This window comes from Cryptomeria japonica, chromosome 8 (assembly GCF_030272615.1).
Source record: "Cryptomeria japonica chromosome 8, Sugi_1.0, whole genome shotgun sequence".
Classification (NCBI taxonomy): Eukaryota; Viridiplantae; Streptophyta; class Pinopsida; order Cupressales; family Cupressaceae; genus Cryptomeria; species Cryptomeria japonica.
The window spans coordinates 442,622,502-442,910,859 of NC_081412.1; the positions used below are offsets into that span (position 1 = coordinate 442,622,502).

Sequence of the window (288,358 nt, forward strand, 5' to 3'; positions counted from 1 at the left end):
ATAGGACAAAAAGAGAAGAGAGGAGTCGAATCGACTTAGAGGTATGGGCAGCGGCTCCTCAGGGTCATCTATGAACCATTCAAGAAATATATGATGCATATAATCCAATCACAAAGGCCTCACACTGAAGCAACACATGGCAGTAATTTTCTCTCCCTGAGAATATTGGAACACCAACTAGAATATTTATCAACATAAAATAGATCACTTGCATGTAGATGCACCTCCAGCGATCGAAAATGGCTCTGATACCACCAATCTGAATTATTTTGTCAATTTAGAGGACAATACCCAAAGTAGAATTTGTGATATTGTAAACACATAATAAATCATATAAAATTTCATTTCATTGAAAATATGTAAGAACCATACAATTTTTGGAAAACTCTGTGAAAGAGAGTTGTGTGCCTTTGAATCTATCCAATTTGGGCAAACTCTGTAAAAGAGAGTTGTATCCCTGGAATCTATCCAATTTGGGAAAACTCTGTAAAAGAGAGTTGTATGCCCGAGCCTGTACAATTTAGGCAATCTTGTGAAGGAGTGTATACCTGTGGACTTCATGAGAGCTTATAAAAATTGGCTAACTCAGCAGACGAGATGCTTGTCATAGCTTTGCAAATTCATCCTAAGAGTTGTATGCCTATAACTCTATAACTCTATAACTCTCCAACTCCTTGCAATTGGATTCGAATTGAGCTTATTTATAAGCTTTCAAACAAGCTGAACAACCACTACATTTATGTCCTTGTCGGAAGTCGAAAAGACAATCCAGTATTGAAAGGTTATTACATTTATATAAAGACAAAAATTGATTAAATATTAAACATTTCATTTTATTGAATACTCTGACTTATTTCTGATCATTGTTGTTTTAGATGAAGCCATTTGATCTGTGAAGGTGCTTCAACAAAAATTAGAAAGTATGGAGGCAAATCGACAGGTTGTCAATATATGTGTAATTTATATAGAGTTGGCCAAGTCATATAAGAGATAAAATTTTTCTACAATCATTACTTTAGGTTTGGGTTGCTAATTAGTATTCCTAAGAGGGGGTGATAAAAAGTGACAGAGGCTTAACTTAATAGATTGACATAGTAGTGATTTATTTTAATTGAAAAGTTTGTATAATTAAATAAAATTCAAAAATTAAGGGTTGTGACATGAAATGAAATAAGATAAAAGACATACTTAAAATATGGGTTCAAATAATAAAGTGTTGATGTATTAAAGTTAAATAGGACATAATATTTAATTAACATTAACTTAATACAATAAAGGTCATGTAATGCATAGAGTAATAAGAAATACTAAAATGAGTGCTAGGAGGTTGTAAATTTGAAAACTCTAATTAAAGGTGTACAATTTACAATGCTACATTTATCCCCCACTTTAGTGGAGTGTGATCTTACAGTCATACTCATGGTAAAGTAGAAATGCAGTGATAGAGAATCTGAGAGAAAGACAATCTAGGGATAGGATAACATTGAGAGATGATCAATCCCCCAAGCATAGGATCATATCAATCCATGCACGTAACCTTCAAACATATACAAAGAAAATGACATTAGTACTAAAACAAAAGGTTCCAAGTCAAGTAGTTGAAGAGACCTTGATAATCAAAATATCTCAACCGCTAATATCATTCTTGGCATGTTATTACAAGAGCACAAGTGATATTACATAAAGAACAAGGACATACACCAATTGAGAGGAGAAAAAGAAACCATGATCCAACACTAGCAAAGTGTATTATGCTATGGGTTCATGGGGAGGAGAGAAATAAATGAACATGGATTCCACTGACTAGCAAGCTATGTTATGCTATATGATCTATGGAAGAGCACAAATTCTATGAAACAACAAGTTATGTTATGTTGTGTCATCCATGTGACAAGGCCCAAGGAGAATCAAAAGTTCTAGAATGTTGTGTTATGCTATTCAATTCATTTTGAAAAGGGGTTGCCAAGAAAAAATTTCTTATTCAAAGGAAATTGATCGATGCAAATTGAATAAGGATAGACAAACAAATAATTGAATGTAAGGAAATCCACAAAAAATTAAAGGTGTTACTAGGACTGCAACAAGGGTAACCAAACAAATCATTATCTACAAGGAAATCCTACAATATTGAACAATAAGGAGGCTATATTTACGCGCCCCTTAAGATGTCAACATATCCCTTTGATGAAATTTTAAGGTTGAAAGAACAAGAAATAAGGATCCAGACCTTTATCACCAAGGAGATATTCTTTAGGCAACAATGTAAATCAGTCCAACCTAAAGAGGATAATTGTTTTAAGCAAGGAATATATAGTTGTAAAAGGGATATCTTGAAACAATTTTAAAGGGACCCTTTTGAGGGATGCATGATTAAAGGAGGTATATATATTTTCTAAATATTTATACCTCTGAAAAGAGAGGAGATCTTTAAAAAAGATGACGTCTTTGAAAGGAGAAGGAGAGTATGAATACACACCTTCCCTATTGCTAGGAAAAAAGTGGATTCTTATTGAAAGATTGTACATACACTATCACTAAGGAGAGATCATTTATAAAATATGTATACCATTTCAAATAAGGAATAGGTCATAGCCAAGGAACACACATGTACTTGCATGAAAGATATTTCTAAGCAAGTAAGGATATCATGTCATTGAAGATGCAACTCAATAAAGAAAAAGTGAATACTTAGAAAGAAGCGATGATTGAAAAACTATTCTTTCACCCCCAAGTGTAGATACAAGAATAAATAGGCTATTATGCTACTCACTGAGTATGATTGCGCCTGAAATTATACCACCCCGAATGAAAATGAGCCCCCAAAAAGATAAGCTACCAACATCACATAGTGAGGATCAACTTAATATGAACTTAGATGTTATTTAGAATCATCATGAAAAAGATGCCACTCATTGTCACATGTTACTTGAAAGATACCATAATCAATGAGTTGTTGAATTTGAAAATTCAAAGCTTAATATTCATTAGTGGGGTGGCCATGGAGTTGTTGATACACACAAAAAAAATATTTCTCAAGATGTTGTCTACATTTTATCCTTTGTTTGGGCCAAAGAAGGATAATAAAATTGGTTTGAAGGTCAAACAAAATACTATCTTGTCATAATTAAAAATTGGAAGAAGAAGAAGAAGAAATGGATGCACTAGATAATAGGTGAGGGGATGTTGACAAAGGATGAGGTTGAAAACATAAACCTTATTCATAAAAGTGTTCAATGTAGATATCTCATGAGCCTCACAACTTTATTGCACACATCCTAAACAATGTCCATTGTATCCATGTTTAGAACCAAATAGAGGAGTTGAAATGTCTAAATGAGATGGTTAATTTTTAGTTTGAATTGGATTGAAGTATAAACAACCCCAATCAACATCAAAACATGTTCTAGAAGAAGAAGTGGGAATTTCTTTAGAAGAAGCTTACATAAATGACACACAAGACTCCTTTGAGGCTTTGTACTTAAATATTGAGGGACCTTATGTCTATTAAAGGAAGCTTGTAAAGTCTAACATACCCCAATTCTTTTCTAAAGTATCATTGATAGGAGATTGTGTTGTTTAAGAAATCATAGTGTGAAAAGGATATGTGCATCCTACTTCATCTCGAACAAAATCACAAGGATTAGGATTGGCCTTGATTATGTGGAATTCATTGTTATGTATGAGTTTAATTATGTGATAAAGAGTAGAAGGAACTTCTTTCATAACATGAATCCATAGTTTACCTAGAAGAATATTATAATTAAGATCATTGGGCATAGCATGGATAGGAGTGGTTAAATTCATGAGTCCTACTTTGATAGGTAATTTAACTATACCAATTGACTAGCAAAATTATCAAAGCCATGAACACAGAGAGAATTAGATTGAATGGAAGAATAATCCCAATTTATCTTATCTAATAAGTCAACATGACAAATGTTAAGGGATGACCCATTTTCAATTAAGGTGCCTCTTATTTTATATTCATGAATGCAAGGTGTGATCACAAGGGTATCATTTCTATTTTTAACCTCTTAAGAAGGCAATTCATCTTGTGAGAATGCTTTCTTATTTGATCTAGCACAAGGAGGGGAAAATACCTTTTGTAAGGCTTCTTGGAACAACCCATGGTATGAAGGTGAAGTTTGAATCAAATCCCAAAGGGATATCTTTTCTAAGGTGGTATGAAGTTGTTTAAAAAGATAATGTTCCGGGTAAGGCAGGAGCTGAAGAGTTGGATATGGGCATGGGACTTCCTTTGATCACTCAAAGTAAGAGCATAGTGGGTAGGGTGGGGGAGGAAGGAAAGTGAGAATAACATTGGAATATTCCTTGTTGATTCTAGTGTTGTATGTGCAATATCCTCAACAAACACCTTTATAGTATACTCTTTCTTTACAAACAACCTCTCCATGCTTGGATGTTTCATGATTTCTATCACCCTCATGTCCTCCAATGGACATCTCACAACTTTTTCTACATATTCACCTACTGCAACACCACCTACAATTATAACCTCTTTCTTTTCTTTCTCTTTTGTTGTCAATATTTTCAATTCTTCACAAAGACTTTCATCTACTGCAATCTATTTCCCCTTCTCCATGCCTTTCAAGAAACATGTCTATGTACCATCTCCTTTTCAACTAATCAAGGCAATCCACTATGTCTCTACTATTGCAATCCAAGGTAGTAAATTATATTATTTACTTGCACCCATAACTTTGTTACAAATACATCTTTTTTAGAAAAATAACGGGACTCCTCCATACCCATAATTTCCTCTTCACTTCTCTTTTTCATCCTCAAGGCCTTGTAAATCCCCAACACAAATCTTAAAAACCCTTAGGTTATGCACATTTAAACTACCTCACTCACAATCTATTTACAAATCATTAATGCTCTCGAGTTCTATTGGAAACTACCTCACACTCGATAATTTATTCACAAACTTAGGACCCTCTTCTCAACATAATCTCTAAGTAGCTCCTCTTGCAACTTGCACATACATTTGCAAGAAAAATCCACACACACCACCCTCGGGTCTTGTTGTAAATCACCTCCATCAACTCTTCTACCTACACACTCAATAACTCCTTCTTTGATACCACTTATGTAGGGTGCTCCCCTAACACTCAACTACATACAAAAGTAACTTAGAAATGCAAATAAGATACTACAAAATTAGAAAGACATGACACTTGTTTTATATTCAAATACCCCTAAAATTGTATAAATACATAGAAAATATTAAGTTATAATGTATTACAACCTTATAGGCATGAAATTAAATATGAAATATGATATAAGTCAATTACATAAGCAAGAGAAACTACAAGGGAAAATTTTCCCCAACTCTATGTCCTACTTTTCAACTAGCTCTTCATTCCTCCAATGTGCAAAAGACTCCCACTACCAATTCAAGGCCTCCATTTTAAGAGAAAAAAATAGGGAAAAAAAATTTGGGTTTCTAAAACCAAGGGTAGAATCCCACTCCCAAAAGAGAAGTTGCATTTTTAACTTAGAAAAATTACAAATAATACTAATTTTGATTGCACATAGATGCTCACCATCCACGCCAAGATTGGAAAATGTCCAAAAGATAAGGAAATGACATTTAATTCTTCATAAATAAATTTCCTTCCCACCTCCATGAAAATTCTAAATCAATAGTTAGTTATGACACTCCATAACTCCACCTAGGACCCAAAAATAAAAAACTGCCAAGCCACTAACTCTTGGACACCCATTTTGAATGTCAAGCATTAAGGCAATATTCTATGAGTTATGATAAGTTGTAACTCTCAAATTCCATGACATGAAAGGCATATTTGAATATTTTCCCCTTAAAATTTCCTCCAAAATTAATTCAAATTTCAATAAGGTTGCAACCAAAGAATGTGACCAATATATATATAAAATATTTGGTCTTTTACATAAATTCATTCTCCCGCAACATTTATTCCTATATAATTGCATAAATAAATATTTTTGCCGATGTAGAATTTTCATTGCACCATGAATGCTCTTGCATCAGAAACCTGAAATAAGAATTTTTTTGTGAATATGGATTCACAAAATGGAGTTGAGTATTAAAGCCATGCTTTTAGATTGCAAGCAATCTTTAGCACACTCTATCATTAAAATTGGTACCTCTAATTGGTTCTTTCTCCTCTTATAGAAGCTTGTTGAAAAAAGAAATCTCCTCCTTTTACAACTCTTCTCTTTACTCCTCTTCCTTGATGTGTAATCAACTCTACCATAACTCAACTTCCTCCTCCAAAACGTTGCTCCACTCAACGTTCCTCCTCATATCACCACTTAGCATTCCACTTCTCTTTTTTGGGGGGTCTTAACCCATTGAATTCTGACAACTTTCACCAAATGCATTCCATAATCTCCACACAAACACCTCTCTATCATCCTCTTTCTTTACAACTAACCTCTCCATGCTCGATTGCTGCACACTCTCTATCATCCTTGTTCCCTCCAATGGAAATCTCACAAAATTTTCTACATATTCACCTACGAAAAACTACCTAAAATTGTAACCTCTTTCTTTGTTTTTTTTTTGTTAATATTTTCAATCCTTCACAAATACTTTCCTCTAGTACAGTTTGTTTCTCCTTCACCATGCCTTTCAATATATATGTATCCTTATTATATGTTTTTTATGCAATCAAGGTGTTCCACTATGCCTCTACTATTGTAATCCACAATAGTAAATCATATTATTCACCTACACACACAACTTCACTTACAAATACATCTTTATTAGATAAATAATGGGAATCCTCTATAACCATAATTTTTTATTCTCTTCTCTTTTCCATCCTCGAGGCCTCATAAAGCCTCGACACAAATCTTCAAAACCCTTAGGTTCTACACATTTAAATTTTCTCACTCGGAGATCTATTTATAAATCCTCAACACTCTCAAGTTTTATTGCATATTGTCTCATACTTGGTAATCTATTCACAAACTAGAATCTCTTCTCAACAAATTCCCTAAGTAGCTCCTTTTAGAATTTGCACATACATTTGCAAGAAAAATTGACACACACCATCCTTGGGTCTTGGTGCAAATTTCTCCATCGATGTTTATGCTTTCACACTCAGGAACTTGTACTCTAATACCACTAATGTAGGGTGCTCCCCTAACTCTCAACAACATACAAAACTAACTCAAAATGCAAAAGGAATACCACAAAATTAATAAGACATGACTTTTTTTATATTCAAATACCCTTGAAATTGTGCCAATACATAGAAATATGAAATTACAATGTATTATAGTCGTATAGGCATGAAAAAAATTTAAAATCTGATATAAATCGGTTACATAAGCAAGAGAAACTACAAGGGAAAACTGTCTCGAACTCTATCTTCTACTCTTCAACTAGCTCTTCATTTCTCCAACTTCCAAAATAATTCCACTACCAATTTAATATCTACATTTGAAGAGAAAACTGAGAGGGAAAACAAATTTGGGTTTCCAAAACCAAGGGTCGAATACCACCCAAAAATCCCACTCCCAACTAAAAATTTATAGTTTTAACTTAGAAAAATTATAGATAATGCTAATTTTGATTGGACATGGACTCCCAACACCCATGCCAACATTTGGAAAATGCTAAAAAATAAGGACATGAAACTTAATTCTCCATAAAGAACTTTACTTCCCACCTCCACCAACATTCTAAATCAATAGTCAGTTATGACACTCCATAACTCCACCTCAAACCCAAAAATAAAAATTGCCAAGCCACTAACTCCTAGTCATCCATTTTGAATGTCAAACATTGAGGCAAGATTCTAGAAGTTATGAAAAGTTGTAACTCCCAATTCCACACCATGAAATATATATTTGAAGATTTTTACCTTAAAATTGCCTCAAAAGTAATTCAAATTTCAATAAGGTTGCAACCAAAGAATGTGACAAAAATATTAATAAAATATTTGGCCTTTATTACATAAAATATTCTCCTACAATATTTATTTTGATATATTTTCATTAAAATTAAATTAATTATTTTTTCTAATGCACGATTGCCCCTATACCATGGATGTTCCTAAATTAAACACTCGAGGTAAGATTTTTTTGTAAAAGTGGATTCATAAAATGTAGTTGAGTGGAAAATCCACCCTTTTAGATTGCAAGCAATATTCAACAAACTCCATTACTGAAATTGGTACCTCTAATTAGATCTTTTTCCGCCTCTTCTAGCACCTGGTTGAAGCAAGCATCCTCCTCCTCTAACAACTCTTCTCTTTACTCCTCTTCCTCGATGTGGAATCATCTCCACTGCAACTTGACCTCTTCCTCCAAATATTTCTCCACTCAATATTCCTTTGCATATCAACACTCAGCATTCCATTTCTCTTCTTTGTGGATTTTAACCCATCCAAGTCCAACCACCTCCACCAAATGCATTCAGTAATCTCCTTAACCAAAATATTTATGGTATACTCTTGCTTTAAAACCAACCTCTCCATGCTTGGTTGTATCACACTTTCTATCATCATCATGCCCTTTAATGGATATCTCACAAATTTTTCTACATATTCACCTTTTTCAACACCACCTACAACTATAACCTCTTTCTTTTTTTATCTTTTGTTGTCAATGTTTCCAAGCCTTCACAAAGACTTTCCTCTACAACAATCTCTTCCCCTTCTCCATTCCTTTCAATAGGAATGTCTCTATACCATCTCTTTTTTCCTACAATCAAGAAAATCCACTTTGCCTCTACTAATACAATCCACAATAGAAAATCATCTTCTTCACCTACACACACAACTTTTCTTACAAATACATCTTTGTTAGAAAAATAATGGGACTCCTCCATACCCATAATTTCCCCTTGTCTTCTCTTTCCATCCTCAAGGCCTCATAAAGCCTCAACACATATCTTCAAAATCCTTAGGTTCTACACTTATAAACTACATCACTTGTGATCTATTTACTAGTTATCAGTACTATTAGGTTCTTCTACAAACTACCTAATGTTTGGTGATTTGCTTACAAACTCAAGAACTGCTTCTCAACGAACTCCCTAAGTATCTCCTTTTGCAACTTGCACATTCATCTGCAATATAAATCTACACACACCACTCTCATGTCCTGGTGTAAACTACCTCCTTCAACGCTTTTGTCTCCATCATGTTCCATGACTTTAGTATTAAGTTAATTGTGATTTGAAGTATTTTAAGGTCTAGACTAATTCACTCCCCCCCTTCTCAGTCTTGTGGTGTGTTCAACAATTGGTATCAGAGCTTTTTTCTTCTTATAGAAGCTTAATCGCTTGAGGAAGATCTAGAATGGTGCAAGAAGCTAATTACAAAGCACCAAAGTTTGATGGCACAAATTACACCTATTGAAAGGAAAGAATGGAATATCATTTGGAATCTCTGCTGACTAGAATATGAGAAATTATCCAGACTAGGTATTCTACTCCAACAAATGGTCCTCAAACTCCAAATGAGGTAAGGCATATGAGAACAATGCAAAATATATTGTTGCAATTATTAGTTGCTTAAGTGATTCTGTATTTGCTAGGATTATGGAATTAAAGTTCGTTAAACAAATCTGGGAGAAGTTGAGTAGTGTATATGAAGGTGATGTGAAGACAAAGAAATCCAAGTTGACAAATCTAATACACCATTTTGAGAAATTGAGGATGGCTAATGATGAGAACATTGAAAGCTATCTACACCAAGTAAATGAGGTTGTGAGTGCAATTAGGGGTATTGGTGGAACATTATTAGAAAGTGAAGTTGTGAGAAAAGTAATGGTAGCATTGCCTAAATGCTACAAAGATAATAAGTATGTTGTTCAAGAAAGTCATGATGTAGACAAATACACCTTGGTTTAGTTGTATGTCTTGCTCTTTGCCTTTGAGATTGTTGAGCTAGATTATTTGTGAAGGAGAATAAAGAAGCAACATTCAAGGCTACCAAGAAGATTGAAGATGAACCTGAAGCAAGCTATGACATGAATGAGATAGAAGTAAACTTTGTGAGAAGACTAAAGAAAAGATCCAAAAAATACTAGGGTAAGTTACTCTTCAAATGTTTCAATTGTGGAAGATTTGGACATTATGCTTATAGATGTACTTATAAGGAAGATTATGGTAGAATATTTGATGATGATAGTAAGGGAAAGGAAAATTACATTTGGAATAATAGAAATAAGAGAATAGATGATAGAGATAGGCCAAATGAAGAATCATTGTTTTTATCCATATAGGAGAAGAACAACGGAAGGTTTGGTAATTCAAAAGGAGTGGAGAACAGTGAAAAAACAGTGAGTATGAAGACTACATTGCATGCAAAAGTAGAGCCTAATGTGGATAATTGATTTCATATTTTCAAATCATATGATAGGTGATAAAGGAAAGTTAATTGACATTGAAAAGTATGATGGTGGTTTTGTAAAATTTGCAGGTGAGGAAGTTGCACCTATTTGTGGTAAAGGTACTATTTCCATTTATGGTAAGTATAAGACTAATGATGTTTGTTATGTTAGGGGTCAAAGACATAATCTTTTGAGTGTAAGTCAAATGTGTAGTAAGTGATGCAAACTCATATTTCATGGATCTAGGTATGAAATAAAAAGGAAACTATGGAAGATTAGTTGCAAAATGTATAATAAGTAATGGAAATGTCTACTATGTGAAGGATAACAGAGAGAGAAATTGTATGTTGACGTGGAATAGTGAATGTTGGTTGTGGTACAAAAGGATAGGAGATATAAATTTTGAGAATATGGTGAATATAATTTCTACTCATGTTGTGAGAGATTTTCCAGAGATTATCAAACCCGTGGATACTATGTGCAAGAAATTTTAGTTGCGAAAACAAGCAATATTCACCTCCAAAACCTTTGGAGTTGATTCATATATATCTATGTGGACCTACAAGGACAAGATTATTGAATGGTGAAAGGTATTTTATGTTTCTTATTGATGACTATTCTAGAATGACATGGGTTACTTTCTTGAGAGAAAAATATGAAGCATTAGAAAAGTTTAAAGTATTCAGGTCTATGGTTGATAATGAAATTGATACTAGGATCAAATTTTTAAGATATGATATAGGAGGAGAGTTTTCATCAAAATAATTTGATAGATTATATGAAAAGCATGGTATTAGAAGACATTTTTCTGCTCCTAGGACCCTTCAATACAATGAAGTTGTTGAACAAAAGAATATGATTGTTGTTAATATGGCTAAACTATGATGAAGAATGCTAACCTACCTAATGTGTATTGGAAAGAAGTTTAGCAACTGCTATTTAAATTCTTAATAGGGTACCTTATGAACTCTAGAATGGAATAACTCCTATAGTCAAGTATTTTAGAATCTTTGGATGTAAGTGCTACATAAGGAGAGATGAGGAAGATCTAGGGAGGTTTGATGCAAGGTTATATGAAGGAATATTTTTGGGATACTCAACAAGGAGTAAGGCATACCAGTGTTATAACAAGAAATTGAACAAAATTGTGGAGAGTGCAAATGTTAGAATTAGTGGAGAATGGAAATCAGACTGAGAATTTACCTGAATCTAAGATAGAGATAGAAGTTATTCTGGTGGTTACAGAAGTGAAGGTTTCTCTGAAAGATTAAAAAAAGACAAGTGTAAAAGAAAAAGAACCTGAACAAAAACCTAAGACACTAGAAAAGTATGTGTGGAAGAATCATTTAGAGGAATAGATCATTGGAAACAAGAATAAAGGAGTTTAGATAAGAACAAGACTTGTAAAACCATCAAACAAGCAAATTATTGTTTCCTATCTCAAGTGGAGCCAAATACCTATGTGGATGCAAGAAAGAATGAAAGTTGGATAAAGGGAATGGAAGAGGAGCTGAACCAAATAGAGAAGAACTAGACATGGGAATTGGTACCTAGATCAATGGATACGAATGTGATAGGGAGTAAATGGGTGTTTTGAAACAAACTAAATGAAGATGGGAAAGTCACTAGGAACAAGGAAAGATTGGTGTGTAAGGTTATTCACAAGTAGAAGGCATAAATTTTGAGGAGACATTTTCTTTGGTGTCAAGTACGGAGGATATAAGGATGTTTATTACATTTTATTGAATATAAGAACTTTAAGGTATATCAGATGGATGTCAAGTCAACATTCTTGAATGGGGGACTTGAAGAAGTATACATTGAATAACCAGATGGGTTCAAGTTGTTAGAATATCTAAATATAGTTTGCAAACTCAAGAAGGCACTTTATGGAATCAAGCTACTAGAGCTTGGTATGCAAGGTTGGATAAGTATGTGTTGTAGCAAAATTTTAGAAAAGGTACTACAAATATCAATCTTTATTTGAAAGTTGAAGATGATAAATTATTATTGATTCTTGTTGTGTAGGTTGATGATATCATATTTGGAGGAGATGATGATGTATGTAAGAAGTTTATAGAAGATATGTAGCAGTAATTTGAGATGTCTATGATAGGTAAGTTGTAATTTTTCCTTGTTCTCCAAGTTACACAATAAAAAAAAAGAATTACCATTTATCAAACCAATTATATCAAGGAGATGTTGAAGAAATTTGCGATGGAGAATTCTAAACTAGTTGTAACCCCCATGGCTATTAGTTGTAAGTTAAGCAAGGATTATGGATCTCTTTTATTGGAAACAATATAGGTCTATGATTGGAGGATTATTATATTTGACTACTTGAAGATCAAATATTATGTAGGTTGTCTGTTTGGTTGCCATATATCAACATAATCATAAGCAATCACATGATCGAGCAATAAAAAAAATATTCAGCTATTTAAAAGGAACCCTAAATTATGGATTATGGTATAAGAAGGATGATGATTTAACTTTGAGAGCATATATAGATGCTAATTGGTTTGGATGTGTTGATGATAGGAGAAGTACAAGTGGTGGTGCATTTTTCGAAGGAGACAGATTGGTCTATCAGTTGAGTAAGAAATAGGATTTAGTGTCATTATCTATTGTGAGGCAGAATACATTGCAACAAAATCTTGTTGTACTCAATTCATTTGGATGAAACAAACTCTTAAGGATATCAAAGTAAAGTATGATGAGGCAATTCCTATTATGTGTGATAACACAAGTGCAATTAATATTTTAAAGAATCCCATGATACATTCAAGGACTAGACACATTTCAATCTAATATCAATTTTTAGGATAGAAGGTTGTAGAGAAGGAAGTTGAATTGAAATATGTACTTGCTGAGGAACAAATTTTAGATATCTTTACTAAGGCTTTGGAGAAGGAGACTTTTGAGCATCTCCAACAGAAGTTATGGATTACTTCCCCTCCTTCAAACTAGATGCATTCAAGTGGTGCATTTATCCAAGGGGAGATTTATAGTTCATTTTTTATCTCCTAGATTGATGCAATTGCCACTCGTAGGGGGATCAGTGTAGTGTGTATGGTTGTAGATGGAGTGTTGCAGTATTCAGAAAGGGGGAGCAAGTTTTGTAATGTAATTGTTATTTTTTGTTATCTTCCCTTTGTTCTTGATGTCAAAGGGGGAGAGAGATACAAAGAGATTGGGAGAGAGATAGAATGTTCTTGTTGTTAGTGGTACAAGTGTTACCATCAATGAAAAAGGAGGGCAATGTTGGAAACTTGAGTTGTTGCGTTGTGATGTCACTGATGTCAAACTGTTTAGTGTTGTCATTAATGTCACTATATGTTGTGGATGGTCTAGAAGTGAGTGTTCCGATGTTGTCATATGGTCTAATGGTGATGTTGAGTTGTTTCTAGAAGGTTGGCGTAGTGGAAGTTTCAATATGCAAGAAACAATATTTATGTGCAAGAAAGAGTATTTAATGTCCCAATGGAAGAATTCTTTACATTCTTATGGATTGTGAAGATTATGATTTGTGGTTATGAATATAATGTTTATGATCTATGTATGTTACACTATCAGGTTTACAGGTTCTTTGTTGCTTAGATGATAGAGTTGTTTGTTGTTGTTTCTAATAGTGAGATATTTGTCAAAACTAGTCCAAAGAATGCTTGGCGGTTCTCTAGTATGTGGATTCAAGTGTTGTGACTTGGAGGACATGAACTCATTTGGTTTGTATAGTTTTCTAGTTCAATTTTTTGGTGTTGTTTTGATCATCACGTAAAGTTATGTTGTTATGAGTTCAATTTTGTCAATTGCTTTTCTTTTTTACTAATTGAGGTGGTGTATCTTGTTTGGATCATGATCTTTTGGTCTAAATATTCTTTGGAAGTTGTTTTTGGATAATGATATGGCTGTCACCGTGCCATGTGTAGATCCACAATATGTATTTTGTGTTACAAAGTGTTTTTGGGCTGACTGGTTAATGCATTTCTTTGTTGTTTTACATGTTATGATTGATGTCAACTTTGGTGGATCTTCTAGCATGTTTGGTTTGTTGGAATCAACTTTGGAGGATGTGTTTGTTGAATATGTCAAATAACTGAGAGGGGGTGAATTAGTTGTACCAATTAAAATATTTCACTCATTCCACAAAAATAGATTTGGTAAGAAAATTTGTGATCACTTAACCATAAGTAGATATAAGCATGAAAGAGCACACACATGAAACACACATGAAAACCAAAATTTACATGGAAAACACAAGGGAATAAAAAATGGAGAATGCTAATTCTCAATTATGAAACACCTATTAGGGTGACATCGGTTAACGTGATTTTTATAAAGGGTGGCTCACTGTCAGAATGCTCACTGCAGGTGGCCTCACTACCCAGCTACAACCGCCAGAAAAACAAGGGCTCACTACCCGAACGAAGAAGAAAGAAAAAGAAAGAATCCATCACTAAAGCACAAATACCACAATGCTACAATGATAGAATAAATCTTTATCACACTGCCTCTAGTACCAAAGAACAACAATAGACAATCTCATTGCTCAACCACAACTTCACACAACCTCACCCACAATCCAAGAAAATAGATCTTCCTTTTCAATCCACTTGCTTATATATTTTTTCACATTACAATAATTATTATTTATATTGATCTTTTGAATTAGGAATCTATCCAATTCAAACAAAAAAAATTCACCAAAACATAATTTAAAATAGGTCTACACTAAACATTCCCGCAGTGGAGAGGAATGAGAAGCAAACCAAACCATAATGCACAACATTGATCAAAACAACACGTTATTCATACACCACAAATGATAGAGAAAAAATAGAATCATTCAAGGTCAACCAAACCTAGAATGAACATATTAGCAACCATGAATCTGGATCTCGTCAACATGTCCCAAACCAGAATATCAAAGAAAAAAATATGGAACACTGCAAATACTGTCGAATATCAACATCACTAAACATACTTCTAGAGAACCAAATCATAAGCATGACATCCCAAAGCAACTTCCAAAAACATACCAAAACCACACCAAAACCTCATGATAACAACTACAACATATCAGAAATGTGGAGCACAAACCAATCATTGAATCACAGAATCGGTACATTGACATCAATAATAACCATACTGATATACCATCAACTTCACATTTACAACAATATCCCCCTTTGTCATTTATGGAAACATTCATCAATGACAAACATAATCTCATCTTTCCAATCAAACTCTCCAATCTCTCCCCCTTAGAAAATGACTATATTTCTCCCCCTTTGAAATCAAAGACAAAGGTGAGAAACAATCCAACCATCTTCAAATTTCATATATATCTCCCTAAAAGGAAGCCCCAATAATTAGTCCAAACTAAAATATGCTTGAAGTTCCTTGGACAAATGCACTGCAAAATGCACTAGTTCAAACTAGGAAGGGTTGTTACTCCCAACTTCTGTTGGACATACTCAAAAGTATCTTTGCACAATGTCTTCCTAAAGATATTTGTAACTTGCTCTTTTCTAGGAACATACTTTAGTTTAACTTCATTTTCCAACACCTTCTCCCTTAAAAAATGATACTGAATAGAGATATGTTTGTTTTGGAATGCGGTATTGGATTCTTAGAAATATTTATCGCAATTGTATCATCACGCACGATTGAGATTGGTTCATCAAACATCACACCAATATCCTTCAATGCTTATTTTATCCAAAGTATCTAAGTGCAACATGAAGTGGCTACAATTCACTCAGCTTTCGCAGTTGATAAAGATACAAAATCCTATTTTTATTTAACCATGCAACTAACCGAGAGCCAAGGAAAAATGCTCCACCACTGGTACTCTTCTGTTATCAAAACTTCCTACCCAGACAACATTAGTATAATATTTTAGAGTAAAATATGATCCTTTGGGATACATGTGACTCTTTCAAATCCTGCTAAAATCTGGTTGCAAGGAAAATAGCATACATGATATCCGATCTAGTAGCAATCAAGTATAACAGTCCTCCAATCATTAATATGTACTTTCTTGCATCGATCTTAGGACATTTATCATCATTGGTCAACTTGCATCTAGTTGTCATAGGAGTACATACCAGTTTATAATTCTCTAATCCAAACTTTGATTGAGAAATAAAAATACCTTTACTGTTCTAGTTTACTTGCAATCCAAGAAATAAATTCGATATTTAAAATTCCTTTTGCATTTCACTAGAAAACTTCTTGCACATGCCATTATTTCCTCCAAATATTATGTCATCCACATATACAACAACAATTAGGATCTTTTATGATTCAACTTTGAAATAAAGATTGTTGTCAGCAAACCCATTTTGAAATCCTTAATTTAATAAGTACTTTCCTAACCTTCCATACCAAGCTCTAGGTGCTTGCTTCAACCCATACAACACCTTTTTCAATATGCAAACAATATCTAGATCATCTTACAAATTAAATCCTTTTGGTTGGTCAATGCAGACTTCTTCTTTTAGTTCACCATTCAAAAATGTTGACTTCACATCCATCTAATAAACTTTGAAATCTTTGCATTTTGCAAAATCCAAAAATATCGTAATAGCTTGCATTTGGGAAACAAGAGCATAAGTCTCTTCAAAATAAATACCGTCAACCTATATGTAATTTTTGCATACCAACCTTCCATGGTTTCTTACAACATATCCATCTTCATCTAGCTTATTACAAAACACCCACTTTGTTCCAATAGCATTCTTATCTATCGGTCTAGGGACTAATTCCCAAGTCTGATTCTTCTCAATCTGGTCCAGCTCTTCCTTCATAGCCTTCATCCAATTTTGATCATTACATGCTTCTTCAATTGACTTCGGTTTAGCTTTAGAAAGTAAACACAGTAGAACTTTTTCTTTAGAAACTTTACTTCTTGTAATAACACTTTTGTTCTTATCTCCTATAATTTGATTTTTCAGAGTGATTCTTCTAAACATACCTCAAGGTTTTAGATATAGTTGTCGGAGCAACTTGAATTTATTTCTACTTCTCTTCTTTTATCTTCTCTTCTTTGCCTACAGACTCATCAAATTCATATCATTCTTGTATACCTAATTCTTTAGAAATGTTTTCATCAAATTTCACATTTGCACTTTCAAAAAATTTATTCAGTCTCTTGTTGTAACATCGGTAAGCTTTTCTTTTTGTAGAATATCCTAGGAATATACCTTCATCTACTTTGTTGTCAAACTTTTCAAGATTTCCTTCATCTCTCCATATATAGAATTTACTTCCAAATAATTTAAATATCCTACTGATGGAATCCTTCCATGCCATAATTGATATGATGTCTTCCCATATTTCTTCCTGAAAAGAACTCTATTGAGAGTGTATACTATAGTATGTATTTCTTCTCTCCAATAAACTTTTGGTAGGTTTGCTTCTTTGATCATAGTTCTTGTTGCTTCTTGTATAGTCATGTTCATTCTTTCCACTACACCATTCTATTGAGGTGTCCTAGGGGGAGACAAATGTCTCCTAATCCCATATTTCTCACAAATGGTGTCAAATTCATCAGAAACAAACTCTCAACTTCATTTTCAACTCTAGCTTTGAATATCTTAAACTTTTCAAATGCCTCTGACTTTTCTCTTAAAAATGCAACCCAAGTCATTCTAGAATGATCATCAATTAAGAGCATGAAATACCTCTCACCTTGTAATATCACCATTCCAGTCGAATCGCATAAGTCTGTGTGTACCAAATCCAATAGTTCAGTACAAGATTGTTCCTTTCCTTTGAACATTCCCTTTGTTTGTTTTCCCACTTGACATTATTTGCAAACATTGATATCTAGTTTAGTCATTCTTAGTAAATCTCTCACAACTCTTGTCAAACTAATATTTGCCAAATTGTCAAAATTGATGTGACACATCCTCTAGTGCCATAGTAAACTTTCATTGATCTAAGATAACAAGAAATGTCATGTAGTAGCCTCCAATTGATACATGTTTCCATTTGTCCTTTTTCCAGCAGCAATGATAGTTCTAGATCTCTTCCAGATCTCACAACCACCATCCCAAAAAATAACATTGTAACCATTTTCACACATTTGTCCAACACTCAAGAGGTTATGATGTAGTCCTTTCACATAGTATACATTGTCAGTGTTATGCTTTACATAAAAAGTAGTAGAACCTAGTCAAATAATTTGAGCAGTCTTATCATCCCCAAATCTAACAGAACCACCATCATACTTTTCAAGTTTTACAAAATTAATTTTGTTACCAATCATATGATTTGAACATCCACTAACAATCTATTAGAGTTTAGGCAAATCCATAGCAAGTATGAATTAAAAATTATATGTAGATTTGAATACAAAAAAGATGAAGAATCATACACAACATAAATAACACAAAGATTTAATGTGGCTCACCCAAGATGGGCTACATCCATAGAACACAGTCGTCAAATCTTTTTCTTATTATCCAGTAAAACAATACAACACCATTGCAATGCCCTTTACATTCCAACCGCTTATAACATGCAATTTTAGGGTAACCTACAAAGTCATCTTTTTAGGGATTTTTTCAATGTTAGTTTTTTTATGATCAATTGCCACATACCAACAATCTCCCACTTGGAGATTGATCAGGCTCCACACCAAATAATCTCCCACTTAGAGAGTGATCATTGACGACACTATTGCACTCGGAGCTCCCATTGGATATAACACCTAGACTTAGTTGTTCCTTAATTCCATTGTTTATAGTCAAGAAGGCCAACACAAACTAGTGAGGAAATCATCTTCTCCCATGTGACTGTGTTTGTGAACATATCTGCAGGATTGTCACTTGTGTGAATATTTTCAAGCCATAACTAGCCATCCTCCAAAATAGACCGTATGAAGTGGTACTTGAGTTGAATGTGTTTAGTCCTCTAATGAAGAGCATAATTATTTACAAGATGAATTGCACTCTGGCTATTAGTGTACAATGAAATATCCTCATGTGTCTTGCTAGAAAACATTGTAACCAAATCATCTCCTTACTAGTTTCAGTAGCAGCCACATACTCAGCATCAGTGGTTGAAACTGTAACAACCTTTTGTACTCTATAAATCAAACTAACTGCAGTTCCCCCTACAGTAAAAACATACACTGACGTAGTACTCCTCTTTGTATCAAGATCACCTTCCAGATTAGAGTCAACATATCCTTGTAGAGAAGATCTTGGTCCTCTAAAGCATAATGCCTTGGTATTAGTACCTCTCAAATACTTGAGAATCCACTTGACAACATTCCAATGTTCCATTCCCGGATTTCTCATATACCTACTTACAATTCCCACTACATGTGTAATATTTGGTCATGTGCATACTATCACATACATCAAACTGCCAATAGTTGATGATTATATAATGTTAGACATTTTATTTACCTCTTCGGGTGTCTTTGGACACATCTCCTTACTCAAATTGAAATGACTATCCAAAGGTGTACCAACTACTTTTGCATTTTGCATGTTAAATCTTTTCGACACCTTTATATACTCACTTTGGGACAAAGTTAACGTTCTATTTTTCCTGTCCTAAGAAATCCTCATACCAAGAATTTTCTTAGCTACACCCAAATCCTTCATAGCAAATGAATTTGCTATTTTTTGTTTTTCATTTATATGCTACATGTTAGACCCAACAACAAGAATGTCATCAACATAAAGTAATAGGATAATATAACTGTCATTATCAAATCTCTTAAAATAAACACAATAATTAGAATGACATCAATGGTAACCTTGTTCAGCCATGAAACTATCAAATTTCAAATACCATTGTCGGGGTGCTTGATTTAGGCCATACAGACTCTTCTTCAACATGCACACTAACTCCTCCTTACCTTTGACCTCATATCCATGTGGTTGTTGCATGTAGATTTCCTCCTCCAAATCCCCATGGATAAATTTTTTTTAACATCTAACTATTCAAGATGCAAGTCTTTTGTAGCCACAAGACTTAGAAGGGTTCGAATTGAAGTCATTTTTACAACTAGAGAAAATATTTCATCAAAATATATACCCTTTTTCCTTTTCAAAACCTTTTACCATGAGTCTAACCTTATATTTTTTATTTCCTCCATCCTATAAACCCATTTATTTGGCAAGGTTATTTTTCCTACAGGTAATGGGACCAAGTCCCAAGTCTAATTCTACATCAAGGAATCCATTTCCTCTTTCTTGCCTAGATCCCATTGTTCTTTGGCATCCACCTGCATTGCTTCCATATCCTTCTGGTTCACTAGAATTAGTTATTAAATGATAATACAAAGAAGGATAAAATATTTTAGGAGGTCTACTTAACCTCATAGAACATTTAACACTTGCAGGAGTTTGTGGGATATTTTGTTGTTGCTAAGCATCAAGTACCAATGACATTTTATTTTCAGGAATCTCATCTAGCACAACATATTCCTTTTTGACCCGTTCATGCTTCATTTTTTTTATTTTCAAAGTTCCATAATCGATAACCAAAGTCATCTATTACATATCCAACAAAGGTACATTTGTGAGATTTAGCATCAAGCTTGGTTCTGTTTTCTTTATCAACATGGACAAAAGATTCACAACCAAAGGTTTTCAAAAAAGAATAATTTACCTTTTTACCAATCCATGCCTCCTCTAGAATGCCACCATCCAAAGGATTTGAAGGTCCTTTGTTATTATCAAATAAACAACAATATGTACAACATCTGCTCAAAGATGTAGGGGTAGTCCAACATGCTATCTCATGCTCCTTGCACGCACCATGATGGTCCTATTCATTCTCTTAGACACACCATTTTCTTGTGGGGTTCCTTGAACCATCTTTTGCCTTTAGATTCCATTGAAAGAACAATAATATTCAAATTATTTTCTGCAATACTCGCCTCCATTATCAGATCTAAGACACTTCAGCTTTTTTCTCATCTCATTCTCAACCAAAGCTTTTCGTTTCTTAAAAGTTTCAAAAACATCTAATTTCTGTTTTAAGAAATACACCAATATTTTCCTAGTTGAATCATCTATAAAAATAACATAATAACAAGAGCCATCAAGAGATGATATCTGAGTCAGTCCCCATACATCTGAATGCACAATCTCTAATTTCTCATTCTTCTTCTCTTTCCCAACCTTGAGAAATATAACTCTTTTTTGTTTACCATAAACATAAATTTTGCAAAACTCTAAATTAGTCTGCTTCAGTCTTGACAAAAAAAATTTTAAGTGAAGGATTTTCATCCCTTTCTCACTCATGTGCCCAAGTCTATGGTGCCACAATTTTGCAATATCTATTGTAGTTGTCTTTGCAACAACTTTTTATGTAGCAGCTAAGGTAGAATAAGTATTACCAGTACACAAATACAATGTGCCTACCTTTCCACCTTTAGCTACTACTAATGCATGTTTAGTGACCTTCCAAACATTGCCTGTAATGGTAACCATGTAGTCTTCACTGCCCAATTATCCTATAGAAATTAAATTTCTTCGTAGATTAGGGACATGTCTTACCTCTTGCATCATCTAGTCATTTCCATTCTGCAACTTGATTTTTATCTTTCCTTTTCCAACAATCTGACAGGGCTCACCATCACCCAAATATACCTATCCAAAATCACCTTGAACATAATCTAAAAAATATTTTTTATGGGGTGTGGCATGAAAATAATCCTTTGAATCTATTACCCAGGAATAATTAACATTATCTAAACATAGAATTAAGGCATCTTGTAAAGTATTACTTGCAACATTGGCTTCCTAACTGTCATCTTCATTTTCATCTCATTTTTTTTTGGAGACCAACAATCTTTCTTTAAATGTCCCAGATTTCCATAGTACCAACAATCCTTACATCCTTTGGATTGAGAGTGTCCTTTCTTTGACTTCCCTCATGACTTCTCATGATTTCCTAGGCTTTTTCCTCTTTCCTTTGGTCTTCCCTCACTCTCTACATTCAAAGCATTACTGAATGATTTTGATGTCTCAACTGTACTTTTCCATTGCATTTCCTTTCTTAGGATAGCACCAACAACATCATCAAATTTCAAAGTGTTTGTACTAGAGATAGAGTTACTTACAACCATAACCAAGCTATTCCAACTTTCTAGCAAAGAACGTCAAATTAAGAGATCTCTAACCTCTTCATCAAGTTAACTTTTGCAATTGTCAATTGGTCGGTAACTGTATTAAATTCATTTAAATGATCTGCTACAAATCCTCCTTCACTCATTTTCATATTAAACAAATTATTCATAAGAATTACCTTATTCGAAGCTAAGGGTTTCTCATACAATTTAGCCAATTTTGCCATCAAGGCTTCAATCGTTGTGTCTTTTGATAAATTGAATGCTACAGATGGTGAAAGGCACAACCAAATTGTCCCTAATGCCTTTATGTCCATAATCTCCCAATCTTCATCTAACATCATGCTAGGTATCTTTGTATTTCCTTCTATTGGCTGCCACAGATCCTTTTGGTGCAAGTTATCCTCAATCTGCATTTTCTATAGCTGATAATTCTAGTCGTTGAACTTCTCGACCCTGAATTTGGTTTCTTCCCTTTCTCCCACTCAAATCTAAAAGTCCCTTCTAATTTACAAAAATGCATGACTCTGATACCAATTGTTAAGGTTTAGGAAAATTTGGAGCAAATACGAATTAACAATTATATGTAGATTTGAATACATAAAAGATGAAGAATCATAAACAACACAAATAACACAAAGATTTAACGTGGTTCACCCAAGATGGGCTACATCCATAGAACACAGTCATCCAATTTTTTTTCTTATTATCCAGTAAAACAATACAACACCATTACAATGCCCTTTACATTACAACTGCTTATAACATGCAATTTTAGGGAAACCTACAAAGTCAATTTTTTAGGGATTTTTTCAATGTTGGTTTTTTTTTATGAGTGTACAGTACTTTCATGATCAATCGCCACATACCAACACAATCAACCATTCATTTCTATCTCTTCTAACATGAAATATTGATGCAATAGTTTCAACAACCTTACACATCTCCTTATTATTGGTAGGTTTAGATTCATCTTTTTCAACCAAAAACAAACAATCACCATCTTCATAATTTGACTCATCATCTGAAACATCTGAAATACCAACATCATCTTTAACATAATAGGATTTCTTATTGAACTTTCCTTTTTTTTCTTTAAACTTTTGTTTTGTTCCTCTCTCTGGACATATAGATGCATAGTGACCAATCTTTCCACACTTAAAACATTTAAGAAGTAACATACCTTTATACTTTTTGGTTCCTCTTTTCAGCTTTCTTACAAAGTTTGCTTCCATTTCATCTAGGATCTCGTCATCTAAATCTTCATCCAAAGCTTTTGTATCTTTAAATGTTGTCTCAATTCTTGATTTGTCTTTACCAAACTTCCTCATCTCAAATTTAGTCAAGGTGCCATATAACCGTTCTCTAGTAAATTTGGACGGATCATAAGTTTCTTCAATAGTTCAAATCTTATCACTTTAATATTTCGCTAAGGTCCTCATTATCTTCTCTATTACATCCTTATCATCCAAGGTACCACTAAGATCTTTGATCCTATTCACTGCACTATCAACCTTCCGAAGATAGCTTGTTATGTCTTCACCTTCTTCCATCATCAAGTTCTCATATTTGCCTTTAGCAATCTGCATCTTAGCTAGCTTAGCTTTGTCATTCCCTTCATAGATGTTTTTAAATATTTCCCAAACTTCATAAGAAATATCTAATGCAACAACCTTCACCAATTCAATTTTAGATAGGGAACTAATAATAACATACCTTGCTCGTTCATTCTCTTCATAGGCTTCAATCTCATACAGGGTAGAAGGACCATTTGTCAGCATTACATACTTCATTTCCCCAAGTCTTGTAACTCAAAGAAATCAAATATCCTCTCATCTTCACTGTCCATAAACTATAGATGGATCCTTCAAAGGTAGGAATAGTCAATTTATGTGCCATCGGATTTTCCTTGAGCAATTAGTCTCACTTTCTAGGAACCAAAGCTCTGATACCAATTATTGAATATCCTGGAAAACTAAGAGGGGGTTGAATCAATTACACAAATTAAAATATTTCACTCATTCCACAAAAATAGATCTGGTAAACAAACTATAATAGTGAAAAATTAAGGTTTCCACCATTAGATGTATGAAAATGACTAATTTACCATTACCTTCAAAAGAGGGATGAATCTAATAGATCCAATCCCAAATTAAGGATGATAGGGACTGAATACTGATTGGATTCAAGGGGGTGTTAATTGAATGTCCACCCTCTTTTGTGAGTTGAAATGCTGAATTAAGGTAAAATGTTGAAAAATGAAGGTAAAAATAAGAAAACAATAAGGTACAGATGTGGGATTTTCACATGCACCTGGATTTGAGTAGTATATGCAGATTCGGATTTGATCCCCAAAAAATCTCCAAAAATATTTGTTAGAATCAATGATAGTCCCAAAGACACTGAGAGGGGGGGTGAATCAATGTCTAACCAGTTAGCAAAATATTTATGCTTACAATATGCCATGTCGAATTTTACAAGAGATAATTACATTATAAAACAATAAACAAAATTTTATTCCATGTCAACTTGAGTGTCAGTATGCATTGTGCTGATGCTAGTGTATTTAGAAGTCTATTGCCAGTGCCAGTAACTTTTGGTGGGTTGCCAGATGATTTCTAGTTGGTTTCCAGTTGGTTTCCATCAATGACAACATCAACCATTCTCATAAGAGTGTAGAATGCCAACAATGTTGAGACTGTGGTGGTAGGCGCCCTATTCCTCCGCACTTTTTGCACACCAAAGGGGGTTGATTCATCTCTATAAATGATTCTTATTCTAAGAATCACAACTCCGTACCTATTTCCTGCACATAGCAAGAAGGGGAAATAGGTTGGGAATATGGGTTTGCCTATGTCAAACCCTAGTTTAGGAATTAACCCTTAATGACATATTGTAAATACTTGAAATAAATGATATAAGGATATACCTCAGATCTGGAATGACTGATAATGATGCTTTGCTTGTTGAATGTAATCACATATGTTGTATGAAATGGCATGAACATGACAAAACTCTAATCACACACACATGCTTTGTAATTTTCTCCACAATGGTTAAATGAAAATAGTTGATGTAGACTTGATGAATGCTTGATATGCTGATTGAAGACTCCACATAACTTGCATCTTTTACATCATAAGAGGCTCTTTCAATTGATAGAGTTGTTGGATCCCTCAAATGAGGAAAGGAAAGACTGTATGTATGAAACCCTATTTTTTTTAATCATAGGTCGACCTAGAAATGATATAATTTCTCACCATCAGATTTAATCATTATAATACCGCAAAAACATGATCCCAAAATTGGGGAGAAAAAGCTGAGACCATGGTGAATCACCATGGTTCAATCAACTTTTTTCAAAATTTTTATGGATGTGAGCTATCATGATTATAAAGTCAATCCTATCTCGGTGCAATAATTCAAGGTGTTTAGATATGCAAAATTGAGCCTTGAAGGTGAAAATAGGACATAATTAGGGTTTTTGATTAATTAATTAATTGAAAGAATAAAATAAAAAGGGGTACACTTAGGATTAAGGGCGCAATTTTATGATGTGTAGAGGGATGAAAAAGGACCTTATATTTATTTAAGTTAATTAATTAAATGCTTAAAGAGAAATTAAAATGTAAGATGCAACACACTAAGGCTAGTGCTAACCTAAGCGTGGAATTGTGCCACACAATTAAGGGTGTACAATTTACACTGTTATATTTAGCCCCCACTTTAGTAGAGTATAAGCTTACAGTCATACTCTTGGTAAAGTATAAAGATGAGAGAGAAGATCAAATAGGAGTGCAATCACAAATAGATAAGACTTCACTAATTTTGAGGAACCAAGCCCCCAATCTTAAGATCTTAACTCACACAATCATATGAAAAGACACATAACACAAGGGGTTAGTACTAAAAACAAGACCTCAAGTCAACTAGCCAAAGAGACCTCGATAATCAAAATGTCTCAACCACTAATATTATTCTTAAAAAATATCATCTCAAGAACACAAGAGATCACATAGAAGAGCAAAGCACACATCATCCATGAATTATCAATAGAAAAGCTATGAGTTCATGAGAGGAAGAAGAGAGAGCATGAATACACACTAGATGTGCTTTTCATGAGAATAATGATGAGAGAGGACATAAATTCCTCGCCCCTAGATGTTTGCATTTAGGTGATCCATGTTGGGGAGGAGAGTAGGAATAGTCTTAGCCCTATTTTGTTAGTTCCATTCATCCTCGTGCGTGTGTGCAAGTGATGTCTAGTTTCAAGTATGAAGCACCTCATTTTTAAATGTGCATCAACATGTTTAAGACATGTAATGTAAATGCAAATTCTAAGAGGTGAATGATAGATACATGTCTGGTTTCGAGGAAATCCCATCTAAGAGTTTTGTTTACTCTAGTTTTGGTAATGTGTAACCCCATTTAAGACATATATCAAATGCTACATCTATTTTTGGGTGTGAATAATCTCATGTAAGAGTTTGTTTCCTTTGGTTTTGAGAATGAACACCATGTTTAAGACATGCAAAAATATAGTACAATATGATACAAAGGGAGTGATATGGGTGCGCCTCCCCCTCCCCCCTTAAGATGTCAACATAGTTCTATGTTGATGTCTTAAGGAAGCTTATAAACAAGGATACCCAACCTTCAACAACAAGGAGATATCCTTTAGGAAAAAATGTCATAAATCCAAGATAAAGAGGGAATGCTCTTATAAGCAAGGATAAGATAATTAGAAAAGAGATATCTTGCAACAAGTGTAAAGGAGATCCTTGGAGGAGAAGATATCTTTTCTCAAAAGACATCTACCTCCAAGAGGATTTTCTTGAACAAACATAACATCTTCTACCAAGAGAAGGGAAGAAGAACAAGAATGCATACCTTCCCCTTTTGATAGGTGAAAGAGATTCTTAATGAAGGATTACACACTTTTGACCTAATGTGAGGAGTAAGTTTTATGATAGATATACATTGCCAAGTGTAAAAAAGGTTGTAGCCAAGGACATACACCTCTTACATAAGAGAGATAATCCTTGAACAAACAACAACTTCACACAAGGAATGATATCAAATCATAAGAAAACACCACTCAACAAAGGAAAAGTGGATCCTTAGAAAGGATAAGAGAGAGAGAGAGAGAATTTCCCCCAGAGCGTAGGGACAATGAGAAGAATTGCACAACCCCTAAGGAGAGATCAAACATAAGCAAATGAACAATATACTCACATGAATGAACATTCAATGAAATAAAATACATTAATAAATGTTAATTGTAACTCTAAAGAAGAGGTGATCATCAAAGAGAAAGAGAAAGAGAGAATTAGAAGAAGGATCACAAACTCCCTTAAGGAGAGATTAATCATAAGAGATATGGAATTCCATGCAAGAAAGGACATCAAAGTATGAAAAATATAACCCATAAAGGAAATAATGAAACCATGGAAGAGGATAGGACAATATTCTTTCCCCCCAAGCATAGAGACAAGAATGAATAAAACATTGCATTTCTCACTAAGTATGATTGCACCTAAAATTTGTACCACTGTGAATGACAATGAGCCCCCAATAAGAAAGCTAATAATGTCACATAGTGAGGAGCAACATAATAGTAACTTGAATTTTATTTGAAATGATCATGCAAAATATGTCATCCATCATCACCTGTTACTTTTATGTTATTCTTATGGTCTTTAGAGAAGAAAACTGGGGATCTAGATTATGAAACAATATTTTGGAAGGGAAATTGAAAAATTGGATCTGAACTGGGAGGACTAGAGTGGTGGGAACATTGGTTCTGAGGACTAGAGTGTTGGGCACCTTGGTCCTAAGGAGAAATAGGATGTTGGGCACCATGGTCCTGAGGACCAAAGCGTTGGGTGCCCTGGTCGTGGGATAGGGGTGCTAGGTACCCTGGTCCTAAGATAGGGGTTCCAGCACCCTAGTCCTGGGATAGGGATTCTAGGCACCTTTGTCCCTGGGTACCAAGCTTAAATTTACAACATAGAAGTGAAATGGAGTTATCATGCAAAGGATTGGATAAGGCATTGGCTTATTGGGATATCATATGGGAATGAGAAGATGTAAATCCACTAGACAATGGAGGAGGGGATGTTGACAAAGGAAGAGGTTGGAAACCTATCTTTTCATTAGAAAAGTTTGATTTCTCATAATGTTCAAGACTTTGTTGTACACATCCTAAACAATGTCCATTGTATCTGTGTGTAGATGTTGTAATATTTAGAGAAGAGGTTTTATTCTTAGTATCAAAATCTAAAGAGCCCCTATCATTATCAATACATGTGTTGGAAGGAGAAGTGATAATTAGTTTAGAAGAAGCTTGGATAAAAGACACAAAAGGCTCTGTCAAGGCTTCATTATTAGATTGAGTTACCTTATACCCATTGAGAGAGGGTGTAAAGTCTAGTGTACCCCAATTGCTTGCTAGAGAAGAATCATTGATAAGAGATGGTGTTGTTGAAGGAATCATAGTACTAAAGGGTGAAATATATCCCACTTCATCATGAGTGAAATTAAGAGGATTAGGATCAGCCTTTATTGTGTGAAGTTCATTGTTGTGTATGAATTTGATTGCGCGATGAAGGATAGAAGGGATTGCTTTCATAGCATGAATTCGTGACCTACCTAGAAGAAGGTTATAATTAAGGTGGTTGGACGTGACATGAATAGGAGTAGGCAAAGTCATGGGTCCTACATTAATAGGTAATATGACTATACCAAGTGACTCTCTAAAAACATTATCAAAGCCATGCACACAAAGAGGATCAGGTTGAATAGAAGAATAATCCCAATTTATCTTATCTAATAATTCAACACAATAAATGTCAAGAGTTGACCCATTATCAATTAAAGTACCTCTTATCTTTTGTTCATATATGCAAGAAATAATCATAAGGGGATTATCTCTATTTTTAACCTCTATAGAAGGTCTCTGTGGGAAAAGTGGTTAGCAGAAACACAAAATTTGGTTTCAAAAAGATCCACACACCAATGTGACTCTTGGTGCAAGTTATGGAGCTATATTGAATAGCTCAACTTCTCAAGGGGTGTTCCATTGTTCTCTATCTCACAGGATCCCTCAAGTCAGTGCCTTTGCTCTCAAATCACTGAGCAAAGTGACTTGGGAATGACAACTCCAAGAATGAGTGATATTTAATTAATTTAACATGAATGCATTCCTAGTTATGTATGATGATTTAAACTAGCATAAATATGATTTTATGATAAAGATTAGTAATCCTATCCTAACAATATATACTAGTCTAACATGGATATGCTATGATATTGAAAATTACTTCTAAAATGCCATTAAGATGATTTTTATCAAAGAGAAGCTAAATGCTTAGTAAAATGACTATAGATTAGATGAATGAAACTTTCATATATGAAAATGAGAGAATGAGAGCTCTATTTATAGGAAAAATAGGGCAATGGATGGTCAAGATTGGATATTCTTAACAAGGGCCAGGATTGAAAGTTATCAATCCATGTTCACAATTCTCACCAATGGAATGGTGACAATTGTCAACAAGAGGTTGCTTGAGAGGAGATGTATGAAACAATAAATGCTTGATAAGACATGATGGTTTCCCTAGGAGGTAAGGATTAAGGTTAGGTTAGGGTCATCCATTGGATAAAGCTTTTATCCAAGGGGTAAACTCTTGTGCAAGGGTTAATAGGATAACCAAGGTCAAAGCCATGAATGCTTGATTAGACCCTTGGGTTAGATGGGGGTTGAGTTAGAGAGAGTCTCTAATCATGCAAGAAGGTTGAGTTAACCATAAATGGTTAGGAAGACTTTGAGCGTTAACTTGTTGAGGACATAAAGCCTTTAATGGTTATTGAAGACTTTGAGGGTTTGAGAAGTGACTTCCCTTTGTTTAGGGATGTGACAATATTTAGGAGATGGATTAGGCTAAATTGGAAGTGATTAGAAGAATCTAGAAGGGTTTTAGGAGGCAAGTGGGTGGGGAAAAGAGAATTTTAATTAAAATAAATTACTTTATTTCAATTGTGGTTGCAACTTGCATTTGTAGGATTTTGCAAGTGGGGGGATTTAATTAAATGGGCTAGAAGGGGGATTTAATTAAATGGCTTAGATAGAAGAAGGGTATATTAATTAAATCTTAATTTAATTAATAGGCGATTAGAAGAATAGGGATATTAATTAATAGGAAGAATTAAAAATAGTTAAATGAATTAAATTCACTTAGTTCATTGTGCAACTTTTAGGTGTCTACATTTTGCCCCTTTTTGAGTTAACGTCTGACCACATGTTGATTCAAAGAAAATTTGTCGGATATGATATCCCAGATATGAAGAATTGATTTGATATGAAAAGTCGATATGAAATTGATATGAAATTGATGTCGAGATTCGATATGATGGCCCAGATGTAGATTTGATGAACGATATTGATGATGCCCCCTCAGGAGATAAATTGAGAAAATTATGATTTCCAAGGCAGTGTCATGATGTAGGACAATTTTTGAAAGTTAGATGATTTGAATTGTTCAATTTTTTGATATTTATCTACCGATAAAGAAATATTGAAGAAATGATGAAGACTAATGTGGGCATAGTGCGTACATTCCTGACACATCCATCGAGGATTGAAGAAATGAGGAAGACTAATGTGGGCATAGTGCATACATGTCCCACATGTCCACCAGATGTTGAAGAAATGAGGAAGACCAATGTGGGCATAGTGCGTACATACCCCACACATCCACCAAATGTTGAAGAAATGATGAAGACTAATGTGGGCATAGCACGTACATGCCCCACACGTCCATCGAATGTTGCATAAGTGAGGAAGACTAATGTGGGCATAGTGTGTACATGTCCCACATGTCCACCGGAGTTACGTTTGTATGAATCCTAATTGTCGATATGGTTCAAGTGTTGATATGGGTCTTGATTTGATATGGGTTGTGATTCGATATGGGTCCTGATTTGATATGTGTCGTGATTCGATATGGGTCTTAATTTGATATGGGTCCTGATTCGATATGGGTCCTAATTGATTTTCGATATGGATCTAGATTGATTGTTGATATGGATCTTTGATTCTTCTTGCAATATGGGTCTTGATTTGATGCTTGTGATATGGATCTAGATTGATTTTTGATATGATATCTAGGGACTTTGGACATTTATTTATTCTGACTGATGATTGGTTCTAACTTTGATTTTCCTTTGGATCAGCATGTGGTCACACATGTGCCTGATGATATGATATGGATGAAGTGATTTTGATTTTGTTGGACTATATGATATGCTATTAATCTATATGTCTTTTACAGATGATGATGCAGAGGATGGTTGGATTTGATGAATGCAGATGTTTCTAACATGTTGTCGATATGATATGCTCATGTAAGGAGATAATGATATGATTGATCAGATTGATTGGATTTATCAGAATTGATAAGATTGAGGTCAAGTTTGGTTTCAAGAATGACACCTCCTATATAAGACAAAGATGATCGAAACATCTAGTTTCAGGAACGATATATCATGTATAAGACCTGATCAAAATGTCTGGTTTCAGGAAAGATACATCTTGTATAAGACATGATAGAATTGATCAGATGAAGTGGATTGATAGAATTTATAAGATTGAGTTCAAGTTTGGTTTCAGGAATGACACTGCCTATATAAGGCAAAGATGATCAAAGCATTTGGTTTTAGGAACGATATATCCTGTATAAGACATGATCAAACATCTGGTTTCAGGGAAGGATACATCTTGTATAAGACATGATAGATAATATTTGGAAGAATGATGAATATATGAAAGTGAATAAATATTCCATGATGATACGATAGATATGCATGCAATGATGAAATGAGAATATGATGATGCATTGCTATTTTGATTTTTTTGATGTACAATATGATAATGATGTGAGATGTATGCAAGTTTGTTTAAAATGATATCCAACTAAGTGCAAGTTTAAAATGATATGTAACTAAATGCAAGATTAAAATGATATGCAACTAAATGAAAGATTAAAATGATATGTAACTAAATACAATATTAAAATGATATACAACTAAATGCTCACCTTCATTCTGTCATTGTCATTCCTATTTAGTCACTTGTTTTTGCTCTAATTTGGTTTGTCATCATTGAGCTTTTGATATGTTGGAAGTTTATACAAGCATAATGGTATAATTGAACCATAATGACCTAAGTAATACTTACATAGATTTTGATATGGCAAGATGGCACAAGCATCGAGGTATAATTGAACCAAGACAGCCTAAGTATTGCTTGCATAAAACAGACAAGAGTTAACCATTTCTATGCGCAAAGTGGACCAATGTCTTCAATGATATATTTTCAATCATGTCCCAAGACAAATGTGCACCATACAAGTGATCGCCTCATAGACAGAAAACCAAAAAAAAATATCAGACTCCCCTATTGCTTTCTCTAGCTCGATGCATCTTCGAGAAATTCAGTAGATCCAATGATTCAAAAATTTAAGATACAAAATAGTCAAAACTTCATGCTAGATGTAAACAAATTATAATTCATAAAATCATCCATCATGTGTATGTTAAAGCTGTATTTGGATAATGGTCTTGTTTTCTACCCTGATCAGCAGTTATTTGATAGGATTTCCTTATCATGTTGTGATCTTTGTTGTTCATTGTTAACTTGAGAGCAATGCTACCCCTAGCTATAGATATCTATCGATGTGGATATACACAGTGATCACCAAGCCATGATGGGATATGATGAACTGGTCTTTAGACAATCAAGGACGGTGACTATGCTAAGTATGTCCAGGATAATGTTGTGTGAATAGTGTTGGGCGATGGCCATTATCTTTGACTTTGGATGGATGTAAAAGATATGAGTAGTGATGGATAGAGGAGCTAGTCTCTCACAAATAGCACCTATTGCCAGGTTTTCACCACTTGTTTTTATTGCACTTTTTTTGTTTTGTTTTTTATTTTTTTGTATTTTTCGCTTTTTCCATGCATTAGACCACTCAAGTGTAGAATTTATTTAAATGGATTTTGTTGGTTGGTTCATCGAGCACATCTCCTTTTGAAGTTGTTAGTTGATAGGCACCTGATCCATAGGTTGATATGATGACATAGGGACCTAACCAATTAGGTTCAAACTTCCCCTTCTTTTCTCAATCCTATTGATTTCTAGGATTTTCTTTAAGTACAAGATCACCGACTTTAAAAAACCTAGGGATGACTCTGTGGTTGTAGCTTTTGCACATGCATTGTTGGTATGACTTGAGATGATCATAGGCATGTTGTTGTTTTTCATCCAGAAGCTCTAGTTCATGCAATTTGTTTACCCGATACTCTTCATCTGGTATGAGGCCTTTCAAAGATACTTTGAGTGAGGGAATTTCTTCCTCAAGAGGTAGAATTCATTCTGATCTATACATCAATGAATATGGTGTAGCCCCTATAGGTTTTTGAATGCTAGTCCTGTATGCCCAGAGTACCAGATTGAGTTGTATATGCCAATCCTTACCCGCATCGTTTACTATTTTCTTTAGGATTTTCAAGATTGTTTATTTGATGCCTCTACTTGACCATTCCCTTGTGTGTAGTAAGGTGTAGAGAAGCGATGTTGGATTTTGAATTGCTCACATAGCTCTCGCACATCCTGATTTTTGAAAAGACACTCGTTGTCTGTGATGATGGAACTTGGAATGCCATATCTACAAATGAGATAATTGAGAATAAATGAGGCAATCTATTTTCCAGTTACTATGGTCATTGGGACTACTTCAATCCATTTTGTGAAATACTATGTTGCAGTGATAATGAACTTGTGTGCATTTGAAGAGGAAGGATGGATTTTCCCTACTAAATAAAGTCCCCACTGACAGAAAGGCCAAGATGTTGTAAATGGCTGCAACTCCTATGCTGGTGCATGGATAAGATTGCCATGAATTTGGTACTTAGGACATTTCTTTGCAAATTGATAAGAGTCTTTCTCCATTGTCAGCCAATAATATCCCATTCTCAAAAGTTTTTTAGTGAGAGTAGGACCACTTGAATGTGTGCCATAGATACCCTCGTGAAGCTCGTGTAAAGCAGAGTCAAATTCATTATGATCAAGGCAATGAAGAAGAGTACCATCTAGACCTCGATGGTTAAGTGTGTTAGCAATTAAGGTATAATGGGTGGCTTGCCTGATAAAGCTGCATTTTTGGTTATGAGATAGGTCGAGTGATAGGGTATTGGTTTTAAGATATTCATAGATTGTCCTATATAGAGGAGAGTCTAAACCGGTTAAGGCATAGATGATGTGGGATGCAGAATTGTCATAGGCTAGGGAAAACAGTTTCTCTATCAGGAACTCATAACAACTTTGGTTCTCTAGAATTTATAGCAGTGAAGCAATAGTGGCCATTGCATGGGCTGCTTTGTTGTCCAACCTTGGTATTTGCTCGAAGGTGATGTGTACAAAGTACTATTTGAAGTCATCCACCATTCTCTTATAGGGCATTAGTTTATCATCCTTTGTCTGATATTCATTGTTGATCTAATTTATAACCAATTGGGAATCTCCATAGACTTGGAATTCTGTGATTCTCCATTCCACTACCATTTTGATTCTTGTTACCAGTGCTTCACATTCGGTGATGTTGTTGGTGCATGGAAACATGAGTCTATGATCTTGGAATAGTGTGTCCTTCAGGAGTGACGAACAAGATTCCAGCACCCGATCCATGTTGGGTATAGGAACCATCAAAGTACAAGATCCATTGCTTGAGTGTAACAGTAAGGACATCCATGTCTGGAAATTCCACCTGCATTGGTTGATTATCTCGTAGTGGTGCTTCAGCTAATTGATCTATATTTACCTATCCTTTGATAGCCCAATGCTCTGTGTATTGGATATCAAACTCACTAAGAATCATGACCCAATTAGCCAGTCGGCCTGTAAGAGCTGATTTCCTGTGTAAATACTTGAGAGGATCAATTTTTGCTACTAGCTTGATTGTGTGAGCTAGCATGTAGTGGTGGAACTTTTGAGAGGCGAATACCATAACTAGACAAGCCTTCTCAATGAATGTATAATTTAGCTCATATCCATTTAATGTTTTGTTGATGTAATATATAGCTCATTCTTTGCCTCCCTAATCTTCTTGTGCTAGCAGTACCCCCAATGATACTTCTATTGTTGATATGTAGAGAATGAGTGTCTTCCCTTCTATTGTTGGTACCAAAACTAGTGGATTCATTAGATATTGCTTGAGTTGATAGAATGATTCCTCACACTTGGCTTCTCATCGGAATGGTATGTTCTTATGTAGAAGATGATTGAATGGTAGAATTTTATCTGCTAGTTGGGCTATGAATTGCCTAATAGACTGTAGCCATCCTTATAGAGATCTGAGTTGACTAATGTTCCTGGGAGGTGACATCTCCATGATGGCCTGTACCTTCACTAGATCTACTTCAATGCCTTTTGCAAACTCAATGTAGCCTAATAATTTACCTGATGTAACCCCAAAGACACACTTCTTAGGGTTTAGCCTGACTTGGAATTGCTCCAATCTTTGAAAATTTTTATTAAATATACCCAGATGTTCTGCCCGCGTGAATGACTTAGCCAGCAAATCATCCACATAGTCCTCCATGAAGGTATGCATCATATCATTAAAGATTGTTGTCATTTCTCTTTGATAAGTTGCCCCAACATTCTTTAATCCAAAAGGCATGACATTCCAATAGTATGTTCCCCAAGGATAGGTGAACACATTTTTATCTTGATCCTCTGGGGCAATTTTGATTTGATTATAGATAGAGAAACCGTCCATTAATGATAGAATTGCATGGCCTATTTTAGGTCTACAATTATGTTGATGCTGGGCAAAGGAAAGTCATCCTTTGGATAGGCTTTGTTGACATCTCAAAAATCTGTGCATATTCTGATGCTTTTGTCCGGTTTTGAAACTGGTACAATGTTTGAAATCCATTCAACATAGTCTATAGGTCGAATGAATCCGACGTCAAATAAATTTTTTAGTTCAACTTTGACCATTAATGCCACATGCAGATTCATCTTTCTTAACTTCTACTTGACTGGCTTAGCTCTTGGAGAAATAGATAAATGATGCATGATCAGGTTTGGATATATTTTGGGCATATCAACATAGGACCAAGAAAAATTGATTTTCTTTTCTTTGAAGAATCTAATAAACTCTGGTTGCTCCTCTTCTATTAGTGATTCTACTAGGTGTATGTTTTTAGTTATTGCTTCTATACCGATGTTTATTGATTGAGTTGGCTCAATCAATATGGGTGACCGCTCTTGAGAGTGTTTAGGAAGAGTGTCAAGTCTCCCATCCGTAGGTGCCTTAAAAAGGTTTTCAACCTCAGATGCATCCTTTATTTTGACTTTTTTGTGATCTAGTGCTGCCATTGACTAGTTTTCAGCATTAGATCCTTTGTTTCTTTCATTTTTGTGACTGGGAGACTTGGCACTCCCCTTATTGCAGATATTGTTATTTTGTTTGTTGGTAGAGCATGTTTCTAGGTTGACTATACATAGATACTCGACAATGGATTCATCATTGGGGGAAATGGGTATATCATCGTATTTAGGTTCTTACCAGTCTATGAGATCAGGAAATACAAGTGGTAGAGAGTCATTTGGTGGGTCAAGATTGGCTGTAGTAATTGTCATGATAGAGGTATCATTAAAATTGTCTAGGATGTTGGTTATGTTAATGATATTGTCAAGGTCTTCGATGATATTATCTTTGATGTAGAATTGTTCATAGTGCTGCTACTCATTTTCCTTAGCCTCGTAGATCTGTTGTGGTTTGAATTCAAGTAATCGAGATTGTACGCCTTGTCCCTCCTAAGAAAAGGGTGTGGGTGAATGGATAATACTTGTCTCGATATCCTCAATAATATCTGAACAGCTACCCCATTCATATTCATTAAAATTTATTTCAGAAGTATTGCCCTAGAGTCTTTCAGTGTTTCTGATAGATACATTGTAGGGTGAGAAAATATCTCTGATAATTGATACTAGTCTTGTAGTTTTTTCTAATTCAGAATCAGACCCTGCTTGTACCCTTTGCATTTGTTCATACATTGTTTCTCCTTAGGGAGCAGTGATTTCTTCAGGTGGTGATTCTGCCTTGTTTTGAATAGGTTCTTGTACATGATGTACTTTCTCATGAGATGCTTCTTCCCTTTGAATGGCTAGTTCCTCTTGTCATTTCTCTTTTTCCTGGTGTTCTCGCTCTTTCCTTGTTGTTTCTATTGCTTGGTGTAGTGCCTCTTTCCATGAGTTCTCATTGTATTTCTTCTTTGTTTTCCACCGAGGTTTCTGATACTCATTTTGTTTGTCCTAGGGGGTATGTTGCATCCATATCCTAGTCTGGTTTCTTGACGCTTGGCTATAGGTCCTTTGTTGTTGTATCCCATCTGTTGCATGATCAAGAATCCTTTTCCATAATGTTGTGTTGGTATGGCCACCTCTAGAGTAGCAGCTTTGACCTCTTCCTCATCCTTGTATAGCCAACTAAGGATGTCTTTCTCTTCTGATTCATTTGCTAGTGTGCCCAATTGGATAAATTTTCCATCAAACTTGGTGATGGGATGTGTTTCTTGATGTGTCGATGTAGAAGGTTGTCCATGAGATTTTGGTGATGTTGGCAATTTTGATAGACACATGGGTTCAAAAGAGTATTCTCCCATACCTTGATCTTTGATTTTCATCTTTTGCTTGAAGTCCATGGATAAAGAATTGAGCTTTTCTTGATGATGATCTAATGTTGAGGAAGTCGTTGCTTCCCTGTTGTGTGGAACCAGGCTGTCTTGAGCTGCCCCCATAGTATTGTAATGTTGAAAAGGATTATTATCAGTAGATATGGAAATTTCCTATCCATTATATGGGAATTTGACACACTGATGGTATGTTGAAGGCACTACTTGTATTTGATGTATCCTAGGATGATCCAATAGAATATTGTATGTTAAGTCTATGTCTAAGACTTGGCATATAGTGTCCCTTTGTATCGGTCCTACCTGAATAGGTAGTATCACTAGGATGATCTTTCTTCATCATCATAGGCCTTGATGGTGATATTTTAGTTTGGATCAATAAACTACTCTGAGAATCATCATGCATGGATAAGCTTTAAAGTATAGACATTGAGACCAGCTCCTCCATCTATTGATACTCTTTTAACTCGATGTTTATAGACTAAGACTTTGATATGAAGGGTAGTGTTATGTGGATGACTTAAAGAGACATTATCATGCTCGGAAAAGGTGAGGTTATGAGGCACTATCATATGAGCCACCATGGATTGGAATTTATCAATGTCCAGATCTTGTTCTAAGATGTCCTTATGTTTTGGCGATAGTTTGAGTAACTCAAGTATGGATATTTGAGTGGGAGTTCTCCATAGTTGATTAACCAAATCATATTGAGTTTTGGGGATAGTGGTGGATGTTGACGTATGCCCTTTCAAGACGTATTTTTGAGCTCTAGTTGTCACATTGACTGATGCATGGTTTTATTTGTTCTTGATTTTTATGACATTTTTTTGGTTGTCATCTGTCAATATGTGATTGATGGTGTTATTGTATAGGTGATTTATATGAGCTCCCCCAATATCATTTGATCATGAAGCTCCTCCCTTGTTGTAATTTGGAAGAGGATTTTTAAAGGCGTCATGGTCACTGTTTGTTTTGAGAACATCAACCATTAAATCACCTCTATCAATCATATCCTGAACAATGTTCTTAAGCCTCATGTAATCATTTGTATGATGTCCTTTATTTCGATGAAAATTATAGAAATGCGATTCATTCCACCAAGGTGGTTTGACCTGGGGTTCAAAGTTGTTTATGGCCGACAATGTGATAATTTTGTTCTCCAGGAGTTCTTGAAATGTCGATTCTAAGGTTTGCCCTAATGGTGTGTAGATTCTTCTATTTGGGAAAGTGTTGGTGTTACCTCTCTGGTTTGTATTATTCCCTCGGTTAGCATTATTTCCTTGGTTATTGTTGTTTCCTTGGGTATTGTTATTGCCTTGGGTATTGTTATTGGTGGTTGAAATTGAAGGTCCTTGATTGGTATTTTGTGGATAAGTTTTAGTGCCTTGATTAACACCTTTTTTTATTGTTGTTAGATTGTGGATTACCTGATAAAGCTAATACTGGTTGTTTGGATTTAATATCATTAGCATCATCTCCTCCATCATTAATAATGTTTTTGTTTCTTTTCCAAAATCTAGATATGTCTAAAGTGTTGTTGTTGTTTTGATTGTTAAAGGAGTGAGTGCTGGATGAGTTAGTTCCTTCCTTAAAGAACTTCAATGTTCCTTTCTTGATGCAAGCTTCCTCTACTTGAATTTTGTTTTCTATCAACTTGGCAAAAGATGGTATGCATTGGAGCTTGAGTTGATAACTCATCTCACTATTTATATTGTCGATAAAGATCTCCATCTTTTCCGTTTTAGGCACATCTCGAGGATATCTTGAAACCATACATCTCCAACGCTAAACAAACACCATGAATGTTTCATTGTTTTTTGTTTGGTGTTGCATACATCCAACATGGTGATTGCATGTTGAATATTATAGGAGTATTGTGTGATGAATTTGTTTACCAACTCATCAAATGATCTGATGGGAGGTGTAAGTTTAGACAGCCACTCCATTGTTTGCCCACCCAAACTTCTTGGGAATAGCCTCATTAAGTAAGTGTCATCATGAGAAAACTCTAGGCTTATGATACAAAATTCTTGTACATGATTGCGGGGATTAATTTTACCATCGTATTTGTTGTACTTTGGTATATCTAAATTCGGGGGAAAAGGTATCTTTTTTAATCTCTTGTCAAAGGGATAAGGACAGATCTTGTCCAAGGAGTATCGCATCGTAGTCTCTTGTTGCATGTCCCACATTTTCGTTTGCAACATTTGAATTTTTTGTGTAAGAGCGACCATGGGTGTATTTGTATGTCGAGGAAGAGTTTCCTCCCTTTAATTAAGATTATCCTGAGTTCAGGCATGGTTGTGTTCGGGTGTATTATTTTGTTCATGTATGATTTCTAGGTCATGTGTTTCTTCTTCTCTTTGTTGGTCTTGATAGGTGTAATTTCTAGACCTTGTTCTAAAAATTCTTTTGTCGACATTCCTTAAGTTTTCAGTATCGAAATCTTCAGGAAATGTAACTCCTTTTCTAGTTAGCATGAGTATATATTTTTCCTTCTCTACTTCAATAAGTCTTTCCATGAGCCTTTAGAATGAGGGGTTTTCTTGACATTCTTGGAGAAGTTCCTTAGTGATATCTATATCTCCTAGATTAGTATACTCGAAAGGGTTCGATAATCTACAACCCATACTTGACTCTGATTGTGATTTACTTTGCTTGTTTCTTTCAGGGCGAGTGATAGCGGGCATTTATTTCTATCAGAGTTCCTAGTGGTGTTTGGTGGATAGAATATGTTCCTCAATAAAAACTTTCCATTACAAAGGGAGTTTCATCTTCTTCTTCTCTCTCAGGGGTTGGTGGTTTAGGTCGAGCTTCGTTATAAGTGATACAAAATTGTGGGAATAAAGTGGGGTTGATTCTTCGTCCATGATTTAAGCATTAGTTGAATGTCTCTTTCTAAATATAAGCTTTGCTTCTTAAAGGTTCTTTGTCAAACTCGTTTGATTTTCCTTCAATATACAATTGCATGTGACGCAAGAATGCACAATGTTATTTAAAAAGTTGGCGATTGATATAGAGAAACTTATTCCTTTTTGCAAGTGTCTTAGAACTAGGTTGTCTCTTCTTCAACTTATTTTTGTGATGAAGACTTGTTCTTCTCAAAATATGAGGAGTGGTCATACACGAATGATTAATGGTTTCCGTTGATGTTGGATTGTGATACTTTGTTTGAAAAACTCAAGCTTACTTCATCAAGTAGAGGTTTGGTTAGATTCACCCCCACGACAAAGTGTGTCAAATGATATGGATAAAGTCTCCCGATATGGAAACTTGATTTGACAACTTAAAGATTAAACTTGGTATGTTGTTTGTGACAAAATCCGTTAGATGGTGAAACTTTGATCAATGTGATGGTACTGTCTAATTTTGGTTGGATAAAGACTTATCTCGAGCTACTTTAAGATTCAAAAAAATTGTTCTAAGGATGCTTGTTTGATTTTGGAATTGTTTTCTCTGATAATCTGGTTTGGATTTTGACTACTGATTTTGACAGAGGACCAAAAAGGGTACTCACAACTGGTGATAAAATTTTCCCGAAATGCCTGTGTTGCTCTTTGTTTTTCTTGATTTTGAATATGCACTAAGACAGAGATGGGATGCGCTAACAAATGACCTAGATGCAGCATAGAAATTTCTCTATGTGCTAAGTTGTCTCTTCTACGTGCTGACTGAGATTGTTTGAAACTATTTTGACTGAAAATGTTACAGGTTAATATGTCCCTAAAAAACGCTAATGTTTGGGCTAAAATCACTAAGATATGCCTCTTATGCACTAAGATGATGCTAAAATGTGCTTAGATGGTATTGCAAAGCACCATTGTAAGTTTACTGAATATGAAACTAGTTATGCACTAAAGTGAAGGCAGAGAGCACTAAGTTTTGGTGCAAATGTGCTACAGAATGGTTGATGCGTGCTAGGAAGTTTCTCCTATGTGCTAAGATGCCCTAATTTCTTTGTTTTTTGCCATTTTGGGATTTTAACACTTGTGATTTTTGATGGATGATTTGTGGAAAAATAAATTGCAAACATGGCACACAAAACAGAACAAATTTTGCCTATGCTAGACAAATAGTGTATGTTCTGTGAGGATGTGTTCAAATCCCCAATGTTTTCATAGGTTTAGATAACAAGTAAGACAAATCAGATAGACTCTTTATTCAAGGGTCCTCAACAATATCATATCCCACTAGTCTCGATACTCTATCAGCTCAAACAACCTTGTCACCCCCTAGGGGCGCCCATTTTTTTGCCTTTTATCAGAAATTAACTCAAAGTGAATTGCTTCACAATTGAGTAGTTATCTTGGGATATATATGGTGAGTGATCTTGGGGGCAGATTCTTCCCCACCCTTGCACTATGATATTGAAGATGTTTGGATACTGACTCAACTCAAAGTTTCTAGTGCCAAGGTTCGTAATCAGACTTTCATTCAGTCTTCACTGATAAACTCCCTCGAGAAGCTTCCCAACCTTTAGAACAAAGGCTTTACATATCTTTGAGATACTTGGGGAAGGCTAATTGCTGAGCAAAATTGTTGAAGGGGACTTTCGTCAGCGTCCACTTTTGATTATAGTGGGTTGGAACACTTGGCGATAAAGTTGTTTCCCACTTAGGTTGTTCCCCTCTCATCGACCATTTAAATGACTCTCTAAGAGCAACTCGGGAGGGCAAGCCTACTAAAGGATTTAAATGCTTGAAATGAAGAAAGCATAAGAGTGGTTTGGATTTTTTATCACCCAATTAATGGGAGATCATATACCTTCCACTTTCGAGACAAAGCACACAAATTCTTTTTATCCTTCAAATGAGCAATTTTCTAACTTCAACTTGGAGATTTTGCTCCAAAAAGCATGGTGTTCTTTTTACCCCTTTATAGCAATGATTTTCTATCTAAGTAAAATAAATCTTGGTCAACAAAGGAAATTTTGATTTTGGTCAATAAAGTAAACGTGATAAATGAAAAATTTCCTTTTGCCTTGCACAAAATAAATGAGGTTCTTTTTATCCTTTGCAAAAATGAAAACGGATCCTTTTATGCACCAAAGGAAGGTGAAGTTCTATTTAGAGCCCAAATGAAGTGTTTTTCCTAACTTGCAGGAATGAAAGATTTTTCTTTGTTGTTCTTTTTAATCCTTTAATGGAGTTCTTTTTAAGCCCAAAGGAAAATGTAGTTGATTTTAGACCCAAAAAGACAAGTGATATTCTTTCCAAATTTATAGAAAAGTGAATTATTTTTACTTTAACTAGAAAGTCAAAAGAACTAAAATTTCTATCTTAACTTAATCTAGACTTCTAAGAAAATAGTTAGCTACCCGCAAGTAGAAAGTTAGTAAAACTAGAATCTGATGTGGGCTTACACAAGCCTAAAATTATTTTTCCTCAGTTACGGTGGGTGCCAGAAATGTGTGTGGGAAAAGTGGTTAGTAGAAACACAAAATTCGGTTTCAAAAAGATCCACACACCAATGTGACTCTTGGTGCAAGTTATGGAGCTATATTGAATAGCTCAACTTCCCAAGTGGTGTTCCATTGTTCTCTATCTCACAAGATCCCTCAAGTCAATGCCTTTTCTCTCAGATCACTAAGCAAAGTGACTTGGGAATGACAACTCCAAGAATGAGTGATATATGATTAATTTAACATGAATGCATTCCTAGATATGTATGATGATTTAAACTAGCATGAATATGATGTTATGATAAAGATTAGTAATCCTATCCTAACAATATATACTAGTCTAACATGGATATGCTATGATATTGAAAATTACTTCTAAAATGCTATTAAGATGATTTTTATCAAAGAGAGGCTAAATGCTTGGTAAAATGACTATAGATTAGATGCATGAAAAATGTATATATGAAAATGAGAGAATGAGAGCTCTATTTACAGGAAAAATAGGGCAATGGATGGTCAAGATTGGATAATCTTAACAAGGGCCAGGATTGAAAGTTATCAATCCATGTTCACAATTATCACCAATGAAATGGTGAAAATTATCAACAATTGGTTCCTTGAGAGGATATGTAAGAAGCATTAAATGCTTGAGAAGACATGATGGTTACCCTAGGAGGTAAGGGTTAAGGTTAGGTTAGGGTCATCCATTGGATAAAGCTTTTATCCAAGGGGTAAACTCTTGTGCAAGGGTTAATAGGATAACCAAGATCAAAACCATGAATGCTTGATGAGACCCTTGGGTTAGATGGGCGTTGAGTTAGAGAGAAAGTGTCTAATCATGCAAGAAGGTTGAGTTAACCATTAATGGTTAGGAAGACTTTGAGGGTTAACTTGTTGAGGACATAAATCCTTTAATGGTTATTGAAGACTTTGACGGTTTGAGAAGTGACTTCCCTTTGCTTAGGAATGTGACAATATTTAGGAGATGGATTAGGCTAAATTGGAAGTGATTAGAAGAATCTAGAAGAGCTTTAGGAGGAAAGTGGGAGATGTAGGATTTTGCAAGTGGGTGGGGAAAATAGAATTTTAATTAAAATAAATTACTTTATTTCAATTGTGGTTGCAACTTGCATTATTAGGATTTTGCTAGTGGGGGGATTTAATTAAATGTGGGCTAGAAGGGGGATTTAATTAAATGTGAATTTAATTAAATGGCATAGATAGAAGAAGGGTTTATTAATTAAATCTTAATTTAATTAATAGGTGATTAGAAGAATAGGGGTAATAAATTAATAGGAAGAATCAAGAATAATTAAATGAATAAAATTCATTTAATTCATTGTGCAACTTTTAGGTGTCTACAGAAGGCAATTCATCTTGTGAGAATATGATATCATTTGGTTTAGAAGAGGGATGAGGAACCACCCTTTTTAAGGATTTTCAAATCAACTTATGATATGAAGGTGAAGTTTCAATCAAGTCCCAAAGGGAAATCTTAGCTAACATATGGTGAAGATTCTCAACAAGATTAGGTTCCCTATCAACATGTTTCTTAGAATGAGGGGGGAGAGGAAGGGAGGTGAAAAGAACATTGGGATCTTTCTTTTTGGCACAATTATTAAATGAGTGATGTAGTTCAGAACCATATTTTTGTTCTAGTTACCTTTCCATATTACTTCTTTCACATATGTATTTTGCAGATGTAGGATATTAGGAGGTTTTTTAGGTCTAGTCTTCTCATAGGTAGAAACATGAATGGTATTGACTTGATTAGGTTCTTTTCTTTCTAAGGATACATCTTCAGAAGGGAGAGAATCAAGGAAATTGCTAATAATTTCATCTTCTTTCTCCAAGGTATCTTTATGGGTAAGACAAACTTTAGGAGAAGGACAAACATAACTCATTAATGCTTCATCTCTAGTGGTAAATTTATTGATTTGATAAGAGGGTATGCTATCGCTAGTAAAAGTAGGGACAATATCATCCACTTGCACCAAATGATCTTCATGGGGAAGATAAATTTTAGGAGGAAGATGAACATCATTCTTCAAAGATTCAAGCTTAGGAAGGAGATATTTGAAAGAAGTGTTCAAAAACCTCTTTTTGCACCATTGTGCCTTCATTATTAAGATAAAATTTAGGAGAGGATAAATCAATGTCCATCAACATATTTTATCTAGGAGAGGTACCATGTATGGAAGGTAAGATAACATTAAGGAAGGTGTTTATGATATCATCCTCTTCCCCTAAGATACTCTCATGGGAGAGGCACATTTTAGGAGTTCAGATATTATCATCATTATTCAAATCTTCATCCTTGGAAGGGAGAGTTTTGAAGGAAGTGTTAATGGTTCTTTCTTGCACTAAAATGTCCTTATGGATAGGAGGATCTTTGAGAGGGATAAAGTGAAACAAGGTTGGTTAACCCACTATCACATCTATGAAATAAATGCATCGTGACAACAATTTTCTTTTTTTCAAATGGTATCATATGCAAAATAGATAAAATTGTGGAATTTTATGATGTTTTCACCAATGCAAGTACTTAAATATATTATAACAATCAAATCTATAAATGAAAGTTACAAATTATGCAACCCACAAACCAAATTAACCAAAATAATTAGAGTTTTTGTGAATTAAACCTCTAAATTTATGTAATTTGATTAAAATAAGCTCTATGAGTGCAAGATTGAAATTTAGAATGTTCACGAATCATTTCTGAAATAATTAATCCAAATTAAACAACTCACAAGCTCAATTTTAGAATTAAAAATTAGGGTTTTTGTGAATATAACCTCTAAATTTTCTAAATTCAATTGAAAATTAAACTTGTAAATGTAAATTTGAATTTGAAATTGCATAAACACTCAAATCTGAGAACATAAATAAAAATATGGGTGTAACATGTTAGGTTCACTAAAATGTAATGGTGAAACATGAGGGTTTCCACCATTATATGTATGAAAATTTAGGGTTTTCACCATTTGATGTATGATAGGAGTAAATAATAATTTAATTCAAGGGAGTGTGAATTGAATTCACCCTCTTTTGTGAGTTGAAATGTTGAATTAAGGTAAAATAGTGAAAAATGAAGATAAAATTGAAAAAACAATGAGCTATAGATGCAAGATTTTCGCACACATCTGAATATGAGTAGTATATGTAGATTCGGGTTTGATCCCTGAAAAAGCACAAAAAATGTCAGGACTGAGGTGGTGGGTGCCCTGGTCCTTTGCAAATTTTGCACATCAAAGGGGGTTGTTTCGTCTTTGCAAATGATGCTTATTCTGAGAATCACATCTTCGTACATGTTTCATGCACATAGAAAGAAGGGGAAATGGGTTGGGAATAGGGGTTTTCCTAAGTTAAACCCCAGTTTAGGAATTAATCTTGAATGAAATATTCTAAATACTTGAAATAAATAATGTAAAGATATACCTTAGATCCGTAATGACTGATAATGATGCTTTGCTTTTAAAATGTAATCACATATCTTGTATGAAATGGAATGAACATGACAAAACCCTAATCACACACACATGCTTTGTAATTTGCTCCACAACAGTTGAATGGAAATATTTTATGTAGACTTGATGAATGCTTGATTTGTTGATTGAAGACTCCACATAACTTGCACCTTTTTACTTCATAAGAGGCTCGTTCAATTGTTAGAGTTGTTGGATCCCTCAAATGAGGAAAGGAAAGGCTATATGTATGAAACCCTAACTTTGTTTTTTATCATAGGCCAACCTAGAAATAATATAATTTTGCACCAAATCGGATTTAAACATTATATTACCATCAAAACATGATCCCAAAATTCGAGGAGAAAAAGTTGGGACCATGGTGAATCACCATGGTCCGATCAATTTTTTTCCAAATTTTTAGGGATGCGAGGTATCATGATTATAAAGTCAATCCTAGATTGGTGTGACAATTCAAGGTGTTTAGATATGCAAAATTGGGCCTTGAAGGTTGAAATAGGACATAATTAGGGATTTTGATGAATTAATTAATTGAAAGAATAAAATAAAAAGGGGCACACTTAGGATTAAGGGCAAAATTTTATGATACATGTAGAGGGATGAAAGAGGACCTTAGATTTAATTAAATCAATTAATTAAATGCTTAAAGGGAAATTAAAATTCAAGATGCAACACACTAAGGTGGGTGCTAACCTAAGCGTGGAATTGTGCCACTCAATTAAGGGTGTACAATTTACGATGCTACACAAAATTCTAATTAATTAACCATAAATAGATATAAGGATTAAATAGCACACACATGAACACACAAATTTACATGGAAAACCCAATAAGGGGAAAACCATGGTGAATGTTAATTCTCAATTATGAAACACTTGTTAGGGTGACACTAGTTAAGGCAATTTTTATAAAGAGTGGTTCACTACCAAAATTCTCACTACAGGTGGGCTCACCGTCGGGCTACAACTTCCAAAAAAAGAAGGGCTCACATTGTGAAAGAAGAAGAAAGAAAAAGAAAGAATCCACCATTGAAGCACAACTGCCACAATGCTACAATATAGGAAGATACCTTTGGCTCATTGCCTCCAATATGAAACAAAAACAACACAAAATCTCATTTCTCAACCACAACTTCACACAACCTTGCACAATCGTTGAAAATAGATATTTTTTCAATCCACTTGCTTCTATCTTTTTCCACATTACAATCATCCTTATTTATATTGGTCTTTTGAATTAGGAATCTCTCCAAGTTGGCCAAAAATAATTCACCAGAACACAATTTGAAATAGATCTACACTAAACATTCTCATGGTGGAGATGAATGAGAAGCAGACCATACCATAATGCACAACATCGATCAAAACAACATGTTATCGATATGCCACAAAAGCTAGAGCAAAAATAGAATAGTTCAAGGTCAATAGGACCTAGAATGAACATATAAGAAGCCACAACTTTAGAGCTCATCAACACGTCCCAAATCAAAATATAAAAAAAAAGACATTAATAGCATAAATCCAAAATCTCATCATAAAAAATAGAAATGCAAAGAAATGCAAAACACTACAAACATTGTCAAATATAATCATCACTAAACATACTTCCAAAGCACAACTTCTAGAGCACCAAATCATAAGCATGACATCCCAAAGAAACTTCCAACATCATACCAAAACCTCATGAATACAACTACAACATATTAGAAATGTTAAGCATAAACCAATCACTGAATCAATATGTTGACATCAATGACAACCATACTAATATGTACCATCAAATTCACATTTACAATAGTGTTGTGATGTGTTTGGGTCCCCTCTATCTCCTGGAGTGGACTGCAATGAATGTTATAGGTACGAGTGGATGAATTTATGTAGTATTGTATATTCTTCCTATGGCCAACCTAGTTGAGGGTTTTGATGAATTATTTTGTATATATATGTGTGTGGTTGTATGAGTTGATGCATGGAATGTGTGTGAATTGATGTGAAGTGGATGTGAATGATATGAAAGAAAATTTGGTGTGAAACTCATTTTGTGAAGAACTTTGATGATAATAATTTCAATGTCACAGTGTGTTGAGATAGTGGGTGATGTCAGATATGTTTGCTAGATATTGGTCGCTTGACACAATGGTTCAAGGAAAATATCATGATTAAGAGATCTTGTTAATTTCAATTCACCTATTCCATGTTCCTACTATAAGAAGGTGTGTTCCTTTTGGAATCTTGTATAGACCTTTGTATCTTTCCCTAAGGTCATGCACCTTAGTCGTACAAGTCTTACAAGAATAGTGAGCTCCTTGGCCTTGAGCCGAAAAACATTGTAATCAATTATTCATATTTTGAGTGTGATTCTCATCATGGTTTTTCCCTGTTTAGGGTTTTCCACATAAATTTGGTGTCCATGTGTTCATTATGGTTTGCACTTTCATGTTTTATAATTGCAGTAATAAGTTAATTGTGATTTGAAGTATTTTAAAGTCTGGATTGATTCACCCCCCCCCCCCCCCCCAATCTTGTGGTGTGTTCAACAAATTTGTGTTAGAAAAGACCCTTTAGCATTCGAATCAAAGCTACACAATTTGTGGGTGGGTTTTTCCCACAACAAGAACTTTCTTGATAACCCTTACAAGATTTTCCAAAAAGTGGAAGAAAACAATTTGAGAATTAACAATAAGGGTGGGGTCCTCAATTGCTACCTATGTGAGCAGTGGATGAAAATGGGTGGGGAAAGGAATATAGTTAAACAAGACAATTATAGTGGGATCCAAAATAATGCAAGGGATTTAAAAGATTCTTAGTGATGGTGGGATCACAAATTACCTAGAGAGATTAAAAAGGAGAAACCTTGAGGCTAATTTCTTATAGATCAATCTTGGAAGAAGCATTTTATTACTACTTTTGGGTGGAATTTGAAAACTAATGAGGATTTCATAGCGAAAGTCACTATATTGTTGCTTAAATGTCAAAATGTTTTCAAGGATTGAAAAGCAAGGGAGGAAGCCATGAAAATTTTCTTCAAAGGGGATGAAAGGAATAAGCCGGTTAAGATTCAAAATGGTTACTAGAGAACAACCCTGAAACCCATCTAGGTGAAGGTCACAGAGAATCTAATTAGGTACATGACCCGTAAGGCTCATTTTAAAAGTCTTTATGGTTACCATTTTAGTCTATTGAATCATTTTAGACACTATCTGTTGATCTCCCCATTGTTCTTTCTCCTTGTTTCCCTAGATAATTATGTCTATAACTATTGTAGGAACCCAAATATTGTTATCCTCCATGAGGGCCTCATTCTCCTCATTGTCGAGCACATGAAGTCCCTAACCCCCTCCAAACCCTCGCTTGGTTCTAGAAAAATCCTAAGAAGTTAAAAAACAAACAAACAAAAAAGCTATTGTTGAAGCTCTTTGGACTTCTAATCAGGGCCATTCTACCAAGGGAGATTTTAGGAGATTAGAGAACTTAGATATGTCTAAAGGTGAAGGGGTCTAGAAGAATGCTCAAATAAAGATAAAGAAAAGTTGTCTAAGGGACCTAGCTTTAACTCCTGAGTGGTTTCTAATGTGGTTGGTGTTATCCCCTCATGTGCCCCCCCCCTCGTCGCTCCATTTCCTCAACCCCTATTGACAAAGAGACTAAAATGGTTTTGAATTTGGCTAAGGAAGCTACTCTCTTTCAATAAAAAATTCTAAAGTAGTTGTTTCTAGAGGTTAATTGCATGAGTCAAAGATTGGATTTTATCTAAGATAAGTGGGGTGACCTTGTTCTTGATCCTAAGATGATGGAGGAAAAGGTTCTATAGATTTGGGAGGAGGTTGCTAAAGCAGAGGCCTTGGAAGGTAATGGGAAACAAGACACTTAGCTACTGGAAAGTTGGAAATCAAATATGAAAACGTTGGAGAAGAATGTACATGAGATTAAATACAACCTTCATCTTAAATCATCTTAGCTACAACTATTATTTTCTAGCTTAAGTTCACTTAGTGATGCTTTAGTTTAGTTTTAGTTGAGCTTTATTTAGCTCCTTCAAGATTTACTTTAGTTCTCCTAATTATAGATTAGAGAATCTCTCTATTTCTATAAAGTTAGACTTTATGCATTATATCTTTCATTTAGCATATCTTTCTTGCTACTCTCACTTGTGGAAGGTGCTCTTATTTGTTGTTTGATCTTGTAGGGTTATGTTCCAAAATTGAACATGGTATCAAAGCATGGATTTAGAAAAATTCTTTTTGAGCTTTGAGAGTTTCTTTTCTCAGAAGCATTGCAGAGTCACCAGGTTTTCCCTCCTCTGTGGATTTGGAAGTGGGCAATTTTTATCAGCTTTTGGAGCAAAATAGCCATCAAAAATTTTGAAAATTTTTTATTTTTGGAAATTATCCATTCCTAGAAAAACTTCAAGCCTTTCAAGCCCTAATTGACATGGAAATAATTTTTTGTCCATAACTTGGCTACACAAAGTCAAAAACACACAAACAAGATATCGTGGGAAAGTTGGTTTTGGCATTAATCCAGTGTTGCAATTATTTGTCAGATTTTTCTCCATTTTTTTGTGCTAGGTCTACAAAGTTAGAAGTTTAGTTTTACTCTTTTGGGGCCATATCTTTCACATCCGAACTCCATTTTTTGAAAATGAGTTATCGTTGGAAAGGTGGCTCAATGTTTTATCCAGATTTGTTGTTGTTTTTTCTAGGTTTTGCCCCATATATTTTTATTTAGACTTTTGTGTTTTCACTTTATGGCTAATTACTTGGTCATTCTGGGTCTTGGAAAAAAAAAATGCATTGGATAAATTCCCTCAAGCTATTTTACATGTATTTTCAACACTTTTCCCTATTTCAGAATTTTGAGCACTCTTTTCATGCAGTTCTTTGTTTGTATATGCAATGAGATAAAGTGTCACTCTTGTGAATGGTTTTTAGGGATTTTGCACATTTTGTTGTGCCTTATTTTGTGCATGAACTATATTATAAAGTGCCATGGGGATTTGTGTAGTGCCTTTTATTTTTCCATCATAGATTTGTCCAGTAAATGTACCTCCATGATGACTTTGAATCCTAGTGATTATTGTCTCGTGCATATGTGCATTAGTGGCATACCCTTTTCAGTTCAAGTACTTTCTTGTGCACATTCAAATTCTCCTTCAGGCACTACTTGGTGACATAAAATTTCAGTGGACTTGTCATCTCTCTCCATCATTAGCATTATGGAGGGGTTTCTACTATTCATGCTAATGCTTCCTTGGTTTTGCTTTGGAATGAGCTAGGTATTCAATATATGTTCCTATGTGCTATTTGGATGCAATGGTTGTACTTTAGTGAGATGGATCTTTTACCATATAGACACTCTTACATTCTATTTCTATGGACGTGACTTATCCTCAATTGATGAATTCTTCAAACTATATCATCTATATCTTTGATTTCCTAATGTTTTGATTTTGTTTTTCATTTGTTTCATCAAGTAGCGTCGTTGGGGGCACTCATGCACATTCTTGTCTTCTTGATCTTGATCATCATCTTGATTTTATAGGATTCTCTTTATTCAACACTATAGTTGTCATTCAACAATTCTCTATAGCTTCTTTGTTCTTTGAGGATGTTCTTTATGTTCCTCTTCTTTTTTGAGACATTTAAGGGAGGCTTCTTAGTCCTTCACTCTCTTTTTCTCTCTCTTGGAGAGGAGTATTCTCCCATTATCTTTTTCTCCTTTTCTCTAGTTGTGAGAGGCCTCTTTTTTGTACATGAGTACCTCATCAGGCCTTTTGTTGCCAAGACCCATTCTTACATTTTTTACAATTTAGGGGTATTTTACTACTCCCTAAGTTTCACTTAAGAGGGTTTTAGAGAATTTTAGCTAGAGTTATGTTTTTCTATCTAGAGTTATGATTTTCTATCTTATGTTCACTTAGTGAAACCATAGTTTAGTTTTATTTGAGCTCTATTGAGCTCCTTCATGCTTTGCTTTAGCTCTACTAATTATAGATTATGGTTTTTCTTGCTTTCTATAAAGCAAGCCTTTATGCATTGTATATTTCATTATGTAATCTTTTCTTTTGAGTAATATAGTATATCTTTCTCGCTACTCTCATTTGTGCAAGGTGTTCTTGTTTTTGTTTGATCTTATAGGCTCGTGTTCCAAAATTCAACACTTAGTAAGGTTGCAAATTATTTGTTGCTTTACCCATAATAACGTTGAGGGCAGTCATGTCCTTTCCAATGAATTGCAAGCCCTCTGTGAAGATAAGATTAAGGAAGGGGAAGGAATGAAGGATGCTACTACTAGTCCCAACACTCATGTAAGAGGAAGTTAAAAAAGATCTTTGAAGGAGAAAAATGCGAATTGATCAACTTTGCTAATCTTTAGGGTTAATTCTACTAGAGGGAATTGGAAGTTGTTGAAGCCTTAAAGGGCATTCAATGTTGTTCTTTTTCTCTTTGTCTTCTTGTTTAATTGTTGCCCCTCTGGGGGACTATTACATTTCTATTTTTGGTTCTGTGTAGATTGGTGATATGTTATTGTTTCTCTATCAAGCTTTTTGTAATAGGGTTGCAAGGCTCCTTCAAAACCTGCATACTTTTGTGTTTGATTTGTTTACTAGTTGGCTCCTTTTATTTATTTTGACCATGTTTTTATAAAGGGTTTCAAGGTCCCTTCAAAACCTATTTTTCTCCATAATATAAAAAGCACGTGTAATATGTATCAATAAAATGGAATGGTACCATGCAACTTCATTAAATTGACTATTAAGTTACTATTGCTACAAGTATAAAATGTTTCTTTCTTATATGCCCCATACTCCAATGTCCATTGTCATCATAAATTCTCTCACCTTAAATGTCTCTTCTACATTAAATATGGAGATTTGGTGTGACTTTATATTTTCCAACTGAAATTTCTATTAGGAAAAGGAATTTAAACCACATAATACCAATGGGAGATAGTAATTAAACTATAGGAGATGATAATTAAACCAAGCTATACCAATGGGACTTTAAATTATTTAAACTAAATTTTGAGTATTACAAATCATCTACTCGTTTATTTATATAAGATTACCTAAATGTCAAATAATAGCTAGGTCAACTGTAATTATCCACTCACTAAAATTTTCATTGATACTTGTCACTTAAGGAGCTATATTTTGGAAAATTTAATTTTATGTTTGAGTGTGCCAAAGTTTGGGCTCATAATAGACCTTAAGTCCGTAGCATCATAAATTGTCACTGGGCTAATTTACACCTCATGTTTGTGCATCTACTTTAGCACATCTCTCCCTTATCTCCTATCCAAGTCCGTTTAGTATCATGACTCTAGTTTTGATGCCATATACACCTACCAAATGACTCTCTAGAGGGGTATCTTCCTCTCTAGGGGTCCCTGATTGAGGAGGACTAGGGTGTCTCAATTGGGCCCATTTTTCAAGTGGAGGATGGGACCTATCTCTCCGATGGGAAATGAAATTGGTGGCTCTATATGACCATTGGAGGTTGGCTTGATTGGCAAATTGACCTAGGATCTCATATATGTTGAGAAGGGGTGTCTCAAACTTACTGGTTGAAATCTCGAACAGATGGTTTTTGGTTTTTGAATCACCAGTTTAGTGTTAATAACTTTCATGTTATTGATCAAAGGTGATAGAATAGCCTTCATGTTATTGACAAAGTAGTTTGACAACCTTCATGTTATACACCTCCTAGTAGAAGTGAAATGTGTAGAGCATAGCAAGATAGCGGGGAAAGGAAACAACCTTTCCCATTTTATCTCGTAGCTCGACAATGCCCATTTAATAAGGGTCACGGGATAAAAAGGGTAGGAGACTTAGTCTTTCCCCTGCTATCTCGTGTGACTCTAATGGTCAAGAAAGAGGGCTTGTGGGATAACAGATAGTGGACAACTTTAGTCTTTACCATTATCCTGCATGGTTTTAAGAGCCTGATAAGGAAGCATGCAAGGTAACTGAAGAGGGGTGGTGTGTGTCTTTCTCGCTACCCTACATGGGTTGTCTAATGAACAAAGGTGGAGTACGGGGTAGAGACAAGTGCATAGGGAAGGTTCTTCCTCTTATCTTGCAAGATGAACATCAGTCAAATAGTGTTGTTGTGGGATAAGAGAAAGCAAGGAAGTTGTCTTCCCTATTATCCTGCGTAACTCTAAGAGCTCATTAAGAGAGTGTGCAGGATAAGGACAAAAGGATGAAGATAAGATTATTCATGTTACTTTGCATGATGAACAATGGTTCTTGAGAGGTAGTGCGGGCTAACTAGTGCAGTGTCAAAGTGACTTTGCTAATAAACTGAGTCAAAAGTGATGGAGGTGGGGACCATGGTCGAATGTGAATAGCGGCTTGTTGAGATATTTGTGGATGATTTGTAGAATCTAAAATGACTCAAAGGAAGTTGAATTGATAGTGAATAACACGTCATGTTATTAACAATCTGAGGAAGTTTGACAGTTAGTAACTGAAATGAACTATTTTTGCACAGAGAGGTTTTAATGTCTAAAAGATGGTTGGAGATGTTGAAGTTGGGTTGCAGAAGGTTGCATACTTCTTTGATGAGAGACTTATTCTTGTCATTTTGAAAAGAAGTCAAGGAAATTAATTAGTGATTATATAACAAAGGAATCGTGAAACCGATTGTGAAGTTAATGTTGCCTACATTGAGACTGGATCAGAGCATGTATTTCTAACTTGTGTGTAAATTGTTTATTACTGTAGTACAAGAGATAGTTGCTTTGGTGTGTGGTTTTTTCACCCGTAAGAGTTTTCCCATGTGAAATGTAGTGTACATTTTTGTCATTGTGTTTTCCATGTTGCTCTATTTTATTTTGTGTTGAGTATCTTAATTGGTTTAATTTGAATTGAAACACATTACTGCTTCTCTCCTATAAAAATTAACATTTGGAAGGTATTTTCTGCACTCTGCTTTCCTAACAATATATAAAGACATTTGATCAACCTAAATTCATCTATCTGCTCAAGCATTCATCCAACAATCTTGCATCCATGAATTTTTCATCATCAAGCATTTCCAAAGATCTGCAAGGATACATTTCCTTCATTCAACCATTGTGGAGCAAATTACATCATTCATATGCAAGCATGTTTGTGTGATTAGGGTTTTTTCATGTTCATGCCATTTCATACGTCATATGTGATTATATTGAAGAAGCAAAGCCCCATTATTAGTCATTGCAGAACTGAGGTATATCTTTTCATTGTTTATTTTAGCATTTGCAATATTTCTTTCAAGGTTAATTCCTAAACCAAGGTTTGACTTTGACAAACCCCTATTCCCAACCTATTTACTTTATCTAATGTGTGCAAGAACAAGTACATAGTTGTGATCTTCAAAACTGGCTTTATTTACAATGACGAGCAAAACCCCCTTTGGAGTGCAAAAAGTGTGGAGGACTAGAATGACCACCATCTTGGTCTTGACAAATCAAGAGCTCCTTCTGGGAACAAGTTTGAATAATCTTATATTCCTCAAATCCAGGTTTGTGGCTCAATTCGACGACTATAGCTCATTGTTTGCACATAATTACTTCAATTCCAACCCATTTGCCCTAATTCTAGTATCTTCAACAATTCAATTCAACTCAAGGGAAAGAAGAGGTACACTTAGACCCCGCTTGGAATTAGATCAAAATCTAGATCTATTAGGTTTAGATCTATCTAATTCATATATTTCCCTAACGTAATGGTCCTTAAGCAAAATTAGTGGTTTTACTACTTTCAATGGTAGAAACCCTAATTTTCACCACTTTACATTTTGGTGAACCTAATTCCTTACAACTTTAATTTTGATTTATGTTCTCAAAACTGATTTTTTATGCAATTTAAAATTCAAATTTATATTTACAAGTTTAGTTTCCAATTTAATTTCAAAAATTAAGAGGTTAAATCAACAAAAGCCCTAATTTTTAAATTCTTAAATTGAGCTTGTGGGTTGTCTAATTTGGATTAATTGTTTCATATTTGATTTAGAAAAATTTTAAGTTTCAAATTTACATTCATAGATCTCACTTTAATCAAATTACATAAATTTAGAGGTTTAATTCATAAAAACCCTAATTTATTTTGGTTAATTGGATTTGTGGGTTACATAATTCATCATTTTAATTTTCAGATCTGATTTTAATCATTCATAATGTCACTTAATAGAACTGATTTATTTTCTATTACACATATTATTACATTTCTTTTTACTTACATTTATCATAGTCATGTGCTAGATAATGGTTTCTTTCACTTCACCTTGCTTTTTTTCGTTCATAGCACTTTGGCATATTATATTTTTAGAATTTCCAAATTACTTCCTTTCAATCAATTAGATCTCAAAGATTTCATTTATAATGTATGTTGTTTTATGATGACATTTTTAGGAAAATGCATTACATATATAGATCACATTAAGGTTTTTGTAGATCCTAATCCTAGAGATGTTAATGGAAAACCTAATACTTGTACCTCTCCTAGTGTATCTAATGTGAATGAAGAACAAGATAATACTCCTATCAATGATGTCTCTAATGGAGAGAAAGCATTGAAGAGAAAAATGACACCATCTTCTCATACACATACCCTAGTGCAAGGGGACCAAGATCAAAATATTGGTGTTTCAATCTCTCTAGATCCTCCTTATTCTCCTAGAGCCTATCTTAATCATCAAAAAAATTATAGAAAGGATGATGTTATGAATTTAATTCATGATCTATCTCCCAACATAACATTAAGGAGAGATGAGGCCTTAGATGATAATGATCTTCCTTCCCAATCTACCAAAGAGGACATGCATGATGATAAAAAGGAAAATCCTCCTCCACGAGATATTATTTATTCATCTACTTCTCTCTTTGTTCCTTCTAAACACACTTACACTAAAAATTTCAAGTAAATTCATTATAATATCCCTCCTCCTCAATTAATAAATTCTTATAGGAGTGGATTTAACATAATATCAAAATAAGGTTTTAGAGGACAAGGAATTGGAAAATTGGAACAAGGAATTAGAGTCCTTATTAACCCTCCTATGCAAGATAGCACAAAAGGCCTAGGACATTATCATGATTCTCCTATGGATGATATTATTAGGATTCAACAATTCAAAGATCATCTTTCAAGAAAAAAAACCTATCATTCATCTAAAAATGCTTCTTCTTCAAAAACTCCTTTATGCTCATATCACCAAACTAATGATCACACTACCAATGATTGTCCTGATTTTCAAAATGGAATGCAAGGAATCGTTGATAGAGGCATAGTTAGAATCATAGATGATAATCCTTCTTCTAACAATCCTTATCCTACATCACAAGAAAAAAGGCCTAATCCTTTCATAAAGTTTAGCAATAACTACAAAGAAGGTAGTGAACATTATTATTTTCATCATGGCAATTCTCACTCTCTTGGAATAAATCATTTAAGGAATTTGTTCAAGAACAATTTGATAGGGCTCGCATAGATCTTTCAACTGATCTTTCTCTCTTTATTAGTGATAAAATAGTGCCTTAGCACTCTACTCACCCTCCATGTTTCTCCTCACCCTATGACACTAGTAGTTAACTTAATTGGGAGCTCTTTGTTATAAGAGGTGATCTTTTTTCAATATCAAACATCTTGGGGCAGCAACATAGTTCATTATTGCCTCTATACTTGGGGGGTAAGAATCTTATCCTTTTCTTTCTCTTTATCTAAAACGTTACTATTCCCTTTAGGGGTTGGATTTTTCATGTTTTTGATGTCCTTTCTTGCATATAATAGTATGTCTTTTATGATTAATCTCTCACTTTAAGTGGAATATGTGATATTTCATCCTATTTCCCTCTCTTTCTTCCTTTGAAGATTACCTCTTCTTTAGAGTTGCATTTAACACATATAAGTGTATTTTCTTGCATTGGATATTTATTCATGTGAGTACATTGTGCATTTTCTTATTTTAATCTATCCTTAGAGGTTGTGTAATTCTTCTCATTGTCCCTATGCTTGGGGGACAATGATTTCTCTCTCTTATCCTTTCTAAGGATCCACTTTTCCTTTTATTGTATGGTGTTTACATTTATGATTTGATATGATTCCTTGTGTGAAGTTTTTTGTTTGCTCAAGGATTCTGTCTTACGAAAGAGGTGTATTTTACACTTGGAAATGTATATCTATTATAAACTTACCCCTCACATTGGGTCAAAAGTGTGTCATCCTTCATCAAGAATCTCTTTCACTTAGAAATAGGGGGAAGGTATGCATTCTTGTTCTTCTTCCTTTCTTTTTCTAGAAGATGTTATGTTTGTTCAAGAAACTTCTCTTGGAGGTAGATTTCTTTTGAACAAAGATCTCTTCTCCTCCAAGGATCCTCGTTACACTTGTTGCAAGATATCTCTTTTTCAACTATCTTATCCTTGCTTGTAAGAGTATTCCCTCTTTAGCTTGGATTTATGAGCATTGTTGCCTAAAGTATATCTCCTTGGTGTTGAAGGAAGGTATCATTGTCTCTAGCTTCCTTAAGACATCAACATAGGGCTATGTTGACATCTTAAAGGGGGGGCATACATATCGCCCTTTTTGTATTATATTGTACTATATTTTGTTGTGTGTCTTAATTGGGGTGTTCATTCTTAAAAAAAGAGAAAAAAAACTCTTACATGAGATGCTTCATGCCCGAAAACATACAAAGCATTTGATATATGTCTTAGACAGGGTTACACATTCTCGAAACTAGAGCAAAAAAACTCAAATATGAGATTTTCCTAAAACCAAACATTTGCCCCTTGCCATTTGCATTTTCATTATATGTCTTAAATAGGTTGAAGCACACTTGAAACTATAGGAAACAAACTCTTATACATGGTGCTATATACTTGAAACCAGACATCACTTGCACACACCCGAGGATGAGTGGAACTAGAAAAACACTTGACTAGACTATTCCTACTCTCCTCCCTAACATGGATCGCCTAGAAAAACACATCTAGAATGTGTATCCATGTCCTTTCTCATCATTCTTCTCATGGATCACCTAGAAAAACACACTAGTGTGTATCCATGTTCTCTTTCTTTTTCTTCTCATGAGCTCATAGCTTTGCTATCAGTAGTTCATGGATGATGCATGCTTTGTTTTTTTATGTGATCACTTGTGTTCTTGAGATGACATTTTTTGAGAATAATATTAGTGGTTGAGACATTTTGATATTGAGGTCTCTTCAACTAGTTGACTTGAGGTCTTGTTTTTGGTTTTCAGCTTTTGTGTTGTGTCTTTTTGCCTTTGTCTTTATTTGCCTTTTTACCTTTTTGTTTTTATCATGTTTTGTGTGCCCTTGCATGAATTTGAGTGAGTTAAGATCCTAAGATTGGGGGCTTAGTTCCTTGAAATTAGTGATGTCCCATACTACTTGTGATTTTGCTCCTCATTGCTCCTCTCTTTCATCTCTTTAGTCTACTTTACTGCAAGTATTTGTGTAGGCTCATACTCCCATTAAACTAGGGCCTAAATGTAGCATCATAAATTGTCACTGGGCCAAATTACACGTCATGTTTGTGCCCCTACTTTAGCACATCTCCCCCTTATCTCCTATTTGGGTATATTCAATGCCTTAACTCTAGTATTGATGCCATATACACCTACCAAATGACTCTCTAGAGGGGTGTCCTCCTCTCTGGGCCTAAACTTTGGTCCCTGATTGAGGAGGACCAGGGCGCTAGCACCCTAGTCCCCCTCAATGGGGCCCATTTTTCAAGTGGAGGATGGGACCTATCTCTTTGGTGAGAAATGAAATTGGTCTCTATATGACCATTGGAGGTTGGTATGATTGGTAAATTGACTTAGGATCTCATATATAAAAACATTTAATAAATCTAATTTCATCTATCCATTCAATCATTCATCCAACAATCTTGCATTTGTGAAGTGTTCATCATCAAGCATTTCGAGGTATCTTCAAGGTTACATATCCTTCATACACCATTGTGGAGAAAATTACATCATTCATATGCAAGCATGTGTTTGTGATTATGGTTTTGTCATGTTCATTCCATTTCATACAACATTTGTGATTACATTCAAGAATCAAAGCATCATTATCAGTCATTGTTGATCTAAGGTATATCTTTTCATTGTTTATTTTAGTATTTTCTTCATATTTCATTCAAGGTTAATTCTTAAACCAGGGTTTGACTTAGACAAATCCCTATTCTCAACCTATTTCCCTTCTCTAGTGTGCATAGGAATAGGTACGAAGCTATGATCTTCAAAATTGGCTTTATTTACAGTGACAAACAACCCCCCTTTGGAGTGCGAAAAGTGTCGAGGACCAAAGAAACCACCATCCTGATCCCGACAAATCAGGAGCTCCTTCTGGAAACAAGTCCAAATACTCTTATATTCCTCAAATCTAGGTTTGTGGCTCAATTTGATGACTGTAGCTCATTGTTTGCACATAGTTACTTCAATTCCAACCCATTTGCCCTAATTTCAGCATTTTCATCAATTCAATTCAACTCAAAGGAAAGAAGAGGTACACTTAAACCCCTCTTGGAATTAGATTACAATCTAGATCTATCTAATTCCTATCTTTCCGTAATGTAATGGTCCTTAAGAAAAATTAGTGGTTTTATTACATTCAGTAGTGGAAACCCTAATTTTCACCACATTACAAAGTGATTGATCTATGTTCATCAAACAATGTGAAGTTTTGTTAGCATTTTTTTAAAACCTGGGAAAAATCATTAGGAAAAAATAAGAATGTGAACAAATTTGAAAAAGTTTGTCATGGAAATTTTTTCTCCAAAATTGGCATATATTTACCACAAAAATTATTGTTTTGGCTAAGATTTACTAGGATTGTGTGTACATGTGTGTGTGTGTGTGTGTGTGTGTGTGTGTGTGTGTGTGTGTAATTTTCATAAATTGGTTTATTTCAAAACTTTCTTTTAACCTTACAAAAAAAGTCTCATAACATTTATCACCATATATATTAGGTGTTATTCTTAGTAGCATGAGGAGTTTTTTATATCACAACTCAAAAATCACAAAATTAATAAAAATACTACAATGAATAAATTCATTTGTCATAAGGGGTAGGTTGAGAAAATTTAGAATGGTCTCAGACATTCGGTTATAGCGATTGAGGAAAAAATAGCGAGCAAGGCACAAGAGGTAGGGTGCGAAGAGCATAGGACTTTACACAATGGGCGTTCGCTAAAAGGTGAAACCCAACAGAAGGTGCAGGAACACTTTCAATGTTATGGTGTTGGACTAGCCTGTGATCAAAGGAAGGAGCAACCATCAGAAAGGTTGGCAAAATGGCATATTCTGGATGTCAATTGGGATGATTGTGGTCCAATGCACAAGATCCAAAGCAATGTAAGAATTCCAATAGATGAGGTAGTAGGTCCACAATCAAAAACCACAGAAGAGAACAACATTTCGGGACCGGTATCCATTGATTCAATGGATGAAGTGGTGGATGAAAAATGTATTTGGGAAGATCTCGCTATTATTGCTAGAATTATTGGTTCGAAGAAACCTATATGATGCATCACTCCTCAGGTGGAGGAAAATTGGGGAAGTCATGTAGTGGTGAAATTCCTACCAAAGGGTTTCTTTGTTGCAATCTTCGCAGAAAAAGAAGCAAGGGATCATGCCTTAAATTTTAAAAATTGGTTCTTTGATAGTTTTCTGCTATATATTTAGCCCTAGACTCCTAATTTTGATTCGTTAAAACTGACGAGATATGATAGCCCCGTATGGATTAGATTGTTTAATCTTCCGATCGATTATTGGGGGAACCCGTGTCTAGAGAAAATTGGCCGAACTCTTGGAACCCTTTTGGAGATTGATGAGGATATTGTTGAAAATAACTCATATGTGTGCGCAAGGATCAAAATTATTGTAGTCCATCAAATCCCTTCTCATATAAATTTAATAACGACAAATGGGATTTGGAAGCAAAGCATTGAAATTGAGAAAGAAATCCATGTATGTCAAAAATGTGGAAGCAAAATCCATCAAACCAAAAATTGCAGAATCCTTGTGCGTAGGGCATATAATAATGTTTAGAGGAAAGAAAAAATGGTTTGGTTAAAGAAAATAAATGAGATGACTTGGTTTCCTCCAGTGACAAATGAAACATAGTCGGTTGTCAGGACACAACCTAAACCTAACTCCCAACCCCGTCAAATGGATCCAACAATGGAAAATCCAGATAGAGTGGCCATTCTGAATTTGATCTTATCATCCTCGGTGGGTTCACAAATATATAACGCTATTGGTGATTGTAGTTGAAACTGATACAAGCAATTCAGACCCGGAAGATGAGGAAGATGTTTTAAACAACCTAGATCCCAGATGCATTAGTCAATCTGCTAATACTCTTTTGGGTAGAGAAAAAGGGGTTAAAGGAAGAAAGAGTAACAAGAAGATCAAAGAAGAAAGAGAAATGGAAAAAGGTATTGTCAGTGTTCTAGACTACATAAAGAGTACCAAGGGAGGCAGTCCCTCCCTTGGGAAGAAATGAGAATCACATCGTGGAATGTTGGGGGCTTATCTACCCCTAACAAGAGATGCTTGGTCAAAAGATCTTTGAGAAAGCTTGGGTCTGATATGTTTTTACTTCAGGAAACAAAATTGAGTGGTGAGAAGGTGTCTGAATTCATTAAGTATTGTTACAATTGGGAGGGTCTATTTCAAGATGCCAGAGGTGCCTCTGGGGGTCTTGGGATTTTGTAGAATTTTGAGGTCTTTGAGGTTGTTCCAATTGCATCCAACGAGTTTTGGATGGCCTATAACATTATATGTAAATCCGAAGGTATTGGTTTTCCCCTGTTTAACATCTATGGGCTGATTAAAACTGATGAAAAACTAAGAGTGTGGTTGGAGATATATGATCAATTGCAATCCATGGAGATGCACAAAGTGATCTTGGCTAGGGATTTCAACGCAATTCTAGATATTGATGACAAAGGAGGCATCAGGAAGAGCACAAGAGTAATGGATGACTTTAGAGAATTTATATCAAACTATCTAGTGGTGGATGTCATAACCAAAAATGGTAAGTTCACTTGGACTAATAGAAGAATTAATTTCTCAAAAATTTCTAAAAGATTGGATCGTTTCTTTGTGGGGGAGTGGTGGATTAATGGCAGTTTATCCATTGACACTAACATTATTCCACAAGTTGGATCAGATCATTTACCTGTTACTTTGTCTATCAACCATGAGTCTCCCAAGAACAAAAATTATTTTAAATTTCAGAGCATGTGGTGGAGGGATCCTAAATTCATTGACCTTCTCAAGAATTGGTGACTAGAGAGCAACACATTTTCAAGTTACCCTAGCTTCTGATTTGTTAAGAGAATCCAATTTTTGAAAATATATCTTCACTAATATATATTCAAAAATATCTTCACTAAAAAACTCAAAATTGAAGCGGAATTGGAAGATATCAATAATAGAGTTATGTTAGTAGGGATGGTAAGGGAAGATTATCTAAAAGAAAAACTACTTAACGAATAATATGTTGAGCTACTAAACAGAGAAGAAGTCTATTGGTGTGAGAAGTCGAGAGCATTATGGATTGCAAAGGGAGACCAAAATACAAAATTCTTCCATGCTTCTTCAAAAGTCAGAAGAGCCAGAAATAAAATCACTTCAATTTTAGATAACAATGGGGCGTTGAGAATCACTGAGGCCGAGATTGAGCAAACTGCACTTGAACACTTTGAGAGAATTTTGGGGAACTATAATCAGACATGTGATGCAGCAGATGGTAGGCTATCCGAAATCTTGCACAAGATGGTCTCTGAGGATGAGGCGAAACTATTATGCGAGCCTTATACTTTGGAAGAGGTTAAGAGAGCTACATTCGAACTTCATCCACATAAGGCCCCGGGTCTGGATGGGATGACTGCTAAATTTTACCATAAATGTTGGGAATTTCTGGGTTATGACATTTGGTTGGTCATGGAAGAGTTCAGGAAAAAAGGAAAGTTCGTAAAAGAATTGAACAATACACTCATTGCCTTAATCCCTAAAAAATAGGAATGCACTTCAATGCATGATTCCAAGCCCATATCATTATGTAATACTATATACAAAATTATATTGAAGGCAATGACCATCCGACTGAAGAAGATTTTACCTCACCTCATCTCAGAGAACCAGAATGGTTTTACTCATGGAAGAGAATTAGTAGACAACATAATTCTCTATTCTGAAGTCATGCACTCCATACATAAAGAAAAAATCAAAGGTATGATTATAAAGCTAGATGTTGTAAAAGTGTATGATAAGGTGGTGTGGTAATTCTTGGTGAAGGTACTAAATTGCTACGGCTTCCCAAAAGACTGGATTGACTGTATTAGTTTTTGCATTTCCACTATTAATTTTTCGTTGCTTGTAAATGGTGCAGTTTGTGGTTTCTTCAAAGCTACCAATGGGTTGAGGCAAGGGGATCCCCTATCCCCTGCCCTCTTTGTTCTCATGGTAGAGGTACTTGGGAATTTAATTAAAACTAAGCAAATGTCTAGGCAATGGAATGGTGTTCGAGTCCACAACATGTTGGAGCCCACTACCCATTCACAATTCGTTGACGACACAATTTTGTTTGGTGGTGCTTTGTTGAGGGAAGCCAAAGGAATTATGAAAGTTTTAGATGAATATTCTCTATTGTCAGGTCAGGAAATGAATAAGGATAAGTTACATGTATTCTTTTTCAATACAGGCAAAATGACTCAGAATCGCATTGCTCATCTCCTTGGCTTCAATATTGCTAATCTTCCCCTTAAATACCTTGGGATCAGAATTAATATGGGCAGTAGACAATCCCAAATTTGGGAAGATGTTCTAAACTCATCAGAGGAATCAAAGAATAGATGGCTTACTTAGTATGGTCAACTATTAATGATAAAATATGTGTTATCGATAGTTCCAATCTATAGTATGCAATGCTTTCAAATGTCAAATTTGGTTGGTGCAAAATTAGACGGTCTTTTAAAGAAATTTATTTGGGATGGGGCTAAGGACCAAAGGAAGATACCACTGATAAACTAGAACACCATGTGCATGTTGAAAGAGGATGGGGGTGCAGGGCTGAGAAAAATGAATGCTCAAAACTCGGCCCTTGGCGCAAAACTATCTTGGAAAATGTATAGCAATCCCAATAAACTATGGTGCAGAATTTTTCAGAAAAAAGGATCTGGACTCTGATGAACGTGATCAAATTTTCACAATTGCATATTCAGATAAGGGTTCTCCCACCTAGAACTTCCTTTGGAATAGTAGGCATATCATCACGAACCATATCTCCTAGAAAATTGGTAATGGGTGCAGGGCAACATTCTAGCGGGACTCATGGGATGGGGAGCTACCTCTGTCAGAAATCTTTGAAGATCAAGATTGGATCAACACCATCGAATCTATTATAGGAGTACAGGTTGTTAATTAATTTTGAGTATGTTGAGCGACATGGCATGAGGACCTAGAAACAATTAACAATCAGCAACCTAGAGTTATGTAAAAGTCTTGAAGATATCCTGAGAAATAGAACGATTTTAGCCTCTGATGATGAAAATTGTATATTCTGGTGTGCATCTAAGTCAAGGGAGTATAGTTTTAAGTTGGGCTATGAAGTTCAAAGGCATAGAGTTATCAATCCGAATTGGCCTAGCAAGTTATGTTGGAATAGTAGGGTTATGCCTAAAGCAGGGGCTTTTTTATGGATAACTGTGAATGGGAGAATCCTCACTGGCGACAGGCTTCAATCCATACGTATTCATGGACCAAGTTGGTGTGTGTTATGCAATGTTGGGGAAGAATTGGTGGATCATCTACTCTTCAATTGTACTTTTTCTCGAAGGTGTTGAGATTGGTTCCTAAATATGGTTAATCTGTACACAGTTAGAAATGTGTCTCTAAAAGAATTCCTTGTCTCGTGGCCTATGTTTAGTCAGACAAAGTGCGGTGCTCTGTGGTTGGTTGGTCCTGCAATGATTATTTGGTTTATTTGGAAAGAAAGAAACAAATGAATATTCAAAGAAACATCTAGACCAATAGAATTAGTCATTGAAAACCTGAAGACGGCTATAGAAGAAGTTATTTGTGGCAAATCAAGGAATATTAAGAAATTCAGGTTCAATGATTGGGACTTGGAAATGGAAAATAATTGGTCCTTCAAAAATGCTATATTCCACTATCCCAAAAAGAAAATTAACATGAAAGATGTCAAGTGGGAAAAACCTCTTAGCAACTGGGTAAAACTAAACTTTGATGGGGTCTGCAGAGGCAATCCCGGGCAAGTTGGTTATCGTGCAGTCATTTGGGACGAGGATGGGAATATTTTGTTTGGTACCTATGGACATATTGGTTGCGCTACAAATAATGAAGCAGAATTAAGAGCCCTTGAGGCTGGTCTACTGCTTTGTAAACAGAAAGGTTTTCTAATGTGCAAATTGAGGGCGATTCTCAGATAATTATACATGGTGTGATTTACTCCAAATTTCTAAATTGGAAGCTAGCTAAATGGCTTCCATGCATACACACTCTACTCCAAGCAATTAGACCATATGAAATATCTCACATCCATCGTGAAGGAAGTCAATTGGCAGATCTCTTTGCTAATCTTGGTGTCAACTCAGAATTGGTAGAAGTGTCAGTGGATTCTAAATCAATAAGTATGGAGATTACAGATCTGAGCAGAAAAGGCTTATTAGAAAATAAATGTGATGGGGTTGGATGATGCTCCTTGCAACTAGGCCTGCAATTTTAGGATAGGTGGTAGAGGATTCACACAATTTTAGTAAGTTGGCTACTCATACTTGCAGTGATCACATTCATAGCAACATGTGATAGACAAGAGTGGTAGTAGGACAATTTTTGTAGTCTGTGTGATCTTGGTTGATTTGGCATTTGTTGATCCATATAGAATCTTCTAGATATCTAAGGGCCTATTAATTGGCTTTCTTCATGTCTCGGCCTCAATGTTTAGAAAGGTTGCTAGTTGGGTCACAAACTTCTGGTTGTGCTCGGGTTTGACTCTGGTCGCGCCTATGGCATACTTTAGCAACATTGGATGCATGAAATGTGAGGAGATGCTAGATGCTCAATTTTGCAGCATGTTTATCTCAGACGAGCATGCATATGACGCCATTAAGTGTCACGAATTGTTTTATTTAATATTGTGCAATTTAAAGATGTAATGTGATTTTGAAATTCAAAATAGATTAGATCATTCATAATCTAGTATGAGGAAATATAATATGCTTTTTACTCTTGTAAATGATATGAAATTCAATATTCTTTTGGGTTTGTCAATGCTGATAAAATTTTGAGTGCAAGTAATGCAGGATGAGGCGAAGGAGGTCGAAGGCGAGAACACGAATCAGGTAGAATTGCTTTTAACTAAATGACTTCAATAGAAAAGGGAATCTTTCACACACCACATTAGGATTTATATTTGCATCTTGAAAATATGGATGATTTAAATGACCTTATTTGAGTATTTGTTCAAATTGAAATGATGAATTTGGAATAAGAGGTAGATTGATTTAAATGTTTATATATGTGCATTAATTGCATGATATGAGTAGTGTTTGAAATAAATATAAGTTGTCTGAGTAATTGTGAAATATTATGTTTTATGGTTAAAAGAGATAAAATGTGTAGATGATTCAAAAACGAATATCGACCCTAGGTTTTTATGTCCTTCTTGTTCAAATATGTAAATGTATGAAAAGAGTACTTACGAGTTTAAATTTTGTAAATTGAATAATAGTCTAATATATATATATGAGAAATTTATTCAATCATATACATATATCAATAACCAATTATCGTGAAATTTGACTTCATCAAATTGTTTTGTCTATTCATACGAAATTTGTCTAATAATAATAATTTCATCTATTTGTAAATATTGAATATGTATTTATGAAATTTAAATTAGGAAATGAAAATCCGATATATATATTTATTTATCAAAAAAGGTTTATCAAAGAATTTATTAAAAACAAAAGTCTAATGTTCTATATTAAAGAAAAGTCATTTATAAATTATAAAACATACCATATTATAAATATAATATTAAACATAATAATATAGGGTGGCGGGTTGAAAAAGGTGGTCGACTGTTTGAAGCAAATGGAAGAGTCACCTTGGTTGGTGTAAACAGACTCCTCCACCCACGGTAGCCACTTTGGTCGATTTGCTAACAGTTTTCCTTCACCCATGATAGCTGCTATCAAAGCTTTAAACGCAGGTCAAATGGTGGGAGGCAAAGATGTTAAGGTAGGCGTAGCTTAAGGAGATATTACTGACTACCACTACTCCCATTTACTACATAAACAACATGTAAAACACTCCCATGACTTGGCATGCAACACCACTCTACCGTAGTCGACAGATTCCATGTAGCAATCAAGCTCCAACTGAAATGGTTGGAAGCTTTAAACAATAAGACTCGAACTTGCCACTTAACAAGGAAGGTATTTAATCCATAAGACTATGTGGAGATTATAGTTACAACCACATAACAATAGAAATAGTGGAACAGTAAATAAGACCCAGAGGATAGCAGCAAACATAGCCAAGATTCGAATAAATAGACGTATGCACACACTCATTCACTTCATTCTTTCTCACATGAGATTAGAAGAGTGATAATTTCTTGAAGGGAGAGTAAGAATAGTTCAATAGAGAGTTAGAATAGTTTGATAGAGAGTAAGAATAGATTGATAGAGATTTAGAATAGTTTGATAGAGAGGAAGAATAGTTTGAGATAGAGGAAGAATAGTTGGAGAGAAAGAGAGACTTGCGATCAAGGAGTGGAATCATTTGACGAAGAACGACAAGGTCAAAGGCTTACAATCCACTCTAAAGTTTCCAAGAGGTTAGAATCCTTTGTTTATGTTCTATTTTATTTGTTAAATTTGGTATAGAATGTGTAGAAATGAAAGTTTAGATAATAGATATGTACGTCCAAATGGGTATCAATTATTAATATCGTATTTGAAATGCTTTATAAACCATTGTGGAATAGAAGAAAAGAATTTAGAGAAAAGATGTTGTTAATATCGTATTTTGCAAAAAAATAATTAGTTTAAATTCTATTTTTAGAATGTGTTTGCATACTTTTGTTTACATATGAGATTAATTTCATACATGTTTAACACATTCTTTATATGTACTTTATTTTGGTCAAAAGATTGATTTTTAAGATTATTGCTTATAAAAGTTTATCGTTTTTATGACAAATTGTCTTCGAAAGATATATTAGACAAGTAATGATTAGTAAGAAACAAAAATGATATCTCTATTTTTGTTTTAAAAGAAAGATTGTATTCTCAAAAGAACTTGTGTTTGAGGGAATCAAGCTAGGGTTAAGCTTGAGTTGGAAAATTTACCTTTCGAGACGGGTGCCGAATGTGGATGCTTTACGGAGAATAGTTGTTTTTTCCAACTATTATTTTGCTGTACATGGCATATACTCGGCTGAGTTATTGTTTGAATTATCCGTAGAAAAAGATGGAAATTCCTTATTTATACTCTCTACCACATCCTAGTATGATAGCGAATGCTTATTTCTTAGAATGAACTAGGAAAAATGAAAATGCATATATTATCTAGGCATGCACCAGATTCCCTCTTTCTTTTGAATTCTTTGGTTAAACCAATTCATGCAGGGTTGGGTATTCTTGATTGACCAAGAATTCCGGGGAAGCGTAAGCTTCAAGGTTGGCCAGAAAAAGCACCTGATTCTTGTTCTCGTCTGCATTCGAAAGACAGAAGGAAGCGACTCAGACTAAAGATCGACGGATGCATCTTTTTGTCTATTCTTAAGGCAATTTGGAAGCCTAAGTAGAAAATAAGAACTTCTTTATATTGGATATTGTATTATTCATGTGCATTATTATGATATATTTGATGTTTGCTTATATCTTGTATAAAATATGCTTAGAGATTGAAATTTTAAGTTTATTTATGAATAAAGCGTAGTTTAGGGTTAGATCCTAGATTGATGTCTTTACATTAAGGGTCTTGTTGGGATCACACTCAATTTCGACCGCCAATGGTGTGATTCCACAGTTTATGAAGCTATTCTTATGCCTCTTGTGGACAACATTGAGTTGAGGGAAAGAGTCGTGGAGTTCCTGTGTGGGTTTGTTAAACCTGTCAATGGGAATAGCATCTCCAACTCCATTTTAAGCTTGCCAGAGAATGAATGGATTAGTATCCTTAAGACCTACTTCCAGCTGGATGTGTTTTTACCCTCTGATTCTAAGGACGAAGAGGATGAGTCTAAGAATGAAGGCAGTGATGATTCAGACAACAGTGAAAGAAGGGCTAAACATAGACGTTTAGAGAAGGAAGAGTTAAGGGAGATGATGAGAACATTCAGTGAGATTGCCTGGGAAGTTTTTAGGTGTGTTGTGTAGAATGGGAATATGGCTCCATTTCGCAGAATTAAAAACTCAGATGTTTGGTGGTTTTTTGGCTGGGGCTACTAAAATTCTGACTAATGTTGGAGAGTTTTTTGGGGTCATCATGCAGACCCTTAATGGTGGTGCATAATGTGTACTTGGTTTTGTTTGGTGTGTTGGTTTAGGCCTCCGATTTATGTATACAGGGTGGTGGTCGGGTAGTGGTGTTTGTTGTGGTCTTGCTATCAGGATTTAATGCCTTTTTGTAACCTTTCTTTTTATTAATACAAGGGTACTATCCCCATCAACAATAGCTCTTACCATTAAAGAAAAAAAAAAGCCATTTGTCATAACATTTCTATTTTATCTTTAATTCATTTATATATTTTTTCTCTTTGATGAATAGATCTTTTTCAATGATGCTCTTTTGATTTAATTTTAAATTCATATTTTATTTCAATAAAAATTATGATGAGAATTATATTTATTAATTTATATTTCTTATGAAATATATCATGCATTTAGAATAGAAGACCTAATGATATTCTATATGTTTAATCCCATATTTTTCAACTTCATCAAATTTCTCATTCATGTAACCCATTTTTTTAATGTTGATGTTTTAGTCATTCACGTGTAACTTCAACATATAATTTACAAGTACCTAGCAATATTAATGCAAATCAATTTCAAGCCATGATGGGTCATCTATCCTCTTCTTATAAACTTATGTTCGGTCTATTGGATATGCCCTTTATCAACCCATCACATGTCCAAGCACTCCACATAGAAACTATAGTTAATAAACACAAGGTCAAACAATCCTCATATATCATATATATGTTTAAACCTTAAAGTACATACAAAATTGTTAAGTAATTGAGATTTTTTCAAGATGGCATAGAACCTCATAAAAGGATCACTATCAAAGCATATGATGATGCAAAACTGTAAGGAAGTAAAGTAGTGGAAACAACTTCCTACACTAACCTTGAGAGGAGGGTAATGCAAAACTTTTTCAGATCGTTACAACAGTTACAGAAAATAGAAATAGATATAATAGCATTCATACCACAACACAGTGATTTACGTGGGGAAAACCCTTTCGGGAGAAAAACCCCACACTCCAAAAGCAGCTCAATATTTTATTCAGCAATCAAAAATAGATTACAACATACTTGCAGAGCAAGCTCTTCGCAGGAGTACCACTAATCAAAGATTCAGAGGCAACTCAATAGCCATAAGACTCTTACACACAACCTCTATCTCACACACCTCATAAATAGGAGATACAATACAAGAAACCGTCAAACGGTATTACAAAACCATGGGCTAAAACCACCCAATAAGGTGTAGCCGACCTTATCTCCCTTCTAGATGCCCTATGACATGTTAAAGCACACATCAACATGTGTCGCTCCCTTTTACAGCTCATTTATGTATCCGATACAAATTATTTTTCCTATTTCAGGAGTACAAACTTTCGGAGGCCATAACTCTAGAACCGGGTGTCCGACTGACGAACCGTTTGAAGCGTCGGAAAGCTCATGAAGTGCTCTATCACCTCGTAACCAGCTGCATCAGTTATGGCCACTTTTTAGGGCATTTTGGAGCCTCTAAAGCCCCCAAAATTAAGTTTAAACATTTTATCGCACCCCTCCAAGATGAAAACTTTAATATCTTCAAAACTAGCTGTGACCTTGCGATGCAACTTTACCGGAATGCTTATCTAGCCAACCAGAAGCTTCAGGGAGAGTTTCGCACTGTTTCATCCTCAAATGAAAACTTACTATAAATAGTAACCTCGCATAAATGCAAGGTTGAGACACCATTTTTCCCAACAAATTTCCCACTTGTCGAACACCTTGCAGGAGCAGAAGGGAATGTCAACACAATGAATCAATTGCTAGGGGCCATAAGGCCCATAGACTCTGAACACCATCTGAACTTCTCTGTGCTCACAGCCTTAGTTAAAGCATCTACAACATTCATCAAAGTTTCCACCTTAACCAGCTTCACCCTACCATCTTCGACCATATCTCTAACAAAATGATACTGAACATCAATATGTTTGGTCCAGGCATGAAATGTCGGGTTCTTAGCTAGGCTAATTGCACTCTGACTATCACAGTAAACTGTCACTGTACCTTGTTTTATTCCAATATCTGAACACAGTCTCTTAAACCAAATGGCTTCTTTACAAGCATGAGTAGCTGCCATATACTCTGCTTCAGTAGTGGATAAAGCAACCACAGCCTGTCACTTACTCATCCAACTAATTGCACCACCAAACAAAGTAAACACATAAGCACTAGTGGATCTTCTACTATCAATATCACCTGCCCAATCTGAATCCACATAACCATGGATATCAAGGGAAGTCATGTCTCCAACTAAATTACCATGATAACACAAAGAATACTCTGAAGTACCCTTCAAATATCTGAAGACTCTTTTGACTGCATCCCAATGAACTCTACCAGGATTAGACATATATCTAGAAAGTACTCCCACTGCTTGGGCAATGTCTGGTCTAGTACAGACCATAGCATACATCAAGCTTCCAACCGCACTCTGGTAAGGCACTTTGCTCATGTCTTCCATCTCCAATGGGGATGTAGGACAATCTGAAATAGATAGTTTCGTTCCAACTGTAAAAGGAACACTCAATGGTCTACAATTCTACATGTTGAACCTCTGTAACACTGAATTCACATACTTACTCTGGCCTAGCCATAGCTTTCTGTTCACCCTATCTCTTCTAATTTCCATCCCAAGAATGTGCTTTGCTGCACCAAGATCTTTCATTTCAAATTTAGCAGCAAGCTGAGACTTCAGTTCTGAAATCATACCTTTCCATTTACCAATGAATAACATATCATCAACATACAATGCAATGAATAAGAAATGATCACCATCAGATTTATAATAAACACAGTGATCTGATTTAGAATGTTCAAATCCCAAACTCAACACATATGTATCAAATTTCTGGTACCACATCCTAGGACTTTGTTTGAGGCCATACAAAGATTTCTTCAATTTACAGACCAAATTACTTTTGCCTTTCACCACATAGTGCTCCGGCTGTGTCATATAAATATCTTCCTCCAAATCACCATGAAGGAAAGCAGTTTTCACATCCATTTGCTCAACCTCTAAATCATAAGCAGTAGCAATAGAGAGCAAAAATCTAATGGACGTCATTTTTGCAACAGGAGAAAATATCTCACCGTAATCAACACCCTCAACCTGAGAGTAGCCTTTTGCAACCAACCTCGCTTTATACTTCTCAATGCTTCCATCTGAACCAATCTTTTTCTTGAACACCCATTTACAACCAACAGGTTTTCGTCCTTCAGGCAATGGTACAAGATCCCATGTATCATTCTTTTTCAAAGCTGCCATTTCTTCCTCCATAGCAATCTTCCAGGATTCTGCATCATCCATACCTAATGCCTCTTCTACAGATTTCGGTTCATCCACACTAGTATTCAGAGAAAAAATACATCTCCAATCATTAGGAGAATACCTTTCAGGTGGTTTTCTATGTCTTGTAGACCTTCGAACAAGCTGAGTTGGAGGTTCTTCCTCCTCTTCTGAAGATTCAGAGCTAGACGAGCTCTCCTCAACTTCTTGCCTATCTAGGGGTCTCGATTCAACTCTTTCAGGTGTAGAAGGAAGTTGAATCACATCTTCTTTTTTAGTCTGTTCTGGCTGTAATGTAACAGAAGGAGACTTAATTTCTCTAAAAATAACACTTCTACTATGAATTACCTTTTGTGCAACAGGGTCCCAAAGCTTGTATCCTTTCACACCATAACTATACCCGATGAAGATATATTTCACAGCCTTGTGCTCCAACTTTGTTCGCTTCTCCTTTGGCACATGTGCATATGCCTCGCAACCAAAAACTCTAAGATGTCTCAATGAAGGCTTGTGACCTGACCATGCTTCCATAGGCATTTTATCAACAAAAGCTGATGTAGGAGACCTATTAATCAGGTAGCAAGCAGTGGCAACAACTTCAGCCCAAAAATTTTGTTCGAGACCAGCACCACTCAACATACTCCTAGCCTTCTCCATCAGTGTCCTGTTCATTCTTTCTGCAACTCCATTCTGCTGTGGAGAATACGGAGTTGTCTTCTACCTGTTAATTCCATAGTCTTTACAGAATCTATCAAAATCATTAGAGCAAAACTCACCGCCATTATCAGTTCTCAAACATTTTATTTTCTTTCCAGTCTGCAACTCAACCATTGCTTTAAATTCTTTAAAATGACTAAAAACTTTAGATTTACTCTTTAGAAAATATACCCATGTCCTTCTACTAAAATCATCAATAAATGAAACATAATATGTGGATTTTCCAATCGAAGAGACATCTACTGGACCAAACACATCAGAATGGATAAGATCCAAAACACCACAAGTTTTATGAGAACTCAAGTAAAACTGAACGCGGTTTTGTTTTCCATAAATGCAATTCTCACAGAAATCAAAGTCAAGATTACAATCATTCAAACCTTCAACAAGGTTTTTATTTTTCAAGGTCCTTAGACCCTTTTCTCCAATGTGGCCAAGTCTCTGGTGCCATAACATAGTCTTCTCTGCAGGTAACTTTGCTTCAGATGAAAGAGCACCCTTAGGTACCCAAAAACCATTTCCATCTGCTGAAGGTGAAACCTTCAAATCTTCCAGTGAAGTATCCATAGATTTACTTTTTACATAAGTGCTATTACACTCAACAGTGTATGCTTCAAGCTTATACAAAGTGCCAAACCTGACACCTCTAGCAACTACCATAGCACCCTTAATCATCTTACATCCTGTTTCAGAAAAGACTACCTGCACACCCGCATCTATCAGTTTGCTCACAGATAACAGGTTTCGTTTTAATCTAGGGATATGCAGCACACCATTAATCCTTTTTATTCTACCATCAGAAAACCTGATTCTAACTTTACCTCGACCAACAATGTCTAGAGGTGAATCATCACCCAAGTACACCTTACCTCCATTAAATCCTTCATATTCAAAAAACCAATCTCTATTGGAAGTCATATGAAAAGATGCACCTAAGTCAATTAGCCAGGCATCATTACCTGCATGAGTCACCAAAGCCGCAACAAATGCATCGCCATCTTCCTTGTCGAACTCAGAATCAGAATCGAACTTTTTCTTTTTCTTCTTCTTCTTTTCTTCTTTGCAGTCCTTACAGATGTGACCTGGATTACCGCAGTTCCAGCAAATGACTTTGGACTTTCCAGGAGATTTCGATCTCCCTTTGGATTTGGACTTGTTGCGCTTCTCATTCTTCTTGCCTTTCTCCTTAGGTCTTCCACGAATGGTTAGGGCTTCCTTTGAACTAATGGATACCTTCCTTCACATCTCTTCACCGAGTAGGGCACCCACCATGTCTTCAGATTTCAAAACAACATAAGTACTACCGATAGCCATAACAAGAGAATCCCACGAATCAGGCAAAGAACAAAGCAAGATCTGACATTTCTCCTCCTCGTCCATCTTAACACAGATGGATACTAATTGAGCCACCAACATATTGAATGCTTCCAGGTGGTCTGCAATTCGTCCACCCTCTTCCATCTTCAAGGAATACAATTTCTTTCTTAAGAAAATTTGATTTAATAAAGATTTCACTTGATACATCTCACCAAGCTTAGTCCATAGCTTCTTTGCAGAGTTTTCTTCATAGACATTGATTAGAACAGAGTCTGCCAGGCACAATCTGATTAGACCCTTGGCTTTTCGGTCGATAACATCATACTAAGTTGTCATAGTAGGATCTGAGGGCCTTTGGACATTCGCATCAACAGCATCCCAAAGATCTCGATCTATTAGCAGATCTTCCATCTTCAGCTTCCACATCTCAAAATTACTTCCATTAAATTTCTCCACCTCTATTCTCCCTAACGAACTTGCCATCTGAATATTCCTGCAACAAGATCAAAAAGTGTCTTCTGCATAAGCTCCCACTCAAATCTAGATTAGTTCAAAAAACCCAACTGCCCACAATTGAAACCAAAGGTGATCAGGCTCTGATACCACTTGTAAGGAAGTAAAGTAGCGGAAACAACTTCCTACACTAACCTTGAGAGGAGGGTAATGCAAAACTTTTTCAGATCGTTACAACAGTTACAGAAAATAGAAATAGATATAATAGCATTCATACCACAACACAGTGATTTACGTGGGGAAAACCCTTTCGAGAGAAAAACCCCACACTCCAAAAGCAACTCAATATTTTATTCAACAATCAAAAATAGATTACAACATACTTGCAGAGCAAGCTCTTCACAGGAGTACCACTAATCAGAGATTCAGAGGCAACTCAATAGCCATAAGACTCTTACACACAACCTCTATCTCACACACCTCATAAATAGGAGATACAATAAAAGAAACCGTCAAACGGTATTACAAAACCATGGGCTAAAACCACCCAATAAGGTGTAGCCAACCTTATCTCCCTTCTAGATTCCCTATGACATGTTAAAGCACACATCAACACATGTCGCTCCCTTTTACAGCTCATTTATGTATCCGATACAAATTATTTTTCCTATTTCAGGAGTACAAACTTTTGGAGGCCATAACTTGAGAACCGGGTGTCCGATTGACGAACCGTTTGAAGCGCTGGAAAGCTCGCGAAGTGCTCTATCACCTCGTAACCAGCTACACCAGTTATGGCCAACTTTTAGGGCATTTTGGAGCCTCTAAAGCCCCCAAAATTAAGTTTAAACATTTTATCGCACCCCTCCAAGATGAAAACTTTAATATCTTCAAAACTAGCTGTGACCTTGCGACGCAACTTTACCGGAATGCTTATCTAGCCAACCAGAAGCTTAAGGGAGAGTTTCACACCATTTCGTTCTCAAATGAAAACTTACTATAAATAGTAACCTCGCATAAATGCAAGGTTGAGACACCATTTTTCCCAACAAAAACAAGAGTCTCAAGGAAGTATTTTGGTTCCCATTTACATGGATCCTACTTTACAGATTTATTTCACATTCTTGACCTTGAGCTCCCTTATAATATCCTCCTTGATCTCCCAAGGATTCATGCCATGCATGTCATTCCCTTCACATACCAAATGCCTTAAATTCCCATATGTTGGCATAAAAGACAATTATTATCGACCCTAACCTTTCCAATATTGCAAAAGATTAGAAATGTTAGCAGCAACAAAGAAGGAAAACTTAGAGGGGGGGGAATCAGTTTACACCGGATTAACCAAATTAAGCACAATCTTAGATCTAAATAACTACAACAAGAGTAATGATAAAGACAATAACAACAACACACATAACACCAACATTTTTGACGTGGAAAACTCAGTTAAGGGAAAGACCACAGTGGGAACCTACCCACAATAAGATGATACTCTACAGTAGTATGTGTAAATATTACAATGGAGAATGCACATGCATTCAAGCACACTGCCTAGAGCTCACTGCTCAAAATAAGATGACCCAAAAGGCTCCAACCCTTAGGGAAGGTTCACTACCTTACAATAATGATTGGACTACAATCTGGATAAATGAACTGCAAATATAGCATCTCCTTATGCCTAATGACAATTCCGGTTAAGCACATTTGTCTGCCCTGCAACAATATCTACTCAATACACCACACCGAAGGATAAATTTTCTTATGCACACATACACCACTCTCTGATAATGCAAACACAACATCGACTTTCAAATTACATGACTATACCACCTATTTATACAATTCATCAACCTTGACTACAAGGTCGGCCAAACCCTCAACCCTTAATTACAAAATTACATCACATGATACATAAATCAACCACCAGACCAACACAATGACATATATGATATAGCATGGAACTAAATCAAATCACCAAATGCTCATCATCACCAAAAATCACACTAAGATCAACCGCAACACACTACACCAAAAATACCGCATAACACAAAGAATATCACCAAATCAACCAAATCGCCAAGAATGTGCACAAGGATCAATGCGGACCACCAAAATAAATAAGACATGATCAGGAAACACCAATAAGCACATTAGAACCATCTGCAATAGTTGCACCAACACCACTTATTCAAATCTTCATCGATCAACATGCTAACTCTCAGGAACACTAAACAACAATGATTTGGACTAGAAAGATGACTTGCAGAGTACCAAATCACAAACCAACTAAAATGAAGATACACAAGAACATTCAAAACATTTTCCCAAATCCGCAACCAAAGATATGATCATATCGAAGCTCACCAAATCAAATACCAAACTCTACCAACCACTGAACAGAAATACTGAACTTCAAACCGAATCAAATAATATGATCAAGTAAACTTTTGGATCACTAAAATCAATGAGGAATGAAGTATTTAGGCATCCCAAATAGATAAACCAACCATATGAAATCAATGCAATCACCGAAACACCAAACAACTCTCAGCAACACCAAAACACAGGAATATGTTGACATCAATGACAACATATCCTAGTAGCAACAATATCCAACAATCTCCCCCTTTGGCATTAATGACAACATATGAATGTCAAAAACAATCAAGGAAAAGGAATGATTCAACACCAACAATCTACAACAAACTCCCCCTAAGATCACACACACAAAACTCCAAAGATAAAGCAGTTTTTCACATGCCTCTCTCCCCCTTTGACAAAAATGCCAAAGAAAAAATACAAAATTATGCTTCTCTCCCTCATATAGGATAATCTCTTCCAAAACACACAACTCAATCCACTAATCAACTAACTACTCTAGCTAAGTAGCAACACCAACTCATCAACTTGGAAAAAGAGATAAGGCTCTGAAATCCACCAGATTGATGCAACTCCATGCATCTAGTTCTCATCAGGAGGGGCAAAGACCCCTAACTTGTCTCTCAAATACACAAATGTATCTACAAGCAAAGGTTTAGTGAAAATATCTGCAATCTTATCTTTTGTAGATACATATCCCAATCTAACTTCTTCATCACTGACCTTGTCCCTCAAGAAATGATATTTTATGGACACATGCTTTGTTTTAGAATGAAGCACCGGATTCTTTGAAATATTGATAGCACTTGAATTGTCACATTAAATAACAGTAGGCTCATCATAATCACTCTGATATCCTTCAACATCTTCTTCATACAAACTTCTTTCCCAAAACGAGTGTTCCACCGGTAGTCCTTTTTCGGTCATCAACATCACCAACCCAATTAACATCAGTATAGGCACATAGCAAGAAATCACCATTCTTTGGATACCACAAACCATAGTCAATAGCCCCTTTCAAGTATTTGAAATCCTCTTCACAATAGTAACATGAATTTCTTTAGGATCTTATTGAAATATAACACAAAGACAAATAGCATGCATAATATCTGGTCTAGTCTGGGTTAAGTACAACAATCCACCAACCATAGATCTATGCAAAGACTGATTAACTTTTTGAGATTCATCATTCTTAGACAACTTGCATCCAGTCACCATAAGAGTTTCAACAGGTTTAGAATCAGCTAATCCCAACTTTTTCAACAATTCCTTCACATACTTAGATTGAGAAATAAAAAAACCTTTACCGGTTTGAGTAATCTGCAATCCTAAGAAGAATTTCATCTCAGCTATCATAGACATCTCAAATTCCTTTTGCATATCATCAGAAAACTTCATACTCAAATCATCATCACTGCCAAAAATGATATCATCCACAAAGACTTCAACAATTAAAACATTATCTTTCTCAACTTTGAAGTATAAATTAATATTAGCAGTACCTTTACAGAATCCCAACTTTAACAAATACTTATCCAATCTTGCATACCATATCTCCTTCATCTGATAAAGAAAATCCATCGGATTGCTCAATGTAGACTTCCTCTTCCAAATCACCATTCAAAAAGGTTGACTTGTCATCCATCTGATACACCTTAAAGTTCTTATAAATAGCATATGCAAGCAACAATCTAACAGCTTCAGTTCTAGCTACAAGGGAAAAAGTCTCCTCATAGTCAATACCTTCCATTTGAGAACAATCTTTACATACCAATCTTGCTTTGTATCTGACAACTTCATCGGTTTCATTCAGTTTATTCTAGAATGCCCATTTAGTTCCAATCATATTCTTGTCTTTAGGTCTCGGAACAAGCTCCCAAGTGTTATTCCTCTCAATTTGATTCAGCTCTTCTTCCATTGACTTTATCCAATTTTCATCCTTACATGCTTCTGCAACATCTTTAGGCTCGATCTTTGAAATCAAACATATCTCTTCAGCAGCAATCCTTCTAGTCATCACACCTTTATTCTTCTCACAAATAAATTTGATTTTCTAGATGATTCAGTCTTGCATACCTTTGAGTCTTTTGATTATTCTAATGTTCAAGCTCTTGCACTTCTTCATCGGTAGTAGCAATATCTGGATGAACTGTCTCCATCAAATCATTTTGCTTCAAGATCTCAGTCTGCACAGGCTTAGGAACATCTTCATCATTAAAATCATACCTACATGCTCTAATCTACTTTCCAAGACATTAATCTACCTTCACATTTGCACTCTCCACAATCTTCTTCAGTCTCTTATTATAGAACTGGTAGGCCTTGCTCTTAGTAGAATATCCCAAGAAGATTCCTTCATCACATCTTGCATCAAACTTTCCTATATCCTCATCTCTCTTGATATAACATTTAATTCCAAAGACTCTAAAATATCTAATTGTAGGAACATGACCAAACCATAGCTCATAAGGAGTCTTACCAAAATCACTTTTAATATGCACCTGATTGAATGTGTAAACAACAGTGCTAACAGCTTCTCTCCTAAAGGTTTGGGCAACATTTCCTTCAATCAGCATAGTCCTTGCAACATCCAAGATAGTTTTGTTCTTCCTTTCAACAACTCCATTTTGCTAAGGGGTTCTAGGAGAAGATAATTGACATCTAATTACATTCCTCTCACAAAATGTATCAAATTCACCAAATTTAAATTCTCCTCCTCTATCAAATCTCGGGCACTTCAGCTTCAATCTTATCTCAATCTCCACTCTAGCTTTGAATATCTTGAATTTCTCCAACACTTGTGATTTCTCCCTTTGAAAGACCTAACCCACATCATCCTAGAATAATCATCAATTAAAAACATGAAATATATGTCTCCTTGCATACTTCTTGCTCTAGTAGGTCCACATAAATCTATTTGAACAAGATCTAGCAATCCATTATATGAATACAATTTACTTTTAAATGAAGTTCTTGTTTGCTTTCCCATCTGACATTGCTTACATACCAGATTAGCAGGCTTCACAATCTAAGGCATATCTCTAATAGCTTGAGTAGAACTTATCCTTACCATGTAGTCAAAAATAACATGACACATTCTCCTATGCTACAACCAACTTTCATCAATCTACACAATGAAACAACTTTTCTCACCAACATTCAAGTGAAATATATTACATTTAGTCTTAGTCCCTGATGCAATTTCTATACCGGAGGCATTTAGGATCTTGCATTTACCATTCTTGAATTTCAAATCATATCCCTTGTCAAACATCTATTGAACACTCAAAAGATTGTGCTTCAAACCTTCAACATACAATACATCATCAGTATTATGCTTACCATTGAAAGAAATAGAACCTCTACCACAGATCACACAAGCTTTGTCATCTCTAAATCTCACTATACCACCATCATACCTTTCCATAGTCACAAATCTGCCTTTATCACCTATCATATGATGTGAACAACCACTGTCAATCACCCATTCATCTTTCTCTTCAATCTTAGCAGCTAAAGTTTTCCCCTCAACAATGCAGCTTGTAGAATTCACTAATACCAGATCATCTTCCTTGATATCAATAAATACAATTTCATCTTTTGAATTCTCATTCTCTGATTCCTCATTTGTTACACCTTCATCAGTAGCATAATAGCATCTCTTCTAATTTTTGTACTTCTAGTAGGGCTTATTGGGTTTATCATTCTTATCATCCTTCTCATATCTTTAATACTTATCAGATCTATCATGCCTTTCAAATTTATCATGCGTATCATATCTAGACATTCTCTCAGGGCACCTAGAAGCAAAATGTCCTATCTTACTATAAGAGAAACATTTAAAAGGTAATGCCCTATCATACTTGTCGGTACTTTTAGGCAATCTCCAAGCAATAAGGGCTTCAAGCTCATCCAGTTCTCTTTCTTGTTCTTCCATCTCTCTCTTTTCTCTTTTAAATCTGGATACCCAACATGAACTTTCTCCCAAATCATACCTCTACTTTCCAGATACAGAAGCTTTGAAAGCAATCTCATATTTTTCATGTGATTCTCCAAATTCACTCAACTCAAATGCAACAAGCTTTCCAACCAATATTTCTCTAGTCACTGTAGTCACACTCTGGATCTCATCAATATGTTGGCATTCTACACTCTTATGAGAATAATTGGTGTTGTCATTGATGGCAACCATCTGGAAAACTTCTGGCACTCATTTGGTAAAGCCACCAGCACTGGCATAGACATCTACATACACCGACCGACACTTCACCGACAGTGGCAACAATGCATACCGACACCCCAACCGACAAAGAATAAACTTTTGTTTATTGCATTTAAAATGTAATTATCTTTTGTAAAGCCGACATGGCATACTATAAAAGAATCATATATATGTATAAGATCTGATAGGTCATTTTGAGTATAAAGGTAGTATGCATGGAGAGAATATATGGATGATATTTTGTATAAGGAGATATAGTTGACAACGAAGGTTTTGGTTATAGAATGAGCTTAAACCGGTATTGAACCTAACATAGTTGATGCTGATTTGAAGCAGTACATTGTATTGGATTTCATAATCCACTTTTGTAGTCAGTGTGACTCTTATTGAGCAGTGAGCTCTAGGCAGCTGGCCTTCCTACATGTGTAGGCCCCTCATTGTAAGTAATATTTATTCATTGGCCAGTGAGTGAATATTGTGGGTCACAAATCCCACCGAGGTTTTTTCCACACCGGGTTTCTTCGTTAAACATCTTGTATTATGGTGTGTTTTCTATGTTGTCTTTATTGTTCCTATTTATTGCATTAATTCTAATTTACCGATACACTGTTTTGGGATGCTTAGTATTTAATAAGGTTAAACATTCTATCAACCGGTTAGATACTGATCCACCCCCCCCCCCCCCTCTTAGTATCTTTGGGACTATCATTAATCCTAACACAATAGCAGCTACCTTATGTTTGTAAGCAAGAGGCAATGATCTTAGCACCTTATCAACTACCTCATCTTTGTCAAGGGTTCCACCGACACATCTGATATTCATGAAAAGCTCATTCACCTTAGCCATAAAGGAGGTTATATTCACATCTTCTCCCATCTTCAATTCTTCATACTTTCCTTTCAAACTCTACAACTTTGCAACTTTAACTTGCACATCTCCTTCATGCAAGGTCTCTAGCTTCTTCCAGATCTCATGTGCAGTCTGCAAACCCATCACATTAGTCATCTCTGAGTCAGTCAAGGCACTCAGCAATACTTCTTTAGCTCCTGTGTTATGTTTAGCATCCTTGATCTCAGCAATAGTAATCGGTCCATTCTGAGGAACATTGTAGACATTCTTTCTAATATTCCAGTACTCATCTCCAAGACATTTCAAGTGAACTTCCATTCAGTCCTTCCAAATAGTATAGTTGTTTCCATCAAATCTAGGACTCTCCTTCTTGAACACATAAGTTGTCATCCCAGATCTCCTCAAGTGGTCAAGCTACTTCCGAAGGATCTAGCTCTGATGCCAATTGTTAGCAGCAACAAAGAAGGAAAACTGAAAGGGGGGGGAGGGGGGGTGAATCAGTTTAAGAGTAATGATAAATACAATAACAACAACACACATAACACCAAGATTTTTGACATGAAAAACCTAGTTAAGAGAAAAACCATGGTGGAAACCTACCCACAATAAGATGATACTCTACAGTAGTATGTGTAAATATTACAATGGGGAATGCACATGCATTCAGGCACACTGCCTAGAGCTCACTGCTCAAAATAAGATGAACCAGAAGGCTCCAATCCTCAAAGAAGGTTCATTGCCTTACAATAATGATCAAACTACAATCCGGATTACATGAACTGTAAATATAGCATCTCCTTATGCCTGATGATAGTTTCGGTTAAGCCCATTTGTCTGCCCTGCAACAATCTCTACTCAATACACCGTACCAAAGGATAAATTCGCTTATGCACACATATACCACTCTCTGATAATGTAGATAGATCGACTTTCAAATTACATGATTATACCACCTATTTATACAATTCATCGACCTTGACTACAAGGTCGGTCAAACCCTCAATTACAAAATTACATCATACGATACATAAATCAACCACTAGACCAATACAATAACATATATGACATAGCATGGACCTAAATCAAATCACCAAACATACATCACCACTGGAAATCACGCTAAGATCAATCGCAACACGCTACACCACCAGAAATACCGCATAACACAAAGAATATCACCAAATCAATAAAATCACCAAGACCATGCACAAGGATCAATGCGAACCACCAAAAAAATAGCACACAATCAAGGAACACCAACAAGCAAGTTAGAACCATCTGTAATAGCTGCACCAACATCACTTATTCAAATCTTCATCGATCAACACGCTAACTCTTAGAAACACTAAACAACAACAATTTGGACTAGAAAGATGACTTGCAAAGCACCAAATCATGAACCATCTGAAATGAAGATACACAAGAACATTCAAAACATTTTCCCAAATCTACAACCAAAGATATGATCATACCAGAGCTCACCAGATCAAATATCAAACTCTGCCAACCACTGAACATAAATACTAAACTACAAATCGGATCAAATAATATGATCAAGTAGACTTTTGGATTACTGAAATCAATAAGGAATGAAGTATTCCAGCACCCCAAATAGATAAACCAACCATATCAACTCAATGTAATCACCAGAACACCAAACAACTCTCAGCAATACCAAAACATAGGAATATGTTGACATCAATGACAACAACATATCCTAGCAGCAGTAATATCCAACAGGAAAGACCCTACAATAAATCTCATCATTGTCCTAGTGTGGATATCTCCTTTCCTACATCATTACCATCTTCATATTTTGTTGATCCTAGCACTTTGGTATCAACATCTTCCAATGATCCCACATTATCACTCAAGGTCAAGATCATAGAGAAAGGGTATGGGGAGTATGAGCTTCACAACACATTCTATGTAGGTCAACTCCCCCTTTCATGCTCTTATGGGAAACCATAACATCACATCAAGAAAGCTCCTAAAGTCATCCAATATGGTCTAACTAATTTCTTTTAGCATGGTTTTCTCAAAGATGAGATTGTTGACGATTGTTAGCATCATGTTGTATGTTGTCATTGATGTCAAATCATGTGGTCCGGTTAGGTCCAAATGTGGTATATTGAGCAATAGTGGAAGATAGGTATGTATGTGATGTTGATGGTTGTTTGGTAATTTTCCAGAAAATTTGGTTTCTCAGAAGATGTGTTGTTGTTGCTTCTTAGTGTTATCTTTGGGTTCAGCTTGATCTAGAATTTGAGGTGTTGTTCTGGAAGTCGAGGTGATGTAACAACATTTGTATAGTGTGTGCATATCATTTTGGGTCCGACATTAGTGATGTATGTAACGTGTTAATAGGATTAATGGAGAATGTTGTGATGTGGTCTACTTCTCATTCCTTCCCACCACCAAAATGTTTAGTGTTGACCTATTTTAGATCTTTGTCTTGGCCAACTTGGAAGATTATGTTTTTCTGGAGATAGTATATGTATGTGTATGATCTAGATGAGTTAGTGTGGTATTTTAGTGAATGGCTAATTGTGTAGAAGATGTGCAAGATTGAAAGAATCCAATTATTTTGTGAAGTGTGTTGCAGGTATTACTAGAAGCAATTCCATAGTGCTGACTATTTTTTAGTGGTGGATTTTCTTTTCTATCTTTCTTTCTTTGGCAGTGAGCCCTTCGATAGTGAACCTTTCTAGGTGGTGAGCTCTCCTGCAGTGAGCATCTTAGAAATGAGCCTTCCTTTGTAAAAATCACCTTAACCGACATTTTTATATTGATAATTAACATTCTCTGTGGTTATTCCCTTCTTGGGTTTTCCACATAAATTCTGGAGTTTATTGTGTCTAATTTATTATGTGCATATGCTTTCATGTTATATTTGTCTTGATTTAATCTTCTAATTATTCTTGATCTGTGAATTAATTTTAAATAAGATTTTAATTGTCAATTGATTCAACCCTCCTCTCAGTTGCCCGAATAATCAACAAATGATGACATGGGCTCCTAGTTATACAAATATGATGATTATGTGCCTTGCTTGATTAAGAAAACTTACCCAAAAGCACTTCAAACATGTAAGAACATGGGATAAAAAGTGAAAGGACTAGGATGCCTTGAGCAAGGAATTATCATCCTTTTATAATAAAGGTTAATTCCTACAAATTTTGCTTAGGATACAATTAATTGAGGAATCCTATGATACTAGCAAAACCAATGATATTGCAAGATCCTTTCATGTCATTAATTATATCAAAGGATAGGACTTTGAAGACTCCTTAGTTTATGTTGTTGCCATTTAATGACATGCCAATTCGCACTATCACTTCCATTATTGAGCCTCACACATACACTATTACCCTTATCAATCCATCATCTGTCAATCTTCCTCTTGTTCATCTAGAACTCATTTCTTGGCACAAACAATAATTTTTTTATCTATATGTGTTTGAAAATGAAGCTTTAATTAAATTCATGGGACTTTGTAATGCTATCTTAACAGGTGACCAAAAAACATTTCTTCCCAAAGAACTTGATGCAACCTATTTTGGGGAATAAGTTGAGTTCCTTAGTCCTAAAAATACAAAATAAATAAAAAGCGGCAAAAAAAAACTATAGTCCCCTAGTGAAAACCTCTCTAAGGCGCAATTGAATACCAACAAGAAAGAAATAACAAAGTATGTGTCTATTGATAAAAAAACTCTCAAATATCAATAGATGAGGAAGTCAATCTTCCCTTGGCATCTTCACAAGGGTCTTTAATTTCTCATCAATCTTGGTATCAAAATTAATCCAAAAATCATGTCTTGTAGCAAGTTTGTGAGAAGAAGAATGAAAAAACACAACTATCCTCAATAAATATGTAGATAATTTTTATTGGTCCTATGCAAACATGTGAAGCTCAAATCCTTCACTTGTAGTTTGCCATCTAGTCATGCATCTGAATTCCAAACTAATGAAACAAAAGCTTTGTAACATACACCCTTAAGTTGTGTTATTAGTCAAGGAAGAGGTCAAGAAAATATTGGAGGTTGGCTTTATCAAATCAATTGACTATCTAGAATGGATCTACAATATCATTTCTATTAAGAAAAATCTAGGAAGAATAAAAAATTGTACAAAATTTTGAGATCTCAACAAAGTGTGTCAAAAAAATGATTTTTTGTTGCCAAATATAAACATGATCATTGAGCTTACAACAAATCATAATATAAATTGACCCTTATGGATTGCTTTTAGGATATAATCAAATTCAACTTTCTCTAGAAGATCAACATAAAATAGCCTTTACCACCCTCGGGGCACCTTTCATTATCAAGTCATGTCATTTGGACTTTAAAATGTAGGGGTCACTCATCATAGAGTTGGGATAGTCATCTTTCATGATATGCTACATCACATCATGAAAGATTATTTAGATCTATTGGATAAATAAAAAACACAAGAAGATCATGCACATGTCTTTGAGTATATCTTTGAATGTCTAAAAGAATATACCTATGCTTTAATCCTAAAAAATGTGTCTTTGGTGTCACATGTGGTAAACTTCTAGGCTTCATTGTTTCTTGATGAGACATAGAAGTTAACCCCACCAAGTCTATTGCTATCTTAGAGGTGCCACCTCTACGAACTCTAAAACTATTGTGTTGTCTTAAATGAAAACTAGATGCTATCAGAAGGTTCATTGCACAACTTGCAAACAATTTTCAACCCATTATTTCATCTGCCAAAGAAAAAAATGTTCATCTTTCACTAGGATGAGTCTTACCAATAAGAATTTAACAAAATAAAAGAACATATTGCATCACCACCAATGCTTATGCCACCAATCCTAAGAAAACTGTTATTATCATACATCACTGCAACGTTAGTCGCCATGGGGGCAGTTTTAGCACAATATGATTTATAGGATTACAAAAAGGAGATCTACTAAATTAGCATGACATTAGTGGGCTATGAGATTACTTATACATCCACCGAACGTGCATGTTTAGTTGTCATTTTAGTTCTCAAAAATTACAACACTGCATGTTAAGTCATAAGATATAAATCATTTATTGCATTGAATCATTCAAGTGTCTTCTTTCAAAGATATCTCTCACAAGTTATATGGAAAAATGGGTTATGTTTCTTAATGAAATAGATACTTAATATGTTGATAGAAAATCAATTAATGGACATGTCATGGAAAATCAATTTGCAAAAGCACTTCTCACATATAACCATTATCACATTGTGGACTACTTTGATGAGTCTATTTTCACTCTAGGTAATGCAAACTCTTGGAAAATGTATTTTTTTGGCTCATACAACCACAAAGGATCAAGTGTAGTAATTATTTTCATCACTCCTTAAGGTGATTTCATTTCCAAAACTTTGTTACCATCTTTACCATACACAAACAACATCACAATATATGAGACCCGCATTAACATTCTCAAAAATAGCAATCTAGTGAAACATCAAACAACTCTTTGTTTATAAGGACTCATAGATAAGCATAAGTCATGCAAACAATGAATATCAAACAAAGAATGGGAAATTAATCCCTTACAAAAGAATGGTTTATAGTTTTATGGAATACTTCACCTTCATTCAATTTGAACAAGCATCTAGACTTAACAAAAAAACAGTAGATGTCATGTTGACCAACAAAACTCTATTGGATAATGTGAATGGATGCAAAATAAAATGAAAGTCCAAAAATGTTGAACATATGTAGATGTCCCTCCACAAAAAGGAATCACTAGCCTATTCCAAAATAGATTCCAAAAGGATGACCTTATCAAGCTATGGGGAGAAATCGCAAACATGATTATAAGCTACATAACCCTAGAGGGAAAATACAAAAGAACGCATTGTTATCATTTCCTTGTGCTCAACCATTTGCATCGCAAAAAGAAACTTAATTTCATTGTTTTTATTTCAATATCTGTATTTTTTTCTTGAAATTGTTATGTTGGCTAAAATGGACCTTCCTTACAATTAGGGTCTTATTTATGTATAGGCATTAACTTGCTAAAGCCCTTGCTAATAATAGCATCCTAAGGATCTATAACCCTCCTTAGATGCCCCCTAAACCTCAAAGGATCATTGATCCTTTAAAGGATGCTTCTCAAACTCCCTCTACATAAGCCTCTTCTTATAAGGAATCACCCTCTTCCTTTCAAAGAGACTCATCTCTCTCACCTAGGAATGTTGTTTCAAAGAAAGTTCAAAAGTGGTTAGGAAGTTTACCTCCTATGAAAGCATATACTTCTAAGGTCGCCTAAATAGTCATGTCCCCAATGACAACCTTGTTATTAGCCCTATCAAGGTAAACTCCCATTTGGCGAAAGGTAAAAAAGTTTTCGTAGAGGACCCTTTTCCTAGTTCCACTTCTAGACCCACTACCTATGTAGCGGATCATCCTGAATACCCTATTGAAGGTTTTCCCTCCTTTTGTCATGGTTGTGAGACCTTAATGACTAAATTGGGAAAACTAGTGGAAGAACTAAACCTACATAATTGTATCATGAAGAGGTTTTTATGGCAATTCCAAACTCTTAACAATAATAATTAGATCAAGGAAGTTCTTACCATGTTTGGGAAGGAAAATAATGTGAGGTTTAATAATTGTGTATGATGTCAACAAGATTTCAACTGTAATTAACATGATCCAAAGACTAGGTGCCCTAGAAAGGAAATAGGAAGAGATCACAAAAAGTTTGGCTTAAATCATTTCCTTCAACGAAATACTATAAAGAACCCAACTAGCAATCTTTCCTATAAAACAAGATTTAAAGAAAGGTAAAAGAGCACCACTTTGGAAGGGAATGGCATGAGACCTTGAGCCAAATCAATAGCCAACAATGTAGATGTCAGATATTGAAGAGAAAAAGGTGGAGGTTTCTTTTGAAGTGAATTCCCTAATTAAAGAGTGAAATATTGTCTTAGGCCTTTAAAATTTTGTTGGGCATTGCTAGCTACCTTTTATTGTGTTTTCCTATTTTGGTTGTTTGATTTGTGTCGTTGTTCTCTTTCCATGTTGTTGTTCTAGGTTTTACTATTTCTTTTTGTAGGTACCACACCTCATGGGACTAGTTCATCTTACCACTAAATTGCATCATTGTAAGAGTGTTGGGGACCTTTTCAAAAACTCTCTCTTTTTACATCAATTAAAAACAATCAAAGCCACAAAGGCCATCAATTAAGTAGGACACTCGAATGGGCATGCTAAAATCTATAACTATTTGAAAGGGTGAATACAAACTGTAGACACCTAAAATTGTCATGTCTAATTAAATAAATATCTTTATTTATTTAATTATTTTAGCCTAATTCTTCTATTAATTAAATAAATCTTTATTTATTTAATTCATTCATTTATCCTCTTCTATCCTTATTTCACATTTAAATAAATACTTTTATTTATTTAAATTATCCTTCCCCTAAATTAAATAAATATTTTATTTATTTAATTGATCCCACTTCTTCTATTAATTAAATAAATCTTTATTTATTTAATTAATTCATTAGCATTTTCTACCTATGACAAATGTCATTCATCTCTTATTATTTTCTTATTTCCACTACCTACCCTCTAATCATAGCCGACCATTTATCTTTTACACCTCTCAATCTTATCTCTCCATTTCTTTTAGTGTCTTCTATATAAGGAGATGCTTCCTTCATTATTCAACCCTAACTATCCTAATCAACTACACATTCTAATCATTCTAGTCAACTAATCAAGCCTTCTAGCATTCGAACTTTCATATGTGATCAAGTCTATTTGCAACCACATTTCCGTTTTTTGTTGAGCTCTTGTGCACACATAAAATCTGAGAGCAAATATGTCAAGCAACATCAATGGAGATAGGAAGAATGAAGATTCAAACTCTGTTGGACATGTGATGGTATAATCTTTGTGATTTTATTTGATTTGCATTGTCTTAGGTAATCTTCATATGTTATGGTGGATCTTTGTTGTTTTTAGGCTAGGGTTTTGTGGTTGAATTCATTAAGTCTTTCAATATTGTTTTTATCCATTTTCACCATAAACATTTTGGCACGCCTCGTGGCACAAGGATTTTTGTTAGATCTGTGGTTTGTTTGTTTTTTTGGCAGGTTTTTCTAACCCTATATTGTTGTTTTGTAAAACAATTTGTAGAATAACCTTGTGCAGCTAGGGTTTTGGACACAAGATCAAGATCTTGGAGAGATTTGATATGATCTCACAAACAGGTTGGAATTTTTGCATCAAATTTTGTTTGCTAGTTTGGGATAGTATCAAGAGCTTGCAATCCAAAATTCAGATTTTTTGGAGCATATTTGAATTTTCTATGAATTGTTTATGAATTTTCATAAAAAAATAATTTTGAGAGAAAATGAGCTAATTTTTTGGCTTTTCTTATATTTTTTGAAAGCTCTCTAATTTATACATAGGCTCTGTTCTTTGTGATTTTAATTTTGATGCAAAATATTTCCTCAAAAATTGGATCTTTAAAAATTAGGGTTTTTCATTATTTTGATTAGATCTCACAAACAGTTTAGCATTTTGGCGTCAAATTTTTTTTTAGGTCAAGAACATTATCAGAGGTGCTCAATACAAAACTCAGATTTTTTGGAGGATATTTGAAATTTCTATGAATTGTTTATGTATTTTCCAAAAAAAATAATTTTGAGAGCAAATTAACAAATTTTTTGGATTTTATTACATTTTTGGAAAGCTCTTAGAATTATACACAGGATATGTTCTTTCTGATTTTAAAATTGATGCAAAATTATTCCTAAAAAATCAGATCTTTAAAAATTAGGGTTTTGCATTATTTTGCTCATATCTCACAAACTGCTTAGATTTTTTGCAGAAAGTTTTTTATGCAGGTTTGGAAGACTATCAGGAGTGTCTAGTAAAACTTTTAGATTTTTTGGATCAATTGTGCATTTTATATGATTTTTTTATGATTTTTCATAAAAAATAATTTTTGGAACAAATTAGCAAATTTTTTGGATTTTCTTACATTTCTGGAAATTTATTGAAATTTTGCAGGTGTTCTTTTTTTATGATGAATCAGATCTTTGAATTGGTCAAAAAAAATGCATTGTTGAAGGCCCCTATTTCACAAAGTCTTTTGGATCTAAAATTTACCTAACTTGGGTGCTTGCAGGAGGGGTATTATTGCAAAAATACTAACAAATCTTTGTTGCAGAATTTTGGCAAGGGTTTTCGATCTTTATTGTGTGCCTTATTTTCATAGATTATCAAACACTTCAATTGGTGCACTAAAATTAAACTAGTGTCTTTTGTGTCTTGAGCAATAAGCTCTTTTTGTTTAATTTCTAGAGGGCCTATCTCCCCGTGTGGTCATTAGGACTACTAGTGAGGAGAGAACGACCCAAGTGGTAGCGAAGAAAAGCCATCCTCTTCCGAACCACTATAAATAATTGTATCCATGGTGAAAGCCATGGGTAATGTGTGTTGATTAGTTCATACCGACACTGTCTCCCCATAAACCCGTTTGATCAAATTTATTTGATCAGCTATAGGGCATAACCCCTACCGGTTAGGAGCCTTTTGTATTGACAGAGCTGGAAGTGTCGTATGTATGGCCACACGAGTGGATGCCCTTACTAGCACCTTTTTGTTGTAGAAAGCCAAAATCTTTCTAGTTGTTGGGTCAGGAGGTCGGACCTCTGGAGCGGCCCACACACATACGGTTCTTAGTAGAGATACAAAGTTCGCCATGGGGAGTTTTCATGGGGACTGATGCTTGGCTGCCCCGGAGAAGTGAGTACCGAGGGTGGAGCCAGTGGAGTCAAGCATCTAAGTATCTGCTCTGAAAAGTGTAGCCTTAAGGGAAACCCCATGTGGGATCAACAACTATTGTCCTGGCCAACCATAAGAATTGTGCTTGTCTTATTTTAAACATTCAAAATCAAACATCAAAACATTGTGTCTTCAAGTCTATGCAAAACAATTTTACATCAAACAACACACTTTTCTTTGAGTCATTTTTGAGTCTAAACACTTGCAAACATTGACTCTTCATCAACATTGTGTCCTCTTGTCACAGAAAAATAGTCAAAAATTCAGATTTGGTCACAACAAACAACTTCACAAATTAGAAAAAATTTATAGTCCAACAAACAAGAGCAGCCGGTTTCAGACTTATTGAGCTTCCTCGGTTATCTCTCTGGGTTTTCATCTAGAATTCAGACTATCTTTGGGTCTCACAAAGTCCATCATTTCTTTACGCCTTGCATTACATTCACATTTGTCTAAACTTGAGTCAAAAGGTCACTTGCTTGTCCTCATCATACTTTGTCAACACACTACATACAACATTTTGCTAAGTGGTCCCTCATCAAGGTCTATCACCTTTGGGTCTCATTTGGTCTTACTTAGAGTCAAGGTCAACTTACCTCATCAAGAGAAACTATCATCTCTTTGGAAGTCACACCTACTCTACTACATATATACTTGGTCTTACACTTTGGACATTGCAAGTAAACCTCAGATTCATTTACGTTCCATCCAACTCTTGGTCTTCGATACTCTTTCCATTTTCATCTAGTCTCCACATCTTGGTCAATACCTAGTTCATGGTTGAAACTCGTTCCCAAAAAATTAGGAGAGAAACTAAAGAGGCTCAAGAGTCCGCAAACATGAGTGCCTATGAGTATGATAATGATGTCTTTTTCAATTATGATCATACCACATTACCTGACATGGATGCCTATAGAAACATTCCAAATGTTCAAAACATGAATAACACAAACAACAATGATACACACAATGACAATATGGACAACTTTTCCATACATTCAGCAGAAGTGGAAGACTCCATTATGGATCCCCGTTTTAATCGATTGGTTGAGGAAATAATGAGGAGAGATACACAATACTTCTTACAAGTAATGACACAAAGTGGAGCCAAGATTCCTCATGATTTTGACATGTCTCAAATAATGGAAAATCGACCTTTGCAACAACCTCAACTCAACATGGATCAAAGGAGGCCTAATAGTGGAAGCAATAGAGGACCACATCTTGTGCCTGAATCACCATCATCTTTGTTTCAAAAACCTGAGGTCCCATACACACATGGTCAAGCAAATGATACTCACCTTCACAAACCATTATGGAAGTCTTATGCAGAAAAATATACTCAATCACATACCAATGCTAAGGACCAACTACCAAGGCAAACGGATTTCCAAAGGCATGTTCAAAATTAGGACACAAGGAAACCCCACATCAAATTTGGGGGCAACACATTAGAACAAACTCGTGACATGCTTGTAGAGTATGGTATACATGGACAAAACAGATATTCCATTCCTCATCATGACTCTATACCAAGTGGTCCATATACGCAGCATCATTATAGACCTCCTCCATATGAACATGTGTATGATCAATACCATCCATATATGCAACATGCTCCTCCTCCACCTGGTGCTTTAGGCTTGAGGTATGGTCCAAGAAGTCAGTCTCACCTAAGAACAATTTGGAACAGCAAATAAAGGACTTACAAAAGAAAATGGAGGATATAACTACACTGAAGCCAACTTACATAATGAGAGACATATGTCCCTATCCATTTGACAAAAGAATTCCAATGCCTCCATTTCCTACACAGTTTGTGACACCTAAGTTTGATAAGTACAGAGGAAAAGGAGATCATAAGGCACATATAAGACAGCTTTTCACAGCTTGCATTGAGGTAGTAGTAGAAGAAACATATTTGATGAGACTATTCCCACAAAGCTTAGGTGATCAAGCTATGGAATGGTTCCCTCAACTTCCACCTGGAATTAAGTCATGGGGTGACTTAGCAGAGGCATTTATCCAACATTTCCCATACAACATAGAGGCAGACATATCAGTCACCACTTTGTGCAACACCAAGCAAAAGGATGGAGAATCTTTTTCATCATTTTTACAAAGATGGAGAAATCTAGCCAGCAGATGCTCTTGTGAAATTCCACAAAAGCAAATGGTAGAGATATTCACCCAAAATGTCCACAGAGAAATTGGTTATGACCTGGGAAAAGCTTGTTTGTCCACCTTCAAGGATGTCATTGAAAAAGGCCTAGCAACAGAGAAAGTCCTAATTGAGCAAGGCATCATCAAAATATTCAAAGAAAACAAAGAGGACTTTAAAGGAAAAGACAAGCCAAGATTTTGGAATAAAAAAAAGAACATAGTCAATGATGGCGTTGTTGATGCCAATACAGTACGACCCAAAATCGTTTTTTTTCTGGATCAAGCTCTACAAACAATAAAGTGAATACTCAAACAACTTCAAAATCATGAAAGAAGTACAACCCATTGGGAGAACCACTACAGTCAGTTTTCAAGAAGCTAGTGGCAAACAAAATAATAATAATTTCAAATTTGCCTCCATATGAGCCAAAGGTTAAACCAAATTGGTGGAATGATGACGAATATTGTGAATTTCATAAAAGCAAGGGACATAAAATAGGAAACTATCATCGACTGAAGAACATTATACAAGATCTCATTGATAGAGGTGACATTGAGATTGAAGGACACTCATTCAATCAAGAACATGAAATGTTTAAAGAACCATTCCCAAAACATGACAAGGGAAAAGCTAAAGCCATAGATGAGTAGACCAACTATACAAGAGCATCCTATAACTATGATTCAACTGTCAATCACATTTCAATGGATAATTATGTCTCTACCATTATCATCAAGGACAAAACGCCTAAGAATTCTACCCAAAGACCTAAGATTGTCCTAAAAGGCATTGGATCTTCTTCTGAACCTACCTCTGAATGTAATGTCACAACTCGTCGAGGTAAATTCACCTTGCACTGTTTCCTCATCAACCAAACCTGAGTATGAACTTGTAGAACAGTTAGGGAAGACACCTGTGCTTATCTCCATCCTTGATCTCTTACGCATATCCCCTGCACATAAAGCCATTCTTGACAAAAATTTGAGAGACATTTATGTCCCTACTAATCTGAACGTGGACCAATTTCAAGCCATGGTGGGATACCTTTCCATTCCACACTCCCTTACATTCACAGAAGCTGACAACGCCTCTGTGAGTCAACTACATAATGCACCTTTACACATTGAAGCCTTCCTACACAAACATCGAATAAAACGAGTCCTGATAGATGGAGGATTTGGTCTCAATATATGTACTTTGCACACAATAATACAATTGGGATATTCAGACAAAGTTATGAATGCTACAAACAAAATTACCATCAAAGCATATGATGATGAAGAGCGTTCATCCAAAAGCACAATCACCTTGCCCCTCAGAGTTGGGCCAGTAACAAAGGATGTGGTTTGTCAAGTCCTAGACCTAGATCTCACATACAACATATTGCTAGGACGTCCATGGATTCATGGGATGAGCGCAGTACAATCTACATATCATCGATGTATCAAGTTTCCACACAATGGAGTTGAAGTGACTGTCAAACCTAACCCAAATCCGTTCATATATTGCAACAATCTACGACCTAGATCAGAAATAACAATCCCAGTCAATCGAGAAGTTGTTCCATCTTTAGCATATGTTGATCCAGAAACCTTGAAAGCTTCTACATCAAACCAAGCAGAGATCAAAAAAAAGTTCAAGATTAAAGACATGGGATGTGGTGAGTATATCTTTCATGTTGATCAACTGCCACTATCTCCTAAGACATTTAGTCAACAAGAACAATCTACAAACAATGTGTAATATCAAGGAATTGGGTCTGAACCACCTAGTGTTGTGGCTACTAAGTCTGAATGCAAATCTCCTCTAGTGGTGCAACCAACTCTTGATATCAATAGTCCTAAGAGTGGTTCCAACAAAGAATCTATTAAGCATATCGCCAACCCTCTTGAGAACTCACATAGCCTTACTATATCATCCACTCCTTCCATTTCCACTCCACTTCCAAACTTGGATCAACAAGAATTACAAAAGTCCTTACTCATTGGGGAAAAAATTTAAGCTTTGAAAAGAAAAATCTAAAAGTCAAAAATAAAGAGAAGTCCTTTAGTCCAAACCAAAGTCAAAAGCTATTGGACTCTACAAAAATAAAAGTCAAGGATAAAAATAATATGAAGAAAAAAGAACAAGAGTTGATCTCCCCTAATACCAAAATAACTGGGGGCAAAAGTTCTTCAATTTTAAGTCAAAAAGCATACTTGTTGATCTTAAGTTTCCATCATGTTATCCTACTTTCACTTCTTTTCACAATCATAAGCCTTCATAACTCATCCACTTGTTTCACACATCCTTTCCCTTTTGGAGATACATCATGGACCTTTAATGGAACTTCCTCAAAGGATTTTGTTGTTAGGGATGCCCAGACTTCTTTAGGTGACATGCACATGGGCCTACATAGTCCACACGCTAGTAATTCTATCTCAGTTCCTTCATCAATGAAGACAGTCACTCGAGCTATGCATCATTCAGTCAAGGAACAATGCAACTACAATCATAATGTAAAGCTTCACACATTCGAGGTGGGTGACTTAATTCTCAAAGAACATCCTAAAAATCAGCAAGACAAAGAGAAGAAGGGCAAGTTTGAACCGAATTGGCTTGGTCCTTACATCATTACAACAGCCTATGGATCTGGTGCATATCAGCTCTCAACCACAGAGGGAGAACCTTTGGAGGATCCTATCAATAGCATGCACCTTCATAGGTTTTACACATAGGTCTTCAAAATATCTTAATTCAAAAATAAATAAATCAAAAAAATCAAAAAAAAAATCATAAACATAAAAAATTGTTACTTGGTGAAAACCTGGCAAACAGGCACCTTGTGACACAAAAAAAAAAAAAAAAAGTAAAGAGAAATAAATTTGTCCAACAATGAAAACCACTTCGATGGCACCCTAGGCAAGTACCATGGTGAAAACCGAGTCATCGACGCCATGTGTAGAGACATTGCTCCTCTCTCCTTTAGGATTCCATTTCATCTTTCACTTTGCACACACTCATAACCTCTTCGTCCATAATAAACTTACCCATTCCCATCATGGCTTTGTTATTGATCTACCTAGGATTGGTTAGCCATTCATAATAATCACTCATTTTTCACCCCTTTCCATCCATAATAAATCACCTCCTATCCGTGGCTAAGGAAAATCCTATGTCTAATGATGGGTGTGGAACTAAGAGCATTACACGTTTCAAGGAGTATAGTTTCTTCCACTTTTTTTCAGTCTATCCGTGCATAATCCATAATAAAGCAACATTTGCATCGTCAATCTGCAATAAAGTATCAGTTGCATGGATTCAGTCAGTTTCAGATGAGACACATTAGCAACAATGGGCTTCAACAAATCAAATCTTTCAACAGACTCAGACAACATTATGGTTCAGTGCTATCTATCCTTTTGTGAAAGTAAACATTGTGACCACAATCAAATAGACTTATACAAGTGACAAGAGACACTAAACTTGAGGACTATAGTGGATATTGGTGTCGAGTCTTGATTTTCTTTTGATTTTTATCTTTTTGGTGACATGTCTTTTAGCTTTTCCGGGATGTCTCTGACTAGAGATTTTATCTCCAGGATGTCTTTGACTAGAAAGGCGAGGATGGGATATCATCACCTATTTTTCTTTCTTGTTTATGGATTGTCTCTTAGTAATGCTATGACTTGTCCAAGGATATGAGGACACTGTGGGTCTAGTGTGAACTGGGGTATTCCTTGTTTGCGATTGTCTTATCTCCATGCAAACAGATACAATGACTTTCTGGGTCAAACATATGCCTCGATTGTCATAACCTATTTTGCCATAATAAAAGCTCAATGATGATAATAGCACAAGAAGCTCATTCACTTCCATATCTTCTATCTTCCATCCCCCTTTCTTGATTGACCTCCATCGTCCTTCTTGAGTCCATGTAGCCTGCTATCACACAACTGAGTATAATGACACGCCAAAAATATTTGCATTTCATGTGGTTGCACCTGCATTACCACATATAAGTATTTCATACATACATATAGATATCACAATTGCATCACATCTTGCACACAACACATGTTAGCACATTTTACATTTTCATCATGTAAATAGTTATTTACGTTATCATATTCATCTCCATTTCATACATTCACATTGGCATAACATATTAAAAACATAAAAGAACAAAAATATTGCATTTTATCATGTACATATTTGCATCCATATCATAAGCATCATAAAACATATAGAAGCATCACATAGATACATAAGCATCACATAGGTACACATGCATATAGCTGCCACAAAGATGAATCATCTTATATATATATATATATATATATATATATCAAAAATCATAAGTGTCATGATACAATGATGTCAAAATACATATGGCTACAATCACCCGAAGGTGTCATCATACAAAATGGTACAAAACTGATACATAGGGAGCCGTCTAAGGCTATGATGAACTCCTTCCCTCGGAGCCAGCTGGCCTCGACGGAGTTTGAGCCCTGGAAGTCCCTGCCTCAGGATCATCTCTCATGCCCCCTCTATCTAGTGCTAGTGGAGGACCCATGACCCCACCGCTAGATGCCTATCTCCTATCTCTCCCTCTAGTGGTCGTCGTAGTCCGCGATTGTCTACAGAAGCTCCTAGCCCGCTGCTCTGGTGGCACTGCTCCATAGTATAGGTCTCTCCAGTAGCCTATCTCCTCCCCAACTCGCAGAACATAGGCATATCCTGCTCCTATGTCCTTTGTTTCCTATCTCCCTACCCTTGATGTTGTGTCAGCTCTGTATAACGCTATATAGCCTGATCCCTCTCCCGCTCAGTATCCCTCAGCTGTCTCCTAAGCCTATCCCTCTCCCGCTCGAGATCCTGGATCTTGTTGGTATTTTGGTATGGTTTTGTCATTGATGTCAACACCTACTAAAACTCTAGCACTTTGGAGATTCAACAACATTCACTGGAAAGCTAGTGAATTATGCACAGTCACTGGTATATGGTACACCGACAGGATATAATGACCACCAACACTTGGAATGGCATAGAAAACACTTGGTAATGTCAAAGACATTTTTTGGACATCTTGTCTTGGAGAATTGTTTATTGGTATATTCGTATTTGCATATTTGTTGTTACCAGCAAATAGGTCCGGGTTATGCACCGACAGGTTTATCTTTTCCAGATCAGCACGACATGCTATGGAAATGATTTATTATTGTTGTAAATGCATCAAGCCGACATGTTGAATCAGTTATTGCATCGGATATTGTTTTGTTTGTAAAATTATTTTATTGTAATATATCTTGTAGAGCCGACCTACTAAAATTGGTCCTAGGTTATGGTATAAATGTAAGATCTTATTTGTAAGATCTAATGTGGAATGCGAAAAAGAATTGTGTGAAGGTATATGCAAGAATAAGCAGAGCTATACATGCAGACATCATTCGAAGGTGAAGCTAGGTTTTTGTGAAAGCATATCAGAACTACACCAGTACTGAATCCAGCATATGAAAATGCTATTTTGAGCAGTACATTCTTATTGGATTTAACCATCCAATTGTAGTTAGTGTGACTCTCATTTTGTGTATGAGCAGTGAGCTCTAGGCGCTTGGCCTTTCTGCATGTGCAGACCCCATTTGTATACACTTACTATCTACAATAGTATCATCTGATTGTGGGTAAGGTTTCCCACTATGGTTTTTCCCCTTACAGGGTTTCCATGTACAAATATTGGTGTTATGTGTTGTGGATGACTTTGTCTTTTTGTTTCATGCATTAATCTTTATCGGTATTGCAATTATCTGATAAAACTGTCCACCGGTATAACAGACTGTTTCATCGATATTAAGCAGAAAGTTGATTAAGTTGTTTTTGGTTTAAATTCATTTAACAACTGATTCACCCCCCCCCCCTCTCAGTTGTCTCCGAGACCTAACAGATCTCATCTGCCTGTCCCTGGCATATCTCCCTCAAGGATAGTAGCTCATCCTCCTCCCCCATCTCACAACCAACCCACGTGTCACCCTGTCCGGACAGAGGAACCCACTGATCACTCCTGCCAACACTGCCAGTAAAGACAATCCTATCGCTATCATGGTATCCCAAGCTACATGTCTAGCCCTCATCTCCAATCCTGGATCCTGAAACACTCATCTCAGCGCATCCTTGTCTCCATCTCAATCATAAGGAACTAACTCCCCATCGATCGGTATCCTCAGTATCCTATACACATCCTCTAAGGTGACTGTCATCTCACCCATCGACAAATGAAATGTGCATGTCTTTGAGTGCCATCTCTTAGCTAATGCAGTCAGTAATCCCATCTTTGCCCGAAACTCAAGGACATGCAGAATATGTCACAGGCCCATAGCCTAAACTGCGGCTCTCTCCTCAATTGTCAGCTCTGCTCGCCAACTCTGAGTCAACGGGAATCTCTCTCGTGACTCCAGCATAGGTAGGTCCTCTTGCAATCAAGCGAATCAACTATGTCAGTTAAAGCGGCATTCTTTGGTCATCACAAAGTGTTGCTTCTTATCATAGGTGCTTATGGCACTCTATCCTAGTAACACTCCCTATTCATCACAAAGTGTTGTTTCCTATCCTAATGGTACTCCATGTTCATCACAAAGTGCTGCTCTTTTTAGTACTCCCTATTCATCACAAAGTACTATGTTTTTGCACTCCTTATTCATCACAAAGTGCTGCTCTTTTTAGTACTCCTTGTTCATCACAAAGTACTATGTTTTAGCATTCCATGTTCATCACAAAGTGCCTCGATCTATCCTATCCTAGGGCCTCTGCTTGAGTGTATCCTCTTGAGTAGTTTTCTGATTGGCAACGTATGTTTTATCACATAATTGTCAATCCTAGCCCTATCTGCTATCCTAGTCTTCCCTAGAGGACCTGTTTGAGTGTATTCTCTCAGCAGCTTATCCAATCGACAGTGTATGTTTATCACAGAACTGTCGATTCGACCTTGAAGACATAAACGCGCATTCATGACACAAACGCGCCTTAACGTTCCCCCCCCCCCGGCTTGACATACCTAATGCACATTTATTACACTACTTGACATGCATTTATGACAACAATTAATGCGACAAAGTACAAGGAGGTTTTGTGGTACTCACCGACTCTCTTGCATTTGTTGGCCTCTGATATCGGCAAATGCGATCGAATCTATGCACCAATGTCATCATTGTTGACTGTTGACTACTCTTTTCTCTCTCTACACTCTGGTCTCTCAGATGTGTGGATAACAATGCGGATGTTTTCCCTCGTAGTCTATCTTATAGACTACCCTAGCCCTCGTTTCCCGACTTATTCTTCTTTATCCCGTGACTCTGTCACTCTATCCTATCTTGTCACTCCATTCTAGTCTTTCTTTCTTATCGAGAGATTGTCTGCGATCTATTTAGACATATTCATCCAATCTCTCGAAAGGGCATATCATTCCCATCTTGGGGCAACTTTGTATTAGTTCATCTTATCTTTTTTGAAACAACGCAACAAGCTACATTGTCTCAAAGAGGGACAAAATGTAGACACCTAAAATTGTCATGTCTAATTAAATAAATATATTTATTTATTTAATTATTTTAGCCCAATTCTTCTATTAATTAAATAAATCTTTATTTATTTAATTAATTCATTTATCCTCTTCTATCCTTATTTCACATTTAAATAAATACTTTTATTTATTTAAATTATCCTTGTCCTAAAGTAAATAAATATTTTATTTATTTAATTGATCACACTTCTTCTATTAATTAAATAAATATTTATTTATTTAATTGATTCATTATCTTTTTCTACCTATGACACGTCATTTATCTCTTATTATTTTCTTATTTCCACTACCTACCCTCTAATCATAGCCAACCATTTATCTTTTACACATCTCAATCTTATCCCTCCATTTCTTATAGTGTCTTCTATATAAGGAGATGCTTCCTTCATTATTCAACCCTAACTATCCCAGTCAACTACACATTCTATTCAACTAATCAAGTCTTCTAGCATTCGAACTTTCATATGCGATCAAGTCTATTTGCAACCACATTTCCGTTTTTTGTTGAGCTCTTGTGCACACATAAAATTTGAGAGCAAATATGTCAAGTAAGATTAATGGAGATAAGAAGAATGAAGATTCAAACCCTATTGGACATGTGATGGTATAATCTTTGTGATTTTATTTGATTGCATTGCCTTAGGTAATTTTCATATGTTATGGTGGATCTTTGTTGTTGTTAGGCTAAGGTTTTGTGGTTGAATTGATCAATTATGGCATCTAGCATTCACTCGTGATGGCACTTTATGATGGACCAAGTTTTAAAGCAACAAGACTTGATGTCTATGATGATTATGACATGCCTAGTGTGCCTTAGGCAAAGGGATAAAATAACGCACATTAGAAGATTCACCCAACTTAGGAATTAAGACTAGAAGAAATGTATCCAACTTATACCTGTGTCTCAAGAAAGAGGCCATTTAGTAAGGGAACCAAGTTCGAGACAAGAACACAACCAAATATTTATAAGTTTTGTGGCGTTATTCAAGTAAAACTAAGGTCCTTCATATTTTTTATTGCATTTAATTAGATTATATTCTTGTATTGTTGCTGCTGATTCTCTAAATCATTGTAATTTATTTTCCTATATATATGATATGTTGTGATGGGTTCCAAAACAAAATAAATAGATTAGTTTCTTAATATTATTTCAAGTGAAGAGTGGTCTACGACTTATTTGATTGTAATGTATCTGGTATGGAACAAGAGTAATGGCTTTACGTTGACTGATAAGAAAAATAATCTCTTACATTTAACTCTATTCAGAAATGTATTCATCAACAATTCAGTTTCACTATTTTCCATAGTGGATGTCAATTTGTCATATGAGTATAATTCAGTTGTATGAGGGAAGTTAAAAATCTTCACCTGCATGTTGAAAAGTATTTGCTACTACTGAAAAATGTGATTTGCTTGTTCATTCTCTATGCCTATAAATAAAAACCATCAAGCACTTTGTTGTTTGTGGAAATTACTAAATAAGAGAATGAAACACTATCTCAATGAGAGATAGGAAGGAATTTAAAAGGGTCATCAATTTGATCCCCAATTTCAAATTTAGAAGGCAAAATTATGATGAGCCGCAAAACTATTCTATGTAGAAAAGTGACTGACATGAAGATTAAAAGATTGTCTGCATAAATATCAGTCACTTTTCTCACATTCAACCAATTGGTTGGGGCAAACCATTTGTTGGGTAATAAGTGGGACTACTAGTCTTTTAACATTTGCAGGATTGGTGACCAATATCCATCCCCTGTTCAAGAATATATTTGCATTTGGAATTGAACCCAAGTTCCCTAAAGCACCAATAACTAAAAATGAAAAACATGCATAGGTAAGATTTAACATTTTTTCTTTTAATTTAGCTTCATTTAATACATCATTAACATGGTTTGCCAGTAAGGTAAGCTGATCGAAGGTGCCATAGCTAAAATAATTTATTCAAGCTAATCCAAAACCTATGTTAAATATCTCAGGGATCATAACTATTTCAAGCTATCTAGCTCGAACATGTCCCTGAGATATGTCTTTTTTTTTTGAATAAGTCATAAAAAATTTATTACTTTTTAGATTATCTTGAATAGTTTATATTGTTTTTGGTAAGCAATTGAATGAGAAGAATGTTATGTCACATATTAGCAGGTTGAACCCCTTGCAGTTCAAAATTGCCTTTTAAATTGTGCCAATGATAAACAAAAAGCGTTACAAATACAGATCAGTGTGACTTGATCCTCTTATAGAATCTGGCAACCCAAGGAGCAAGTTCTATATTCCGTGGATCTCTTTTTTGAGTACGGTAGTAATCAGACCAGTAACTAGGTAACAATTCATTATACAAACCCCCATTCTCAGAGTCGTATATACAAAATGGTAACCAATCTTCACCTCCGTTCATTCTTCTCTTCCTTTCTCGAGGATATGCCAAAGGTGCTTGGATATATCTGCAAAAGGATGAAAAGGTAATTATTACAAAATTTGAAATTTCCGTTTGAGAACATACAATGCAACAAAACTTAAGATGTTACCTGATCCCGTCCAACACACAGTCCCAGCCGAAATGAGTGTGTCCAAAAACATGGCAAGCTGATTGGTTTCCATTAAGTCCATGTATCTTTCTCACCCAGACCTCTAGAAAATCTGAACCAATCACCTTTGGAAGATTTGGGTAGAACAACATTCTTTTCTCTGGGCAAAGTTCTTGCCTGTGTCCATCCCTTCGTTAAATTCTGTGAAATATGCTTCTATATAATAAATTTTTGTAACAGAAATTGTTTGAGAAACTTTAAAACAAATTACTTTTGAAAGGCTATCTATCCAAAGTTCACAATCAGATCAAAACTAATTTTAACTGCTGTGTTCCATGGAAGCATGTGCAGCTAGCTGCCTGATTATAAGAGCCAGAAATTTGCAAATTTAGATTCAGCAAGTGAAATGATATGTTCCACTCATTTTCCAACTAAGACTGGAAATTTCAATCTGTATTTTAAAGTAAATTTGTTGGGATATTCTAAGCAGATGCTTCAGATAAATAGACCATCAATATTGTCCGAGTTTTCACTAAATGGAAATTCTAGGCACAAAACATCTTGCTCAATCCTAAGCATACATCAAATACCCACCGAATGCTTGAAAGTTGTTTTTGCAGCCGCCAAGTAAATAACACATTAACTCACCCAGCCAAGTTTAGTCAAGTTTTTAGTGAGTTTTGTCTTGTTTTTGGCAAGTTTTGCTGAGTATAGCCAGGTATGGTATTGTTTTATTTGCCGAGTCACTGAGTCCAAGTAAAAATGGGTCTGCCAAGTTTAGCTAAGTCATGGGTTTTGAGCTATGATCATAAGAATATGCCCTTAAAGAAAATGTATAATTTCTACCTGCCAAAAAGCTATCAACCAAAAGAAAGCTATCTAAACACTATATTCTATTAAGGAATATATATCAAGGAAAAATACAAGTCACCATGGGAATTACTAGATTCAAGTTTTGGTGGTTTCTCTTTACGACACAACTTTTAGCATATCATAATTGTTGTGATAAGTGGCTACTAGCATTTATTGAACAAGAAATGGAATTAAGATTGCCAAATTAAAAGTGCAGAAGTTGCAGAATATGTTCTGAGTGCTAAGATAAAAAAAATACAAAAGGAAATATTCATCACCTCCCCCTCCCTCACCCCCATTTAAATATTCTAGCAAGGGCCTGTTGTGACGTTTCCACACATTGCCCCATTGCAAATGGGGACGCCCACTTTTTGTTTGGTGGCATAGTTGTTTTAGCTTAGTCATCTAGTTTGGCAATAATTTTCGTGTCTTTAACCTTTTGCTTGTGAGAAGATACAATGCCTTTGTCGTCAGGATGTGATCAAGACTAGCAGTTTAGTAGCAGTCAGGTCCCTCTCTAGACTAGTTTGGAGTCTTCTCAGCTCTAAGTGCTCAAGTGATAGATAGGACTCAAGATGATCACTGAATGACACTTCACAATATAGCTTCTAAGTCGAGTCGAGGTATGAGTCTTAGGTGTAATGAACAGTCAAGTGAGCAGGACATCCTTAGGTCAGGATGAAGAGACGAGAATCAATCAAGCTTGAGTGGATGAAGAAGGGGGAAGTGAAAAGAATACAAACTATTTTCCTTGGATTTCCAAAGGGAAATTCAAGGATGAAACCCTCATAGTGGCGAAATCAACCTCAAGAAGAGATCAAGTTCAAATGCAAGAAATGATTCCATGACCTCACAAAATCCACGACTGGAGAGAATCCACAACCATGGGGTGAAGTGGAGACCTTGAGGTGATGGTGAGCAAAGGTTGCACTTAATTGAATTTAGCCTTAGAATCCTCCAAGTTTGCAAGCAAAGGCATTGAAATGATCAACAACGATGAAGCAATCAACTTAGAGTGGAGATCAATGAAATTATCCTTGGGTCACAAAAATCCACGACTTAGTGGTCATGGAAAGCAATGACGAAGGTAAGTCGCAAGGTCCCAATGTCTTGATGGGTGATGATGAAGTGCCTTGAAGTGGGTTGGATGAAGAAACATTGATGATGAAGGTGAGTGATGAAGATCAATCCATGACTTGGGCACATCCATTACTTGCTAAAATCCATGCCTCAAGAATGGATGGCAAGGTTGATCCATGAAGTGAAGAAGAAACGAAGAACTGATTCAATCCTTGACTTGGAGAATGAAGATCAACAACGATGAAGGCAAATTAGTTGACTAAGTGTTGGACTTTGCAAGCTTGAATGATGATGACTATCCATGGACTCAAGAAATCCACGGCTCACCAAAATCCATGCCTGGCAAGAATCCATGCCCAAAGGAAATCCATGACTTTGGCAGATCAGACCTAAAACATGAAAATTCAGAAACTCAAATCGGATCAAACCTTAAACATGATAAATCAGACATGGAAATCAAAGATCAAGTCACCATTTTACCATCATTTAGGATGTATATTAGATTGGGGGTTGGATAAAGCTGTCTGTATCATATGTGTTTGATCCAAGAATCATTGCTAGTACAACAAGAGAGTAATCCAAGACGAAGGCTTCAAGTGAAGGGATCCAGGATCAAGGATAGGTGAAGGTGATCAAATTAAATAAGATGATGCAATTTGGGAATATCTCCCACCATCATCACCTTAGGCACTTGGAAATGTTGAGTATCAAGAGATATTGCCTGAATCACAAACACTTGTGAGGAGTTGCAAGGAGTAAGTTGAGGTGGCACATAGTCATCACCAACCCAATCGCATCATTCCAATTCAAGGCATCCAGATTCAATGCACTTGACTCATCTAACGAGAAGGATAACTACCACATGTGGAGGCACAAAGATTGATGTACCTAACCTCATCATTCATTGGTCAACATTCAATGTTGGACATGTGTCCTAAAATGTAATTTTATCATTGGTCAAGCATTAAATGTAATGCAAAGTTAGTTGTAACTAATCCTAATTAGTGTTTCTATCTTTCAATCTTGGCCATTTATTTGGATTTGATCCTAGCCATTCATTTGTATTGAGAGCACTATAAAAAGCTTGCACTCCCTTATTTGTAGGGGTTAATAGACAATAGTCAGTGGATAGATCATTAGCAGATAGCTAGAGTAGAGTAGGAGAAAAGAACATTGTTGCCAAGACTTTGTTGCAAGAAGCATATTATTTTCATTGAAGATATGGTGAATTTCATGTGTTGATTCAACAATTTGCATGGTCTCTACTTCTCATTTGTTTTAATGTTGATAAGATGGATGTAAGTTATTGTGGATGATTAAATGGTGAAATTCACATGTTTATACTACTTGTATTTTTCTGATTGCTAAATACTTTGCATGGTCAACTAAACTCTTTTATAAGCTCAACTTCGATTGCTACTCACCCATTTCTATGCATCACATTGATGGTGTCTATGTTGTTGGTGGTGATTTGAACATCACAAGATCACCTTAGAAGATCGCAATAGCTTTGTGGACTTGTTCTTTGCATGGGAAAAAAAAGTCTAGTAGAGTTTTGCTAATTCATTCATGGTCTCTTACATTCTAGGAATAGATTAGTCCCTCTAAAACCTTCCTCCTATTTATCTTTTTTTCATTTGAGTTCAAGTTAGGAGAAAAGAATCACAAGATTGCAATATCAAATGATCAAAGTTCCAGCAAAGTTCAAGCATAATGTAAGTCCCTTGGATTACTAGAAATCACATCAACCATTGAGCTTATCCACGCATCAAGTCCTGACATTTGGAACCTTGCAATCACTTCAAGTGATCACTTAGTTTAGCATTTGAGAGGATTTTGTTGAAGAGAGGATAAGATACCTTGGTATTTAATTTTATGTATGGAGTGCATAAAAACACATCAACAGTGCCCTAATGAATTATGGAAAATCAACATCAAGACATTCATCATGGACCATCTCCATCACAAATTGATTTTAAATTATATCCTTGAAAGTTGAGTACAAGATTAAATGATCAATTCTGGTAATTTCCATAAAAGATACTATTATGCCCTGCATAACACACCCCAACTTTTCGCTTCCCGAGTTGGGGGCCCCCTTCTGCTTCGCTTTGTCTTTGTCCTGTTTTCTTTTCCTTTGCACTTCGGAACCCAGGCTTCTCAGGATCCCGAAGTGCGTTTTGTTCCTTTTGTTTCTTTTGCTTTGTCTGACTTCAGAATTTCGGACTCTCGAAACTTTGAAGTCTTCGTTGTTTTCCGTTTTGACACTTCGGAACTCTGGAATCCCGGAATAATGAAGTATCGCTTCATTGCTTGATTTCGGAACTCCGGAACCCCGGAGTCTCGAAGTCCTGTGCTTGCTTCTTGGAGCCTCGAGATCTTGGAATTCCAGAATCTCGAGTTCTCTCTTTGTTTTGCTTGTTCCTTCTTCAGAGTTTTGGAACTCCGAAGTTCCGAGGTTGTCCTCCTTTTGACCTCTAGAACTTTGGGATCCCGGAACCCTGAAGCCGCTTTCGTGTCGTTGCGTGTTGTCGTTTGTGTGTCCTCTTGTTGATCTTTGTTTCATCTTCGTCATGCATTCATCTTCTTGTTCGTCATATCATTCGTTGCCAAGCCTTGAGAGCTACCTAACCTCAATTCTATCCAAAGAGACAAACATGACTTGATTACCTCTTGACAACCTGAGACACTGCACTTCCTACAAGCACAAGGTTAATAACTAAAAACTCTACTAGACAACTAAGCAAAGACAAATAACCTAGAAAGCATAAAAAAGTGGGGATCCCCATTTTCAATGGGGCGATGTGTGAAAACGTCACAACATCTATCAGGGCTATGGATGCCTAGCTGGCAATGGAGCAATATTCATGAGATTATAGTGATAACCTCGTCAGGGCTATAGAAGCTCGCTGGTAGTGAGGCTCTATCCAGGATGCTTTTGAAGTTTGGACAAACTATGTAGCTATTCACGACAAATCCTAGTAGACACAATGTTCTTGTGAGCCGAAATGAATACATTTGCACACACATGGGTAATCAAAGAGTAAGTGCCTTGATCCAATTCGGGATTCTTCTTCCACTTTGAGTATGTTTCCTAGTCTTTGTTGATGTGTTTTTTAGGCACAATCAAACACAGAATAAAATACCAAAAGTATCTTATCCTCTCTTGATCAAAATCTTCCCAAAAGCTAAACTATATGATCAATTGGAAGACTCCAAGGTTTCTAATGATGGGTCACAACTTGTGGATAAGCTCAATTGGTTGATGTGATTGTTGGTAATCCAACGGGACTTACGTTGAATATTTGAATGCTCGAATGTTTGGATGTTGTTGGAACTTAGACTCTAACTATTTGATTGGAAAATTAAAAAAGGCAAAAGACATAAGGTTTAGAGATTCTAATCTAAGAATTTGGGAACAATGAACAACCTTTTTGTGAAACTCGACTAAGCCTTGCTTTGACATGCAAAGCAACAACTCTGCAAAGCTTAATGCAATCTTCTAAGGAAAGCAGGTGATGTCAAATCACTATCAACAACAAGGATACCATCAAGGTGATCCATATCAAGATACAAATAGCAATTGAAGTTAAGCTCATTTAAGGATTCCAGTTGACCACACAAGGCAAACTTACAATCAGCAAATCGCTAGTGGTATGGATAAATGAATTTCACCATTAATCATTCACAATTCCTATCATTCATCTAATCAACATGAAAGCAAATGAGAAGTAGAAACCATGTAGCTTGTTGAAATAAACATTTCACCATATCTTCAATGAAAAGAGTATATCCATTTACAAGCCTTAGCAACAATGTCTTCTTCTCCTACTCTATTGTAGCTTCTAACTTCTAATCTATCTATTCTTCTACCTTTCTAACATTAACCTCCTATTCGCTATTAACTTCTAAAAAATGAGAGAGAGAAGCCTTTTATAGCGCTCCCTTTACAAACGAATGGCTTGAATTAAACCCACATCAATGGCCAAGATTACAAGATGAAACCCTAATTAGGGTTTCTTGGAACAAACTCTCCTTAGCCAATGAGATAATTACAATATTTGGACACATTTCCTCTCTTGAATCTTTGAGCAATAGATAGTGAGGGTAGTGTTGTGACCATTTCACACATCGCCCCATTGCAAATGGGGACCCTTGCTTTTTTGCTTTTTAGGGTTTGTTTTCTAGGTTTTTTTTAGGGTTTTGTTGGTTAGCCTTTGCATTTTGAGTGCTGTCGGGGAGATCAATAGGATAGCAAGTCCGGCTTAAGTGATGTCTTGATCCTGAAATTTGGCTAAGTCTGGAATGTCCTGAAATTTGGCTAAGTCTGAAGTCCTGATCCTGAAATTTGGCTAAGTCTAGAATGTCCTAATCCTGAAATTTGACTAAGTCTGGAAACTGAAAAACCTCAAAAAACTAGATTTTGCAATATAACTCCTGGAGGTCTGAAACCACTCTCAAACATCCTGAAAGTATATATGGAATATAACTTAAAGTATAAGTTCTTATACTTAAATGTTATATTCCATAAAAATCGTCTTGATAGAGAGTTCAAAAAGTCAAATTTCGCTCCTGTCCTTCACTGAGGATCCAGAGAGAAAGGCGCTCCTGTCCCTCTCCAAGGGTCCAAGCCGAATCGCTCTTGTCCCTCACCAAGGGTCCAGAGCGAAAAGGCTTAGTGGAGTCATTCCTGACCTTGTTTGGACAAATTGAGACATCAAAGGCATGATGGAGGACAAAATGAACGTGATAGAGCATCCAGACTTGATCAAAGACGATGAAATGATGGAGTTTTTGTCTAGAAAGGTAAAAGCGCTCCTGTCCCTCTCTGAAGGACCAGAGCGATTTTATTCATATACACATTTTTAGACCTTGTTTGGACTCGAACTCTTATTCATGGCATGTAACAAGATGATATCTTCCTTAGCCAAGACATTTCATGGTGAAAAGTGAAGCATTTTGGCCTAGAAGACAAAATTCGCTCCTGTCCCTCACTGAAGGACCGGAGCTTGAATTCCAAATTTGCTTCATTTTTGCAAGATTAAAGTGATTTTACGATTTGAAGAGGCTAAGGGAAGCATGTTTTGTCCATTGAATATAATTTAAGCAGTCTACAAAGGAGTAAAACAACCCAACATGTGAAAAGTGCTCCCGTCCCTCACCAAAGGACCGTCCCACTTTTTCAAAAGTGCTCCCATCCCTCACTAAAGGACCATCCCACTTTTCTAAAAATACAAATTTCTTGCAAGGCAAGTTGCGTGATTGAAATGAATGAAAGAGGGCAAGATTCATCCATTGAAGATAATTTGGAAGACTAGCAAAGGACAAATTGGCTTGTAATTGCAAAAGTGCTCCCATCCCTCACTGAAGGACCGTCCCACTTTTTCAAGTTTCTCTTCTTTGTTTGATATTTTATGGCAAAACTTGATTTGGATGCGAAGGACGAATGATGTTTTATGCCTTGGACGCAATCGAGAGGTTTAAAGAGCAAAAAGTATGCCTAAAAATGAAAAAAGTGCTCCCGTCCCTCTCCAACCTAAAAATGAAAAAAGTGCTCCCGTCCCTCTCCAAGGGACCAGAGCGCTTAACATGTGCATTCTTTTTTTTGCCATATGCCAACGTTAATATCCTCCAAATCGCATTAGATGCCAAATTGCTAACTTTGGAATATTTGAAAAAATTAATTAAATTGGCATTTAATAAATTAATTTTGGGCCTCAAAAAATTGAATTTCTATTATAAAGGCATTTAAAATTAATTTTTGTGAAATTAAAAATTAAAAGTTGAGCGCACAAGGCATTATTTTGCTTTTATTTGACAAGTCGGCCTACTCCTTTTGAGGTTTTATTTATTATTTCACCTTTGATTTGCTAAGTCGGCCTCATGGTTGTGGAAGGTAAGCGCTCTATATATTGGAGGTGTTTTTTCACAAATGCAAATCATTCATTCATTGTTTCAAGTGCGATTTGGAGAAGCAAAGAAGAAGTGTGAAGGCTGGCCTATTTGGAGCGAATTTTCCTCAGGTGTTGAAGACTTAAGGTGGTGGAGTTGATGCTTGTGAAGACTAAAGGAGGCACATTTTGCTAAAGGGAGTCTTGATCTACATTTTGCCTAGCAAATTCACCTTATTTTTGCATTTTTTTTTAGAGTTAATTCTCAAGAGGAGGTATGGCAAAATCATCTTGACACCCTTATTCAAGGTTTGATTTTTTTAGACATTTTTTAGAAAAGTCTAAGTATTGCATGGTTAATTAGGAAATGATAACTCAAGATTTATCATGAAGTTTCCTAATTAAAATCTTGAATCTTCCTTTTAAAGTTTAATTTTTAGGTTTCAAGATATATTACTAATTTTGAAATGTTGTGTAGGTATCAAGATGGCGACTCCCGAGCTCGAAAAAAATACAAGTCGGAAGGCTCTCCTCAAGGAAAATCAAGCCAGATCAAGGACGGTCTCCTCCAAGAAGATCAAGCAAGGACAAGGGCGACCTCCTCCAGTCTAGCATCGACAAGGATGGCTTTCTTCGATCAAGCATCATCAAGATAGGGGCGACCTCTTCCAATCCAGCGTTCCAAGGCGAGGTACATCATCATCCTGCAAATCAAGGACACAAGAAGTCAAAGCAAAGGGTTCGTTGAAGAAGCAGATAGTTCCAGAAGAATTAATTAAAGCTAGCTTCTCAACAACATCAAGTTGAATATCTACCAAGTTCCAAGTGTCAAATGAGGTGGCATCCTAGTCATCACTTCTCCAGTCAGTGTGGTCCACCTCAGCATATCCAGATTCAATGTACCTAACTCATGGAAGGTGGCACAAACTTCGATGTACCTACCCCGGCTATTCATTGGTGGAATTTTCCAGAGAGGACATGTGTCCAAGCAATACAATTTTATCATTGGTCAAGCATTAAATGTTATGTAATGGTTGTAACAAACCCTAATTAGGGTTTTCATTGTTGAACCTTGGCCATTGATCTCAAATCGATCTAAGCCATCGAATTGTATTGAGGGCACTATATAAGCCCTGACATTTCATTTGTAAAGGCAATTAGAATATAGTTGGAAGCAGTTAGAAGACAGATAGAGAGTAGTTAGAAGGTGATTAGCTAGTTGATAGAATAGCAATTAGAGTAGAGTAGAGAGAGAAGGCAAAGATTGTTGCCAAGATGTTGTTGTAAAAGACTTGTAACTTCATTGAAGAAATGGTGAAATTTATGGGTCGATTCGACAATTTGCATGGTCTTTATACTTCTCATATTTGATTTCATGTTATTAGATGAGTGGAAGAAATGTGCTTGATTGATGGTGGAATTCGTATATCCATACTACTAGCAGTTTGTTGATTGCAGACTTGCCTTGTGTAGTCAACTGGAATCATTCAGCTTAAGCTTAACTTCAGTTGTCACTTCTTCATTGATATGCATCAACCTGATGGTGTCTATGCCTGCAGTGATGATTTGAACATCATAAAGCTTTCCTTTGAAGATCGCACTAGCCTTGTGGAGATGGTCCTGCGATGTCCAAACAAGACCTAGTTAGAATTTCATCAAAGATCATTCATTACTCTTACATTCTTAGTGTTAGGATTAGATCCTCTCTTCGCCCTTGTCCTTTTTCTTTTTTTTCAAATCTAAGGCAGTAAGATCCTATGTTCCAGCAGTATTCAAAGGCAAACCAGAAGTTCAGTCATCAAATGTAAGTCCCCTTGTGATTCCAGCAAATCACATCATACCACAGAGAGCTTATCCACACGTAGAGACCCTACATCAAAGAACCTTGGAGTCATCCTGATTGATCCTTTCTCGCGACATCTTCAGCAATCAGAGGCTTTATTCAAGAGAGGATAAGGTACCCTTGGGTATTTTATTCTGTGTTAGGCAGTGTACAAAATACACGACAACAGGTAGGAACATTAGAGAGTTTGTGCCCCCATAAGATGAGTCAAGTACATTGCATCTGGACATGCTGACACGGAGCCTCTTGATTGGGCGAGTAGTGACTGGGATGCCACCTCAACTTGCTTGTACTTGGTAGATTTGATACGCCATCACAAAAGAATGTTGAGCAATATCTCTTGATACTCAATATTATTCAGTTTTCTCAACGTGATGATGATGGTTGATCTTGAAATTCCTTGTCTTTGACTTGAATTCCTTGGTGTAGTTGTGAAATTGTTTGTTTTGAGCTTAGATTCCTCTTGTTATCCTTTGAAACTTCTTGCATCCTCCTTCTTGAATGTTTTGAATTTTTCTTCCTTGAAGTTGTGATGGTGTTGACTCACCTTAGAATGTAGAAAATTCCTTGCCTTTGTGTGTAGAACATGTCTTTGTGGTTTCTCCTTCATCCTTATGCTTCCTTTGTATTCACTTGCAATCATACCTACGAGAGAAGAAAACAGAAATCAATCTCTAACGATTGTGGAATGAAAGGCATTCAAAACTACAACATTTAAATCATGAGATTAACTTCTCAAGACCCTCCTAAAATCTGGAAATGATCACTTAAGGACTAAAATGTATGATGTTGGGTATGTTTGCTGCGATTCACATTCTCAGACCTGAGTTTACTGTCTCTTTTAGGTCTGATCATCTACACTTCACCCCTGATTTTATGTGCTATTGTCCTCCAAGTCCTGATTGCTGATGTTGAGGTTGAACTTGCTGTCCAGAAAGCTTTCTTTGCTGATGTTGATGGTAGACAAGATTCGATGATGATGAAGATGAATGGATGAATCTATCTTGCTCTTAATCAAATTCGCTGCACTTGTGGAGATTTAAATCACTGCTCTGCTCTTTTAGGGAATAATTCACTTTGTTTAAGTGATCAAATGACTAAATATGACTTGGCATTTATAGGCCCTCAAGGGGATAGGTGTGTCTTTTCAGTTCCTATGCCGACTTGACAAGGCTTTAAATAAAATCAATATTATTTCCTAAGGGGGCCGACTTGGTTGCATTTTAACATTTTTTATTAAATTTGAACCCTTGGAGCCAATAATGTTTATTTCTGCCACTGCTTGGTGAGATCAAAAGAGAAATTTGGACTTTCTGATGAGCAAAGGAAGTGATGCCGGGCTTTTAAATGAGCAAAGGAAGTGGGATCGCTCCTCCAAGAGGGCAATGGAAGGAGGATCGCTTCTCCAAGAGGGCAATGGAAGTGGATTAAACTTGCCATCTCCAGTTTGCTCTCATCAACTTCTTCATTAATCCCTTTTCACCAATTCATGCCATGTCAATGAGAAAAGGCAAGGTAGTATTTAAGGTGAAGCATAAGAAATGCTCAAGGTTTCTTCCTCCATTCGCCTAAGCTTATCAATTCTCCTTCAAAGAACGCCTTGCATATACATCAAATCTCTTAGGATGATAAGAAAAAAAATGTCTGCTAGGCCTGATCACTGGTTAGAAGATCAAAATCATTACTCAACAAAGGCACTAAACCATAATTCATGAAGATCAAAGACATTTCGGACCTCGTAGAAGGCAAAGGAAGTCATGTCACTCCTCTCAAGTAGCAAAGGAAGTGAGGTCGCTCCTCTAAGAGGGAAAAATAAGTCAGGCCGCTCCTCTAAGAGGGCAAAGGAAGTCGGGCCGGTCCTATAAGAGGGCAAAGGAAATTTTCATATACTTAGCCAAATTTTGCCCATGCGACTTACTTCTCCATAAAGTGCAATCAGACCTCTTGGATGGCAAAGAAAATTTGTATACTTAGTGAAATTTCATCCAAGGAATTCACCTCTGAAACCTCCTCGCCTATCTTGTTCAAATTGACCTTACTTGACACCTTCCATTCAATCTTTCGCCACCATAGGTTTTGATCAATCGGGTTGATGACCACACATTAACCTTATTCACTCAATTTTTGCAAGAGATGAAATGCTATAAGACATCAAATGCTCATCTTTGATCAAAAAGTTTTCTAAGTTGATCGGGATTTCTATAAGGTCAAAGGAAGTGACTGTCAATGCCTTGGAAGAGCAAAGGAAGTGATTGTCAATTCCATTGAAGAGCAAAGGAAGTCACTGTCAATGCCATTGAAGAGCAAAGAAAGTGACTTCGGACTTTTTCATTGGCAAAAGAAATTTTCCTATACTTAGTCAAATTTCACCCAAGACACCTCATCTCACATCTCACAAGCCAATGATGATGATCAAATGGAATGATCATCATATAATCATTCATTTCCTAAGCTTTGACAACTCACTAACTTCACTTAATCAAGAGAGAGAGACTCGACTTGATTTCCTCCTAGACACCTGAGAAACTACACCTCCTCAACGCAAAGGATAATAGCAAAAGAGTCTACCACTATCCTAGAAAGCAGAAAAAAGTGGGGGGTCCCCATTTGCAATGGGGTGATGTGTGAAAACGTCACAACAATCTCTTGATAGGTTGGGTAGAATTTTCGGGAGGTTTTGAGTGTGCATTGGGCCTTTATCTTTGAAATGTTCAGGAACATTTATTCAAGGTGGCACTAGATGTTGTGACGTTTTCACACATCTTCCCATTGCAAATGGGGACTCCCACTTTTTCCGCTTTCTATGTTACCTGAACATTTATTCAAGGTGGCACTAGATGTTGTGACATTTTCACACATCTTCCCATTGCAAATGGTGACTCCCACTTTTTCCGCTTTCTATGTTAGTTGTCTTTGCTTAGTCGTCTAGTAGAGTTTTTAGCTATTAACCTTGTACTTGTAGGAAGTGTAGTGTCTCAAGTTGTCAAGAGGTGATCAAGTCATGTCTATCTCTTTGGGTGGAATTGAGATTAGGTAGCTCTCAAGGCTTGGCAACGAATGATATGATGATCATTACATTTGATCATCATCATCACAAATGGAAACAATGAGTGCAAGTGTTGATTTATAGGAATTGAGAGGTTAGATGAAAGTCAATCAGGATGAAGGCCTAACAACCATGGAGGCTTGGTTGATGATGGACCCTTAAAGTCAGAGAGGTGAGTGCCATTACTCACAAAATTAAGAAAGTGAGGTCACTGTCAATGACCCCCTAAAAGTCCAACCTACTTCATCCCACTGTCAGTGACCCCTTAAATCTTTGATCAGCTTTGCATCACTGTCAATGACATATCAAAGTTCCGGCTTGCTACATGTTACTGTTAATGATTCAAAATCCCGCCCAAGAACTTAAAAATGTGTTTGTGCTGGAGATTGGAATGATTCCAATGTTTCAACCTGCAAGTGATCAAGTTGATGAGAGATGCCAATGATTTGAGTAGGGGGGGTGTCACTGTTAGTGACCCCCTAAAAACCCGAACTTCTAGTGCTCCTCCAAAACCACAACCTGTCAGTGCTCCTCCAAATCTTCGATCTCCTTATGATGATTGTCAATGCGCTATCAAAAGTACGACCTGCTATAAAGTACTCTCATTTGTTCCTAGATTCAGCAATCAGGCTTAGAAGAATGATCAGCAACTCAAACCTATAAGCAACTAAAATCAGACATGAAATCAAGCAAATTCAGATCAAAACTCAGACCATGAAGTGGCTGAAAGCATGGAAATCAGACCTCAGGGACTGCAATCAGACCTAAAGACATCGCTTAATCATACAAATCAGAGCACATAGGGATGAGAGATAAGTAAAATTACTAGGCATCATATGTATTTGACACCTTCTTGTTTGTTTTGCAGGTAAAAGAAAAAGATCAGGTCTGATTGTGAAGGATCAGAGTGGCACTTCTAGGAAGGATTTCACCACATAAGTAAAGGAAAGGGCCCGAGGAAGAACTTAGCAACAAATGATGAAGATCACATCAATAGAATTGATGCTAGAGGGAGGGCATGACAGTGAATACATGAATGCAAACTCTTGAATAGGTGAATCCAGTAGAAGATCAGCGGAGAGTCACCCTCAACGCTCGATAGAGTTATCACAAGAGGAATGAAAGAATGGTGGGTCATCATTTGGACTCACAAAGGAAAGAAGCATTTCAAGCAAGCTGGAACCAGTTGAAATTTCAAGCCAATTTTGAGATTTGCTAGATCTCTCTTATTCAAAATCCAAAAAAAGTGAAAAAACAGAAAGTTCAAAAAAATCAAAAAATCGAAAAAAAGAAAAGATTTCTCAATGAAGCGGCAACAACATCGCCAAGATGATCAGCAAGTTGATGTTCTTCAACTTTGGTGGAGACTGAATGCTCAGCTTCCTCCACATAGTTTGTCTGAGTTTGCATCATCAGGATGGTGTAGAATCCATGAAACAAATGAACACGATGAAATGCATTGCTTGACATTCCTATCAAGGATGGAATCGGCAGTACAAGGAAAGATCTTCTTTTGGGATGTCCCCAAGCTAGAGGTGGAATCAAACAATTTCAATGTCCCAAAGAGCAATGATCCTCTTTCAAGGTTCATAGGGATGATCGAAAATCAATTGGGTCTCGAGGGTGAACTGCGCTTAGAAAGCATATTGTTACCATCATGGTGTAGGATTCACAATGCACCCCACTTTAAATTCACTTGCTCATGGTGCAAAGAAATTATCAATCAAGCCAGATGTCAGTTCGGATTGCCAATCCTATCCTGAGACGAGTGTATCGTGAATAGAGCTTGGAGTGCATACCTTGCAGCTAACAAGTATAGAACACAAGAACAAGGCATTGCTACATCATCCGACAGTAAAGGAAGGCAGTTGCAAGTGAATGACACAAGTCCACTTGATGATCAATGTATTGCAATGGGTAGCTTTCCATACCTTGCGCCCAAGGAGGAAGGTGTTGAAATGCAAGTTGAGGAAACAATTGAGAGTGTTCAAGCTAAGCAGGTAGTGACAAATGATGATCAATATGTCAATCCAACAATCAAGGAAGATAGTGATTCACACCCTTGGCAAGAAGAGGAATTCCTTGACGAATATTGGTTCATGCTACAAAAGGAGATTATTGAGAATGACTTACAAGAAATTTCGAGCATCCTTGGAGAGGAAGATAATCATATAGAGATGTTGAACGAAGAATTGCAAGTTATCACAAATGAGCCTAAGTATGAAGAATGATTTGAGGGGGCACTGAAAGACATCATCACTATCATGCTATTCAAAGGGGTGCTGAAAGGTCTAATAGAAGGAGCACAAGAGGAGTCACTGTTGACATTATTCCAAGACAAGCGAGTAACTGCAAGAGGCATGATTCATCATCAACTTCGACCTCCCAAAGCATTATTGGATGAGTTGCAAGAAGATAGTAAAAATGAGAGAAGTAGTCAAGGCATCATTGTTGAGGGTAACCTTGTATCGGAGGATGTGGAAGAAACAATTGAAGATGTTCAATCCAATAAGATGGTGGCAAGCGAAGATCAATGCTTGGTAACGTCAAGGCATGAAGTTCTACAAACTGTGGACACTTGTTAAGAAGATCATCAAGAAATTAAGAGGGAATACATAGTAGAAAGCATAAGTTACTTGAAGGATCATCATGACTCACTATCACTAGATACTCGACCATTTCAAGAACGAAGTGACTTCAATACACTTCAAGAGGAAGTAACCCTTGATGAAGATTCAAATAAGCATTCATCCTTACAACAAGAAGAAGAATCAAATGAATAATTTCAAGCCATCCCAAAGGAAGAAATTACAAGCATTATTGAAGTAATAGAGCCAGAAAATGATGGACAGTTTGAAGGGGCACTATCATTTGAGATTGTATATCAGAAGCCACTAGAGGAAATTTTTGAAGATCAATCACTTAAGGACACTCTCATTTTTTAAGATATACTTATGGAGTTTCATAAGGACACTTAGTTTATGCAAGATATTGAACCTATTGTTACCACGGAAGTAAAGGGTGAAGAGCAATTCAAGGTTGGGCTAAGTCCATTTCTAAGTATTCAAGAAGAACCAACAAGTGAGAATTTGTATATCAAAGATGCAAGTAGAATGATCCATCATCAATGGCGACCTCCTAAAGAAGCCAATGATCTCCCTTCATGCGTAGCACTAGTGGATGGCGAGCAAGGGTTTCTATTTGAGCATGAACAGCACCAGGTTGTCTCTTTCCTTCATCCTAATTTTGAAAGTTATTATGATTTTGACTATGGGGGTTTTGGGAAAACAACTTGCATATGAATACATCATGGACCTAATGAATTACCCCAACTGATCATTTTGACTGGAGTTTTGCCCGAATATGAGTTGCATTGTGAGAGCCCACTTCTCTGTATCAAGGATGAGTTTGCATATCTCTGAACCATCACTTTTGCCATGCTCTTGCTGCATATCCTAAGAAATCATGTAAAGTCATGTTCATATGTCGCTCTTTTGAGCCATGTCCGCTCTAGGAGTCTTGTATATAGCTTAGAGTAGGGTTTCCTTTGCATTTTAGTTTAGTTGTTTGTCAAGACAGGTAGTTAATTTGCCTTGAGTCATTTGGCTCATAGTTATTAGGAGGCTCATATAGTTTAGTTTGGTTTACTTTGCTTTAGCTTAGTTTTCTTTGCTCTAGTTTAGTTGGCTTTGGTTAGTTGTTTTGCTTAGTTTAGGCATCCTAAGTGGAGCCTTCATTTGTGAGAAAGGTGTTTGTGTTGTTTTCTCAAACGCTGGCACATTTTGGATCTCCTGTTCGGTCCATTTCTTGGATATCCACTTATGAAGTGCTTTAAAATCCGAGGTTGTTCCTCTTCAGCTTCATCATTTGGTTAGGACTCGTACTCGACTCGGAAGAAATCACTTATTGTGTCTTGATATCAACATCTTTCAATTACTATATTTCACACACTTAATGAATTGCTCTAAGTCATTGTGGCTTATCAGGTGAAGTCGTGGCGAGTGAAAAATCTAAAATCTTGCTTCAATGCCACCATAATTCTCAAACCCAAGTGAGCTTCATTGCTTACGAGCCAAGTGTGAAAAATATGAGAAAAGAAAGCAATATCATGAAAAAGAAAAGATGAGAAAGAAAAGAAAAAATCAAGAAGAGAAAAGAAAAAATGAATGAAAATGAAATATCAAAGTATTTGGCTTTGGGAATATCTCCTACCTTCGTCTCATTCATGATTGAGCTTGGAAATGTTAAGTATCAAGAGATATGCCTCAATTACCTACAACTTGCGATGAGTTACGAGGAGCAAGTAGCTGAGGTGGTGCCCAGTCATCCCTTATCCAATCACATCATTCCAAGATAGGGCATGCAGATTCAATATTCCTAACTCATCCACATGGGGGCACAAAATTTGAGATACCTACCTTCATCATCTATTGGTCAGAAATTCAAGGAAGGACATGTGTCTTGTATTTTGTAATTTCATCATTGGTCAGGCATTAAATGCTTTGTAATGGGTGTAACAAACTTTAATTAGAGTTTCTATCTTTTGATCTCAGCCATTGATTGTGAATCAATCTGAGCCACTCGCTGTAATGAGAGCACTATATAAGGCTCTACTTTATTTGTAAAGGTCAATGGTCAATAGCAAATAGTTAGTTAGTATAAAGTAGCAAATAGCAAGCAGCAATTAGAAGTAGAGTAGGAGTAGGCAGAAATTGTTGCCAACCTTATAAATAAACATCCTTTCCATTGAAGATATGGTGGAATGTGTTGTTTCTTCTACATAATTGCATAGTTTCTTGTTGGATCCTCATATTAGATGATGGTAATTAAATGGATGAAAGATTTTTGTGCCTGATTGATGGTGAAGCTCCTATGTTCATATTACTAATATTTCATTGATTGTGAAGTATCTTGCGTAGTCAACTGAACTCATCTATCCAAGCTTAACTTCAATTGCTACTTCTTCATTGATATGCATCATCTGGATGGTGTTTATGTTCGTGGTGGTGATTTGAACATCATACGCTTAACTTAGGAGATCACACTAAACTTTGTGGAGCTATTGCTTTGCATGGCAAAGCAAAGTCTAGTTGACTTTCACCAGAGATTGTCCATCGCTATTGCATTCCTAGGATTAGGTCAGCTTTCTAAACCCTTTATCCTTTTTTCCTTTTTTTTTCAAATCAAGTCAGTTTTCACGTTCCAGCAACATTCAAGCATTCAAGTATCAATGTAAGTCTCCTTGTGAGTCCAGCAAAATAGCATCATACACACTAAGTCTATCCAAGAGCATGTCAAGACCTGACATTCGGAACTTTGGAGTCACCCCATTTCATCACGCAATTTAGCACTTGGGAGGATTTTGTTCAAGAGAGGATAGAATACTTAGTATTTTATTTTGTGTTCAATAGTGCATAAAAAACACATCAACACATACCGTGTGTGGAATAAATAAAAATTAAGGGGGGGTGCCATTTGTAATTCCAGGTTAGCATTTGTATTATTAATGTTGAATTTTCTGATGAAAATAATTCTGCTGTAAGATACCACTGTGTATCTTTGTAACAGCAATGCTAAGCGATTTATAATATCTCTATATGGCCATATCATGCAATGAATTCTTGTATAAATGCAGTATAACTATTTTGAATATGAGTGAGTGAATGTTATGGTGATAAATGATAGTATTTCTCCAAAACAAGCAAGAAAGTAGTCTTAAACCATCCTGATACGAACTGTTTGATGAACTGTCTCTGCATTAAAACTTGTAAAAGTTGTGAAAATTTGGTATCATAAATTTGGTCAATATATTACACTGGAATAAAAGCAGAGAATCCTGGCAGCTAGTGGGAATTAGAGTCAATTTTTTTCAGCAGAAATTTCTTATGCAGCCAAAGGGTTTACAGAGGTATTATTTTAGAAGGGCAAACAATCTACCAAAGAAGCCAGAGATTGAAGAGGAAATTCCTATTGCAGATTTGTTTACTGAGAGAGCTGCAAGGAACATGGGTGATAGGGATAATCAACAAAACCCTAGTACTCTGCAAATTTTAAATGACTTGGCTAGAGGGCAGCAACAATTGGTTCAATTGATCACTTAGATGATGCAAAACGATAATGCCAACCAAAAAATGCAGGTAATAATTGCAATAATGGAAACAGTGGCAACCATGTAGAGGCAAGTAACACTAATATCCCAGCTAACAACAACTCCAGGGCAGCCAGTAGAACAACACATAGACCTCTAACGCTTGCTTTCTTATAAGCACCGCCAAAAGGACAAGTAGGACAGCAAGGAGGTGGTGAAGGTTTTGTGGACTGTTTGAGGGAATACCAATCATTAGGTACTTCATGCAGCCATGTCTTTAGCATATTTTTTCTAGGTGAGGTATAGGAATAGGCCCAAAGGAGATAGGGGACAAGGACCTAACCAAAAGTTGCAGCGTAAAGTGTGTAAGTTGTCCATTCCCAGTTACAATGGTTCCAACAAGTTTATTGTCCGTGGGTGCAAAAATTAGACATATTTCCAACTTAACCCCATGTTAGAGATAGAAGTCATTAAGTATGCTACACTTCATTTGGATGCGGAGGCTTATGAGTGGTGATACCATGGTCTAGTGATCTTGGGGCATGATAGTATCACTTTTTATGCAAATTTCACATAAAAGATTGATTGAAAGGTTTGATAAAAAGGATCCGGAACTGCACTTCAAAGAGTTGGCACAGTTGAAACATGTAGAATTGATTGACTTCTATGTATCCAAATTTCAGAAACTGTCAGTTATGGTCACCGATGTTCTGAGCACAGATTGATTGTTCTATTTGTGGAAGGGTTGACAAAACCACTTCGAGGATAGGTCAAAGCATTTGATCCAAGTACCTTACAGTATGCTATTAAGAAGGCGAACCCTACAGGGATAGGTCAAAACATTTTAAAAGTTGACTTAAATGATTTAAAAGAACATTTGTGGGTCTTTACTTTTGTCTAAAATGTTTTGCATTTGGCTTGAGGGTGATAGCATTTTGAAACAGATCTTCCCTATAAGTTTTGAGGTCATGTAAGACCATGCAAAATACTTTCTGAAATTTCTCAAAAAAGCTATCAACATTTGTTTTTTCTGCAAGCTCCAATCTCTTCCCTACATAGATCATTTAGGGATTTGCCTTTATTCCCAAGTTTGCACCTTCAACATCATTTTTTTGAACTGACTTTCTCATGTTCTTGCAATGATGTCCACTATCAAACAATTTTCTAATGCAACAAGCCTTATAGGAAGAGTGTTGGTTTTCATTGCACTATATCATTCCTAAACAATGTTTCTTTTCCATCCTCAACTTCAACCATAGGTTGCCAGTCATGAGTTGACTATTAAATTCATACATAAAGTTGAGGAAACTGTAAATTTGTTGGCTATCATCAAATTATTGCCAACTGCAAATATTGTATAGAATAGTTGGCCATGTGAGAATCTCCACATTGCAATGATATGTGGGAGAAAAAACCTCCAAATCATATGTATATGCTACAACTGCTAGAGCATCAACCTCTACTTTTGTTGACCTATCCACCCATTCGATGCCAAATGCATTAAATAGCTCCAAGCTATCCAAAACAGCATCTTTGTATGTCTTAAATCTTTTTTCCTTGGCAGCTTAATTGTTCTTTACTTGTTGCACTATCAGCTCTAAATCTCCCTGAACGCTTAAGGACCTAATCCCATGCCTATGAGCAATGTAGAGCCCTAACAATAAAGTTTCATACACAAAAAAATTGTTTGTGCATTGAAATGTTAGCTTAAATGAAAAATTGGCCAATTCACCACTTGGTGAAACTAAGAAAACCGCTGCACCTGAACCATCCTTTGAACAAGAAGCATCAAAAAACATGGCCTATAAATCATTCACAATTTTTGTCACCAGCAAGGTGAGGGATGAGATCAACCTTCTTGTCCTCTTGTTTATCACAAAAACCAATGAAATGGTTAATAACAGCATCAAAGAAATTTATATCATTGGTGATTTTGTACCTATCCTCCACATTGTCCATTACCTTTTGTTCTCTGTGTAAGTTGACATTTACCCCATGCATATGGATGGAAGCATAGAATAAATCCATTTGAAATTTTGAATGCTACCTTCAATAGATGTTGCCCACTTTCTAGACAACAACATACCCATATGGGAGGAAAATGCACGATGATTACGTCCATCAAGAATAATTTATCTAGGTACACAGCAAGTTGAACCTCAACATTGTTCACACCTTAAGCCAATATGAATCACTCCAACAATGGTGTCCTATTGAATATCTAATCCGTATTTGTAGCTCTATTAGATCAGGAAAACCTCATCAACATTGATATGAGTCACTAATAGAAACTGGAAACCTCAACATGAATAAAACAAAAGATTTAATAAGCACCATTTCAGCCCTCCATTAATCACATACATATCATGTACAATGAAGAGCACTAAAATGTCAGGAAGATAAGGTAAAAGGAACAAAATCTAAAACCAAAACATGAGAGTTTTCATCATCACCATTTAGAGCAGTTCAGAAGTTGTGAAACATTATCTCTTTCAAAAGATACCTTTCATGATTAACATATTACCTAGGAAGAAAATGAGAGAAGGTGATCACTTGGGAACTTGTTTCCTTAATCTCCTGAATTGTATCAAAATGCTTATAGTTCAGTTCATTGAAGTATCTAGAGAGAGAGAGACTGGAAGTTGATAATGTTGATGGCCACTTGCAAGCGTGAAAGTCCTTACAAGCCTGCAGACAACAAACATAGCATGCTTCTTTAAAAAAGAGAGAAAACTGCCACAGTAACATGATGTTAAAATTAGAATAACCAAAACTAATGAATATTCTTGAATCTCATTGCTAATAATGAACAGTCTTACATAGCTCATATTGAGATCCATATCCACTGAAATTATTGAAATGGATTACAATTTAAGAACTTCCACTGATTTCTACCGTGTGGTACATTTTATCAGCTCCAGACATGTTGAAAAGAGCAGTAGTACAGAAAATATAATCCAAAGTACAAAAACAATATCTACAGTTATAACCTCAAATTATATTAGTTTATTATTATATAATTACTATGTTAAATATAACAGTTAAATCTATAATATAATTATACAATATAATATTAATTTGTGTATGTAAACAATACATACACTTTTTTTTTTCCAAAGGCTCATACTATCGATCTAATGGACTGTGAAAACCTCATGTACACTATAGAAGATAGCATTTTAAAATACCACAGTCTGTCAACAAGAGATAACAAATCTTATTAATAATTATATCACATGCTTACCAATACATGTGTTCTAAGTAATGAGATAGACCAACACACAGCAGAAGAGGAAGAGTTTTTACGATGAGTAACATTATCACCCATTAATAGCTTTGTTACCAAAACAAGATACTCAAATAGAAAGTTGTTTCCATGAAGAGAAACAAGAAAGCCACAAAAGGTGAACTCATAACAAAGTTCCAAAATGCAATGCATGTAAAAATGATTCTTACAGTTTTTTTTATTTTACAATACAAGTAATTTTTGATGGAAATTTCACTCACAAGTTTACTCTTTGAAAACATACAGAAACTAGCTCCTTTACCAAAAAGGTTCACAGCAACTTTGGAGATGCTTAAACTTTGAAAATTATTTTGGCATGAGACCTCTAGTTGAGATGAAAAAAAATTTAATACTATGAAGAATCTCGAAAAAAATCCTACAAGACAGCAAGTGATCTTTTTTCAATCTCAGCAAACATCAAAGCATATTAACATAAGGTAAGATAATACCATCTTCAAGGACGGAATCTTAAAACCAGTTATGTCGATCTCTTTGTCAAAACTCTGCAAATGAAATAGAAAGCAATTTAGCATAGATATACTTCTTATTTGAAGAACAACTTAGATTGCAAATCTTTGCTCACAATGTATCTCTATGATCACAGGAAAGAACCTTGAAAACAATGGAGACAGAACATGGTTACCTCATGATACCAAGAGAAAAGGGGAATAATCCCTACTCCATTTATCATTTTTGGTTCAGTAGCCACACCAAGGGCATTGCATGTTTCCAGTAATGCACTCAGTTTTTGCACAGAGTCACCCTGGAATATTCAAAGCTATTTTCTTAGTAATACATAGTTGCAAACCCAAATTTTGGAACATAAGCTGCAAGAAAGAAACTTTAATATATATGCTAATCCAGGAAGAAAGTTTCCAAGTAAAATTCTTCTCTCAAGTCAATGCACCGTTGCTTTCTTTGCAAGATAGCTTCAATAGCTTTTTCAACCAAGAAGAGAAAGATCTTACATATGCCTCATGTTTCCTGCGACACCAGACATCATGGTTTCCTGGTACAAAGAAGACATACATAAACCTTTCCTTCAGGGCTGTCATTGTTAAAATAAAATTTTCAAACTTTTCAGCCACATCTCCTGCAACTATAAGAACATCTCTTTTGTATGCAACAGTTGAAAGTCCTTGTATCCAAGCCATGTTTTCTGGATAGTCTGTATGCAAATCAGAAATTATAAACACCTTCACCCTCAAATCACTTTGTCCTGGAGATAAATGATCCACTGCCGGTGATATGTGACGTCGTCTAATCAAATTTGAAGCATTTATCCTTCTGAATGACTGATTTGAGACAATCCTAAGACCAATATTTTCAGAACACCTTTGGGAACTCCTTGGCTTGAAATAATGTGATAGAAAACAACCCACGTTTGGAGAATTGAGAATATTAACAGCATCCCTTGACTGGTAAAGCCATATTGACCTACCAAATGAGAAATCGGTAATGAGTCAGTACCATATTCACTTCATGGTTGGGAAAACTTCCTTGAATGTTACAATACTAAACATTTTAATAAGAGGTGTGCATGTTGGAGAGAACACCGTTTGTCAAAAATATCAGGGCCAGTATTTCAAACCAAGTTTAGAGGTATCTTTAGGAAATAAAACATGAAATGTTATCATCTCTTTCTATATGGTCTGACATCATTATGTTAATTAAATGAAGTATTTTGCATAGTGTTAATTTTCCAAAAGAAACTTTATTTGCATTTTATCTCACCTAAGAAAAAGATCTAAAACCTTGCCTTATTTTCAGCAAATAAATTGTTAAGTTTCTATTTTCCCTCCATACAAAGTAAGGGTGTTCAAGGGATGGAAGAAATAGTTCATCCCATAATACCCAGATTTTACATGTTAAGGAGACTAGGCAAGAAAAGATTATAGCTAAATACAAATCTAAGAATGTCAACTCACAACCAATGATCCAATTAGCATGAATTGAATGGTTGTTTTAAATGTTCTAGGGGAGAGGGACCAGTAGTTGTACGGGGTCCAATAGTCGTTATAGCAATTGTGCATATAATATCCAGCCTTGCCACATATTTATACTATATAATGTAAATAAATAATCCACATGTAAATAAAAAATTGCCAAATGTTGATCAAAATGGACCAATACTTGAACATAAGAGAGCCTATAAATGTTATATAAAAAAGGCATAAATACACTAATTACAAGTGAAATAGATATTTTTTGTTTCAAATAAAATATCATAGCTATCCACTATAAGTGTGTCATTTATAAAATAAGATACTCACTTAAACAAGTACTGTTATCATAGTGTAAAAATATTATTCTTATGTGTACAACTATTGGGGTAGCAATGTATATGCATTGGAGTATTTCATATTAGTAATTTGTCTTATCACAAATATAAAAGGTGAACACAATAAATACCTTGCTTTTCTCCATGAAATGTGAGGGATTGTCCAAAGATTTAAGTGTTCAACAATTGGTCCTTTTGTGTTCATATAAGTTTTATTTTATATCATAATATGTTGTTTTGTGTTCAACCATTGGTCCTTTGGTGTTGGATATAAAAGTTAGAGATAACACACATTTATGATTAATAATAGGCATTTGGTCCACTTAAGTTTCATATAAGTTATATTTTACATAAAAATACGATATTATATTAATTACAAATGATATTTTTTTATTCAACAACTAGGGATTTTTAGATTAAGTTTTGGTCGAATCTTTAAAAAGTCACTTTTTTGACACTTTGCACTAGATGTGTTATTTTGACGACTTGCCTGATGAGTCACGCCTTCAAACCTTAGTTGTAGATAGTTAAGTGTCCATATTACATTTCTAAAAAAAAAATGGAGGTCTTACGATATTCCATGTGACGGCTACATGTTGACAAAGTTAGCCCTAACGACTACTGGTCCCTCTCCCCTAAATGTATGAACAAGTTTACAATATTATATCTTCAAACCAATGCAAAGCATTCAATAGTTTGCATATTTGTAAAGAATAGCAAAATTATATGCAAAATAATGAGGTTGACTATATATGCTCAGCAGTATAGTGTCATGTACCTTTCCTCAGGCAATTTTAACACTATTATGTTATTGATTAAAAATGTTTTTTAACACTAAATTTCTATAATAAATTAAACAAAATATATAATCATAAAAAGTAAAAACAATTTCAAGTCTTGGAGCAAAAATTGGGCCTATGAGCCCAATCCAAGGAAGGTATATGAGCAATCTTCTATTTTTTATTTGGTCATCGAATTTTTCTAATTTTGCAGTATTGGTTCAAATCGAGTATTTAAGCAATTGAGGACAAACCCCTTAACTACAAGATCTGAAGTTAGAACAAAACACCACACCCTCAGCAATTCTACATAGGAATTGCAGTTGCATTCATCACTGATCTTATTCAGATTTTCCAGGTAGTTTGCTGGAGAATTACATCTCAATCTGCTGTTCAAGTGGTGCACTAGACATGGAAAGGATTTATTTTCCATTCACAGCCTACATCTGGAGGATTGATACCTTAGCGTTGCCAGACTGTTGACACTATATATTGCAGAGCATGCTATGAAGATTGAAGCATTACCGACCATGCTGTGTCAATAATGGAGCAGTGACCCCATCACCATCATGCATGAAAGCTAAATTCAACCGCAGGCTGCATTAGTTTTCCCTGTTTAAGAAGCACACACCAGATCAATTACATACTAGTTCAATATATTCAAAAAGCATCAACGGACTCATTTTGATCCCCTAAACATAATGTCAATAATTGAACATTCTGACAAGGGTGGCGCTGGCCAAGAAAGTTGGAGCTTCCAATGATATTGGAAAGGCCACAAGAAGGGGGATACACTGAAGAAGTAACAATGCTGTATGGAAGGGTTTAAATCTCTCAATCTCACTACTTAAACTATAGGGTCTTGCATAATGATAACCATGGGTAACTATATTTCCATGTTAAAGCATGAGTTAAAAGGGTGTGCTGAGTGACTTTCAAGTTGGACCCAAAGGAACAAATAATAAACAATAAATGCTTTGGCCAAATTAGTTAATTCAAATAATTAGAGAGAGTATTGTTTGAATTAAAGTGAGTCACTTCATGGGTAAAGGGGCATATGCATAGATATTTGTGCTTAGGCATTTATAGGTTGCATGTGTCAATTATTCCATGGTTGCACAGATATCACACATCTTGGCCATGGATTTGAAATGTCCCCCTTACTTTTTTTTTATTTTTTTAACACATCAAAGCACCTGTTAAGGTTAGGAAAGTGAAATACAATGCTGCTGAAAGGTAACCCTTCCACTTTTTGTTCACCAAGAGCCCAATATGGGAAGGTGAGAGCATACGGAGAATAGGGGATCGTTAGCTCCAAAGACAAACTGAAGTACAATGTTGGGCGGCAAGCCAACCCCTTCCACTTACTCAGTGGGCAAGAACAACTCAATGTAAAATCAGTCTACCACTTTCCAGCAGGAGGACAACTACTACAATATTGAAAGTAAAATCACTCAACCACTTATTCAGCGGGAAGACAATTATTAAAAACATGGAAATAGATCACTCAACCAATTATTTAGCGGGAGGACAATTATTACAAACATAGAAATAGATCACTCAACCACTTATTTAGCGGGAGGACTTTGAAAACTTCTGAAAGTAACAAATAGGCAACTAGGCCATCCTCTTCCACTTTTCAGTGGGGATACAAAATGTAAAATGCAACAAAATAAAGGCTGATCAGTACTACTGAATTTAACGTTACAATGAGAGCATTAGCTTGCAAATTACAATAGAAAAATGATATCCGGACACACCAAAATGTTAGGAATCAATCCTCTAACAAATAAGAACTATCCAGCATATGAAAAGTACTTAAACAAGTAAATAAACCAGGTCTGATATGAAAAACAACAATCTGAAAATACAGACCAGCAAGACTAGAATTCACCTAAATGCTCATAACTTCGTCCACGCAGCTCCGAATGATGTGAAATCAAATGCAAAGGGGGCCAGGAGACAAGGCATCCACTCCCAAACCAACAGACCACTACAACTTGGATCAAATCATCATTGCACACTTTCCAATACACTCTCCAGCATGGTACAGCCTGGGAAGTAGGGCAATTTTCTCTAGAAAATCCAAATCAACTCCAAAACCCATGCAACTTAGCAAAATGAGTCGCCTAACACAAAGGAAGACATAGGAAAAATACCCAGAAGCGGTGACTGAACTCCCAGAGAGTTATGAATGAATTTCTCTTTCAGCTCTATGCAACCAACAAACTCCAAAATTGAAAAACACACTCCAAAATTCAAAAAACCACAAATATCTTCATCTTCGTTGAGCTCAATCTGCTCCTCTAGATGAGAAACAGTCACAGGGTTCAGCTAGGTGCTATCTCTCAAGCACGAAACTAAAGGCACTAGGAGGTATGCATCCCTCAAAGCAAGAGTCTGGAATAATTTCGACAACACTTTGTTATATTAGCAGTGGATACCAAAAACAAGAGCCCAACACTCTTATTTATAGCCTTTGAAGCTCCAAATTCAAATTCAAATTCAGATTCAACTCCCTCCAAATTGACATGAAATGAAATGAAGTCAAATGCCAACTTGGATGCCCAAAGCAATATAATATTTGTCTTTATTTTAAATCATATATTCCTCCAAAGGGACGCCAAAAACAACTATTGCTTGACACTTTAAAGGTTATAATCTTTAAATGAAATATCTCCAAAATGGACACCCACCTTATATCTTGAAAATGATACTTTATAAAAAATATCAATAAAGTGCATTATGGCGTCCAAGTAAATAAGTGAATTATTTCATAAAATTAGGCGTCCATCTTGCCTTATTAATAATTCACTTATAAAATATTTTTCCTCAACCATGAATTTGCCCAACATAAGCTCATACTTGCCAAAATAGCTCCAAAAAATGTTGGAAGACCAACTGCTCAAACTGACCTGTCGGAAATAGCCATCTAAACAAACCTGCTACCAGCTAAAAATAGTACTTACTAAAAATAGCATACTGCTAAAAATAGTAAGTGTGTCCATATGCATTTTAACACATTCTTAGCAGTCGTCACAACTTACTAAAAATAGTAAGTCCAAAAAAGTCTTCAGATTCATTTGCATGTCACACCATCACGAAGCTCTCTGAAAGCTTGGAAAAACCCAAAAAAATGAGTTGTCCTCGCCCCCACTTACTAAAACATAAAGCACGTAATGCAGAATGATAACGCCATAGATATCAAACAAGTATAAGAGATGTTATTCCATTCATAATCTTCTTTTTCCACAAGTTACATTCGGAAGTATATAAAGATACCGAGGGGATGCGAGCGCCAACCGTTGCACTGCAACTACCACCCCTCGGTTGCCAACTAACCAACACAATTACAACTTAATTAACTAGTTTTATTTTCATGTACAATATTGCCGCCAACACCAGACTCCACTGATTGCTACGCATGTACCATCATTGCGAAGCTTTCTGAAAACCCAGAAGGAATCCAAAATCAAAATTGTAAAACTCTAACATGCAAGTCACCAAGAATGCCAAAACATCCTCCTAGAAAATAGGAAACCCTAATTCTTCCTCTGACTGACCAACAAGTCTTGGAATTGGCCAATAGTCCCCAAAACAAACTAGAGTGGAAAAGGGAACATTACAGGATTGCTAGACTACTCATGATGAGTCAGGCTCCTCTCATGGGGTAGCACAGAGAATCCTATAGCTTCATGGCAGGGTAGAATTTATTTGGATGATGCTTTCTCTCTTTCTCTTTTGCTTTAGATTACAGAGAAGGGACCGAAGAGGTTTGGTATACATTGTTATATTCAAAACTAGTGTCTTACTAATTAAGAAGTCGAGGACTCATTTCAATTAATATTCTCCTTTACTATGATATAACTCTAATTTTTATGAAAAGTTTGGCTGCTATGAATAGATTGTTCCATAAGCTGACAACCAGTTATTTTGGAATATTAAATGCCTATTTATGGAAAAGAAAGACTTTATGCACTATTTGTCATGCCCCCGCCATGGCATTAGACCAAACAATGAATAGAGGATATTTAGCAATCAAGAAATTGTCTTACAATAAGTAGGACTTTGCAATTTCCCCTCAACATAAATTGTAATTCTAGCAACAGTCCGCATTACTAAGGCAGACCATGTAGAAAGGAAAATACTATATGTATATAATAATACTTACCTATGTGGATCATTCTCCCCTTAACGGCAGTTATCTCATCTAATTAGTAACAAATAATTGGTTGGAATAAGAAATGGTGTTAAGAGGCGAGCAGTTCATTAAGATAGAACGAAACGTCTCAAAAGCAAAGGATTAGTTATGAAGAGGCAGCGGTCAAATACATCTGTAGGAATGATCATGACCCTCCACCACTGATGGAGGGGTTTAAAGGACCAATCCAGCATTCAAGGACAGGCATCGATCAAGTAGAGATATGAAATAAGTGAATAACATTCAAGCATACAGCCACTGTGCATTATACAAGTAATTGGTATGAGATCTAAGTGTTTTATACATCAGTTTTCTTATAGACATTCATAGATATGACTCTAATAAGATTTATTCTTGAATTATGTTTATATATATATATATATATATATATATAATCAATTATATGTGAAATTGATGGAAATAAGCTAGGGAGATACAGTTTACCGGTTCCCCTAAGTTGAGTAGGCCACCCCAAGGGATGGAATTGTCTTAGTGGGACACTCCACTCTTGGGCTTAGTTGGGCGAAGCTGTTTACTGACGCCCTTTCGAAGTTTTCCTATCAAACTAAACTATGATTGGTTATGGGGTAGTTAGCTAGTAATAATGTTTATCATTCCATATGATGTATTTTTTCACTAATTCGTGCATTTATTCATTGATTCTTAAGTTTATTAATGATTAGATGAAGTTACTCTAGTATGTTATTATTAAAAGATAAATTATATTGTTGGAATTGTCAATTTGAGCAAAAATAGGTCTATCCCAACTTGGGGACTTACAATTGGTATCAGAGCATCGTTTCTACTACCCTGAGGGATGGAGAGTAGTTGATGCAACTTAGTCAAAGGGCTTTAAGGGCTCTAGAAAGGGAAAAGAAGAAACTTTCAACAAGCAAAGACAACACAAACAGTGAACAAATGGAACATGAATTGAGGGTTTTTATGGAGTAAAATGAACAAAAAACTCAAGCCCTTCTTCAAACCCTACAAAATATAAAAGCCACCATGAGTACTCTTAGACCCAACCAGGGAAATGGGAGAGATGTCACCCCTAACCAATCTGAAAATGACAATAGAACTACATTAGAATCCACCCCAAGAATAACTCTGCATTCCTTCTTACCTAGGGAAGGGTCGTCGAGGGAAGAGGAGATTAACACACCCAATCCTAATTTGAATGAACTCGCTGAAGCATATGCAAGGCTTGAACCTGAAGTCAAGAGCAGCATCCCATTCACAGTATATTGTGAAGTCGGGACAAGAAGTACCCATAGAAGGGAGAGGAATGAAACTAATCAAAATTTACAATACAAAGTAGGCAAATTGACTATCTCTAACTTTGATGGGTCAAGTAATGTCATGGCCCATTCATGGATCCAAAAACTAGATACCTACTAATCTCTTAATCCCATGTTAGAGGAAGACACCGTCAAATTTGCCATAGTGCACCTAGAAGGGGTTGCCCATGATTGGTGGCACCATGGCTTAGTCACTCAAAACCATCAAAGCATAAAAACCTATGATGTCTTCACAGAAAAACTCATTGAGAGGTTTGACCAAAACCATCCCAAAAGATATTTCAAAGTATTAAAAAGAATAAAGCAAGAAGGAACCATTGAAGATTATGTGTTAGAGTTCCAAAGACTATCAGTTATGGTTCCCGGAATATCCAAGAAAAGGCTCACCTACCTATTTATAGAGGGATTATCAAATACCACCCATGACCTAGTAGGTGCCTTGGACTCTACCACACTCCAAGAGGCAATCCTAAAATCCACACAACTTGATACTACCCAAACAAGGGAAAAGGGATACTCTAAATACACAACATCAAAAGATTAAACTATCTATAGTAAGGAAGGGCATAAAAGAACCTTTCTTTCAAGATATGATTGTGACAAACTAACAAGAAAAAAAATTATGCTTCTAGTGTAAAGAGAAATGGGAATATGGGCATGTTTGTAAACAAGAAGAGGGTAGAAAGAAGAAATTGTGTTACAAATGCAATGAGGAATGGAGGAATGGACATAATTGTAATCAAAAGGACCTTAAAAAGAAATTTGTGTTTCAAATGCAAAGAAAAATGGGAATGAGGGTACATATGTGGGAAAAGAAGCCAAGCTCGTAATATAGAGGCAATATCTAATGACAAAGTAGGGGAGGAAAGAGAAGAAAACCTGAGCAAGAAAATGAGTTGCGATGAAGAGGAAGAGGAATATGGAACCTTGGCTTCTATCTCAAAGACATTCAAGCATCATCATTTCAAAATTCAAGGTGTTATTAAGGGGAAAAAAATAACAGCCCTTGTAGATAGTGGAGCAACCCACAATTTTATTGATGAAAACTTGGTTGCAAAAATAAAATTAGAAACAGAAGACTTTAAAGTAGCCTTGGCTGACAGATCTACTACTCCATGCTCGAAGAAAATTCCCACACTAAACGTCAATTTGGGTAAACACCCAGTCAAAAACAATTTTTACATTGTAAATATGGGGGATACCAATGTGATTTTGGGTACCCCTTGGTGCATTCTTTGGGATGTTTCTACATAGACTTCCCAAAGTTGGCAACACAAGGGACAAGAAGTCCTCTTGCAAGGACTATCAGATGGCTCACCAAGAGTGGTCTCCTACAAAAGGATGACGAGAAATTTTAGGCATGGACAAATAGAATGGGCCACCCAATGTTTGATGCTAGACAAATCCTCCACTGTTGGAAATGTTGCATCATAGCATGCATAAAATAATAATTTAGTAGAGTTGTTATAGTTTGTTATATAGGTCATTGTATTAGGGGTACGAATATGTTGAGTTGTTAAAACAGCTCAATATATTTAGGAGAGTCGTTTATGGAGTCTCCTACAAAATAGGATATGATAATCCTATATATATGTAATATGTATTGAATGGAAAATAAGAAGTACAATATTATGTGTAAAATGTTTGTTTGCTTCTGTTATTCTGCCCAAAAATTTTGTCAAAATTTATGTCATCCACCAAAGGAAAATCAATTCATGTTGACATACAACCACTATTAAACAAACATAAGAAGGCCTTTAGTAACATTCCTCCAAGACTTCCACCAAAGAGAGGCTTTGAGCATTCCATTGAGTTAGAGGAAGGGGGAAAACCTGTTATTACCACTCCTTACTGCCATCCTCGAAGATATAAAGAAGAAATTGAAAAAGCCATAAAAGAGTTGTTGGAAATGGGGCATATCCAACCTAGCTCTAGCCCTTTTGCCTCTTGTGTTGTACTTGTGAAAAAGAAACATGGCACCATGAGAATGTGCATTGATTATAGGGCACTCAATAAAAAGACCATCAAAAACGAATACCCCATCCCAAGGGTCGATGAACTAATCGACAAACTTCATGGGGATGTGTATTTCTCAAAAATCAATCCATGATCAAGATACCATCAAATTAGAGTAAGGGAGGAAGATGTACCCAAAACAGCTTTCAAATGCCATTTTGGTCACTTTGAATTTCTTGTCCTGAACCTTTTTCTCAAAAATCAATCTATGATCAAGATACCATCAAATTAGAGTAAGGGAGGAAGATGTACCCAAAACAGCTTTCAAATGCCATTTTGGTCACTTTGAATTCCTTGTCCTAAACCTTTTGGACTAGCAAATGCCATTTTGGTCACTTCGAATTTCTTGTCCTACGTTTTGGTCTGACAAGTGCCCCTACCACTTTCCAATCATGTATGAACCACATCTTCAAGGGACAGCTAAGGAAATTCCTCTTAGTTTTCTTTGATGATATTCCAATTTATAGTAAAACTTGGGAGGAGCACTTAAGAAACATAGACGAAGTGCTAAGAATACTCAAGCAACATTCACTACTTGCCAAACTATCCAAGTGCCAATTTGGATTGGAAGAAATTTTGTATCTAGGGCACGAAATCAATGCTCAAGGAGTCAATGTTGATGAGAAAAATATTGAAGCCATAAGAAGTTGGCCAAAACCAAGAACTTTAACACACCTCCAGGGTTTTTTAGGACTTTGCAGCTACTACAAGAAATTTGTCAAAGGATTTTCAAAATTGACTACCCCCTTTACCGACTTAAACAATAAAGGGGCATTTTTTTGGAATGAAGAGGCACAACAAGCCTTTGAAAGACTTAAGGAGGTAATGAGTTCCAGTCTTGTTTTGGCAATACCAGACTTCTCTTCACCTTTTTAATTGAATTGTGATGCTTTAGGGGAAGGCATTGGAGCAGTATTAATGTAGAACAAGCACCCCATAGCCTTCAAAAGTAGTAAACTCAAAGAAACAGAAAGAACGTGTTAATGCATGATAGCCTCGGTAAGATAAATGATTGAATGAGAGATAAATGAAGTCTCTCATTCAAATATTTATTATCGTGAGGGGGCACGATCAAGTGATGTCTTGATCGGCCATGTCCAAAAGACATGGCCGGTCAAGGCATCGCTTGACCGTACCCAGCCCACTACATATACCAAATGAAATGTGTGAGAATGGACATTGAAATAAAAATGCTCCTCCTCTCTTGCAACATAAAAGAAGACAATCAGATTTATACAACAATTCAATGATAGATAATACATAGAAGAAGATAAATTTTAATTCTGATCCACAAAATTAACAGAACGTGTTCCGTTTATGACAAGGAAATGCTCGCAATCATGCATACCTTAGCAATATTCAAGCAATACCTATATGTGGGAGATTTGTATTGAAAACTAATCATAATACTCTGAGATTCTTCCTAAACCAAAAGGACTTGAATGATAGACAACAAAAATGGGTAAGCAAGATACAAGCATATGATTTCAATGTCAAGTACATGAAGGGAAAAAACAATGTTGTACCCGACGCCCTTTCATAAAGACATGTCAGAAGTGTGGGAAGATCTTCATGATATTCAAGATAGAATAATCCCATGCTTAAAGGTGTTGAAAGGAGTTCCCAAACAGGAATTAATAGATGGGCAGGTGATTGCAGCTGGAGCTGTACATGATTTCAACACATAGTATTGGGTATTAATTGCAAGAAGTGAAGTTCTGGAAAAGGTAAAAGTTGATGGTGTCAAAATTGAGTAGCTGATCAAAGAGATTTAGAACAAGATTTTCCTTGTGGCTGCTGATATACTTGGGAAATAAACAATTCAGGAAAATGAAATGCGTATAGAAAATCTAAGGATCAAAGCTCGAGAGAATTTCTTCACTGTCACAGGACCAATCCTTAAACAAAATTTGACTAAGGCATCAATTTTCCTTTCCATCAGATATTCCTTTCAGAAACAAGAATTGGAATGGGAGAATGCTTTTGCCACATATGTTGATGACTTGGACGTAATGGAATTCAAGATAAACGTGCTGCCACATGTCACAATGGAAGAGGTCAATCCTCTTGTTTCCAGGTTCATTGAACATGCTGTTGTAGGAAGAGGATAAGGATGCATCCCTCTAGAAGAAGGCTCCCCATGCCACTTGTCTTTATTTTATTTATTCTTATCAGATAACTATTGGAAACCCTAATTAGGCTATTTATGCTTTAATATCGGTCGTTGATCTCTATTTGATTTGGGCCTTTCATTTATTTTCAAAACTCTATATAAACCCCTCTTCTCTCATTTGTATGGGAGAGATTTGTAAAATTGTTGCTAAGAACTACATTGATAATAAAAGTTCATTTGTATTGCCTTGAATTCCTATTGTTATCACATGGTTGCATAGTTTCATATTTTCTTCACCTTAGAGTAGAATTTGCTTTACAGAGTTGTTAAATGAATGCAAGATTTGATAGTATTGATTGGTGAAATTGTTGCTCATACTTTTGATGAACAGATGATTTTTGTTCACTATGTAAAGTTAGCCTGACCGTATTTTGTGGATGTTTAACTTCTGCTTTGGATAAATATTGTTCATTTTGATGGTATTATCCATAGTATGAAAGCCTTAAGCACAACCCTTGAAGATTGCACCTACTTTGTGTAGTTGTCCTAGTGTGGCGAAGCAAAGCCTGGTTATTAGTTTCACCCAATCATTGTCGTCTCTTAAATTCCTAGGAGTAGTATAAAATTCCTAAAACCCTTTCCCTTTTACCCTTTTTTAAAGTCTAAATTGAGAAAATCCCAAAAAAACAAAGCAAAAAGTTTTCATTGTAATTGAAATTCACAAGTCCCCCTTGGATTACCAACATACAACACCCAAGAAGCTATATTCAACATTAAAGTTGCTAGTTCGCAGTATAAACATTGGAATCACCATATGATCTTCTTTGCAATCTTAGCATACACAGTGATTTTATTCAAGAGAGAATAGAGTGTCATTTGGGCATCTTTATTCTATGTTTGGCGTGTCATATAACACACACCAACAAGACGTTCTTGCCGCTTGTGGGCCAAGGGACGAGTTGTCTTAGTGGGATGCTGCATGCTCTTGGACTTAGTTGGGCGGAGCAGTTTACCAGCACTCTTTCTAGGTTTTCTTATCAAACTAAACTATGATTGGTTATGGGGTAGTGTTGTGACGTTTTCACACATCGCCCCATTGCAAATGGGGACCCTTGCTTTTTTTGCTTTTTAGGGTTTGTTTTTTTGGTCTTTTAGGGTTTTGTTAGTTAGCCTTTGCATTTTGAGTGTCGCCAAGGGGATCACATGGATAGCAAGTCCGGCTTGAGTGATGTCTTGATCCTGAAATTTGGCTAAGTCTAGAATGTCCTGAAATTTGGCTAAGTCTGAAGTCCTGATCCTGAAATTTGGCTAAGTCTGGAATGTCCTGATCCTGAAATTTGACTAAGTCTGGAAACTGAAAAACCTCCAAAAACTAGATTTTGCAATATAACTCCTGAAGGTCTGAAACCACTCTCAAACATCCTGAAAGTATATATGGAATATAACTTAAAGTATAAGAAATGTCACTTATACTTAAATGTTATATTCCATAAAAATTATCCTGATAGAGAGTTCAAAAAGTCAAAAAGCACTCCTGTCCTTCAATGAGGATCCAGAGTGTCCCTCTCCAGTGGTCCAAGGCGAATCGCTCCTGTCCCTCACCAAGGGTCCAGAGCGAAAAGGCTTAGTGGAGTCATTCCTGACCTTGTTTGGAAAAATTGAGACATCAAAGGCATGATGGAGGACAAAATGAGCCTGATAGAGCATCCAGACTTGATCAAAGACGATGAAATGATGGAGTTTTTGTCTAGAAAGGTAAAAGCGCTCCTGTCCCTCTCTGAAGGACCAGAGCGATTTTATTCATATACAAATTTTTAGACCTTTCTTGGACTTGAGCTTTTATTCATGGCATGTAGCAGGATGATATCTTCCCTAGCAAAGACATTTCATGGTGAAAAGTGAAGCATTTGGGCCTGGAGGACAAAATTCGCTCCTGTCCCTCACTGAAGGACCAGAGCTTGAATTCCAAATTTGCATTATCCTCGCAAGGTTTAAGTGATTTTACGATTTGAGGAGACCAAAGGAAGTGAGTTTTGTTCGTTGAATATAACTTGAACAATTCGCAAAGGAGGAAATCAACCCAAATTGGCTAAAACGCTCCTGTCCCTCACCCAGGGACCAGGGCGATTTTCAAATGAAGCTCCTGTCCCTCTCCAAGGGACCAGAGCGATTTTCCCTCAAGACAAGTTTTTGGCAAAAGGAAAGCAAGTTTCGCATTTGAGGTGGATGAAGAAAGGCACAATCAATCCGTTGAAGATAATTTTCGAAGCTAGCAAAACACAAGTGAGCTTATAAATGCAAAATCGCTCCTGTACCTCACCAAGGGACCAGAGCGAAATCTTTAAATTTGCCTAAATGCCTAACATTTTGGAATGTTACTTTCGTCTCTAAGGCTCAAGGTGGAATAGAGAATGATGTTTTATGCCTTGGAGGAAATTAGATGACGATGTGGTTAAAGGATTGTGAAAAAACTAAAAATCGCTCCTGTCCTTCACTGGAGGACCAGGGCGATTTCTATAAAATCAATCATTTCCTTCCGAAACCATGTCTAGGCAAGGGTTGTGCAAAGTGAGAAATGCCTTTCGAAGATGATGAACAAGGAATTGCCCCCAAAGATCAACAATTTTAGGATCAAAACCAAAAATCGCTCCTGTCCTTCACTGGAGGACCAGGGCGATAATCTCTGGAAGGAACATTTTTGTCTTGGAAAGCAAGTTGAGCATGCATAGAACAAACAATAATGACCATTGCCTACCTCACAACTTGAATTGGCGATTGGAAAAGACAAAAACCAAGGGCAAAAGGTGAGATCGCTCGTGTCCCTCACCAAGGGACCAGGGCGAAAATGGTTCTAAGGAGCATTCATTCAAAAAATTGAATAGATCAAACTCAAAGGTATGAATGAAAATCCCATTTTGGACGTCCAGGATGAAGTGTTGAACGTAAAAAACAAGAAATGCAAGGCTAAAATGAAAAGGCACTCCTGTCCCTCTCCCAGGGACCAGAGCGATCTTGTTGATGTCCATTATCTTGCCATGCCTAGGCGCCAATGTCATCTATAACACATTAAATGCCAATTTCGATAAAACCTTGAGATATTTTGAAATTAAATTGGCATTTAATAAAGGCGCATGGCATTTAATAAAATTAATTTTTGAGCCTTAAAAAAATCAAAATTTTTAATTATAAAGGCATTTAAAATTAATGATTATTATTATTTTAAAAATAAAATTGGAGCGCTTGGGATATTATTTAATGTTTTATTTTTCAAGTCGGCCTCTCCTTTTATTTAATTTTTTTGGCCTATTTTTCAAGTCGGCCTATGTGAAAATAAAGAGGTAAGCGCCCATATAAGAGAGGTGTGTTGAGCGATTTTAATCAATCATTCATTCATTGTTTCAAGTGCGATTTGGAGAAGCAAAGAAGAAGTGCGAAAGCTGGCCTATTTGGAGCGAATTTTCCTCAAGTGTTGAAGACTTAAGGTGGTGGAGTTGATGCTTGTGAAGACTAAAGGAGGCACATTTTGCTAAAGGGAGTCTTGATCTACATTTTGCCTAGCAAATTCAACTTATTTTTGCATCATTTTTAGAATTAATTCCCAAGTGGAGGTATGGCGTAATCACCTTGGCACCATTTTTGAAGATTTAAATTTTGCGTTTTGTTTTGAAAATCCTAAATTAGGAAATGATAACTCAAAATTTATCATGAAGTTTCCTAATTAAAATCTTAAATCTTCCTTTTAAGTTTAATTTCTACACTTCAAGATATATTATTAATTGTAAAATGTTGTGTAGGTATCAAGATGGCAACTCCCAAGCTCGAAGGATCTACAAGTCGGAAGGTTCTCCTCAAGGAAAATCAAGCCAAATCAAGGACGGTCTCCTCAAGGACGATCAAGCAAGGACAAGGGCGACCTCCTCCAGCCTAGCATCGACAAGGATGACTTTCTTCGATCCAGCATCATCAGGATAAGGGCGACCTCTTCCAATCCAGCGTTCCAAGGCGAGGTACATCATCATCCTGCAAATCAAGGACACAAGAAGTCAGAGCAAAGGGTTCGTTGAAGAAGTAGATAGTTCCAGAAGAATTAATTAAGGCTAACTTCTCAATGTTACCAAATTGAGTATCAACCAAGTGTCAAATGAGGTGGCATCCTAGTCATCACTTCTCCAGTCAGTGTGGTCCACCTCAGCATGTCCAGGTTCAATGTACCTAACTCATGGAAGGTGGCACAAACTTCGATGTACCTACCTGTTGTGACCATTTCACACATCGCCCCATTAAAATGGGGACCCCCTCTTTTTGCTCGTTTTGCTCGTTCTTCTCTCTGCCTTTTTAGGGTTTTGGGTTAGTGAGTCAGTGGTCTGGACTGGGGTCAAGCCTTAGGGATTCCATTTTGATGTTTTCAAGCCAGAGTCCAGTCCTTTTTTTTTTTGAGTGATTGTTGAGCTTCCTCCCGTGAGATGCAATTTTGAAATGAAGTGAGTTTGTCTAGGTTTAGTTGGAATTTTGAATGCGAGTCCAAATTTTGCCTAAGTATTGATGATGGAATTATGGAATTTTGTCTGATTGAATGATTTTGACCAAATTTTGGAAATTTTAATAATTGATCCCGAGCATTGGAAATGGCCTAATTTTTCCTTGTGAAGTGACTAAAGCCTTAAAATCTTGATATTTTGGCCTGTGGAAGCAAATCGCTCCTGTCCCTCAGCCAGGGACCAGGGCGAAAATCATATTTTTATGCATCTTGGTTATTAATTTGTTTCATTTGTCTTGTGCAGGGTCGCCAAGAGATGTAGTTGAACGTGGTTTGAAGATTTAGAAGAGTTTTGAGACTCAAAATGGCAAATTTTTGAAGTTTGAGGCCAAATCGCTCCTGTCCCTCAGTCAGGGACCAGGGCGAAGTGACTTGCCTAGGCCATTTTAACCTCATTTTGATCAAACTAAAGCGTTAAGGACATGATGAAAGGTGAAATCAACATGATGGAGCGTCCAGACTTAGTCGTTTGCGAAGAAAAGTTGAACATTTGCCCTCAAGGACAAAATCGCTCCTGTCCCTCATTGAAGGACCGGAGCTTGTTTCTCAAAATTTCACTGTCCTTGCAAGACCAAGACGATTTTCGAATTGGAAGAGATAAAGGAGGGCATGTTCTGTCCATTGAATATAATTTGAAGAAACTTGCAAACAAGGAAATGTGCTAGAAGGACAAGTTCGCTCCTGTCCCTCACTGAAGGACCGGAGCTTAAAATCCAAAATTGCCTTGTCCTTGAAAGATTTGAACGATTTCACGATTTGAGAAGAACAAAGGAGGTACATTTTATCAGTTGAATATAACTTGAAAGTGCCATCATGAAGAAAATTGGCCCTAGAAGCAAAATCGCTCCTGTCCCTCTGCCAGGGACTAGGGCGAATTTTAATGATAGCTCCCGTCCCTCTCTCAGGGACCAGAGCGATTTTCCTTATAAGACAAGTTTTGGGCGAAGATCAAGTGAGTGTTAAGTTTGAGGCAAGCAAAGGAAAGCATAACGAATCTATTGAAGACAATTTTGAAGATTGCAAGACGCCAAATGAAGCCCATATTTGCCTAGGCGCTCCTGTCCCTCTCCCAGGGACCAAAGCGATTTCCTCCTAAGGCGAATTTTTCACAAGGTTGGAGCAAGTTTCATGTCAAAGATAAGTGAAAGGGAGCATGAGGAGTCCGTTGAAGATAGTTTTAAAAGTTGGCAAAGCACGAATGAGCTTATAAATGGAAGTTCGCTCCTGTCCTTCAGTCAAGGACCAGGGCGAAATCAAGGCTATCTAATATTCCCCTCCAAGTTTAAACCACTCCAGGCCAAGGTACAAGGGGGCAATGATGTTTGGAACGCCTCGAAGAGAAACAAAGTTACAAGGACCGCGAAAAGTGATGAAATTACCCAAGATCGCTCCTGTCCCTCTCCTAGGGACCAGAGCGAAATAGTCAAATATGCTTAAACTTTGAAGGCCACGTTCGTTTCAAACGTTCAAGAAGGAATAAAGGGCACCATTTTACGCCTTGAAGACAATTTGATATCAATATGATGGAGGATTTGCACCATAGACTAAAGTTCGCTCCTGTCCTTCAGTCAAGGACCAGGGCGATATTCATAAAACTAGTCATTTCCTTCAAAAAACTTCGTCAAGGCAAGGCCACAAGGTTGAAAAACGTCATTTGAAAGGTGATGAACAAGGAGTTAAGGTTAAAAGATGACAAATTTGAGCTAGAATGTAAAGTTCGCTCCTGTCCCTCACCAAGGGACCAGGGCGATATTCACTTGAATATCAAATTTGCCTTGTAAAGAACAAGTAAACTATACGTGGAATGAATGAATAAAGTTGTTACTTAAATTGGTGATTAAAGAGGCGAAAGACCAAGGAAGAAAAGCAAGTTCGCTCCTGTCCCTCTCCCAGGGACCAGAGCAATGTTTGTACCCCTTATATCTCCCATGTTTTGGCGTCAACATCATTTTCAAATTACATTAAATGCTAAAAATCGATAAAACTTGAAATATTCAATTAAAATTAGCATTTAAAAATGGCGTACAAGGCATTTAATTAATTAATTTTGCCTTTAAAAAATCGAAACTATTAAAATACGAAGGCATTAAATTAATTAATTATTAATTTTAATAAAATTGGAACGCTTGGGTTTTATTCTCATATTATTTTCAAAGTCGGCCTTCATTTTTATTTTATTATTTGCCTATTTTTAAAAGTCGGCCTATGGGGGATTGAAGAGGTAAGCGCTTATATAAAGGGGGTGTGATATGGCATTTTAAAACATCATTTAGTCATCCTTTGCATGCGATTTGGAGAAGACAATTACAAGGTGCGAATTCCATCAAGAAGACAAGGAGAGTGCGAATTTGGTTTGAAGAGGAGCGATTCCCTTTATCAAGACATTGGAGGCCCCCAAAGGTGGTGGAATTGACAAGGAAGGCGTTCGCTAGAGGAAGATCACGTTGAAAACTTCAAATTTCGATTTTGCCTAGGCGAATTGCCTTATTTTGCATTTTTAGAGTTAGCTCTCGAGCAAGGTATGGCAAGGTCTTCTTTTGTCTAAATTTTGAATGTTGATTGTCATAGTCTCAATCTAAATTTTGAATTTTGAAATTTTGAATTCCCAGTAGCTCAATCGTATTTAGGAAATGATAACTCAAAGACTTATCATGAAGTTTCCTAAATTCAATCTTTAATCTAAATCTATGTTTATACATTGCAAAATCTATTTCTTATTATGAAATGTTGTGTAGGTGTTATGATGGCGACCCCGAAGGCAGGAGCATCCACCAGTCGTCCAGCTCTCATGAAGGAAGATCAAAAGAACGAAGAATTGGAGACCAAGATCGTGTCTAAGTGGAGCAACATTGGAGATACCAACTTGGGCAACTTTAGTACGAAGAAGTTTCGAGAGGTCCCTTACATTGGCAAGCCATCACCTGTCGCCAAGAGGATAATTGAAAGTGGCATCATTAAGGCGGCCGGCTTCCCTCCAGCAGTCCAGTGCCATGAGTTGATGATCGAGTGTGCTCGCCATTATGATCCACAGTCCAGATCGATCGTGTCCAACGAGGGAAACACTTTGGCTTACCTTTCAGAGGAGGCTATAAGTGGGCTTTCCATCTTCCAGAGCACAGAGATATGATCTACAAAAGCATAGAAGGAGCCAGGTCCATGTACGAAGATGATCCAGACGCTTGCCTAAGCATCATCAATAAGAACTGGTTACTCAAGAGTTGTCCTCGCCTGAGCAAGATTCCGAATACACCACATAGGATCGATTTCCAGGAGGAGTACAGAGATTTGATAACACTACTCAACCGAGTTACAGGAGCCCCTCAAGCCTTCTATTTTGAGAAGTGGATGTTCTACTTCATCCAAGTGATAGTTCAGGGAAAAGGAACAATTCATTGGGCTAGAGTGATTAGCCATTGCTTGGATGTACAGTTAAGGAGACTGAAGGCTACCAAGTCCTTCCACATGAGTTCATACGTCATATATGCCTTGATCAGGAGTTTTGAGTACGCAGGACTACCTCACAGAGGAGTGATTGGAAGAGGACCCGGCGAGGTCAGAGTTTGTGATTCCTATGTTCACTTGCATCATCCGCCAGGAAGTAACTACAAGTTAGTCAATGATACCTTCACGATGAACATCACCAGGACGTTGCAAGGCGGAATTCACAATAGGCTATCTCAGGATGCACAAGAGCTAGTAAAGAGGTACGGTGCTTGGTTTATCCAATTTCCGAAATTTACATATATTAGAGTTCATGGATGTCCTTCACCTCCATACATGTTGCCGAGATATCCGACAGACAAAATAGTGTTACTTGAAGTAACTAGACAGTTGGCAGCTTATGCGAAGGCATTCAGACACAAACATGGAAATGGAGTTCCTGTGCCTATCATATTAGGGAATTCAGTTGAGGTATGTCCTAATGCTCTAGCCATGGATGATGCAAAGAAGGAGTTAGCTTTATATTCATTTTCATTCTTTGCCTTGAGAGAGAGCTTTGATCCTGTTGTGACCATTTCACACATCGCCCCATTTAAAATGGGGACCCCCTCTTTTTGCTCGTTTTTGCTCGCCTTTCGCTTTGTTTTTAGGGTTTTGGTAGTATGTCAGTTGTCTGGATTAGGGTCAAGCCTTAGGGTTTCCGTTACTGCGTTTTCAGGCCAGTATCTAGTCAATCTTGAGAGCTTTTTGAGTTTCCTCTCGTAGGATGCAATTTTGAATAAAGTGAATTCGCCAGAGGCTAAGTGAGTTGGTCTATCTTCAATTGGAACTCTGAATGCAAAATCCAAATTTGTCTAAGTGTTATTGATGAGATTTTTGATTTTTTGTCCGATTGAGTGATTTTGACCAAATTTTGAAAATTTTGATAATTGATCTTGGGCATTGGAAATGACTTGTTTTTGCCCTGTGAAGTGATTAAATTCATGAAATCTTGATATTTTGGCCTGTGGGAGCAAAATCGCTCCTGTCCCTCAGTGAAGGACCGGAGCTCGTTTTTCAAAATTTTACTGTCTCTGCAGGATCAAGACAAATTTCGAATTGGAAGTGATAAAGGGAGGCATGATCTTTCCGTTGAATATAATTTGAAGAATTTCGCAAAGACAGAAATGTGCCAGGAGCAAAATCGCTCCTGTCCCTCAGTGAAGGACCGAAGCTCAAAATCAAACGTTGCCTTGTCCTTGCAGGATTTGAATAATTTGACGATTTGAGGAGATCAAAGGAGATATGCTTCATCAGTTGAATATAATTTGAAGGCGCAAACATGAGGAAAATTTGACCTAGAAGTTAAATCGCTCCTGTCCCTCAACCAAGGACCAGGGCGAACTCAGTGATAGCTCTCGTCCCTCTCCCAGGGACCAGAGCGAAATTCCTCATGAGGCATGTTTTGGGCAAAAAGCAAGCAAGTTTTGAGTTTGAAGCAAGAAAGGAGGATGAAATGAACCCGTTGAAGACAAATTGAAGATTACAAGACATCAATAGGAGACTCAAATTGGCCTAGGCGCTCCTGTGCCTCAGTCAGGGACCAAAGCGATTTTTGCCTTAGATCAATTTCTTGCCAAGTTAGAACGAAATCCAGGCCAAGGATGAATGAAAGGGTGCACAACAAGATCGTTGAAGATAATTTTTGAAGTTAGCAAAGTGTGATGGAGCCTACAAGAACAAATTCGCTCCTGTCCCTCAGCCAAGGACCAGGGCAAAATATTGGTTATATTGCCTTCCACCCAAGTTCAAACCACTCCAAGTCAGGATACAAGGAGGCAAGGACGTTTTGAAGCGTCTTGACGAAGAACAAAGTTACAAGGACCGCCAAAGTTGAAGGATTTGCACTAAATGTTCAAGATCGCTCCTGTCCCTCAGTCAGGGACCAGAGCGAAATCTCTATGGAGGCTTAAGTTTTGAATGATAATCACGTTTCAAGTGTCCAAGATGGATCAAAGGACCTCATTCTACACTGTGAAGGCGATCGTAAGTTGATGAGAACGAGGATAAGCCCAGGATACCAAAGTTCGCTCCTGTCCCTCAGTCAAGGACCAGGGCGATATTCATTATACTAGCCAATTCCTTCAAAAATCACGCCAAGTCAAGGATGTACAAGGTTGCACAGGGTTTAAGGTGTCTTAAGAAGATGATATGTGAAGAAGTTAAATGTCAAAAGGTGATCAATTTGAGCCAAGATGCTAATTCGCTCCTGTCCTTCAGGCAAGGACCAGGGCGATTTTCACAAAAACACTCATTTCCTTTAAAGATCATGTCAAAGCAAGATTACACAAGGTCAAAGATATAATTTGGAAGGTGATGAACAAGGAGCAAAGGTTGAAAGATAGCAAATTTGAGCTAGAACACAAGGTTCGCTCCTGTCCCTCACCAAGGGACCAGGGCGATATCCACCTTAGAGGGCACTCATTCACACAATCAAGACGATCAAGCTCGAGGTTTTTGACAAACATGCCAGTTTCAACGTGGAGATGGAGGTTCTGAACGGAAAAAGCAAAAGAATCAAGGTTAAGAGGATAATTCGCTCCTGTCCCTCAGCCAGGGACCAGAGCGATAGGTTTGTATCTTTCCACCTTTTCAAAAAATTTGGCGCTAAAACATTTTTTGAATTTATTAAATGCTAAAAAATCGATAAATTTAAAAATTCAATTAAATGGCATTTAAAAAATTACGCATGAGCATTTAATTAATTAATTTTGCCTATTTAAAAAATCGAATTAATTAAAAAACGAAGGCATTAATTAATTAATTATTATTTTAAATGAAAAATTGGAGCGCTTGGATTTATTTTTATAAAGTCGGCCTTGGTTTTTATTTAAAAATTGTTTTAAGTTGCCTTATTTTCACCAAGTCGGCCTAAGGTAATGCATGAAGCAAGCGCCTATAAAGGGGGAGTGGTTCATTTCATTTTTAAATCATCATTTCAACCTTTATTCATATGCGATTTTGGAGAAGACAAAGTGCGAAGTATCAAGAAGGCAAAAGGAGTGCGAACTTTGATTGGAGGTGAGGCGAATTGCTATCATCAAGACATTGAAGACCCCTCCCCCAAAGGTGGCGAATTGCTAAAGTGGACGTTCATTTGAGGAATATCACGTTGAAAGTATCAAATATTAATTCTTGCCTAGGCGATTTTCTTCATTTTGCATTTTAGAGTTTGCTCTCAAGCAAGGTATGGCGATGTGATTCCTTGTTTTAATTTTGATCGTCAAAGCCTTAAAATTGTGAATTTTGAAATTTTGAATCCCAATAGCTTAATTGTTTTTTAGGAAATGATAACTCAAGGACTTATCATGAAGTTTCCTAAAATTTAATCTAATCTATGTTATACATCGCAAGATCTATTACTTATTATGAAATGTTGTGTAGGTATGGCGACCCCGAAGGTGGGAGCATCCACCAGCCGTCCAGCTCTCATGAAGGAAGATCAAAAGACTGAAGAAGTGGAGACCAAGATCGTGTCGAAGTGGAGCAACATTGGAGATACCAACTTAGGCAACTTCAGCACGAAGAAGTTTCGAGAGGTCCCCTACATTGGCAAGCCATCACCTGTCGCCCGGAGGATAATCGAAAGTGGCATCATTAAGGCGGCCGGCTTCCCTCCAGCAGTTCAGTGCCATGAGTTGATGATCGAGTGTGCTCGTCATTATGATCCACAGTCCAGAACGATCGTGTCCAAGGAAAGAAACACTTTGGCATATCTTTCAGAGGAGGCTATAAGTGAGGCTTTCCATCTTCCAGAGCACAGAGATATGGTCTACAAGAGCATAGAAGGAGCCAGGTCCATGTACGAAGATGATCCAGATGCTTGCCTAAGCATCATTAACAAGAACTGGTTACTTAAGAGTCGTCCTCACCTGAGCAAGATCCCGAACACACCGCATAGGATTGATTTCCAGGAGGAGTACAGAGATTTGATTACAATGCTCAACCGAGTTACATGAGCCCCTCAAGCCTTCTATTTTGAGAAGTGGATGTTCTACTTCATCCAGGTGATAGTTCAAGGAAAAGGAACGATTCATTGGGCTAGGATGATTAGCCATTGCTTGGACATACAGTTGAGGAGACTCAAGGCTACCAAGTCCTTCCACATGAGTTCATACGTCATATATGCCTTGATCAGGAGCTTTGAGTATGCGGGACTACCTCACAGAGGAGTGATTGGAAGAGGACCTGTCGAGGTCAGAGTTTGTGATTCCTATGTCCACTTGCATCATCCGCCAGGAAGCAACTACAAGTTAGTTAATGATACCTTCACGATGAACATCACAAGGACGTTGCAAGGTGGGATTCACAACAGATTATCTCAGGATGCGCAGGAACTAGTGAAGAGGTACGGTGCTTGGTTTATCCAATTTCCGAAGTCCACTTATATCAGAGTTCATGGATGTCCTTCACCTCCATACATGTTGCCGAGATATCCGACAGACAGAATTGTGTTACTTGAGGTAACAAGACAGTTGGCAGCTTATGCGAAGGCATTCAGACATAGACACGGAAATGGAGTTCCGGTACCTATCATATTGGGCAATTCAGTTGAGGTATGTCCTAATGCCTTAGCCATGGATGATGCAGAGAAGGAGTTAGCTTTGTATTCTTTTTCATTCTTTGCTTTGAGAGAAAGCTTTGATCCACATGGATATATAGAGGAGACAATCGGTAGGAAGTTTAAGCATGAATATCAGATAGAAGATTTTATGATGAATCTCTTAGACGATCTTGAAGTGAAAAGAAAAATGCATTCTAGATTGCCTTTGGATTTCATCAGGAAATGCAAGATTTACAGAGTGGCCGACCAAGCTCAAGACAGTGGCAGACATCTCCAGTCATCCTATGATCGAGAAAGCAAATCAATAAGGTTAGATTGGAATAAGCCTGAGGTCGTGGATCTAGATGCTTTGATGGCTCCAGTCTTGTCTTGTACTCGCAGATGGGTTGATGTGCAGCATCAGAAGTTGAGAGAGCAAGGCATAGCTATGACTTTCACTTTGGAAGAGAAGCCAGCCGAAGGTGGAGCGAGTGTGAGCGAAGGCAATCCTAATCCTAAGAATACAAGTGAAGGCAACCTTCGAAGTGCAAGTGAAGGCAACCTCCATCCAAGAGGCTCGAAGAGGAAAGAGAGACCTAAAAAGAGAGAATCTTCCAAGAAGAAGCAAGGGGCCAACCGAGATCGTTCATCCGGCACATCTTCTCGACCAGAGAAGAGGACACTTCAAGTGGAGGAGTCTATGGAGTCAATGGTACAGAATGATAGGCAGGAAGAAGGACAGGCACCGCAAGGGTCACCAGATGGATCTCTCCAAGATTATGAGCTAAATGAAGACAAGAACAATGACGAGATAACATCTCCTCCCAGAGAAGAAGAAACATTGCATAAGGAGATACAGGTTAAAGAGACAAGATCGGCCATCCCAGATTGGTTGAAGGAAAGATTAACTAAAGTGATTGTGATTGAGGACGAGGACAATGCAATTGATTTAGAGAGCCTTGTTGGACGTTCTCAGGAAGTGACAGAGAAGAGGAAGGCTACCAAGATGTCCAAGATGATTAGAGATGAGACTGGATCCAGGAAATTACAGATAGCTACACCGGCAGTGGACAAGTATGAAGGGGAGATCCTAGCAGAGGAATATGATATAGAGACATTTGAGCTAGGTCCATCCACAGCCGAACAGACAATGGACGATGCCACCGATTCATTTGAGGCCTTGAAAGACAAGCTTAGAGAGGAAATGGAGAAGAATAGAAAGCTTGAAAGAGAAGTCGGTGCATGGAGAACATATTTTAGCCATCTCAATGAGCCTTTAGGACGTCAGGATCCAGCAAGATCACCCGTACAGGCACTTCCCCTTCAATCAATTAATGAGGCAGAGAGATTCAGGAGTATGGTCCAGCGTATGAGTACTTGGATGGACAAATCTCATACAGTTGCTGTAGAATTTGCAACAAGGATGATGAAGACTATTCATAGAGTTATCCAGGTTCTTGAGATAATCCACAACTTGATGATAACGGTAGCTGCTTTTGCTCATACCAAAGATGTTATCATTCCTGTCTTGAAAGTAATCAGACAAACATCGAGGAAGGTCTTAGCGCAGGAAAAGATTATGGATGGAGGACCTCACAGTTTGCTTCAATGGTCTACCTTACTCCAGATGAAGGAAGTTCTCTTCGAGGACATCAGTACTAGATGTAGCCATGTTGAGGAGGTGATCAACCCGATCCAGGACAGAGTATTTGAGGTACTTCGTACTATTCTTGGCAGGAGGATCGAAGTTGAGACAGATGTGGATTTGCAAGAATTGGAGGATATGATCAAGGTCATCTTTTGCAAAGACGCTAATATCACAGATGAGCAACAGGACCAGATTTTTGCTACCATGCTCCTGATTGAAAAGACTAAGGAACTTGAACCTGGATGGGACGCTGCTCTTCTCGAGGCATTTGATCAAGTCATCCACTTGGAAGAAAGAATGAAAAATCTTCCCGAGATTCCAATTGCTGAGATCGAAGGAATCGTATCAAGATTCATTGCGTATGCTAAAAAGGAGCATTGGAAAGGGAATAAGATTCTAGACGAAAGGTTGTTATAGATGACATGGCACCTTAATTGTCATTGGTCTATGTCTCCTAGGTTTTTGTGCCAAATTTAATATTTGCTATGCATTTAATATTGTTCAATAAAAAGGAGGCTATTTGTAACAAACCCTAATTAGGGTTTAGGTGTCATGATCTTGACCGTTGATCTGCTTTTTGATCTGGACCATTCATTGTAATTGAGGATGCTATTTATACCCTCATTTCATTTCATTTTGTCATTAGATTATTAGAAGAAGATTAGATATCAGCATTAGAGAGAGATTAGAGTTAGAAGCAATTTACTTTTGTAGCAAGATTGAGTTTTGAGAAAAGAATTCAAACAATTGTTGTACATGATGACTTTGAGATCAATGAAATATTGAAGTTATGGTGTTTTGTTGCAATTCTCTTGGTTATCTTCATGGTTGTTCAATTTACTTGAATCATTCTCAATCAAAGTAGTGTGTTAATTCGAAGGACAAAGTGTTGGACTCGATCTTTGGTAGGATTCGCTTTCCAAACCACTAGCTTCTTGCTGATTGTAGGAACGCCTTGCGTGTTCGACTGGAGAATACTTGAATCACTTAAGCTTCAATCGTTGTTGTATCTTGGATATGTGCCTTCATGGTAGTGTCTTTGATCTTTGATGTATTGAAAATCATTTGTTACCTTAGAAGATCGCATCAATTTCAATTGAGTTGTTCATTCATGGCAAAATTGAAGTTGGTAGAATCTCACCAAGTCTTGTCCACATTAAGTCATTCTTAGGGTTAGACTAGATTACATCTCTTGTAAACCCTATCCTTTTGTTATTTTTTTGAAAAAGCTTGTTTAGTTCAGCAAAATCTTCGGCAACGTAAGGCCCCTTGATGACACAGCAATCACAACGACCACTGGTGCTTATCCACACGTAGAGACCCTACTTACAAGAACATTGGAGTCATCCTAACTGATCCTTTTTGCGAATCTACAGCAGTTAGCGACTTTATTCAAGAGAGGATAAGATGCCTTTGGGTATTTTATTCTGTGTATGATTGTGTACAAAATACACGTCAACAGATCCATATGGGTATATAGAGGAGACAATCGGTAGAAAATATAAGCATGAGTTTCAGATAGAAGACTTTGTGATGAATCTCTTAGATGATCTTGAAGTGAAAAGAAAGATGCATTCTAGATTGCCTTTGGATTTCATCAGGAAATGCAAGATTTACAGAGTGGCTGACCAAGCTCAGGACAGTGGCAGACATCTCCAATCATCTTATGATCGAGAAAGCAAATCAGTGAGACTAGATTGGAATGAACCCGAGGTTGTGAATCTAGATGCTTTGATGGCTCTAGTTTTGTCTTGTACTCGTAGATGGGTTGATGTGCAGCATCAGAAGTTGAGAGAGCAAGGCATAGCTATGACTTTCACCTTGGAGGAGAGACCAGCTGAAGGTGGGGCAAGTGTAAGTGAAGGTAATCCTAATCCCAGAAATACAAGCGAAGGCAACCTTCGAAGTGTAAGTGAAGGCAATCTCCATCCGAGAGGCTCGAAGAGGAAAGAGAGACCTGAGAAAAGAGAATCCTCCAAGAAGAAGCAGGAGGCCAACCGAGATCGTTCATCCGGCACATCTTCTCGACAAGAAAGGAGGACATTTGAAATAGAAGACTCTATGGAATCAATGGTACAAAACGATAAACAGGAAGAAGGACAGGCACCTCGAAGGTCACCAAGTGGATCTCTCCAAGCTAATGAGCTACATGAAGATAGGGAAGATAACGAAGTAACATCTCCTCCCAGAGAAGAAGAAACATTGCCTAAGGAGATACAGGTTAAAGAAACAAGATCTGCCATCCCAGATTGGTTAAAGGAAAGACTAACAAGGGTGATTGTGATCGAAGACGAAGACAATGTGATTGATTTAGAGAGCCTTGTTGGAAATTCCCAGGAAGTGACAGAAAAGAGGAAGGCTACTAAGATGTCCAAGATGATCAGAGATGAGACCGGATCCAGAAAATTGCAGATAGCTACACTGGCCATGGACAAGTATGAAGGTGAGATCCTTGCAGAAGAATATGATGTAGAGACATTTGAGCTTGGTCCACTCACAGCCGAGCAGACACTAGGTGAGGCCACCGATTCATTTGAGGCATTGAAAGACAAGCTAAGGGAAGAAATGGAGAAAAATAGAAAACTTGAGAGAGAGAGAGGTGCATGGAGAACATATTTCAGCCATCTCAATCAGCCTTTGGGACGTCAGGATCCAGCGGTATCTCCTATGCAAGCACTTCCCCTTCAATCAATTGGTGAGGCAGAGAGAGTCAGGAGTTTGGTCCAGCTTATGAGCTCTTGGATTGATAAATCTCATACAGTTGCTATAGAATTTGCAACGAGGATGATGCAGACCATTCATAGGGCTATCCAGGTTCTTGAGATCATCCACAACTTGATGATAACGGTAGCTGCCTTTGCTCATACTAAAGATGTTATCATTCCTGTCCTGCAAGTAATCAGACAAACATCAAGGAAGGTCTTAGCGCAGGAAAAGATAATGGATGGAGGACCTCATTGTTTACTTCAGTGGTCAACCTTACTCCAGATGAAGGAAGTTCTCTTCGAGGACATCAGTACCAGATGCAATCATGTTGAGGAGGTTATCCACCCGATCCAGGACAGAGTGTTTGAAGTACTACGTACTATTCTTGGCAGGAGGATCGAAGTTGAGACAGATGTGGATTTGTAGGAATTGGAAGAAAGGGTCAAGGTCATCTTTTGCAAGGATGCGAATGTTATCACAGATGAGCAACGGGACCAGATGTTTGCTACCATGCTCCTGATTGAGAAGACTAAGGAACTTGAACCTGGATGGGACGCTGCTCTTCTCAAGGCATTTGATCAGGTCATCCACTTAGAAGAACGAATGAGGAATCTTCCCGAGATTCCAATTGCTGAGATCGAAGGAATCGTCTCCAGATTCATTGCATATGCTAAAAAGGAGCATTGGAAAGGGAATAAGATTCTAGATGAGAGGTTGTTATAGATGACATGGCACCTTAATTGTCATTGGTCTATGTCTCCTAGATTTTTGTGCCAAATTTAATATTTGGCTATGCATTTAATATTGTTCAGTAAAAAGGGGGCTATTTGTAATAAACCCTAATTAGGGTTTAGGTGTCATAATCTTGGCCATTGATCTTCTTTTTGATCTGGACCGTTCATTGTAATTGAGGATGCTATTTATACCCTCATTTCTTTTCATTTTGTAACTAGAAACAAGAAAACTAGAGATTAAGGAGAAATTAGAGAATTAGAGAGATATTAGAGATTAGCAATTTGACTTGTAGCAAGATTGAGCTTTGAGGAAGGAATTTCAAACAATTGTTGTACATGATGGCTTTGAGATCAATAAAATATTGAAGTTATGGTGTTTTATTGCAATTCTTGTGGTTATCTTTATGGTTGTTCACTTTCTTGAATCATTCTCAATCAAAGTAGTGTTTTAGTTTGAAGGACAAAGTGTTGGACTTGATCGTTGGTGAGATTCACTTTCCAAACCACTAGCTTCTTGCTGATTGTAAGAACGCCTTGCGTGGTCAACTGGATAAACTTGAATCACTTAAACCTTCAATCATTGTTGTATCTTGGATATGTGCCTTCGTGGTAGTGTCCTTGATCCTTGATGTATTGAAAAATCATTTGTTACCTTAGAAGATCGCATCAATTTCAATTGAGTTGTTATTTTATGGCTATATTGAAGTTGGTAGAATCTTACCAAGTCTCGTCCACATTGAGTCATTCTTAGGGTTAGATTAGACTAGATCTCTTGCAAGCCCTACTCTTTTGATTTTTTTTAAAGAACTTGTTAGTATAGGAAATTCTACTTCGGAAACGTAAGGCCCCTTGATGACACAGCAATCACAACGACCACTGGTGCTTATCCACACGTAGAGACCCTACTTAAAAGAACATTGGAGTCACCCTAACTGATCCTTCTTGCGATATCTTCAGCAGTTAGAGACTTTATTCAAGAGAGGATAAGATGCCTTTAGGTATTTTATTCTGTGTATGATTGTATACAAAATACACGTCAACACTACCCCGGCTATTCATTGGTGGAATTTTCCAGAGAGGACATGTGTCCAAGCAATACAATTTTATCATTGGTCAAGCATTAAATGTTATGTAATGGTTGTAACAAACCCTAATTAGGGTTTTCATTGTTGAATCTTGGCCATTGATCTCAAATCGATCTAAGCCATCGAATTGTATTGAGGGCACTATATAAGCCCTGGCATTTCATTTTGTAAAGGTAAGAGAATAGAATAGGAGTTGGAAGCAGTTAGAAAGGAGTTAGTGAATAGAGAGTAGTTAGCTAGTTGATAGAATAGCAATTAGAGTAGACTAGAGAGAGAAGGCAAAGGTTGTTGCCAAGATTGTTGTTGTAAGAGACTTGTTAAAACTTCATTGAAGAAATGGTGGAATTTATGGGTCGATTCGACAATTTGCATGGTCTTTATACTTCTCATATTTGATTTCATGTTATTAGATGAGTGGAAGAAATGTGCTTGATTGATGGTGAAATTTGCATATCCATACTACTAGCAGTTTGTTGATTGCAGACTTGCCTTGTGTAGTCAACTGGAATCATTCAGCTTAAGCTTAACTTCAATTGTCGCTTCTTCATTGATATGCATCAGCTTGATGGTGTCTATGCCTGCAGTGATGATTTGAACATCATAAAGCTTTCCTTCGAAGATCGCACTAGCCTTGTGGAGATGGTCCTGCGATGTCAAAACAAGACCTAGTTATAATTTCATCAAAGATCATTCATTACTCTTACATTCTTAGTATTAGGGTTAGATTCTCTCCTCGCCCTCGTCTTTTTTCCTTTTTCAAATCTAAGCTAGTGAAAATCCTGTGTTCCAGCAATATTCAAAGCAGATCAGAAGTTCAATCATCAAATGTAAGTCCCCTTGTGATTCCAGCAAATCACATCATACGACAGAGAGCTTATCCACACGTAGAGACCCTACATACAAGAACGTTGGAGTCATCCTGATTGATCCTTTTTTGCGATATCTTCAGCAATCAGAGGCTTTATTCAAGAGAGGATAAGGTACCCTTGGGTATTTTATTCTGTGTTTGATAGTGTACAAAATACACGTCAACAGGTAGTTAGGTAGTAATCATGTTTATCATTCCATATGATGTATTTGTTCACTAATCCATGTATTTATTCATTGATTCTTAAGTTTATTAATGATTAGATGAAGTTACTCTAGTATGTTATTATTAAAAGATGAATTATATTGTTGGAATTGTCAGTTTGGGCAAAAACAGGTCTATCCCAACTTGGGGACATTACACTATTCTTTATGAGTAATTGACCATTGAAAGATCTTCTTATTATATATATATTGATTGTGACTTCGTATGATGTTACAAATCTCCTAGCTACAATGAGAATTTACTTGGTGGTATTGACCTTTAATGGATCAAATGCCTTAATTAGACCCCTAAGAGGTTCAAATTAGCCCTTCAATAAAAAGGCAAATCAATATTCTTTCTATAACATTAGTAACCATTACAGATTAAGTTTGAACTCTTCTACATATTTCCCCATTGTTCCTTCTTGTTTTAGCTAGGCCGATTATCTAAAACAGACTTTAAGATCCTTTCTATTGAACTTGTTGATCAACCTTTTGCAAAATTCATCATATATGTCTATTATACCATGACATTTGGTAACCAACCCATGGCACCACCATTTGTGAGTCAATCCCTCCAAGTGTAAGGTGGTGAATTTGATGGTGTCATTCTCAGTCATAGGTTTCAATGATAGGTAAATGTCCAACTTTTGTACCCATGCATGAGCAGTTTACTTATTAGAACCATCATCAAAGGAAGATAATGTTAAATTACCCAAAGCTTGGTGATCAATTTGTCTTGGTTGGGGTCTAGGTTCAATTCTTGACCCATTTCTTGCTTTCTTCATATTCATGTAGTTTGTGAGAGACATTGCTTATTGAATCCCTGCCAAAAATTTTAATATTCCTCATAACAAGCAGTGATATCATCTTACATGAACTTTTTACTTCAAAGGTAACTTCTCTTCAAATGAAAGTAGGACAAAAAGGCCTATTAACAAACTGTTGTGATGTATTCAAACATCGCCCCATTGCAAATGGGGACCCCTGCTTTTTGCTTTCTAGGGTCTGTTTTCTTGGTCTTTTAGGGTTTTGTCTGTTAGCCTTTGCATGATGAGTGCTGTCAGGGGGATCACTGGATAGCAGGCTTTGCTTAAGTCAGGGTGAGTCCGTGATGCTCTAGAATTTGGGGTTTATTTGAAAGTCTCCCTTAAGCTTAGTTTATGCTCTTGTTGCTTATGGTGTCAGGAGGTCATTGAATTTTGATTGGGGAATTTTGTCTTTTGAAGGTCTAAATTGGGCAAATTTGGCTAGGACATGGAAGGAAATGAATCAAGGATCTAGCCTAGGGCAAAGTCAAGTAGAAAAGGAGGTGAATTAAGCCTAAAAAGAGGAATTTCACTCCTGACCCTTCCAAAGGGTCTAGAGCGAATTTCTCCACAGGACACCCCACCTTAACCCAGGCTATGAGCTAACCCATTCCTAGCCTTGAATGAAGGTAAAAGCACTTGTTCGAATGGAGAAATGCGAAAAAATGAAGTCAGGATCATAGCCTAAGGTGAATTTCGCTCCTGACCCTTCCAAAGGGTCTAGAGCAAAATTCATATAAAACCTTATTGTCTTCACAAAATCTCCAAATGGATGCCAAGGTGAACTTGATAGAGATCAAAAAAGGCCTAACAAGTTATGTCCAAGCCAAGGAAAGGAGAAGGGAATCAAGAAATGAGCCTAAAATGAGAATTTCGCTCCTAACCCTTCCAAAGGGTCCAAAGCGAAATTCATATTTCCCCTATTTTGCTCTTTGGCATGACCAAATTTGTAACTTCTAAGACATGGTTTGGGGGCCTTGGACACATGTTTGCCTTGAGGAGGAGGTTTAAGGCTTTGAAATGATGAAAATCAACTTGGGAGGAGAATTTCGCTCCTGACCCTTCCAAAGGGTCCAGAGCGAAATCCTCCATTTTGCCCTCCTTTGGCCTTAAAAACTTAGTTTGACCTTGCCTAGACCCAGTTGGATGATGGATCGTCTGGATTGCAATAGAAGGAAGTTGATTTGATCAAGTTTGGAGGAGAATGAAGTGAACCGAAGTGAGAAACTAGCCAAGGATAGGGATTTCGCTCCTGACCCTTCCAAAGGGTCCAGAGCGAAAATCCCCTTAAACCTCAATTTCTCACTTATCAAGGCCAAGTTTTGAGTCCTAAGGCATGTATGGAAGTATTTTGACTTGTTCTAAGTCTTAGGAGGTGAGAAAAGGTGGATGAGATGAAGGATTCTAGACTAAAAGATGAATTTCGCTCCTGACCCTTCCAAAGGGTCCAGAGCGAAATTCTTGAAAACACTCCTTTTCCCCTTTGCCAAAGTCAGGACCAAGATGGACATGCAAGAAGAGCGACCTATGTTTGCCTCCCAAAGAAGATTAAATTTGGAAAAATCAAGAATCAAGGTCAAAAACATGATTTTCGCTCCTAACCCTTCCAAAGGGTCCAGAGCAAAAATCCTTATAGCTCTTGTTTTCTTCCTTGTTTTGGCCAAGTGTTGACATGATGGAGGATGAATGGGTATGTTCTTGCCTTGAGAGGGAGTTGGATGCTTTGGATGATCAAGATTTTGCCTAAGAGATGAATTTCGCTCCTGACCCTTCCAAAGGGTCCAGAGCGAAATTCACTATAAACCTCATTTGCTACCTTAAATGGGCTTAAAACCTTGTTCCTTAAGTGTAAAATGATCTATGTTTGCTCCCAAAACAAGATTGAAGTTTAAAAAACGAACAATCTAGCCCAAATCATGATTTTCACTCTTGACCCTTCCAAAGGGTCCAGAGCGAAAATCCTCCTAGACCTCATTCCCTTCTTTGTTTGACCAAATTTTGACATCCAAGGCATGATGAAAGGAAGATTGGACATGTTTTTTGCCTTTGAGAATGTTTGAAGCGTTGAAGAGTGAGGATTTTGTCCAAGAAGGTGAATTTCGCTCCTGACTCTTCCAAAGGGTCCAGAGCAAAATTCCTTGCAAACCTATATTTTTAACCTTGCTTGGGCTTAAAACCTTGTTCCTTGGGCGAAAAGAGATGAAATTTTACCTTGCAATGAAGATTGGGATTGAAAGGATGAAGAATCAAGTCTAGAAATGGAAATTTGTTCCTGACCCTTCCAAAGGGTCCAGGGCGAAATTGTGCAAAACCTATCTTTTCCCTCAATTTTATGCCAAGTCTAGGGTGGTCCAAGGTGAATTAGGATTGGGAGTGTCCTTAGGTGTGACTTTGACTTGCTAGAGATTATCAAATTTAAAGGAATTGAGCCAAATCATGAATTTTTCTCTTGACCCTTCCAAATGGTCCAGAGCGAAATTCCTAAAATCACTTATTTTCCTTACAAAGTCAAGTCAAACTTGGGTTTTTGTAGCTTGCATGAGTGTGAGGATTGATGTTCTTTCCCTTTTGAAGTTGGTTGAGGTTGAAAGATGGAAGAATAAGCCTAAAACAAGAATTTTGCTCCTGACCCTTCCAAAGGGTCCAGAGCGAAATTCTAAAATCCATCTATTCCTTTCATATTTGTGCCAAGCCAGGCCTAGACAAAGATGGTAGAAGCCCTTGAGATTGCCCTTGAATGGATTGTTGTCTCCAATAATGATGATTTTGGGCTAGAGGAAGAAATTCTCTCCTGAACCTTCCAAAGGGTCCAGGGCGAAATTCATTATAGGTCCTGTCCCTGGCCATGATTCCTAGCGAAATTTTCTTTTCTAGTCATTTTGAGGTCAAACAAAATGTTGCAAGCATGGGAAAGGGATCCAAGGATGAGATTCCAAGTATAGAAAGTGAAAGAAATGGAGTTGAGTGAGGGAAAACAAGCATAGAGAGAACTTCGCTCCTGACCCTTCCAAAGGGTCCAAAGCGAAAAACACTAAAACCATCCTTTTCTCCAAATTTTGAGTGAAGTCAGGCCTAGACTAGGGTGAGAGAAGCTATTTGGAATGCCTTGGAAAGATTTTTGACCATTAAAAATACAAATTTTGAGCTAAAAGGTGAATTTCGCTCTTGACCCTTTCAAAGGGTCCAGAGCGAAATTCTTCAATCTACCTATTTCCTCCTTGTGTCAAGTCGAGACTTTGAGTCCTAAGGCGTGATTGAGGTTGAAATAATGTTGCTTTGCCTTGCAAGATAAATTGAAGTGAAGGAAATGAAGAGTTGAGACCTAAAACTTGAATTTTGCTCTTGACCCTTCCAAAGGGTCCAAGGCGAAATTCTTATGGAGCCTGTCCCTGGAAAGAATCTTGAGCAAACTTCATTTTGATGTCTTCTTGTTGATGATTTAAGGTATAAAATGCCATGTTAGAATAAATATATTATGTGTCCTTAATCATCTTATGGTTTGTCTTGCAGATGAAAGAAGACCAGGCCAGATCAAGGACGACCTCCTCCAATCCAGCATCATAAAGGACAACCTACTCCAATCCAGCATTATCAAGGACGACCTTTTCCAGTCCAGCATCATCAAGGACGATCTCTTCCAATCCAGCATTTCAAGGAAAGGTACACCATCCATCCTGCACATCAAAGACAAAGGAGGTTAAAGCAAGGGTCCGTTGAAGAAGCAGAGAGTTTCAAAAGAGTTAATTAAAGTTAGCTTCTCAACATCATCAAATTGAACATCTACCAAGTTACAAGGGTCAGACAAGGTGGCATCCCAGTCATCACTCCTCCAGTCGGATTGGTCCACCACAGCGTGTCCAGATTCAATGTACCTGACTCATCAAAGATGACACTAACTTCAATGTACCTACCCCGGTTATCCATTGGTCGAATATTCCAAAGAAGACATGTGTCCAAATAATGCAATTATTTCATTGGCTAGAATTGAGTTTGTTGTAACAAACCCTAATTAGGGTTTTCATTGTAAAATCTCGGCCATTGATCTCAAATTGATCTGAGCCATTGAATTGTATTGAGAGCACTATATAGGCCTTGGCTCCTCATTTGTAAAGGCTAATAGTTAGTCAATAGTTGATAGTGGGTGAAGAGTTAGCTAATAGTGAATAGTCAGCTGATAGAATAGCAATTAGAGTAAATTAGGAGGACAAGGCAATAAATTGTTGCCAATGATTGTAAACAAACTCCATTTTCATTGAAGTTATGGTGAAGTGTGTTGTTTCGTTGCAATATGCATGGTCTCTTGTTGAATCTTCATTTTAGATGATAGATAATTAAATTGAATGAAAGAAGTTGTTGAATGCACCTGTATGGAATCCGTCTAACCCATACCACTAGCCTCTTACTGATTGTAAGTGCGCCCTGCATGGTCAACTGGCATAAAATGAGCTTAATCTTAAGTTGTTACACGTCTATTGTTCATGCATTATCTTGAATGGTGATTAGTGTCTGATGGTGTACGATTTGAACGTATTGGAAGCATCCCTTAGAAGATCGCACTGAGTTGGTGTCAGATTGTTCAAGCCTGATGGTGAGACCCAACCCAATAGGACTCCACCTAGTCGTTCATCCATCTTCTCGCATTCTAGGTAGTAGAGTAGACTTCTTGAACCCTGCATCTTTTACCATTTGTTTGTCTTCCAATTAGTAAATAGGACTTGTGATTCCAGCAAATCAGACATTCAGGTCATCGAGTGTAAGTCCCCTTGTGATTCCAGCAAATCACATCATACCACGAAGAGCTTATCCACGGGTAGAGATCCTACATAACAGAACCTTGAAGTTTCTCCGATTGATCCTTCTGCGATATCTTCAGCATTTGGGAACTTTATTCAAGAGAGGATAAGATACCTCTGGGTATTTTATTCCGTGTTTGGTCGTGTACGAAAGACACATCAACACAAACCCACCCTTGTTTCCTTGTGTGTAACCCTTCTACTTATTATTGTTACTACTATTAGCTCCAAGGAACTTGTCTCACTATTTTGATTGTCAGAATTATTGTGTTTTTTGGTTGTTATGCATGAGCATCATATGTAACATTTACCCCATCATATCTAACATAAGGTCAAATTTCCTATAAATCTAATTCGCATAATGGCAATTGTCATTCTTGGTAACCATGTTTGTTTCCACTGCCTCAATTTCCAAGTGAATTTCTATCTCTGTCTTTAGAGAATTGATGTTGAGTTTTTCTAAGTTCTCTATGATAATATCTATTGATTCCATTACTAAATTGCATATGAAGGAAGACTTGGGCTAACAAGATCCAGCTCCAATGCCATTTGTAATGTCCCTTTTAAATTTTTCTTGTTTTGCTTAAATATAATAAAATCTAGAAATCTGCTTCGATTGATATCAAATGTTTGTTCTTGTAGAATTGTTGATTTTTTTAAGTCCACAACAAAGTAATGTAATTTGATGCTTTTGATAAATAACTCCAAATCAGCTTGAATCAAGGGTTTTTATCCACCAACTTGTGATGTTCCCGATTTGAAGGGAGGCCCTTTGGGCCCTAACAATGTTCTATAACACCCATTCATCTCTTTTTTGCCTTTATTGATTTCCAATAAATTAAAAATTATAAACGAATAAAATTGTTTAAATTTCTTATGTCGTATTTGGGCCGACTTGGTTTATTATGTAGTTAATTATTTAAATTTATTTTTACTTGTTTTGTTTAGCTGACTCAAGGTCATCCTTCCTACCTCGGCACAAGTTTACCATAGCACAAATACCTATTTATAGGTGAGAACGGAGGTAAAGAGGGTATGCTTGATGATTGATCCATATGCTCGAGCGCACACGGGCCAATTGGGACAGAGCCCCAAAAAGACTGAGTCAAGGTAGGACAAAACCCCTTCCCCTAAGTGATTATTCCTCAAGCTAATTCTGTTACATTTATTATAATCTTGGTTACATTCCTTATCACACAAGGATCTGATTATGGAGTTACAGATCACAAGAAATAGGACAAATTTAGAAGTGCAGATCGCGCCATTAGAAGTTGGGCATGAGAACACTGGTGACAACATTTTACATAATACTCAAGCAGAAATCAGTTGCACCTAGAGGGGAATTAAGTGTTTCAAGGCATCCAATATTAGCACCATTCCATCGGTGCCCAGTATTGATATCTACTAGAGTCGCAAAAGAGGAAGGTCATGTTTCCAGTGGGGCTAATCAATTATCGTGAGGAGTTGCTCAGGTCTGAATGAAATAGCCTATGCCTAGACATAGGAATTCATATCCAAAAGAGAGTTGGCAACAAAAGAATGTCGGGCTAAATCTACAGAGCTCTTTGTATCATCCTGTTGGTTGAAAATTTTGTACACCTGGGAAGATGTGCAAAATTGTGGTTTCAACCACAGTGTGTGAGTTTAAAACTCTCCTAATTTAAGGGAAGGTTCCCCCTTTTCTACTATTACTAACTAAACACTAATCTAATTTGGGTGGAACAGTAACCTTTTCTCTTTTTTCAGAAAAGATGATATTCTTTCCTCTTCCTAGGAAAGAAATAGCAGTTTTGAAAATAAATACAGCAGCTTAAAGAAATAACAAGAATGTTTAAACAAAAAGGAAGTGAAGTTTCTGTGAAAGCTCAAAGTCTCCTATCACTTTCCCTGAGACGATAAAAATAGAAACAAAGCACAAAGTCTTCAATTCCCATTTGAAGTTGTTCCATGAAAGATTGGAATCTGTCAATTGACTTTTGCAACTCATTAATGATCAGGACCTATTGTGTTCCTTGCAAGAGCAACAGTCTTGATGATAACATCAAAATACCTTACTGTTGCCCCCTTATGTTCTTCAAGAACAGTCTACATCTTGTCAAGGAAAACTTGGCAATTCACAAACTGTTCTGATTCCAGTTCCTGACGAAGTCTTGATACAAATTCAGTAAGTATCAAATCTTCAATGAGCAATTCTCCATCATGACTTAAGATCTTACAAGACACCTTCTCAAAATAAAAGACGACATCTTGCTCCACCTCCGAACTCATTTCAAGAGTAGCTTGTACATCTTTGATAAGGTCTTTGATAACCAACGACTTGTTAACCATGAGTTCTTCAAATTCGATGTGCCTCTCCCTATTTTGTAGCACCTTATTGCTGCACAAAATCTCTAGCTTGACCCGATCCATCTCATGCAAGATCTTCAAATCTTTCTTTGTTGACTCTAGACTTTGGCTAAAAGTTTCTAGAGTTTGATTCAACTTCATTTTTGCTGCTCTTACATTGCTCAGCACATGTAATGCTTTCTTCACCACTTGAGTACTTTGATCAATTAATTGATCTACCCAAGAATCAACTGCTTTAGCCTTTTGAGCAGCTTTTTCCAATTGCTTGATAGATTCTTCAGAAGTAGAGGAAGTCAAGGGATCAACCTTTTGTGAAGACAAAATTAAAGACGACATCCTGCTCCACCTCCGAACTCATTTCAAGAGTAGCCTGTACATCTTTGATAACCAACGACTTGTTAACCATGAGTTCTTCAAATTCGATGTGCCTCTCCCTATTTGGTAGCACCTTATTGCTGCACAAGATCTCTAGCTTGACCCGATCCATCTCATGCAAGATCTTCAAATCTTTCTTTGTTGACTCTAGACTTTGGCTAAAAGTTTCTAGAGTTTGATTCAACTTCATTCTTGCTGCTCTTACATTGCTCTGCACATGTAATGCTTTCTTCACCACTTGAGTACTTTGATCAATTAATTGATCTACCCAAGAATAAACTGCTTCAGCCTTTTGAGCAACTTTTTCCAATTGCTTGATAGATTCTTCAGAAGTAGAGGAAGTCAAGGGATCAACCTTTTGTGAAGAATTAGTGATCTTTTGAATCACTGAAACGAGTTGCGCATTCTCCTCCTTGAGCTTATCCTTCTTTGCCAAGAGCTCATCATAACTCTGAACTAGTGAGACCACCGAATCCTGAGCATCATGCATAATTCCAGAATGCGTCTGCTTTCCTAGTTCCACCCTTGTGAGCCTATAATTAGATAATTGTATTTCTTCTAGTGTTTTCCCAGCTAGAGATTCTGCCACCTCTGCATACTTCATTTTATTTATGTCTACAACCACACATGAAATTGTCTTTGCCTTCTTAGCGGCTCTCGACTTAGGCTTCCTGAGCTGCTGGAAATCAAATATATCAAGAGAAATCTCCTGCTTCTTCCTCTTAGGAGTGATTGAACTTAGCCAAAGAGGTAGATCTAATGAGCTCGTATTTGGGACAGCAACTGTGGTTTGTGAAGAAACAAGCTCCGCCTGTACCATAGTTGTTATTCTTGGTGAAGCCTCGATCTGGACAGCGACAAGTGTTTGCTCAAATGGCAAATCATGGCAGCCTTCAGTCATGAACTTATCAAATCTCATAGCAAAAGTATCAATTTCAGATAGTGATATGCTAGACAAAATGGCATATGAAAGGTTTACATCAAAGACGTTCTCCAAGTCAACATGAGAAGTCTCTACAGGTACTTCTAAACATCAATGCAAATAGCTGCACTTGGCACAACAAGATCCACATGGATTGTAGAGAAAGAATCCACATCCGTGTCAATTGGAGACATAGGTACATCAAATGACAATTGAGGAATGATTGTGTGAGGAGAATCTGAGTCCATAGTAGAAGGGGAACATGCTATATTCTCTTCATCTTCAGGGTCGATGACGTGAATCTGCACTTGAGGTTTCTCCTTTCCTTTTAGTGATACCTCTTGTGGAGAAATGACTAAGGCTCTACTCACACTTAGCTTGATCCTTATGCTTGAGGAGGAAGCACCTTCTTTGGACTTGATCCTAACTTCAGATCTACGTCCAGTTGCTCTGGCTGAACCACTTTCTGCTCCACCCTTGACCTTAATGATTTTGACATCATTGTTCTTTAGCCAAGCATTAGTGTTGTCAAGAATGGGCTGAAATCTATCAAAGATAGAAGTACACTCCTATGACCATTGGGGTGATGGAAGAGGAGCCTCAGCAACCCTTTGTTCTATATACTCTGGGTCAAGAATTTTCCCATCATCTACCATTCCTCTGGGATCTTGGTCAAATCTAGATCCACAATTTGCTCCAAGGTGAGCCTGTTGTAGTCCATTCTCCTAACATCTTCTTCTGTGCAAAGATCAACCCATATATCCTCAAGGCGATGAACATGAATGAAGGCTCTCTTGATTTTGTCCTTCATCCCCCGATAATCAAAATCTTTCCTCGCCTTGAACTTCTTCAACTTGATTTCTTGAAGTTCAGTTTCCATTGCATTGGCTCTTGCTGAGGTTGTCAAGGAATAACAACCAATCTGCAATGGATTGTGAGATGATATATTGATGCCTAGCTTATGGTTGGCTAACTGGACTGCATGAACTATCATCAGCTACCTAGCCAAATCCATCAGGATGATCTTATCAATAGGATATCTGGGTAGCATGTATGGCTGATTTTCAAAACATCCAACTCTCATGTAAGTGAAGGTTGGGAACTGTAAAAACAAGCATCCATACTCATTCACCTTCTTCCAGGCTACCTCAAAAACTCTATTGTTCTTGAGTGTTCTATCAAATAAGCACATGAAATGACCAAAGAAGGCATCCTGCACCCTCCTGTAGTGAATCCTACTGGGTCTCAAAGTGAGTTGCTCATAATACTTCCACATTGGTACCAACGATCTGTCACCTTTGGTAGAAAGACCAAGAAATTGTCTAAGTGGCGCTGCTATGTATACCAAGTATGAATTCATGTAGAAGGTGAGGGTAGTAGAAACTTGTGACAGTTGTTCACACAAATTGTCACTGATGACTTCACCCCAGAAGATATGTGATTGCCATTTCCTCATGACTACCATGTACTTGTACATCCAGATTTCAAATACATTGGAATGTTTCAACCTCATTATTCTACTGAGAAGTGTGATCATATCGCTGACTTTCTCAATGAAATCAGCCCTATACAACTTGGGCCATCCACAGAAACAATTCCTGGGGGTCTTGAGCCATTTAAAATTGATATTTTTTATATAGTCTGACCTCTTATGATTATAATGATCCAGAGAACTCTTCATTGAGACGTCAACATACACTAGGGTAGAAGGAACTTTTGTTTGCCCTCTCGGGTAAACGATTAAATGCAGAAAGTAAATGCACAGAACATAATGGAAATATATTAAATAACCAGCCTCTGTATTAATTCCACAGTCCATGTACAATAAGTGCTTATAACATTACATCTGACACCACTAACATGATTCTACTTCGAAGAAAAGGTACACAATATATAATACCCGAAGGGGTGCGACACAACCGTCGCGACTCCAACTACCTACCCGTCGGCTAACTAACTGACCGCCGTAACTCATTATTACCGACGACAACATAAACATAATATAACAACATAACATAATGATTATTCCCGGCAACATCATCCCCCCCAAGAAAAGAAGTCGACTCTGACGACTTAATACAAAATAGAGATGAACGGCAGGAACTACTGACGCCAGTCGGGCCCGGATCTTATACACTTGCTGCGTCCTCGCCTGAAAACCCTTTTCTGCTACCATCTGATGCTCAAGTGCGGATTTCACCAATATTGCTTCCTTTGCCATCACAGTCCTCCTGTGCCTAACCCAAACTTGTCTGCAAAACACATTTTTCAGTCTCAGCTTCCACCAACTGCTACTCAAATGATACTGTCTCCCTAGCCAATTTGTCCTCGACAGCCACCCGTGCTGCTCTCCTGGCATCCAACTCCTGCGTACGCTGAACTAAGTCTCATGCGACTATTGCCTCCAACCTGGTGGTCAGCTCCTCCCGAGCCCTCTGTGCATCCACCAAGGCAACCTCATGTCCAGCCGAGACATACTCCGAGTTCCTCAAAGCGTACCAGTCATGCCTGGAGGTGGCCACAATCCGCTGGCACAAATGCTAGGAGACACCTCAAATCCTCCATCACACTCCCCAAAGGCTAAAAATTGAACTAAATAACTCCCTGGTGTCATACAACTGCGCGGACCTGCAATGCCTCCCTCAAACTCTGTTTGTTCCCAACCTCCAAATCTGTCTCCCTCTACGGCTTATGGCTTCCCCGCCAATACTTAGCTGCAGGCTTCTTTCTCACAGTACGGACAACCACAACACTTCTCGTGGTATTCTGTAGCTCAAAAATAAACTGGGGGCATGGGGGCAACACCCCCAACGGGGTCGAGGGGCAGCGCCCCTTGCGGGGTCTAGGGCAGTGCCCCAGCGGGGTCGAGGGGCAGCGCCCCTCACGGGGTCCTGGGGCAGCATTTACACCCCTCAAAACCATACAAGAGTCCATGGCGCACAGCATTTCAGTGATATTTTAAGATGCCGAAAACCCTTCTTTTCCACTCTGAATTTCCAGTGTCCTGGCTTCAAACTCCAGTAAATCATTTTAAATCTGGTCGTCGTCGTTTTCTTTTGTTTTTTTTTTAGGCACTGTAATGTCCCTGATGGCACCCCGGCCATACAACCTCCCTGTACTGTCAACAACAGCACTGGCACCTCCGATCGTGCGGCCACCTTCCCGTGTGGTCGACACCCTTCTTATCGTACGGACATACCTCCAGTCAACAATAGCACTGGCACTTCCAATCGTGCAGCTGCTTGGTCAACCTATGGCGGTCAGCCCGTGCTTTACCCTTCGCGTCGCGTGGTGGTGCGGTGTTTGGCGTCTTCTTCCCTTTACCCCTTGCTGTGCGGTGATGGCGGTGTGCCAGATTGTTTTGTTCTTTCGTCGCGGTGGTGTTGTGCGGCGTCTTTGATGTTTGGCGGCGTTTTATTCTTCCGCGGGCTGCTTGGTGACTGCCTTCGATGGCTCCCACCGCACGGTGGTGCCAGCCTTCGGTGGTCCCACCACACGGTGGTGTCACCGTCGGTGGTTCCACCGCACGGTGCTGCCACCGTCGGTGATTCCACCGCACGCACGGTGGTTCCACCGCACGGTGGTGCCACCATCGGTGATTCCACCGCACGGTGACCATTTTCCCTTTTCTTTTTCTTTTTCTTTTTTTTTTTTGACCGTACGATCACTGTCGTACGACCGTGCGATTTTTTCCTCTTTTTTTTTTTTTTTTTTTTTTTTAAAGTTGTCTAGAGAGTCTTCGGCTCGAGTCCCCTGTCTCTGGGATCGCTCTTCATCCTTCTCGGTTTTCCTCGCCCAAAAGTCTCCTGCTTTTGTCTCGTGCCTCTCGAGTCGCTTGCCCGACCTCTTAGGTCCCCTTCCATGTCCCCCTCCGGATTCCCGGGTGTCCTTCCGGCCTCTCGGGTCCCCTACGCGCTTCTTGTGGTAGGGTTTCAATTTGAACCTATTGGTGGCAAGTTTATTTTCCATGGCCATCCGAAGACCTGGAACCACAAATTCTACAGGGACCATGGTCTCCTTCCCATACATAAGAAGAAGAAGAATAATAAAGATTTTGAAGACTGCGGTCTTCCATACAAGGTTCCAATCGTTGCCAACACTCTTCGGATTATCTACGTCGCCAGGGTTTGGAGCGTCTCCCTTCTAATATTCTTTGTATTCCGGCAGGTACACCTCTGTTGGTTGCTCTGGTTCCTCTACTTCGAGCCTGTAGCTTTGGAACATTTCGTAATCCTCCATTTGCTAGTGGAAGAGCCCGTTAAGTGAGCATACCTGATCTTCCGAACATCCCTCCAATTCGAGCACCCCTTCACTGTTCGGCTCCATCGCGTTCTTGCCCTTGCTTTCATCGGGACCCCCTTCCCCTTTATTAGAGTCCTCTGAGTCCGAGTCGGAAGAGGCGAGCTCTTTGCCGACATCTTGGGTGTGTAGGTCAATGGTATATTTCCGCCCTCCCTTCTCCATGGAAAGTGTATTTTTCTTCCAGTTGTGGTTTACCCTCGCGTTGATCAACCACGCTCTCCCCAGGATGGCGTCATAGCCTTTCTTCTTCGAGGGAATAACCACGAAATCTAACAAGAATGGTTGCGTACCAATTGTCACTTGCTGGGCCATCAACAGGCCGAGTGGCTTAATGCCGTGTTGGTCCGCTCCCACCAGGTTGAATGTGGGTGGCCACAGGGTGGGCTTCCCCAGCTGCTTCCATGTTTCTTCTGGTAGTACATTCACCCCAGATCCTCCATCCACAATGGTGTCCTTCAGAATGGTCCCACGGATACCCATTTCTACCACAGCTGGGTGTCTACCACTGCTCAAGGCTAGTAACATCGGGTCAGTCGAAGCGCTGACGGAAACCTCCACTTGTGGTGTACTCTTCGAAGCGGTGGCGGGAACCCCTACCTGTGGTGCACTCGACGATGCGGTGGCGGGAACCCCTACCTGTGGTGCACTCGACACTGTGGTGCTTTGCACATTGGTGAGGATGGCAGTCCTCAGTTGTGGCATAGAGTCTAGAAGGTCTTTTACCTTTATCGGCACCTCTATCTGCAAGATTTGCCCAATGATGTTATTTTCCGCTTCCGTACGGGATGATGTACTCGCCACCTCGTTGTCCCGTCGTTCGGTCGTCATCTCACGTTCAATATTGGCCTTTGCCTCCCGTAATCTCTCCGTCTCCGTACGGGGGTCAGGATAAGTGGCTTTTGTCGTCTGGGCGCGGGTGATCGCCAGTACTTCTTTCTCACCAGTCTTCTCAGCCTTCTCAATGTTGAGGAGATTAACCCCTGCCTGCGGGCAATTTGCGTCCTCATGGTCGCCTGGCCCACACCAACGACAGAGGTGCTGAGGGGTGGCTTCCTTCGTGCAATCACGGGCGAAGTGCCCCCACTGATTACAGGCCCTACATTGGATAATTGGCCGGCCCTTGGCGTCATACTGGATACGGCTTCCGTTATTGTTATTGTTGCTATTCCTTTCGCCGCCGTGTCTGTTGTCCCGGTATCCTCCAGATGATGCCGTTGTGTTAGTATGTTGGCCGGTACCCGCTGGTGCGGATGTTGTGGCTTGCTCCGTGAATAGCACCTGGTTCATTTGCGCATTTCGGGTTTTCATGTTGTATGGGCACTCCCTGGTGGAGTGTCCCATCACTTGGCAAATCTCACAGAATGCCTTCTTCTGGCAAGTACCCTTTGTGTGCCCTTCCTCTTTGCACTCAATGCACCATATGTCCCCTTCGTTTCGACCAGTGCTTCTCATTATTTTGAATTCTTTTCTCATTCGCTCCATGTCTTTCTGGAGCGCTTGCACCCGTTTGCCAGCCTCGTCGTCGCTGCTGCTTTCTTGTGAAGAGTCATCGTCCCCGGATGAGGATTTATTACTTTTCTTCTTCTTTGATGTTTTGTGTTCGCTCTCCAGGTCCATCACCCTATTATAAGCGTCGTCATATGACGTCGAGGGTACAATTTTCATCTTCCTCCGTAGGGAGGATTTCAACCCTTCAACGAACCATCGTTTCTTCAATCCATCTGCGGGTTGGCTTTCCATTTTACCCAAGAGTTCTTTCAGCCTCCGACTGTATGCCCGTACTGTCTCCCTCGTACCTTGTTTGGTACTGTATATCTCCATTACAATTTCATTGTCATCACGGAGCAACCGAAACTCCCCTGTGAATTCCTTCTGTAGATTGGCCCACGTGGCCACTTTTTGCTTGTCCACATCGGAGTACCAATCTATGGCAACTCCTCGTAACGTGGCTGGGAACTGTTGTACCCAGTCATCCTGGTCTGTTACTCCGTTGGCGGACCAAATGGTTTCACATGTACAGCAGTGCCGTAAGGGGTCTTCCTTGCCCTCCCCTGTGAACTTTGGCAATTTTTGTTTACTCGCCATCCCACCGCTGGGTCTCGCTCCTCTAATTCCTTGTGTGCTTGTACCTGGCGATCCTCTGCCTCCTGCAACTGAACCTCCACTCGTGGGTCCTCCGGAAAAAGTTGCTGACACCGAACCGAACAAATTGCCTCTCGTACGGTACCTTTGTGCTCCCTCGGCACCTTCGGTCGTACCGTCACCTTCCGTTGTCTCCCTCCAGTTGTCCTCCGAAATGGACAAATTCTTTAACAAGTCTCTAGTAGCATCGATCAGGTTTAGATTTCGCCTTGTTTGTTCCACCAACCCTTCGCGGCTTCTTACCCTACGGTGGTATTCTGGCGAACTGTAGAGTTCTCCTTTGGCACCCTCCGTGACTCCTTCTGGCAGCCCTACAACAGTGTAGACAGTGTAGTTCTCTCCGTCTATCTCTACCTCCGCAACCTCCGTGACACCTCCTGGGTTCCCTTCGGGCAACCCCTCGGCCGGTCATCCCTCGGCAAGCTGCCTTAGCCTACGCCTTCATTCTATCTGCTGTCTGAGATTCAACGTGGTTTGTGCCACTTCCCATTCGTCACTCTGTATCTTTTTATTTTTGTCCTTATTTAGTCTATTGGGCATAAGTCACTTCCATACACAGCAAACACACGCCATGTACACAAAAAAACTTTTATTATTTTTATTTTTTTATTTTGCCTTTCGGCCACAATTTATATCAGCAGTGTGTCAGGATTATTACAAGGTTCAATTTCCTCCTGGCCTGGCACCATCTCGTTCCGTTTCCCATCGGCTGTTCTCTTCGTAGCGTTGCACGATTTGTTGTCGTCGCTCTTCCTGGGCAATCTCCTCCAGGCAGGCCTGTTGTGCCAACGATGCCTATGCAAGCAACCGGGGGAGGTGGTTCATTAACCGGTTTACTGCCGAGCTAACCTCCAGCGCTGTCCACACGGCACTTGGTGGGATTTCTGCCTCCGCCGCTTCTCGTCGAACGTATGTCTGAATGGCTACCTGGAGCAAAATTGAAATTCTCGCGTTGCCGTGTCTTCTCCTGTGTAAAGTTTTGTCCGCGTGTCGTCGGCCTCCGGGTTTACTTCACCAACGGGTAGGCCCATTGTGTCTGTGCGCCATCCGTGTCTTCCGTTCCCAAGTTCGTCTAGGCAACGGTGCCAAATGTTTGCCCTCTCGGGTAAACGGTTAAATGCAGAAAGTAAATGCACAGAACATAATGGAAATATATTAAATAACCAGCCTCTGTATTAATTCCACAGTCCATGTACAATAAGTGCTTATAACATTACATCTGACACGACTAACATGATTCTACTTCAAAGAAAAGGTACACAATATATAATACCCGAAGGGGTGTGACACAATCGTCGCGACTCCAACTACCTACCCCTCGGCTAACTAACTGACCGCCGTAACTCATTATTACCAACGACAACATAAACATAATATAACAACATAACATAATGATTATTCCCGGCAACAACTTTGAAGATCTTGTCAATAGTCTCTACATCCAGTATGATAATGATATTGCCATCATCATCCTTGATTGTTTTGGACCCTCTATCAAAATGAGCAGCGCATGCAAGCACAAACTTTGGCTCCAAGGCAGCCACTGGGAAAGTGGAAACTAGATGGATGTGGTTTCCAGAAATTAAGACATGTCAACATGTTTGATCTTTGTGTCCTTGTTCTCATCCACCAGAAAGATCACTTGAGAAGGAGCAATCTCGTTCTAATATTTATCATACTTATATTTCATCTTCTTATTGGAAGGAGATGTCGGCTCTTCTGTCATTGAACAAGAATTTGCAACACTATGATGGAAACTCAAGAGAGTTAGGACATCTTCAGAAGCTATCGGGAATGCCATCATGCCAAAACTTTGAAAATCAATGCTCAACCCTAGACCTATCATGATATTTATCATGAGAAAGAGTGGACAAACTTGAAAGATGCCTTTGGATAGCGACAAGAGTAGTATTTCGGATCTTGCGGGATAGGCTGCAAAGTGGAATGGACTCAAAATGCGCAAGTAGGAAAGAAAAAACTTGTGGAAAAGAGTCAAAGCTCTTACTTGCAATCGAGTCTTAGAGACCCGAATGCAAGTAAGCAAGCTTGAAGGAATGACTAATGCGATGATAGGAAAAACTTTCATAGTTTGCTTTTGAAATCGGAACTTGGGGATTTGATAGCAAGTAAGCAAGTCTAACATATTTAGAAATTACTTGCAGTCAGGGCTTTGAGACCTGATTGCATATGTGATGTGCACAACTAGGAGAACTTTACCATTCTACACTTGAAATCGGGTCCTTAGGACTGGATTGCAACCGAAAGTGTCTTGCAAATGGGTGATGAAAAGCTTGCAACATTTATCACAAATAGGTATGATAAAGGTAATAAGTGAAAGACTTATTATCGACTAAGGAAAATTTCCATACTTGCAGTCACGTCTTAAAGATCCGATTGCAAGCAAACGTGACTTATCATTTACAAGGGAAGAATACTAATGAGCTTGCAATCGGGTCTTAAAGACCCGACTGCAAGTGATCCTGAAAGTCATAAAACAAAATTTACAATCGAACCTTGGCGGCCCAAATGCAAACCCTCATGAATACAAATTGGAGGGAAGAAAAGACTTGCAATCGGATTTGAAAAAAAACCCGACTGCAAGTAAATACGCAAGAAAATGCATGGGAGGCACTAAAAACACATGCATATATGGATCGAAACAATTTGCAAGCGAGGAACAAAGAAACTTGCAAGAAGAAAAACATGGGCCCCAAATGCATTGCATGAATGCTGAAACCCTATTGTGTAGACCAATGCAAAACAAAAAAACACAACTAAGCATATTCACAAAGGAAAAAGGTTGACAAGAAAAGAAAAGAAAACATTGAAGCACATACCTAGAAAATTTGCCCAGCTCTCAAATACGACTTTAAAGAATCAAAAAAAGAGAAAAGGTTACTGTCCCACCCAAATTAGAGATTAGTGTTTAGTTAGTAATAGTAGAAAACGGGGAGCCTTCCCTTAAATTAGGAGTTATAAACTCACACATTATGGTTGAAATCACAATTTTGCACATCTTCCCAGGTGTACAAAATTTTCAACCAACACACCTAGTATGAACCATATCTACCTCTTTCAAATTGTATGCTTTGTAAATTTGAATAACCTGTAAGTGCGGATCTGAACTAGTTTAATCTGAATAAATGTTGGAACTAGTTTGTACTAAGATGTTATCTATGTGTTGTTGTTGGTTGTTGGTATAAATCCTTGATTGTTATGGAGAAATAGAAAATTCCTAAGTTATGTGATTTCATTAACTTGATTGATTAAGGTTGTATATTTCACAAGTTTTGATAAAAAAGTTACAAGTATAAGAAGTGAGCATCTTTTAGTGGTATCAAAACCTAAATCCTACCAGCTATGGGCTTTGATTGATGAGTGAAAAAGAGTAGAGGTGCCAACAAAGGAAGAAAAGGAAAGGTACCAATATGAGTGATACCGATGACAAGGAGGCAAGGGCCTTCTTTAGGAGGTCTAAGGAGCTTCATCTCAGCATGACTGAGAATTAAAAGAAGTGCCCCAGCTATTGAGAGTCATAGTTACAAGACTCGCAGAGTCTTGGCAAGACTCGGCGAATCTTGAGGCAGGACACCTCTGCTAAGGCCAAGTGACCCCGGACTCAGACTCGACTGAGTTTGGCCTGGTCTTGGCAAACTCGTCGAGTCCTAAGCCCTGGACTCTGTCGCCCAGCAAGGTTAAAAAAGCCAAAAAAAATTTAATAATTTATGGTTTACAAAAAATAGGGTTAGAATATGTCAGCCAATAGAAAAATAACTCTCGACGCCTTTATAAAATAATAAAAATCATTCAAGCTTTCAAGGGCGCAGGCCCCGAAAACCCCCACGGGGGCACTGCCCCTCGACCCCACCCTACACCACGACAAGGAACGCGCCAAGGGCGCTGCCCCCAAACCCCCTTTGAATAATTTGGGGGGAAACTGCATCGATAAAAGTAGGGAAAATTTAACCTCCAAGTCTGATTGGGCTCCATATAACAACATAAAGTAATTCTTTCTGGTTTTACAAACAAATTAAGATCTGCACTGCTCATTTGTCTACAACATTCTTCACTTCCAGGGACATTCCTTCTCACATGGTATTGGATACTAACTGCATCATGAACTGCTTGCACAATGATTTCTTCACTTGTGGAGACACTTAAGCCATTACGAGGAATGAACCACACACATTGTTTCCAGTGATTGCACCATGGTAAACCACCTATTTAAGGAATCTAAGATTAGTTCATCTCATTAAACAGCTAATTCTTTCTACCCAGATTCATATACAACATACTAGAAAATAACAAAGTGGTATGTGTAAATTTAAATAAACAAAACATGCTCGTGCAATGACCATACATTCTACATGTACTTGAGATGATAATGAGTTCTCTAGTTACAATGCTCCTTCGAGCCTTAGACTTCTAGGCTCCTCTAGCTACAATGCTCCTCTGAAATCTAAGGCTCAAAGGAGCATTGTAACTTTAAAAATTAAAATAGAATGTATTGGCTCCTCTGAGCCTTAGACTTCTAGGCTCTAGCCTTTATGTTGATATATGTTTTAAACTTTTGATGCCATGGATTTCATATTCCATGAAATTTGTAGACATTTGACACTATTTATATTTACAATGTGTTATTTAGTTTAGCTTATTTCCTTCAACTCAAGCCTAAAATTTGCGTTTATACTTATGCAATGAATGTAAACTTGTGTATGTGTTCAAAGTAGTTTCTATTTGATGAGATTATTGTGATTTTGAGGTTTATTTATTAATAAATGCATGAAAGAAGTTTAAAAACGTTTAAAATCTTTGAATTTCATGGGTTTTTCAATTTGTTGAGTCTTTGTCGAGTCCGAGTCCAAGTCAAAAATCAGCTTGCCAAGTCCGAGCTGAGTCCGAGTCTTGTAACTATGGTTGAGAGGACTCAATCAAAATCAGAATGATGATAGGCCTAGAAACGATAAGAGTGAGGGAAGCCATTCTAATGAAGGGAAATCTATTGCTGATGGAGAAAGAGTTTCAGCTAACACCAAGTCATTTCAGGCTAAATTCTTGACTAATGAGGAAGTTGGTGAAAGTCAATCAAATCAGACCAATGAAATGGACCGCCTCTTAGCCAAATATAATGCTTTGAGTGAGGCAATCAAGGACAAAATGACCTACACTGAATATTGTGGACTGAAATCTAAAGGCTGACATAGGAGGAAAGGGTATGATGAGAGGGAGGACATTCAACATTGTCTGGAAAAGATCACAATTCCCAATTTTGATGGGACAAGTAGTACAAGTACAACAAGGTCATGGTGTTACATACCTCTTTTCCAACATTGGGTTATGTTACCTATAAATTTTTTAACTTTTGATAAGTCGTTTCCCTTCACTATTTTTTCCCATTCGCTCTTGTCGCGGCCTTTCTAAATTTCCTAACTTTTGTTGGGAGGTTCCCAACTTCTAGAACCGCCCGATCACCTGACCGACTTGGGGAAGTCTGCATAAAGTCGACGCGTCTAGGGAATTGGACTTGTGGTCGCTTTCGAAAGGAGTTTGATGATTTTGGACTTGCCCGATCTTCTGACTTTTCGATATTCCTCATGTTGTGATGAATGTTGAGCTTCCTCAAGATTTTAAGGGATATCTTCCATTCCAAGTAAGGATATTTTGGCATGTAGTTTCAAGTTATTTCAGTACCTTGGGGTGGCAGCACAAGTGATGGTAAAGATAGGTCATGCCTAGTGTAAGAACCCAACTTGGCTCTCCTCTACTAACTGTTTCTTTTGAATGCAGTTGATTTGAATTTGTTTTGGTTTTTGAATGTTTATGGATTTTTTATGTGTTTTTGGTAATAATGAGCAATGATACAATACTGAAATAAACTCCTATGCTTAAAATAATTCTGAAACAATAATATTACTGCTGGAATTAATTTATGAGACTATCAAGGGAATGTTTATTCTGTTCTATGGCCAATATGCCTGAAAAACAAATTCATTGCAATGTAAGATAAAAACCTGATTTTTGCTGTACCAGTAGATGAAAAATCTGCAAACTGCAAATTTTAATTTTTAAAAAAACTTTTACTGTTCACGCGGTATTGTAGCAGTCAGTACGGCGGTACTGTAGCAGTCCGTACGGCGGTACTATAGCAATCGATACCGTACTTGTTAATCACCAAAATTTCTTCAATAAATCTGCAATAATTTCTTGTGAATTTATTCTTCATTTCTGCACAATTAGATGCAAATAAGACCTCTGAATGAAGTCTTCCTAAAACCAAATATCACTGAATATTTCATCAAGATGGTGAACATTGAAGCAACTACGTCCTCCAATGGTGGCTGAAAACCCTAGTCTCCAGAGCCAAACCCTTTCGATTTCACAATGTCATAATAGCAAAATAGCAATCCATCCCCTTCTTTCCAAACTCAACACTATATATCCTTTTTGCAAATCGTACCCTAATCCTCTTAATTACAATTTTGCTTGTAGTTTCATTTAATTTCACTTTGGGTGTCAAAACGATTTTAATCATTAAATGGGCATTTAATTTATATATTTCATTAGTCTGGCTCAGATAATTTAATTAAAAACATGGCCCCGTCTAATGATGAGTTGACCCTCAAGTTAAGTGATTATAATATAAAGTCACTTTATAACTTTATTATTAAATCACTTAATAATAAATGCTAAGTTATTCAAACTTGTCTAACTCCATGAATACTTTGAATTTAGCCTAGCCGTCTGAAACTAGAGCTCACCAGTTGACCACCCATATGACCGTGATATCTGCTAAAAATAGCAGGGGTCCATCTCCAACTGCTAAAAATAGCCTAACCAAGCCAAACTCATCATAAACAAACTCTGGCAACCCAGAAGTGTACTCTGCTCTGTCCCCGGAAGATCTCCACGCCAAGGTGACCCTCTATCCAATCCTACTAGCCTACGAGGGTCTTTGATAGGCTAATCACAAGCTAGAGTGATGTCTCTAGCTAGAAGGGGACATCACACCTAGGTACCGCTGAAATTAAATGAACCTATCAGGTCAATAAGAATAACTACTTCCAGTCGCTACTCTTGCTGCCTCATCAATTGCCACGTCATGCATTGCTTCCAGGGAGCAAATCAAGGGGAGATTTACGAAGTACCATCATTAATGGCCATTAAACAGCCAAGGACACGAAAAAGTGGCAGCATGCGTTACTTCATTTGATGTTGTCATTTTTGCAGAAACCATTAAAAATGGCTAAAGGAGGAAATGTCATGATTTGCATGTATCAGAATGGTTTTGCCTCATGACGGTGAGTTGTCGTTTCATAACCCAGATTTGAATTGGCCAGAGAAAGAGCAGGAGGATATAGTCCGACAGTTACCGTCTTTTGCATGGAAAGCACGAACTAATTTCAGTAAATATAGGAGGGTTGTCACCATATTAGACAAGATTGCAGAGCAAGCAGAACATCACAAACAACACTTGCAGGGCGAGCTCACAACAGGAAGGAACCTAAATAATTAGCTTTGACAAGATGGTGCTTAAAGCTAAGAAAGGCCCTCTAGTAAGGTCGGATGTTGAAGAATTGTAGGAAGATATCATCATGGACTTGACGGACTTTTTCCAAGCTACTGTACTTGATGAGGAAGAGTTTACAGATATCCTTCTAACACTGATTGAAGAAGAGGAAATAGCCGAGGATATTGACAAACAAATTGCAGAACGGCACCCAACACCCGATGTCGAAGCCTGAGTCCAATGACTTTACAACTTTGTGGTCTCGTGATGTGATTTGGACTTTGTTGCTTAGTAGATATTTTCTGTTTTGAGAACAGTCATGTTCAAGACCGTTATCTTTAGTAACCGTTTCTTGAAAAGGGAAAAGACAGGGGGTAATAGTTATAAATAAGTAGATTGGTAGATCTTGAGGAGGATTTTGGGAAAACTTTGTTTTTCTCTTAAGAACAAAAACTTCTTTAAGCATTTTTGTTGTTTACTATTTTGAATATAGAAAATTTGCTAGTGGCTTCAAATATTTGTAATCTTTGAATTATGGTGTGTGAATGTGTTCTTTTGAATGGTTATCGGTGGATGCATCTATATTTGAAGTGGTGAATGGTTTCAGTTTTTCTATTGCTGCAAGAATATTGTCTTTGAATGGTATTTTGTAGCAATCTAGTTGTTTCAAAATCTTGGAAAATCTAAAAAGTATTTGTATGTTATGCATGCCTTTTCAAATCTTTTTGGTTAAAAGTTTTTTCCTTATTTGCTTTCTGGTCAAAAGCATTTCAGTTAATTTCCAATCATTGAATATCATCAGAAGGTAGCTACCACCCTGTAAAATAAGCAGAGAATCAGTAAGTAATTAATTTGTTTAGGCTGGTTCAATTGTGGTTACATTTGTCACCTTTGTGAGCATGAGAATACAGAGTTAGGTGATAAATCCGTTAACCAACAGGTTAATATTTATTTATGCAATTGTGGTTGGTTAATCAGTGACATCTTATTACTTTCATGTATGGATGGGTACTTCTATTATTGGAATTTGAAATTTTGAATATAGAAATTATTTTGACATTGTTTGTTTTCAAGAATTTGGATAAAAAGAAGATAGGATTAGTCTAACAAGTTTCTATGTAACCAAATGGATGCAGGATGCGCATTGCCCTCAAGAGTAGGGAGAGTATCATCAAGAAGAGGATTGTAGAGATTGGAAGAGATAAATTCTCCATCAAACCCTGAGCCTACAGATAAGTTGTGTTAGTAGTTGGTCGCCACCTTGGTTATTTAGGTTGATCATCTTGTTTTTGTTCGTCGGTTGATGGTCAGTTTATTCCTTGATGTCTAGGATGGTGTTTGTGCATGTGTTGTGCATAAGTTATGTAATCATAAACTATTTTCCTAAACGAATAATCTCATTAATTAATTATATATTTACAAGAATATCTGAATATCTATCTATCTATCTATCTATCTATATATATACATATATACATACATACATACATACATACATTATATATATATATATGTATGCATATATGTGTATATGTATGCATATATGTGTATATATATACATATATGTGTATATGTATGCATATATATGTATATATATACATATACATATATATGTATATGTATATATATACATACATATATATATATATAGGTATATATATATGTATGTATGTATATTTATATATGTGTGTGTGTGTGTGTGTGTGTGTGTGTGTGTGTGTATCTATATATATGTATGTATGTATGTATATCTATATATATGTATGTATATTTATAATAATATTTATATGCATATCTATACATGCACATTCATAAAACGTACATATCTATATATATTGAAATGTATTAATGATATATAACTGTGGAAGAATGTATTTATATTTGAATTAATAGAATATTAAAATATGTTAATTTTAGTATTAATGCTCATTCAGTGTATATTCTATTATAGAAAGATCGTCTTCGATCTTCTCAGCAGTTTCTTTTTAGAAACTTGCTATTCTTGTAAATAGCTTGTATTATTTATGAGCGTTTTGCTCATTCTGATTAATTCAATCGATTCTTTGAAATCCATTGCGTGTTTCGCACTGTATTATGGTATCAGAGCTACAGGAATTTTTTTCGAAAATTTTTTAATCCTAATTTCAAATTAGTGGAAATTTTCGAAATTATTCTTTTGAAAAAAAAAATTCAAAGTTTTTTTTCTGGCTTCTGGGCGGAATCGTCGTTTTTTTTGGCGTCGTGTTTTTTTTTCGCGACCTGTGTTCGTCCTCAGTTTGTGGTTCGTGGTTCCTGGTTCCTGGTTCCTGGTTCCCGGCGCTACGACCTATTCCCGGCGTCATCCACCCGCAACCTCTTCCCGTGACCTGCAACAAACGTGTTCCTGTGCTGCGCGATCTGCGACCTGTTCGCGTCGCGTTCTGTTCGGCTCTGTGCACGAGTGCAGGCTTCGGCGTCGTCACCTCCAGCGGCGCCACCTGCAACTCGTCTTTTTTTCTGCACTATCGCGTGGAAACGAACCTTGCCTCTCGTCATTTTCTGTCTGCAACTCGTCATTTTCTGTCTGCAAACCATGGCGCCGACCTCTGCAAACTTCGATTGAAGTTCTTACCTCTAGTTTTTATCGAAGTTCAGTTTTTTTTTTGCAGATTCGTGGTGGGTTTTTCGAACCCTAATCTGGGTTGTTGTTCATTTTTTCTGGGTACCTCGATTTTCGTGCCTCGATTTTCGAGCCCGCGAATCCAGATTTTGACAGGAGAATCCTTCTGGGTTTTTTGCACACTTTTCTGGGTTGTTGGATTTTTCTGGGTCAGCCAGGAATTTTTCTTGGGAAACGTGCAAATGGCTTCTCTCACCAATCTGATGTTAGAAGGCAGTCAACGCTTTAATGGTCACAACTACAACATCTGGAAACAGCGTATGTTGACCATTTTTGAATATAGGCGTCTTGACCAGCTTGTTTTGGGCAAAGAACTCAGTCCTGGTACACCTGGTGCAGATCAAGATAAGTTTGATGAACGCAATCGGGAGGCAGTCATGCTTCTCAAACTCTCAGTAACTGATGATCAGTTACCGCAGATTCCTTCCGGCAAGACAGCTTCTGACATTTGGAAGCATCTGAAGGAATTGCATGAGACATCCGACAAGAGCCGAGCATTCTTTCTGAAGAATCAGTTGTTCTCCATTATGATGGACAAACGTATGTCCTTACAGGAGCACCTCACGAGGATTAAGGACATTCGAGATCAACTCGAAGCTATTGGTCGGACTATGGAGGAAGAAAACATGGTTGTAATCACTTTAAAAAGTCTTCCGAAATCGTATGAACACTTCATTGAAACCCTCAATATTACTTCCACTAATGTTGATCTGAAGTTTTCAGAACTATGCACCAAACTTCTCCAGCAGGATCGCTGGAAACAGCAATTTGGTAGTGGTACTACATCAGCCTCCTCGGAAAATGCCTTCACAGCTCAATCCTTTCAGAAGGATAAAGGCAAATTTCAGTCCTCTCAGTCTTCTCAGCAGAAAGGCTCTTCTCAGACACAGGATGGAGCTAAGAAGAAAAATGTGCAGTGCAATTACTGTCACAAGTACGGCCATATGAAGAAAGATTGCCGTCAGAGGCTCGCTTCTAAACAAAAGAAGCAGGGAGGGTCACACCAGAAGGTGCATGTTGCGGAACATTCCGAGCAGAAGGAGTCCACCTTTTATGCTTTTATGGCTAAGAGGTCTTCAGATCATGCCAAGTCTTCTGCTTGGTACATCGACTCTGGTGCATCACGTCACTTTTCTCATCGGCGTGACTGGTTTACAGACTTCTCACCTTTCAGTGATTCCGTTGTATTTGGCGGAGGTGAGGAGTATACAGTTGTTGGCAGAGGCACTGTTCAGATACAGTCTGGAGGTAGGACTCTCCTTTTTCTGAATGTGTATTATGTTCCTGGAATGGAACTTAATCTGCTCTCTGTCAGCCAGATTATGAGGAATTCTCCTCAACTAGATGTGGTGTTCAGTGCTCACAAGTGCTCCATCATTGATCGGGAGACTCATCTTACTGTTGCTGTTGGTCTAGAGGATCATGGCCTATATAGGCTTCTTGACACTGGTGATTCTCCTGAAGTGGCTCTGGCAGCTCGTGTTTCTCCTCTTAGCACTTTGTGGCATCAGAGATATGGACATCTCAACATTCAGTATCTCTCTCAGCTGTCTCGGGAGGGACTTGTTTCAGGGTTACCTGATATTCAGACTCAGCATCTTGGAGTATGTGGCGCCTGTCAAGCTGGCAAACAGCATCGGACTTCATTCCCACATGGAAAGTCTTGGCGTGCATCTAAGGTACTTCAATTACTTCATGCTGACATTTGTGGTCCTATGAATACATCTTCTGTTACTGGTTGCAAATATTTTTTGCTTATTGTAGATGATTTTAGTAGAAAGATGTGGGTGTACTTTCTTAAACATAAATCAGATGTATTTAGTATCTTTCAGAAGTTTAAGTCCTTTGTTGAAAAAGAGTCTGGACATAGTATCATTACTCTTAGGACAGATAACGGGGGGGAATTTTGTTCTTCTGCATTCTCCAACTTCTGTGATACCCATGGCATCAAACGCCAGTTGACTACACCCTACACTCCTCAGCAAAACAGTGTTGTCGAGCGTCGCAATCGTACGGTTGTTGAGATGGCTCGTTCTATGTTACAACACAGGAGTGTTCCGAATAAGTATTGGGCTGAAGCAGTATTTACTGTTGTCTACCTTCTTAACCGCTCTCCTACTCAGGCTGTTAAGGGGAAGACTCCAGAAGAGCTTTGGTCTGGTCGAAAGCCTCAGATCAGCCACCTGAAGGTTTTTGGCTCTGTTGCCTATGTTTGGATTCCAGATGCTAAGCGCTCCAAGTTGGATTCCAAAAGTCAGAAACTTATGATGACAGGATACAGTGATCACCATAAGGCCTACAGACTGATAGATATAGACACTGAACGTCTTATCTTCAGTCGTGATGTTGTATTTGATGAAGACAGAGGATTCTTTCAGTCCCCTTCTTCTGAGCAGAATTCTGAGGATCAGCCTCACAGTGTTCTTATTCCATTAGGTTCGCCTGATGGGAGGGATGATGCAGAATCTATTTTCGATGATGCACTACCTGAGTTCCCTCCGGAGAATAATCCTCCTCTTGCTGCTCCTGTTCCTGATCCTGAGCCTCTTCCAGCTCCTCCAGATGTTAGCACTTCTACTCTCCGGCCTAAATGGTGGGCCAAGACCATTGGTGATCTCAGGGATACTGAGCTCATTGAGGGTAGAACCTCCCGTAATAAGAGCAAACAGCAGCATACAGTCAATTTTGCTCTCATGGCTAACATACACAGTGTTTTTGAACCTCAGACATATTCAGAGGCTAAAGGGATACCTGAGTGGGAACAGGCTATGGAAGCTGAGTTCCAGAGTCTTCAGAAGAATCACACTTGGGCCCTTTCTGATCTTCCTGCAGGGAAGAAGCCCATTAGCTGCAAATGGGTGTACAAAGTAAAATACAAAGCTGATGGAACCCTAGACAAGTATAAGGCTCGTCTTGTTGCTCGTGGGTTCTCACAGAAAGAAGGCATTGACTATGAGGAGACTTTTGCTCCTACAGCCAAAATGAGTACCATACGGCTCGTTCTTGCTTTGGCAGCCCAGTTCAGTTGGAAAGTCCATCAGATGGACGTCAAGAGTGCCTTTTTGAATGGTGACTTACAGGAAGAAGTCTACATGACGTAACCCCCAGGATTCAAGGTTGCTGGTCAAGAACAGAAGGTCTGTAGACTAGTCAAAGCACTCTATGGTCTGAAACAAGCTCCTCGGGCTTGGTACATGAAAATTGATAAGTACCTGACAGATCATGGCTTTCAGCGGAGTCCATCTGATGCAAACCTGTATATCAAGCATACTAGTAATGATATTCTGTTTGTGGTTGTCTATGTGGATGACTTAATCATTACTGGCAGTTCAGCACAGTTGATCACTGGGATCAAACAGGATATGTGCCGCACTTTTGATATGACAGATTTGGGACTTCTACATTACTGCTTAGGAGTTGAAGTCTGGCAGACTGAGACCAGTATCTTTCTCTCTCAGTCCAAGTATGCCAGAAGTCTTGTGGACAGGTTCAGAATGCAGGATTGCAAACCTGCCTCTACTCCTATGGAACCCGGGCTCAAACTTTCAGCTCAGTCATCCTCACCAGTTGTGGATGAATCTCTGTTCAGGCAACTAGTGGGCAGCCTCATCTATCTTACTGCTACTAGACCTGAAATCAGTTTTGCAGTGAGCTACATTTCACGCTTCATGACAGCTCCCAAGGCTGATCATTGGTTAGCAGCGAAGCGTGTGCTGCGTTATGTGAGTGGCACTTCTGATTATGGACTTCTGTACACTCGGAGTTCTGATCCTATACTCAGTGGTTACACAGATTCTGACTGGGCAGGTTCGGTTGATGACCGTAAGTCTACAGCAGGGTATGTGTTTAGTTTGGGATCTGGTGCTGTCACATGGACTAGTAAGAAGCAGCAGGCAGTGGCTCTCTCCTCGACAGAAGCAGAGTATCGGGGAGCAGTTAAGGCATCTTGTGAGGCGGTTTGGCTTCGGCGAATGCTTGCGGATATGCATGTCTCCCAGGCAGGTCCTACTCCCTTGTTCTGTGATAATCAGGGAGTGCTCAAACTCGCCAAGAATCCAGTCTTCCATGAAAGAACCAAGCATGTGGAAACGCATTGTCACTATATTCGACAGCTGGTTGAAGACGGATCCATCCAGTTGCTGTATGTTCCTACCTCGGAGCAGCCAGCAGACATCTTCACCAAGCCCCTTGGTCCTGATAAATTTGTAAAATTCAGGGGGTCTATAGGTGTAGTTAATAGATTGAGCATTAAGGGAGGGTAATAGAATATTAAAATATGTTAATTTTAGTATTAATGCTCATTCAGTGTATATTCTATTATAGAAAGATCGTCTTCGATCTTCTCAGCAGTTTCTTTTTAGAAACTTGCTATTCTTGTAAATAGCTTGTATTATTTATGAGCGTTTTGCTCATTCTGATTAATTCAATCGATTCTTTGAAATCCATTGCGTGTTTCGCACTATATTATGAATATGCATTCAATGTTTCATGTTACTTTATTTCTAACTATCGGCTAGCAGGCTGAAGTAAGCTCATTTAATAGTAAGCAATTGGAGTCAAAAGCATTTCAGTTAATTTCCATCCATTGAATATCATCAGAAGGTAGCTGCCACCCTGTAAAATAAGCAGAGAATCAGTCAGTAATTAATTTGTTTAGGCTGGTTCAACTGTGGTTACATTTGTCACCTTTGTAAGCATGAGAATACGGAGTCAGGTGATAAATCCGTTAACCAACAAGTTAATATTTATTTATGCAATTGTGGTTGGTTAATCAATGACATCTTATTACTTTCATGGATGGATGGGTACTTCTATTATTGGAATTTGAAATTTTGAATATAGAAATTATTTTGACGTTGTTTGTTTCCAAGAATTTGGATAATAAGAAGATAGGATTAGTCTAACAAGTTTCTATGTAACCAAATGGATGCAGGATGCACATTGCCCTCAAGAGTAGGGAGAGTATCATCAAGAAGAGGATTGCAGAGATTGGAAGAGATCAATTTTCCATCAAACCCTAAGCCTACAGATAAGTTGTGTTAGTAGTTGGTCGCCACTTTGGTTATTTAGGTTGATCATCTTGTTTTTGTTCGTCGGTTGATGGTCAGTTTATTCCTTGATGTCTAGGGTGGTGTTTGTGCGTGTGTTGTGCATAAGTTATGTAATCATAAACTATTTTCCTAAAAGAATAATCTCATTAATTAATTATATATTTACAAGAATATCTATCTATCTATCTATCTATCTATACATATATATATATATATATGTATATATATACATATATATATATATGTGTGTGTGTGTATATACATACATACATACATTATATATATACATATATATCAATATATATGCATATGTATATGTATATATGTATACATATATATGTGTATATGTATGCATATATATGTATATATATACATACATATATACATATGCATATATATATATGCATATGCATATATATATATGCATATGCATATATATATATGCATATGCATATATATCTATATATAGGCATATATATATATATATATATGTATGTATATCTATATATATGTATATATATATATATATATGCATATCTATACATGCACATTCATAAAACGTACATATCTATATATATTGAAATGTATTAATGATATATAACCGTGGAAGAATGTATTTATATTTGAATATGCATTCAATGTTTCATGTTACTTTATTTCTAACTATCGGCTAGCAGGCTGAAGTAAGCTCATTTAATAGTAAGCAATTGGAACAAGGCATTACTCGTTACCACCTCGACTATGATAATGTCTTAATAATGAAATGAATTACTAATCAACAATGCTAGCCGATGCCTTGCCTTATCATCGTAAGCCGTTAGCTCCATCACCACTTAGTGCATGAGTTGTCACGTGCTTTTAGATTCTTTGATTGAGCTCCCTCTTCTTGGAGCGGTAATCACCAATTATACATCCATTATTAAGAGCTCTTCCTTGGGGAGAAGGGGTTCCATTCTTCCACATTCACTCCACCATTTTGATGTAGTAACAAGAATCATTGTATTTGCTTGTCTGTTATTCTAGAGTCGGCTCTCAGTTCGTGAACTAGACGGAAAGAGGAGAAAGTTGCTTTGTCTTGGGCTATCAATATCGAGCCTCTATTTTGCTACTATGAGACTTGAAATACTTCTCTTCTTTTGATCATGCATGTTCATATCATTCATCTTCCTATCGGCAGAGTCAAATAAATACGTTTTCATTTATTTTATAATATGCAACTATAATTCATCCGTCTACAAATGCAAAGGATCTATGTGTAGTTGATTATGGAAATCTACTCATTTAAGGAACATGGCAATGGTTATTTTACAGTAAACCTTGTTGACTGTCATGCATTGTTGTAAGAACTTTGTTACATTAAATCATGAGTTACTATCTTGAGGGGTCGATGCATGGCTATTGTAAATGCATAAGAGAGGAATGCTTGCATACCTATGCCATGGTATGACAAGCAGCTCTCTGCAAAGCTATTCAGTTTTCTAAGAAACACATCTGTTCGAATAAACATTGACAGAACAGCAATGAAATTAATAAATGGTATTGGCAAACCTGAATTTTGATTCTTTTCCAATAAGGAAAAACAGAGGTACGAAACAATAGAATGATTGATTTGAAATAAACTTATTATCATCTATTTAATTAATGTAACACAAGGTCATGTTAAGCACAAACATCTGAACTAGATAAGACTACTGTCATGTATAAGTTTGGTTAGTTGAGCATGAGGTTTGTTATATATTGTTGTCTACCTTTAAGTCTGTTACATTATTCTTGGCTGTGGATGTAGCAAGCCTGGTTATCATCATCTAAAACTAGATAGTCGTTAAAATCATTATTGTCAACAAACACAAGATTGTTGGTTAAAAACTCAGTGGTCAGTTGAACCCAAATGTTTGAGAGTCAGTTGTACTCTAGTAGGATCAACTCGAGTAAGGGTGGTGAGTAAGGTGCTACAAATTAGAAACCTTGGCCAAGGTGGCGTTGCTTAATGCAAGCAACCGCCGGTTCACATGAGCCAAATACACTAGTTAGGATGGTCACACTAGTTAGGGGCTACCTATAGTATGTGACCGACTAGTTTGTGTAGGTTCTAAACACCAAGCTCAGATGGCAAGATGGCATCTAGATCTCGTCCTTGGTCTGCTCCCTCGTGTAGGGTCAGGCCACTTCCAATAGGAAGGGGCACAAAAGACTGCCAAGTCTATGGTTGGGTGGAAAAGCCTTTGATGATGCTCTACCTTTCCCAAATTCTATCGAGACTTGTTTCAGAGGCATTCCAGTTGGAAGCTTATTGGCTGTAATTTCTTAACCTTTATCTCTTCCTTTAAGAAGTTTTTTTTATGTTAATTTTTCATTTCATACTAAAATAAAGAAGTTTGATTCTTGGTAATGCTGAATTTTGGATTAACTATTTCTTTTCAACTGAATTAGTTAGTTTCATAACTAGATGAAAGCAGCAATTAGTTATTCGGTTAACTTTTCTTATTCAGCTAAAGTGGTTTTTGTTAGAATTATTTATTGTTTTATCATTAGTCTAGTTCAGTTGTAACACATTGTTACAAAAACTTGACACTTATTATTCATTGAACCCAATGACGGAAGAAGAGGCCATCAAGTTCGCTGACCTACACTTGGAAGGAGTAGCTCACGAATGGTGGTACCATGGATTAGTAACTCAAGGGCACGATTCAATTTCCACCATAGTAGAATTCAGTCAAAGGCTGATTGAGAGATTTGATAGGACAAACCTGGAAGTCCATTTCAGGAACCTAGCACAATTGAAACAGGAAGACAAGGTGGAGGATTATGTAGTTGAGTTCCAAAAACCCATTGTTATGGTACCAAATGTGACAGATAGGAAACTTATAGTGCTCTTTGCTGAAGGATTAGCTAAGCCCATCAAAGGTTTAATCAAGGCCTTAAACACTACAACTTTCCAAGAGGCCATCACAACAGCACTTAACTTAGAAGATTCAGTTGCAAGGGATAGCTTTGGTAGTGAGAGAACTCCACCTATGTGATCCAAAAAGCTTTTCCAAAGAAATACAATACCTTCGAGCATGCCTAGAGCAAGGACATGGCAAAATGATGTCACTAGAAATGAACTAAGGAGGAAGTTGTGTTTCACATGCAAAGAACGGTGGCAGCCAAGACATCGTTGCTTAGGGAAGGGGCAAATTCATTAAATTGAGGTAATCTCTAATGAAGACACAAAAGTGAGGAAATTGAATCTAAAAAAGAAATTGAAAGTGTAGAAGGGCCTTTAGGAGGTACTCTTGCAGCTCTCATAGGAAAACGACAACATAATGCTTTCTGCCTAAGAGGAGTCTTGAAAGGACAATAAAAGACCATTCTCATTAATAGTGGAGCCACTTATAATTATATTGATGGAGGAGTGGTGAAAAGGCTTGGATTGAGAATGGAAGCAATTGAAGGGTTTGATGTGAAGGTAGCTAGTGGGACAATTCTATCGTGCACAAGGTTCCTCAAATGGAGTTGGCAATGGGAAAATATAAATTAAAGGATGATTTTTATGTGATCAACATGGATATGGAAGTAGTGTTGGGATGTCAATGGCTGTATGCAATTGATAAATATGAGACCAGCCATCATACCATGGAGATTTATTTCCAACACAATGGAAAGAAGGTACACCTACATGGATTATCTAGTAAAGTTCCTATGGAAATTTCAGCTAAGAGAATGGAACAAGTATTCCACAAAGGACAAGTGGCATGGGCAGCTGAATGTCTCATCACCAATACACTCTCTACCAAGAAGGATTAAATTAATAACGTGCAGATGCAATCTATCTTAGATAAGCATGGTAAAGTATTCAAAGACATTCGTCCAAGACTGCCCCCTAATAGAGGGTTCCAACATATCATTGAGCTTGGAGGAGCAAAACTAGTGATGATGTCCCTTTAGTTGGTTAAAGCATTGAGTTCTCAATGTGGAGACCCAAGTTCAACTCCCATGAGGGACACCTTTGTGTAGAATTCTAAGTTGTGACTCTTGGTCTTCCATTGTTTGTATAAAGTGGATTTCTAAGTTGTGACCCTTGGTCTTCCAATTGTTGTTTCTAGTTTGGTGCTCGAAAGGAGCTAGTATTTGTAATAAGTTTGTAACATGGATGCTCAAATGAGCAAAAACTGAGCTTTGTGATTCTATGATACTTAATACAAAAAACTAGTGATGATCACTCCCTATCGAAACCCTAAGGTATACGAGGAAATTCAGAAGCCAATCAAAGAACTTTTGGATATGGGACATATAAGGCCTAGCTCCAGCTCTTTTGCATCACCTATAATGCTGGTTAAGAAGAAAAGCTTGAACAATGAGGATGAGTATTGACTACCAAGCTCTCGACAAAAGGACATTCATGAATCGTTATCTGGTCCCACGAATTGATGAGCTACATGAGGCAAGGTATTTTTCCAAGATTGATTTGCGTTCGGAATACCACCAAATCAAGGTTAGAGATGAGGATGTGCACAAGACAGCATTTAGATGTCATTATGGGCACTACAAATTTTTGGTGATGCCATTTGGTCTAACAAATGCACCAGCAACCTTCCAATCTATTGATGGGAAAGTTTGCACTTTCTAACAACGCAAAATAAAATATACGGAGTATATCCTATCCTCTTTTGAATAAGGAAATCTCATATGATGTAGGACTTGACCAAATGAGATGACCTCAAGGTTTCGAATGTCAGGTCTTGATTGTACTTGGATAAACTCAGTGATGATGTGATTTGTTGGTAATCACAAAGGGACTTACGCATTTGACATGGCAATCTGATTGACGCTTCACTTCTCAAACTAATTTGAATAAAGAGCAAAAGGATAGGGTTTAAAGAATCTAACCCAAATTTATGGACAATGACAGTAATAGTTGATGCTACAGATAGACAAATTTCTCATAAATTTGATTCCTGCTTAGCCATAGATAAACTCACAAAGCCACATAAATAGTGTGATCTAGGAAAATGAAAGATTTTCAGATCATGAACATACATCTAAGTACCCATTTCTGGCGCAACTCAAATAAACATGCACAATTGAACCAACGGCAATAATAGGCTCAAACTAACCATGCACACGAACTTACAATCAGCAAATTCCTAATGGTATGAACCAAAAATCCATCAAATATCATCACACTTCACCATTTAAATCATTGAACTTTAACTAATTTGATGAAAGAAACCATGCAAATAGGAGAAGGCAACTGGCAAAACACCATACTTCAATGCTTTATTCATTAGCTTCAACTGCTGGTACAAAAATTCCTGTTCAGCAACTCCTACTCTACTCTATTCTACTTCTAATTTTCTAATAATTACAATGAGAGAGGCAGTAGCCTTTTATAGACTTTACATTTTAAATCAATGACCAAGATTTAATCCACTCAAAGGCCCAAATCTACCTTCTAGAAACCCTAACAACTTTTATTTAATGATTCCAACAACTTTATAAACAATTCTTAATTGTTTTCACTACAGGACGAAAGTTGCACGTTTCTTGAGGCAAAATAGCTACTTTTTGTCACAAAAGGACAAAATTGTCAGCTAGATAAATAACTAAATTTGGCTTTTATTGTATTACATTGAATTTTAGCCAAAAGTTGTTATTTTTGCAATAAATTAATTCTCTTTTTACAATAAATCATACTCCATCTCATATTCAGTTGTCATCTCTCTGTTTCTGTATATCTCTTGTAGCATTCCTATAACCTGTCTCTAAAATCAAAATTCTGGAAATGACATCATTTGGCTTTTTGCACTGTGATAGAAATCTTTCATCTTCATACTTTGTATTTGGCTCTTGTTGATGTGTCTTTTGTACACGACCAAACACAGAATAAAATACCTAAAGGTACCTTATCCTCTCTTGAACAAAGTTTCCCGACTGCTGAAGATCTCGCCAAAGGATCAATCGAAGTAACTCCAAGTTTCTGATATGTAGGTTCTCTACGTGTGGATAAGCTCTTTGCGGTATGATGTGATTTTGTTGGAATCACAAGGGGACTTACATTCGATGACCTGAACATCTGATTTGCTGGAATCACAAGTCCTATTTACTAACTGGAAGATAAAGAAATGGCAAAAGATACAAGGTTCAGGATGTCTACTCTAAGACCTAGAATGCGAGAAGATGGATGAATGACTAGGTGGAGTCCTACTGGGCTGGGTCTCACCATCAGGTTGAACAATTCAACACCAACTCAATGCGATCTTCTAAGGGATGTTTCAAATATGTCCAAATCGTACACCATCGGATACTGATCATATTCAAGATAATGCGTGAACAACAGAGGTGTTATGACTCGGGATTAAGCTCATTCTATGCCAATTGACCACGCAAGGCGCTCTTACAGTCAGCAAGAGGCTAGTGGTTTGGACTAGGTGGATTCCATGCGAGTGCATTCAATAACTTCTTTCGTTCAATTTAATTATCTATCATCTAAAATGAAGATTCAACAAGAGACCATGCATATTGCAAAGAAACAACACACTTCACCATAACTTCAATGAAAATGGAGTTTATTTACAATCAATGGCAACAATTTCTTGCCTTGTCCTCTTAATCTACTCTAATTGCTATCAGCTAACTATTCACTATTTCTAACTATTCACTGACTATTAACTATTATCCAACTATTCCCATTTACAAATGAGGAGCCAAGGCTTTATATAGAGAACCCTTTAAAAACAGACAGCTCCGATTGACTTAGAACCAATGGATAGGATTACAAGAAAGAAACCCTAATTAGGGTTTGTTACAACAAGCTTCCTTAGCCAATTAGAAAATTACATTACAGGAGTGAGGACCAATAAGAAGCAGGGGTAGGTACATCGAAGTTTGTCCTGCCTCTGGTAAATTAGGTACATTGAATCTGGTCATGCTGAGGTGGACCAATCCGACTAGAAGAATGATGATTGGGATGCCACCTTGTCTAACGCTTGTGACTTGGTTGATCCTCTTCAGTCTTTTGACATGATGAATGATGTACTTCCTTTGTTTGACTAGACTTCCTTATTGTCAAGTCTTTCTTCTCCGGTAGCACACCTCCGCCTGGAAGTGCTGACAAAGCCCTTTCTTTGTCATCTTGTGAAAGAATGAAGTCTTGAGGTTAACTCGAACTCCTTGGAGACCCCTAGTCTTCCAACTCTTCAAAGCACCTTGAGTCCTCCCTTTTTGCATGTGGAACGTCCTTGATGATGATGGACTGGAAGAGGTCGTCCTTGCCCTTGCCTGGTCTTCTTCCATCTGCAAAACAAACCAAAAGATGATTCAGGACACATAATAAATTCATTCTAACATAGCATTTTCTACCCTAAATCGTCAACAAGAAGACATCAAAATGAAGTTTGCTCAAGATTCTCCCCAAGGACAGACCCTATAAGAATTTCGCTCTAGACCCTTTGGAAGGGTCAGGAGCGAAATTTGCATTCCTGGCCAATTTAGACCTCATTTCATCACTTCATAATCTTAGGCCTAGCCTTCAAACCTCTTCTCATCATAATCTCACAACTAGCCCTTTGCCTAGCTCAAACAAGGTGAAAAATAGGAGTTTCAAAGGATTTTGCCCTGGACCCTTTGGAAGGGTCAAGAGCAAAATTCATTCTGTAGCTCAAAATCCTTACCTCTTGGACTCGTAAGCTATTCAAACACATGCCTATGGCCATCTTTAAGTCCAATTCACCTTGATCACTATCCTGGCCTAGCACAAACTTGAAGAAAAAATGACATTTTGAGAATTTTGCTCTGGACCCTTTGGAAGGGTCAGGAGCGAAATTCATATTTTGCTTGTTTTCCCTCACTCAACTCCATTCCTCTCACTTTGCCTCTCACCTCTAGATCTATCTCTCAACTTGCCTGACAACATTTACTTGGCCTCAAAAAAGGCTAAAAGGAGAATTTCGCTAAAAAAACATGGCCAGGAACAAGACCTATAAGGGATTTCGCCCTAAACCCTCTGGAAGGGTCAGGAGCGAAATCCTTGTCCAAGCTTAGAATCTTCATTTTTGGAGGCAACAATCCATTCAAGGGCAATCCTAGGGGCATCCCCCAACTTCTCCCACTTTGGTCTAGGCTTAGCTTGGCATAAAAATGAAAGGAAAAGGGTGTTTTAAGGAATTTCGCTCTGGACCCTTTGGAAGGGTTAGGAGCGAAATCCTTGTTTTGAGCTTACTTCTTCATTCTTTTAACCTCAATCAACTTCAAAAGGCAAGGACATACCTCTTCATACCCATCCAATCCATAAAAAACCAAAGACTTGACTTGCTTTTAAGGGAAAATAGGTGATTTTAAGAATTTTGCTCTGGACCCTTTGGAAGGGTCAGAAGCGAAATTCTTGGTTTTGCTCAATTCCTTCAAATTCATTGATTGCTTAGCAACTCAAAGTCACTCCTAAGGGCATCTCCAATCTAAATTCATCTTGGTCCGCACTTGCCTTGGCATAAAATTGGGAAAAAAAGTAGTTTAGTGAAATTTCGCCCTGGACCCTCTGGAAGGGTCAGGAGCGAAATTTCAACTCTAGGCTTGACTCTTCATCTTTTCAACTCCAATCTTCTTTGCAAGGTAAAAAAACACCACTCTTCGCCCAAGGAACAAGGTTTGGGGCCTAAACATGGAAGCAAAAGAGGTTTATCAAGAATTTCGCTCTGGACCCTTTGGAAGGGTCAGGAGCGAAATTCTTGTTCTAGGCAAAATCTTCATCTTTCAATGCGTCCACCTACCTCTCAAGGCAAGAACATATCAATCTACCCTCCATGCCTTGGAAACCAACGCCTAGCCAAAACAATGAAGCAAATGAGTTATAAGGATTTTCACTCTGGACCCTTTGGAAGTGTCAGGAGCGAAATTCCTACTTTGGGTTGATTCTGACTACTCCGTCGCCTCAACCCAATTTACAAAGGCAAGAACACATCAAATTCTTTCCAGCCATGCCACAAAACTCAATAATTTGACCATCCCCAAGAAGAAAATATGAGTTTCCCAGAATTTCGCTCTGGACCCTTTGGAAGGGTGAGGAGCAAAATTCTAGTTTTAGGACAAAATCCTTCTCATTTTTACATCCCATCACTTCAAAAGGCAAAGACATGCTAATCCACTCCCAAATATGTCCAAGGAACTAGAATGTTGGTTTAAACAAGGAAGAAAATGAGGTTCATGGGGAATTTCGCTCTGGACCCTTTGGAAGGTTCAGGAGCGAAATTTCCATTCTTGGACAAAACCCTCACTTTTCAATACTTCCAATCACTTCCTTAGGCAAGAACATATCAAAACCTTCACAACATGCCTTGGAAACTAAGACCTTGGTCTAATCCAGGAAGGAAAGGGTGTCTTCTAAGAATTTCGCTCTGGACCCTTTGGGAGGGTCAGGAGCGAAATTCATAAATTAGGTTGATTTCACACTCCATTGCCTCAATTCACCTTCTTTCAAAGGCTAGAACACCTCAAGGTCACTCCAACCATGCCTTAGAAGTCCAAAACTTGGCCATATCAAGGAAGATAATGAAGGTTATGTGAATTTCGCTCTGGACCCTTTGGAAGGGTTAGGAGCGAAATTCCTACTTGGGCTCATTTCTCACCTTTTTCCTCCCTTTCTTGGCTTGAATATGACTTCTTAGGCCTCCTCCTACCATCATCAAGTAAAATTGCTCTCAAAGTGGCATTTATTTCAAGGTCTAAGTGAGAAAACAAGGTCATTCAAGAATTTTGCTCTAGACCCTTTGGAAGGGTCAAGAAAGAAATTCATATTTAGGCTCAAATCTTGACTTCATTTCTCACATTTCTTCATCCACACAAGTGTTTTGCCCTCAATAATGCCTGGGAATGAGTTAGTTCTAAGTTTGGGTCAAAGTAGAATGTCTTATGGAGAATTTCGCTCTGGACCCTTTGGAAGGGTCAGGAGCGAAATTTGACTTTCTGGTCTCTCCATCAGGATTTATATATGGAATATAACATTTAATGTCACTTATACTTTAAGTTATATTCCATATATACTGTCAGGATGTTTGAGAGTGGTTTCGGACCTCCAGGAGTTATAATGCAAAATCTAGTTTTTGGAGGATTCTTCAATTTTCCAGACTTAGTCAAATTTCAGGACATTTGAAGATCAGGATGACATTCCAGACTTCATCACTCACCCATTTGACCTAACTCAGATCTTCAAAGATGATATTCACTCACCAAGCTTCATTGACCTCCTGAAACTCAAACAAGACACTATTAGCAACAAGAGCAAGACTAGGCCTAAGGGAAACTTTCAAAGAAACCCTAACCTAGAGCACATGTTGACTCACCTTTAGCTAAAACAGAGCCTGCTCTCTTAGTGATCCCTCTGGCAACACTCAGCATGCAAAGGCCAATAGACAAAACCCTAAAAAACCTAGAAACAAACCCCAAAAAGCAAAAAAGTAGGGGTCCCCATTTGCAATGGGGCGATGTGTGAATACGTCACAACAGCTCTATAGCACATTCTTCATTGGCCAATTTTGCAGATTGCTCTATCAAAGCCATTTTTGTGAACATGTTACTCTCAATATTCTTTAGGAAGACATCATCTTCAGAACTTTGATCTTGTGTTTCCCCACTACTTCTTAGTGATCCTGTGGCACATTTGGAAACAACATCTTGGAGTCTTCAAATCATTAGGTTCCTCTGACAACTCTTCAATATGATCATATCTTCAATCTGCGCTCTGGATCCTCCATCTTTCGTCTCCTTTTAATCTGTAAAGACAAATAGCTCACTATCTAAAGCGTTTCTAGTAATTCAAACACCTTTCTCATTTATGTAAGTCTTGTGATATTCAAAATTGCTCCAACACACACATATCCACCTCCTCACATATTCTTCACTTGATCCTCTTACTCATTCAAGGATTCATCTTCTCGTCTTGCTGGAATTTCGAATCCTGATTTAAGAAGGCAGATTTGAAACCTTGGTACTTGGAACATGATTAGGATTCTAACTTCTTGATGCAGTTGTTTTAGGAAAGTCTTTGGATTTAGGATTTTGGTACTAAACTCGTCACCTGGTACTGAGACTGCACTTTAGATTTTCTGCATTGAACTCAAACCTCTGACAGCTGTTAAGACGTGAGGCACTTAAAATGCTCTTTGGAAACCTGGGATTTGTCCTTTTGTCCTTAAGATAAATTTTTGGCAACTTTCTCCCAAAGACTTGAGACAGCTATCAGAAAACTCAATGAAATCTGATTCAGGAAAGTGATTATGAACTTCAGACCAAACCAGGACCTATGAATCAGACTTGGAATCAAATTGTGTTAAACTTGGTTCATGGACTGTCTTTTGGATCATTGACCTCAAATAGCATTTTGATAGCTCATTCCCAAACTCAAACCTTAACCTTGGAGAAGAAGTAGGATTTCTGCTATTGGAAACTCAGAGTTTAGACTAGTTTTAGGATACCTCAATCAGAAACTCGGTGCTAGGAATGAAGATCATTGGTTGTCAAACTTGGAGATTGAAGGGACCTTGGGAGTAATGCAAACTTGGACTAAGGAAGGATTTTACGATTAACATGCCAAACCCGGGTTTTGGAAACAAATTAAGAATCTACTGTGTCAAACTTAGTATCAGGAAACCATTCAGGATTAGACACAAACTCGGCATTTGGAAGAGTTTAAGGAATAAGGGCAAACTCGGCACTTGAAAGAGTTTCAGGAATTTCAAACCAAAACTTGGAGGTAGGAACAATTTAAAGATTAAGGCTTATTCCTATTTATTATGCAAAACCCGGACTTTGGAAGGAATTTAGGTAGCTTGGTCTGAAACTTGGAGTAAGGAAACATTTTAGGATTAAGACCTTACTCCTATTTTTAATGCAAAACCTGGACTTTGGAAAGAATTTAGGAAACTCAGTCTGAAACTCGGTGTTAGGGAACATTTTAGGATTAGGACCTTATTCCTATTTTTAATGCAAAACCTAAGTTTGCATGGGGGGCCAAATTTTGAAGGTTCTGAGGGGTAAAAATGGACCTTAGGAAGAGTCCGAAAATTATTCCCAAGTCTGAGTTTGGACAAATGGTATCCTCAAAAACCATCCTAACTTGTACTTCACAACCTTTGCTTAGTGTATTTCATCTTCAAAACTTAGTTCACAACTTTGAGAATCCTTGTTCCATGTTATTCTTATTTGATTTCTTGCAACTTCCAACCCATAGGGTCTACTAGAAGTTAGTCTCCCTCACACAATCCTTCCTTCAATTGATCTATTTGCCTCTTCCCTTAGAATCCTTGGTCCTATTATGGCCTATTTACTCAATTATGCTCTATTCAAGACGGGAACCTATGTGGGGAATCCTTATTCAATCAGACAATGGTTTCTCATGACAACCTCTACCTAGGCAATGCAAATCAATTCCACCTTCCTTTCACTCAATCCCTGCAAAGCAAGGGTTGTGGCAAAATACCAGCAAAGCAAGCAAAAACAAAAAGGGGGGGATGGGCGTTTGTGCGCAACACAGCACAATCATGTATGAATCAGGTATTTATTCTGCAATTAAGGAAGTTTGTTTTGGTCTTCTTTGATAGCATCTTAATCTATAGAAAAACATGGGAAGATTATTTGAAACACTTGGATGAGGTATTGAGTATTTTAGAACAATACTCGTTTTATGCCAAAAGCATCTCAATGTATGTTTGGTTGTAAGAAATTTTGTATTTGGGATTCAAAATTAGTGAACATGGAGTGAGTGTGGATGAGGAGAAAATCAAAGCAAACAAAGATTGGCCTAGACCAAACAACCTAACCCAACTGAGAGGTTTCGTTGGCCTATGTAGCTAATATAGAAGATTTGTTAAAGGCTTTTCACAGCTTGCTGCCCCCTTAACTAATCTAACAAAGAAAGGAGCATTTTTATGGAACCCTACAGCTCAACAAGCTTTTGATAAACTCAAAGAGGTAATGAGTCCTTGTCCAGTCTTAGCAATCCCAGATTTCTCACTTCCTTTGGTGCTGGAATGTGATGCTTCAGGTGAAGGAATAGGGATTGTTTTGATGCAAAATAGACATCCCATAGCATATGAAAGTAGGAAGCTGAAAGAGGTTGAATGTAAGTTCTCAATTATAATTTATGATAAAGAAATGCTGGTCATTATGCATGCTTTGACTAAATTTAGGCAATATTTGGTTTGTCACAAATTTGTGGTTAAGACTGATCATAATAGCCTAAAATACTTTCTTAATCAAAGGGAATTGAATGATAGACAGCAGAAATGGATGAGCAAAATTTAGGCCTATGATTTTGACATTTAGTATGTCAAAAATCAATTTGATAATGATCTTTTGGAAGGCAAGGTGCAAGATGATAGGTTCAAAACAGCAAATGAATTGATTCGTTACAAGGGACAAGTGCACATCACACCTAAATCTAAAATGAAGGAAAAGATTTTAAAAGCTTGTCATGATACCCCACTTGCCAGCCATCCAAGTTTCTACAAAACATATAAACAAGTGAGGGAACATTTTTTGTGGAAAAAGGTTGAAAAAGAATGTAACGCAGCATGTAAGAGAATGCAAGGTATGTCAACAAAATAAGGTAGAGCATGTGTTTCCAGCAAGGTTATTGCAGCCTTTCCCCATGTTAAGGATATAGCCCCATTCGGATTGAAGCAAGTAATAAATATATATATATATATATATATCATGTATTAATTGACATGTTGCAAATCTCATCACAGAATTATACCGATGACTGTCGAAGTCGGAAGACATGGATAGTAACTGTCATCGTCATCTGATGATAGTCGAAGTAGTTAACCCGAGCACCATAAACAAACCCAAGCATCGTAAGGAAGTCGAGCACCATAAATGAAGTTAACCAAACGGTGAACGATATACGAAGAGTCATGTTCCCGTAGGCTCATGACTCTACGTGGCATAAGCCACGTAGAAGTCATGCCCCTACGTGGACATGACCCTTCACTCTTCTATTAATGAAACGGCATCGACACTTGCTGCAGAGTGAAACCAATAACGGTGGCAATTTCACGAACCAGCAAGCTGTCGATGTGATCATAGAAGGTTAATAAATAGACTGATACATATAAATCGGAGGTAAACCTATTCATTGCAGTGATCTCATTAAAGTCCATCCTTATTGCATATTATCAGATTATTATCTTCTCTATCTCTGATCTAGATTCCTTAACATGGTATCAGAGCCAAGTTGGTAGAGAAATAATAAAAATAGTGACACCTCTCTTCTAAAGATTCAAACTTGCATTCAGAATCAAAGGAAAAACAATCATGGTGAACAGTGTTAGAGTGGAGGATAGACTCGAAGGCGCATCCAACTTTGTGTCATGGAGAATTCGAGTAACAGCAATTCTTCAAGAACTCGAACTAGATGCATACATAGAAGAAGATACTAAGATGCCCGAAGACAAGCCAGAGAAAACAACCTGGAAAAGACACAACAACACGGCTAAGAAAATCATAATTGATGCTGTTAAAGATCACATTCTCCCAACCATCTCAAAACTAACCACAGCTTATGATATATTCAAGACCATTCAAAACTCATATGAAATAAACAATGCAAGCGGATTGCTCACTTTAAAACAGCAATTAACGCATATCTACATGAACAAAGGAGAAACAATCACACATCCTATTTCATGAGGATTTCAGAGTTGAAAGACCAATTGTCAACTATTGGTAATAATGTAGATGATATGGAGCTATCTCAAATAGTGCTTAAGGGATTACCATCCAGTTGGGAATCCTTTATTCAAGGCATTAGTGCTCGTCGGACACGACCAAAATTCGATCAACTCAAGAATGATTGCACTCAAGAAGAATCTCGACTAATCACAAGAGGATTGGGTCCAACCAAAGAGGGAGAAATTCAAGCACTACATGCTAACACAAGCAACAAAGGGAAGAAAAGGAAGTTCAAACGGAAGAGAGGAAATAATCACAAAACCAAAGATTTCTCTAAGATTCAATGCTACAAGTGTGATAAATTTGGACACACTCACAGCTTCTGCCCAGAAAGAAAGAAAGCTCAAGCAACCATAGCTGAAGTCAAGGAAGTAGAGAATCCTCTATTATACTTAGCCTTGTCTAGCGAACTAAACTCAAACAAACATATGTGGATAATCAACAATGGAGCATCAAGACACATAACCGGATTTAGAGATCAAATCGAAACCTTTGAAGGCCACTCAACTGAAGAAGTCACAATAGGAGATAATTCTACTTATCCGGTGAAAGGAATTGGGACCTGCTCAATTCAATTAAGAACGGGAGTTACATTACAATTGAAAGATGTTTTTTTGTACCAGGTATCAAAAGGAATTTGGTCTCTATTTCAGGACTAGCTGATCAAGGATATCATGTCACCTTCCATGAAGATAAAGTTCTACTCTGGCCTAAAAATTCTAACATAAAGAATGTTATTCCTATAGGATCTAGAAATGGTAGTGTATACAAATTATGTAATACTCAAAAACAAGCACTAAATCATGAAGTATCAAACTCTAACGAAATTTGGCATAGAAGATTAGGACATCTTCGATTTAGTGCCCTACCTTCTATAGGAAAGATTACTACAGGATTACCCAATCTAAAATCTGACCATGTTGGAACTTGTAAAGGATGTGCTCTAGGGAAGAACTCAAAAGGGTCCTTTCCCTCAAGTGAACACAAATCAAAAGTTGTACTAGAACTTGTCCACACTGATTTGTGTGATCCAATGTCATTACCATCACTAGGGGGATTCTTGTATTACGTGATATTTGTTGATGACTACTCTAGGAAAACTTGGATCTATTTCATAAAACTCAATGAATCAAATGAAGTATTATTGAAATTCAAAGAATTTAAAGCCTTAGTGGAAAATCAAACTGGGAAGAAAATAAAGACTCTAAGATCAGATAATGGGGGAGAATATATCTCTGAAAATTTTAGAGAATTCTACATTTTTGTTGGGATTAAGAGGGAGTGTACTATACCATATAATCCTCAACAGAATGGAATCGCAGAAAGAAAAAACAGAACCATCATCAAATCCACTAAAGCCATGATGCATGATCAAAATCTACATATCTCATTTTGGGTTGAAGCCTCAAATACAGCTGTGTACATTCAAAATAGATGCCCTCATTCAATCCTAGAGAATATAACACTTGAAGAAGCCTTTACAGGGAATAAACCAGATTTAAGCCATCTAAGAATCTTTGGTTGCCACGTGTATATCCACGTTCCTAAAGAAAAGAGAACCAAACTAGAACCCTCCGGGAAGAAAGGCATATTTGTTGGCTACAGTGAAACCACTAAAGGATACAGAGTCTATATTCCAGGACGAAGATCTATTGAAATCAGTAGAGATGTTAAATTTGAAGAAGATGCTGCTTATAAACTCTCTCTAAGTGCAGAAGATGATCTAACCACAAAATCAAATGAAAATCTTACGATTGAGAATCAAAGGAAGAATAGCAGATAAAATCATGAACTTCAATCACCTAATTTTGAGACTGATGAAAATCCTAACAACAAGAAAAGACCACTATGGGCAAGAAAGATGATTGAAGAAAATAATGTGGAACCTGATGAAATATTCAAAGAGAATAAGAAAACAAGAAGTCAATCATGCTATGTTGCACTCATGACCAAACTTACAAAATCTGAACCATCAAATGTTGAAGAGGCCTTAACATGTCAAGCTTGGAAAGATGCAATGATTGAGGAATGCCAATCTATCTTAAATAATGATGTCTGGGACATTGTACCTAGACCAAAAGACAAATCACTTGTCTCATCAAAGTGGTTATTCAAAATCAAATATTCACCAGATGGTAGTATTGAAAAATACAAAGCCAGATTCGTTGCCAAGGGGTTCTCTCAAAAGGCTGGAATTGATTACGAAGAGACATTTGCTCCAGTTGCCCGATATACTTCTGTAAGAACCATCATTGCCATTGCAGCTTCCAAAGGGTGGAAGATACACCAAATGGACATAAAGACCGCATTTTTGAATGGTGTTATTGAGGAAGAAGTATATATAGAACAACCTGAAGGCTTTGCTACACATGATAAGAATCTCTATGTGTGTAGACTAAAAAAAGCTCTCTACGGCCTTAAGCAAGCTCCCAGAGCATGGTATGTGTTGGCATGTTTTTTATGACCACGTCTAACACAGAATAAAGTCACCAACGGTCACCTTATCCTCTCTTGATCAAGATTAGTCCGTATGCTAGGATTACTTAAAGTTCAAACGGCTAATTCCCAAGGTTCCTTCAGTGCGTGGATGTGACTCAGTTGTTTGATGGGTTTGCTGATAATCCAAGGGGCCTTACGTTTGCATCATTCTTTCACTTCTTTGTTGTGGCTGGAACTCCACCATCGAATATGGCAATTTTGCGATGCTGCTGCTTCGAACGGACTAAAATGAACTGAAAGTAAAGGGGAAAAGGGTTTAGAAGGATCTAAATCTACTCCTAAGGGCAGTGATAACAATGAATAGTGCTTTGGTGGACAAATTCCAAACAAACCAAGCTCTGCTTCGCCAAGTTTAACTACAACTCTGCAAGAACCGGTGCAATCTTCTGGGGATATTGAAGGATTTTCAAATCGAGAAAGTGCATTTGAATGCCCAAAACAGCGCAATCAAAATGACTATCCACAACCGAACTTAGCACAAGTTTAGTGGCTCAGGCTAACTTTACACTGCAACTTACAATCAGCAAGATACAAAAAGTATGAACCATGGAAATTCATCAGACACCATTACATTCTCCATTGAAATCAAAGCACTTTACTACTTCTAATCTAAGTGAGGAAGGTGAAACCATGCAAGCTTTAAAAAAATAACTTAAGTGGACACTATCAGAGAACAATGTTTCACTGTTATTATCTCAAAACTTATCGCAACAATTTCATACAAAGCTCCCTCCCTCACAAATGAGGGAGGTCACCCCTTATATAGGCTTCAAGCCCTGGCTACATGCAAAACCCTATTTAGGGTTTGCCCAAAAGATTCTCCACACATGATGCAACAAGGTGGGAATCTCCAATTAATAGCCCATCATGCCCATATACAATTAATTCAAAAGTACCCAAAATAGCATCCATTGTGCATTAAATGCACCACCTCCTTCAACTTCGCCCAACATGCGTTGAATATTCATCCATGCAAAGATCACCCCATTATGTCATAAATGATCCATCATTTCCACATGCGACGGCTGCATGCAAAAGGAATCTGCCATAAATTCAACATGCAATAACCGGGTCGCCATTTGGTCAAATATTCCGGTAATGAATGCGCCACTCTACTGCCACATGTTCAATAGATTGTCACCATGCAAGTGGGCCCCGCCATTATATATCCGCTCCTGCACATTTGGAATTGTTGGAGAGGGAAAATTCGATTCAGGAAGAATTTTCCTGAAGTCTCTTCAACTTGCCTTGCTCAGAGAAGGTTTTTCATCAATCCTGCACATTTCCTATTTTTTAGGAAATTTTCCAAATTAGGGTTCCACAGTCCAAGAGAGAGAAAATTCTCCTACGAATCCAAATCTGTAAAAAAGTTTTGAAATTTGGATGTGATTTGATGCCCAGGAATGGATTTTTAAAAAGTTTTCTCGGGGGAAATTTCTTGTTTAGTTCATCCCTAATTCCTTCCTTGCCTTGGAAATTTTATCTTCAATTCATCCTTGGATGTGATTTCTTGTTGTGGAGGAATTCTCCTTTGGAAAGAAATTTGTTCCTTACCTTGAGGAAGGAAATTCTTCATACCTTAGCCAATTTTCATGATTTCCAAGAACTATGTCCTGAAGGAAGAAATTTCAAACACTTAGTCAATTTTTTACCTTTCCTGGAATTTTGTCCCGAAGGAAGGAATTTCAAACACTTAGTCAATTTTCACCTTTCCTGGAATTTCTTCTCCTTGGGTGCAATTCTTCCCCGATGAAGGAATTCATCTCTTTGTGCACTATCCATGAGAAGATCATTTTAGTGCGTTTCTGTGTTCCTAGGCGGCATTTTACACTTGGTGGGGAATTCTTTCAATTCCATGGATTCCTTGCATCCCTCTATCTGGCACTCCTCTCACTTGGGCGCTAAAATGCCTTGGTCAAGGACCCTTGCAATTTGCCTGTTTCTCCATGCACTCCTCATTCTAGCGCACTCCACAAGGCTAGGGCGGAAATTCCTCCTGAGGAAGGAATTCATTGTTTTGTGAATTGTCCATGTCTTCTTTTCAACATCCCTATTTTTTAGGAATTTTCCTAAAATTTAGGAGCCAGGTTCATTGGATGGAGAATTTCACCCTGATTCCGAATCTATAAAATTTTCCACACTTGGTCGAGGTTTGGTGTCTAAAAATAGCAAATTCGAAAATTTGCCCAAGGGGAATTTTTCTTTTTATTCCTCTTTGACTCCTTGGATTCCATGCCTTAAGCAAAATTTCGATTTTTTAGCTTGGGTAGAATTTTCACCATGCCAAGGATTCATGGATTTTCCCTCTCTCCTTGGGAATCTCATTTCAGTGCCTGACTCCAGACTTGGGCGCATTTTTTACTCTGTCCATGGACTCGAGGATTTTTCCACCTGTGAATGCCTTTTCCATTTTGGCGCCCTAGTCCAGTCTTGTGTGAATTTTCACTTTGTCCATGGACTCGCGGATTTTTCCACCTGTGAATGCCTTTTCCATTTTGGCGCCCCAATCTAGTCTTGAGCGCATTTTCACTTTGTCCATGGACTCGCGGATTTTTCCACCTGTGAATGCCTTTTCCATTTTGGCGCCCCAGTCCAGTCTTGGGCGCATTTTCACTTTGTCCATGGACTCGCGGATTTTTCCACCTGTGAATGCCTTTTCCATTTTGGCGCCCCAGTCCAATCTTGGGCGCATTTTCACTTTGACCATCGACTCGCGGATTTTTCCACCTGTGAATGCCCTTTCCATTTTGGGCACGGACTTTCAGTACTTGACCCATTTCTGGCTTTCTCTGTCTGCTGTTTGACTTTTTGGAATTAGAATTGTCTGTGAATGCCTGATCCTTGTCGCCTTGGCTGACTGACACTGCCAGTAAAAACTTTCCAAAAATAGAAACTTTCCAGGTGTCAGCGTCAGATCCCTAGATAGGGTGCAGTAATGACTTACTATAAATAGAAACTTACTAAAAATAGAAATTACTAAAAATAGTAAGTTTGATTTTTGGCAAAATGACGATATTCCGGAACTCGAAAAAATCCCTAAACAATAGGGACTTTCTAAAAATAGAAAGTTGCTTCGTTTGGGCTCAAATTTTACTGAGAGGTCCCTTGAAGGATCTCGATTCCAGTTGTATGTTTAGTTTTCCCAAAACCCTAACAGAAACCCCTAAAATCTAGGACAGAAAGCAAAAACCCTAAAATTCACAAAATGAGTCCTAGACTTAGCCGAATTTGCTCAAACGAAAGGCAGACTTGACCAATATGACCCCCAAACACCTGCAAAGTAGAGAGACTAACGAGACTTTTGTGAAAAGACCCCAAAAACGCAAGCCAAAAGACTAGGAGGGCCTAAAAAGTAGGGGGTCCCCATTTGCAATGGGGCGATGTGTGAAAACATCACAACAATATGGAAGGATAGATAGTTATCTCTCCAAACTAGGCTATTCCAAAAATGAAGCAGATTCTAACATATACTTCAAAATATCGGATGGTGACATGTTAATACTTGTTCTCTATGTTGATGACTTGTTGATAACAGGAGAAGATCACCTCATTGCAAAATGCAAACAAGACCTTGTGGTTGAATTCGATATAAAGGATCTAGGTCTACTGCACTATTTTCTAGGCCTACAAGTATGGCAAAAAGAGAATTATATTTTCCTAAATCAAGGAAAATACACCACTAATATCCTAACCAAATTTGGTATGATAGATTATAAACCTCTATCCATTCCAATGGAAACAAATCTTCATAAGCTCAAAAGTGAAGCAGTAGATTCAGAACCTACACATCCTACATACTATAGACAAATTATTGGATCTCTTATGTACCTGGTAGAACACTCTCCCTGATATTTGTTACGCTACCAATGTGTTAAGTCATTTCATGTGCAAACCTAAGAAGATTCACCTAATGGCTGCTAAGCATATTCTAAGATACTTGCGGGGCACTATTGGACTTGGCCTGAAGTATAAAAAATGTTGAGATACAACTCCAAGGGTATTTTGATTCCGACTGGGCAGGCAGTTCCATTGATCGTAAAAGTACAACTAGGTGTTGTTTTAGTCTTCGATCAGCTATGATATCCTAGTCTAGCAGAAAACAGTCAGCAGTTGCTCAGAGTTCCACTGAAGCCGAATATATGGCTGCCTCCATGGGAAATCGTGAAGCAGTGTGGTTAAGGAAATTGCTAGTTGGACTATTTGGGAAGCCCCTGAACCCCACTGTGATTCACTATGATAATCAAAGCTGCATCAAACTTTCTCTAAATCCAGTTTTTCATAATCGATCCAAGCATATAGAAATCCCTTACCATTACATAAGAGATATGGTAGACAGAGATGTTATCAAATTGACCTACATCAGCACTGAAGAGCAAAGTGCCGACATATTCACCAAACCTCTTGCAAAGTTGAAAATGGAGTACTTTAGAGGTAAACTTGGTATGACTAAATTGAATCTTAATCATATGTAATTTGATATATTCATGAATATCTTGGATGCAATATTGCATGTATGTGTTATGTCATGAAAGGTGATGATCTTTCATGTGATGTATGTGTAAGATCACTATTGTAAGGTGACGACCTCCACAATAGCTTGATCTGTTATCAAGATTGACTACATTAAGTTGTTGTCCCGGAATGTGTCGGAAATCTCGATGCTAAATTTGTTATGTTGGGCTATTAAATTGTTATCATTAAGTGTTGGTTCCGAAATGTGTCGGAAATTATGATAACAATCATATCATGATTGACTACATTAAATTGCTGTCCCGGAATGTGCCGGATATCATGATACTAAAATTATCTCACCTCTGATAAAGATAATGTTACAGTTGTCACTAGGATCAAGGTTGTTATCTGATTAGACTTCATGTAGTTGTTGTCCCAGAGTGTTGGATATCAGATAATTCATATCTTTCTGAGATATGAAGTATTTCACTAAGCATTACTAAGTGAATGATCATGTCAAATGAATGTGTATGTATAGAATGTTGTTCCTTAGATTCAATCCTCTTTTGCTAAGAGGGAGTGTTAAGGATATAGCCTCATTCAGATTGAAGCAAGTAATATATATATATATATATATATTGCAAATCTCATCACAAAATTATACCGATGACTATCAAAGTCGGAAGACATGGATAGTAACTATCATCGTCATCCAATGACAGTCGAAGTAGTTAACCCGAGCACCGTAAACAAACCCAAGCATCGTAAGGAAGTCGAGCACCGTAAATGAAGTTAACCAAACGGTGAACGATATACGAAGACTCATGTTCCCGTAGGGTCATGACTCTACGTGGCATAAGCCACGTAGAAGTCATGCCCCTACATGGACATGACCCTTCACTCTTCTATTAATGAAACGGCATCGACACTTGCTGCAGAGTGAAACCAATAACGGTGGCAATTTCACGAACTAGCAAGCTGTCGATGTGATCATAGAAGGTTAATAAATAGATTGATACATATACATCAGAGGTAAACCTATTCATTGCAATGATCTCATTAAAGTCTATCCTTACTGCATATTATCAGATTATTATCTTCTCTATCTCTGATCTAGATTTCTTAACACCCCATTCCAAATTAGAAATGGGAGAGCATATCTATGGAGTTCATCACTGGATTGCCAAAGGTCCAAGGTAAAGATCGTTATATGTAGGGGTTGATAGACTCACAAAGTATGTTCATTTCATGCTATATCATCAGAGTTTAGAGCACCTCAAGTGGCCAATCTATTTTTTAAAGAGATTTTCAGACTTCATGGGTTACCAAAAACAATTGTAAGTGACAAGGACGGCGAGTTTCTTAGTATGTTTTGGCAAGAGCTATTTTGTTTGACAGGAACAGAATTAACACCTAGCACCAGCTATCATCCACTAACGGATGGACAAACGGAGATAGTGAACAAGTGGATTGAGAGCTATTTAAGGAGCTACATAACAGGTTAGCAAACAACATAAATTAAATGGTTGCATTTGGGGGAGTATTGCTACAACACAACTTATCATATGTGAATCGAAATGTCTCCTTTCAAAGCACTCTATGGCTATGATGCTACTTCCTTTGTGGAAATGATGCTACTTCCTTTGGGTTCCTAGTGCTAAAGATGTGGTTCAGCAAAGCAAGGACATTGTGGAGGCTCTCAAGGAGAACTTGCAACGAGCTCAAAATCAACAAAAAATATATGTTGATAGACATCGTACTGAAAGGACTTTTGAGGTGGGAGACATGATGTTTTTAAGGCTGCAACCTTATACACAGTCATTCGTTAAGGGAAGTGGAACAGAAAAGTTGAAACCACGTTTCTATGGTCCCTATTTGGTGGTAAGAAAGGTCAAACAGGTTACTTATGAGCTGGAATTACCACCTAACAGCAGAATTCACAATACCTTCCATGTCTCACACCTTAAGAAGGCCCTTGGACAACAAAATACCCATTCAATGGAGCTACCCCCACTCGACTATGAAGGTAAATTAATTCTTGAACCTCAAACCATGTTGAATGTTAGAGAAAAGAGGCTAAGAAACAAGGTGATTCCAAAATACTTGGTGAAATGGAAGGGTCTACCACCCGAAGATGCAACTTGGGAGGGGATTGAAACCTTCGAGCATCCCAATCTGAAATTGCTTGAGGTCAAGCCATTAAAGGATAGGTAGACTATGATGCTCCCGATTTGAAGGGAGTCCCTTTGGGCCCTAGCGATGTTCTCTAAAACCCATTCATCTCTTTTTTTTTATGATCAATTTCCAATAAATTAGAAATTTTAAACAAATAAAATTGTTTAAATTTCTTATGTCAGATCTAGGCCGACTTGGTGTAGTATTTAGTTAATTATTTAAGTTTATTTTTATTTGTTTTGTTTAGTTGACTCAAGGTCGGCCTTCCTACCTCGGTACAAGTTTAGCATGGCACAAATACCTATTTATAGGTGAGATTGGATGTAAAGAGGGTGTGCTTGATGATTGATCCATCAAGCTAAGCACACACAAACCAATTGGGACGAAACCCCCAAAAGGCTGAGTTAGGGTAGGACAAAACCCCTTTCCTTGAGTGAATATTCCTCAAGCTAATTTTGGTTACATATATTATAATCTTGGTTACATTTTGTTGATGTGTTTTTCATGCACATGCGAACACAGAATAAAATACCCAAAAGTATCTTATCCTCTCTTGAACAAAGTTACTCAAATGCTGAAGATTAGCTTAAGGATCGCTTGAGACCAAGGATGAAAAACTCTTACTCGGCAATAAATCTTTTGGTCCAAAATTTTTTAAAAATCAGGACTCGGGAAAAAATCGGGGAAAAATCGGCAATAAATTGGCAAATTTATCGAACATTTGAAAATATATAATTTCTTAAAATATTATTAAGAAAACACACATATACACTAAATTTATAGAACATAACAGATAGTATTCGTTTTGAATTATAGAACTCAGATGCATTATAAATATTAAATATTATAATAAAAGTATAAAAACATGAAATAATAAAATATTATATATTAATATAATATATTTTATGTATTATAACTATGTAATTTCATTTATATATATTTATATTAATAAATAAATAGCTAAAAAATATAAATAAAATAATATATTACATAAATCATAATATAAACAAAATATGAAAACATGGTATAAGTTAATAATATAAAAACAAAATCATAAAGTAATGATATTAAGCACGTAATAAAAAGTTAAAAACAAAACATCAAGGGCGAGAAAGGTTATCGAAGGGCTTGAAAAATGCAGAAAAATTTTCAATCAATTTGCCTGCCGTTGAGGTCTCTCCTGCACGAAAATGTTCAAGTCATTTCCGCGGGTTGAATGTATTAACCATTTAGGGTTTTTTTTTGCACTTTTCACTTAAACATTTTCGTATTTTTTAATGCTGACGAGGTAATGTCGTTTTAATCGCGATTTTCAACGATTTTTTCAATCAAAACATTGTGACCGATTTTTTCTACGATTAAATCTTTTAGGGTTTTGAATCAGGAGAAATCACAATTTAAACGACTTTTTACCGATTTTTTCATCTATGCTTGAGACAACTCCAAGGTTCTTGTATGTCAGGTCACGACATGTGGATAAGCATAGTTGGTTGATGTGATTGTTGGTATCACAAGGGGACTTACGTTGAATTGTTGAATGCTTGAATCGTTGGAACTCGATCATCTGATGTTGCAATCTTATGATGCTTTTCTGTCCTAAACTAGCTTGAGTTGAAAAAAAGGGCAAAAGATGAAGGGTTGAGAGAGTCTATTCTAAGACCTAGAATGTAAGAAGATGGATGAATGATTCAATGGAATCCTATTGAGAGAGGTCTCACCATCAAACCAAACAATTTGACACGAGCTCGGTGCAATCTTCTAAGGACATTTCAAAGATGTTCAAGTCATTACCATCAAACATTGATCACCATTCAAGTTAATGCATAAACAATGGATGCATAACAATTTGAAGTTAAGCTCCTATCATTCCAGTTGACCACGCAAGGTGCACTTACAATTAGTAAGAGGCTAGTGGTATGGACTAGACGGATTCCACATGAATGCATTCAACAAGTTCCTCCATTCAATCTAATCAACATGAAAGTAAATTGAGAAGTAAAGATCATGCAAGTTGTTGAAGCAACAAATCAAATTCACCATAACTTCAATGAAATCAATTGTTCTTTACAACAAGGCTTTGACAACAATCTTTGCCTTCTCCTAATCTAACTTCTATTCTATTACTATTCTCCTAACTATCTATTTGCTAACTATTAACCTTTACAAATGAGAGATTTAAGCCTTTTATAGTGCTCTCAATACAATTCAATGGCTCAAATCAATTTGAGATCAATGCCCGAGATTTTAAAATGATAACCCTAATTAGGGTTTGTTACAACAAACTCTATTCTGGCCAATGAAATAATTACACACTTTGACATGACCAATAGATAATAAGGATAGGTGCCTCAAAGTTTGTGCCATCACGGGTGAGTCAAGGACATTGAATCTAGACGTGCTAATGTGGAACTCCTCTGATTGGTGAGTAGTGACTGGGATGATGACTAGGATTCCACCTTTAACTTGCACTTGTAGGCTTGATAGAACATCATGAAGGAATATTTCTTGATACTCAACATTATCCAGCTTCAGCGATGATGATGATGATCTTCTAACTTTGATTAACTCTTCTAAAACTATCCTCTTGAATGCTTCAATCATGGAGGTGCAAGGTATAGATCTTAGTTTTGAAGTATTGAAGTTGCTTTTGAACGAATTCTTGATAGCACAACTGCTTCTCTGCTTTGGAATTCCTTCTCTGTGACTCCCTGGTGTTGTGAGAGTTGAGATTCCTCTTAGGCATTCTATGCTTGTAAATGAAGTTTTCTTCCTTGCATGGTGATATAGATCTTACAATCTGTTGATGTGTTTTTTACGCACATGCAAACACAGAATAAAATACCTAAGGGTACCTTATCCTCTCTTGAGTAAAGCCTCTGAATGCTGAAGATATTGCGAAAAGGATCAATCAGGGTGACTTCAAGGTTCTTTGTTGTAGGATCTCTACGTGTGGATAAGCTCTTTGTGGTATGATGTGATTTGCTGGAATCACAAGGGGACTTACACTTGATGACTGAACGTCTGATTTGCTGGAATCACAAGTCTTACTAACTTTGATTTGAAAAAAAGGAAAAAAAGATGAGGGTGAGGAAAAAATCTAATCCTAATACTAAGGAATGTAGGAGCAATGATTGATCTTTGATGAAATTCTAACTAAGTCTTGTTTTGACATCCCAGGACCATCTCCACAAGGTTAGTGCGATCTTTGAAGGAAAGCTTTATGATGTTCAAATCATCACTGCAGGCATAGACACCATCAGGCTGATGCATATCAATGAAGAAGCAACAATTGAAGTTAAGCTTAAGCTGAATGATTCCAGTTGACTACACAAGGCAAGTCTGCAACCAACAAACTGCTAGTAGTATGGATATACGAATTTCACCATCAATCAAGCACATTTCTTCCACTCATCTAATAACATGAATCAAATATGAGAAGTATAGAGACCATGCAAATTGTCGAATCGACCCATAAATTTCACCATTTCTTCAATGAAGTTTTACAAGTCTTTTACAACAACACCTTGGCAACAATCTTTGCCTTCTCTCTCTACTCTACTCTAATTGCTATTCTATCAACTGACTAATTCACTATCTAACTACTCTCTATCTGTCTTCTATTAACTGCCTTTACAAAATGAAGAGTCGGGGCTTATATAGTGCCCTGAATACAATTCGATGGCTCAGATCCATTTGAGATCAATGGCCAAGATTCAATAATGAAAACCCTAATTAGGGTTTGTTACAACCATTACATAACATTTAATGCTTGACCAATGATAAAATTGTATTAATTCGACACATGTCCTCTCTGGAAAATTCGACCAATGGATAGCTAGGGTAGGTACATCGAAGTTTGTGCCACCTTCCATGAGTTAGGTACATTGAATCTGGACATGCTGAGGTGGACCACACTGACTGGAGAAGTGATGACTAGGATGCCACCTCGTCTGACACTTGTAACTTGGTAGATATTCAACTTGATGTTGTTGAGAAGCTAGCTTTAATTAACTCATCTGGAACTATCTGCTTCTTCAACGAACCCTTTGCTCTGACTTCTTTTGTCTCTGATGTGCAGGATGATGATGTACCTCGCCTTGTAATGCTGGATTGGAAGAGGTCGCCCTTGTTGATGTTTGATCGAAGAAAGCCATCCTTGTCGATGCTAGACTGGAGGAGGTCGCCCTTGTCCTTGCTTGATCTTCTTGGAGGAGACCATCCTTGATCTGGCTTGATTTTCCAACTCCGGGATCTCCATTTGATGCCTACACAAAATATTAAAGTTAGTCTTTTGAGCATCAAACCTTAAAGCATGAAATTTAAGACCTTTCAAAGGTAAAACTTTAGATATTAATTTGAAAAAAGTCATGATAAATCAAGAATTACACATTTTCAAATTAATGATGAATGGAATTTGGATCTTCAAGACTTAGACTTTACAAAATTGCAATGGGATCACAATAAGTCTTGAATAAGAACTTCAAAAATGATTCTTCATACCTCCTCCTTTGAGTGCTTAACTACAAAACCTTGAAAAAAATGATGAGAGAAGACCGGATTTTGATGGACAAGGCTTAGTTTATAGTCCTCCTTTGGATGAATTATGCCTCCATTAGTCTTCAAAAGAATTTCGCCCTCCTTAGTCTTCAACACTTAGTAGAAATTCGCTCCAAACAAGCTATATTTCGCACCTCCAATTTGCTCTCCAATTTCGCACTTAAAGGAATGATTGAATGATTTGAAATGTGAAGCAACACTCCTCCAATATATAGAGCGCTCACCTTCCACTTACCCATGAGGCTGACCTAGCAAATAAAAGGTGAAATAATAAATAAAACCTCAAAAGGAGTAGGCCGACTTGTCAAATAAAGGCAAAATAATGCCTTGTGCGCTCAACCTTTAATTTTTTAATTATTTAAATTAATTTTAATACCTCTAAGATGTTTATTTTGATTATTTCAAGGTACAAAATTAATTTATTAAATTGAAATGCCTTTAATTTAATGTGAATTTGATTTAATCTTCCAAAGGCTTCGAAGTGAGTAAATTTGGTGAATTTTTTAAGAATATCACACTCAAATAATGTAAAAAATGAAGGATATCACTAATCTCGCCCTGGACCCTTGGCAAGGGTCAGGAGCGATTTTTCAATCTAGACCTTCCATACCTCCCTTTTTTCATCCAAAACTTCATCTAGACATTTAAATGGCATTTTTAATTGAAGTTTTGAATTTGATTTCATTTGATCTCTAGGAGGAAAGTGTTATTAGGACTTTTTCGTCCTGGACCCTCAGAGAGGGTCAGGAGCGATTTTTCAATTTTGCTCTTAATCCTTCGTCTTTTAATTGTCAATTCTCCTTGTGGGGTAAGCAATGATCTCCTTTACTCATTCCATGCATGCTTGATTTGCTTTTGCAATGCAAAATAGGGGCTTCAAAGATTTTCGCTCTGGGCCTCCAGTGAGGGCCAGGAGCGACTTTTGCAATTTAGGCTAGGATCATCAAGTTTTGGAGGTAAATCCTCTCTACTTTAGCACAACCTTGCCTTAGCACAAACTTGGGAGGAAAATGTTGGTTTTGCAAATTTCGCCCTGGGCCTTCAATGAGGGTCAGGGGCGATTTTGTCCCTCTTAGGAAAAAATCCTTCATCTCTTGATCTTTAAACGAGTTTGGGGGCTTCATCATGCTCATTCCACCGCTCATCTTGCCTTTAATACCTCATCTTGACCACAACAATGCTAAAAATGACCTTCATGGAGAATTTCGCCCTGGACCCTCAAAGAGGGTCAGGAGCGATTTTTCAATCTCAAGCTTATCTACCTCTTGTTGGCCCTCCAAATTTTCTTCAATGGGTAAAACATACCTCTACACATCCATTCCAACCATAAAAATTGCTTTGACTTTGCAAGAAAAATGTACTTTTGAGAATTTCGCTCTAGGCCTTCAGAGAGGATCAGGAGCGATTTTCTCTTTGTTGCCCAAAATTCACCATTTTTCAAACTTTCAAACTTTCAAATGCATCCAGTAACGTCCAATCTTCTCTCCGGGAAACCCTGCACAAAACAAGTTAGCCAAAATTAGCGAGAAATAAACTTGAACAACATTTTCGCCCTGGACCCTCAGCAAGGGTCGGGAGCAAAATTTACAATCTAGGCTAAATTGCTCAATCTTTTAGTTTCAAACCACTTCACAGGGAAAGGTAAGATCATTTTCAAGGCCAGGAACAAGGTTTCAAATTCAAGCGAGTTGGCAAACGAAATCTACAATGAATTTCGCTCTAGACCCTCAGAGAGGGTCAAGAGCGAAATTGCCTTCCTTGGCCAAAATTCATCATTTTCTCAAGGTGTTCAATCAATTCGAAAGTCCAAACAAAATGCTTTGCAAATCAAAATTTGGTTGAATAAGGCCAGGAATGAGTCCTAGGTTGATTTTCGCCTTGGACCTTCTGGAAGGGTCAGGGGCGAGATTCATTTTGGACCTCCTGAGAGGGTCAGGAGCAAAATTTGACTTTTTGAACTCTCCGTCAGGATAATTTTATGGAATATAACATTTAAGTATAAGTGATACTTTAAGTTATATTCCATATATATTTTCAGGATGTTTGAGAGTGGTTTCAAACCTCCAGGAGTTATATTGCAAAATCTAGTTTTTGAGGTTTTTCAGTTTCCAGACTTAGTCAAATTTCAGGATCAGGACATTCCAGACTTAGCCAATTTTCAGGATCAGGACTTTCAGACTTAGCCAAATTTCAAGATCAGGACTTCACTCAAGCAGGACCTGCTATCCAAATGATCCCCTTGGCGACAGTCAAAATGCAAAGGCTAACTGACAAAACCCTAAAAGACCTAGAAAACAAACCCTAGAAAGCAAAAAAAAAAGAAGGGGTCCCCATTTGCAATGGGGCGATGTGTGAAATGGTCACAACACAATCTTTCTCCTTTTGCTTTACAATCACCATCCTCTCTCATCTGCAAAACAAAACATGATATCAAATACATAATATAAAACCTTTGATAGTTCTTCTAACTTGATATATCCCTTGATTTTATGTGTTTTGCAAGTTTGATAAGAGGATTTAGAGAGAATTAGCCCTCATGAAGGAGCACTTGAAGTTGATGCCGCTCCAAGAGAGGAGCTCTTGAAGTTCACTCCACCCTTGATGTTTATGAAGTTACCCTTGTCTTTGAACTTGCTCTCCTTCATTTTCTTTCATTCTATAAGCTCAACTTTAAAGCTTTTAGTCATTAATTGATGACAACATGACGAACTACCTTTTGGAGAGGCCTCTATAGGAATTTTGCTCCTAAACCCCTGCTCATGAAGTTCGCCTTGACCTTGCTTCACATGAAGTGATCTTTGAACTTTCACCTTTCATTTTCTCAACTCAAAATGCTTCTTTCCAAACATCAAATCAGTTCAAGATAGTGGTAGTTCACTCTATAACTTTTACACTTGAAACTAGCTCTTGAAGCTCTAAACATGAAGTTCGCTCATGTCTCTCAACTCATGAAGTTCACTCGTGTCCTTCAAGTCATGAAGTTTGCTCATGTCCTTCAAGTCATGAAGTTCGCTCATCTCCTTTGATTCTTGAAGTTCACTCCTGTGGGCTTGAACATGAAGTTTGCTTTCAACTCAAAATCACTACTTTGCATATGAAGTTCACTCTTTGGGGTCATCATATGAAATTCTCTCAAACTTATTCTCATGAAGTTCGCTCTCCATCCACAAGGCATGAAGTTCGCTCTCTTATGCCCAAGCATCAATTTCGCTCCTCTCCCCTTCAAGATGAAGTTCGTTCATGTACCTTGATTTGTGAAATTTGCTCATCTATCTTGAATTGTGAAGTTCGCTCATATGCCTTGATTCTTGAAATTCGCTCATCTATCTTGAATTGTGAAGTTCCCTCATCTATCTTGATTCTTGAACTTCGCTCATGTAGCTTGATTTGTGAAGTTCGCTCATGTGGGTTGATTTGTGAAGTTAGCTCATATGCCTTGAATCTTGAAGTTCACTCATATGGCTTGATTTGTGAAGTTCGCTCATGTGCTTGAGTTCATGAAGTTCGCTCATCTCCTCCAATTTGTGAAGTTCACTCATCTATGCTAAAACATGAAGTAAACCTCTTGAGGGCTTGGAGATAAAGTAGATCTCAAACGAACTTGCCTTCAATCACTTTGTTGCTTTATTGATTCAATCCTTAGGTTTCAAACGCTCAAACTCACACTCACACATGGCTTTTAGGGAAATTTCGCTCTCATACCTCCAAACATGAAGTTCACTCATCTCCTTCCAAACATGAAGTTCACTCATCTCCTTCCAAACATGAAGTTCACTCTTCTATGCTAAAACATGAAGTTCACCCTTCTCCTTTGATTCCTGAAGTTCGCTCTTGTACCTCAGTTCATGAAGGTGAAGTTCGCTTCTCCTACCTTGAAGGTGAAGTGAAAACCAAAATGAACCCTTCTTTCATTACTTCATTGTTTTATCAATTCATCCTTAAGTTTCTCAAGCATTCATTCACAAAACCATGCCAAACTTCCCCTATGAAGGCCTAAAATGCCAAATTCGCTACTATCAAGGAGCACATGAAGTAAACTTTGCTCCAAAGAAGAGGTGATCTCAAATCAAAACCATGCTCACTATCTTCATTCAAATGCTCTAATTCACATTCAAATAAGGCTCTTTAAGGGAATTCGCTCCAAGGGTGATGGTCATGAAGTACGCTCCTGAGTGTATGCACATGAAGTGAAGGTTCTAACTCACTCATTTCACACCTCACACAAGGCTATCCACCTGACTCCTGGCCTTTTGACCACCTATACCCCTCTAATGCAAAGGCTAATAGTTAAGGACTCTAACACGACCTAGAAAGCAGGAAAAAAGTGGGGGTCCCCATTTGTGATGGGGCGATGTGTGAATACCTCACAACAAATTCCTTATCGCACAAGTATCCGATTAAGAAGTTACAGGTCATAGGAAATAGGAGGACAAATTCAAAAGTGCAGATCGCACCATTAGAGGCTGGACGTGAGAACACTGGAGACATCATTTTACATATTACTCAAGCAGAAATCAGTTGTGCCTGCACACGAATTAAGTGTTGCAAGGCATCTTGCTCAGGTCTGAATGAGCCTATACCTGGGATTAGCAATTCATATCTAGAAGAGAGCTGTCTACAAAAGAATCCTTGGCCAAATCTACAGAGCTCTTTGTATCACCCAATCTGAGAGCTGTCTACAAAAGAATCCTTGGCCAAATCTACAGAGCTCTTTGTATCACCCAATCTGAACCATATCTACCTCTTTCAGATCGTATGCTTTGTAAATCTGAATAACCTATAAGTGCAGATCTGAACTAGTTTAATATGAATAAGTGTTGGAACTGGATTGTACTGAGATGTTATCTCTGTGTTGTTGTTGGCTATTGGAATAAATCTTTGATTGTTATGGAGAAATAGAAAATTCCCAAGTTATGTGATTTCATTAACTTGATTGATTAAGGCTGTAGACCACACTGTTTTTTATAAAAGTTACAAGTACAAGAAGCGAGCATCTTTCACAACTTAGCAAGGAAAAGAAAACCGTTTGTGTCCTTTAATTTTTAGGCCTAGAGGGGTTTCGTCTGTAGGCTGTTAAGACATAGTTTATGCTCTATAGGAGAAAAAACCAGATACATAAATAGTAATCGATGTTTGTTTTCTGTAGAATTGTTGATTTTCTTGAAGTTTGCAACAATTTAATGCAATTGGATGCCTTTGGTAAATAACTTCAAATCTGCCTATGTCAGGGGTCTTCATCCACCAACTTAACAAAGAAAAGAAAAGGGTTTTTGTCCTTTAATTTTCAGGCTAAGTCCTCAGGCTGTTAAAACGTAGTTTACATTCCATAGGACCAGATATATAAAATTGTATTCGATATTCTTACTCAATTATCCTTGCTTGAACTCTTTTATACCCTAAATGTAACTATTATTAAATATTCCTTAAACAGGCGCTACTACCTGAATAATCACACAAACCTGCTCAGAAAGTGTCTTCTTTTATGAAATGTAGTGAATGTTGATTGGCTTCTGTTTTCCCTTCATAGACAAAGTGGCAGCCTGTAGAGAGTGATTTGCAGGGAGCAAATAGGCATTTCCTAATATAAAATTAAAGAGGAGGCATTGCATGCATCAAGTCTCAAACATTTATTACAACTCTACTACATAATTTAAGCTACTTAAGCATATGTTGCACACATTGCTTGGTGTGTCTTCCAACTTATCATGAAATCATTAAATCAATCAATAGGGCTTGACTACAATCAAGGAATTCTCAAATATTCCTCACCACCATAACAAGTTCCAACGATGCTTCTCAACACCAAGTCTCTAAAATGGCCAGGATGCAATGATACAAGCATCTTCTATGTGTATCGAAAATCTAAAGGCTCAAAAGTTCTAAATAGTGTGTCAAAGGTCAAGGCCACACAAGAGGATCAGGTTTTTCACTTGAGAGAATGTAACTGACCCTTGTGACTCGATTCAAATCTCAACAAAGTTTTAAATTTCATAGAGCACATTCACAAACCCTTCTAATTTCATATTCTATCTCAAATTCCAGGTATCTATTTTCTATCACAGTCGAGTAAGTCTCCCTCTCTCCGAATTAAAGGTACGCATCTATTTCAATTGATTTATCTCTATTTCAGTTTAAGACTCATCAAGTTTCAGATAAGTTTCTAGGCTCAACTCCTTTATCTAGGATAATTGTTAAATTGATTGCCTTTTTCAATCAGTTAGCCCTACATATTTTGTAGACGTTGTTTATCTTCCTATGGTATGAACCAACTTTCCACCCTCCAATCAATCATCAGATCTGCCACCATATTTCCTTTCCCCCTAATATGCTTATATGAGATTCAAATTTTACAATTCCATCTTAATTTCTTAAAGTAATATTCATTGACAAGTGTCATGTCCCCTTTCTAAAATTAGCACTTTCTATTTTTAGTAAGTCTGACTTTCCAAAAATAGTAAATCAGGACTCTTGGATAAGACCAGAAATAATATATTTTTTGGGTAATTTAATGAAATCAAAAATAGTGATTTATCTTCAAAGATATTGTTTTAAATTTTCTACACAAGTGATGGTGTGGATTTTTGGAAAGGCTTGTTTTAGCAACATTTTGAATTTCATTTCATGTTTGATATTTGTTGGCAAATGGCAAGTTTCCGTTAGAACTGCACAATGTTAAGGGCAAAGTCAAATTAGCAGTTTCCAAGCATGAAGTGGGGAATATTCCAACTTGGGCGTGGGAATTTTGGCACCCTTTCTAGCCTTGAATTATTGTTGTGATTTAAGGAATATTTTGGCAACATTTTGCATTCATTCTATCTTGATATTTCAACAGGCCGATGTTGTTTCTTTCAGAGGCTAGCAAACCAATGAAGGTGAATCTCCAGGGAAAATAACCAGGGGGATTTGAGGCTCAAAGGCAGTGGTCCAGAGGGTCTCCAGGAGCAATCTCGTCCTGAGGTTGTATTTGTGCCGAATGCTTTCCAGTTGCAGATTTGTTTTGGGTAGTTTGCAGATGATTTGTAGAAGTTTGGAGTGCATAGTTTAGGAGTTTAGTTTCAGATTGCATTGCTGTTAATAACAGCATCTATAGCTGTTCTTTTGCTTTTGTTAGAGTGTTATTTCATGCATTTGGCTGATAAGAACGTTAGTGAGGGATTTGGTCAGTTTATTTGGAAGCAGTTGTAGTTCTATGTGTATATGAGCTTCAATTCGAAGGAAGGTTTTGTTTGAGTTTATTTGCAACAGATGTATATTGCTGTTACCAGATGTATTTAACAGCAAAGATGATGTCAAATCCATGTTAAAATCTGTAATAGACATTCTATATTGGTTGCACAAAGTTTTAGATTTAATTTGGTGTGATTTGGTGAACAATTTGGTTTACCCGATTTCTCATTATTCATCGTTTTGCAAATTTAAATAGAAGATTAAAAAGAAGTGTCCAGATTCTCATTTAACATTTTTAACAAGGGACATTACAACAAGAGGTATTTTTTTGCATTGTCAAATTATATTCATTTATCTGTTAGCCATTGCGGTACCCCCTTTCGATTAATTGGCATCCAATCCCCTTTTAATTAAGAGTTTATGTAATACATTTTCTTTAGCCAATCCTGTCTGTTCTACAAAAGAAATATTCAGAGTCAGTCAAGTAGAAAACATTAACAGAGGTTGTCCATCATCTCTAAAGATCATTCCACTGTTGGATTAATCCTGGATTTCCTTAACAATTTCATCAAAATTGAACTTAACCAAGATTTACGAGGTTTCTTCTACGCATCTTTAACTTTTTTCAGTGTATTCTCACCAAACCCATTGTAAATAATAATATGTCACTCTATTTAAGCATAATATACTCATACCCCTGTTCATATTTTATTTTTTTGTTTTAAACGGACCTGGTATGGACAAGATAGGTTTACAAGCCGAAGCTAAATGAAATTTGAGCATTGCTTGAAATTTAGAATTTTATTGAAATTTTTAAAAAAATAAACAGTTGAAGCTGTAATGATAAATGGATATCGTCCCGAGAAAAACAAAGACGGGTCCAAGTAATTGGGAGGGCATCTCACGGATGCGAACGATTAAATTATGGATAATCCCTGTGTAAGAGATACGGCATTTATAATTAAACATTGATTTAGAATATAGAGAGCTGTTTAAGGGACTGAGATCAAGAAGTTGAGAGCATTGGGTTTTTATGATGGAGATCAAGAAATCTCTAAAGTGACAAATAAGGTGGAATTTTAACAAAAAAAATTAAGTGATTATTATCGATCCTCTACTGTTTATTTTCAAGTAAGATTTCTAAATTCTTGCATTTAAGAAATTAAGTATTATATTACTAATGAGAAATTACGTATCTGTATCAATTGAGTCGAGTACTCCTTCCCATCATATTTGTTGACTCGGATACTTTGTCTAAATTACATTCGTAAACTATAATATAGAAAACAACGCAGAGCAATTTTTTAAACAGTATTGATAAATAAAACAGAAGCTTACCGCATTTTAATCCGGTTCTCTTCTCTAAACCTCGGACGCCTTCTTCGCAATATAAAATGCAACGGTGGACCTTACAAAAGCTTTCATGGAGTGGAACATAAACTTGCCAGAAAATTTTGTCATACATCAAATTGAAGCAACGATCTAGGTGGTCATCATGGACCATACAAATTAATGTTCTAAACTTGGTAGTTTTTACCAAGTTCCGGTGCTTCCCTTAATAAATTACGCGGGGCTACAATGGCAGTGAAGTTTTATTTTATTTCTTGGCGTGGGAGTTCTTTTATTTTATGGAGGTCAGTAGTTTTTGTCCAGGGTACAAGTCTATAGGCTGAAACCTACCTGAAATCTCACGAGTTAAGGACTAATTTGTCTTCAAGTATGAGTCTATAGGCTGAAACCTGAAACCTCTTTCGACGACGGAGGGGATTCATTCTGCCAAATTCACCTACCTCATCCCTAATAAAACTTGATCTCTCGTGGGCTCATTTGGAGTCATTCAACTTCACCATGCTCTAAATTTGTAAAGGGAACAAATTATTGTTAATATAAATTTATGTTAATTAAATTAATATATTTAATGTAAGGATAAATTAGTTAAATTTGTTTCAAAAGTTGGGAATTGATAATTGAAAATGTTATTTTTTAAAATTGGATGCAAGAGGATTATGTGATTAGTTCTTGGAATAATAATGAAGAATAATGTTGGTGTAGTATACAATTGAATCATTGATGTCCAAAAATAAATGCTCTGAAGATGTTGTTAATCCCAACCGGTGCTGAGAGGGGAGGGGTGAATCAGCACTATACAATTTTTTATAGATTTTAACCTTAATCAAAACTTCTTATTCAAACTTAACACTTATCAGTATAAACAATATTGATAAGAAACATGCACACAAAAATTGTAACACACAAGACAATCAAGATTTAACACGTGGAAACCCAAATGGGAGAAAACCACGGTGTGAGCAGAAACTCACAAAATCTGGACTCTTCTGGAGTATGCCCGGTGAGGAGCCATCCCTGTTAGGAGATTATAAAGACAATGTTAGGTGCCACCTGGTTAAGGGATTTTCTTTGAGGCCTATTAGAACCTTTACCTTGTTAGAGGTAGCCTTGTTAAAAGACTTAGGATCATCATTTGAGATGTCACCCGATTAAGGGATTTTACAAAGGGACCTGTTAAAATCCACCCGGTTAAGGGATTTTACTGTTGTAGTTATTAGAAAACAATAGAGAGAATGATTTGTTGTAATAGCTACTCTTAGCAAATGAAGCTCTTCGGTTTGACCACCGATTACACTTGCTCTACACTCTACCGATGCTTTGCATCACACTTGCTCTACGCTCTTATGGTGCTCTGCATTTTTTCTCCGCTCTTCACACTATTCAATCTCTACACACTCTCTTCACCACTTTGTTATTCACTTAGCAATTCTGCCTTCTTCTCATCTTGTTGGATCGCCTCTCCTCAAAATTGCACTTTTGCAATTTTTACGATCAAACCTTTTGGTTTTCGCCAGAAACCTTTATAGAAAACTTAGTAGATTTGAAATTTACAACTTTCTAAATCTTCCTGCACTTTCTTTGTGCCCTCTCCATCAATCTCACCAATGACTCATCTTAACTACCTGTGCAACTCATAATTTCACCAACCTTTGGGTCGTGTTTTGTCTTTTTAATGCGAACCGGAAAATCTGCACAAATCTCACCTTAACTGATTGTTAACTACAATAGACTTCACTATCTGTTTGTTCCATGACTGACTCACCTTTCGTCATCGCATCCAACTTACCAGTCACTGCTACGAGATTCTCGGAAGATATCATCCTTCAACCTGTATCACCGATTCACCGGTGTAACTCTTCACCTTTTGCCACCGGTTACTTATCACCTATCTGTCCAGAGTGTTCTGGTCATGCATAAGACTACTAAATTGCAACCTGAGTCACATCTTGTGACTGCATCATCATTCATCTACCAGTAGGAAGAAACTGATCTCAATATCTATTGGGTGCTTGACTGATTGATCGGCTACTCCGTTTTCCCTTCAACCGATTAGCCTTTTAACAACACACTGCTTAAGTGTGTCAATGATGCATATTTGGGAAGCATTGAATCCTCCATACTATTTGCAACCATGAGTAAACCATTGAGGTTTACCACATCTTCTTGTCTATGAGCTTGGCCTTATTCACTAATAAGTGTTGATCATCAATGACAATACTATCTGATGAACCAGTTATCCCAACAATCTCCCCCTTTGGCATTGATGGCAACACTTCAAACTTCTCTTTTAGCAACCAGTCACTTCTGCTTCTGTTGTACTTGAGTAAAGATCTTACTCCCCCTTTCACTAGCTTTCATTCATGTCACACCTGACTTCACTTCCCCTTTGACAGCAATGCCAAAGGTGTAGTCTAGACAACCTAATTCACATCCTACAATGACTGCTCCCCCTAACATGAGTTGTCCATAATCATCAATCCAAATACATAGAATTTTTTCAGGAAAATCATACCGAATTGATGTTGATCCGATCTTCACTCACCTTAGAGTATGCAGGGGAATTACCCCTAGCTTGCTTCTGAGATACTCAAAAGTGTCCTTAGGTAGTGGCTTGGTGAATATGTCTGCAACTTGTTCCTTGGTTGGCACATATTCCAATCTAATTCTTTTTCTTGAACCTGTTCCCTAAGATAATGATATTTTATTACAATATGTTTGGTCTTAGAATGCATTACTGGGTTTTTTGATATGTTAATGGCACTTGTATTGTCACAGTATATTAACACCAGTTCAATCACCTTTTCTTGGATACCTTCCAAGATCTGTTTAATCCATACTACCTGAGTACAGTTGATTGCAGCAGCCACATACTCCACCTCAGTTGTGGATTGAGAGATACAATTATATTTCTTGTTTGTCCATGACACAATCCTATCTCCAAGAAAGAATGCACCTCCACTAGTGCTCATTCTGTCATCAATGTTCCCTGCCCAATCTGCATCGATGAAGACACTTAAGTTGAAATTTCCCTTATGTGGATACCAGAGACCATACTCACCAGTCCCCTTAAGATTTCTAAATATCATCTTAACCGCCACCATATGAGTCTCTTTTGGATTTGCAACAAATCTAGCAACCAAGCCAACTGCTTGTGCTATATCCGGTCTACTGTGCACAGCATACTACAACTTACCGATCATGGATCGGTATAGTGTCTCATTCACTTCATTAGCCTCATCATTTTTGGAGAGCTTGCAAACCATCGGAGTTCCAATAGGTTTGGAATCTTCCATTCCAAAGGTCTTCAATATTTCCCTTATGTATTTGGTCTAGCTAATGAATATACCATTCTTTAGCTAAGATACTTGCAGGCCTATGAAGAATTTTATTTCACCAATCATGGACATTTTAAACTCTTTCTTTATTTCTTTTGCAAAACCTCTCCTCATTTCATCATCTCCTCCAAAGATGATATCATCTACAAAAATCTCTGCAATCAGATGTTTTCCTTCTTGTCCAGTCTTTAAAGACAAGTTACTGTTGTCATTGGTTCTCATGAACCCTATACTTATCAAATATGAGTGCAACCTCTCATACCAAGCTCTCGGTGCTTGTTTTAGCCCATACAGAGCCTTTTTCAGCTTGCATACCATGTCTCTTTCATCTTCTAAAGCAAACCCTTTTGGTTGCTCAATGTACACTTCTTCCTCTAGACCACCATTCAAGAATGTTGATTTGACATCCATTTGGTAGACCTTGAACTTCCTATAGGCAGCATAAGCAAGCAAGATTTTGACTCCTTCCAATCTGGCCATCGGTGCAAAGGTCTCTCCATAGTCCAAACCTTCTTCCTATGCATACCCTTTGCAGACTAATCTTGCTTTGTTTCTTACTACTTGACTGGTTTCATCCATTTTGTTTCTAAACACCCAATTGGTGCCTATTACATTTTTGTTCTCCGGTCTGGGTACAAGGATCCAAGTTTCATTTTTCTCTGTCTGCTTCAGTTCTTCATCCCTAGCTTTGATCTAGTCTTCATCTTTTAGAGCCTCCTTTATTGTTTTAGGCTCAATTTTAGAGAGAAGACAGGTACTCTCCCTTGCTTTTCTTCTAGGCAATACTCCTGCATTTTTATCACCAATAATATTGTCAGCGGGATGATTGTTTCTGACATACCTTGGTTGTATCATTTCATTTCTTGGAGCTTCTTCTACTAGTTGTGCAGGTTCTACTCAACATGTTCCCTCATTTGCAGCTACATTAGGTTTTTCTGCAACAGGTTCGTCTGGTGCAGTGTAAACGAATCCTTGATAGTCCTTTGGTTCATTCATGTTGTCTAGTTCATTTTTCTCAGTGAACTCATCCACTCTAACATTTGCACTCTCCACAATCTTACTAGTCCTTTTGTTCAAATATCGGTATGTTTCACTCTTTGTGGAGTAACCTAAGAAGGTTCCTTCATCACTCTTAGGATCAAACTTTCTAGAGTACTCATCCCTCTTGATGTAACACCTGTTTCCAAATACCTTGAAGTAACTCACATTGGGTGAGTATCCACACCATAATTCATAGGGAGTCTTATTTGTCCCCTTCTTCACCTGAATCCGGTTCAAGGTATACATAATAGTACTCACTGCTTCCTTCTAGAAAACATGTGGAATATCCTTTTGTATCATTAGAGTCCTTGCACAATCAATTAGAGTTATGTTTCTTCTTTCAGCAACTCCATTTTGTTGAGGTGTTCTAGGTGCAGACATTTGCCTCATAATCCCTTGTTCTTCATAGTAATTTATGAACTCTTATCGGTTCCTCTCTCCACTCAAGCCTTGAACACCTTGGACATGTGAAAGGCTTTAGATTTTTCTTTCAAGAATACAGCCCACATCATTCTTGAGAAATCATCTACAAACAACATGAAGTATCAGTCCCCGTAGAAACTCTTAGTCCTCATAGGACCACACAAATTTGTATGCACTAGGTCCAACACATTCTAAAATGAATAAGATTCGTTGTCGAAACTAGATTCGGTCAACTTTCCTAGCTGGCAATCATTACACATAGCATTTTCAAGTTTCATAATGTCAGGCATACCTCTGACAGACTTCATTCTACTAACCTTTGCTATGCTATCAAAATTGACATGACACAACATTTTATGCCACAGCCAACTGTCTTCTACCTTTTCCATTAGGCAACTTCCTATAGTGGTGTCTAGGTAGAACAGATTACCTTTGGTTTGTTTACCGATAGTAATCAAACCTCCTGATTTATCACTTATTTTGCATATTCCTTCATTAAACTCCAATCGATAACCCTTATTATTAAGTTGTGCAACACTTAACAAACTATACTTTAGCCCTTCTACCCAGTAAACATCTTCACAATTTGTTTTATCATTTAGGGCAATAGACCCCTTACCTCTTACCACACAGGGAGCATCATTGCTGAATCTCACTAGTCCTCCATGGTGAGGAATTTGTTCCTGTCACTAGTCATGTGGTGAGTGCAACCACTATCAATTACCCAGTCTCCACACTGGTTTGAACTAGAAATCAGTGTCATATCACTTTCCTCTGTGCTATCTTCCTTTACCACTACAAATGCAATCCCTTCTCTATCAGATCCTTCTAATTCTTCATCGGTAACTCCTTCTTCTACAAAATAGCACTCATTTCTCTTCTCTTTGTATCTTCTGAAGTTATCCTTCCTATCATTGTCAAGACATCTGGATGCAATATGACCTTTTTTATTGCATGAGAAACACTTTAGGGGTAGTTTACCTCTATACTTCCCTTTTCCTCTTGGCAGCCTTCTTGCTATTAGGGCTTCAAGTTCATCTTGTTTCTATTCTTCAGATAACAAGTTGTCATGTTCATGAGAATGACCGGTTCTTGCAGTAGAACCACTTCCAGTTTCTTTTCTTCTTATTATTGGTGCAAGTGTCATGGAAGATTTGAAGGCAGCATCAATCTTAGGCATACTCTTATCATAGTTGCTTAGTTCAAAGGCAGTCAGCTTACCGATCAGGGAGTCAAGTGTAACATTAACTGTTCCAAAAGATTTGAGTTCCTGAATTGCAGAAACCCTTATGGCATATTGTGATAGCAAGGTTCTCAAGATTTTGCTGACCACGTCATCTTCTCCAAGTTTTCCTCCAACACTTCTGATGGAATTCACCACATCCTTTATTCTTTTGTTGTATTGTTCTATATTTTCTCCTTCTTTCATCCTCATCTCATCAAATTTGCCTCTCAAGCTATCCACCTTAGCCTTTTCTACACAAGGATCTCCTCCATAGACAGTCTTAAGCTTATTCCACATCTCATAAGTTGTTTTTAGATCTTGAACCTCAGCATACTCGTTATCAAATAGAGTACTAGCAATCATATCCATAGTTGCAATGTTATCTTGCTTCTCTTTGATCTGATCTGCAATAAGGACCCCTATAGGTTCATTTTACTCTATGATTACATGATTCCAATAATGATATCCTAGGGTTCTTAGGTAGAGCTTCATTCTACCGCACCATAATATATAATTCTCATTAGAGAACTTGGGACCCTCCTTTCGCATCATCTTGGATCTTTCCTTAAGTTGTTAAGCTCTTCTGAATCTAAGGACCAAGGTTCTAATACCAATTGTTAATCCCAACCAGTGCTGAGAGGGGAGGGGTGAATCAACACTATACCAATTTTTACAGATTCTAACCTTAATCAAAACTTCTTATTCAAACTTAACACTTATCAATATAAGTAGTATTTATACGAAACATGCACACAAAAATTGTAACACACAAGACAATCAAGATTTAACACGTGGAAACCCAAATGGGAGAAAACCACAGTGTGAGTAGAAACTCACAAAATCTGCACTCTTCTAGAGTACGCCCGATGAGGAGCCATCCCTGTTAGGAGATTACAAAGACACTATTAGGTGCCACCCAGTTAAGAGATTTTCTTTAAGGCCTATTAGAACCTTTACCCTATTAGAGGTAGCTTTGTTAAAGGACTTAGGATCATCATTTGAGATGTCACCTGGTTAAGGGATTTTACAAAGGGACATGTTAAAGTCCACCCGGTTAAGAGATTTTACTGTTGTAGTTATTAGAAAACAACAGAGAGAATGATCTGTTGTAATAGATACTCTTAGCTTAATCAGATCCAAATGAAGCTCTTTGGTTTGACCACCGGTTACACTTGCTCTGCACTCTATCGGTGCTCTGCATCACACTTGCTCTGCACTCTTCTAGTGCTCTGCATTGTTTCTCTGCTCTTCACACTATCCGAGCTCTACACACTCTCTTCACCACTCCGCTATTCACTTAGCAGTTCTACCCTCTTCTCATCTTGTTGGATTGCCTCTCCTCATAATTGCACTTTTGCAATTTTTACAATCAAACCTTTTGGTTTTCGCCAGAAACCTTTATAAAAAAACTCAGTAGATTTGAAATTCAAAACTTTCCAAATCTTCTCGCACTTTCTCTACGTGCTCTCCATCAATCTCACCAATGACTCATCCTTAACTGCCTTTGCAACTCATAATTTCACCAACCTCAAGGTCGTGTTCTGTATTTTTAATGCGAACCGAAAAATCCGCACAAATCTCACCTTAATTGATTGTTAACTGTAGTAGACTTCACTATTTGTTTGTTTCATGACTGACTCACCTTTGGTCATCGCATCCAGCTTATCAGTTATTGCTCTCGGAAGATATCATCCTTCAATGTGTATCATTGGTGTAACTCTTCACCTTTTGCCACCGGTTACTGATCATCAATTCAACTAATTACCTGTTTGTCCAGAGTGTTTCAGTCGTGCATAAGACTACTAAATTGCAATCTGAGTCACATCTTGTGACCGCATCATCATTTCATCTACCAATATGAAGAAACTGATCTCAATATCTATCGGGTGCTTGACTGATCGATCGGTTACTCTGTTTTCCCTTCAATTGATTAGCCTTCTAACAACACACTGCTTAAGTGTGTCAATGATGCATATTTGGGAAACACTGAATCCTCCATACTGTCTGCAACCATGAGTAAACCATTGAGGTTTACCACATCTTCTTGTCTATGAGCTTGGCCTTATTCACCGGTAAGTGTTGTTTATCAATGACAATACTAACCGATGAACCAGTTATGCTAACAAATGCATCTTGTATGAAACATTACACAATCTCTAAAATGTTTGTAGGTCAGATCTAAGCCCCTTAGGTCTACAAAAGTAATCTAATGCATGGGATCGTCCTATAACTCCCAACATCAATCTAGATTTGATTATGCACTTTTGCAACCTATTTTACCTTGATCTCTAATATTTATATTTACATAAGGATTCACATTTTGTAGAAATGCCTTACGAGAAACTATAGAATTGAGAGTCAATTTCTCCTTGACCAACCCCCTTACCAAATTGACTTTACAACCTTGGGCAAATATTGGAAGACAACAAGCAAGCATGCAAGTGTCCATATGTTGATTCTAGTGTATAATTAATCCATTGTGAAGAGTGTAATATAATGTATTGAGGTGTTATTGCTTCACTTGTTTCAAAAGATTTAAAGAAAAAAAAATGGAGTCATAGATGAATAAGAATATGCTTTTTGTAGTGCACAAAAGGGAATTCCCAATTCAAGGAGGTTTTAATTCGAACATATGCAGTACGCTACCCTATTTTGCCCAGAAAATGTAGCAATGAAATAGACTAAACTAGTATTGAAATTAGCTAATTGGAACTTGTAGTTTGGATGCCAATCTTCGATAACTTCTCTAAACATGAAATGGATAGAAACGGTAGTGCAAACCCTTAACACCTCCAAATAGCAACGGAAACCTCTTCAAACTCCAAGCTACTATCTTCCTCTATGTTCACACCACTTCCTAAGTTGTGCGGCCAACAAATAAAAGAAATAAGCCTACAAATAATTATTTCAATCTACTCCTTCAAGACTGTAAATACAATTGAAATCTTTCATGATGAAGCCTAATTGTGATCTTTGTGTGAAATCATCGAGTAATCCTCCAAATTGGATCTTTCACCAACATACAAGATGTTCCTTGCAAGCATTTTCATCCTCACAAAGCCTAAGCTAAACCAAATCCAATTCAAGAAACCAAGTAGGGTTTTCTCATGGGGAAATATTAGAAGTAATAAACTCAACATACCAAATGAGCTTTCAATTCACCTTTTTAAAATCTTTTTAGGGAACTTCCCATAAACTCCCTTTTAAAATCACTTTATTAACTTATTAAGCCTTTTAACTCCCAAAAGTGTTTTAATTTAGTTTTAAAATATTTTTAGGAGTTTAAGTCACTTGTAAGTGTCCCATTATTTAAAACTTTTCATTCTCTTTCTAATGAGCTATAAGATTGAGGTGTCCAATAAATAAATTTATTAAAAATACAACCTTACTATGAAAATAATTAAACATAGCTCAATAATGCACACAATTAGTGAAAATAGTTGAAATAATTGAAATTGAAATCTAACTGTGTACGAGTCATCCCAATGATGAAAGATGATAAACAAACTTGACAAGTAACTTACTAAAAATAGATGCTCCCTCCAAGAATCTTGGAGTCCATACCAAAAGTCAAAAATAACATCTATAAGTGTCATCTGACTCTTCTAAATCATTTAAGCTCACTAGTAACATCAAATTACCTCTCTTAACAGTTGACACAAACCCATGAAGTCACCGACAACTACATTACTAGAGAACTTGAAAAATGAAGACATTATAGTTCGTCCTTTTCAAAAATTGTTTATCCTCAAGCAATGCCAACATAACCCCACAATCATTAGACTAATACAAACTAAAACCAAGAATGAACCCTGAGTCTTAATTCAACCTAGGAGATATGTAGCACCATCTACATAAGGAACTAGCATGCAAGGTACCAACACAAGAGACCTCCTAAAAACCTCTTGTAAGTAGAGTAATCACATACTACATAGACTTCAATCAACTTCTCAACGAAATTCTCTCTGAGAGAGCCAAATTGATGCACCATAAGAGTAAACCCTAGAAAGTCCACACTAGCTTTCTCATCCTTAACAAATATTGCACTATAGACCAAAGTGATCCCAAGGTTCCAAGTCAACCTAGGAAAGGAACCACCATACTAACATTGAGCCACTTTGATCATAACTATCAAACCATTGTGCTTAAACTACACTCTCCTCTCTTGGAACTCAAAAATGTAACTGTCATCAAAATCCAAACTCAAATACTTGAAAGGGTTAAAGTCTAAATCACAAAATATATCTTGCCAAGGTATCTCAATGAAATGCAACACAACAATACAACTGCCAAACTCGATCCTAAGAATTGGAAAAGAAAATTTTCTCATCCATAAAGAATAAAACTTAGCATATCCCCTCATGACATACCAAAAATAAAGTAGACCAATTACTATCACAACTTTGAAATCTACCAATGAAGAAATGTTTTTGTTGTCAACAATTGAAATCATATCATTGAAACTTAACCTCCAAGTGTCAAAAAGAATGGTTTCAAATGCACCAACACACCCAACCCATTGCAATCAATAGGACATCATCTGAAGATATGCATACCATCTCCATGAATTCAATAGGACGTCATCTGAAGATATGCATACCATCTCCATGAAGTATTTGTAGTGATTGTCACTCACCAAAATAAAAGTAATAATAAATGAATCTTGTCCAAAAAAACACTCATAGCCAGCTGCCCTAAAGCCTACCAAGGCTCATAATCAATCTACTCATAAAAAGATGTCACCATTGTAGACACCTAAAATTTTCCTTAATTAAATAATATTTCTTAGTTATTAATTATTTTACCATAATTTCCTCTATTAATTAAATATTTTTATTTATTTAATTCATTATCCTCTTCTTTATAATCCCAACCCTTCAACTTGTTCACATGAATTATAAGCTAAATTCATAGTCATGTGACAAGTGTCATATTTCTCTTCATTCACTTTGTCCCCTCTCCAATGTCCACATTCATTGAACCAAAAAGTCAACCCACCTCTTAATCTTATTCACTTTTACCTACCACTCAATCTCCTCCCTTCATCTCTACCTATCCTTCAATCCTATTGATTCCCTTCTAACTATGTGATCATGGTTATTCATCTTTTACCTATTAATCTAAACCCTTGATTATCTTGGTGATTTCTATAAAAGACATTTCTTCCTTCCATTTTGTACATCCAAAATCATTAGAGTACTTGTTGAACACTACCAGATGCTCGAGGGGTGGGGGTGGGTATGCAAGAATCAACATATAACTAAAACTTGAACAAATTAAACACTTAAACCATAATCTGCATTCAACAAATGTGCATGAAAGTAAATAACGGAAACAAAAAAAGCATCCACACAAGAACACCAATATTTTTACGTGGAAAACCCAAACTAGGAAAAACCATAGTGATAGTTTGACTCATAATATATATAACAACTATTTATAATTATTTAGGCCATAAGCGAGGGAGCTCACTGCTCCAGAGTTGCAGACTAAGGCACACTACCTCGGGCAAGATACAAAAGATAGACTTCCACAACTAAAGAGAACTTCTTCAGGGAAAGATACAAATAAACTGTCCAAATACAATAGAAATAAGAAATTTGAATTGTAGAAAGAATATCACCTACCACCATGCAAATAACAATTCATAGCTTAATACTCATTTGATACATCTTTTTTTTGTAACACATCTAGACCTCTGCTTTACTCCAAACATTCATCACATTCACATCATATATCTTACTACTTCATCTCCATACATGCACACACCATCTATTCATGTTTTTTATCCACATCACCATATAAACCATTATACTTAACATAATTGATTTGTCCTTTATATACCAATTGAAACATCAATAACCTCTATTAGATTGGCTTAAAAGATGTAATGTGTATATCCATTATCGACCCAAAACATTGCATGTGGAAGGTAAAGAAAACGTGTAAAGATTCACACTATGTCAACACACCTTCCAATAACCTTCATAAAGGGTCTACACACAACCACATGAACCAAAACACATAAGTCAGTACATACCAAACTATTTTACCTAAAATATCTTAATTTGGACCCAAAAACAGAATGTGTGGTCCACTATGAAAGAAGCATTACACTTTAGGAAAAATATCAAATGATTCATAATAATCCTCAAGGCAATAGCAAGACGAGGAAAGTAATGCATTCCTCCACACACTCCTAAAAATGTTCCAAAACATATCACATACAAACACCCATTCAACTAGAAAATTGAGATCAGTCTACCACAATCATTCTACTTCAATCCTCATAGCCATTTGATACATATCTGGAGTAGACATGTATCCTGGACAAAGATAGTGTTCACCATAACAGTTAGCAGACATATTAACACATTTTCTAGACCAAACAAAAGACATTAATCTTCAGGAAATACATCATATCATCATTGTTAGCCATTCAAAAAGCTCGCAAATTGTTAACAAAGCATATCCACCTATTCTTGAAAACACCACATCAATCTACATATAACTTTGTATCATATTACCAACAAATAGACATTTGAACCACATCTGGACTAGCAACCAAATACAACCAAACATCGGGGACTTAGCCTCAACCAAAATAAATTGCCAGAAATTGCCAAACCATACTCTTCACCATATAATTTTGTATTACATCACTTCCAAACTAACAACACCAACATCACAGACCACAACAATAGATTTGACATCAATGACAACAAAGACTCATACGTCCAACAATCTCCCCCTTCGTCACTGATAGCAAAACAACAAATATATTTCTCCTAACACTTATTCTCATAGAATAATTCTCCCCCTTTCACATCAAAGACAAAGAGAAACTCTATTTCCCCAAAACAAATTGAACCAATCATAATCGTAACCCCCCCTATCAAAAATCTTCAAAGTAGAAAAGGAACAAAAATGAGTACAAATACCTCATGTCATACATTCCCAGGGCAAATATCCTTGAAATAGAAGAGTTCCATGCACAAATGGTAGTAGAAAGAATTGTATTCTGACTCTCACACTGAAGATATAAATTTACTACAATATCAAAAATATCTGGATTTATCACACTTTGTGCAACCTTTTTAGCATCTACTATCAATTTAATGAATGAAGATATTCAGAAATCCATTGCATCCTTAAGACCACAAAATAGTTACATATACTCATATCTTTGTCTCTGTTGCAAGGATAACTATGAGTGAATATCTCGAACCTTAGACCTCATAGCACCATTACCATCCTTGTAGATAGCAAACGAGTGAGCCAACTTAGTAAGTTGAGACTCATTGAGTCTATCTCATCCTTGAAATTCTTTGTAGCAGTAGGCCACCTTAAACAATACCGATATAACCATGAACCATTATCCATCATTTTCCTAAAACTAATCAAACTAAGTTTAAGATTCTAATGTTCCCTTGAAATTTATTTGTCATCTTATTTGCCAAGTTCATCTCTGTACACGGTTCATTCAAATCACTGCCATCATTTCCAGTTAAAGCCATATGCTCAATCTGCACTTCTACTAACACTTCCAGAAGTAAATCAAAAACATTAGTAGGAATAAGATTGTTCCAAACCAAATATGTCGCAAAAGCTTGCTCAATTTAATCTCTTGATCATATGTAGGAACAATAAGGGATAATTCACCAATATCCTTCAAACCATTCAGTCAACCAATCAAATCAAGTACTTTGTCAACATCAAAAGAATTTTCCCGAGAAGGAATACGAGAAGCAACTAACTTCTCCTCTTTCTCATCATCCTTCTACATACCAACCTTTCTTGGTTGTTCTTCATCATCTTCCACAATAACAACTTCTGCACATTCCATCTTTTCTGAACTCATACACTCAGATCTCAATGCTTTAGAAGTAAAGGAGGAGGCCTATACAAATGAATTCCTAGGCATTTTAGCTTTTTACGCACTTCCAAAATTACTAACTTTCTTTCCACCAAATTTTCTTGAAATCTCATCAAAAGTTTTGAATCTTTTCATACTCAAATTCTTAGGTAATTTAAGATGAATCTCTGCAATACTCATGCACTCATCTTCAAACACCTCATAGGGAAGCTTTGACACCCATGAAGTTCTAAGGATTACTGCTTCCATTAAACAATTATCCTTATCTAACATGAAGGTAATCTCATCCTTATACCAGTTCACAATATTCATATAAATTTGGTTCCTCGTAACTATCTCCTTCCTGAGATCCATAAAGAACTTGTATCAAGTACCATCACTATCATCCAAACTATCTAAATACTCCTTTATTTAAGCGCCAATAGTCGCATCATTTCTCCACACCACATTCTTCATTCTAGGCAAGGCATTAATAAAATATAATACCAAACAAACAATAAGAGAGTTGTACTCAAAGGGGGTGCATTTCATCATTTGTCATCCAAACGTTGTCCAAAAATTGACGCCTCAAAAGATCACATAAATCATAATCCTAATTCTCCTTCACCATCTGATAGGCCACATAGATTATCATAGAGGAAGACTATCCTTCCCAATTCCTAAAATATACCTGGTACAAAATTCCCATAATCACATACCTTACGCTTAAATCAACAATGTTGTCAATTTGAAGTACTCGCTTATCAGATACTACTCTAGTTAGCCTACTCACCTCTTCATTATTTATTAACTTCAAAGCAGGTACCATTCCAGTAGAACACAAGTTGGTCACATCCCTTAGGACCTCCTTGGAAATCAAGTATGGTTAATCCAACCATAGAAAATCTTCATGAATTTTTCTCCATGCAATCTTTATTATTTCTTCATCACAAAACATAGGGAAATTGCTCCATGTATCTAACCCCATATGCCCTAAACTAACATAAATCAAATTTAAACCTTTGCAAACTGATCACTAAACGAGTTCTCTAGAAATCACTGATCTTGCCATGATTATATTCTTCCATAAAAAAATGTATGTAACAGTGGGTATCTTCTTTCTATATAACCTTGTTGGGAACAACAGAAAAAGCACAAATAGGATCATCTACCATAGCAACAAACGGGTGATTCTCAAAAATAGGTTGAGCCCCATCATGAACACTAATAAGTTTAGTATTTATCATTTAAAGATTACAAATTGAAAAAATGCGTTTAATCAAATTCAATATTTCCCTAGCTCTCCTTCACATTCATCAGCTCCTCAATTGCTAATGCATAAAATGATCTTTGAAATACAATATATATTTGCGACTTAGGGTTTTTAAAGGTTTCCTTAGAAAGATGACACATTGTACACCAGAGACCATGAAAAAGTTTTGGATCATAAATTCCACTTAAATTATTGGAATCACTTTCCAAACTTCTACCATGCTGAGAGTGACTCAACATCGGATCAACAAGGGGTGCTCTCCCCCTCAAACAATGTTGTTTGACTTAATTTATGGAAGAAGGGTCAACACCCATAGCAGCTGTAGATCCATCTTCATTTTTCTCTTCATCTTTATCTTTTGATTTCTTTACCCATGTCATCTTCATCTTCTCCTTCTCTTCATTGATATCAATTTTCTCTTTCAGTTTGGATGCCTTCTCATTCCTTTTTCTACAATGTCTCACAATATGTCCCACTTTATTACTACTATAGCATATCAGACCTTGTTGTGGCATTTTTCCATTCATTATGCCATTTTCACTTCTTCCATAATTCCTCTTTAATTTGCATGGAATATCTTTGTGCTTATATACATTACAACCATAACAGTATTCATTAAAATATTGAACAACTTTACCAAAACTTGAATTACTACTATTCCAATTCAACCTACTTTTGCACTCGCTCTATATCCAAACTTATTATAATAGACTTTTGCATTCATTAGCTCTATGTCTAAATCTATCACATGAAAAATTGTTACCATTAAAAGATGAATACCTAGAAGGAACAAGAGGAGGTTTCTTGACATTCTTTGAATTTTGGTTTGCAATGTGATTCTTTTGATCTTTGTTAGAGTTCTTCAAATCATCCTTGACCTTTTTTTTTCCTTTATCCTTTTTTGCTAGATGAATTTGAACATTCACCATCTTCAAAACTAAGTCCATATTTATCTTTACTTTGTTTCTGAACACTTAGCATATTATCAAGCACTTCACTTCTACCTTTGAGTTTCAGCCCATTGTCAATCTGATCCTTAGCATCTTTCAATTCCTTCTTCAATTGGTATACTTTTTAAAGAGTAAATATGAAGTTTTTAGTCAATTTAAATAATTTAAAGAAATGATTGATTTGTAGACTGGAAAGAAAATTAAATGTTTGAGGACTGATAATGGTAGTGAATTTTGTTCTAATGATTTTGATAGATTTTGTAAAGTCTATGATATTAACAGACAAAGGGCAGCTTTGTATTATCCATAGTAGAATGGAGTTGCAAAAAGAATGAACATGACACTAATGGATAAGGCTAGGAGTATGCTGAGTGGTGTTGGTCTAAAATAAAATTTGTGGGTTAAAGTTGTTTTTACTGCTCGCTACCTGATTAACAGGCCTCCTACATTAGCTTTTGTTAATAAAATGCCTATGAAAGCATGGTTGGGTCACAAGCCTTCATTGAGACATCTTAGATTTTTTGGTGTTGAGGCATATGCACATGTGCCAAAGGATAAGTGAACAAAGTTGGAGAACAAGGTTGTTAAATGTATCTTCATCAGATACAATTATGGTGTGAAAGGATACAAACTTTGGGACCCTTTTTCACATAAGGTAATACATAGTAAAAGTGTTTTTTTAAGAGAAATTAAGTCCCCTTCTGTTATATTGCATCCAAAATAGACTAAAAAGGAAGTTGTGATTCAATTCCCTTCTACACCTGAAAGAGTTGAATCAAGACCACTTGATAGGCAAGAAGTTGAGGAGAGCTCATCTAGCTTTGAATCTTCGGAAGAGGAGGAAGAACCTCCAACTCGGCTTGTTCGAAGGTCTACAAGACATAGACAACCACCTGAAAAGTATTCACCCGATGATTGGAGATTTATTTTTTCTTTGAATACTAATGTGGATGAACCTAGATTTGTAGAAGAGGCGTTAGATATGAATGATGCAAAATCTTGGAAGATTGCTATGGAAGAAGAAATGGTAGCTTTGAAAAAGAATGATACATGGGATTTTATACCATTGCTTGAAAAATGAAAACCTATTGGATGTAAATGGGTGTTCAAAGAAAAGATTGGTTTAGATGGACCCATTGAGAAGTATATAGTAAGGTTGGTTGCAAAAGGCTACTCTCACATTGAGGGTGTTGATTATAGTGAGATATTTTTACCTGTTGCAAAAATGACATCCATTATATATATTTTTTTATTATTGTTGCTTATGATTTAGAGGTTGAGAAAATGGATGTGAAAACTGCTTTCCTTCATGGTGATTTGGAGGAAGATATTTATATGACATAGCCAGAGCACTATGTGGTGAAAGGTAAAAGTAATTTGGTCTGTAAATTGAAGAAATCCTTATATGGCCTCAAACAGAGTCCTAGGATGTGGTACGAAAAACTTGATACATATGTGTTAAGTTTGGGATTTGAACATTCTAAATCATATCACTGTGTTTATTATTGAATCTAATGGTGATCATTTCTTAAACATTGCATTATATGTTGATGCTATGTTATTCATTGGTAAAGGGAAAGGTATGATTTCATAACTAAAGTATTAGATTGTTGCTAAATTTGAAATGAAAGATCTTGGTGTAGCGAAACATGTTCTTGGGATGGAAATTAGAAGAGATGGAGTGAACAGAAATCTATGGCTAGGCGAAGGTAAGTATGTTAATTCAATTTTACAGAGGTTTACAATGCATGATTGTAGACCATTGTGTGCTCCTTTCACAATTGAAACAAAACTATTTGTTTCAGATTGTCCTACATCCCCATCAGAGATGGAAGACAAGAACATAGTACCTTACTAGAGTACAATAGTAAGTTTGATGTATGCTATGGTCTGTATTATACCAAACATTGCCCAAGTAGTGGGAGTTCTTTCTAGATATATATCTAATCTTGATAGAGTTTGTTGGGATGCAATCAAATGAGTTTTCAGATATTTGAAGGGTACCTCAAAGTATTTATTTTGTTATCATGGTAATTTGATAGGAGATGTGATTCTCTTGATATTCAAGGTTATGTGGATTCAGACTGGGCAGGAGATATTGATAGCAAAAGATCCACTAGTGCTTATGTGTTTACTTTATTTGGTGTTGCAATTAGCTGGATGAGTAAGTGGTGTAGTCACAATAGTGAAGTCCTCAAAGAGAATAGTTCAGACCATGCAATAAGAGTTACACAACAAAAATAACTCAATGTGATGGAGGCAATGCAGAAACATTGTATTATATCACGAAGATCACTTACAAATGACTGACAACATGCGGGCTCACAAGATTTGGTACACTGGCCCAGTTACATACATGCTCAAGTACAATATCCAGGCTCAAGCAAGAATGTGAGTCAACTTCGGACCTCCTAACCTTTAGATTTATCTTCTATGTTCTAATTATTATCTCTAAATACTTGATTACATCGATTTATTTGACCAAGATGATCCGCGTCAGGCCAAGATGAAACTAAAGCCAATGAATCAAGATGTAACTTGTAAAACAACCAGGTCGACCTCCACCAAAGAGATCCCTCTAAAAAATCCATAGAATGAAATGTGGACCCAAGGGAAGGTTGGCCACATGCCAAGGTATGTTAGAAACAACGAACTGAAGCTCTTCGAACTACGAAAGTGATCCACAAAATTTTCCAAAAGAAAAATAGGTCCAAGCGGTTTTGGTGCTCCAAGCCAAAAAAGTGTCTTAGATTTCGGAAGCGATCAATTGCCAGAAAAATATCCAAACATACCGCAGACTTAGGACAAGATAGGTGAACATGTCCATAATCAAAATGCAGCTCTGCAAGATCTGGTGATAAAATGCAAAGCAACGCAAAAATAAATGTTGAACTGCAAAATAGGAAACAAACTAAAATAATTAAAATTTGGTTGATGTAAGATTGCCAAGAACCAGGGATGCTCCTGCATCAAACATCCGAGGTTGTTGAAAAAGTGAGTCCCTCACTTTGCTGGGGTTAGAAGAAAACCAATATAGTCTACCTCAGCCTGAGAAATCCATGATGAATCTTCAACTGGTCTGCCTTTCCACTTCACAAGATACTCTTTGTACTGGTTTCTCCAAGTGCTATGCCCAATCCTACTATCCAAAATATCTTCAGTATGGTTTGATTCCCTCCGGGGTATCTTCTTCTCCAAGTTGCTACATTATCTTCACTGAATTTTCTCTCATGATACTAATGTAGGTCTGCAATGTTGAATAGAGGTCAAATTTCCAAAGTATCAGGTAACTCTACTTCATGTGCATTTTCGGGACTGAATTTCTTCAAAATATTACAAGGTCCAAATTTCCTCATCTTCAACTTGTTATAAGTTCCAACTGGAAATATCTCTTTTCTTAGATATACCATCACTTCATCCCCAACTTCAAATTTCTTATGTCTCCTCTTTCCATCTGCTTTCTCCTTATACTTGTTGTTCATGTCTTCCAAATGTTGTTTGACTTGAGTATGTACTATCTTTATATGCTCTACAAATTCTTCTAATTGTACACTCCTTTTACCTTCATTACTGATGTCTATCAATTCTAATATGCCTCAAGGGTGTGCTCCAGTAACAATCTCAAAAGGTTTTCTTCTGGTACTCCTATTTACTAAATTATTGTAGGAAAATTATGCTTGTGCAAGAATCAAGTCCCAACTTCCGATTTTCTCTCCAACTAAACATCTCAACAAATTTCCCAAACTCCTATTCACTACTTATGTCTGTCCATCAGTCTATGGGTGAAAAGTATAATTAAACTTCAAATTTGTCTTCATCTTCTTCCAAAGTGTTCTCCAAAAATAGCTAACAAACTTAGTGTCTCTGTCTGAAACTATGCTTTTAGGTAATCCATGCAATCTCACCACTTCCTTGAAAAATACGTCAGCTATATACATTGTATTTGTTGTCTTCTTACAAGGTATGAAATATACAATCTTTGAAAATCTATCCACCACCACAAATATAGAATCATTTACTATGTGTGTCTTAGGCAAGCCAATTATAAAATCTATGCTTATATCCTCCCAAGGTCTCTCTAGAACTGTCAAAGGTTAATACAATCCAACATTCTGACTACTACCTTTTGAAAGTTGACAAATTCTACAACTTTGTACAAATTTCCTGACATCCTTACAAATCTGAGGCCAAAAGTAATTCTCAGTTAGCAAGGCTACTATCTTATCAACACCAAAGTGTCTGGCTAATCCTCTACTATGCTTCTCCTTTATTATAATCTCTCATAGAACTCCTAGGTATACACAATTGAACCCCTCTAAACAACATCTCATCCGAAATAGTCCAACCACTTACTTCTATCCACCCTAACCAGTTCCTTACAAGTTTTCCAAGGTTATACAAAATGTGGGTCTTCTTCATACAAGTTCTTCAATTCTTAAAAACCTAATACCTCCACTCTCATCTCTATCAAAAGATTCCTCCTTCTACTCAATGCATCAATAGCTCTATTTGATTTTCCACTTCTATGCTTCAAAACAAAGGTATAACTCTACAAGAATTCTACCCATCTTATGTGTCTCTAATCCAACTTACTATGATTGTTCAAATGTTGCAAAGCTTGATGATTAGTATACAACACAAACTCCTTAGGCAACAAATAATGTCTCCATTTATTCAATGCTTTAACTATGGCACAAAATTCTTGATCATACACCGAATATCTCCTCCTTGCATCATTCAACTTCTCACTGAAATAAGCTACCAGTCTTCCTTCCTGACTCAACACTACTCCGATTGCATTCTCACATGCATCACAGTCCACTTGAAATACTTTGCTAAAATTCAGTAAATCCAACACAAGCTACTATGTCACCTTCTAATTCAATAATTCAAATCTCTTATTTTCTCTGGTTGCCCACTTGAAATCCTTCCTATCTCCTCTCATTGCTTTTGTCATAGGGCTACAAAATTAACTAAAATTTCTGATAAACTTCTAGTAGAAGCTACCCAATCCATGAAATGATCTTACCTCTCCAACACTTTCTGGTATAGGCCATTCAACAATTACTCTTACCTTCTTGGGATCCATCTTCAATCCATAGACTAATTCTTCCTTCATGAAACTGCACTTCTTAATGTTTATCGACAACTTTTCTTCTCTCAACCTTTGCAAAACTTGTCTCAAATGCAACATATGTTTTTCCTTGGTCTTACTGAATATCAAAATGTCACCAAATACACAATAACAAACTTACCCAATAATTTCTTCATTATCTCATTCATCAACGTCGTGAAACTAATCAATGCATTAGTCAATCCAAAAGGCATCATCAAACATTCATGCAGTCCTTCATTTATCTTGAATGTTGTATTCTATTCATCTCATTCTCTAATTCTGATATGATGGTATCCACTTTTCAGGTTTTCTTTTTTATAGTATATGGCTCTACTCAAATAATCCATTATGTCATCAATCCTAGGCAAGGGGAATCTATACTTCACTATGATCTTGTTTATTGCTCTAGAATCAGTACACATCCTCCATTATCCATTCTTCTTAGGTGCTAACATTGGTGGTACTACACAAGGACTCAAACTTTCTCTTAACAAACCTTTCCTCAACAATTCCTGCACTTATTTAGTCAACTCCTCATTCTCTGCTAGTGTCATTCGGTGTGCTACTTTATTAGGCAGACTAGCACCGGGAATCAGGTCCATGCAATGACTGATACTCCTCACAGGGGGTAATCCATCATGTACATTATTTGAAATGATGTCTCCATACTTTGTTAGAAACTCTTTCATTTCTTCTGGTTTTTCTCCTTCATGCTCTGGATTGTCATTCTTCTTAGGAACTATAAAAAAACACACGTTCTCATGTCTCATCCCATCCAATAATTTCCTTCCATCCACCAAACAAATTCTAGCACTTGTACAAACTTCATTTTTTAGAGTCTCCTTCAAGGGTAACAAGGTCTACTTCATCCCATTTGCAACAATAGTGTATATTTTCTTCCTCCCATCATGTATTATCCATCTATCAAACTGCCAAGGTCTACCCAACAAGATATGACATATATCCATAGGCATAATATCACACAAAACTTCATCATGATAAGATCCAATCTTCAATTTCACAAACATTGTTCACTTACTAGTATCTTATGATCGTCCTAAATCCATGCTATCCAATAAGGCTCAAGGTGCTTCAATCTCTCCAAATTCAGCTTATTCACCATCTCCTCTTAAACAAGATTATATGAACTACCACTATCAATTATAAATTTACAACACTTACCACATACTTTACATTTTTTCTTGAACAAATTCCTACTTTGCAAGGGCTCTTCATCCTCTCCTGTATGACATAGTCCTCTCCTCGTCATCAACAATTCTCCATCTTTCGATTTATTAGTTGATCTGACATGGTCTTCTTCTACCAATTCTTATCTCCCACTGCTCTTTGCCTTCCTACATTTAAAAGAATTTTTTCCTTCTCCTCCGCACTTAAAGCAGGTTCCTCTAAACACACGTTTATCTTGTCTTATGTCTTCTTTTACATAACCCTCATTCTGGTATCCATCAGGTTATCTTCTCCGATAAAAAATTATATCATCCTTCCAATATGAACTACCATCTCTGCTAACATCTTTTTCTTTGCTTTGATCTATACAGGGTCCTCTTCCTCTAGAATAGCTTCTTCCTCCTTGAAATCTTCCACCTCTACCTTTTTACTTCTGCTCATGTCTTTTGTTCAACTTCTCTTCTCCTTATAGGGCATATTGATAAGATTCCTCAACACTCTATAATTGACTAGACTAAGTTCATCTTGTATAGACATCTGCAACCCATTCAAATACCTATCAACTTGTTCAATCTCATCATCAATATTTCTGGATCTGATATTCAACTTGTAGAAGGCTTCGGTATATTGTTTCACACTAGATTTTTTCTACTTCAAACTTTGTAGCTTCTGGAACAGATTCACTTGATAATCAATAGGAATAAACTTTGATTTCAACTTGTTAACCATTTGCTCCCAAGATTTAATCTTCTCTTTACCTCTTCGCTATCTATCTACCTACAAATGTTCCCACCAAACATATGCATGTCCTTTCAACTTAGCGCAAGCATATCTTACCTTCCTATCTTCACCAGTGCCTTCAAAATCAAATTACTTTTCCATCTCCATGATCCAATCTAGAAAATCATCCAAACCCAACTTCCCATCATAATCCGATGGGGTAAAATGTGGTCTAGCATTCGCTCTTGACAATGCTCTTATGAACCTTTCTTCATCAGAGTCATTCGCTAATGGATTTTCTCCTTGTTCTCCAGCTACTTCTTCTTCCTCATGATCACTCACATCTTCAACATGTCAACCTCTTCTTTGGGCTGTTTCAACAACTTCCAATCAAGCTGCAATTCCTCTCAACATTTACATCACTACAGGGTCTGCATTTCCACATGCTCTACCGCCTCTAACATTTCCTCTTTGTGTCATCTACGCGCCAGTCCTCTGTAGCTGCAGGCTGGATCCCCAATCCACCACCCTACAACAAAATCTTACAGGACTTCGCACCTCCAGAATGAAATCTAGCTCTAATACCACTTGGTACAGTCACGATAGGGAAGTCCTCAAAGAGAACAGTTCAGACCATGTAGCAAGACTTACACAACAAAAAAAACTCAATGTGATGGAGGCAATGCATAGTCGGACTGTATTATATCATGAAAATCAATTACAAACTGTCAATAACATTTGGGCTCACAAGTTTCGATACACTGGCCTGGTTACATACATGCTCAAGTACAATATTCGGGCTCAAGCAAGAATGTGAGTCAACTCTAGACCTCCTAAACTGTAGATTTATCTTCTATGTTCTAATGATTATCTCTAAATGCTTGATTACATCAATTTATATGATCAAAGATGATTTGAGTTGGCCCAAGACAAAACAATAGCCGATGAATCAAGATGTAACCTGTAAAATAACTAGGTTGGCCTCCACCAAAGAGATACCTCTGTAAAATCCATAGAATAAAATGCAAACCCAAGGGAAGGTCTACCACATGCCAAGGCACATTGGAAACAATGAACTGAAGCTCTGCAAGCAATGAAAGTGTTCCATAAGATTCGCCAAAAGCAAAATAGGTCCAAGCGGTTTCGATGCTCCAAGCCAAAAAATTGTCTTGGATTTCGGAAGTGATAACTTGTTGGAAAAATATCCAAATGTCCCATGGACTTAGGACAAGGTAGGTGACCCTGTCCACAATCAAAATCTAGCTCTACAAGATTCAGTGATCAAATGCAAAGAAACGCATAAAGAAATGCTGAACTGCAAAATATGAAACAAACTAAAAGAAAATGTTTTTGGTTGATGCAAGATTGCGAAGAACCAGGGATGCTCTCGCATTAGTAAGCGATAGGTTGTGGTTGCTTTGTCCACTATATAAGAAGAGTATATGTCAAATACTCATGCTTGTAAAGTATCCATTTGGCTTAAAAGAGTGTGTTTAGATAGTGGAATAAAACAAGGTGCAGTGACAGTTTATTGTGACAGTCAGAGTGCAATCTGCCTAGCTAAGAACCCGACATTTCATGCCCTGACCAAATGCATTGATGTGTGTATCATTTTGTCAGAGATATGGTTAAATATGGCAGGGTGAAGCTGGTTAAGGTAGAAACTTTGATGAATGTTGCATTCTTTAACTAAGGTTGTGAGCACAAAGAAGTTCAAATTCTGTTTGGAGTCTATGGGCCTCATGGCCCCTGTCAATTAATTTATTGTGTAGAAACTCCCTTTTCTATTGCAAGGTGTTCGATAAGTGGGAGAATTTTGGGAAAATAGTGTGTCAACCTTGCATTTACATGAGGTTACTACTTATAGTAAGTTTTTGTTTGATCATGAAATGGTGCAAAAATTTCCTCAAAGCTTCGGATTGGCTAGATAAGCATGTCAATAAAATTTTATCGCAAGATCATAGCTAATTTTAAAGATATTAAAGTTTCTATTTTTGAAGGGTGTGATGAAAGGTTTAAATTTGATTTTGAGGAATTTAGAGGCTCTGAAATGCCTTGAAAAGTTGGTGTAATTGGCATAGTAGGCTAGGAGGTGATAGAGAACTTTTCAATCTTTCTGACGCTTCAAACAGTTCGTCAATCAGACACATGGTTCATAAGTTATGGCCTCTGAAAGTTTGGACTCCTAAAATAGGAAATACAAAATGCATCAAACACATATATGAGTTGTAAAAAGGAGGAACACATGTTGATTTGTGTTTTGACACATTATAGGACATCTATAATGGAGATAAGGTTGTCTCTACTTTATTGGGTGATTTAAGCATATGGTTTTGTAATATCGTTTGACGTTTTCTTGTATTGTATCTCCTATATATGAGGTGTGTGAGATAAAGGTTGTGTGTAAGAGTCTTATTGAGTTACCTTTGAATATCTTATTAGTGGTACTCCTATGAAGAGCTTGCTCTACAAGTATATTATAATATATTATTGATTGTTGAATAATATATTGAGTTGATTTTGGAGTGTGGGGTTTTTCTCTCAAAAGGGTTTTCCCCACATAAATCACTATGTTGTTGTGTTGTGGTGTGCATGTTATTATGTCTATTTTTGTTAATTTTTTGTAACTATTTTGATGATCTGTTAAAGTTTTTGCATTACCCTCCTCTCAAGGTTAGTGTAGGAAGTTGTTTCACTACTTAACTTGCTTACATTTATGAACAATAGCACATAAACAACATAGATACAACATATTGAAGAATTGAGATACAAATAAAGGAATATCACAATGGATTTGGCCTCTTTATTACCTTGCACCAAGAGAGTAATAGGTTCATCCAAAGAGAACCAAGAATAACACAAAAACAAGTAAAACAACACATCACGAGGGAAGCACATTATGAAGAAGCAAACACATAAAAGAGAATCTATTGGATGAATGAAGCTAGTCAAGCAAATCATCTACCTCCCAATCTAGCTTAACGTCATCTAGGTAAGGTGGACAAGATGCAATAGGAGCCACTTTGAGCATAACAAATGGAGCTACTACAAGTTCTAGAAAAGGATCATACACTAAGCATGAATCACATTGTTTGTCACTAGGAGTTAGGGTTAATGCTTTTGAAAAATGTGAAGATAACTCGTGATTAATTTCAACAAGCACATACATATCATCAGAATCAACAATGTTAGCAGGGTTTTTTCTTGCAGATCTTGATGGAGAGGGCCTTGTGGTGTTGTCCTTCACTCTTCTTCCCCCTTGTTGCCTATCCTCTCGAGGTGGATGGCTTTCTTTTTGGGGTTGCTTGTTGGGTTGAGGGTTTTGCTAAGGGAGACCTCTTTGGTCTCTGTCTTGTTGTCTCTTTGCTCCTGAGGTGCTTTGTGGCTTTCTACACTAGTTTTAGGTTCCTCCATTCTTCTTCTCCTATAGAGGTGGGGTCCATTGGCATTTTGGAGGAATTGATTATGTGTTACATTGATGTCAATACTAGCTTGTTTGGTTGTCTACTGGGTTTTGGTAGTGTGGTTGGACTTTGATGATGATCAGAAGATTTGTCTCTGGTATGTTCTGATTGGTGGAATTAGTTTGGTTCGATCATTCATGTAGTTTAGATGCGTGTCTCATTAAGTTGGTTTGGGATTTGATGATCCAAAAGCTATCATATGTTCTAGTAAGCCTTTTGGTTAATGGTAAGGGTTTTATCGGCAGAGCTTTATTGAAGATATTTTGATGGATTCGATAAGTGGTGTTGGTGCAACTTCTAGAAGGTTCTCAATATATTGATGGTTATTGTCTTATTGTTCTAGTTCATTGGTGGTGTTGCATTTAGCACTGGACCTAATGTTTTTATGTTAGGTTATGGACCGGTTTATGTAATGTGTTGGTGGATGCTCCTAATGCGTTACCAGTTGGATTTATTGTTTGGTTAATGTTGTTTTGGTCTTAGGCCGACTTGGTTTATCATTGGTTTACGGGTTTATGTAAGGGATTTATTGTATTATCTTTTAGGTGGCTGACCTAATTGTTTAGGTCCTGGGTTAGTATAAATATGATGTAAGATCTCTTTGTAGATCCTGGTCATAGGTTATGGGATTATGTGTGTGAGAATATAGTTGTAATAATATGTAGAGGTTTTGGTCGATCATAGGTGATCGAATTGGGTTTGTGTAAGAGGTTTAATACCTCTAGTATTGAGCTTAACCGAAACTGTACTTAGGCATAGGAGATGCTATTCTTGCAGTTCATTCTTATTTCTGAATTGTAGTCTGGATTTCTTTTGTAGTCAGTAAGGATCCTTTGTGATGAGTAGTGTGCTCTAGGTTGTTGGCCTTCCTACATGTGCATGCCCCTTTATTGTAATCACATACTTACTACAGAAGTATCATCTGACTATGGGTAGGCTTCCCACTATGGTTTTTCCCTTTACTGTGTTTTCCACATACAAATCTTGGTGTTATGTGTTGTGGATGCATGGTATTTTTCTTATGGTTTATATTTGTGCTTAATTGATGTATCTATTATTCTAGTATTTGGTTTATGCATTCCGATAAAAGGTTTTGTGTGCTTAAAGTTTCATAATCTATTGACAACTGATTCACCCCCCTCTCAGTTGTCCACCAGTTATCCTAACAATTGGTATCAGAGCTTGGTCCTCTCTGAAGAATCTTAACCGGTTGAGGAATATCCTATGGCGAGTAATCATTCAACTTCAATTGCTTACTGAAATGACAACCTTAGGCTTAAAGAAATAAAGTATAGGGTATGGAAGCTTTAGATGGATACCTATCTGAGATATCTTAGCAAGGATATTTGGGAGATCATTGAGAAAGGATATACCTCTTATGATCTGAAATCTAGCAATCCTCCTCCGACAGACTTGGATAAGAACATTGAAAATGATTGTAGAGCTAGAGAAGCCCTTTTGAGCGCCCTTTCAGATTAGTAAGTAATGGGATTAAGAGACAAATAATTTGCAAAAGCTATATGGGATAAGTTGGAGACTCTGAATGAAGGTGACCCTACTGTTAAAATTGCTAGAATTGATTGTTACCAGGTGAGATATGAGAATCTCAAAATGGAGGAAGATGAAAGAATTACAACTTTTATGGAAAGAGTTAATGAAATTGTCATGGGAATTCAACGTTGTGGTGGATCTTTGAGCAAAGATGAGATTGTTTCTAAAGTATTGAGATCTTTGCCACTGGTTTACAAGATGAAGGCTACTACAATTAATGAGCTAAGAATAATGTCTAACACTTCTATTAATAGGTCCCCAAGGAGCTACAAAGATAGAATCTGCTTTTCATGCATCTGCATCATCAATCAACAAGAGTGATTGGAAAGCACTATATGCAAAGGAACTGGAGGATATGAAGAAAGAAGATGAAGAGCTTGAGAAAATTGAATCCCTATTTGCTAGAAGAGTACCTAAGGGTCCGACAGGAAGTAAGTATGAAGGAAAATCACCTTTCAAATGTTTTGCATGTAATAAGATAGGTCATTTTGCATCTAGATGTTCTGAGAGGAATTCAATATTTGAAGAGAAACGTAGAAGATCTTTTAGGCCTAACCATGAATATCAAAACAAGCATAAGTACAGGAGGAACAAAGACAAATCATGCTACTATGCTGATGAGGAAGGTGTAACAAATGATTCTGATGATGAATCGACAAAAGATTCAGCTAGTGGATCTGGTAATGGAAAAGAATGGGTATTCTTGGCTATCAAGGAAGATGCTCTAGAACTTGTAAATGAAGAAAAGGCCCTTGCTACTAAAGTTGAAGACAAGGATGAATGGGTGATAGACAATAGATGTTCACATCATATGACTGGAGATAAAAGAAAGTTTCTATCTTTGCAAGAATTTGATGGTGGTCTGGTCAGATTTGGAGATGACAAAGCAAGCATTATCAGAGGAAGAAGAACTATATCAATGGATGGTAAGCATAAAACTGATAATGTTTATTAAGTTGAAGGTTTAAGGCATAATATTTTGAGTGTAGGACAGTTGGTGTATAAGGGATTTCAATTACAGTTCGAGGATGGAAAATCCAAAATCATTAACAGATCTATATTGGAGATTGCAACCGGTACTCAGACTATAGGTAACATCTTTCATTTGAACTCCGGTGAGAAGACATGTTTGATTGAACATATTGATGAGAGTTGGTTATGGCATAGAGGTTGTGTCATGTGAATTTTGACTGCATTGTCAAGATCAGTTCAACTAAGGCAGTTAGAGATATACCTAAGATTGTGAAGCCTCATAATTCGGTATGTAAGGAATATCAAATGGGTAAGCAATTTATAACTTCTTTTAAGAGTATAAAAGACAAATCTAATGATGTTTTTGATCTTATTCATACTGATTTGTGTGGTCCTACAAGAATAAGAAGTTTTTAGGGAGATAGATATTTCATGCTAATCATTGATGACTATTGTAGAATGATATGGTTTACTTTTCTAAGGGAAAAATATGAAGCCTTTGAAAAGTTCAAGATCTTTAAAGCTATGGTTGAGATAGAGACAGGGTTGAAGATCAAATGCTTAAGATCCGATTAGGGTGGTGAATTCACATTTGATGAATTTAATAATTATTGTGAGAAAAATGGGATAAGGAGATAGTTGTTTGCAGCCCAGACACCTCGACAGAATGGTGTTGTGCAAAGAAAGAACATAACTATATGCGGCTAGAACTATGATGATGAAAGATAATCTACCTCATATCTATTGCGGAGAAGTTGTGAGCATGACGGTATACACATTCAACAGAGTTCATATCAAAGGAGACATTGATAAGACACCTTATGAGTTATAATTTGGTCATACACCTACAGTTAAGTATTTCAGAATCTTTGGTAGTAAATGCTATATCAAAAGAGATGATTCCATTAGAAAGTTTCATCCTAGATGTGATGAAGGGATATTTCTTGGTTATTCTAATGAAAGAAAAGGATATAGATGTTATAACAAAAGATTGAAGAGAATATTGGAGAGCACTAATGTCAAGGTGGATGAGCAGTACATAGGTCAAATCAAAACTTATGAGAGAAAACCGGAAGTGGAGATGATCATAACTAAACCGGTAGCACCTGCACCAAAACAAAATGTTGAACCAGTTACCCCGACAGTATTAGAAAATTCAACAATAATCGAAGATTAGAGAAGGGAAACAGAAAGTCAGAAGACTCCTAGGTATGTAAGGTTGAATGATTGGAGACAAAAGAAAAGGAGTGATGACAAGGAGAAGGTTGGCAGCAGAAGAGGTATGTTTAATTTCTCAAATTGAACTAGCATTAGTAGTTGAAGCATGTAAAGATGAGTGTTGGATGAAAGCTATGGAAGAGGAATTGGATCAGATAGAAAATAATAACACATGTACTTTAGTTCGCCGACCTAAAAACAAGAATGTTATTGGAACTAAATCAGTTTTCAGGAATAAATTGAATGAAGATGGACAAGTTGTGAGGAACAAGGCTATATTGGTATGTAAAGGATATTCTTAGAAGCAAGGAATTGATTATGATGAAACTTTTGCTCTGGTAGCTAGGAATGAAGTTGTGAGATTATTTCTTGCTTATGCTGCCCATAAGAAATACAAGGTTTATTAGATAGATGTTAAGTGTGCATTTCTGAAAGGAGATCTTGAAGAGGAAGTCTACATTGAGCAGCCTAATGGATTTTCACTTTCTAATGACAAAAACATGGTTTGCAGATTGAGGAAAGCTTTATATGGATTGAAGCAAGCCCCTAAAGCTTCGTATGCTAGATTGGACAAATATCTTTTGAAGCTTGGTTTCACTAAAGGTAATGCTGACGGTAAATTGTATTATAAGAGCATTGATGATGACATATTGATTGTTGAAGTCTTTGTTGATGATATCATTTTAAGAGGTGAAGAAACGTTATGCATGGAATTCTCTGATAATATGAAGAATGAATTTGAGATGTCTATGATTGGAGAAATGAGATTTTTCTTAGGTTTGCAGATTACTCGAACTGATAAAGGTATTTTCATCTATCAAACTAAGTATGCTAGAGGGTTGTTGAATAAATTTTGTATGGAAAATTCTAAACCACTTGGTACTCTTATGGTTACAAGTGAGAAATTAACAAAGAAAGATGTATCAGCTCTGATAAATCCTACAAGGTATAAATCTATGATTGGAAGTTTGTTATATTTAACTCAGACTAGACCGGATATAATGAATGCAGTTTGTATTGTATCAAGATATCAGAGTGATCCTAGAGAGAATTATGAGAGTGCAGTGAAAAGGATTTTTAGATATTTACAAGGAACAACTAAATATGGTTTATGGTATCCTAAAAATGATGAATTTACACTATGAGCATATACAGATACAGATTGGGTTGGAGATATAGATGACTGAAAAAAGCTCATCCGGTGGAACTTTCTTTCTTGGAAAGAAACTTGTTTCATGGATTAGCAAGAAACGGACACGTACTTCTTTATCTACTGTTGAAGCTGGGTATGTTACTACTGCTACTAACTGTACACAAGTTCTATGGATGAAGAAAATATTGAAGGATATAAGGGTAAATTATGATGAACCGATAGTTATTCACTATGATAACTATGTTGCTATTGACATATCAAAGAATCTCGTATTTCATTCCAAGACAAACCACATATCAATCAAGTATAAATTTTTGAAGGAAAAGGTGGAAGCAAATGAAGTTAGATTGGTTTATGTGAACACTAAAGAGAAAATTGCAGATATCTTCACTAAACCTTTTCCCAAGGAATCATTTGAGTACTTTAGAGACAGATTGGGGTTCTCTGCCCCTCCGGTAGAGACTTGAGTGATGTTTATTGACATCAGTCCGGTATGCATTTATCGGAACTATTATTCATTCCGGATTGATGTGTTGGTGCTACTACTCAGGGGGAGTAGTTAACTGTGTGGTTCAGATGATTTATGGTTTTTATTTGATGTTTATGTTAGATTTTTGGCATTGATGTCAAAGGGGGAGAGATATACATGTGAAAAACAAAGATATCAGTCACAGGGGGAGTTTGGTCTATGGTTTGGTTATTTGGTTCAAAACTTCATTATTATATCATTTGTTGGATGTCTTCCATTAAGGGAGACTTGTTTGGCATTGCTTGGCACTTGGATGTTTTTCACATCTAGTGTTGCCATCAATGCCAAAGTGGGAGACTGTTGGCATTTTGGAGGAATTTATTATGTGTTACATTGATGTTTCTCATTGATGTCAACACTAGCTTCTTTAGTTGTCTACTAGGTTCTGGTAGAGTGGTTGGACTTTCATGATGATCAAGAGATTTGTCTTCGGTATGTTCTGATTGGTGGAATTGGTTTGGTTTGGTCATTCATGTGGTTTAGATGCGTGTCTCATTCAGTTGGTTTTGGATTTGATGATCTAGAAGCTATCATATGTTCCAGTAAGCCTTTTGGTTACCGGTAAGGGTTTTACCAGCAAAGCTTTATTGAAGATATTTTGATGGATTCGATAAATGGTGTTGGTGTGACTTCTAGAAGGTTCTCAGGATGTTAATGGTTATCGTGTTTGTGTTCCAGTTGATTAGTGGTGTTGCATTTAGCACCTGACCTAATTTTGTTTTGTTAGGTTATGGACCGGTTTATGTAACATGTTGGTGGATGCTCCCGATGTGTTACCAGTTGGATTTATTGTTTGGTTAATGTTGTTTTGGTCTTAAGCCAACTTGGTTTATCATTGGTTTGTGGTTTATGTAATGTATTTATTATATTATCTTTTAGGTGGTTGACCTAATTGTTTAGGTCTCGAGTTGGTATAAATGTGATGTAAGATCTCTTTGTAGATCGTGGTTGGGGTTTATGGGATTATCTATGTGCGAATAAAGTTATAATCATATGCAGAGGTTTTGGTCGATCATAGGTAATCAAATTGGGTTTATGTAAGAGATTTAAGACCTCTAGTATTGAGCTTAACCAAAACTGTACTTAGGCATAGGAGATGTTATTCTTGCAGTACATTCTTATTTCCATATTATAGTCTGGATTTCTTTTGTAGTCAGTGAGGCTCCTTTGTGATGAGCAGTTCGCTTTAGGTTGTTGGCCTTCTTGCATGTGTAGGCCCCTTTATTGTAATCACATACTTACTGCAGAAGTATCATCTGACTATGGGTAGGATTCCCACTGTGGTTTTTCCCTTTACCGGGTTTTCAGTGTACAAATCTTGGTGTTGTGTTGTGGATGCATGGTATTGTTAGGCCCAATATGGAAAGCTAATGTACTGAGAGGGGAGGGGTGAATCAGTACTTCAAAACTTTTCTTCAATAATATCTTTACTGTTATGCATAAACCAAAAACTGCTGCAACATAACATAACATAAAGCTAAAATAAATCGATAACAATCATACATGATTCACTCCATAACACATATATTTTGGTTACGCAGAAACTCTTGGTTAGAGAGAAAAACTATCATGGGGATGGCACCCACAACTTCACTATTGCAATAATAAAGGTTGCTCGGTTAGAGCTACATGTTTAGCTATTTCTGATAGCTTACCCTATTAGGAGTATCAAGATCTGTTAGATCTACCTTGCTAAAGGATTTTACAACACTTAATCTAAATCCTACACCTAGTTAGAGGCTTTACAATTTATAGACTTGATTAGAGTCTTTTACCCTATTAAAGGTTTCTCTTACAACTTCAAAATATTACAATAAAATCTTTACAAATATCTGCAACTTTACATCTGGAATGTTATAGAAAATTCTATGTGCTCAGAATAATATTACCTTGCTTATATCATACCTCGGTAACCCATATAGTAACTCGGTAAACCCTTATGTTTACTCTATTCTTTGACTATTCTCTAAAATCCTTCTCGGTGACCTTTATGTCTCTGTAACAATCATAACACTTAGTGCTTTCACATGTCTTGCTTCATATATTTCTATATCTTCCCTTCTGTCATGCTACATGTATATTTCTGATCTTAATCCATGTTGTATAAATAGATCTCTTATGTCGGTGATCCATTCATTGCTTCAATCTTACAAACATATTTTATCGAATGAATAACCATGCAAACTATTTCATTGGTTAGATGACCTCAAAATCATACACAATCTTTAAGCGCAATTTCCAATGTGATAACGGTTCTATGTGCCTCGATCTTGTAACATGTTTTCATATGTATGTCCAGGTTCAATGAATTTGGTAACACGTTTCACTCAGTGTATATCAACTCGGCGTGTCATCTTTGCTACTCGGTAGACATGGAATGATACTTGGTAGATAGCTCGATGTATACTACGCTCTGAGACTATTTTCTTCTATAACTGACTGGACTATGCATACCGACTGAATATTTCAGTAGAGATAACCGACTAGAGTATATAGAATAACTTTGAACATAAAAACTAATGGCAACTTGATAAGTAGTAACAATCTCCCCTTTTGACATTAGTTGAGATGTTTGACAAAAACTACTTTCAAAGTTATAACACAATAATCTATATACTTGCAAAATTTGACTATACTGATAGTATATACAATAGTCAATGAAATAATATATCCAGATATACTCCCCTTATCGATATATTGTACAAAACTCTAATTTTGCATGCTCAGTGATCTGCTCTTGGGTACTTTGCTTACTGTTTTGTTCACTGCTCAGTTCACTGCTCTTGGGTACTCTACTTACTCTGCTCGGTATACTCCCCCTATATACTACACTCCTTGATACTATAATTTGATGCTTTGAATACTATATCACTCCCCCTTTTTGACAAACATCAAAATTTAGTTACCATTTGGTGGTGGCAACTGGTCAAAAATGGATTTATACTTTGTCCATGCTTTAGTGAGAGTGACCGAGCGAGCATCCTTTACACTATCCATTAAGGAATTTTGTGCTTGAATATCAACCAATAATGATATTAAGCCATCTAAAGTGCTTCCCTCTTGTGTACTAGACAAGTATGTGGCTCGGTTGATTTGTTCTTGGACAGATGAAAGATGAGGAAGGAATAATGTCTGAAGTGTCATTATGTCCATCCCGATCTTGTTTTCTTCATTTCTTAGGTCCAATTGTTGAGCCATGAGCTGTTGTAACTTTGTATAGAAATTTTGAACTAAATTGGGCTCGGTGGTCAACTTATTTGAGAGATCGGTGATCTCTTTCTCAATTGCTTCTATTTTATTTTTGTTGTCTTTAATGAATAAAGAAAATGTACAGAGTTTTTGAAATAAATAATGAATGTGCTTGAGTTGAGGGGTCAACTCAACAATAAATTTGACAAGTTTGACTTTGCCAATAGCTATAGCTTTCTATACCTCTTCTATCATTTTTGCAGTGAGCTCCTTATCTTTTAGCTTGCTCAGATATTCTGATGCATCTACTCCAAATGTCTCTATCTTGGTTAGGAGTTCATCCAGTTGAATGTGGATAGCGACATCTTTTGACACTGTAGCTTTAGGTAGCATATCTGTTAAGAGTTCTTTCACCTTCTAAAGTACTTTATTTTTCTTTTGAATGGCCATTTGCTTCTCTTGTTCAGCCTTTGCTTTGCAAAGTTCACCGAAATCAATGAGTGCTTGCCCCTTTAATTTTGATATGTCTACATTGGGCAACACTATTCGTTTTGACAAATCAACTTTAAAACTATGCTTTTTCATCTTCTTTTCTTTAACTTTCATCGATTGAACTAAGACAAGGGCTTGTGAGGCTTGATGACCCTCGGTAGGTTGCTCGGTAGAGGCAACACTTTGGTCGGTTTCTTTAGTGTCCTTTGGTGTCTCGATACTCGATGTCTCGGTTACAACATTTAAAGTGCTAGAAGGATCCTGAGATGTCTGTTCTTGAGTAGTACCTTCTCCTGTTGTAGACTTGTGACCTTCAGTGCCTTGATCCATATCCTAAGGGGTTTCAATTGAGACAGGTTGATTGACCACTGGATAAGGCTAAACTTGTTCCAAGATTGATTCACTGGATACAAGTTTTGCATATGCATTGCCTTCTATCATTTCCTATTCTGGTGCCTTTGTATCCATGATATCTTCATCTATTTGAATGGTGTCAGCAGGATCTTGCTCGGTAACATCAGGATCTTGCTCGGTGACATCAACTATTTCCACTTTAGCTTGCTCACTGGCATCCTTGTTTCTAAAAATTTCCTGCCACTTTTCTTTTGTCTCATTTTCCACTTCAATATATAGCCCATTCATCAGTTTCAAGGCTTTTTGTTTGACGAGGAACTTTGTGTGGTAGGTTGTCAGATGTTCTTTTATTTTAGCTACCGACATGTCAGGAAAGAGATGTACCAAACTTCTTTCTCTGATCTATTTCTCCGAGTCCAGGGCATACTGCCACCTATTATCAATATGTGCATATAATTCTTTTGGGAGAGAATTAGAGACTTCTAATGGGACCAATCAAAATTTTAGAAGTGTGCAGATGACAGCTTCTTCAATTTCTCTTTTCATCTACATTTCTGGTTTCATACTTAACATACCTGAATCCTCCAAATCCACCATATTCTTTCAGATTAGTACAAAAAATTTCAACACTATGTACATTTACCTTCTTGCTCTTGACAATCTGGAATTTTCTTGCATCCTCAAATTCGGTGTCACTAGACTCTTTTGCCAAAATGAGTCTCCGAGTAGATTTCTTGTAAGTCTTTGTTACCTTAGGAATAGTAACACTCTTTGTTTTCTTACTCAGTGAAGCTGCAGATTCTCTAGTGTTAGGTCGCTTTGCTGGAGGAGTCGGCGAGGCCTTTGATGTGTCTTGTTTCTTTCTTTTCAACACTTTTCCCTTAGGCAATTCGGTGCTCAGTTTTATAGCTACCTCTTGGGCTTCAAATTCCTCTTCGGTAATGGCTATAGTGCCTTTGACAGGTGTGGAGGAAGAATCTTCTCCGAATTTCTCCGATAATGCCTTTATCATCTTTGATGCCTTTCTTGTAGCTTTGGGTACTACAATGCTCATTTTTACTTTTTCCTTCACTTCTTCATAGGTTCCATACCTCAGTTCGGTAGCATGCCTTGGCAATGTGAGAAATGCATCAATTTGTTGTTGTGTGATGTCAAAATCAATCTCGTATCCCATAGGTGACAAAGATTGAGTTCTTGGTTCCACAACATTCACATAACAGTAATCAGTGTCTACTTCAAAACATATGTCATCTTTGTATTTTTCCACTAGCTTGGGTGGAATCTGGTACTTGTTATGCATTTTCTCTTCAAATTTACTAAAGTAATCATCCATAATATCATTAAAATTATCACCTAGCTTCTCAATGAAGTCATTGATCTGATGGGTGATTAGTCGGTGTAGTTCCCAAACAACTTTACGGATTGATGGAAAGAATTTTTCAAAATAGAAAAACATGCATACAAGTAGTGATCCAAACTTTCGTTTATTAGTCAAGTTGTTCTTCTTCGGCTTCCTGATGGTGTTCAGATTCTCAAACAGGTTTTTCAACAACACCTCAATAGATCAATTTTCATGCCTTTCTTCACAATTTTGTATGCTAGGTCTATTGCTGCACAGGGTACACTGTTTTCCCTTGCCAACTAGAAGAAATAGTAACCTATTACTCTAATGGAAAATTTTAGTTCTGCATCAGTGACATTGTTCAATTTCAGTCCTCTGCAATCTGATTCCACTCCAGTTAAACTGATCAATTCCTTCTACGATATCACCTTTTGAGCTCGGGCATGATCATAAATAGGGTAACCGGTAATCAGATGAATGATTTCCTTGGTAATCTTAAATGGTTTCTCTTCTAGCCACATGAAGTCATTGTGAACTCTGCTCAGAACAAACTTGACCCACTAGGGTTTGAACACACGGGGATAGGTTAGGGATTCAGTTAATCCCTTGATTTTAATGTGCTCATACTTGCTATCCAATTTACCATCGGTGCACAATTCATCATATGTGTCTTTGATTTCAACATGACCGAGTTCTTCAAGATGACATTTGGTGAAGAATCTCACATCCTCGACTAGTAACACTTTATCCAGGATGAGTGAAAATGCGGTTTTGTCATCCGGTTCAGATGCAACTTTGAGAGTTAACAAGTATTTTAGTGAGGGCTTTTCAACATTCTTAACAACAATGGGATCTTGGATCTTAGGTGCCATTTGTAGATTTCTGATATAAACTAACAAAAGATCCCTAGGGTTTGAGGATTTTCAAACGACAGACGCTTCACACTTGATAAGATCGGTAAACCAACTTAACAATGCGTTTAGATTGATGTAAATACCTTGATTTTTGCTTTGTAGGAGGTTTGATCGCCTTTGAATCACTTTGCTCTGCTCTCTTGAAAACTTGGTAAGTGAAAATGACCACGTAAATGCTTGAAGTACACAATATACCTTATCAGGCTCCGTGCATGTTAGGTCAAAAACATTAAATGCACTTGGTTCCACTAAACTTTCTTCCCCTTTTTTTTTGCTTTAACCGAGTAGCCAAACTTCCTTCATTTACCGACTTGACAGGTTTCCTATATAGTGCTTCAAAAGACTTTGATAGAATTTCAAACTTACTTAATACATCTTTAACTATGCAGATTTTGACTTAAGTACATAATAAAATAGGAATTGTTAAGATTTAACCTTGAGAGAATGCAGTCCCTTCATACCTTTACCGATTAATTTGGAATAGGTACACCTAACTCAGTAGGTAAGGTGCTTTCTTCATTTGCCACAATTTCCTTCTTTTTCCAAATCATCTTTAATTTTTCTTTTATTTCCTTAGTGTCTTTTCTAGGTTGATCTCTGCAATCTCCAGCCAAGTGTCCAACTTTGTGACAATGAAAACATGTCATACCAGGATTTCTCCATGATCTTCAGTTGTTCATCCTAAACCTTATAAAGTAGTTGGCACTTATATGTCCATATCTTCCACAACATTCACACCATATCCTTGTATTGTAATCCCATGGTACTGCAGAATACCGTCGGTAAGGATCTGTGTGAGCTCGGTAACTTCTAGCATTTTCTCAGTGTGCAGACCACATATAGTTCTTTTGCTTAAGCCAACACTTCTCGGTACTATGTCCATATCTATTGCAGTTTTTACAAAACCCTTTGAATTTTGCCTTCTGATAATTGTTAATAGACTTTGTCCTACATTGATTAGATGTGTGACCATATTTATTGCAATTGTAACAATAACCATTGGACTTAATGACATTCAGTTGCTTACCTTTTCTGATTTGGCACATGTTGGCAGTGTGACCTTGATTTCCAGAATAGTTGCAAATAGGCTTCTTTCTTTTGATGTTCTTCTTGATTCCAGCTTGCTTTGATGATTCTCCTCTCTCAGTAGTATGGATTCCCTTCTCGGTAGAGTCTTTTCCTTTGTAACCGAGTCCTGCATCTTTGTTGGGTCTTCTTGTATTCAGTTGCTCATCCAACATTTTTGATGCTTCATAACTCTTCTTCAGTGTTTCTTTGGATTTCATGTTTGTTTCAAGTTCATTGGTCAACCTTGATACTTCAAGTTTCAATGCTTGATTCTCACCATCTTTCAGATTTACTTCATGATGTGCATAACCTAGTTGATCTGATAGGTTTTGTTGAATTCCAGTCATCCTTGTGATTTCATCATTCTTATCAGATACTAAGGCTTCAAGTTGTTGTTTCTCTCTTTCTAGATTTCCTACCTTATCCTCGGCTATCCTCAATGCATCAAGATTTTTAGTCATCTGTGTGCTGAAATGTTCATGTTCTCTTTTCATTGCTTTTAGTTGATCAGCCAGTGCTTTGTTCTTTTCTTTCAATACTCCAATAATTTCTTCAGTCTCTTCAGATATACTATTCTTAGATGATGTCTCAATTTGTTCCACTAACTCTTAAGAGTCCTGCAAATCATCAGATAATCTTCTTCTCACTTTCAGAGATTTTTGCATTTGCCTTTGCATGTCTGCAATCACTTAATTAGCATGGTCCATCTCTTCTTGTAGATACACAATCCTCTGAGATTGTTTATAGCCTTCCATTGATAAGATCTTTCTCTTTAGGCAGTTAAACCTTTTTCCAAGATTGAAGCTCTGACACCAATTGTTAGGCCCAATATGGAAAGCTAATGCACTGAGAGGGGAGGGGTGAATCAGTACTTCAAAACTTTTCTTCAATAATATCTTTACTGTTATGCATAAACCAAAAACTGCTACAACATAACATAAAGCTAAAACAAATAGATAACAATCATACATGATTCACTCCATAACACATATATTTTGGTTACACAGAAACTCTTGGTTAGAGAGAAAAACTGCAGTGGGGATGGCACCCACAACTTCACTACTGCAATAATAAAGGTTGCTCAGTTAGAGCTACATGTTTAGCTATATCTGATAGCTTACCCTATTAGGAGTATCAAGATCTGTTAGATCTACCTTGCTAAAGGATTTTACAACACTTAATCTAAATGTTGCACCTGGTTAGAGGCTTTACAATTTATAGACTTGATTAGAGTCTTTTACCCTATTAAAGGTTTCTCTTACAACTTCAAAATATTACAATAAAATCTTTACAAATATTTGCAACTTTACATCTGGAATGTTATAGCAGATTCTATGTGCTCAGAATAAGATTACCTTGCTTATATCATACCTCGGTAACCCATATAGTAACTCGGTAAACCCTTCTGTTTACTCTGTTCTTTGACTGTTCTCTAAAATCCTTCTCGATGACCTTTGTGTCTCTGTAACAGTCATAACACTTAGTGCTTTCACATGTCTTGCTTCATGTATTTCTATATCTTCCCTTCTGTCATGCTACATGTATATTTCTGATCTTAATCCATGTTGTATAAATAGATCTCTTATGTCGGTGATCCATTCATTGCTTCGATCTTACAAACATGTTTTATTGAATGAATAACCATGCAAAATATTTTATTGGTTAGATGACCTCAAAATCATACACAATCTTTAAGTGCAATTTCCAATGTGATAACGGTTCTATGTGCCTCGATCTTGTAACATGTTTTCATATGTATGTCCAGGTTCAATGAATCTGGTAACACATTTCACTCGGTGTTATACAACTCGGTGTGTCATCTTTGTTGCTCGATAGACATGGAATGATACTCGGTAGACAGCTCGGTGTATACTGCGCTCTGAGACTATTTTCTTCTATAACTGATTGGACTGTGCATACCGACTGAATATTTCGATAGAGATAACTGACTAGAGTATATAGAATAACTTTGAACATAAAAACTAATGGCAACTTGATAAGTAGTAACATGTATTTGGCTTATGGTTTATGTTTGTGCTTAATTGATATATTTGTTATTCTGGTATTTGGTTTATGCATTCCGGTAAAAGGTTTTGTATGCTTAAAGTTTCATAATCTATTGACAACTAATTCACCCCCCCACCCTCTCAGTTGTCCACCGGTTATCCTAACAGGGTCATGGGTGGATGCTTTATTGTTGGTGTTTTGCAAGCCTGCAACTCTTCAACACTGTAAGGTTTTGGGAGTGTTCTTAAAACCCAACTCTCTTCTGCTCCTAGTTTCTCAACTATATCTTTGATCTTCTTTGGGATAGCCTATTGAGGTAGAGAGGGTTTGTTTTGGAGTTGATCTTCCTTCAATTAAGGTGAAGGTGGGTGGAGCGGGTTTCTTCAAGAGTGAGGTTTTTATTCTTCTCTTTATGTTTTTTTTTGTGTTAGTTTTTTTTGGCTGGTTGCTGACAGTTTTAAAGGGCCCAACATAGACTGTGGTTGTTTTTGGTTAAGGCCTGGGATAGCTTTTTTCTACTTAGAGATTTTGTCTCAGGTTAAGAGGGTTGGGATTATCCCTGATATTTGGCTGAGGGTGCATGTTAAACCCTTGTTCTTTGTGAAGGTTAGGGCAGCCTTTCAAAACCCTATTTTCCTTGTGAAGGATAAGGGAGCCTTTTAAAACCCTATGTGTCCAGATTGTTATTGTATGAATATCTATTGTAATATGGTATCTTTGAAAGTTATGGGTGTCTAAAAACACCCATGGCATTTGTTGAATGTTGAGGGAAGCCTTTGTAAAACCCTTGGGCATGTTATTATCATTGTCCTTTCCTATCATGGTTGTGGTTGGGATGTTGTTTTTCATTATTATTCCTCTTAGCAACATTGTATTGTGGGTTCCAGGTCCTAGTAATATCTGAGGGTTTTGGGTCCCTTTAAAAATCTATTGTATGGGGTTTTGGGTCCCCTCAAAACCTGCTTTTTCCTTAATCAAAAACACTGTTAGCATGAACAATGTTATCATCATCCATATTATCATCCAGAATCATTAGAGTCAATATTTGGTGTCTTCAGGGAGAAAATGGTTTGGGAAGCAAGCTCGCAAGCCTTAGCACAACATCTTCATTGGCATTCTCTCACACGATAATTCCTTTTAGTTTTAGTCAAGAATTTGAAGGTGAAGGATCAATGGACATAGGATTCTTTTGTTCCCTTATAGGAGATGAATAGAATAAAACCTAATAGGTTGAAAGATACTTGATGCCAAGAACTTTCCTTTGTAGGAAGTAAGAGGTGCGACTGAGGCATATAGGAAGAATATCGGGTCCATTATGAGGAGGAATATCCATGGGTGTAGGGTTTGTCGGTTTACTCAAGGCCCTGATCATCTTATTTTTCCATTTTTGATAAGATAAGAAAAGGATGTCATTTCGAGGCTTGAGAGACTCAAGTTGTTTAGGCCCAAAGTAATTAAGAGTGAAATTTCCATGCTTCACAGTGGGTTGATAGAACATTTATGAATTGTAGAAGGAAGATATTTCATGGAAGAGAACCAATGATGTCCCAACTTCACATGAAAATTGATCTGATGTAGGAATAATAGCCAAGGTGACATCTAATCATTTACTACCAACCTCAATAGAAAGGGTGATAAAAGAAATAGTAGGACAAGAGAAACCAGCATACACCTTAACCATAACATTGATCAAATTTATCATATGTTATTTGATACAATTATTGAGTATAAAGATGTTATTCAATAATAACATTCACCATACACAATCCAAATAAATTAGAACCCATCCTAGGAGTTTATCTTTGATCTTCATAGTGTTATATAATGGGTCATCAAGTGCAATGATACTCTCACTAGGATCAAAAGTAATGCATGTCCTTTGGAAGTGTAGGTTTTCCAACAAGGTTCACAATATTATTAGATACTATACAAAGGTCATTAGGAGAAAAAGCAAGAGACTCAAACTCAACAACATTGGTAGAATGAAAAGGAAACATATTAGTAAAGGTTTGGAGGTTTTGATTAGGAGGAGCTACGGATTTATTCCCTTTGTCATTGACACAAGCTACAAATATAGTATTGTTATCAATAAAGTATTGGATCTTATTTCTTAACTGGTAACATTTCTAAGTATCATGGCTAGGTTGACGATGATATTGACAAAAAGATTGAGGATCATGTGAAGGTCGTAATGGTTTATAATTTTCAATTGGTTTGATGGGAGAAACTTGTAACACATTAGCATTCATCAAACTCAACATTATACTATGCAAAGACTTGGAAAGAGGAGTTAATTCATTTCTAAAGTATTTGAATAAAGGGGCCACACCTAATGGCATGGCTACCACTAGTTGAGTGTTGATGTTTCCATTTATCTTAATGAAACCTTTGTTGGGTTTGAACTTCATAAACGATTGTTGAGCACTCTCCTTTTTATCAACCAGATCCATTGAAAAGGATGATTTAAATTCACTCACTTAAAGTTGATGATTATAAAGCACTGCACACAATTGCATGAAAAAATTAAAATAAAAAAATAGAAGCTTATCTCTAACATCTTTTTATAAATTAGCAATAAAAATTCTTTGAATATCATGATTAGGCACAGGATAAAAAATTTATGAATACAAATGGTTTTTATCTAGCAATAAAAATCAATCACTTTTTCTTTAACTCCTTGTTTACAATGAATCAAATTAGTCAAAGTAATCTTAGGACCAGTGTTACTTAGAAATTGTTGAATGAAAGGATTAGCCAATTGTTGAAGAGAAGTAATTGAATAAGTGTACAAAAAACAATACCATTGCAAGGCTTTATCTCTAAAGGTTCTAGTAAACAATTTAGCCATATGTCTTTGGTTATGACCAAAATCACTACACAAAGTTTGTAACATGTCTTCACATGAGTCAAGGGGTCACATTTTCCATTTTATAACTCCAATTGAGTGACTTCCATATGCGTAGGAGGATTTTCATGAACAATGTCATCAGATAGTGGGTGCTCGCTACCTCAAATGTGGGAACATTGAACTTGGATTGAGTTATGGAAGCCAATTGATGTTGTAAGGATGTAATAGTTTGAGATAGGTTATTGATATTTGCTTCAATGGATGGATTGAAATTGGACATATTGAATCAGGATGGAGGATTAACATTGTTGTAAGTAGGTGTAGGTTGAGAATAAGGAGGGGGAACATTATGGTATGTTGGTATGGGAGATGGTTGTGAAAGAAATTGAAGACTCACAAGAGGAGGTGTGTAAGAATGTTGATTAATAGGATTACCCCCACAACTAACATGTGTATAATTAACATTTTGTGTGGATGTGGTCATGATAGAAGATGTAAATGTAAGCACACTAGGCAAGGATGTAGGCATAGGAATGGAATGATTAATTGTTAGGTCCCAAAGATAACTGAGAGGGGGGGGGGGGGGGGGGGGGGTGAATCAGTTGTCAAATAAATTCAAACAAAAAACAACTTAACCAACTTAATGCTTAATATTGGTAAACTAGTTAAGTATGCCGGTAGACAGTTTTAACAGTTAATTGCTATACCAGTAAAGATTAATGCATGAAACATAAACACAAAGTCATCCACAACACATGACACCAATATTTGTACGTGGAAACCCTGTAAGGGGAAAAACCATGGTGGGAAACCTTACCCACAATTAGATGATACTACTGCAGATAGTAAGTGTACATAAATGGGGTCTACACATGGAGAAAGGCCAACAGCCTAGAGCTCACTGCTCAATCACAAAATGGGAGTCACACTGACTACAGTTGGATGGTTAAATCCAATAAGAATGTACTGCACAAAATAGCATCTTCATATGCTGGATTCAGTACCGGTGTAATGCTGATATGCTTTCACAAAAACCTAACTTCACCTTCAAATGATGCCTTTGTGTATAGCTCTACTTAATCTCGCATATTCCTTCACACAATTCTTTTTCTACATTCCACATTCGATCTTACAAATAAGATCTTACATTTATACCATAACCTAAGACCAATTTTAGTAGGTCGGCTCTACAAGATATTACAATAAAAACATTTTACAAACAATATAATATCCGATGCAATAACTGATTGACCATGTCGGCTTAATGCATTTACAACAATAATTAATCATTTCCTTAGCATGCCATGCTGATCTGGAAAAGATAAACCTGTCGGTGTAACCCTAGGTAACCCTGGACCTATTTGTCGATAAAAGAATATATGCAAATATGAATATACCAATGATTAATTCATTAAGATAAGATGTCCACACGATGTCTTCGATATTACCAAGTGTCTTCCATATCATTTCAAGTGTCGGTGATCATTATATCCTGTCAGTGAACCATATACCAATAACTGTGCAATAGTTACTTGCTTGCCGGTGAATGCTGCTGGATCTCCAAAGTGCTAGTGTTTTAGTAGGTGTTGACATCAATGACAAAACCATACCAAAATACCAACATTAACTTGGCTATTGGGTTGATAATAACCAAGAGCTTTGATACAACTTTTGGTTGGCATGATATTAGTATCAACAATATGAGCAAGGCCATGCAACAAATCCAAAACTATCTTATCCTTTTGCACCATTATTTTCAATCCTTCAATCAAAAGATTTGTCTTACTATTTGGGTATTGTTTACGCATCCTTTGGTTAAGATTATCATATTCATTATCAATATTCTCAAATTGGTCAATAGTAACCCTAGTTAGTGATCCATCCACATCATGAGAAGTATGAGGAGAATGGGGATAAGTGATGCCATTTGTTGGATTAGAGGAAGCACGAACATTCACATGGAATAAGTTATCCAACCAAGGCTCCATATCCTTAGTGTTTAAACCTTGGGAAGCCTTAAGTCTACAACTTCTTCTCATTGTAATATTGTATATAGGACCAAGGGTAACAAAACTCATGCACAAGGGAAGGAAAATTGGAAACTGTGATTAAGCAATGCAATTCTTTGTAAAAATGATTGTTCAACCAATAAATTAAGCAATGTGAATTATGATAATAGATATTAGATGCATCTAAATTTTAACATAACATGTCATAATATTAATCGAATTTGAAACCACGACTAAAAAATTATGCAACCCACAAGTCAATCTTAAAATAATAAACTAGGGTTTTTAAGAAATTAACCAATAAATTTATGTAATTCAATTGCAAATATGATTTATGAGTGAAAATATTAATTTTAAAGTACATACAAACTAGATATGAGACAATAAATTAGAAACAAGCATGAAAAAATTTGGGTTCACCAAAATGTAATGGTGGGAAAATTAGGGTTTTAGAAGTTATGCTTTGTAAACTAGGACATGACCTATTTTTCTCATGCAAAAATATTAAAAGGGGGATAATATGATAGATAAAACCTCAATTATATTAGGAAGAGGGTTGAATGTTGATTGATGGCTTATTACCCTTTTGTTTGAATTGAAAATTTAATTGAAATTATAAAGTTTAATTCAAGGCAAGTAGTTGGGAAATTAAGTAAATTAATAAAAATTGAATGTTGTAGGTATCCAACAAAGCCATAGTCAGAGATTTGGGCAAAATAAGAGAATTAAAACTTGTTCCTAGAAGTCCGAGTTGATTTTTCGTGATCGTGTAATAGAGATTTATCTTGGTCTTCAAAATTTTTCTCTATCAAAAGCTGAACTTGTTTATCATCGTCAACTCTGTAAAAATCTCTACTTACAACTCTTGAGTCAATTCCTTGCACACTGAAGGAGAGGAAAAAGGTTGTCAAAGGAAAACCCCAGTTTAGGAATTAACCTTGAAATTGAAATGAAAATTATAGCAATATGTTTTTCTTTTGAGGGAAAGGCCAGATCTAAAATGAGATGCTTGTTATTGAAATGTATACCTTGATTAAGTTTTTTTGGATCCTCATGCAAGGGTTTTAGAATGTATTATAGAATGTCTTCATATAAATTTGATCATGGATGCCATTTTAAAGCTTGAACTTGACATCACTTCTTCTCCAATGCCTGATGAATGTCTAATAGCTTGCTCACTTGAATTGAATTTGGTAGAGTGAAAGTAAGATCATAGAAGTCATTACGTTTTTGCTTAAGTCTCAAATGAGAGGGATAAACCTCCTTTTTATGCTTGAGTACTGAAAAATTAATTGAATTTTTGGATTAGGTCAAGATGAGATCAAATTTCCCGCTTACTTGAGATGATTGATGTGAGGACCAAATTTGGGTCTTGATTGTGAAAGTACCAAAAGATAGATTATGTTGGGATCCTCTATCCTGCACATCATCACCGTGTAAAGTGTTGGTTAAATAAAAGTCATTTTTAGTATTGTCACCAATACATCTGCACAAAAAATGATAACATCTTGTTATCATGAACTAATCATCTGCAATAGCCACACAAGCTTGACATGCATGGGTAAGCCACCTCATCGACGGGACCTTAATACTATTATATGGCCCCACCCAATTTTTTTGTCTATCCCCATTGTCCCACATACATAGTGTCCATGTCATTTCTACTACCATCATACTTATTTTAGTGAGGATAGTGTAGCAGGGGTCCCACTCATTCTTCCACATAGGCTTATTTCTCAAACTGTGCATCTTAATCAACATCACTACCAATAGCCTCCAAGAAGTTAGCCAACTAAATAAAGTGCCCCACATTTTCTGCCATCTAGGATTCTCAAACCACTTTATACTTGTCCACATCAACTTAGTGGTTAATCCCCTACCAAAAGTAGCCACTCCATTATTTTTATTTATTTGATAATTCAAAACCCATTCCCACTAGAACAAATTCAAATTTGAATTATAATTCCCCAATCTCAGCCTTGTGATAAATAGACCAAGACGAGAACCAAACAACCACACACACCTAATATTAATCATTTAGTGTGTTGGCTAAGACTATTCTCCTCTATTAGGAGTGTTTGAATATTATTTGGTAAGTAGCCTACCCTCCTCCAACATATGAGATTACCAAACCCCAATCCTAGAGCCACCATGACATTCACCATTTTATTTCCTTCCCTATAGGTATATTTAGTAACAAAAGTGTTAATCCATAACAACAATTTCAGACATTATTGACAATTCCTTCAATAGCCCATCTAGCCATATTACAACCATTGATTGTATCTATAACCAATTTGGAGTCTCCCTCAATTTCCAAGTTTTAGATGCCAATAAAGAGGACAATCCTTCACACCTAGAATAAAGCCATAGCCTCGAACAGATTACTTGTACCCTCCACAATACTACCAGAGTAAGTAGGCACCAAGCTTCCTACATTAAACCTTATCACTCCTCTAGCAGTGACCAACCCCTATCTAGCAGCTCCATCAAAATTCAATTTGTGCCACCGCACCATAAAGGGGTGCCACCTAGTGTTTTTCCTGTAGACACTTAGAAATAATTATTTTAATTATTTTTAATTTTTAATTTCTCACATAATTAATTTATTAATTAATTATGCAAATTCTAATTCTCCTCATTATAATTAATATTGTCACTATAGTATGTGATTGATTTATTTAATAAATCAACCCCTCTTTTTATTCTTCTAAAAATTAAATCTTCTCAAATCCTCCCCTTAGCTAATTAATTTCAATTAATTAGTTAACCTACATGATTCCTACAAATCATCTTCCTAATCCATCATTAACTTAATAAATTCTTCTAGAAACTCCCTAAACTTACTTAACCTTATTCTTCTAATTTTTAATTCCCTCCACTCATTCTCTCTCCTAGTCAAATCCTCCTACAAATCCTATCCCACCTAACCTTTTCTCTAATCCCCCTCCTAATGAGTTGCTAGTGGCTAATCATCATGATTAGCCACAAAGTCAACTCCTTGTCCCTTCCATCCAACCACTATCCTTTAATGCTCTTTTCCTAGGTGAATCAAAATCTCACATTCCTCTAGGCATGTCCTCTCCCAAGGAATTTTTTATTCCTTCTTATTCCTCCAATCCCCATGATCATCCCTTTTTGAAGAATTTAAAATTCCTCCTCCCCACTCTTCAACGAATGTCCCATCCCTTGTTCTTCTCAAGGCACATTAAGAAGTCTTCCCAATGCACCTTGAGGAGTGTGGAGACAAGAAATGTCTTTAAGGCATATCTCTTGGTCTCCACACCCTCTCTTGGGCCTTGTGTGATCTCACAAGGAATCCTAGCCCTTCATCTTGGATCCATCCTAGCCATCCATTCTTCCTCTCCTCTTCCTATAAATTGAGGACTCCATCCCTTCATTCATCATCTCCAAGTTTAGTAATCTTATGCTGCTAGTTTGAGCCTAGAAAAGTCATCATAGTATCCTCACCATGCCAAAATCATCTCCCATCTACACTTAATCATCTATCCATATCATCCCTCAAGATCCATCTCATTTGTGCACAACATTGGAGAGCCATCCACATCAAGCAAGCAAGGACCAAATCAACATCAAGTTGGAGGCACATTGGGCGCACTTCAACTCCATCTAAGCTCCATCCGAAGGAGAAGGTAAAAGGTTTTGTGAGGTATATGCATGTCATTCATGTTTTCATGTGATTGAAGTTATGTCTTTTGATTCCATATGCTTTCATGTTTGACTTGCATTTTTACTAACTAATCCACCTCAATCTCCTTTTCACCATCTTCATTTTGGCATGCCCGGTAGGACCCACGTCCCTGAAAACTAATATTTTTGTCAGTTTTGAGAGTTGTGAGACGCAAGTTCCAAAACAACACGAGCGACTCGGGTTTAGCGCAACAAAAAACCTATTTCGGCACGAGTGCAGGTGCATCAGCGTGAGCGCAAATGCATAAGTGCGACCACCCTATAACATTTAAATATTTCCTGCACCCTGTTAAAAATTTTAAAATCTCACTCTCTATCTGTCTGTTTACTGCATTCGCAGGCGCTTTGACGTGATCGATTTAAATTAGCATGACCATTTTTATAAAATCCTCGCTTTGATTTTTAAATTTGAATTTTGAATATTTTACCCACTAAACTGTCAGGTTTTTATTTTCAGGGTTTCAGCGCGAGCGCAAGCGTGTCAACATGAGCGCAGGCATTTCAGCACAGGTGCAAGAGTTTCAGCGCGATAGACATGTATAAAACCCTTCTCTATTCTATGTTGATTGTTATCTTTTTTTTACTAGTTTTATTTACTGCAGCGCGTAAGTAGGCGTTTTAGCGCCTGTGTAGGCGCTTCAGCGTAGCTAATTGTGCTTCAGCGCGTGCGCTATATGTGTAGTACAGTAAGTACTAACTTCCTTTTTTTTTAGTGTTGTAGTTTGAATTGACTATCCAAGACCTTAAACAATAGAAAAAACTACTAATTCACTTTTTTGCAAGTTGCCTAGGAGACTCGACCAAACATTGTGCTTGTTTTTTTTTAACTAGGCACCTAGATGATAATTAAAGGGTGAATGAATCGTTGTTTTATGTGTTTTAAGAAAAGCGTAAAGGTAGGAGAGTATGCTCTCATCTAGCTAGATGATCAGAAATCCATACCCTGCAACCTTTTATTGTTTGATTGTATGTTTACCCTTAGCGGGTCTGCCCTCCCAACTTGCTCTTTGAGAAGGTAAGAGGGGAATGACCCAAGTGAGTGCACCCGAACCTCGGGTTTCCAACTCACTATAATAAATAGGCCATTGACTATGAAAGGGTGAATGGTTGGGGTTATATGAGAGTTCACTCTCACATTGGGTGCTTAGTAGGATCCTAGAGATCTCAATCATGCTTGCATGACTGCTAAGTTCTTGGTGCTTCGTTGGGATATAGACCTCAATTGCACTTGCACAATTGTGAAGGGTATCTCCTAACAAGAAGACTTACTAAACATCTTGTTCATAGTGGCCAAAAACCTTCTAGTCATTGGTGTAGGAGGTCGAACCTCCAAAGCTACCTATATTTTTATGACCCTTGGTACAGACACAAAGTTCGCCATGAGGAGTTTTCATGGGAATTGATGCTTAGCTGCCCCAAAGAAGTGAGTGTCATGGAGGGGAGCCAGTGGGGTCAAGCATCTAAGTGTCCCCTCTGGGTAAGCGTAGAGCCTGGGAAACCAATTGGGATCCAATGACTATTGTCCTTGCTAGCCTTAAGGGTGTTGTATATGAGCATGAGTGTCTTTGAGTTAAAATACATTTGATCATTGTGTTTCCTTTGTTTGATACATATTTTCCAAGAGTAGACTAAAGAACACATCATTATCCTCAAACACTTTGCAAAAACACTTGTCCAAACACAAATAATTATCCAAGTCATTACCCACACAAAGTCCAAAATTGCGTCAAAACTTCGTTCGTCTCATGTTTCATAAGCCCAAGTTGTACTAACATCCTAAGAAGTCAATTCACCAACCTATTAAGAAGAAAAATCTCACACAAGCACAACTCCTTAGGCATCAGAAATTTTGGTATACCAACCATAAACTCTTGCTCAAACATAGGACATTCTTGCATCATTACCATGATTACGTCCATGGTCATAGCAATGAGTTTGATGCTAGTGATGAACTAAGAGTCTGTGCTCTCCATCAAGATTCGGGTTTGTCCTTTAACACCAACTATCGTCAAAATCAGGGTGGTCGTGTCCCTTCATACAGCTTGCCATCCAAACCAATCATCTATTGAGTCATGTTCATGCCAAGAATAACCTAGTCATCAATTTTCTTCTAGTCATCACTATCATACCTCCTCAATCAATCACCCTCAATATCCTAAGGACTTAGCACATCAAATCCATCTCCCTCCACTATCAAATCAATTATCAAAATCCAAATCCAATCATCCTTTAATCCAATTTAACCTCACATTAAGGTTGCATTCCTTGTGAAGTTCCATTTAGACCTCATCATTAAACAATTGGCTCTTGTTCTTGAAGAAGAATCATCTCCAAGTATCTTTTTCCTTATCCTTTTTGAGTCGATCAACATTCTTAACTTGCGCCTTTACTTTTCTTAGGGTCATTAGTCAACCCTTGGTGGAAAAGAGGGCATTTAATCATCATTCCAAGGTCTAAATTCTACCCAACTTGGTCATTACCTTTCTTGTGGTTTCATCCACCACTTAAAATCCTCATCCAAGGACTAAGGTGTCAATCCTAATCAAATTCAGGCTCTAATCCAAGAACCCCACCAATCAACAAAATCCCTTGTCATCAAAGACAAAATCCAAAAATTCCACAAAAATCTTGCTAAGTCCTTTCATCAAAAAATTTCTTCCTCCAAGATTTTCTAAGGTTATTCATGTATGGTCACAACTTGATCTCAAAAGAAAAAGATGGCTGAACAACAATATGGCATGCCGGACATTAGTGTCCTATATGAAGATCCCACGTAAGATTCTACACAAAGTGGACAACCTAGTGTAGACACCTAAAAATGGCCTGAAGATAATTAATTAAATAAGCAGTTATTTAATTAATCGCCCTCCCCAATTGAATTGAATTCACTAAGCAATTTGATTAAATTTCCCTTTTCATCTACTTATTAATAAATCTAAGGATTTATTTAATAGTTCAGTTCATTTCACCCCTCTAATTAATTAATTAAAATTAATTAATTCCCTCCATCCAAAATCATTTCTTCTAATCCTTTAATTAATTAAAACAAATCAATTATGAGTTGTTGAGATTAATTAGCCTTTTCCCATTATTTGATTTTTTAAATTCAAATTCTCCTAACTTCTATCACTCCTAAACCTAACCATTCCTAAACCTAACTCGTTCTACCTACCACCATGTCCCCTTTCATCCAACATCTTCTAGAACCTTTGTGACACTTGTCACTAAGTGTTCCCTTTCATTCTACTCCTTCTAGAAGCCTCTTGACACTTGTCACCATAGAGATGATAGATGTTCCCTTTAATTCAACCCCCTTTTCCAACCTCCTCCAATTTAACCATTGACATTTTCAGATCAATCTTGACTATTGATTCTTGTCACATCACCCCTAGCCTTGGAAAATCCTATAAATAGACCTCATCTTGGAGCACAAAGGGTCCCAATTTCATCTCAATTTCATATCATTATTGCATATCATTTGATTCATCTCATTCTCATCTTATGCATTGTTATTATAGGCATCTAGCTTATAGTTTTTCAATTTTAGCAATGTTATCATGCTCAATTTTAGCTTAAATCTTATTTTAATCATGCTAGATCAATCACTCATGTAGCTTAATCATTCTATTCTTGATAGATCATGCATTTTCATCTTTCAAATCCTCCATCTAAGTGAAGTCAAGTCACTGGAATATGCATAATCAGATCTGAGAGCATTTTCATACTCGCATTTACTAGGAGGCAATAAGTCGATTAGCTATGGTTTTGTCTTTCTTTGATTTAAATCTTCTAATCATGCTTATAATGATTTATTGAGTGCATTGTGTTTGCAGGTACAGGTACACTTCACAGAGCACGACATTTTGGTGCCCACCATGGGGCAGAAATCATCATTTTTAGCCTCTTAATCTTCTGTAAACTTCATCGTTGTCCGACTCTGGTTCAGATATTCGTACGAGTTGATTTTCCAACTCGTACGAACTACCTTTTAGCCTAGGATGACACTTCATTCTGACTCATACTAGGTATAATGTTGACTTGTACGAGCTTTTACATTGAAAATTCTTTATTCGTTCTAGCTCATTCCTGTGTCGTACGAGTTGATTTGCACTATCGTACTATATCTAATTATGTTTCGTATGAATTTCTGGCTTCAAAATCTTATGTCATACGAGTCTGTTTGTATTACTGTGATAAATCTAAAGTTCTGTCGTACTAACTGGCAAACCATGTCGTACGAGTCTCTGGTTCTGTGATTTTTTTTGATAAACTGCAAGTTAGAATTTTCAAGTTTGTCTATACATTGGTAATTTGCATTTTTGAAGGCCTTCTGGTCATTTTTAGCCCTTGAATCATGCTTTTTCAAATTCTCATCTAGAACTCTTGGAGATCTTTCCAATGAGTTAAATTGTTCGTCATTTCGAGTCCCAAGCAGAAAGTTATGCCTATTTGAAGTTAAGATAAAATTTCATATAATTTTTTTTGAAAATTTCGTAGTTCGGATCACTAATGCTAATCTTGTTTTGTTTATGAGATTTTTGCAGCCTAACTCTTTTCTACAGGATGCTTGTCAAAGATATAATTCTAAACACAATCATGACTACTAATGGATCTATTTTGCAGGTTGCCTAAGGATTCAATAAAAACTTTGTGTATTCTTTAAGATTTTTAGGCACACTTCAATTTGGGCTTAAAGAAATGAACAACTATGTCTTATGTGTCTTTGATGATAGGCAAGTATGCTCTCATCTTTCTTAGGTGATTAGAAAGCTAGACTCATCTTTTTGCTTTCATTAGTGCATCTCTTTAGCGGGCTTGCCCTCTCGAGGAGTTATTAACTCTTAGCCCTTAAGGCCAGTGAGAGGGGAACGACCTAATTGGGAACGGCTAATGCTAAGTAATCCAACCCACTATAAAATAAATGTGTTTTTGATGAAAATCAAAGCAATGGTAGTGCTCAGGAATAGCTCTCCTCTGTACCTTTGGTTATATCAAACCTTGGTTTTCAAGGCTGGGAGACCTCTTAATTGAGTTTATACCCCGACGCACCGAACGGATCCCTTACTAGTGCCAGTTAAAATAGAAGCTACCCGATTCACATCCAAAAGGGTGATAATCTTTGTGCAAGAGAGATAGTAACTCTCCCAAGACACTTTCCATATCGTGCCCCCATTAGCGTTTGGAGTCGGATAATACGGTGTTGAGAATCCATTGCGCGAGACTCAGCGACTGTATTCTGATTAGCTATTGGGTGTGTACCTAAGTCAGCAAGCAAAGGTTTTCATTCTCAACCAACTTCCTTAGGGTTTAGCTTGATTGGATTCATTTATCATATCATGTGTTTGCTGTGTATTCATCCCTAAATGAGAAAATCAAACACCTAAAAACTAGAAAACGTCAATAAAACATCATCAGAATTCAAAGATCAAAATCAACAAAACAAACACTTTTTACCATTCTCTGCAACCTATCGTGCGAGCTTTAATTCGCTGTAGCACGAGTCATAATCTCTATCAGACAAGTTAACTTGCATTAAAGCATTTGTCATACTATCTATTATCCTGTGTCATATGAGTCATTTATTTTGTCGTATGGTCTATAATCCCAAGTCATACAAGTTGTTGTTGTTTATATAAAAAACTCTATTCGGTTGTATGGCTCTGTATCTTGTGTCATCCTAAGCTGAATGTCGTACGAAACTCTACATCTGTCAATCCAAAGCTGTGGCCTGTATGCCTGTTTCAGATTTATCATTTCTACTTGATCAATTTGCAGTAAACATAAACACCTGTTATTGGTCAATCCGTGCTTAGATTGTCTGCTTGGTTTGCTTGGTCAAGTTATCATTTGTCAAAATCAGACTCTAGAAGATAAACACTCCAAGATTTTTAAAGTGTTCACCCTTAACAAGTTCAAGATCTAAACATCTCAAAGTGCATTATCACCCTCTTTGATAAACTGATCACTCAAACATAGTTTCTCATCAGGATCAATCATCCTTTATCACGAAACTGAAATGTTTGGTTAGGATAACCTTGTCCCACATCATAGGATATATTGTTCCTACTGGACTTGGTTCTTATCAAATCATCACCATTGCACTCCTAAACCGAAGATCGAAAAACTTGCAAACTTTTAAACACTTGAATTCTCTTTTAGTGTCATATCACTCTATTGCCTTGAAATTGACTATTGATCACTTACTCAAAACAACCTTTTGGACAATCAAATCCTAGCACAATATCAAATATAATGCCCATTTTGATTAGAGCGCAGAGACATAAGATCGCTGAAACATTTGAAATAACTAAAAATCATATCAACATGACATACCAAAGAAAAACACAAGAAGAAGACATGACAAACCAACATATCAAAGCAATCAAACAAGTTCAAAATCAAAATCCAACTATGTTAAAACCTCACAAGGCTTCAAATACATCTCCAAAGAAAGGTGGCTCTTTTATGCACCTCTTAAAGAGATCCCTAAAGGATTTGGCTAAAGAAGATCAAAATCGTGCACCCATATCTAACAATGATCCATCCATCCATAAACAAATTGACTCTCCAAAAGCATCTATTCCTACACCTCCTAAAATCTTGCAAGAACCTTCCATATCATCCTTGCCAAATAATACATCCAAAGCTGAAGTTTCCCAAGGGATATCCAAAATTGCCATCAAGCCTATTTCAGAGGATCTTATTCAAAGCTCATCTCCTTCATATCCAAGCATTAATTCATTGCAAAATCCCCATAGCGCTCCCTTGCAAATTGAAGTCCTCATTCATAGAACGCTTGTTAAATGTGTCCTAATAGATGGGAGAGCGGGCTTGAACATTTGATCTATGAATCTTGTTCGTGCTCTAGGATATTCAGAAGAGGCATTTGATCCCCTGAAAAAGATTAAAATCAAAACATCTGGTGAAGAAGAACATTACTCCAAAGGAATGGTGATATTACCCATCAACATAGGACCTTTACAAAAATACATAGCATGCCAAGTTTTAGACTAGGACCTTCCATACAATATGCTCTTAGAGAGACCATGGATACAGGATATATAGTCTATACCATCAATAGGTCATCAGTGCTTAAAATTTCCCTACGAAGGACAGGAAATCATAATAGCAACAGACTCAAATCCATTGCAATGTTGTAATAATTTGAAATCAGCTCAAGAGATCATAATTTCACATAACAGAGAGGCAGCATCTTCAAGCACACAATCCAAGGAACAATCATTTGCATCAATTTTGTCAAACATGGAAAAACAAATACAGCTAAAAGATCAAGGGACCAGAGAATATTTGTTATCATGGAAAAACAAACAAGAGCAACTTCAAATTGAGAGGGATGAAGAAGTAGATATAGTAGTTGATGTAGTTCACACGTATGCAGAACAAACGTTAGGAACTAGCCTACTTGAATCACAATCACATTCAACTGACATGGACTTAACTGAGGATGATCAAGATTTTCTTATGCGAGGTCATTCTGATGAGAGTATCATTCTAGACATGGAAATACATACTGAAAGCTCTGACATCTCTATCATGACCCCTAATATCTTTGAAACTATTCAACCTGAAGATCCTTTATCCTTAAGCTATCCTGAACCTATGGACTGGGAAAATGAAGGACATACTACCATTGATACCTTACCAAATGACCATGCCATATCATTATATCTTGATGAAATCAAGCCCGCAACAACTCTCACCAGGGATTCTGCTAATGTATCTTTAAGTCAAATGGATGTCAAATCTCCTAGTCGCAAAAATGAAAATCAAGAAAACAATATTAGGTCTAATGCTAAAAACCATTTATTGGCAACATTAGACCAGGAAAAAGTAAAAATAAAGGACACATCTAATGGTGAAAACCTCCTTGAGGCCTCGGAAGATGGGAGATTTGACACTTTACCTAAATTTTATCAAGAAAAGTCATCTATCATAATAGCACCAGCAAAGGCAACTATCATTGGTACAACTGATCTACATCCAGCAAATTCTCTATCAAAACTAGCAAAGCAGAAATATTTGAAACCATTCAAAAGATGGCAAGTCAATTTTACATGGTCATATACAGACGTTCCAGGGTTCGATCCATATCTTACAATACATCACCCAAATATCAGTCCGGGAGCAGACATCAATAATGGAACACAACATGGCTCAAGAGCAAACATCAATAATGAACACAACATGGATTAAGAGCAAGCATCAATAGAGGAACACAACATAAATCAAAAGCAAACATTCTATTCATCAAAATGGTTGTAGAATGGAACATTAAACAACTTCAAGTCTTTGGAGACTCTCAGCTTGTCATTAATTAAATCAATGATGACTATCAAACAAAAGATGACAAACTCATGCCTTACAAAAAGATAGTGGATGATATCAAGAAGTACTTTGTAGAAATAACTTTTGAATAGATTCCAAGAAATGACAACAAATCAGTAGATGCCATGGCTACACTTGCTTCTCTATTACAGACATAGCAAAATCAACAGTGTTATGAATTCCTGGTTGAAGAGTTGTTTCATCCCGCCTTTAATTGTCCTAATTCCTGAACCATCTGTCAACTTATTGGACATGATTCCTCCCACTTTGTTCAAACTTACACATACCTAAAAGATAACATCTTACCTCCTGACTTATCAAAAAATCAAAAGAGAAACTTTATCCGCCAATCCTCTCATTTTACTCTCATCGTGGATACCCTGTATAAACGAGGTCTAGACGATACTCTCTTACGATGTCTCGAACAAGAAGAATCTGAGAAGGCCTTACATGAAGTCTATAACAACATTTGTGGCACTCATTTAAGTGGTCTTACCCTCTCGAAAAAACTCATATGCTTGGGCTCTAATTGGCCGACTATGGAACAAGATTCTTTTAAAATAGCACGAACATGCAAACAATGTCAAATCCATGGGAACTTGATCCATGCACCAGCACAAGAACTACATGCTTTAGCAACATCTTGGCCTTTTTGTCAATGGGGACTTGATCTAGTAGGAAATATAACTCCTTCCTCATCTAATGGACACAAATTCA

At 36.9% G+C, this 288,358-nt stretch overlaps 1 protein-coding gene across 1 annotated transcript; it reads right to left on the reverse strand.

Moving 5' to 3' along the window:
- Window positions 1-106,585: 106,585 nt before the first annotated feature.
- Window positions 106,586-229,732, reverse strand: LOC131052328 (uncharacterized). Its single transcript, XM_057986966.2, has 7 exons — window positions 229,337-229,732; window positions 130,013-130,481; window positions 129,688-129,807; window positions 129,494-129,547; window positions 128,283-128,446; window positions 106,959-107,135; window positions 106,586-106,874 (listed from the first exon to the last, which is right to left on the reverse strand). The coding sequence occupies exons 1-7, from the start codon at window positions 229,339-229,341 to the stop codon at window positions 106,649-106,651; spliced, it is 1,215 nt and encodes a 404-aa protein (XP_057842949.2). The 5' UTR covers window positions 229,342-229,732; the 3' UTR covers window positions 106,586-106,648.
- Window positions 229,733-288,358: the final 58,626 nt, after the last annotated feature.

Coding starts and splice junctions, on each gene's coding strand:
- LOC131052328 (XM_057986966.2), bottom strand. Junction 128,447..129,493: donor AGATTCCGTCCTTGAAGATG/GTATTATCTTAC, acceptor TGTTGTCTGCAG/GCTTGTAAGGACTTTCACGC. Junction 107,136..128,282: donor TTCTCTCATTTTCTTCCTAG/GTAATATGTTAA, acceptor GGATGGACACAG/GCAAGAACTTTGCCCAGAGA.